The 288358-nt window shown below is 40.5% G+C and overlaps 1 protein-coding gene and 1 long non-coding RNA gene across 4 annotated transcripts; one reads left to right on the forward strand and one right to left on the reverse strand.

The window, feature by feature from the left end:
• Window positions 1-29410: 29410 nt before the first annotated feature.
• Window positions 29411-107373, reverse strand: WARS2 (tryptophanyl tRNA synthetase 2, mitochondrial). 3 transcript variants are annotated; one of them, XM_058538918.1, is made up of 6 exons: window positions 107269-107373; window positions 71267-71524; window positions 46123-46203; window positions 43561-43646; window positions 31505-31623; window positions 29411-29947 (listed from the first exon to the last, which is right to left on the reverse strand). In XM_058538918.1, exons 1-6 carry the CDS (start codon window positions 107356-107358, stop codon window positions 29499-29501), a joined length of 1083 nt encoding a protein of 360 aa, XP_058394901.1. In that variant the 5' UTR covers window positions 107359-107373; the 3' UTR covers window positions 29411-29498. The 3 variants fall into 3 exon arrangements, with proteins under 3 accessions (XP_058394901.1, XP_058394902.1, XP_058394903.1); XM_058538919.1 differs by lacking the exon at window positions 71267-71524; XM_058538920.1 differs by lacking the exon at window positions 43561-43646 and having other exon boundaries at window positions 29859-29947.
• On the forward strand, window positions 107115-143819 carry LOC131404354 (uncharacterized). Its single transcript, XR_009219781.1, has 3 exons — window positions 107115-107651; window positions 140040-140109; window positions 143772-143819. It is a non-coding gene; the product is annotated as an uncharacterized LOC131404354 (long non-coding RNA).
• Window positions 143820-288358: the final 144539 nt, after the last annotated feature.

The raw sequence follows: 288358 nt of genomic DNA on the forward strand, positions 1-288358 counted from the left end.
TAGAAATTGATAATAAAATAGAAAGCCATATATAATATATACCTTACAAAATCAACTATATATATTTAGTTGTTTTATAACTTGGAGGGTCTTTCAGAACAAGGACACATGTTGGGGGTCTGTGGAGAGGCCAACATGGCCAGAGTTGCAGGGCCTGCCACTGCCGAAGAGGTGGGGGGAGGGTGGCAGCCCCATGCTCCTGGCACTCAAACAGCTGCAGGAGGCATTGTACTCTGGCCCACAGCCAGGTACCCCAGAAAGCCAGGGGCGAGGAATTCTGTCTATCCCCAATCAAGAAAAATATTCACTTTACTTCACAAACTTTCCAAGGACCTCATAGGACAGTCAAGAAATCCAGGCAAATGATGGCGTTCCCAGGGCAGAACAATCAGTGAATTGTTCAATCAACAATCCACGTTCTCCTAATTTTCAATGGTGTCTGCAGCACCAAGGGCCCATGAGGACCCTTCCGAGCAAGAGTCAGTAGCACTAGGGTGGGCTGGAACTGCACCTCTGACACCTGCCCCCAATATTGCCCTCCTTGACTGCCTTCACTGGAAAGGAGAACTTGTGACCCAGCTCAAAAAACAGCAGAGGCAATGCCATGCAGAGGCCCCTGCTTCCAGGAAAATCAGAGAGAGAAAAGAGAAGTTATTTCCACAGCCTTCCTCTCTTGCCACCAAGTCTCATTCTGTATCTCCTCTCTGGTCTGTACCACTTATAAAGAGCTAATATTGAGCGTTTTTACTGTGCCAAGCCCTGTACTAAGTCCTTTACGTGCACTAACTCATTCCACCCACACAAAGTTCATGAAGCAAGAACTAGTGTTACCAGCCCCATTTTACAGAGGAGAAAACTGAGATACAGAGGTGTTACATAACTTGGCAGGGGTCTCACAGTTTTTAGTGCAGGTAATCTAGCTCTAGAGCCAGAGTTCTTAATCCCTATATCCCAAGGCTCTCTCTGGTGCAAACGCACATGCAATTTGTTCTCTCTGCCTGCAAGTGATTTGGGCATAGTGGGGGAGGGGGCCACTGATGGATTGTCTTATACAGGCCGAAAAAAGCGCAGCATCCTTTCGAGCCAGGAAATAAAAGGGCAGGAGCTCCATCCGGTCTTTCCTCAGGGCAAGGCACGCTGAGCAGAATAGATATAACGCCTCAAGTTGTTCTGGTTGCTTCTGGGAAGGGAACAGGAAGCTGTCATCCCTGGCTGGGCTCAGTCAACTAAGATCAAACCACCAAGTTCCTGGCTCAGTGATACCCACTTCAAGCTGGCCTCTCCCTGTGGACTCGCCAGTCCTGGGGCATTCCCTTGCGGCTCGGGGTCCAGTTGTCTTGGGCTGCTTCGCTTTAGAAGCGTCGGCTTTCCATGGCTCCGACTCTTTATTGGTTCAACCCCAAACCATCTATTCCCTGAAGGCTCCCTGCCTGCCCAGCCCCCAATCTCTAGGCAGCCGATCCTCCACACACTTGTGGGCTGGTAACTGAGCAATCAGGAGGTAACCTTGGAGCCCCCAGCTCAGTTCAAGGCACCCATCCTTCTCCAGTGGAACTTGTCCACGCCGTCACATAGCCAGTGCCATGCAGACCATCTCCACCCTCAGATTGGGAGCTTCCTGAAGACAGGGAGTGTTAATCTGGCATGGGCGCCACCTCCATAACTCCAGGGCCACTAGGGAGTTGCTGCTCCCTACAGTGGGCCTTCAAATGCTTTCAAACAGAGCACTCCCCAGCCCCCTTCCCTCTCCCACCCATACACACATTTACGGGGCTCAACTCTGAGGTCCCCGTATGTTTTAATCATCATTTCCATAGCTCAGATCCATTTGAAATGCATATAAGGAAGAGGTCTTGTGGCCCCGAGCACTGATTGGTATCAGTTGTTTATTTCTTGGAAGTCAAATTTGTCTTGGAAGAGTTGACAGAGCAGGAAAACTCCTAGGTCCTTGAGGCTGAGCCTAAGAGAGCTCCAGATTTCAGAAGAAAAACCTCAGCTTGGGAGAGAAATCTTTTGGCTTAATTTGGCGGGAAAGGGGAGTAAAGCAGAGGTCCCCAGCACCCAAGGAGGGCTCCCTATGAAGACACAGATCAGCCCCGGGAAGCTGGGCTGGCTGGGAGACACAGACTCATCATTGGCATCCCCACCTCTCAAAGGGCACGTCTCGGCAGTGATGACCAAAAGTCATACGTGACCTTTGGGCTCTGAGGGGCTCAAGTTGAGTTTGGCAATGTTTTGGTGCCCAGGTGGCTGCAGCCTCCTCCCTTCACCCAGGTCGCCCAGGTTGCAGGCCTAGCTCTTTTCACCCCCAGTGAAGGCTGGCATGCCTGGGAAGCTGGGGCTGCAGGTGTGAGGGGAACTGTGGAAAGAACAGTCCCTGGGATGGCCCAGGAGCGCTAGTCCCAGCCAGCTGCTTTCTGTGGGATCCAGAAAGAGAGGGAAGAGGGTGAAATGCAAGAAGACCGCCCCTCCTCCATTTTCACTTTTCTTGATTTTGAGTTCTTGGTGGAATGTGGGCAGCCTCTCTTCTTGGGCTAATTTTTCTCTTCCCTTGATGGCCAATCCAGTCTCACTGGCGGATTTTGCTTTGAGCAAACACAACACTAAAACTCCTGTCGAGGCAAAGTAGTGTTGGGCCAGTTTCACTGGTGTTGGTTTTGCCCCAGGCTGAGCTCCATGCTGCTCCTCAGCCTCCCTCATGCCCTCGCCAGTAACCTCACCCATGTCTGCCCTGCCCGGAAGCTTCCCTTGGTGCCACAGATGCATTTTTTCACCCAACCAGCTGACCAAGTCCTCTCTCCTACCTGCCTGGGACTCCCACTTGCCACCTTTCCATCTATTTTTCCTGAATTTTTACATTATAACTGGAAGCCCAGCTTGCACTTGTCTTGTGGGGAAGACTGTGGGGAGAGAGGTGAGTGAGTGGGGATGTTAGTAGGGCCAAGGAAAGGAAAGGTTTGTACAAGGAGGACCCGTGAGCCCCTGTCCTGGGCCTTGAGCCCCAGGAGGCCCCTGAGCACTCTAAGACCAGTCAGCTTCTCTTGTGACCCCAGTTTCCCATGGCCCCCTCAGGCTCTCTCTGGGTCTAGCAGTGCAGGCGAGCAGGTTGCTAGTGGCCTCCTCAGAGCCTGAGAAACGTGGATTGGGGCTTTTAGGACTGAGAGACTGGAGACAGCAAAACCCAGGGAAATATGAGAGAGAGAGGAAGGAGAGAAGGAAAAGACAAAACCTAGGGAAGAAAGAGAAACGAAGGAAAGCAACAAAAGGAAAGGAAAGGAAAAAGAAAACAAAGGGAAAGAAACATAGAAGGAAAGAGGCCAGGACTGCAACAACTCCTGCAACCCCACTCGGCCAGGGCATAAAATCGGCCCCCCCACTCTCACTCCTCTTCCCAAAGTAGGATTTGGGGTGAGTCAGGGCAGAGGATTGGGGGGGGGGTCTGGAATGGGTCTTCCCAGCAAGTACCTCTTGCACAGCAGAGCCCTTGTGGTCAAGCGCCTGGGATTTAACGCCCTCAGCCAAGGGTTCTTAGCACAAACCTGACTCCTGCGGAGACCCCAGTGGCCTGGCAGGACCAGCCTGTAGACTGGAGGGCAGGAATGAGTGAGCTTCCTGCACCCCTTCCTCAAGCGCTGACGTGTGGGGTACCTTCCCCGGGTCTCAGAGAGAGGGAAGAGAAGAGATTCCAGTTAGGGAGCAGAAAGAGAGTTAAAAGGCTGAGGGGCTGAGGACCCCAGGGAATCAGCGACTCAAGCAGGCCCTTGAGTTGGGGGGGGGTTGGCCAGGTGGGCCCAGGCAGAGGAGGGAGGGCCCCCCAGCTGGGTGTGAGGGCGGGAGTTGGTGGGAAGCCCAGGGTGTTTGGCGCTTTACGTAGTTTAATATTCTCCCGAATCGTAATCTAATTTGAGGTTATTAAGGCAAACGCCGGGAAAGGTTGCACGTTGGTTTTATTTCAGCAAATCCCCGTGGCGGGAAAGACCGATGGGAGCGGGTTGATATTGGCCCTCCATCCACCGAGTCTGCAGCTACCCTCACTCCTTTCCTGGCGGGGAAGCGGTTGGAGGGCACCGAATTCTCCTCTGGAAGGCGGGAGGTAGTTTTTCTCTCTGTGCTCCTCCTCCCCTTTCTTCCAATTTAATTCACCGAACGTGCAGCCTCAGTCTTAGCTTCTCCCACTGCGCCCCCTTCCCAACCTCTCCACACCTTCTCTCCCTGCACCTCTAGGTCAAAGACAAATACAGCGCAGCTTCCTGCCTCGGGTGAATCGTGCGGACTGGTCCGGCGGGGGAGGGGAAGAAAAAACCTTGAAGAAGAGGAATGCGCTGCAACCCAGGCGAACAGATGTGCTTGGTGCCCCGGGCCCAGCTCTGGCCCGGCCCAGAAAGTCGATGCTCAGCCCTGCGCCCGCGGAATTACATTATTTTCTCCCTAGTCCAATCATCTTTTTACAGAAAACAATTTTTTAAAGAAATATAAATTGCTGCTTTGCAAGATCAAAGTGCCGCTTTCTGGTGCATCTGGCCCAGATGGGGGAGGGAGCGGGCGCAGTCACAGTTAACCAACTTCAAAGTGTTCACAAGAGTGAATTTTGGCCAGTGTATTTTAAATTCTCTACCCTTCAACTTCGCGGGTGCGCAGCGGGGAAGTGCGCAGCTGCGCCTGTTCTGGGCGCGCGGAGAAACCTCGCCTTGACCAACCGCACGCCGCGCTAGATTCAGAGCCTCGGCAGGAGCCCCCGACTGCTGGCCGCGCGGAGGGCGTGGTGAGCTGGAGGGCAGGGTGCCTAATCACGGACCGTCTGGTCACTAAATGCCCGAATAAACAGCGGAAATGCCACCAAATCGCCCAGTTCCTACTCAAGTAGCTGCCGGAGCTCCTACACAGCCTCTCCTGCGCTCAGGCTGACAGGTCACTTCGCCGCCGCCAGAAGGTCTGGGGAGAACTAGGTTAGGATTCGGATTATTCGGGGGACCGGGGTCAGTCCCAGGTTTCCAGGCAGAGGGTAGCGAGGATCTCGATTGTAGATTCGTTTCTATGTGACAGGCCGACCAGGCGACTCTGCAGGCCTGATTGATTAGGCGGGAGCTCCCTCGGCCCCCACGCGCTCTCCTTAAGCGAAGCGCGGGGCTGGCACCCGCCACTCCGAGATCTCGGAAGTGTGGCCCGGGCGCTGACGCTGGAAGCCCAGAGAGGTGCACCGCGTGTTCGCGGGGCTTGGGAGTTTCTGCGGCCGAAGAAGCTGAATCCAGTTTGGGCTGAGTCTCGGGGAGGGGCCGGCCACCTCTCCGCTTTCGCCGCGAGGTTACTGTGGAGCCAGGCGGCAGAAATGAGGGCTTTTCCTCTCGCGTCCGCAGAACCTACCTCCCAAGCAAGGCACATAGGGGGATCGCCACGTCCTCACTGGGCTTCCTGCGCCCTTTAGGGCGGGCCCCGGGGTGCAAGCCGGAAGGCTTCTCCCAAACCGCAGCGGTCTTTCCTTCCCTGGAAAGACCGAGTGCGCAATATCATCACGACTGCACTTGATCTGAGCTGTCCCTGCGTGGCCATTTCTGATGTTTTAAACGTTAGATTTTCCTGCCAGAGCAGGATGGGTTAAAACAGCCAAGAGCGCGCCTGCTCTTTCCTGCCCTGGGTTCCGCATCTCTCCAGCCGCCGGCAGGACTGCATCTCCCACAAGAGAGCTGTCACCGCCCCCCCCCCCCATACCCGGGGGGGACAACATAGTGTTATTATTCTCATTTCTAGATAAGAAAACCGAGGTTCCTAAAACTTCATTGACTGGTCCTAGATTCCTGAGCGCGGCAAAGTTAGGACCCTTTCCCCAGCTCACCTAACAATTCTTGTTCTTCCCACTCCCTTAGGGGTGATTCCACCCGCCTCGCACTCCCTTCTCCCGCCCGGCACTCGAGGTCATCGCCCCCGGCAGCTTGAGTAGCTGGGCGTAGGCCTGTGCGCACCGCCCTCACCGCGCATCTCACCTCAGCCAGGCAGGTGCAGAGGTGGCGGGCGGCGCAGCCGTGGGTCCTCGGGCAGAAGGGCAGGAGAAGGCTGGCCGCCTCTTTCTGCTGCCCGGTGGCTGAGGGGGCAGAGAAGGGTGGGAACGCGGCTGGGGAAACCGCCGTCAGCGGGTCCCGGCCCCGCCTCCCGAACACAACGTCCAGGAAACCTCAGAACTTTCCATTGTCTGCGGAGCTTCACTAAACAAATTGTCATAACTATGGGGCTACACTGAAGAGCGGATAATTGGTGGATGAAGGAGAAGAGCGGGCCTGGGCAGGCTCTGGGGGAGCCCAGTGCCGCGAGCCTGCCTCCCGGGAAGTGTGACCGGAAGCCCTCCACCGCCAGGGCACCGCCCGGAGGGAAGAGCGCAGCGCCGCGGTGCCTCCCTGCGCCGCAGTCAGGGGGCCCAGCACCCGGCGGCGAGGCCCCGGGAGGAGAGGGTGTCCAGGCCTGGCTTCTTGGGTTCCGGACGGGCGAGAGGCGGGAGTCAGGCAGCGGCGGGCTCCCGGAGGGGCGCATGTTTCTTGGAAGACCGAGTGCCAGGCTACGCGACCCCAAGCGCCAAGTTTCCCACTATTTGTATAGCGGGAAATTTGTAGCGATCCCCACCCTAGAGGGTGGTGGGTGGTGAAGCTTCCCCCTTCCTCGTCTACACAGAAGGTACACTCCCCCACCGCCAGATACTTGCTTTCCTATCTCTGCCAATCTCGGGCGCCCCACTATTCCTGGCACGCATCTTCCTGCAGCGTGCACTACCCTTAACCCCACTCCGCCCTTGGAGGTGGATTCCCAAAGGACTCCCTGAATGTGCATCTTCTATTCTTCTCACCACATTGGGTAAAAACCTGGCAGCCTTCTCTCAGGAAACAGCCTGTGTGTGGGCGTGGACTCGATTCACTGGGCCATCGAGTCACCAGCTAACCTTGCAAAAGTCTCTTCATTACCAAGTCCACATTCCTCATCTGTAAAATTAGGGCAATTGGGGCAGCCTAAAAGAGCTTTATGGTTCCTGGGAGCTGTCAACTGTGGCGCCCATTCGAAGTACATCCGACACGTTTGCACATCTACATTTGGATTCCACCACCTGAGCCCCTCCAAAATCAGCGCACAGACCCACACTGTCTTTCTGTCCCTCAAGCTACTTTTCCTGCTTGCTGGCTAGTTTCTGCTGAGTGATTAACAGCCCCAGATAGTGTAAGGAATTCGGCTTCTCAAGCTCAGCATTTTCAATTCCTTAATTTGTCCCTAGGTGACCGTTAGCAATCGCGGCTGTAGATCACATTGGGGGCGGGTCAGGTAGAGTGAGCAGCTGATTCAACACTGTTGAGTTGGGGTTTGGTTTCGTTTTTTAAAGGCAATTCAGAAAGCAGCCCCCTGAGAACTTCAAGAAGGCGGCAGGCAGCAGGCTGCGGAGGTCCCTGGGCTACGCTGGCCTTTGGGTTGTCACCACTCTCATTCTTTATAAACTGTAGAGGGCTAGCAAATTGCAAAGCCCCTCTGGGCCTTAGAATAAATGTGGGTGGGGCAGACAGATGAGAAAACAGAGGATCACAGGTGTCCTGCCCCCAGTCCAAGGCCTCACTGGGAGGACCATGCTCTGGGTCAGGCCTGTTCCTGGAACTGCCTCACCAGGGAGCTGCTCTAGAGGCAACCACAGTTTGACATTTTTCTAGCTGTGTAGGTTAGAAACAAGGTAGACTCCCTTCCACCTCTACAGAGAGTTTGCTGCCCTCCCCCCGCTCTGAGTTCTGACCACTGTTCACCTGGCTTAGAGAGAGGATATTGGAGGATGTGGAGAGAAGAGAACCCTCATACACTGCTGGTAGGAGTGCAAACTGCTGCAGCCTCTATGGAAAACAGTATGGAGATTCCTCAAAAAATTAAGAATAGAACTATCATATGATCCAGCTATTCCACTGCTGGCTATTTATCCAAAGAATGTGAAAACACTAATGCATAAAGATATATGCACCCCTATGTTCATTGCAGCATTATTCACAATAGCGAAAACTTGGAAGCAACCTAGGTGCCCATCAAGGGACAAATGGATAAAGAAGATATGGTATATATACACAACGGAATACTACTCACCATAAAAAAGGATGAAATCCAGCCATTTGTGACAACATGGATGGACCTTAAGGTTACTATGCTAAGCGAAATAAGTAAAAGGGAGAAAGTCAAATACCATGTGATCTCACTCATAAATAGAAGATAAAAACAACAACAAACACAGAGACAAAGATTAGATTGGTGGTTACCAGAGCGGAAGAGGACAGAGAGGAGGGTGAAACCGGTGATTAGGCCAATGTGTATGGTGAGGGGATGTAATTAGTCTTTGCGTAGTGAACATGAGGTAATCTACACAGAAATCGAAATATCATGATGTACACCCAAAATTTATATAATGTTATAAACCAATGTTACCACAATAAAAAAATAAATTCAAAAAAAGGAGAGCATATTATCCCTCCTGGAGGGCTGGGGGTTGCCCGAAAGAGGTGGCACTGTTTCTATGGCAGTTTTGGCTTTAGTGGAGCTTTTAAAGTACTCCTTTCCTGCCTCCCCCCTTCCTGATGAAGGAGGCAGCTGCCTTGGGGGTGAAGCCTTTAGAGATAGCTCCCTTCATCAACCTCAACTCCCCAAGGCTCAGGGGAGTGTGAGGGGAAAGACGAGAGATGAGAAAGGGGAGAGCAGAAGGGAAGGGAAAGGCAAGAGTTTTTGTCCTTGTTTTCCTGGGTCTTTCAGGCTGGGGCTGACTGTTCAGAAGGGTCAGAAATTAGCTCGTTTCCTCCTCTGCAGTGACTAGGGCACTGGGTAGCTGCTCCTTCCAGCCGGTTGTCACTCACAACGGGTCTGGGGGACACAGAAGAGGCTATCAGAATCCTCTAGGCGGCAGCAGGCTGGCTGGGGCACCAGAGAGGATCCTCTAACTCCCTCAGAGCAATGAGAACTTGGAGATGGCAGGATTAAGAACCTCTGAGCTCGAAGGTCCTGACACTAGACTCTCTTCTCTGAGCCACCAGGTGTGCAATTTCTGAAGTCATACACTATCGCAATTACATACACGTTCTTGTAAAACAAACCTAGAGCACGCGACTAGTCTCAGCCATCGTGGGAACAGTGGCTACTATCCTCCCTGGAACTGGAAATCTCCCAAATTAAGATCCCAAGCTTTCCTAAGAACTTCGGCCACTCCGTGAAACTGCTGACAGAGGCTGGGTTGGTTAACAGGGGCGACCTGCTTGTCTGCAGGCCTGTGAAACTCAAGCAGTATACCACCTAGAGAGGGAATAAAGGAATGTGGGGGTGTGCAGGATGAAATCAGCCAAAGAACCTTTACAGAAACATGAGTGTGATCTGCGAGGGAAGTAAGGACGTGACTCAAGTAACACATCTGCTTTTACTGGCTGACTGACAGGCTTTGGTGGGGGTCCAGTAAGTTTACCAACTGGTTGCAGAGACCTGCGCCTCAGGCAGGGGCGTTGTGGAGGGGGCTGCTCAGGAGAACTGGAAGGCAAAGAGACAAATACAAAAAAATGCCCCTATATTCTGGGCACACAATTCTTTGTCACATATATTACACATGCATATACAAGCTTATCTAGTTAAAAAAAAAACTTGCTTTGGACAGAATAAACATACACGAGTTCCTTCATTCACTTAACAAACAATCACTGAATATCTACCACGTGCAGCACACTTTACTAAGCACCCCTTTGTAAAAACGTGTGTGTGGGCGTCCGAGTACAAATTCATCCAGCCAACTCTGATTTGGCAGGTTTGTGAGACTTCCAGCTCTGAACAGTCAGAGTGATGGGGCTCAGACTTCAGGATACACACACACTTTGGGTCAGTGCCAGAGGTGGTAATGAGTCTGCTGGCGCCCTAGGAGTTCACACTTTTCCTCCTGTGCAGTGGTGGAAGTGGGGGAGAGAAAGCCTCCAACTTCCATCCTACTACCTTTGGGGGAAATACTAAGAAGCAGAGTGTGCTAAATTCTTTTTAAATAATGTTTTTCATTCCTAAAGCCTGTTCCCCTTCCAGGAGCGTTCTAAGAAGCTTGGGAATCACAAACCCTGCAACCAAAGAATTTCTTTTCAGTGCACATGCCAGACAGGAGGAGAGACTGATTTAGCGCCATTTCTATAGGTGCACACTTTAATAGCATGCTCACACACACAGACACGTGCACGCAAATACACACATTATTACATTATCATAGAAATTCATTTACAGAGTGTTATCACACCTACAAAAAAGCAGAATGGGAGGAGGGTATATTCAATTTTCCCTACCTTCCAAATTCAGAAACTCTACAAGTAGCATCAAAATATCACCTAGCTTTTTAACATTTTCATGTGCCCTTACCAACTTATTTGCTTTATCAGAGTGTAACCAGTCCAGTACACACTATCCAGGACGTGTAGCAGCGAACGAGCCAGTGGCCTGTGGCTTCATGGCATAGTCGGTTAAAATCAGATCTACACTCCCAGGTCTTGAACGCTCAGACCCGCTGAGCCCTACCAGAGCTGCTGAACGTGCTCAGCAGCCTTGGCACGGTCATTTACGTGTACAAACAGATTCCTGGGAATAGTCCTTTGAATTCTACGATCCAGGCCAAGCAGAGAAGTACCTTATAGGGATTCGGTCTGTAAGTGCCCTTTTTGAGTCTAATTGGGAGAGGGTTTGTGTGACAAAAGACTGTAGAGAAAAGTAAAACGACTTAAAAGATAGAAAAGCCGGCCACAAGCTGCAGTGATAAATAATGCCGCTGGAGAAACCGGGGGCAAAGGAGGGGTGGGGGTTGAACTTATCCAGATGCAGCTGCGCTCAAGCACACCCCGCGCCAACGGCCGAAGCGGGTACAATTCTCCCAACGTGAAGGCAGGGAGAGGGCACTGCAAACCACAGCCTTTCCTTTTACGGACTCAGGACAGTGTCAACTGCACACGACCTCCCTAACTGCCCATTTGCCATAGCTATGTCTAGTGAAGTAGACAACGGAGAAAATCATCCAGCTCTACCCAACTGAAAACATTTTCACTTGCACCTTAAACAAGGGAAGCAAACGGCTTTTCTCTTCCTGAACACAGCTCTTATTTTTCCATCCAGTCTTTGGACATGTAGCCTCGGACTTAAACGCGCAGAATCATTTCCACTGCACCTGTGCAGGTGAGCCACGCTCACACCCCTGGATCGCTAAATTACAGAGCCAGGCGGCTAGCATCCAGGGGGAGCTTCTCTCCCCGGCACAGGGGCGCAGCAGGGCCCGCAGCGGGGCGGGCGGGCGGGAGAGGCGGCAAGGCTGCCTGCGGGCCCGAACCTCCCACCGCGCCGGAGCCAGGAAGGAAAAGGAGTCCAGCCGCCGGCCGCTCCGGCGCAGGAAGCGGGCGGTGCCAAACGCACCCTTCGCGGCTCTGCGCTTTCCACCCGTCGCGGAGGAGAGCAGAGGCTTCTTCGTCAGGCTCCGTCCCCACCCAGCGAAGGGCTTCGGCTCCAGGCGCAAGTCTGGCGTGTCCGCGACAGTCAGACGCAGAGCAGGCTGCCGCGGCCGCCTTTGTTCCAGGCGGGAAGCCGCCACGCGGAGCCCGGGCGGGGCTGCAAGGAAAAACAAAGTGGGGTGGGGGGAAGAGCGGCGGGGCCGAGCTCCCGGCCAGGGCCTCTAGGAAGCCAGCTGTGCGTCCAGGTGCGCCTCTCGGTGCCGCGGGCTACTTCGGACCTGCCGCTTCCCGGGGCTTCACACGCTCGAGGACAGCGGAGGGCCACCGACGAGGCGAGCCGCGGCGCCCTGTGACCCCTCGCGAGGTTTCCGAGCAGGGGCTCGTCCGCGTCCAACCCCGCCGCGCTAACTCCCCACGTGAGCGGGCCGCCAGGGCGTGTACGGCAGCCGGCGAGGGGGCAAAAAGGCACCCTCGCCTTATTTCTAGGGGCGCGAGAGGAAGAAGAGGCGAGGTGTCTCACCCACCTTATTCTGAGTATTGCCTTTTTCTGCGTTTTCTGGAGGAAAAAAATGCCGTTTTGAGTTTTAACATTTCTTTTCAGATTTTGAAAAGCGACTGCCTCTCCCTTCTTCCCAATAAGGGACTGACCCAACGTCTGGATTGATGGGCCCGCGCCGCAAGTTCCGTGGAGCCTGCGGGCGGGAGCCGGGCACTCCGATCGCGCAGTTCGCGCCGCGCGGCCACGCGTGAGGTCCTGGGCCCGAGGAGGCCTCCGGAGCCGGCTCGTGGTTCAGGCCGAGGCCAGGCTCCCCGGGAGCTCTTTGCTCCCAGTTCCCTGCCTGACATTTTCTCCCTCTTCCTGACTTTTGGGGGTGCACCCTTCTTTTGCATGGTGGGCCCGTGGGGGAAGAAGGTGAAGCCTAGAGGAAGACGTCCCTCGTAAACCCAGGATCCCCGCTGCTGTTTTGTGGAGCGAGGATCTGGCTTTGTTTCGGGCTCCGTGCTCTTGGGTTTTCCCTTCCAGTCTCACAGCTAACACGCCCGCCTGCACGCGCGCTCAGCCGGCCCTCGGGCTGCCCCGGCACACGCACACCAAGGGGCAAACCCTCCAGTCCCAGCGCTCCCGCCCTCGGCCCATGGAGGCTGCGGCCGGCTTCCCTTCCAGGGACTTGATCCTCTAGCACATCAATGCTAGGGGCTCTTAATGCTAAGACAGTAACCCACTTGAGTCGGAAACAGCACGAAAGGTTCTCGTGCCCTGACTGCGAAGGGTGCGGCCGGTGAGCCTGGATCCCGGCTCGGCCCTAGGGGGAGGCGGGCGGCCAGGGCCGACTCTGCGTCCTGGAGGCCGGCTGGGGATGCCCAGATTCGGGCCAGGAAACGCCCCGCAGCGAACCAAGGAGCGCACTGGCTTGTGAACGAGAGCTTATAACTCTTGGCCGCAGCTAGACTTTCGGGGCAGGCCTGGGAGCGGGAGCCGGCGAGGCCACGGTTCGAGTCAGGGAGCGCCTCGCGGGGTCCACGGCCCCTCCGCCCTTTGCTAACAAGTCCCGGCGCGGTCGTGGTCGGGGGTCTCGGAACCAGAGGAGCTAGCCGGGCGCGGCAGGGCAGGGAGGCAGGCGGGGGCGTGTGCGTGTGCCAGGGGCGGGGGCGCGGGTCTCCGTTAGTTCCCGGAATCTCGGGAATCCCGGGCCTCTGGCTCTCGCCATCCGCGCTGAGGTCGTCAGTATCCCAGGACCTGCTGTCTGCGGCCCCCACCCCGCCGCCGCCTCAGTTTCGGAGGCTTTCCATTTCAGAGACCCAAAGGAAAACTTTTGTGACTGTTCACAACCTCCTCACATTCTCGTGGTATCGCCTCCTGCCTGACTGAGGAGGGTGTAAGGCTTAGGTTCTAAGCCGCCTTTCCCCTTGCCCCTTTTTCCCACTCCTCAACCTCGGATAAAGAACCAGAGCACATCGAGAAAAAAAGTAGTCAAAGCCTTAGTGGAATGAGGCAGACGAAACTTAACAGTCGCAAGACTGCCCCCAGGTGATAGTTTTCCGCAATAAGAGTTTTGGGCTACTTGAGGTCGCTTCATCTCTCTTTTGAGCTAATGTCATCTATGGTAGAAAAGTTATTGAATCCAAACGTTTACGTTAATTCCCCAAGAAAAGGAGAAATGGCCCCGAAAAACCTTCCCACAGACGCTGAGAAATTGTTCAATTTGTCTTTCTAGCCTCACTGCCATTAACATTTGATAACTGCACTTTCAAAAGCAAACTCTCCCTTCCCCAACGAACAGACCTGCTCCCACCCATCCCCTTTTCTTCTTTTTTACCCCCTTTCCTCATTGTTTCCTCTTTCTGAAACAATAGCACGGGCTGCTGGAGTCAGTCTGGTGATATAATCCTTAAGGCATTCACGGGCAGACCAAGGGCCAAGCTATCAAAGGGTTCAGCTTCTTTTTTTAAGCTGTTTACTATTCAGGAAATTTGGTAATTATTTTTTTTTCTCCATGCAGTGGTATTACCCTCTGCCTTTTGATATTAGATCCTCCATGGGCCCCTAGCTTCATGCTGTAGAGACAGGAGAAAGATGAAGGGACTGAATTCTGCATCAGAATGTAATTTTCCTTGATGTCATCATTGCTGCTAAAGACCAGCTGAGGGCTTCCAAAAGAACAGGAACCCCCAGAGCAGGCAGAGTCCTCGTGTTTCTAAGGGCAGAAGAGAGTGTGAATTGCATTTATTCTTTTATACCACAAACTTGTTTTTTTTGTACCTCACTCCACCAAAATACTTTTCCTACTTTTATAGTAGGATTGGAAAGGCACATCAGAAAGGGAAAAGGAAGATAATAACCAAATTTTAAAAATTAATTGGTGTAGAATGCTTCACAATGAATCATTTTTGGGGGAGGGGGCTGTTATTGATCAGTATTAATATCCTTGGAATGTTATCATGTTTACCATGGTTTTCCAGGTGCCCAGCACAGTGCCTTGCTTATAACAGGCAGCACTCGATAAATATTTGTTGAATGAATGGACAAATTGAGAAGTATAAAGCAAAGGAGCACAAAAGAGATTGGATATTTAACTCCATTCAGTTAAAAACCCTTCCCTGATGCATATCTTGAGTAAATGTGTCCTACAAAGCAAGACATTTTTGCTAGATTATGAGGGACTGACCATGTTTAATGGGTTTAATTTTTTTCTCCCTGACTAAACTGTAGCATACTGAGATCAGAGACTCGGTGTAAACACTTTCATTATATATAATGTGTTGCATATCGCTGAGTACATTGATCAATCATCATAGAGTGTGGTGAAGGGGAAGATTCAATTTAAGATGGAAAATATTAAGAAAAACTTAATGTACGGTCATCTCTTTGGGCAGTGCCAGGTATCCTGGTAGAGGGACAAAGGTGGTCCAAGGGTAGGGAAATTTCTGTTCAGACTCCTTCTTCAGTTGGGTCATATCTCCTCTTCACCAAATTCTCTTCAGAACCAACATACTCTCCTCCTCTCCTTTCCCACATTAGGCTATGAAAGCATAGAGAAAGGGGTGAGTTGAGTTGAGGATGACTCTTGCATGTTACCTCCCATCCCACTCCCCTACTCACAGCTTTTTTAGCTGCTACATTAGAAGCTGTGATGACTGGTTAGCTCAGTGGGTTTGTGTGGATACTAATGAGATCATCACAAAGGTCCATCCACTTGGGCATTGTTAGTTTGGCCTTATTCCAGGCAAATCCATGATAGCCTTTCCTATAAATGCATGTTGTTTGGCCAGCGGAACTGGGAAAGAGCCGCCCTTTAATACATCCTCACAGGAAGTTATGTTTTTGGAAAAGGTATGCCAATCAACTGGATTTTCCCATAGGAGCCAATGCATCACATAGGCTTATGTGCCTGTGTCAGACTAGGTACTAAAAAAGACATGAAACCCACTTTCAAGGAGCTTTCTGTTTTCCACCTCTTTTTATGTTTTTCATTTAAAATTTCCCCATGGCAAACAGAGGCACTCAATATCAAGCTGTTCATCATTCCTTGGCTTTCCAAATAGAAAGAATTTCTGCTTTCTTGAGGAGCTGTCTCATTAGCACCCTACACCCAGATGTAAAGCACAATCCACAAACATTTAAAATGCCGGCATTGGGCCGGCCCCGTGGCTTAGCGGTTAAGTCTGCGAGCTCCGTTACTGGTGGCCCGGGTTTGGACCCCAGGCGCGCACCAACGCACCGCTTCTCCGGCCATGTTGAGGCCGAGTCCCACATATAGCAACTAGAAGGATGTGCAACTATGACATACAACTATTTACTGGTGCTTTGGGGGAAAAAAAAAAGGAGGAGGATTGGCAGTGGATGTTAGCTCAGAGCCACTCTTCCTCAGCAAAAAGAGGAGGATTAGCATGGATGTTAGCTCACGGCTGATCTTCCTCACAAAAAATAAATAAATAAAAAAAATAAAATAAAATGCCGGCCTTCCTAACATTGAATAGTTCATCTTTTGATTCCTCATTATCTTTCTGCTTTAGCATGTACAAAAATCTCAAATATTTGAATTGAATGTTGGCTAAATTACAAGGCGAACAGCAAATATTTGATCCTAAATCCACCAAATGAGAAGTATTTTCTATCTCAGCCACACATCCTGCCCGTTATCTCGTACTGGTGAATAGCAACTGTCACTAAGGCAGGGGTCTCTCTTTTGATCAGTTAAAAAATTTTTAAAGGATTAAAGGATTGAAAGCTGACTAGAAAGTAATGGGGCTGATATATATACCAGAACTTATTTATTCAAATTGGAGTTGTCCTTCAAAGAAGTTACCCTGGGATTCTATATCCTATTCAAATGATTGCTCAAAACATTTTTGGAATTCCTCTTTTGGAAATGTCTTCAAGGATAGTTTACCAGCCACATAAAAGGCTGCGTCATTTCTTACTCCAATACTCTTCCTCCTTGCTGTCTAATATGGGTGCACTCTTGGAAATCAAAGCTGCCTACCCTTGAAACCTAACTGTAAAAGCTAGGAGTGTCAGGTGCAAAATAGCATCTTTGCCTAAAGAAAGTGTGTGCTTCAATGATGTCTCTGTGACAGAACACACAGCAAGCACAGTGGTGGCCTAAAGCAACTTTGGGCCAGTGCCAACTACATCCAGTGGCTCCAGACCTCCAGAACAAAGCAGCCCCAGGAAATCAGAGCAGATTCCTGGAGAGGGTACACTTCCCCAGGGAGCCCCAGGTATTCTGGGTCCCCTTATTTGAGAAAGAGCTTGTTTTAGGACAGTATCCCTATGTGGAAGTTTCTGAGATATTATAAGAGTGTCTCAGAGGAATTGGACTAAATTTACTGTCAGGCCCTTCACCTTCCTAACCCCTCTAAACTAACACAAACAAAACAAAACAAAAAAAACCAAATGCTTTTAACTAGGAATCAGATTAGTAGGGCCAAGTGGTGGAATTACAAAAGTTTGCTGATGGCTTAAATGATGATGGAACATCTATAGGTTAAGAAATAACAGCCAATGGCCAACCACATGTTTCTGAATGCCCCCAACATAATCTTCCAAAGTGCAGAGGAAGGAAAAACTCCATGCTTACTAGCCTCCCCCCTCAGGCCTGCTACCTGGAGGGTGCTGGAGATGTGGGGAATCTTGTGCTCCAGCCCATACACAGTACTGGAGGTGGAAGAGGTGTCCCCTTTGCTCCTCATTGATACATCCAGATCTTTATCCCTCTCTCGTCCATAAAACCCTCTGATTTTGGAATTTATGGCATCAGCCTACAGACTCCCAAGACCACTCCCCTTCATTTCTTAAAAATTTTATTCCTGGCTCATTCTCACTGTCTCCAGTGCTACTTCAGGCATAGTCTTTGTGTTGTACATTAGAGTAAATGATCTTTACAATACCCTAGCCCCTTTGGCCTTCTCTCCTCCAGAAATCATATTTTCCATCCTATGTCAGAAATCCTTCCTCGAGCCATACCTCAAACTTTGTCAATACAAGAATTGCATGCCCATAATCTTCAACTCAAGCTCAGACCAACATCTCCTGTCTTTCCAGCTCACTCTCTCAATTCTTTAGCACCACTGGGACTTTCAATCAATTGATCTTACCATCATGTCACTGTCTCCACACCCCTCACATGCTCACTTTCCCCCTTGCCCCATTTGGATGCCATGGCTCATGGTTATGCACAGTTAGGCCCTTTGCCCCTTTGCCCTTTTGTTGCAATCACCTAGAAAAGCCCAACTGTAGGTTAAATCCAACTTTTCCTACACTCTACCTACACCCACACAGCAGAGTGTGGCTGGAGCAAAACAATCAACTTTGTTGACTGCTCTCATAAATTCGTGTTCTCTAGCCTCAAGAGAGCCCTTAAATGCTGCCTGGCAGTTCTACTACATTTCTCTGGTTTATTCCCTTTCCTTTTCTCTAGATGACTATTTCACACCTCCTCCTCCTCTCTCCTTAAACCTCCAGCATGCCCTCCCTCATCCTAATTCTCTGCTGAGGACCTGGATTCCTATTTCACTAAGAAAATTGAAGCAACGTAGAGACCTTCTACTTGCTTCTCTACCACATGTAAAAATCCATGTGCATCTGTGCCCCTATGTTCTTCCTTCTCTTCTCTGGTCTCCCATCTAACTCCACCCTCTTCACATGTGTTCTGGATTCTATCCTTTCTTACTCAAGGACATTGCTTCAGAAGTTGTCCTCTCTCACTCCTGTATCATCAAATTTTCCCTCTCTACTGGATCATTCCCATAAGCATACAAACATGCAATTATTTTTCCCAACTTAAAAAGTCACAAAACCCTCTCTTGACTCCATATCACTATCATACTGTCCCATTTCTCTGCCTCCCTTTACAGCATTAGTCCTTGCAAGGGTTGTCAAGGTTACTGGCTCTAATTTCTCTTCTATTTCCTCTTAAACCTATTCAGTGAGACTTTTGACCCCACCATCCACCCCTACTGCTTTGATCAAGGTCACCAATGACCCCTACATTGCTAAATTCGGTGGTCTTTTTTCAGTCCTTATCTTACTTAACACAGATTACTTCTTTTCTGGAAAACAGCTTTTTTACTTGGTTTCCAGGACAACAGTCTCTCCTGGTTTTCCTTCTGTCATGTTGCTCTTTCTTTCTCAGTCTCCTTGCTATGTATTGTCTCATTTCCTTCTACCTCTAAACAGGATCAGTCCTTGAACTTCCTCTTTTCTCTGTCCACATTCACTCATTTAGGGATTTCATCAAGACTCCTGGCTTTAAATGCTATCTCTATATTGATGACTCCCAAATTAATATCTCTAGCTCAGACCTCTCCCTGACCTCTAGTTTTAAATATCCAACTGCCCGCTAAACATCTCCACATGTCCAAAACCAAACTCCCAATATTTCCAAATTTGCTCTTCCTACAGTGTTTCCCATCTAAGTAAACAGCAATTCCATCCTTCTAACTTCTCAGGTCAAAAATCTTAAAGTTATCCTTGACTTCTTTTTTTTTGCTTTCAAATATCACAACCAATCTATCAGCAAATCCTGTTAGTTCTACTTTTCACAAATGTATCCCAAATTTGACCATGTCTTACCACTTCCATCACTATTACCCTCCTCCAAGGCTTCCCTCTTAAATGGATGGTTAAAATACCCTTCTAACTGGTCTTCCCCCTTCCACCTCAGATCCCTGTAGTCTATTTCCCAACATAATAGCCAGCATGAACCTTTTATAACTTAAGCAATGGCTTCCCAATTCCATTGCCCTAACCTAAAGTAAAAGCCAAAATCCTTAAGTGGCCTGCAAGGCCTTGACCACATTGTGGTTCCTGCCTCATCTACCACTCTCTCTCTCATTCACCCAACTCTAGCCACACTGTTCTCCTTGCCCCCCTTTAAACAAGTCAAGGCTTGAAGCTCCTGCTTCGGGAAGAAATGTATTTTCTCACAGTGTGGAGACTGGAAGTTGGAGATCAAGGTGTTGGCAGGTTTGGTTTCTTCTGAGGCCTTTCTCCTTGGCCTACAGATGGCCACCTTCTCGCTGTGTCCTCACATGGTCTTTTCTCTGTGCACAAGCACCCCCGATGTCTTTCTGTGTGTCCTAATCTTCTCTTCATATAAAGACGCCAGTCAGATTGGAATAGGACCCACTCTAACAGCCTCATTTTAACTTAATTATCTGCTAGAAGGCCCTATATCTCAATAAAGTCACATTGCAGGTGCTGGGGGTTAGGTCTTCAACGTATGAATTTTGGGGGGTCAGGAGAGAGAGGCAATTTAGTCCATAACACAGTCTATCCCCATTTTCTTTATATTTCTACATAGCACTCAGCACCTTGTGACCTACCATTAACTTTCCCTGTTGGTTTATTGTCTGTCTCTCTCCACTACAATGTCAATTCAACGAGGGCAGGAGTTTTTGTCTGTTTTGTTCACCACTGTACCCTCAGTGTCTAGAGCAGTTCCTGGTACATAGTAAGCACTGAATAAATATTTGTTAAATTAATTAATAAATTTACATAGTTATCTGTCTAGTGAATCCACTTGAATTTGCAGCCCCTAACCTCTCTCTCTCTTCTCAGGGTTGTTTTCAATCAATAAGCATTTATTTAGCATCTATTCTGCCCAGTATTGTGCTCCAGACTATGAGTAATTTACAAAACAAAAACAATAATAAAACCCCCCAATCTTCTTGCAATAGTATGCGCTCAAAGGTACTTACAAACAAGTAAAAATATGATAAAAAAAATAATAGTAATTTATGATGCAAACTCAACATATAATAAATAAATTAATTGGTGCCAAAGTACACAGGGAAAACTTATCCATAAAATAGTGATAATAATTCTTATGCTTTATATAGGTTTGTGAAGATGAAATATAGTTATAGTTTACCAAACACTTCTTTATATGTTAAATTAGGAAAAGATTAGGAAGTTACGAGAAGAAAGACAGAGACTTCTGGGGGCCACATAAGCTCTCCTGTGGAAGGTTCATGAGGATTAAGAAGGAGTTAACCTGCCTGGCAGCACTCAGGGGCCTGTTGGGCCTGGTCAGCCAATATAAGCAGATCACAGTGATGTAATTCTTGTAACATGAATCCTTGCTGGGGTGCAATGGTGGGGCATGCTGGAGGCTCACAGAGGAACCCCTCTCTAGCCTGCCCACACAGTTCAATTTACTCTCAATAAAAATGCAATAAAAAGCTCACTTGCCTCCAGACTGTTGAATGCTTTTGACTCCAAATTATTTGGAATAGAAATCCTGACTGACAGTATTTTGGGGAAGAAGATGGATGAAATATCCTTAAAGGAAAGAAGGAAATAAAGTGCTTGTATTTTACCAAACTGGATGGTAGTTTAAAGATACTGCAAGATTTTAAAAGGGTATAAACCAGGGCTAAAATAATTTCTAGCAGCAAATTACTTCGTGTTCCTAACAGTGGGTGGGGAAATTAAACCCTTTCTTCTAGAGAGTTACATAGCTTTGGGGAAGTTGAGCAACACTAACAGCTATGTCTTCATTATCACAGAGGCTAGAGTTCCCAAGTCTCAGGTTTGGCTAGTTTGGGGATGTGCTAACACTTCTTTCTATATGTTACAACTATCCAACGTGTTTACCTCCTATGCCAAAGACATAAGGTCAATTTGCTGTATGTAGTAATAATACTATATTTAGCTTTTGGATTATCTACTGATTTCAATTATCTGGATTGTCTCTTGTTAATAAGGATACTGGCAAATTGGCTTTAATCTGAAATCATAACAAATTCTTTTATGAATTGCATCCATTGTCTCCCTTATTTCCTCTATGTTTATCATCCATTAAATCTGAAGTGTGTACAAGTTTTATACAAAACACACTGAGTACAAGAATCTTTATTCTCAGGTATCCTCCTTTCCAGCCCACCACTGATACCGCATTGGTCTAGTTTAGAGTTCTTCACACTAAAGATTATAAGGGTGGTGACTGCAAAGATGGTAGTTTCCTTTTAAGATATTGACGTCAGATACTTTCAGAAATAACTTGAACATTCCTAACTTGTGCTTAATGTAATTTTATGACTTTCTCACTCATAAATTTAATCCATGCTCAACTGTTTTTATTTCTAGGCCCTATAACCCTTTATAGGGTAAGTACTGTAATTTTACTACCCACTGTGTAAAATAACTCCCTCTTCTTATTTGTCTCTTTTGGCTTCAGATCCTCATTAATTCTAATATTGATGATCAAATCTCTGTTTACTCTCTCTGCAAATGTAACTTCAGTTATTTCTCTTTTTAGGATTTGCACAGACCCAACTGACCTAAATTTTTAGGCTATGTATAAGTAATTCCATATGTAAACAAAACAATCTCAGCTAAATTATTTTGAGTTAATCTGACGAAAAAGGGGAGTGGACAGGAAATGGCAGAAAGTCAAGACAATAATTCTGTTTTTATGACTGATTATCTATTTGCACCTCTTTCTCTCCAGTGTAAGCTCCTTGACAGAGGCTGGGTTTTATTTCTTTTTTATCCCCACAGTACAGTGGTTCTCAAAGGTTAGTGTGCACCCAGATCACCTGAAGGGCTTGTTAAACCCCACTGCTGAGCCCCACCCCCACCCCACTGAGTCTCTCACTCAGTAAGTCTGGGGTGGAGTCTGTGGATTTGCATATTTAACAAGTTCCCAGGTGAGGAGATGCTGCTGGTCTGGGACCTATACTTTGAAAACCACTGCCTCACTACAGAGAAGGCTTTCACAAAATGTTAGTTGAACTGAATTGAAGTAACCCAATTGGAGGGAAGACATTAGACAAAGAGACTAGTAAGATTAGTCTAATAGTTGGGATAATGGCTAAGGTAGTAAAACAAAGAGATTCCAAGATAAAGTGGCTTAAATATGATAACAGTTTATTTCTCATGTAACAGTCCACAGGTAGGTGGGCTGTCTAGGGCAGAAAGGCGGCACTACTCGCTGAGTCTAGGGACCCAGGTTGGGGGTTGACTCTCCCTGTCTTTCTCTTAAGGTTCCATCAATAGCTCCAATAGGCTGTTCCAGGAAGTGGGGGTGGGGGGGGGAAGGGAGCAATTTCCTTTAAAAAAGATGTGACTTGGAAATTCCACACATCACTTTTGCTCATATCCCATTGCCTGGAACAAATTTACAGGACCATACCGTGATGCAGGCTAGGCTGGGAAACGTAGTCCCTACCCAGGACTACCTGCTTTGCTAAAATTAAGAGTGAGGGTTTCACTACTAAGAAGGGAGAAGACTCTGGATACTGGGGCATAGTTAGCAGTCTCTGCCACAACTTTATGGTAAATCCAATGTATAAAGTGACAAAAACCTGAACCATAAATACAACAAGAGTTCTCCGTGTATTTGTACATATTGTTTTCGGAGGGGGTGGGGTGGGGTGGGGAAGATTATGATTAACATAGAGGTTGTTAATTTGGAATTAAAACGAATCAAAAGGCCAAAACCCTTCTGTTAACCTTGATATGTCAATATGGCAACACATCAAAGGGGCATCAGAATGTGCTTTCCTCAAAGAGGAATATGGAGGAACAGGTGGTTTGATGACTATGAAGCTGTAGAAGGTGTAAGAAATGCATGGAAGTCATGATAGTGGCTGGTGCAGAAAAAACTATGGGACGGAGAGTGGGTAGGAACGATGAGTTATTTTTTAGTTTTTTTGTGAGGAAGATCAGCCCTGAGCTAACATCTGCCAATCCTCCTCTTTTTTTGCTGAGGAAGACTGGCCTGGGCTAACATCCATGCCCATCTTCCTCTACTTTATATGGGACACGGCCACAGCATGGCCTGACAAGCGGTGCGTCAGTGTGATCCCGGATTCGAACTGGCCAACCCCGCGCCACCCGCTGCCCAGCGCGCACACGTAACCGCTTGCGCCCCTGGGTGGGCCCTAACAATGAGTTATTGCAGAACAGTAGGAAGGAAATAAGGAGGAGTACACAGAAGCTCAGACACCATATGAGCACGTGGAGGTGGCTTACATTCGCTGCCCTGATGTTAGACATCAAGGGAGACTGGGGAAGAGAGAAATAAAACCTACACAGGAGTCAGGGAAGATCGTGAAACAGCGGGGGTGGGAGTTACGAAGCAGTGAGCTAGAAGAGTGCCAAAGTTGAAAAAGTCTCAGGAGGAGGTATGTTCTATTTATTTGTTTCTCTAGAAACTGAGTAGAAAAAGCAATAGGTAAGAGAAGCAGCAGCAGTAGCTGGTTTGGCCATCCACTTAGGTACGTGGAGGGAGAGGCGATCCCAGAGCAAAAGAGCAAAAGCACGTGCTCATTATGCGTGAATGTGAGTGCACGCTTTCACCAGGAAGTTCTCTGTGCTGAGCTTGCAGGAGCTTTAAAGATGACTAGAAAGTAGCAGGTAGAAAAGGCAGGCATAAAAACAGTGAAAGAATAATAATAATTGACTGAGGAACCAGCAACCTCAGAAATTCCACTATTTATTAATTCCCAGGAAAGGAATCCATCATAAAACAATTTTGTGGCTTTGAATTCCCATGAGGACTCAGCTCCCCTCGTAGTGTAAGAACTTTCTTCTGGAATACCACTAAGGAATAGGACCCTTCTTGTTCACTGGCTGGTTGGTTCATGGTGGGAACACTTCCCTCCCCGAGTTTAGTTCCCATGGTCATGCCTGGACAAACCACACCGTATTTTGTTTTTTTAAATTATCACGGGAGCTCCTCTTTCTGGGAGGAGGCTAATGCAAACCAAGGGAACTCTCTAGATAACCCATTTATTTGAACCGACAATTGCTCTCAATGGGCTTCCCTGTGGGACAGGCTACTGTGAGGGAGATCTGGCAGTAAATGCCAGGCACACGTGCTTCTTCATTCTGCATTCACAGAAAGGAGATGGGGCATGGCTTTCTTCCCAGGAAGGGTCTGTATTTTAAAACCTTATTGGAAAAAGGGATTAAGGTGGATATGATGAATAAGATCGTGACTGTGTAAAATCAGACCAGTGTATTCTAAATAGAGTCATATAAAGTCACCTTGTCTGCTTTTCAGAAACACTTTTAGAAAATGATGACTTCCCGCCTGGTTTACTGTGTGTGTATGTAGGGAGGAGTGGGGAAGAGATATTAAAAACATGAGTTTGCATTCCATAGAACCAACATGGTTATCAAATATATCAAATACTAAATATTCTATTTATTTAGAACCACTAAGTGAGTGTGACATTTAGAAGCCGTATTTCAAATAATGAAGAGTTAATGCCATAGTTGAGGTACCCAGGAGAGGTTCAAGAGTCAGAAGACTTTGGTTCTAGTTCCTATTCTATCTCTTACTAGCTTTCCACGTTCACCTCCACATGGACAAGGAGCCTAAGGGTGGAGACTGTGTCTCATTTCTAATTCTTGGTGCTTACATGGTACCTACAAAACAGGTCCTCCACAAAATGCTTATTCATTGGCTATATTAGGTTGATTCACATGGAACTACCAGTTTTGTTGGTAAAAAACAATAATGAAATATTGACAATTTAATGTGCTTCAGTCTAATATTTCCATTCTCATTTTGCTCACCTACTGTACAGATCTGCTTTTTCCTAAATGCTTTCATGTTTCTCTGTCCTAGTTTCTGATTGGGAGGCCCTTTTTCCTACCCTATATCTATCTTATTCCTATCCTAAACATCTTGGCTAATCACTCATTCCCATGCTCATCTCGCATTTGCTAGCTAGTATCTCTGAGTGTCCTCCTTTCAATTATAGGCATATTGTATTTCCCCTGTGCCTTTCACAAAGTAGGCAATACATAAACATTTGTCATAATACTGAATTACTTATCTGAGGATAATTCACTAACACTCTGAACCCCTTCCTGAACAAAGAAGATAAGCCCTGCCTGGCCAATATAACAGAATTGTTGAAAGTTAACATATGAGGGCTTAAAATGATTCACAGTAAAGCCTCCGGGTTGTTCTGCCTATGGGGGTGTTTGAAAATGCTACATGCTAGTGATAGGCAATCTGTTTTCAGCTCAATTTCAGGAAGGAACTAACTCTTCCCTGCCAAAGAAATTTCAAAAGACCCACCCGGTTGACAGAGTGTAAAGAGAAAGCTGAACATGCAGGGAGAACACATAGTGAGAACAGACAGAGTCATCATGTTAAAGAGAAAGAGACCAAGAGCTGCCACATGGCACAGTCACTCCCTTTAACTAGTAACATAGGCACACAGCACTTGACAGAGTGAACTGGAGCAAAACGAAAGCTGCAGGAGAAAGCAACCTAAAGACTGCTGTGTGCACAAATGAAGAACTTTTGGGGAATAACTATAAGGGAACCGAAGGAAGGAGAGGAAGGAAGAAGGGAGGAGAGAGGGAGATGTGAGGGCTAAGATCATGGGACACACGGGAGAGGATCAGAATCTAGACTAGTCAAGAGGGGGCAGACTAGTCAAGAGCAGGTGTCCCTTGGGCACACTAGTTAAGGGTTATCACTGGGTTCCTAACTAGGAGGAACTAGAGATTAATAATAAATGTGTGATTTTAGGCAAGTTGCTGAGTCTTAGTTTTCTTATTTGAAAAACTAACACTAATAGTTCCTATCTTATAGGGCTGATATAAATATTAAATGAGATATTACATATAAACACACAAAGTGCCCAGCATATAGCAAGCACATAAGTTGCTAGCTCTTCTTATTTCAGTATTCTTTGGGAGACTATATGGTCTGTCATTCTCAATGAATCCTTTTACTATCTTCATGAATTCTTCAGTCGCAGAAGTCTCCAGAGAGAGTCCTTAACTGTATGTGCTGGACTTAGTACAAACAAAATCAGTAAGCTGAAAGTCTTAAAACAGCAGTGTCCAATAGACATTTCTCTGATGATGGAAGTATTCCCTACCCGCACTGTCCAATACGCCAGCCATTAGCCACTGAGGCTACTGGGCACTTGAAAGTGCTGCTGAGGAAATGAATTTTTTATTTACTTAGTTTTAATTAATTTAAATTTAAATAGACACATATCATGTTGGCCTGGGCAGCCTTAGGGCACATTACCCCTAACACACCAGTAGACATTGTGCAGGAGCCACTGTAGCCTAGTGGGACTCTGACTGCACTTACTTAACCTCCTGTGCCTCAGTTTCATCTTTAGTAACACGAGACTGATAATATATTACTTTACTGGGTTATGAGGACTAAAGGAGAGAATACATATAAAGCAGTGGTCTTAAAGTTTAGCACACATCAGAATCTCCTGGAAGGCTGTTAAAACACAGATTGCTGGGTTCATCCTCAAAGTTTTGATTCAGCAGGTCTGGGGTAGAGCCAGAGAAATTTGCATTCTTAACAGTTCCCAGGTGATGATCATGCTGCTGCTCTGAGAACCATACTTGGAAGAATGCTGTTATAAGGCATTTAGTCATGGTGCCTGATACATAGCAAGAACTCAATAGCGTTAGTTATTGTTTTATGATCAGCATCTTTATGGTGTGCATCAGGACAGTTTCTGAAAACAAAAACAAAACCTACACTTCATTAGGAATCTTTAGTCCATTTTCTGACATAATTTTGCTAAGTGTTTATGAGGTACCTACGAAGGGCAAGAAACTCTCACTGTGTTCCAAGCTATCGTCCATCAAGGTGGGTTTGAAGTAGGGTTTGTCAGTTGGTGGAGCTCAGAGCACCAAGTTACCTGACCATTATTACTACCATCTGAAATATTTTTCATCCTTTCAACTATGTGGAAAATAACAATTAAAATCACCTTTTGAGGTGAGCCACAACTTAGATTTCTCTCTGATTTTTCATCTCGATAAAAAGATTGTGCTGAGGCCTGTAAATGGTAAGTGGAAGTGATGTGAAAATCCATCTAGGTTCTAGCCTTGGCTCTTTTATCAACTTCCTGAGATCACTGGGCACGTCTCTCAATCATTATGGGTTGATTTTGGACTTGATTAGCCCACGGGTCACCTTCAAAGAATAACAACAGCCGTTGTTCACAAGCCCCACCTCACAGGGCTTTGCTCCTTGGAAGTTCTCACAAGTCATCTAGTTTTTTCCTCAGAGATTCTTTCCATGGTGCCTTTAGTTCTTTGGACAAGTATTGCAAGGGGGTAAAGAAAACCACACAGGTAGATAGACAGACAATTAATTTGATTTTCCAGTATTCATTATAGGGTTCCTTTGAAAGGAAAAACAAGAGCCTTGGAAGAAATATGCCCAAAGAGGCCCTAGGACTATTGACACTCCACTCCAAGAAAAGATCCAAAAAAGGGTCTTGTAATTTGGATTCTGGTATGCAGTGTTTTGTGGATTTATATCTGTTCTGATACAAGGACCACTCTACTTCCTCCTCTGAAGAAACATGAGTAAAAATTCTTTGTCCAACATACTAGTGTTTTATGTATAAATGGTGATCACGGTACTCACTGGCAAAAAACTTATAAGCAATTCCTGTTACAAAATCAATCTTCCTAACACATCCTGGTGTGGTAAGTCAGGATCACTATTTCCATTTTAAGGTGTGGGAAATGAAAGTGCAGAGAAGCTAGGTTTTAGAATGACTTGTTAGTACTTAGACTGAGGTAGAGGTGAGATGAGAAGCTTCCACTCATTGGGAAAATCTGACTTGTCAGGCCTCCCTACTATTGTAGTCTGGCAGAATATGCTTTGAAGTGTCTCCACAATAAGCATAGGAGACAAAACTCAGGATCTGCCTTGGGGATTTTGAGGAGCAAATGTGACCAAGGTTGGCTGAATCCAGATTTAAAGCAGGCAGCTATTGGTTGAGCTGCTGATATAAACAATATCAGTAGTTCAGGCCTTATATTTCCAGTACCCATCTTCAAAATAAGAATGTTTGGAGTCTCAAACATGCTGCCTCTCAGGGTTTTGTGCTGATGGAAAAAGTAGTACTCTTAGGAATAAGGAGTAAAGGTTTTAATCTTAGATTTGCTTCTTGCTTACTGAGTGATATTGTGCAAGTTAATTGTCCTCTCTGAACCTCACTTTCCTCAGGTGTAAAATGGCACCTCCTCTCCTATATATGTCACAGGGAGTTGGTGAGATTAAACTGAGAGACGAATGCAAGGAAGTACTTATTAAGAACACAATCCAGGGACCTGGGCTTTCGTGCAATAAATAATGCAACCTACTCAGAAGATTATATCATGTATCTCTGAATTAAAAAAAATAATAATTTGGGCTGGCCCCGTGGCTTAGCGGTTAAGTGCGCGCACTCCGCTACTGGCGCCCCGGGGTTCGGATCCTGGGCGCGCACCAATGCACTGCTTCTCCGGCCATGCTGAGGCCGCGTCCCACATACAGCAACTAGAAGGATGTGCAACTATGACATACAACTATCTACTGGGGCTTTGGGGGGGAAAACAAAAAAAAAAGGAGGAGGATTGGCAATAGATGTTAGCTGAGAGCTGGTCTTCCTCAGCAAAAAGAGGAGGATTAGCACAGATTTTAGCTCAGGGCTGATCTTCCTCACAAAAATAAAATAAAATAAAATAATAATAATAATTTGCTGAAATTGTCAATGTGGTCTCTTGGGAAACAAGCAGCTTAAATACAGTAAGGTAGGCACCATCTCAGCAACAAATGAACTATAATAATCAACTTATTTTTATGAGATCTGAATACAAATTGGCCCCAATTGCATCCCAAGGATTATAAGTCTAAGAACTGTACATACTACTTTTTAAAAGGGTTGGGATACATAAAGTGAGCACCTATGATAGTACATGCTCCAGAGAGCAACACAAATGATACCTCCATTTGCCAAATTACCGCTCATCTCAATCACATTTGTGTGGATAAACTCAGACCAAGGAGTGTGCCTCAAATAATTGAGTGTTCAGATAGCTATGCCTTCTTTGTGTCTTCTCGGCCACAGCATTTTGCTGACGAGATTTAGAACATTGCTCTATTTGAAGGCTACAAAGCATTATTCATCAAATGAAGCCAATAATTAGGTATACCAAATTAAATGTCCCCAAACTATCAATTTTTGCTTGTGAGGAAAGCTGTGTTTATTGGAGTGCATAGACCACAAGATATAAAAGTCTTTTTGTGATTAGTTGAAACTTTCCTATAGAAACCCCACCAATTTCTTCACCTCCTGGCACACAGGATACGCTAATTCTTTGGCTTTTGCTGACCCAGCTTGTAAAACCTTCTCTAAGTGGTCCTTGTCCAGCTTCAGTTTTTCAATTTCACTCTTAATTGGAGCAAATTTCTCAATCACAGCATCTGCCACCACCAGCTTGTAGCGAGCAGTGTCGAGGCCAGCGCTGCGCTGGACCACTTCCTCCACAGGGAGTCCTGTCACCGCGGCATGAATGGCCACCATGTTGGAGACACCCCCTCGGCTGGCTGGGTCGTAGGTCACCTCTGAGGTGAAGTCCGTCACAGCCTTGCGGAATTTCTGCACTATCTCCTCCGGGCTGTCTGTTATTCTGACGGTGGCCAGTTTATCAGGGTCTGATTTCGACATTTTGGCAGAAGGATCACGGAGGGATTTTACTTTCTTCATCGATGCTAGGTAAAAACACCAACACACACAGGCCAAAAACAAAACAAAACAAAAATAACAAAATAAAAAAACAACACCGGAATGTCAGTGTGTAGATCTTCAAAAAAATGCCAGAATAACAAGTGACTTTATTTTTTATATCTGATTATATAAATATCAAATACTCATGAAAAATTCAAGCAATGTATATAAGCATGCAAGTAAAGATCAGCTGAAATATCAATAATACTGTTAACATCTCGTTGATCATATTTTTATGTATCTTTTAATGCATATATACACATAAAATGTATAATCTTACACAAATGAAATTATCAATCCTACTGTTTTTGCTGTGCACACCTTCAAAAAAGTATTGTCTATTTCTTTCCTCTCCCTCTCTTTCCTCTCTGTTCTTCCCTCTTAGCTAATCACCCTCTGCCTACAACCACTGCCTTTCCTGCCCTAAAACCAATTTTAACAATCTGTGGCAATCCTTCTATTTCTTTACCCATGATTATATAAGTATAAATCAATACACACACACACACACGCATACACACACACACACACGGGAGAAGTCACTTGTTTATTGCTCTGATAGAATCAAGATGTTAAGCTGTGCTTCATAAACCAGTGTTAGTTATTAATTGCCTATTTTATGGCTATTACAGAGGCATATAAAGTTGCAATAGGTAAGATAATAATAGGCTAAAACATTAAAATAGTACTTATTGCTAAAAGAAGGTTGATTTCAATGCATGGGGTGCCCTAAATTTATTTATGTGAACAGTTGGAATAACTTAGAAATTTACACTCACCTTATGTTTTTAAATTGATACTAGGCACATGTTATACTCCTTTAAAATGCTGTCAGCTTAATAAAGATGGAAAGAGCTTAGGTTCAGTGATTTCTGCCTCTGCCACAAGTTTACACTGCGACCAAAATGCTGATAGAAATTTACAGCTTCTTTCCTCAAGAAGATTCCAGACCAGCACAGCCTCGCCAGCTGCAGTTGAGGTTTCAGGTTCAATCAGTAAACTGCACGTTCCATCTCAGTTATGCATTTAAGAAGGCAGAGTGCAAGAACGATCAGTTCCCTCTTGTTTTATGTGGATTGATTCAACAGCTCTCACTCTTATGACTTTTGTCTCTTCGTGAATAGGGAAGGCAAGCTAAACTGGCTCTGGAATCAGAGGAGCTCAACGAGGGTCCAGCTTTGCCACTAGATACGTGACTTGGACACAAAGTTGGCCTTACCACACCTTCGTTTCCTCATCCACAAAATGGGGAAAGGTACCTGTTCTACCAAATGGCAAATTATATAATACTTTATAAATGCAAATTATTGTTTTTAGTTTTCAGCCTCTCTCATACTTTTCAAACTTTTTTGGTTATTTTATTCAACAATCCAACGAGGTCTACTAGTCCTACATTACAGAAAAAGATGGGGATTCTAGTTACAAATCCTGAAGGCTGTCCACAAGAAAGCCAAGTTTGGTCCCAAGAAAGTTTCAAGCCTCTGTCCATTATCCAATCCTCTCTTCAAAACGCTGATTTAACAATCACATTCATTACTTACTCAGAATGGACTCGGGCACCGGGAAGAACTCCCCATACTTCTTGTTAAACCCTTGTGCTAGATCCTGAACCAGCTCCATGTGCTGGACTTGATCCTCCCCGACGGGAACGTGTGTGGACCTTTAATAAAAGACAGACAGAAAACTCAGCAAGGCTCCTGCTTATCCCGAAATGATATTGCAAGCAGCTGCATTTCCTGTGCCTTTTTCACTGTCGGTGTTCAACAAATGTTCACCAACTACAGAGGGAATGTTGAGATCCAAGTCTTTATCTGTGTCTCAGACAAATGCCAAATAGACGTTTGTCTCCTTTAGTTCTGTTTCTTTCATAGCAGAAGAATACAGCCATCAACACCAGTGTGACAGGATCTTGCTGGGAGGGAGGAATGGTATCTTAAATAGCATATGCGCCAAGCATAATCATATTTTAAAACCACTCCTCGTTCCCTCACCCAGTCAGCACGTATTATCCTAGCCTTGACGAGATGCTTTTTACTTCAGAGCTGTGCTCATACTTGAAAGACACTCCACCCCACTCTTCAAATCAAAGATGGCAGAAAGCTCTTCGGGCAAGAGTTCTCCCTCCCTGTCACATAGGGAGTAACTCAAGATCTTTTCAGAATACGCTCCTTCATTTTCAAGTAAATTGCAATCACAGGACAATTAATATGCTGCAGGGAACTTAAGTGAAAAAAATCTATTAGTATAATGTAGACGGATCTCAAAAACAATGTTGAATGAAAAAAGCAAGTTGCAGAAGACATGTAGAGTACACTGACATTTGTGAAAATCTTAAAGTACGCATGAAAATACTATATATATTGTTTACAGATGCATAAGTATAAAAACATACTGGAAGCTCCTCTACAAATCCATGATTGTAGCTGCCTCCAGAGAAGGAGGGAAGAGAATGGGCCTGGGGAAAGGAACAAAGGAGACCTGAATTTTCTCTGTAATACTTTATTTTATTAAAAAATGAAAATGTGAAACAAAAATCATTGGAATATAGGGATTTTCTTTATAATTATTTTAATCTCATATATGAAGTTTGCAGTGTTGAATCATGATGAGGCATGTCAAACAACGGAGGAATTAACCATTAGAGAGAGTTCTTGACGGGGAAAACTTTATACTGAGGTGTTACGGGGAGGGGACAGGTGATTTTAAGTCTTTAATACTTGGCTGGAGGTTTACACTGGATAATACAGATAATGAAGTGCTGTAGTTTCTTGATCAAGGAAGTTTAATATTCTGCCTGGGAAAGCAGCAGCCTTAAAGTGAGCTTGAATATTTAAGTGATAATTATACATTTTGAGTGGAAAAATAACAGCTTTTTGAAACAGCCACAGAAAAGGAAAACTGCTAGAAAACTACGCTACTTTGCTATAGAGAAGAGGACCTCCTAGCCCCGTGGTTAATTAGTGGTTTTTGAAAAACTGGCAGCGATCTTATTATTTTCCTTGTGGATTACTGTCCACAGGCTACCGGTCCATTTAACATAACTGTGTAGAGCATGAGGAAGTGAAGGTAGTGTTGACTAGCACAAAGACTAGCTACATTAATACAGTAAAATACTTGAGGAAATTTTGAAAAATCCCTCATAATTTTGCAATCATTTTTATTTTTGCAAACTATTTTCCAGTCTTTGTTCCTGTCTATCTGGATGCATATGTTTACATAACTGCAGTTATAATATGCATACCATCTTTTATGTTAACATAATAGACATTTCCCATGGTTCTATGTGGTTTTCATTAATAGAATTTTAATAGATGCCTAAGAGTGTTCTTGTACTATAGTTACAGAACCATAAGGAACTTACATTATTTTGTGGCAGATTCTTTTGAATATTGACATAGGGGAAAATTTTGATTTGAGTGAAAAAGATTATCTTTTATAATAACCCAAAAGTCCTGTGGAGACAAATCTGGTGAATGAATGTTCAATACTTCTTGGTCAAAAACAAGGTATGATTGTCAGTTAATGAAACTAATATTTGTTTGTATCATAAAATAATTCTGAATATACTTCCAAAAGAAATGCTGATAAATGTTTTGCACATTAGATAAGCAATAGGTTTCAAAGCAACTGTTTGACACGTCTTTTGCATGGAAGTAATACATTTTATTTATTAAAAATTCCCTGAACATTAGTTGTGTTTTCATACAGCCACTCAAATACTCATGCAATTGCTGTGTGTGTGTGTGTGTGTGTGTGTGTGTGTGTGTATGTATGTAAAATGCAGTATAACACTCACTTAAGAGCACAGACCGTGGGGTCAGGCCACCTTCAAATCCTGACTGCCACTCTTGTTTTGTGTAACTTTAGGTAAATCATAGAATTTCTATCATAGGCAACTTTCTTACTGTAAAATGAAAGTGATAGTATTTACTCCATACTATTGTTGTGGAGATTAAATGAGATAATGCATGTAAGGTGCTTAGCACAGTGCCTGAAATTTGGTAAGCCTTCAAACAACGGTAGCTATGTAGGGAATAGAATTCTAAAATGCTATATTGTATTCAGAAAGCTGCTCAAGACACACTCCCTAAACAACTAGAATGGTTAAGACTTGGTCAATGACTGCCAATGTCCCAATTCTTTGTTCTCACTTTGTGCAACTCAGGACCAACCAGAGAAAGTCAAATATGCTTCCCAAGCCAATCGCATAGGATGCCCTGCTTCGAGTTAGTCAGCCTCCAGCTTCCCCATGGCAGCAACCTCTAAACAGGGCACACCCGAAACCTTCCTTTCCTGCAAAGCTTCTTCACTACCCTGCCTGCCTTCGAGTCTGTGAAACACAGCTGATGGTGGCTGACTCCCTTGCTGAGGCAAGCTCTGAATAAACAGCTTCTGTCTGTTCTCATTTGGGTGGTCTTTGTTTAATTTAAAGACGATTACTACTAGAATTAAAAACAGAAAGCACATCTTCTGAATCGCTGGAATAGATAAAAGCAAAGAAAACACAATCTACATAGCAAAAGACAGAAAACAAAGAATCATAAAAAACGAAAACATTCAATGATGTGGAGAAATATTAGATGAAAAAACCAGGATGCAGATTTTTTCTAAAATACATGCAATATGTATTTTTTTTTTTATGTGTGTGTGTGTGTGTGAGGAAGGTCGGCCCTGAGCTAACATCTGCCAATCCTCCTCTTTTTGCTGAGGAAGACTGGCCCTAGGCTAACATCCGTGCCCATCTTCCTCCACTTTATATGGGACGCTGCCACAGCATGGCCTGACAAGTGGTTCGTTGGTGCGCGCCAGGGATCCGAACTGGCGAACCCTGGGCCACCGCAGCAGAGCGTGCGCGCTTAACCACTTGCGCCACTGGGCCGGCCCCCATGCAATATGTATTTACATAAAGGAGAGGCCACAGAGGTTAGAGTGGGGACTCTGGCGTCAGGCAGTTCTGGGGTCAGATTCTTGCTCAGTTGGGTGTTAGTGGGCAAGATATTTAACCTCCTTAAGTCTGTTTTTTCATTTTCAAAACTGACTAATAATAGTTCCTACTCATGGGGCTGTTTGAGGAGTAAAATAATACATGCAAAGCCCATGGGCTAGTGCCTGGCATATAGCATGCAAACAAGAAATGTTAATTTAAAAAACTGGTTTGAAGGAAACGCACCAATGTGTTAACAAGAATAGAAATAGTAGCAGTGATTTTTAATTTTTTCATGTTGAATATAGAAAGAATGTTTAAACTATATTAGAACACTGAAATGAACCTGTGAGAGACTGTTGAATCTCCCACTACTAGACCCTATAAAGACAGAAAACGAAATCATGTATCCTGAATAGTTTACAATTCAAATGTCTAAGGCACGGAGCTGCATCTGTTGAACATACTGCTCCTCTATCCTACTAGAACGTTCCTCCCTTAATTCCTGCATGCTGGCTCCTTTATTTCAGGTCTAAGCTTAAACATCACCTCCTCAAAGAAGCCTTCCCTAAACATACTCTCCAAAGTTGGTTTCCAACTCTTATTCTTTTTCACAGTATCCCATTTATTTTCTTTATACTATTAATCCCAATCTAATCATTTTATTTCATTTACTTAATTATATATTGTTTTCTCTCTTGCTCAAAAGTAAGCTTTTTGAGAGCTTGGCTGTCTTGCTTTCCAAAAAATTTCCAACACTTAGTAGAGTTGCCTGGTATGTATGAGAAACTCAATAAATATTTATTCAATAAATGAATGATCTTAAGGGGAAGTCACTATAATTTATACAGTTTTATACCCAGAGAAAAATGGTAATACAATCAGTTCGTGATCAGTATAGAAGATAAGAAGTCATGGACTTCAGTATGGACTCAGATGTCATTCTATCCGAGTTTAAATCACAGCTCCACCAGCTACCAGGCCAGTTGCCACAGCCAAGCGTCTGACCTTCTCTAAGCCCCCGTTTCCTCTGTAAAATGGGGATCACGGTGGTGCCTCCCTCATACAGTTGTTTCAAGAATTAAATGAGATAACCAAGCATAGTCCTTGAGAGTAAGAGCTCAATAAACACTAGCTATTGATATAACATATATTCATTAATATCTGACATGATGAAGGACAAAATGGTAAAAGAAAGATACTATTAGGGACCTTGCTGTGAGGTATATTGCGACTTTTTTCAAACGAGGATCATTTTCTTTTTTGATAGTTGACTCATACTGCAAACATAAATATCAACATATAATCCCAGAGATAGTCACAGACTTAGGCAGCAGCCCTGATATGGGTAGAAAACATATTTGAAACTGGCAGTTCACATTCTGATGAGGTCATCACAAAATATAAATGGTACGTTATAGGAATTCTGAGAACTCTTTTAATTTAAGGAAAACAGGGACAGAGCAATGAATGGAAAGGCAAAATGCAGGGGCCATGACAATGGATCAGGAAGTGGTTTCTCTTCTTCTACCATCAGTCAATGAATTTAGGACATTCCCCAAAATACTTGTTGGGCTATGTCCACTGCTCTCTTCCACACAGCCTGGAGCAGAAAGTCACTGGCTCAATGAGTGGTAAAAACAAAAATGTTCCTTTTTATGTTTCCCCCAGTGCCCGTAACCCCGCATGTGCTCCTCTATGAGGTGTACATGCACATGCCCCACCTTTGTAAATTTCTCTTCTTTGACGGACTTGGCTACTCCTGTCTTGTAATTACCCATAGTGAGGCTGACATGCAGAGGTCACCTTGACTCTCCCAAACCAAATTAGCCAACAGGGAGGGTTAAAAAGCAATTACAGTAGCCCGTAGGAAATCACAATGGACTGCAACTAACACAGAAAAAACAATTACCATAATCAATACACTTTAAGCACATCAAAATGAATATTTCCACATGTCAAAATGGTTCCAGATTCACAAAGCAACCAAACTAAACAGAAAACACATTTAGTTTTCATAATGACTCTGCATGTGTCTTTGCCTTATGTCGGGTCCTTGCCTCTTTTCTTACAATTCTGTGAGGTTTTTGCTTTTTAAAAAAAGGATTAAAAAATTTTAATTTTTTTCAACTGGTCCTATTGTTCCCCTTGGCTTTTTCATCTGATTTTAATTTGTTTGTTTCTAGTCTTTCCTCCCTCTGCTTCTGCTGCTCCTTCCACCTCCTATAATTCATCTTGGCCCTGACTTCTCATCCACTGAGTTTACACTTTACATTAATTCAGCCTGTCTTTGATTCTGCTTACTTATGGGGCTTATTCTCTTCACATTTTCAACCTCTCTCCTCATAGTCTTCCTTTCACTTCAAATAATTTAGTGCTGTTCTTTTAAAATTTATACCCTACATAATGATATCCATATTAATGTCTTCTCTTTTTCCCCATTTTCTTTTTTTTTCACTTGCCCTGACTGTGCTTTCTTAGACACAACATAAAACAAAAGTCTTTCATAATTTTGATTGTTATAACTTCTGTCACATAATAATGCGTCTGATCTTCTTCTTTGGTGACTAAACCATTTTTCTTTTGTTTAGTTCCTTGTTGCATATACATTTACTTGGGATCCACCCCACCCCTCTGGCAGAATTAGTGTCCAGATGAATAACCTTTGCCTACATATATCTGCTCACAGGGATTTGTTCTCTTATTTTTTTTTTCCTACTTCTTTGGCTGTGTTTGTGAGTTTTCCACAGCCTGGCTGGGACAGGAGTTTGGTGCTGTTTTTCCATTTGTAAAGGATTAATTCACCATCACTGGTTGCTTGTTGGGTATGCTGTAATGATTCCCTAATTTAGCAATTACTTACTGAAGACCTACAATGTGCAAAGCCTGGTGCTGGGTACTATGAGAAATATAATGAAGGTTTTACCTTCTAGGGAGGTAAGGCCTCCAGTAGAAGAGAGAATACCAAATGAAGTTATAAATTCTCTGGGTAGTCCTCTTTCAGGATTCCCTATCTCAGTGAAGGCAACACCATCAATCCAGTTGCATAAGTCAAAAACCTAGGGTCATCCCTGATACCTCCTTCTCATGTACATCCAATCCATTATGAAGTCTTATCCTTTTTATCCCCCAAATCTCTTAAATTTGTCTACTCTCCTCATCTTTACTGTCACCATCATGGTCCTAACAGACTAGTGAAAGAGCCTTTTAATAGACTGCCCCAGCTGCTCTTGTTCCCTTATAATTCATTCTCTATATTTTAAGAAGTTCTCTTTTAAAAGTATAAATCAGATCATTTCACTCTGTCCTTGAAATGCACAGATAGCTTCCCATTGCTCTTAGGAGTGCACTGGATGGTCTGTTGACATCGCAGCACCCTGCTCTCCCTTCTATGCTATTTCTTGATTTCTAGGGGCTAGCAGCCGGGAAGCTACACTTCTCAGCCAGCCTTCCAGTAAGGTTCTAGCTTAGCATAGGCACTTGCCCAATAGCTGGAAAGTGAAAGAGAAAGAGAAGAAATTATTGCTTAGGCAGTTGTGAGTGAGTATGTGGATATCAGCAGACTGCTGAAACAAGGTTTGGCCACCAGCTTTCAGGATCTCATGGAAATTCGGGACTGGCCTCACAGAGAAAGGATGTAATTCAAGAACTGGAAGTTTCCAAAGCAGTTTTAGGAACTGATGATCTCAGTGGTCCTCAATGGCGGCAGTCTGATCCCCAACATTGTGGTGGCTCAATTCTTCTCTAGAATTACCAAACCTGAAGTTTCCAGCCAATCATCTTAATCTCTCTACCCTTTGTTTTTGGTTTGGTTTTGGTTCTGCTTACTCACAGTTCCTTGAGGCCTCCGTTTCCCCATTTTTCTATGTCATTTCAGCTTTTTCTTTCACTGTCTTCTTATCTGCTTCCCATAGTCCTCTGTTCAAGTTCTTGAAGGAGAACTGATGAGCCCAGGTAATCACTCTCACCTCTATTCGAGTAGATTTAGTGGTACTTCTCCAAAACTTCATTTCTTTATCTGTAAAATGGGAATAATACTACCACCTCTCTTACAGAGCTGTTGTGAGTCTCTGAATAGATAATGTGTGTGTGGCTGCTTGTATGGCACCTGGCAAATGATGCTCAACACACGTAATTCCTTCCTTCCCTTTCTCTTAATCCTTGCATAGTGCCTTTTTTCTGGGTCAGTGGCATTATACGTACTTAACAAGTGTTTGCTGTATATTAATAAAAACTATATGTGTGTGTGTGTATACATATATATATAGAGAGAAAGAAATATTTATTTAATATATAGCCAGCTATTTGAAATTGGATATTCATAAAGTAAAAAAAATGCAAAAGAAAAACGATGAACACTTGCTATTTTTGAATATTTTGAATTCTTCAAATATCTGCTACTTTATTATGCTCTCAAGCTTAAGATGGTTTCAGCCCTCCATTCCCAGGTTCCTTACCAAGTTCTGCCAAAACAAATACATAAATATTTCATACACTTATCTGGAAGGTTTCTCTTCCATTCCCTTCCCTCATGTTTGTTCTCCAGGCCACTGTGTACCACTCATTCTAATGCTGATTTGATAAAAGCAAACACTAAATCTATACTTGACCTGTATCAGCGTTTTATGAAGATGCTACACATGGATTTGATGGTGGGAGGAAATACACGTTTTATCCATCCTTCAATCTACCTACCTACCTATCTATATTTATAATGTAAATATTCATAGACATTCCTGCTGTGACATTTTTTAAAATCCAGAAATATCTGAAATAAAACCAAACAAAAAATACCCCCAGGCGCATGAGCTCTGTTATAGAGAAAACAATGGTACAAGCTAAAAATCAGACCTGGATTTCAGTCCTGCTTCTGCTACTTATTATCAAGCAATTAGGAATTTCTAAACTTGGGAGGAAACATAATGAGACAGATGAGAAGTGTATGTTAGCAGAATAAATGCTGCAGTAAACAAGAGCTGATTTTCCTGTACTTGTCTGCATGCTTTGTAGTGGTCCAACTGACATCCACACCCAGGGAATGTAGGATATGTGTGGTATGGAAACAGTGCCATGGGAACAGCCAGAAGGAAGACGGCAGGAGAAAAGAGCCCAAAGAAACAGAGTCTATGAGCTAGAGCACGTGCAGCTGGCAGCAGGAAGTCTGAGACCAGACAGGAGGGAAATACAGGGTTGTTTCTCTTAAGAAAACGAGCATGCAGGTGTCTGTTCCACGTCTATGATCTAATTATGACATCACAGGTAGACAGTTTCTAGGCTGCGGTAGGAGAAAATCATCTTGAACATAGATTATTACCTAGTTTTATAGAAAAACACTTTTATCTGTTTTAACAAATCGCGTGCCAAATATCAGAATCCTAATGAGGATAGACAAGAATCTGCTACCATTATCCTCCTTTTAGAAACTAGGAAAAAAAACAATCTTATGCCGTTCTTAGTACATTTTCTAACCACCAAATCGATTAGTAAGAGTTACAAAAGGAATATTTACAGTGTGGAATTTCTTTGCTACTGGGAGGGGGTGGGGTGATAACTGAAGCTGAAAAAGAGACACTTGTCCTCAGAAGCATTAACCAACTGTGAGAACATGCTGGTGTTGGGGACAGTGAGGCAGGCAGGAAGCTATCAGAAAGCCCTTAGTGTTTACCTGCCACATCTGAAATAATTACTGTTTTATGTAAGAAAAAACGACATTCACAACTTCAGGCTTGGCTTGAAAAAAGGCAGAATATATGACAAATTTGGGGATCTTAAGCAGGTATTTTTGCCAATGTCGGCCTTTTTAAATGTTGCTCTTGTACTCTTAAAATGTTCGTAATGAGGATATACTAGGTGATATTAATTCATACATAACTTGTTTAATAATCCCCTGAGCTATAGCTCATTAACCCACTTTATAGATGAAAGAAAACTTGTACGATTTTATCATTCTGCAAATTGTATTTTGGGCAACTGATAAACATAAATTCATCATCACTTTAGTATATATGATCTTGTATTGTTCTGGTTGTTCCATGTGATGGTCTTGCCTCCTAACATAACTCCTGGCTCCTTAGGAAGGTCAGCACTGGCCTGAGGAAACCAGGATCATGCTGTGATGCTCCAGTGTCCACTGAGTGGCTGCACAGCTTTGGGCAAATTGCTTAACCTCTCTGGGCTGCAGTTGTAAAGCAAGAAAACTGAAGAAGAGACTCCTTAGAGTTCCTTCCCACTTTACGCTCTGTGGCATCACAAAGAGGGCAATCATTCAAGTTCACTCTTTTTCACAGCCCCTGAGCGCAGAGGACTCTCCCGTTGTAGCTCTTGAACTATTAAGGAAATCTACCATGCTCACGTGCTTCCATTTCCATAGCCTGAAAAATCTCAGCCTTTGGTTCTATAAAGAATAGGCCTTGAAAACGAAATTAGAAATAAGATTGTAATCGTCAAAGACATAATGATCATCAATCACAACCAAGTGACAGCTCTCAGTCACAGCACTGCCTGGCCCATATTTCATTTTAATCCTTTTTTTTAAATTGAGGTATAACTGACATACAACATTATATTAGTTTTAGGAGTACAACATAAAATATTTGATATTAGTATATATTGCAAAATGATCATCACAATAAGTCTAACATGCATCACCATATGTAGTTACAGAATTTTTTTTCTTGTGATGAGAACTTTTAAGATGTACTTAGCAACTTTCAAATATGCAATACAGTATTATTAACTATAGTCACCATGCTGTACATTACATCTCCATGACTTATTTATTTTTATAACTGGAAGTTTATTCTTTTTGATTCCCTTTACCCATGTTCCCCCTCCCCACCCTCATCTCTGGCAGCCACCAATCTGTTCTCTGTATCTGTGAGCTTGTTTTGTTTTGTTTTTTTAATTTTAGATTCCATATAAGTGAGATCACACGGTATTTGTCTTTCTCTGTCTGACTTATTTCACTTAGCATAATGCTTTCAACGCCTATCCATAATGTTGCAAATGGCAAGATTTCATTCCTTTTAATGGCTGAACAATATTCCATTATATATATATACATACACACATACACACATACATATGTATATATATCTCACATTTTCTGTATCTATTCATCCGTTGATGGATACTTCATTTTAATCCTTTAATAATCCTGTACAGGATAATTATTATTCCCATTTTACAGGTAAGAAAATCAAAGTCCTTCACAGACCCTTTCTAGGTATATATGCTACCTCACTAGGAAATATATTATTAGATCTTTATTAGATTTTCATTTCCTATATCCTGGAAAAGGTGTTCTAGACTTCCCAGGATAAGTCAAAAGTCACTTATTATAAGTAATAAACGCTATCAGGAGTCCAGCATTCAAGTTAATACAACAACCAAAAACATAATCCTTATATATAAGTTTTAATCAGAAATAAAGACGGCCTGCATGTACTAGTGGACATTCCTTATTTTAAATCTAAGCAGCTACTCTTCTGGCTGTTTCCATCAAAATTGCACAAGGGCTCTGGCGTCATGCCACAAGGTACATATACTGTCATCTCCATGCTATGATTACATTTACATGCAAAGAATTCTAGTTCTCCTACGGGAGAAACTTTTATGGGGTCAAAGCTTTAGGGGAAAGGGGTGAAAAAAGACTGCTGGAGTTTCTCTTTTTCCTTAGAAGCTTCCACAGCAGCAAGGCTTGGCCATGAGGGCATGCTGATTGGGAGGCTTTATCTCTAGAAGGCCAAATGGGGGGCCAAGGGAGGTAACGTGGGGATAGCAGGGAGGACCTGGGAGAGGGATGTGGGCAGAAGCCCTGGCCAGCAGTACAGAGAGTGTAGGCGTCGGCATCCTCTGGTTGTATAGTTTTGAGACCTGTAAGTGGAAGCAGTAGCTGACTAGGTGGATTATGGGTCCAGGAAAAGTGAGAGCACCCTACACCATGCTGAAAAACTTGCTCTCAACCTGCATGTCCAATACAGTAGCCAATGGCCACTGGTGGCTATTTAAATTTAAAATTAATTAAAATTAAATAAAATTTAAAATTCCTCTGTCAGCATTTCAATTGCTCAGTAGCCACATGTGGCTAGTGGTTACAGTCTGGGAGAGCGCAGATACAGAACATTCCCATAATTGCAGCAAGTTCTAATGAACAGCATTGCTTTAGAGTCTAGATTATATGAGAAATCAACATTTAAAAATCTTGCAAGTTAAACAATTACTGGGAAAGTATATATTGCATAGTGGGTAAGAGCACAGACTCTGTACCCAGACTTTCTAGAATCTAATCCTGGGTCCACGACTTGCTAGCTACATGACGCCGGGCAAATTACTAACCACTCTGTGCCTTAGTTTCCCCATCTGCACAATGGGGATGACAATAGTGCAAATTTTATAAGGTTGTAGTGAGGATTAAATGGGTTAATGTAGGTAAAGGTAACTGTTTCCAACATATAGTAAGTTTTAGTTGAGTGTTAGCTCTTAATATTAGTTTCACATTGAAATATACTACTATAATTTAGTACTATTACTGGGGAATGATGCAGACTGATTCACAAGTCTGATCTTTTCTGTGCCACCCTTCCTCATGAACCACATCTTTTTGGGATAGCTTAAAACACTTTCTCGTTAGCGTGAGCACGCATAAGACCAGGGGTGACCTCTGCTCCTTACTTATACAACAGAATGTCAGCTGCCTGGAGCACGGGGTACGTGAGCAGGCCCATGGTTCCATCATGCTTCTGGTTGGTGTTCTTTGCCTGTGGGGGTGAAAAGAGGGGAGGGGAAGAAATCTGACGTGAACCTAATTATACTACTAAATGAAGAAATCTTGAAAGCAAGCAAAGGGTGATCTGAAGCCATCTGTAGCAACATTACATCTCAGTTCCTTTTAGCAACTCTAGCCATCTTCTGGCTGGCTTGACTTCATGCTCCAGGCTTGGGCAGGAATAAAGTGAATCCATTTCACCGCTGCCCCTTTAAAGGATCCTGCACTGCCACTATTTCTTATTCATTTAATTAAAGTAAGGGCATAAGAGTTTTCTAGGTTTCAAATCAGATAAATTCCAGATTTCACAAGTAAGGTAAGGAAATATCATGAAATTAAATTTCTATAAATTAACATGAGTCAACATCAAACACTCTATCGTTTATCTGTGGAAACTTCCCAGAAAGTCTCACACTGTGCTATTGACAAAACTGGAATGTTCCCTTAAAATTATATTTAAAAAACTAAAAAATAGATATCATGGCATTTAAAAAAGGAAACCAAGAGAAATTGTAATCTAACCAATCCTAATTATCCATCTTGATCTTTAGTTGCTGAAGCAATGAGGGTCAAGTGGTTCCAGCGAACAGTACAGGTTGTCTAGACCAAAATATTTTCCTAATGGAGAAGCTAAGGCTGGGTCTGAAAAGCAACAGTTTCTCTCTTTAACCACCTTAATATCAATGTTCCATAATTTAGTTTCAAACTTAACTCTCCTGGTTACTTCAAGTAGTTTCCGGCTTGCGGTAACTAATGCTATAGGCTGTTCAAAGGAAGTTCGAAAGTTTGAACATACAATTCCGTCAGTATGTCTCCTATTACAACGTCCATGATAGAGGCCGGTTCGCAATGATCACTGGGTAAAGATGATGAAAGTTTAATTTGTAAATGAGCAAAAGGGAAAAGAATCCAATTTTTAAAAATCACCACCAGATTAGATATACAGTCTTTTTATATTAGAATACTGGATCTTGAAATTACAAAGGAAGGGGGGAGATGGGGAGAGCACTAATATTTACTGAGTGCCTGTCATGTGCCCCAGATGCCTTACATTTGTGTTATCTCATTAATCCTCCAAATAACCCTGACCTCAGCAGCCCAGACTCCACCCTTCTACCCCACTGTTCTTCCCTTCCCTGCCCCAATCAAAACCAAGCTGGTGTTCTCAGATCCTCCCATAGCACTGGAACCCTACCCTCAAAGCACTTTTCACACTTCCTGCTTGCTTGTTTAACTCTCTTTTCCCAAATAGACTATGAGCGGCTACATCCATCTGTCTGTCTTGTTGACTGCTGTACCTCCAGCACCTAGCATGATATGAGACTGCAGAAGGCATCACCTGTATTTGTTAATGAAGAAATGATCATAGAAGGCAGTAACATGCTCTAGGACAAGGCTGGCATTTGAAATCCATGTTTTTCCCACAAATAAGATATCACGGACTAGCGGGAAGCCTTCTCCAGAATATCAGTGCATTCACCAGTAATGTGTTATTAGTAGGTCCTTAGACACTGTTTTAGAGTGGGAATATTTCCCATTAAATTAGTATTCAGTTCTCATAAAAAGGATTTCAGCATTCAACTTAGTGTCAGAGTACTACAATAAAATGGGAAAGTCTTGCCTAAAACCAAAATATGGTCAAAAACATTACAAAATTTTGTTTCTAATTCCCGGCAGGTAATGATTCTGCAGCATTGTCAATACCTCTTCTTTAGGCACTGTCACTTTAAAGCTGTCTGTTTCTCTCTGCAGCACATGCAAAGCCTTCTGACCAGCTTCTGAGGAAACCAGTGGCCCTGAAAATATGCTGCAAAGAGGCTTGAAACTGAAATTAGTGTTGACGTGGTTGGGGGCTACCTACGCTCGGGTTATCCAATAGCAAAAAGAAATGCAAGTAAAGTACCACGAGTTACCCAATTTATCTTTCTCAGTGGAACTTCTTAGAAAAAGTACAGCCTTTATTTTTCTCTGGGTTTGAACTGTTGCCTGGACTCAACTTGTTTAAGTGTTAAATAAGATACGTTGTCTCTTCTCCCCACAATGAACACATTTTTGCCTCACTGCCAGTTAATTCCAGGGAAGATGGGAGGCAACTTCAGAGTCTAGTAATCCAGAAATTGTGAATGTTTGTTAATTATAATATGGTAGATTCAAAGTCATTACCAAGCCTATCCAAAGGTCATTCTGATTCAACCATCCACAGATAAAATCAAATAATTAATAAATTAGATATTTTTATCCAGTTTTTAAGTTGGAAGGAATCTTGGAGAACCCTTTTCCTTTCCGTTTAATACCCTGAGGCAGAGAGGTTAAAGATGCTGTTGCAGCCACTAGTGAGTAGGGGATCAGGCAGGCCAGCAAACTCAGGACTCCTAGAGCCTAACACAAAAACAAACAGAGGGGGAAAAAATAGCTGTAATGGGGAGTTTGGACTCCTTTCTGTTTACTAATCAAATGGCTGGCATTACCTTCCACTGGTGTAAATGTTGTAATCGGGGTAGTCTGACCATGCAGGTAAGGATCCAACTTAATTGTGTGTGTTCAGGCACCTAAAGAAATAAAACAGAATATTAACAAAGGTGGTCAACATTTTCTTGTATATAAGGCAAAACGAAACAAACAGGTATTACCTTAAATAGCTGAGAAGACCCCAAATCAAGGTTATTAAAAAAGTGACAGGTGAAAGGGGCTGATCCATAAGGCATAGAATTTTTACACAAAGAAGAAATATTCAAAACTAACCAATACAATTACTAGTCTAGTGTTTGAAACCTCTTCGCAACATCTCTAGCAAATGGCTGACCAGCCTCTGCTTCAATATCTTCAGTGAGAGGGTTTCATTATGTCCTGAGGCATCTATTCCATCTTTTGTTTGGTGAGGAGATCAGCCCTGTGCTAACACCTGCCAATCCTCCTCTCTCTCTCTTTTTTTTTTTTTTTGCTGAGGAAGACTGGCCCTGGGCTAACATCTGTGCCCATCTTCCTCCACTTTACATGGGACGCCGCCACAGCATGGCTTGCCAAGCAGTGCATCGGTGCGCGCCCGGGATCCGAACCGGCGAACCCCAGGCCGCTGCAGCCGAGCGTGTGCACTTAACCGCCTGCGCCACTGGGCTGGCCCCATCTATTCCACCTTTAAAAAGCCCAGGTAATTAAGAAGACACACACACACACACACACACACACACACAGACACACTGGTTCAAATCCTTTCTAAAGAAACGAAAGCAGCTATAATACCTTATACGTAAATGGTACAGAAAGGTACTGGACTTAAAATTAAAGATTGAATCCTTTAGACCTAGAGTAATTTGAATTTAGGAATCACTTTATCATCTCAAAGGGTATTCTTATAGTTCTATTTCTTCCTCCTCTTCCTTCCTTTATTTTTTTGAAGAGGTCTACTCAACATGAAAATATAACCTTTTCCCAATTTGTTTTTGTTTTAGCCAAATTTAATCAAGTAACCAAACCTGGCAACAAATGGGATGATTCTTAGGTCCAGGCCAGGTTCTAACTGATGACCTAGAATTTAAGGCCTATCTATCCCATTTCTGGGCCCTGGAGATTCCAAGCCCTTCATCTATTGTGGCTTTTTTTGTATCCATATGATTTCTTTAAAAAGCAAAGACTGTTGCCAACTTTGAAAAGTGGCCCCAAATGTGTTCTTTGTGGGTTTTGCGAGAGGAGCATAATGGAGCTGAATCATCCCAGCCCTGTTCTACCAGCAAGGAATCGCCATCTGGTGTAAGATAGTGTCTCATTTTTTTCCTCAAGTCATGGAGATGGAAGAGTTGTTTTTCACATGTTTGACAAGGAATCGCTTTTAAAAGTTGTGCAAGTCGCTGGGCTGAATCTGTCATCTTTCTTCCAAGAGGCATTTGGGTTTCATTGAAGGCAGTGACTTTGACAGGACTGTCCGTGCAAATTGCTAACTGCTGCTGTAAACAAACAGCTATTAGACAAAAACAGGAACCCTGGATAGAAGCAAGAGGATTATAGTGGCTTCTAGTCATCAAGTAGAACACATTCCCATTAGAACTAATAAAACTAGAGCTGTTTTTTGGCATGATGAAGTAGGAGAGAATGTTTTCTTCTTCTTTACTGAATTGGGGAAAGGAATGAAAACACAGAAAATAACCATGGACATATGGAAGAAGACAAGAAGACTCCTTGCCTTCAACTCCAGCTCAAGTGCTCAGCTTTGGCAAAATCAAAAAGCTACCATCATGTCTCCATGAAGTCAAGTATTTTCCTTGGAGTAGCTTTTTATTTGGACATATGGAATGAAACTTATTTAATATCCTGCAGAGATCTTCCTGGTGTTTCCAAATAATGGGGCATAAAATTAATTCAAATTATCCTCATACAGAAAAAAGTAGGTAAAAGGTCAAAGGCAATTAATTTTCACAATTTATCACTAATACATAAGAAGGTTACACTTCAGGGTCTGGCTCTCTTAATTTATTCATATTCATGACAACTGCTTGGAAAGGTTCAGATTTCCATCTGAGGAAAAGTGAAGATGCTATCTAAATATAGTACATTCCAAGTTATGCTGTGAAACCACAAACAAAATAACAATGTGATCTGTTTCAGCCACAGAAAAACAAAAGCATGAAACAAGGTGGCCTGTTGACTATTCACAAACAAGTCAGCAGTGACTGAAGATTGCTTACCCTCTAATTGTAACAATTAAAGACATGTGCATTCTTCAGGTACAGCAGTTTTCCTGTCTTGTTCACTGCTGTAAAGGAGTCTGGCATACTGTAGGTGCTCAATAAATATCTGTGACTGTATAAACAATATCGAAGTCTGCAGAATGGTTAGGGCCAAAAAAGATTCCATTAGATTTAGCCGTGGACTTGTTGGTAATCTCGGCAAAAGCAATTTCAGGAGAGTGACTGGGATGGAAGCTAACTTGGAATGGGGTGGGTTGAAGTGTGACTAGGAGGCAGGATATGAAGACAGATATACAGCATAGCACAGTGGTTAAGAGCTCTATCTTTGGAGTGAGGCTGCCTGAATCCGAATGCTAGTTCTGCCACTTAGTGCATGGTTGACTCTATGTAAGTGACTTAACCTCTCTGTTCCTCAGTTTTGTCATTTATAAAATGAGGTTAACAATAGTATCCATCTGACAATGCTTAGAACAGTACTTAGCACACAGTAAGCACTCAGTAAATGGTAGTTATTATTATTATAGATAACTTTTAGAAAGACTTTTGTTTTAACTTTTTATTTTGAGATAATTGTAGATTCACATACAGTTGTAAGAAATAATACAGAGAGATCCAGTATATCCTTCACCCAGTTTCTCCCAAGGGCAACATCTTGCATAACTATAGTACAATATCACAACCAGGACGTTGAATTCGATACAATCCATTCACCAATCCAAATTTAGATTTCACCAGTTTTACAGGCATTCATTGTGTGGGTATATTTAGTTCTATGCAATTTTATCACAGGTGGAAGACATTTCTTTCTTTCTTTTTTTTTTTTGTGAGGAAGATCGGCCCTGAGCTAACATCTGCCAATCCTCCTCTTTTTGCTGAGGAAGACTGGCCCTGGGCTAACATCCATGCCCATCTTCCTCCACTTCATACGGGACACCGCCACAGCATGGCTTGACAAGCGGTGCGTCAGTGCGCACCCGGGGTTCCGAAGTGGCAAACCCCGGGCCGCCGCAGCGGAGTGCGCGCACTTAACCACTTGTGCCACCAGGCCGGCCACGACATTTCTTTTTTAAGGAAGGACAGAGATGAGGTTAACTAGTAGCCATTAGAGAATAAAAAGTTGTTTTGTTTTTTAAGGTGGGATAGGCCTACTCTCTCCAAAACATCTTCCACTGAAACAAGAGGAAGAGAAATAAGTACAAGTGAGGACATATCTTGTGGGATAGGAGTGGAGAGCAGAAAGTGAGAGAAGTTCACATCTAATGGGCTCTATTATCTCTGAAAATAGAAGACCGGATGATTAGAAACAAATGGGGTAAGAAATATACTCAGTGGAATTGCTGAGTTTGATAGGAAGGAACAAAAGATCTTCTGCAATATAGTTATATAAGGCTTGATGTTTTGTGGATGTTTTTGTGAATGAAAGAGGACAATCATTCATCAAATACACTCTTGGGGAAACACTGGTATTCTTCAAGGTAGACTAAAATATTCTGCCTAAATAGTTTAAATATTAAATAATTTATAATTTTAATGAATAATTAAACATTTGCAGAAAAAATTAAATGAGTTGATTGCATCTTTAATTTCCTTTGGTAAGGATTTTTAATAGGATCCAAAAAGTACTAAACATAAAGCAAAAAATCTTGATAAATTAAACTACACTAAAAGTAATAACTTCTCTTTATAAAACACCACCATTGAAAGAGGGAAAATGCAAGTCACAGAGTGGGAGGAGATATTTGCAACCCTACACAGAATATACTGGTACGTAGAATATGTAAAGAACTCCCATAAATTGATAAGAAAAAAAGCAGATAACCCTATGAAAATTGGCCAAAAGAATTAAATGCAATTAAAGTCATAATACGATACCACTACATACCCACTAGAATAATTAAAATGAAAAAGCCAAATAATACCAAGTATGGCAAGGACATTGAGTAAATAGAACTCTTAGACAGGGCTTGCTGTTATTTGAGTGACTTAGAGCTCACTCAGTGGGAAAAGCCCCATCCCTGGGATATTTTTAAAAAATAATCAGCAGAAATGATTTAACATTGCAGCGCCTAAGGTGCCGATACCAGTAGGGGAAAACAAGAGGCTGGCCAAAAAACTTAAAGGGAAAAGCTGAGACATGATATACCCACACGGTGCTTTGAAAAGACCTGACATATTCCTGGGCATCTAGAAGGCCACATGCATGTGCAGGGCTATGCACATGTCCAGGAAAGACCTGAGAAGACCCTAACCTTTTATCTTTGGCTCTTCTTGAGGCTCCTCGGCAAAGGGTTGAAAACACAGGATCAAGGCATTTGGAAATTTCTTTCCAATCATTACCTCAGCACTAAGCTAACCCAGCAGAGACTGCAGTGGCCAGACATGACAGTGAAGAAAGACTTTACAGAACTGCCACAGAAAAGTCACCAAACAAACAAATAGCAACAACAAAAACACACCCTGGGTGGTGGAGGTGGTGGGGATTTCACTAGTGAATTCTAATAAACATTTAAAAAATTAATATCAATTCTTCACAATCTTTTCCGGAAAATAAAAGAGGAGGGCACACTTCTCTGCTCATTCTAAGAGGCCACTATGACCTTGATACCAAAACCAAAGACATTACAACAAAAGAAAACTATAGACCAATAATGTGAATATAGATGCAAAAACCCTCAATGAAATACTAGCAAACTGAATCTAGCAACATACACAAAGAATTACACAACACGATCAAGTGGGATTCACTCGAGAAATGCAAACTTGGTTTAACGTCCAAAAATCAATCAATGTAATACTACAGTAATCTAGACAATGTAGTACTGGCATAAGGATAGAATATATAGATCAATGGAACAGAAGTGAGAGTCCAGAAATAAATCCATACATCTATGCTCAACTGGTTTTCAACAAGGGTGCCAAGACAATTCAATGGGAGAAAGAATAGTCTTTTCAACAAATGATGCTAGGACAACTGAATATCTACAGGCTTACACCTACATGCAAAAGAATGATGTTGGACCCCTACCTTTCACCATACATAAAAATTAACTCAAGATGGATCACAGACCTAAATGTAATAGTCAAACTATAAAATGCTTAGAAAAAAAAATACGAGTAAATCTTCACGCCTGTGGGTTAAGCAGTGGTTTGTTAGACCATTTGATACCAAAAGCATAAGCAACAAAAGAAAAAAAATAGATAAATTGGTTTTCATTAAAATTAAAAAATGTTGTGCTTCAAAGGACACTGTCAAGGAAGTGAAAGACAATTCACAAAATAGAAGAAGATCTTTGCAAATAACATCTCTGATAGGGGACTTGTATCCAGAATATATAAACAACTCATAATTCAACAATAAAAAGACAGATAATCCAATTAAAAATAGGCAAAAGATTTGAAAAGACATTTCTCCAAAGAAGACATACAAATGGCCAATAAGCACATGAAAAGATGCTCATCATCACTAGTCATTAGGAAAATGCAAATCAAAACCACATTGGAAAAAAAAAAACACATTGAGATACCACTTTACATTCACTAGGATAATTAAAATACAAAAAGACAGACAATAATAAGTTTGAGGAAAGAAACAGAGAATTTGGAATCCTTATACAATGGTGGTGGAACTCGCATATGAAGTAGTGTAGCCACTTTCAAAACAGTTTAACACTTCCTCAAAATGTTAAATATAGAGTTACCATATGACCCAGGAGTCCACTCCTAGGTGTATACTAAGATAATTGAAAATATATATCCATACAAAAACCTTACACAAATGTTCATAGTAGAATTTTTCATAGTAGCCAAAAAGTAGAAACAACCCAAATATCCACTGACAGATGAATGGATGAACAAAATGTGGTATATCTATATCATGGAATATTATTCAACAATAAAAACAAATAAAGTACTAATAAATATTACAACACAGATAAACCTTGAAAATGTTATGCTAAGTCAAAGAAGCCAATCACAAAAGAACACTTACCATATGATCCCATTTGTTGGGAATGTTCAGAAAAGGCAAATCCATAAAAGACAAAGTAGATTAGAGGTTACCAGGGAGAAGGGAGAGGCAATGGGAGTGACTGCTGATGGATACAGAGTTTCTTTGTGGAGTGATGAAAATGTTCAAATTTGATTGTGGTGACAGATGCACAACGCTGTGAATATACTAAAAATCATTAAATTGTATACTTTAAATGAGTGAATTGTATGGTATGTGAATTATATCTCAATAAAGCTGTTAGAAAAACCGTGCAGGTGGAGTTCATCACAACTATTCTTTGAGGCATCACTACTTAATTATTCTGTGGCAATAAAGATAACAGTTTGAGTAGCCCTGATGTTCTGATCTTTCGCATGACTCTACTGTCCTCTTACATGAGTTTTCTCCACACAGGAATAGATGGCCCTCAAATCAAAGCCAACTCCAGATCTTTTCAAACTGGTTAATAGGGAGAATGGGTTCTCATCAATGAAGAAAGATAAAGATGCCACTCCAAGCAGGTTTTCACCTCTACCACTCCACTACAACTGCTCATCATTGTCAATTCTAACGGTTAAGATAAAGTTGTCATCTTGACATATTTAGCAGCATCTGACACAACCAATTACTTCCTCCTCCTTGATTCACTTTCTTCCCTTGGCTCTCTAGGCACCGCATTATTGTAGTTTTTCTCCCTATTTCAATAGTTTCCCTTCTCAGTCTCTTTGTGTGGTTCCTCCTCCTCTCCCTGACCTCAATATTGCAGTCACCACAGCAGAAGTGGTGAAAGTTTTAGTTCGTTTCTTTACTTCTTTTTACACTCACTCTCTTTGCAATTTCATCTCATCTCATGGCTTTAAATACAATCTGTCTAACTGATGACTTCTAAATTTATAACTCCAGCCAGAACTCTTTACTGAACTCCAGATTCATATCCAACTACCTATTCAGCATATTTACGTGGATATCTAATGGACATCTCAAACTCAATATATCCAAAGCTGAATTGCTGATCCTCCATCTCACACTGCTCTGTCTACAGCTGTCATCTCTGTTGGTGGCAACTCCATCCTTGCAGTGACTTAGGCAAAAGCCTCGGAATCATTCTTCACGCCTCCTTTTCTCTCACACTTCATATCTAATCCATCTGCAAATCTTGTTGCTTCTACCTTCAAAATATATTTGGAATCTTACCACTTTCACCACTTCTGCTGTTATCACTCTGGTCTAAGGCACCATCAACTCTCACTTGGATTACTGTAATAACTTGCTAACTGGTCTCCCTGCTTCCACCCTAGCTCTCATATAGTCTATTCTTAACAGCAGCCAAAGTGTCCCTTTTAAAACATAGATCATGTCACTTCTCTGCTCAACATCCTGCACTTCCCATTTCCTCAGAGCAAAAGCCAAAGTCCTTACAATGGCCTATCAGACCAGGCATGATCCTCTCCTCCTATTCAACCCTATAACATCTGTGATTCGAATCCTCCCTTTTGCTCCCTCTTCTCCAGCCATGCTGGCCTCCTTGTGTTTCGTGAATACGCATTCCCACCTTAGGGGCTTTGCACTGGCTCTTTTCTCTGATAGGAATTCTCTGCCCCGAGATATTCACCTGGTTAACTCCCTCATGTTGTCTTTGCTCTAATATCTTATCAAGTGGGCTTACCAGACCTCACTGTTGAAAATAGTGTTTCACTGTTTCCCTCAACGCCACTCCCAATTCCCCTTAATCTTTTTCTATATAACCTATCACTTAATATACTTTATGTTTGGCTTATTTATTATAGTTATTATTTACGTTGTGCTACCCCACAGAATGTAAGTACCACAGTGGCAAAGACTTTTGTCTGTTTTCTTCACTGATGTAACATGAGAACCTAACACAGTACCTAGGACACAGTAAGTGCTGAAAAATGAATGCATGAATGAAATTAAAAGTTTATTAATAAGGAAATGTCTAAATAAAATGTGGCATATGTATATAATGGCATACTATATGACAAAAGAAATGAGGTAGATTTAAATGTATAAACATGAGACGATCACAAACACATACTGCTGTGTGAAAAAAGAAAATTGCAGAAAGGTACTACAATATGGCACCACTTATATAGTTTTTAAAATCACACAAATAAAAATATTATACATTGTTCATTGAATTATACACGAAAACAGATGTGAAAAATTGGCTAGATTGATATACTCCAAATCCAAGATTTTGGTTGCCTGGGATAGAGAAAAAGACTCAGGGAAGAGGGCAAAGGGAGAAGGCAAGGGAAAGGATTAAAGGGGCTTCAACTTCATAAATAACTTTTAATATAAGGAAGTCAAGCAAATATGACAAAATGTTAACAATATTCATTCTTGGTATTGAGAACAGGAATGCTTGTTATATTATTCTCTGTATTTAAAATTTTTTTTCAAAAATAGTTAATTAACAAAAAGTACAGAATAGCATGATTCCAAAAGATATAGCTGCTAGGTATTAATCAAATCCATGCAAGCAATTAGCTGGTTCAGTAAATCCTGGATCAAATGTCTAAGATACCCTCAGTGTTCCTTAGGATTTTACTATTTCCCATATAAATGTTATCTTACCAGGAATCAGGTCCTATAAGTTTTGGTTAGGAGACTTGGAAGACTATTCAGACTCACAAATTCCCATTTATTGTTTCCTCTCAGAAACTAGCAATTTCATGCTGAGTTATTTTTATTAGACTCTTATCATTCCCATGACAAATCCCCTTAACAGGAACCTTGTTTGGGGATCTGATTTTAATTAAAAGAACTCTGTTATCAGAGATAAACTCTCACCCACTCTCTTCAACTGGTCTGCCCCCGTCAGTATTTATGTTTGCCAAAGCACATCTCTCTGTATACATTTGGATTTTTCCATACTTTTTCTTAGTCCAATACTTCCAAAGCTAAATAAACAGCTTCTATCAGCCTGCTCCTGACTCAAAAGCCACCTCCATCTAAATTCTATTGCTTACTGAATATATGTGCGTAAATATGTATTTTTTATCTATAGCATTATATTAGTCAGCTTTTTCTAGGCTATGCTGGGGAACAAATAACCCCAAACATAAGTGGCTTACAGCAATGGTTTCCTTCTCATTCACATTACATATTGGTAGCTGTAGGCTGGCTATAAGTCTGCTTTATACACCTTTCATCCCAGGACCCCAACTGAGGGAGTACCCTCTATCTGGAACATGCCATTCTCAAGTTAGAAGGAAAAAGAGCAAGAGAGTTAGAACAAACATGGAACGGCTTTTAAAGATTCTGCTTGGGCATGGTTAGCAAACTACTGCTCACAGGCCAAATCTGGCCTGTGGAATGCTTCTGTTCAGCCCATGAGCTAAAATTGGTTTTTACATTTTTTAAGGGTAGTCAAAAAAAAAGAGAGAGAGAGAGAGAAGGAGAAGGCAAAAGAGGATGAGAAGAAAGAGAAGGAGAAGTCACAGTGGTGATGGTGGTGATGACAGAGACAGCATGTGGCCTGCAAAACCTAAAAATTTAGTAACTGCACCTTTACAGAAAAAGTTTGCTGATTTCTGTTCTTACAGGAAATGAACATGAATAATTAGGAACAATAACAAACCACCAGCATCCCCTCAAAATTAGCTACCTTGAGGAAGGATAAGAGAGCTATTTGTAGAAAACTTGATGGCAGACAGTTTATTTTTTTTAATAAAATCTATCTTTTCAGTAAGTTTTTATTTTAAATTTCTATGTGGGTATATCTGATAGCCCCAGGAATTTAGGTCCAATAAAATAATGAAATTTTTTTGGACTACATCAAAATTAAAAACTTTTGTTCATCAAAGGACACAATCAACAAGGTGTAAAGGCAATCTATGAAATGGGAGAAAATAAAAAACTCTTACAACTCAAAACAAAAAAACAAACGATCTGATTAACAAAAGGGCAAAGGACTTGAACAGACATTTCTCCAAAGATGATATACAAATGGCCAACAAGCATATGAAAATATGCTAAATATACTAATCATTAGGGAAATACAAAATAAAACCACAATGAGACGTAACCTCATATCCATTAGGACAGTGGTTATAAAAAAAATATAAGTGTTGGTGAAGACGGAGAAACTAGAACCCTTGTGCACTGTTGGTGGGAATGTAAAATGGTCCGGTTTCTGTGGCAAACAGTAAGGTGGTTCTCAAAATATTAAAAATAGAATTATCATATGATCCAGCAATACCACTTCTGGGTATATATACAAAAGAACTCAAAGCAAGGTCTCGAAGATATTTTTATACACCCACATTCGTAGCAGTGTTATTCGCGATAGGCAAAAGGTGGAAGCAACCCAAATGTCTGTTAATAGATGAATGGATAAACAAAATGTGGTACATACACACAATGAAATATAATCCAGCCTTGAAAAGGAAGGAAATTCTGACACATGCTACAACATAGATGAAACTTGAGGACATTATAAGTGAAATATCCAGTCATAGAAAGACAAATAGTGTGTGATTTTACTTACATGAATTACCTATAGTAGTCAAACTTAGAGATGGAAAGCAGAATGGCAGTTGCCAGGGGCTGGGGGAGGGAGGAAATGGGAAGTTGCTGTTTGACGGGTATAGAGTTTCGGTTTTGCAAGATGAAAAAGTTCTGGAGATTGGTTGCAAAACAATGTGAATATATTTAACAGTTCTGAATTGTACACTTAAAAAAGGCTGACAGTAAATTATATGCTATGTGTATTTTATCACAATTTTTAAAAAAGGCTATGTAAAGAAAAAAAGATAGATTACATATATTTCTCAGGTTAGGAAAAAATGGTTAATTTTATATTATGTGCATTTCACCTCAATAAATTATTTTTAAAAATCAGGTGAAGGGGCTGGTCAGAGGCAAAAGGGAAGGATCTGGTTTCAGATATGTTGAAACTGAGATTTGGGAAAGATCCAGAGAAAGATGTCTAGAATATAGCTAGAAATACAAGTTTGGAATTAGGGAGAAAGGTCAGGGCTGTACAGACAAAAGTTTTGAGAGAAAATGGCTGAAAGTTATGGAAGTAGATGAGACTTCAGGAGGGTGGAATATATATAGAGAGAGATTTTTATCCCAGGACAGAACTTCTGGGGATTAAAAAAAAGCAGTCAATAAAGGAAACAAATGAACCATCAGAGGAGTAGGAGAAAAATAAGTTACTGCAGCATCACTAGAGTCAACAGAAAATTCTACAAGGAACAAGTGGTCAATATATCAGTGAATCAGAGAAGTAAAGAAATGTAAGAATTAAGAAATACTAAGCCCAGGTATATTAGAGGTCACACGGTGCTTCATTAAAAAAACAAACACTGAGTCATGTTCTTTATCCTGTAATATAAAACAAAGAAGTACAAAACATGCTTGTAAAAGATGTCTCTCCCTATGTATTTTTTGTTTTAATTTGGATAAATAATGTCTAGACATGGAAAAACATCAATTAAAAGACTATTGAAAACAAAAAAATAGTGAAAGTTTTAAATCATAAGATCGTTTTCATATTCTTATTTTAAGCTCTTGACTAAAACTTTCTAAAATTCTTGGCAGTAAAAATTCCTTCAACCTAATTCAAAGCACTATCCTAGGCAAAGCTGCTTTCTTTAATACTTTCCTTGGAGTAGGATCAACAGTTGAAACACTTGGTTTCATGATGCTTCTTGCTGGTTTATAATCCATAATATTTGAAGAAGTACAGGGAACATGTTAACATCAACAAACCAAATAATTATTTTACTAAATAAACTTGTGAACAGGTTGTTTCTTAGTTTCATTGTGAATGGGAGACCCAAAGATCAGATGAAATTTTCATGCCATTTCTATTTTGCCCTTGTCATTTTAAATGTTTAAATGACAGCTATATTGAACTACCTGTAGTGTTCTCACATAATTCCATGGGATTTTCTCTTATTTTTCTTTTCACTTATATAATAACACCCTAAGTGCCTACTCATTTAAAAATTTTTTGAAAAATGTTAAATAAACTTTAGTGAGGCATAATTTACAAACAATAAGATACACCCATTTAACCGTTCAGTCCCTTATCCCCTGCTCTTGGAAACCACTGATCTGTTTTCTGTTATTATGAATTAGTTCTGCGTGTTCTAGAATATCAAAGAAATGACATTATATAATACGAACTCTTCTGTGCTTGGCTTCTATCAGCATGTTTCTGACATTCCTCCATGTTGTTACATATTCTTTTTCAGTGTTGAATAGTTCCATTGACTGAATATTCTACAATTGTTTATTCACTCATTGATGGACATTTGGGTTTTTTTTTTAGTTTTTGGCTGTTACAATTAAAAATTCTATGAACATTTGTGTACAAGCCATTTTGTAGACAATGTTTTCATTTCTCTTGAGTAAATACCCAGGAGTGGAATTGCTAGGTCACATGGTAAGTATATGTTTAATTTTATAAGAAGTTGCCATTTAGACTCTCACCAGCAATGTATGAGACTTCAAGTTGCTTCACATCCTTACCAAAACTTAGGATTATCAGTATTTATAGTTTTAGCCATTGGTGGGGGTATCTCATTGTGGTTTGCATTTCTCTGATGACTGTGATATTGAAGCTTTCATGTGCTTATTGGCCATTTGTTCTCTTCATTTGTGATATGTCTGTTCAAATATAAGGCCCAATTAAAAAATAACTTGTCTTCTTATTATTGAGATAAGAGTTCTTTATACATTTGGACACAAAGCCTTGTCAGATGTATGTATCGTGAATATCTTCTCCTACCTTATGGCTCACCTTTTAATTTTCTTAATGGTGTCTTTTGAAAAACAGAAGCTTTATCTTTTCATGAAGTCAAATGTATTAACATTTTCTTTTAAGTTAAATGCTTCTTGTATACCTTCCAAGAAATCTGTACCTACCCTCAAGGTCTAGAAGACTTTCCCCCACGATTTCTTCCAGAAATTTTATAGTTTTCACTTTTACATTTAGGTCTATGATAGTTTAAGTTGATTTTTTGTGAATGGTGTGAGGTAAGAGTCAAAGTTCCTTTCCCCCACCCCATATAGATATCCACTTAGATACCTAACACCATTTGCTGAAAAGACTATCCTGTCCCCCATTGAAATGGTTTGATGCTTTTGTTGAAACCATTTGACCATTTATTGGTCATTATATACTACTTCTGGATTCCCTATTCCTTTCCATTGATCTACAAGTCTATTATATTAACATTATCATCACACTCACTCGATTATTGTAGGCTTGTAGTAAGTTTTGAAGAAAGGTAGTATAAGTCCTCCGATTGTGTTTTCTTTTTCAAAATTGTTTTCAATATTCTAAGTACTTTCCATTGCCATATACATTTCAGATTCAGTTTGTCAGTGTCTACAACATTTTAATTGGGATTGTGATGAATCTATAAATCAATAGGGAGAGAACTGACATATTAACAATATTGAGTTTCCAATCCAAGAACAAGGCTTCCGCTTCTGGTAATGGCTGAGTAGCTCTGTATTAATCTGCTAGGGCTGCCATAACAAGATACTAGAGATTGGGTAGTTTAACAACAGAAATTTATTTTCTCATAGTTCTGGACACTGGAAGTCTGAGATCAGGGTGCTAGCATGGTCAGGTTCTGGTGAGAGCTCTCTTCTTGTTATGTAGGCAGCTGCCTTCTTGCTGTGATATGGCAGAGAGGGGGTAATCTCTCTCTTCCTCTTCTTAAAAGACCACAGTCCTATCGGATTAGGGTTCTACCTTTATGATCTTATTTAGCACTAACAATCACCTAAAGACTTTATCTCCAGATACAGTCACATTGGAGAGTTAGGACTTGAACATTTAAATTTTGAGGGGACACAATTCAGTCCATAGCAATCTCCTATTGAATGAACCTTACCACAGGTAGCAACTGTAAACTCTGAGTAAAATATAAAAACCAACTGCCTGAAGCCACTGGAGAGCAATCAAATCCAGGCAGAAACTAGAGGGGTGTGGTCTACTCTTTTACAAAGGGACAACACTGAATAAGTGTCCAATTTTATGGCTTTCTGAGGAGAGTCCTTAGTTGGAGCCATGACGAGTATCTAAAACTGATAGAAACCTGCACTCTTACTGGATCAAGGAATCAAAGGACAGAGTTTGGGTGACCATAATGGATGGAAAATAAGCAGAGAAATTCCTGAATGAAAAGTCAGAGAGTGGGAGCCTTAAATTCTACGTAGAAACTCTACTCAAATCTCTAGCTGACTCCTGAACTATATATGCAAGGGGCAGACTCCAAGCTGCCTAACTATGGTTAAAACAACTGGTGAGAGATTTCAGTTGTTGCTCACCACTGGAAAAACAGAGTTTGGAGTTTGAGGTTAGCCAAGTTAATTGGCTGCTAAAACAACAACAGTTAACAACAACAACAACAAAAAAGACATTCTTCAGAGGACTACAACTGAATTCAGAATCTCTATGTCTTATTTAAAGTATCCAAGATACTAGCCAAAATTACTAGACACATGAAAAAAACTAGGTAAAAATAACTCATTTTCAAGAGAAAAGGCAATCAATGGAGACCAACCCTGAGAAGTTCCAGATGTTGTAGTTAACGGATAAAAATTTTGAAGCAATTATTATAACTATGCTCAAAGATGCTAATGAAAATATTCTTAAAATGAATGAACAGATAGGAAATCGCAGCAGAGAAATAAAAACTACAAAAAAGAACAAATAATTCTATAACAGAAACATATGATATCTGAAATATCACTGGAAGGACTTAACCACAGATTTAGAGGACAGAAGAAAGAGTCACTAAATGAAAAGATAGATCAATAGAAATTAACCACTTTGAAGAAGATTGAGAAAAAAGGAAAACTATATTTTCTGGGAGCAGGAAGCTGGGTGCTATTTTCTCTCTGAGGGAGAAACCACTATCTTATAGTTATTTTTACAACATTAATGTGTTCACAGGTTATTGCTCTGTTTGCAAGTACAGAAACAGTAGAGGAGGATGAAAACTTAGCAGTAACATGACTGATTTAAAGGACTCCATTAGCCAATGAAATCTAGTAGCTAACTGATCGAGTACATTAACAAACCACTTTCACCTGCGGCAAGAGAATCTGACCCTAGGCTAACAACCTAGTTCTGTTATCTACCAGATAAGATAGTATGTGTTAAACATGTGTTGCTAGGCGTTACTAGGCAACATCACTTATGAGAAAAAGAATCCCTGATTGGTAAATTGCATCTAGACTGAGGAAACTATAAATACACTATGGAAAGTCATAGTTTGAGCTTTCCTTAGTACAGTGGCTCTTGTAACTGGCATATCTCTTTCAGGGACCCTGTAAACTAAATCTATGGAATGTTAAAATGGATATTGGGTCCCATGGGAAATGAGGCTTTTAAGCCAAAGTGGATTACATGCCCACTGATGTGGCTTCCATCTCCTCACACTTCAGCTGTCACCTGGAAAGAAAGTAGTTCCTGGACTTATATGTGTATCACTACACGGACTGCTATAGCAAGGACTCCTGCTTAGAGGAGTTATCTTGCTGGCAAGCTGAGGTTCTTATTCTATGCCCTTATAAGTAGACTGGTACCAAGCATGGCCTGTGGTGGTCCTGGGATTCTAAATATTTACTTTAACCTAAGAAGATACCCTGGTGATCACTGGAGATGAACAGTTAAAACAGTGGTTTCCAAAATGGGATTTATGAACCTCAGAGGACATACAAGATCATCTACCAGAACATACTAAGAAAATAGTAGAACTTTTATTAATATACATTTTTTTAACTTGTATTTTTAATTTTTACTTCAGAGATAAGTCATATAATGTACTCTATCTATCTATCTATCTATCTATCTATCTATCTATCTATCTATCTTAGGAGTAAGTCTCAAAAACATTTTACTGATAGGCATGAACATCAAAATAATTTGAAAATTACTGAATTAGAAATTACAAATTATTTTCAAGCACAAATAGACCATTTATAAATACTGACCATTTACTAAAGTCAATCTTTAAAAATACCAAAGAACTGAAAACATAGAGACCACATTCTCTGACTAAAATGCAAAGAAATTAAAAATCAATTTTTTTAAAAAGCTAAGTTTTCAAAAAGAGCCATGTATTTGGAAATTTAAACACACACTTCTAAATAAATCATAGGTCAAAGAAGAAATAATAGGGCCGGCCGGGTGGCATACTGGTTAGGTTCGTGCACTCTGCTTTGGTGGCCCAGGGTTTGCAGGTTCAAACCCCAGGCGTGGACCGACACACTGCTCATCAAGCCACGCTGTGGCAGTGTCCCACATACACAATGGAGGAAGACGGGCACAGATGTTAGCTCAGAGCCAATCTTCCTCAGCAAAAAGAAGAAGATTGGTAACAGATATTAGCTTAAGGCCAATCTTCCTCACCAAAAAAAAAAAAAAAGAGAGAGAGAGAGAAGAAATAATATTGGAAATTAGAAACCATTTAGAACTGAGTTATAGTGAAAATACTACATATCACAACTTTGTGGATGCTGATAAAATGATACTTAGAAGGAAATTTATACTCTTGAATGTTTATATTAGAAAAGAAGAATGGCTAAAAATTAATGAGGTCTACTCAAGTTAGAAAAAGAACAACAAAGTAATTTCAAAGAAAACAGAAGGAAGGGAGGAAATAATGAAAATAATGAGATAGAAAACAAAGACACAATAGGCGCGCAAAAAACAAATTTGTTCTCTAAAGAGATTAACAGAGTACCGAAAACTCGTCAATGGGGAAAAAGAAAGAAGAGAATTTTAAGGAAAATAATGCACAGAAAGTGTTTCTAATGATAAAATTTCAGTTTTCAAGTGAAAATTAGAATTTTGGAAAATGTGTATCCATCACTGTGTGTTAGACATCTTCTGAAAATAAAGACTTTCCAGATATGACCTGGGTTGATATTAACAAATTAAAAAATTTTTTAAATTGTAAATAAAATCTGTCAAAATTAGTTAAGATCCACAAATAGATAGCTAGATAACTCAGTGTCAAATGTGAAAAGCAAAACTTTAAAACACTTAGGAGACAATAAAGAAGAATAGCTTTGTGACATTAGGCCAGAGAAGAATTTCTTCAAAACACATCCCAGAAGCACAAAAGCATAAAGGAAAAGATTGAACTGACTACATTAAAATGAAAACTGCTGAAAAACAAAAGACAGCATTTAAAAATTTAAAAGGACAAGCCACAGACTGAAAAAAGATAATGTATGACAGGCAAAGGATTAGTATTCAGGTTATGTGAAGAACTTCTACAAATCAATAAGAAAATATAAACAATTTTTAAAAATGGGCAAAAGATATGAACAAACAATTCACAGAAGAAAACAAAAGGTTAAAACATGAAAAAACACTTAACCTTATCAGTAATCAGAGAAATGCAAATTAAAGCAACACTGAGACAGCATATTCCATTCTTTATAATGGCAAAAATAAAATGTCTAATTATATTGGATATTGCCATAAACCAAAAGGAACTCTTCTATTGGTGGGAATGTAAATTGGAATACAAATTTAGAAAGCAATCTGGCAATATCCAGTAAGGCTGATAATGTATATATCACATGTCCTCATGATTCCACTCTTAAGTATGTACACCTAGAAAAGTCTTTCACAGGTACACAAAAAACACATACAAGTGAGCCCACGGTAGTATTGTTTGCAGTAACAACAAAGTTGGAAAAAAATCTAAATACCCTTTGCCAGGGAAATGGATAAATAAATTGTGATAGAGGCGGACAATGGAATATTGTAGAGTAGTCAAAACGAATACATCTCAACCACGTAATGTTGCACACAACAATATAGATGCAGGAAGATATGTACAGCAGGATACCATTCATATAAAGTTTTAAAACATACAAAATAAATAACATGGATTGTTATGGCCAAATCATATGCATGCAATAAAAATATAAACACATGGGAATGATGAATATCAAATTCAATATGGCAGTTACCTCTGGGGAGGTAGACAGTGGAATGGGGTTAGAGAGAGCTAAATAGAAAGTTTCTACTATACTTGTAATGTTTTATTTTTTAAAAAACAAAAACTACATGAAGTAAGTATGCCAAAAGGTTAGCATTTCAAAAAGCAGCCATTCATCTTCATGCTTTTCTGAATGTTTGAAATATTTCTTAAAAGGTTCCAAAAAACCTTCAACAACAAACTCTTCTGAAAATATTTTATTATTGAGTATAAAGAGAGGCACTGTCATTAATTTGATCTCCATCTTTCAATTCCACTCTACTTTTAAACAAATATTCATAGTATCAAGGAGCCTGGGGTGGTGGGGGCAGTATGTGTGTTGTGGGGTAGGGTGAGAAAGAAAGTCAACGTTTTCCAGGCATTATACATCATAGTATTTAAATATCCCAATTATATACATTATAAAGGGGATTCAGAGAGCTTGGGTAACTTACCCAGTGTGTCACAACAAGAAGAGGTCACAGTGAGATTCAGTCCAACTATACCTGTCTTCAAAACTTGTACTCTTTCCACTATTGCTCTGATAGTAAAAAAGAACTCTTCTTGAAGGTATGATTAAGACATGACCTAATCCTGTGGTCCAGGATGGAGGCAGCACAAATACTACAACTTGCTCATCAAGTCACACAGGAGTTTAGATCTAGGCAAGGAAGTGGTACTAGTAGAAACTTTTTAGAGAAGGAAATACATGTGGAGTTTGGTTATATAATAATTTTCCTAGCTTCTCTTTATTATTTATGCCATGGGCCATTTAGATCCTTTGTCTCTCCCTAGAAACTTTGGAGGTAATGCCAGTCTTACAAATAGATTCCTCAAGTCCATTAATCCATACAGATGTTTGTTTGCTTCCTTTCTATTAAGAGTTGAATGTGCACCTGTTGTTGATAGCCTAACCAACAACAGGGATGAGAGTTCCACAAATATAAATATACACTCAAATATGCTTCCAAAATTACTAGGATAAATGAGAAAACGAGAGACTGTCTGTCCAGGTTTAGGCCTTGGTTTCACACCTCTAAGACATGGGACGATGGGTCAGGTATAACTTTTGTTTGTACACAGTGAGCCAAGATTCATGTAGTCAGTTCCCTTGGCCTTCATTCTGAAATTGATTCCCCCACAGCTCTTTTCCTTTATTATTATTATTGATTTTAGTTTCCTGGGAAACAAAACATAACTCTAATTAGAGAATGAGGCTACATTCCAAAGCTGCAGATTCCATTCTCCTCCCCTGGCTCTTCCCTGGACTGTTTTGAACCCTCTGCAACATGACGTCTAATGGTCAAAACTGTCCTTTCCTCCTAGCCTTGGCAGAAAGCCAGTGCCTAAAGCTACAAACTCCTGCTTTTATCTTCCATCTGCTGGGTGATTCGATTGCAAGGAAAGTACTACAACTAAAGATGTGGAGACATGCACCTCAGAGACAGCTGTGGGAATCAGATTGGATCTGCATTCAGGCCTGCTGGAAATAAAAGACCATTGACTTTGGCACTGGGATGGAAACCTCTGCCAAACATACACATAGGCAGGCTCTCGTGTGCTGTCTCTCTTTCTCTCTTTCTCTCTCTCTCTCTCTCTCCACACACACACACACACATACACACCTTTCAGAGGACAGACTCTGTAAAATTCCCCACATATGGCAAACATATTTTAGGGGAAGCACCATGACTTGAAGCCAGTGGGAGAGAAAGAAAAAGAAAATAATGAGAAAAATCTTCAATAAGTCTAAATTGTTCCAGTCAGACTGCTGAGAAAGAATGCAAAGGATTAGAGATGAAAATTATTGGTAAAATCAGCATTATAACATAGCTAAATTCCTTCCCCACTTCAAATGATTACTAGAACTTACTCTGACATACAACAATAGCACCTGGGAACTAGTCTTTATATTTAGCTGTAAGTACTTTGCTTAACACAATGGATATACGCGAAAAGAGTACGTTATAAAATACAAAAAAATATTTTTCTCTAACTTACAATTTTAAAAATTCTTGATTTTACCTGTAAGTAATAGTGGTGGTGGTGGGGGATGCAGGTATAACTAATTTTAACTGGCATTGGCTCCCAACACTTGAAGTATAACTGTTTTCTAAATTCTTATCCTCTCAGTTACATATTTAATGATCAAGTAAATGCTTAAATGCACTACAAAACTCCCACTGTAAAGGAACTAACAAAAAATCTTTTTAAAATGTAGACAACTGATCTCTAAGTTATCTGTTTTATAAGTAAGAATCGATTTATCAAATTTTCTGAAAATAAAACCAGAAAAAATTACTCCAACTTCTGCTTTAAAGATTATTGGTTAAAGTTAATCAGATCCTCTGAACACAAACTAACCTGATGATAAAAAAATGGAAGAAACACTGTCTTGATGTTCTCAGGGGCCTCATTCTTGAAGAGCTGTCTAGAAACTGAGTTTAGATTTTTACCCCGAGGGTAGGAGAGAGGTGCTAATGTATTTTAAGTAGAAAGATGACCATGGCTACAATGTGGGAATGGACTGTCAATCTGTGGACTGAAGTAGGAGTAAAGGGCTCATTTAATGGTCTATGCAAGAAATAATGAGGGTCTTGAAGCCAGCTCTGGCACTCCATCGGTCCTCTGCCATCAGCTCCTGAGGCAGAGGCACGGTGGAGGGCAGAATAAGGTTCTCTCCCCATGAGTATATCTTCCAAATTGGTGCCTTAGGAAGAAAAAAAAAGTCCTGGATTTGTAGCCTACAAGCTGTGTGACCTCAGGTAGCTAGTTAAGAAGGTATATTTGTTAAGCATTTACTAAGTATTAGGCACCTCTCAGAGATGGTTTTAAGTACATTTCCTAATTTATTTAATCTCTTCATACCTTAATTCATTCATCTGTGAAAGAACAATAATGCCTAACTCACACACTGTTTTCAGGATTAAAGGAGAGAGCATATACATGAAAAGGCTTGGCAAATCTTATATATTTAAAAATATCAGTTTTCTTAAACATAACTTCCAACTTTTTTTCTACATCTAAAAACGCTATGATTATTTTCTTTTCAATTCCCTCCTATTGGAGACTCTGCAGGTTGATAAAGACAGTTGTTAATTATTGATTTTTGTGTCACAAAACATAAAATAAAAATGCTATACTAGAACACTGCAAATATGAGGCCAGGTGCTTAAAATATTAACTGTTTCAGGGAGACTAGCTTATTTGATTGTACTTCCATTTAAGAACGGTTCTAAGAGGAAAAAGCCAATACGTGCCTTCATAGTTACAGGATAAGACATGAGGAAGAACTTCCCATCATCCTCCATGAACAATTTGAAGCTTTATGGCCATTCTAAGGGAACTGATGTCTAATGTTCCCTTCTAGGCACTCTGTGGGCACCAGGCAAGCATGGTTTCTATTAAAACTATTTCTATTCAAAAAATGGTGATGAGCAAATATGTGGGATGGTAGTTTATAGTCGCTAAACATCGACTAACACAGATTAGTGCAAAGAGAAAGCAACAAAAAATTAAGGTTTATTTTTATGTTCAAAAGACCTAATTTTATAGCAAATAAAAGACAACTGATCAATATACCAAAGGCATGAAAAAAAGTGGGAACATAAACATCAAAATTAAAAAAATTTTTTAAGTACAGAAGGACTAACTTTACAGGAAATAAAATACAACTTTTCGGCAAATCAAAAGGCATGGAAAAAAAGAGACTTAAGATCCATAATCAGTGTAATGTGTGGACCTTGGTTGGATCTTCATTTAAACAAGCAAAGTATAAAAGACATTTTTGGGAGAATCAGTGTAATTTGAATATGGACTGAGTATTAGATGATAATATGGAATTATCATTAACTTGGGAGGTGTGATGAGAGTATTGCCATTATGTAAGGAAATTTTCTTTGTTTATAGAGAAGCACACTGAAATATTTAGGGAGTGAAACGCCATGATGTGTGGTATCTGCTTTAAAATATTTCAACCAAGAAATCATCGGTGAGACAAATCACAAAATGTTAGTAAGTGATAGGAGTACAGTATACTATTCTCCCCACTCTTCTATGTATATTTAAATTTTTCTTTATTAAATATTTAAAAGAGGAAAGAAAACCTGATAAATATCTAGTCCATCCGTGGAGGTGTAAAAAGGTTGGTTGCCTGAGTCAAAGAAGGAAACAGGGGCCAGCCCTGTGGTCTAATGGTTAAGTTCAGTACCTTCTGCTTTGGTGGCCTGGGTTCAGTTCCTGGGTGCAGACCTATACCACTTGTCAGTGGCCATGCTGTGGAGGTGACCCACATACAAAATAGAGGAAGACTGGCACAGATGTTAGCTCAGGGCGAATCTTCCTCAGCAAAAAAAAAAAAAAAGAAGAAGAAGAAGAAGAAGAAGAAAAGAAGAAGAAGGAAATAGCCCAGACCAAGCACGTCTTGGGGTCAGACAGACACCTGAGGAAATCTTCATATTGTCTTTGTGGGACAAGTTGTGGAATGTCGGCTGAAGAGTACTTCCCTCAAATTTTACTGGCAAACTATCAAAATTCCCCCAAGGGAGCTGAAGTCAGGGACAAGAGGAAGGGAATTATGAGACAGCTTAGAGTTGCACTAAGGTCACTGAGGAAACATCAGTTACCTCTACTCTCCGACTAGACCCACAACCACTGTGGGAACCAATGAGCTTGTTATGTACCATAAAAAAATCAAAGGGAAGGTGAATTTTATTATCCCTCATTTATGAGGGAGTTCTTACAAAGTCTCCCATATTGTGGGTTACTCCTTCAATTGTTATTTTGAACAATAAAGTACCATGTGGAAGAAGATACCTCAATTATTGCAACTTTTAGATGCTTATGGAGGTCACTGCCAAAAACCCTTTATAAAGGAGAAAAAATTTATAATACGGTAATCGTTCCTAGGGGCACGAGCTCAAAGTGCAGGCATTGAATGTGGTTCTAAATAAGCCCTTAAATTTAAAGATCACTTAGAAAAGCAATCTGGCAAGTGGTTACTTTGTGGAGATTAGACATTTTCACCTACAAGAAGTATGGAAATAGGTACTGGGAATACAATTTTTAGAAACTATCACATAAGGATCAAAAGAGAGCTTGTATCAAAAACAGCTTAGATGGAGTGAAGATGATATGCTTTGGGAAAATGCATTAGGTGACTCAAAAAGTGGCTCTAATAATGACCAGCATTATAATGTCAGAGATGGATGTGAAGAGTTTGAATAAACATTGTTTCCTGAAAGATGAGAGGCACGTTCCTCTCAGAGAGAATGTAAGAGTGCTTCTGAGGTAGGACAACCAAGAGGGTGAGAAATCTGGGGACAATGAGTTTGAAGAAAGTAAGACCTATGCAGTAAGGGCCTGTAGGTTAAGGATGGTGCATAATAAAAGTCTCTAAGTATTTGAAGAGCAGTCATGTGGAAGACAGAGTCGATTTATTCTGTATTTTTAGAGACCAGAAGTTAAATGAATGGGTGGAAATTATAGGGAGACAGGTGTTTGCTCAATATAAGCAAGTACTTTATAACAATTAGATCTGTCCAAGATTGAATTTGAAAAGTCATGTATAAGTAAATGCTTCCTGACCAACTGTAAGGAAGGAAATTGAGGTAAATTGCCTTTATGTTCATTTTAATGATTAGATTCTATTATTTTATCAAATTATCTCCAAGCTGGCAACAAGTTTAACTTGCTAACTGTATTTATTTTTTGAAGATACTCCTTTCATTTATTACATATATATTTTTTTTTTGTGAGGAAGATCAGCCCTGAGCTAACATCCATGCCAATCCTCCTCTTTTTGCTGAGGAAGACAGGCTCTAACATCTATTGCCAATCCTCCTCCTTTTTTTTTTCCCCCAAAGCCCCAGTAGATAGTTGTATGTCATAGTTGCACATCCTTCTAGTTGCTGTATGTGGGATGCGGCCTCAGCATGGCCGGACAAGCGGTGCGTTGGTACACGCCTGGGATCCGAACCTGGGCTGCCAGTAGCGGAGCGCGCGCACTTAACTGCTAAGCCATGGGGCCGGCCCTACATTTATTACATATTTTTTAAATGGTTGCTCTGTGTGAATCATTACATTAAGTTCTGTGGGTGATAAAACATACATAAAAATAATGATTAGCAGAAGTTTATGATCAAGGAAGGAGATATACATGTATATAATGCATATCACACATGTACACATGTGATCATGTGCCAAAACATGTATAACATACCAATCCTTGGCTGGGGCTTTGTCACAAGGTTAAAGCAGATATGTAATGAGGGCATGATCCAGTTAAAATGTTCGTCTTCTTTGCTAGGGAGTCTCTTAAGTGCCCTGACTCTAATCCAGGCTCTCTGCCTGTCCAAGAGTAAACTGATTCATCCATAGTGAAGATATGAGTCAAATATTTTGGCTTTGTTCTGAAGCCTTTCTTGGCTTGGACTCAAGACACTGGACATTGTCTTCCAATTTCCCAGCTAGTTCTCTCAAATCTTCTCAAAAGCTATTATGCAAAGAATGAACAATGGGAATTACCTAATAGGCCTTCCAAATGCAATACCCAATAAAGCAACATTGGGGTTATGTAAAACCACTGGTCACTAAATTCTATCTCTGATCACCAGCAGATTAGTCAACAGCATGAATTTATCAGTTTGAATGCAACTCAGTATAGAAAAACAATTCCAGGGTTAGAAGTACCAATGAGATACAACTTTTTGGTATATGAAGCACTATAAATTTACCAAGTATAGTGGAGGAAAAGTTGAAAAATTCTATTACACTATAATGATAATGATATGAATACACAGAAAACATTAACATGAAACAATCACATTTGATAAAGTCACTTTTGAACAATTTTTTAAAAACCACAAACGGGAGCTATATACACTATCCAAGTTTTTCGTCAAATAATCTGACAATAAAAGTTTTCTCGGTTCTAATCTGAGAAGCTGACCTGAGATTGTTGGAAAAGGATGCTCTTCTCTGGGTTTATGCCGCAAGCAAGAAGAGCAGCAGTCATGTCCAAGATGCTCTGCCGAAGGACGGCTGGGTCTTGAGGGACAGTGACCGAGTGTAGGTCAACGATGCTGTACAGCACAGAGCCATGCTCATCCTGTAATTTCACCCAGCTCTCAATGGCTCCCAGGTAATTGCCGAGGTGGGGGATCCCTGTAGGCTGAATGCCAGAGAATATTCGCTTAACAGCATCTCTCTGGAACAGAGGAAAACAAACATTTTTGCTTTTGAGGCAGAATCCACAAATCCTATGCCCATGTTACCCTAGCTATGATGGCTACTCCTATTTTTTAAAACCGCAATCTACCAGTCGCCATCCTTACACATTTATTTTGTGCCTACTCTGTGCAAAGCACTATTTTAGGTGCTAATAGGGACAGAAAATGATATTTAAAATGTGGTTTTTTTTGCACTCAAAAACTTACAAATACAAAAGCACATAAGAAAAGATCCGCATCCCCATGAAAATGCAACCTAATTGGAGACAGAGGATATATTCATGAAAAGATAAGTAAAAGTACAATGTGCCAACATGATCATGACCAGTTTGGAAAGATAAATAGTGGGAACAGGCAGGAGTTCCCATGAGGAAAAGATGACTGTGGGTCCGGGGATCAGTGAGAAAGGCTTCAGACGTAGAATCAAATTTCACTGGAGATTAAAGACGCCTCAAGGGTTTTTCATGTGATTGCACTCATTTTGCAGTTAAGGCAATGACGACCATAGCATTAGGGCTAGGGGCTACTGCTAGTTACTTAATTGAGTTTTCTTTAAAAATAATTGCTGATATTATAATTCAGTGTACAGGATCTTGGGCTAGAAATTAGGAAACCTACCCTTTATTTCTAATATTACTTCTTGATAGAGTTATTTAACTTTTTCATGCTTCAGTTTCCTTTTACTTTTGATAAAATCAAACTTGGTTTTTTATTTCTTCAAAAGGAGTTTTTAATTCTGTATAATTTTTTAAATTATAAAAACATTTTTGTCATGGTCATGTTTTCCCACTGGTTTACACTTTATAATATTGAAGTTAACATAGGAAAATGAGAAGAAAAAATGTAACACTGGGTGAAAAAATGCTCTTTTTTCCCTTGAATGATTTTGCATTGTATACTGAAAAGCTAAAAATGAATATATATCAGTAAATGTGCTGTAACTAAAAGGTTCTGAAAAAATAAATGCAATATTATCATTTTTAACAACAAAATATTAATAATAGCCATAATATGCTGACAACCACTATGTTGCAGGCATTTACGCTCAGTGCTTAAACTACATTAATGTATTAATCCTTACAATACCCAAGATGGTAAGCATTTTATTATCTTTAATTTACAGATAAGAAAACTGAGGCTCACAGATCTTAACAGATTGCCCGTGGTCACACGGTTATTAGGCGGAATTGAGATTTCAAGCTAGGTATCACTAACTTCAAAGCCCATGTATTTCTACAAAACCCAAAGTTTTTCCACTAGCCACCATGTTTTGCTTAGCCATTGTCTATTAAGACTTTATTACATTCATTGTATTAATTTGCAACTTTTCTGTAGATTTGAAAATTTGCAAAAAAAAAAAAGTTAAGAGGGGCCAAAAGAACATTCTTCTATGTGTACCTTTGTGTATTGTATGCCAAGCTGACCTAGTGTCTATACCTAGGAGTAGAATTGCTGGGTCATAAGGTATGTGTTAACATATCTTCAACTGTACTACAGCGTGCTAAACTATTCCTAAGTATGCAACAATTTGCAGTTTCTACCATCAATTCCTGTTGCTCCACATCCTCATCAACACTTTGCCAGTGTTTTTATTTTTAGCTAATCTGGTGGAAATGAGGTGGAATCTCATTATGATTTAACTGCATTTCCTTGATTATTGAAGAAGTTGAGAACTCATATGGTTATTGGCTGTTTTTATTTCCTCTTCTGTGGAGAGCCTATTCAAGTTATTTTGCCTATTTTTTCAGATTAGATTGTCTTTTTATTGATTGAAGAATTTTTATATATTCCGGATACTAATATTTTATCAATTACATGTGTAGACAATATATTCTCTCTTTGTGTAGCTATTTGTCTTCTTTATGTTACCTTTTGATGAAGAGATGCTCTTAATTTTACCACATATATAATTTTTGACTACAGATTTTTATGTTATAGAAGAAATCTTTTAATACCCTGAGGTCATGAAGACATGTAAGTGTATACACATATATACATATATAAAACATACGTATCTGCATGTGTATGTATGATTTAAAGTTTTATCTTTCACATTTAAGTCTGTATCCATTTGGAGATTTTTGCATATGGTGTGAGATAGACATCCAATTTTTTTTTTTTTCTTCTGTATAGATACCTAATTGTTCCAGCACGACTTATTGAAAAAATTGTCTTTCCCCACTGCTCTGGAATGCCACTTCTGTCATAAAACAAACATCTCTAAATGTTTAAGTCTGTGTCTGGTCTTTCTGTTCTGTCCCACTGGTCTATTTGTCTGTCTCTGCACCAGTACCACACTCGCCTTTTCAATAAGTTTTGGGATCTGGTGGAGCAAGTCTTCCTACCCTCTTCTTCAAGAGTGTCTTACCCAACCTTGCCTCTTTACACTTCTCAATACATTTTAGAATCATCTTGTCAAGTTCCAAGAGAAAAAAAAACTGTTGGGGTTTTTGATTGGGATTACATGGAGTCTATAGATTGCTTTGGGGAAAACCGACATCTTTATAATATTGGGTCCTCCAATCCAGGAAACCATATAGCATATGAGGATCTAATGTAAATCACGGTGACTATAGTTGATAACACTGTATTGTATAATTGAAATTTGTTAAGAGAGTAGAACTTAAATGTTCTCACCAAAAAATTTTAGAAAAAGATAAATATGTGAGGTGATAGATGTGTTAATTAACTAGATGAGGGAGAATCCTTTCACAGTGTGTATGTATACCAAATCACCATGATGTATACTTTAAATACCTCACAATTTTATTTGTCAATTACACCCCAATAAAGCTGAAATAAACAAAAAAGAAAGTGACATAAAAAAATCCTTATCTTTATACCTAACACTAACACCTAAGAGCTAATCTGCTTTAGATATGTGAGTGCCAAGGCTACTTAAATTGTGCCCTTCCCTTTCCCCAAGAATTCCAAATCCTACAAATACAGTCTATTTTCCCCATATCTGCTTATTTTCCTCTCTACTCCTGAGATGATAGCCCTAAATAGAGTGCTACATCACAGTCCAATGGTCCAGAATTGCACTTGATTTAAGTACTCAGGAGACCTAAAAGACTTGTGGCTCTGAGGATGTGAAAAATATCTTTTAAGTAACTAGAACAAATGTAATCTTACCACTTAAAACTGTACACACACACACATACACACACATATACACAATAGGCCTTCAAATGACTAACTCCCCAAATCATAATTTAGAAACATTATTTTAAAAATAGTTTGTAGTTGAGAACTGAGGCTAGGAGGGACAGAGACAGAGAGGAGTTAGCACAGGATAAATACATATGAGTGAAGCTTCCTCCAGCACCTTAAGATCTTAACCAGCTCTGGGTTCCTGATACGGGAATAAGGAAAGGAGCTTTCAGTGAGGTAAAAAATGATTAATGGGCTTTAGGGACTGATTGATGAAAAGAGAAAGCAAAGCAGAAAAACAAGCTCTGAACTTAATAAATGGAAGAGAAAAAAAATACCATCCAGAAATGCTTGACCTAGGACGAAGAGGGACTGTTTATGCTAGTGCAAAGGGTTATGAAGACTAGGAATACCCTTATGTATCTAGGAAAAAAAGAATATGAATATTTCCACATAAATTCCTTCATGGTGAAACTAAGGAATTATTCCCCAAGAGAAATGGAGAAACTAATTCTTGAGAAAATTTGAAGAGAAAAGCACTAGAGGACAGACTGTGGGAAAAAAGAATTGTGACCGGTGGGAATGGATCAGACATGATCTAATACATCTTTTCCATTCTCTAGTTTCTGTGATTCTATACATCCATGCAGAGGGAATGATGTTATCAAGAAATAAGAGCAACAAGAAATGTTTTGTTCAATTTTCAAGGCGCTATTAAAAAAATACAGCCTCTAAATGAGAACTGGATTCCTGGTCTTAAAAATATACAGAGAGCGTCCTGCTCTTCTGTGGTGAGTTTATGTTCCTGTCTGTTCCCCAAGCAAGAGTCAGCAGGCAGCCTGCCGGCATGGCAGGGGAGATACGCCTGGTACCATGAAATCACGGGGCTGGAATGTGGAGTTTGGGTGGTTGGGAGGATGGGGGTTCTGTGTTCAAAAGCCCTAGAGTTGGAAAAGAATGAAAATGAAAGGAGCATGGGCTTCCCAGTGGACAGGAGGCAAACCACAAAGAAAACAGCTTCAAGACTAGCCCACAGGCATCCGCTCATGGCGAAGTCTGGAGCATCAACCTACAATTCCATGGCCATGCACAGAGGATAGAAAAGGAGCATTTTACAAAATAGGTCTTCATTTTTATTTCAGGTGTATTTCCTTAACAAATGCCACTTCCAATCAATACATTCATTGGCTCATTTTGTAACAGAATCGGCATTACCAATGGGCAGCTTCATCCCTGGAATTTGACGTAGTATCTCAGAAGAGAGGGTGGGTGTTTGAATCAAAGGGAGAACGTACTTATCAATCTGTCACATGTAGCTAAAACTATTCCTGTCCTAAGGTACTGAGCATATCCCAAATTCATAATTATCTTAATTTTAATTACTGCACATAAAAGCAATTGAAAAACCCCAAGCTGCCAATTATGGCAAAAGATAATTTTTGTGGTTAACTAAAGAAAACTTCTGGCTTTAATCCCAAGTGAATAAAATACATTAGAAGAAGGCTGCCTACTAGCTTTGAAACACTTTCAACTTTGGTATGGTGGTGGGAACCAAAGATTTCAAGGAAAGATTTTAAGACTCTTACTACGAAGTTCTGCTTGTATCCAGCTGCAACATCAATTGTTCATTCAACACACCTGTTTTAACTATAGTCAAAGTAAACCCAAAACTTGGCTGAACAACCACTATGTCTAACTGGTTCCAGGAATGTCATGTTATCACAGATCGTGATAAAAAAGTAATCAAAAACATTATCAACTAATTGGGATGAAAATCTCTTTCTGTAAGTCCTCTTACTCTTCTACTTGTATATAAATAAAAAATACAGCTTAAGACTCTCATTCCTTAGGTCTCTGTTAGTGGTTGTCAAATTCTATCATTTATGTCATGCTATTATTTCAATCCTAGTCTCCTCAAATATATCTTTAACATTTTCTTGTAAATGCCTCTACTACTAATTAGTGATTTAAGAGCTGAAACAGAGGAGACCCGGCTTAGAAAAACAGCACTTCAGCCCTGACTGGGAGGAGCCAGGTGCTCCTCTGAAGCTTTCTTTGGCCACGGCTCAGCATTGTTCTGCCACATTCAGCTCTTTCTTCCAGAAAGTACGGAGAGCCCTGGGTCTGGTGAGAAAATGCTGACTCAGCACCAAGAAAAATGGGTTTGTTTCTGCTCAGAAATAAAACCATATGCTCAGACCTGGGAATCAATATAGTAAATATTAATTCAATATGAGAGAAAGCAGGTCTTATATTACTCCCAAACAAGAAACAATATGTAGGCCAACAATTAAAACTGAAGGAAAAAATTATTTTTAAAAAGAAAAAAGGAGAAAGGAGTGACTAACCCACTAGATTACGAGTTCCTTCAGGGCATAGATGATAAACACTTAATATACATTGTTAGGCTGGTGAAAGAGTTTAAAATGAATAAAATTGATTTTAAAAAAAACTTTCCTACTGACTTATTTAAGCCCCTTCCAAATTTCAAGAGCTATGCATCTATTTATCACACATGCACTGAGCTATTCTTCCATCAGGTGATGGAATGCTTTTGCAGATGTATTTTCCTTCTTGTGATGAACTTTCGCTATCAGAAACATTCCCTGGCACTTGCATGTACCTCATCTCATTTGATGGAAGTAAGAATCCTTGGCCTCACCTTCCAGGGAAGGACACTGTGAGGTTAAACAACCTGCACAAGACCACAGGCAGGTAGGTCAGATCTGGATCCAGGCTCTCACCACAAGACTCCACGTTCTGTCTCCTTCCTTCACCCTGGGCTACATCCAGTTTAGAAATTCTTGACTTCAAGGTTGGCTGGGCCTTTAAGAACCCTCACTTCTACCATCATCTCCTCTCCACACACACTCCCCTTCCCAGAAGGGGAAAGGGTGCTGCAGAGATGTTTACCAAAAAGCCAAGACCACACAGCTGGTGGTACAGCTGAGGCTAGAATCCAGAACTCCAGAGCTCTGCCCACCCCACCAGACCACATAACGCTCTTCCTCAGGTTTGTACACATATCATGTTCTTTTCTTCTGTAGCCATTTCTTTTGTAGCTCAATATCTCTTTGGGCTTATATTCTTCAGGTCTTTTCTGTTTTTTTTTTTCTTACATGTCAAACAGCAACTCAGCAAATGTCTCCCCAACAGACAGAGATGATAAAATACAAAGTCTGGGGACTTTGGCTCCCAGGAGAGATTGCATTGTCACCTTAGGGCAGCTAAGCTACATTTAAATACAAAGGTTGTGTGTAGCTACAGAATAAACTGGCAAGTCCCTTTCATTTTTATTGGAAAGGTGATTAAAACTAAATTAACATATTATCTATACATGACATAAATAATTATAACATGATATGTAATGAGAAATACGTTTAATTCCTAATGATAACACTGCTCACTAAACCAAATCAGCAAGGGTCAAATTCTTGACATAAATATCTTCACCACCACTGCATATGTATTTTTATAATGAATGGAACAGTAAATACAGGCAAGAGATCAAGAAGAACCAAAATTTTAAAAGTATAAAGAATGATCTGAAATGCTTAAGAAAAGAATAGTTTTTCCTTATAAGAAAATTCAAACATTGATCTTAGAGTGTTAGAGAGTATCCTGGGAAGAAATGATTTTATCATTACCTCTCATGGCCACCTAAAGGCTTATCCTACCAACCATTATCACTGGTCACACATCCACATCAGTGCCTGCCTGACGTCCTATCTTCAGCTGATGGTCTGAGAACATTTATCCTTTTGCCAGCAGCTGAGAGATTTGGTTCCCCACACCAAAGCCCACAGACTGTTACTAAATGTGTGAGGATTAGATTACACTGGTTTTAAAACTTTTCTTGTTTTAGTTAAATACCCTTTTTCAAATGTAACATTCTTACTAGATGTGCCCGATATGTAGAACAGTCCAAAGAAAAGGTGGGTAGGTGGATGGATAATGGGAGTTAGTGAGGCAGCCTCAGTAGGCAGGCCCCTGCCTGCTCTTCTGCCCTCACCCCAGTCAGCCTCTGAGGGGCTTCCTAGAGCACAGGTTTGAAAACTACTTGATTCAAGACATTTTCAAAGTATTAACATTTTGTTGAAAATAAAAAATTGTCTTCCTCAGGGTAGTGGGAAATATACAAGAGAAGAAAGTTCTTAAACAAGAAAGTGTGGGACAAAAATGCAAATATCACATATGCTGACTTAGCTCTATGCGTAATTCTTCTCATTTCTTCCTCTGGGTTAAGCTTCAAACTTTGAGTGGCAGTTAATGCCCTTTCCAGTCATCCTCCATTGTCCTCCAGGAGGAGCTGACCTAGTTACTTGCCATTCTTGTACAGCTTACTCCCCTCTGCATTCAGACTGTTCCATCATCCTGGAATGCCCTTCACCCAATTATCTGCCTGGGGAATGCCCCTTGGTCTTCAAGGCCTAACAATCTCTCCCTGATTCTAAACTTCTTAAACACACCCCTTGTCCCTAACACACACACACACACACACACACACACACACACACACACAGTCAGTCTCTCTCTCTCCAGGCAGAACAGATCAACCCTTCATCAGTTTTTCATTATTGCACATATCACATTGGTAACTTGGTAAATATTTTCCCACCTAGAATATGAGCTCCTCTAGGGCAGGGGCTGTCTTTTTCATCTTTATATCCCCGGTATATAGCAGTGCCAGGTATATTGTGAGCACCTAATAAATGTTAATGGAATGAATGACAAATCTTTTTCTCCCAACTTTGGTTCCAAATGTAAAGGGCAAAATAACTATAAACAGGATGAACCAAATGTTCCAGTTATAAGCAGTTCCTAAACAAGTTATGTTCTAAGAGTTTGTTTGAAAATTGGTTTTCTGAAACTCGGAAACCTAATTCTTTAAAAGATGGTTAAGCTCCTGGAATGCAGCTATTGAAGCCTCACTGAATCCACAGTATTTCAGAAGAATGGTGTTAACAGCACAATTTCAGCTGTACCTAAGCACCATTCATAAAATTATTTTTGTGGGAAAGTGAAGTCCATGGTCCATTTTGAGACACTAGAAACCTACCCAGTGGTGGCTCTGATTTTGAAGTAGAAAGAGCTTAAGGGGAGCAATCTGGCAAGAAGAGGAGGGTGTATTTGCATATAGAGTAGACTTTTAAAATTAGATTGTATGATTACTTGGAGATGGGGCAATATATTAACACTTCCTCAAGCATCCATTAGCTTTCCTAACACTGACATTGTGAGTGTGGACTGCCCTAGAAGAAGTTGCCCTCGTTACCATTGTTGGGAGAGAAAGAGCACAAGGAAGGTAGAAGGAAGGCATTAGAGGCTTTCATGGAATGTTCCGTGTACCAGCAGCATCACCATAACAGGGAACTTGCTAGAAATGCAAATTCCTGGGTCCCAACACAGACCTACTGATTCAGAAATTCTAAGGGTAGGCTTATCTCAGAAGAAGAAATGAGAAGAGTTATGCAATCTGTGCTTTAACAAGCCTTCAGGTAATTCTAATGCATGCTCCAGTTTGAGAGGGGGTTTTGGGCACCAATATCTATTCTTAAAATTCACTTCAACTACATAAAATGAGGTCCAGATGAAAACATTATGAATGAAAAAGAGAAAATACCTTCTAAGCCAACAGTTCTCAATCTTGGCTGCACGGTGATCACCAGGGAGCTTTAAAAAATACTGATGCCTGAGTCCCATCCTCCGAGATTCTGATTTAATCAGTTTGGGATTTGGCGTGAGCATCGGGAGTTTTAAAAGCTCCCCAGGTGATTCTAATGTGCAGCCAAGATTGAAAAACCACTGTTCTAAGCCAACTACTACATAATTATTCTCCAAAGCTGCCAACCTGCTAGGAAACACACACACACACATACACACACACAAATAAAAAGGCTGTAAAACTGTGAAAAGTAAGGTCAGTTGCTTATAATTTACATTTCAAATAAGAAAATCCTTGCGACAGTTATTTATTAAGGCATGGTCAGAGGCCTCTTTGGCATCAGGCAGTTCTGATATCACATTCGGCAGCCATGAAGGTCAGCAGATTACGAAGATGTGGTTTTAGCCTCTACATTGGCAAGAAAAGACACCTACGACAACAAGTAAGCACAGCATCTTCCACAGTTAGGTAGACTTACTCGGCAATGTCCAGTTCCGTAAATCCTTATGGCTCAGGGATTCAGGAAGCATATGTAGCCCAGACTGCATCAAGAAAATAATCCCACTAAGAAGGTTTTGACATCAGAATCGTAAGGGATAGAAAACAAACTTACCTCTGCATAGAATGCTCTTTTTTACCCATTTCCCTGCCTGGCAATTCTCTAACTCTCTCTGATCCCTACCAGAGAGTCTGAATACAACACTCAACCAGCTGTAGGTGGATCTCATGGTTAGCTCAGTTGGTTGACAGAAACCTGGACTAACCATAGGTGGCCTTGGCTAAGTGAAGCTGAGATGCCGGAAATTTTTATGTACAACGTATAAAATAACTCAATGACTATCTCAGCGGTTCTGAACCTTTGAGAGAGATACAGTGTGAATTTCTTTCAAGCTACTCACACTACAAACAGAGAAAAAATTTCTCAAGTTATTTTCCTGGCATAAAGATAGTTCACAAAAAAAGAGAGAATCTCTCTGGCTGTCCTGACCACCCCTTGGAGAAAGAAGTCTCTTTTCCCAGCCACCCATGGCTCCCCTTCTCACCATCCAACCTGTAGACTGATACAATCCTCAGGGTTGTTCCAACAACACTGGCATCAGTTCAGACGTTCCATCAGCTTATACTGTTAACTCAACTTTAGAATCAGTTAGAAAAATGACGAAGTCAAGCAGTAAAAGATGATGAGGATAATTTACTTGGTTATTAACCATGGTTAAGAAGGAGGCTCTAGCACCAGATTGCCTGAGCTGAAGTCCTGTTCTATTATTTATATGGCCTTGAGCATGTACAACATGGGGATAATCATATACCTACCTCACAGAGTGGCTGGGGGGATTGTGAGGAGTTTATTAGTGTAAAGTACTCAGTGCCTGGTATGTAGTAAGCTCTTCATAAGTTATCTGACCATTTATGGAGGTCAAAATTTTAAGTATTTATGTATTTTGACCCAACCATTCAACATATAGAAATATGTCCTTCAGAAATACTCATACAAGAATGTAGTGACTCCTGGCATTCCCTACACAATTATTTAATAACGAAAGAACTACAAACAACTAAATGTTCTTCAGTAGGGAAAACATTACAAAAATCATAGTTTTATTTTTATATGATGGAATTCTATGGAACAGATAAGAAGAATGTAAGTACTGAGAGCACAGGGCGGAGGCGAAGAGGCCCAACTCTGGAGCCAGAACGCCAAGTCCAGTACCAGCTCTGTGGTTCACTAGCTTTGTTTCCTTGTGCAAGTCAGACAACCTCCTCACCTGTAAAATGGGAATAATAATAGCACCCCCCTCAAGGCCTAACAACAATGCTTAGTCCACAGTGGTTCTACATAAACATTTGTTAAACAGATGAATGCTGACAAGGAAGAAGACTACATATTTAACTTAATAGTGGTTACCCCAAGGAATGGGAGTAATGACTTCTTTTTTGACACTTTTGTACTGTTTAACTTGTTTTTAAGGGCATAGACATTTTCTGTAGCCAAATTTTAAAAATAGGCCTAGTTTTTCTGTATACAGCCTGATTATATTGATATGTAACTGTAAGAGTCTCATACTAACAAGAATGTCAGTCATTACCATTTTCATTTTACATAATGGGAGATAAAGTTAAGTGACTTATTAAGCTCGCATATGAAGTTATTTGTAAGACGGAACTAGAATGGAAACAATATAGTGTAATAGAAAGGGCATGAGTTTTGAGGATCAGACAGTGCCAGGTTCAAATTCCTTCTACATCTCCTAGCACCTTGCACAACTTAACCTCTCTGAACCTCAGTTTTATCATCTGAACAATGAGGTTAACAATAATAATAGCTAACATTTATTATGCAAATGTTAACATTTATTTGCACTATGTGCAAAGTACTACAGCAAGAGCTATGAATGTACTATCTCATTTAATCCTCACAAAAAGCCCTATGAGGGAGGTAGTACTATCATGTTTTACAGATGAAGAAACTGAGGCACAGAGGGGTTCAGTGAGTAGTGCATAGCGAGTAAATACTGGAGTCAGGACTTGAACCTACGCAGATCAACCTCAGCTGTGTATACTTGAGAGGGAGACCATGAGAATACACCAAGGCACTCAAGAAATTATTTCCTTTTACCCCTCTGATCCAGTAAACGATGCTACCTTCTAGAATGTATGACCTAAAATCTGCTTTAATTTTATGTTGTAATGAACTTTTTAAGACAATGTATGATTCTCTCTCCTGCACTGCTCACAATACAGATAACTGCCCTATGTTCATCTTGTTTTCATTTAGAAGTGGTGGCCCATACCAGGGCAGGTGACAGGGACAGTGGTTCTTATTCATCTGGGCAGCAGCTTCAGTGCTAATTCTAAACACAGGTGGTGAGAGAGACAGCCAACAGGAAGGGGGAAGGAATCACTGCTGACATGTGCAACTGGGAAGATTGATGGTTTCCCTCTCTGTTTTTCCCCAATGCGTCAGCCTTGGGGCAGAGACGCAGGAGCTGCTGTGCTGGGGACAGTAAAATACACAGTGCGATGTCTACCTTGCTGCAACGCTGATTAATGAGACTGAAATGACACAGAAAACAGGCGGTGCTTCGGAAAGGGAATTCACAGGCCTTCCTTTATTTAATGATTTCAACAAAAGCAGTTCCCATAAACCGCCGGGTTTGAATTGGAATACCCCGTGGTTAGAGCAAGGTAGGGGTACATTTGGTGGACCGCGTGGCACAAAGGGTGAGAGTGTGGGGGAGGGTTGTAATGAAGTACATTCGCTTATGATCAAGCGGGTACAAATCATAATGAATGAATTCCTCTCCTCTACTTGCTTGGCCAAAAAATGTCACAAAATTCCAGGTAGGACAGTTATTTACCTACCTATCTTAAGGTAAAGAGGACACGAGAATACTCGACCACAAAGATTTTCACCCTGTTAAAGCACTTTCGCTTTTTAGAGCCATGAGATAATATCACCAATTTTTCAGGTTTTACCACAGCTGCACGATGTATACATTAAAACTGTATTTTCTTTTTGAGAAAAGATGAATTTTAACACCAAATATTATTTTGATACTTACTATCAACTATCTATTGGACATATCTATTTGAATGTCTCACCAGCAGCTCTTCAAACTTAATACTATATCCAAAACTAAACCTACTGACTCACAACTTTCCAGTCAACTCCCCCCAAACCTGCCATTTTGTATTTTCAATCGTGGCTAATGACACAACCATCCACTCTGTCTCCCAGTTGTGAGGAGTCATCCCCAATTCCTTCCTTTCCCTCACCAGATATTCTGTGGGTTAAAATCCTGGCTCCTCTTATTACCAGATATGTAATCTTTGGCAAATACTATCTGTGCCTCAGTTTCTTCTTCTGAAATCAAAATTTTAATAGTGCTACTTCAAAGGATTATTGCAAGAATTAAATAAATTAGTAAGTAAAAAGTGCTTAGAACAGCACCTGGCACATAGAAAGTGCTCAGTAAATATTAGCTATGATTGATCTTAAATGTTCTCACCACAAAAAACATATATAATTATGTGCTGTGATGGAGGTGTTAACTAACCTTATTGTGGTAACAATTTCACAATACATACGTTTATCAAATCATCATGTTGTATATCTTAAACTTACACAATGTTACATGTCAATTATGTCTCAATAAAGCTGGAAAAAAAATCTTCGCTATCATTAACATCATCTAATCAATCGCTAAATCCTCAGAGATGTTATCCAATACAATTTCACTTCTCCATCTCCATCAATGGAGTCTAAACCCCAAACATCTCACCTGTGCCATTTCAATAGCTTCTATCTGACTCTTTTATCCTTCATTCCACCATCTCAACTATCTTTCTAAAATACTGAGTCTCCAATGGTTCTTCCTTTACAGGGTCAATCCAAACCCTTAAGTTAGTGTATAAAATCCTTTATAATCTGACTTCACACACACACATACAGATTACTTAGACATGGTAGGGGCAAGTATCTCCATGAATGAACCTTAATTAAGCAAGTGAGAAATCCTATGAGAAATTATGGGTTAATGTTTTACACTTAACATTTTAAACATGCTATTTTTCATTAATTATCCTAGCACGAAAGCCAATATCATATTTAACTGAAACGACAAGAGTAATCTTTAGAATCTATAATTTAAAGCCCAAAATGCAAAAAATTTCATATAACAATTGACATTATTCTAAACAACATTAAATTTACAGTATTTCCATTGCTTGGTGTAGTGGGTTGAATATGTCTCCCCAAAATGCACATCCCCCTGGAACCTCAGAATGTGACCTTATTTGGAAATAGGATATCTGCAGATGTAATCTGTTAAAATGAGGTCATACTGGATTAGAGTAGGCCCTAAATCTAATGACTGGTGTCCTTATAAGAAAACGAAAGACACACAGAGACACAGAGGGAAGAAGGCTGTGTGACAAGAAGGCAGAGATTGGAGGGATACAGCTACAAGTCGAGGAATGCCAGGGATTGCAGGGAGCCACCAGAAGCTAGGAAGAGTCAAGGAAGGATTCTTCCCTGGAGTCTTCAGAGGGAGCATGGCCCTGCTGACACCTTGACCTCAGACTTCTAGCTACCAGAATTGTGAGAGAATACACTTCTGTTGTTTTAAGCTCTCCAGTTTGTGGCACTTTGTTATGGCAGCATTAGGGAACCAATGCACTTGGCTAATGCAGTAAACTGATACAGTGAGTCTTTCAGGATCTGTAATCTGCCAGGCCACTAAGCTTCTTCTCCAGAGCTGCACAAGCCCACGCTGGGGCAAGGTAGAGTGGAACACAAGCATGCAGCATTGGCTATTGTGATGGGCCAAACCATGACCACACATAGGTAGCTGTGCTGAGATGCAGGAAGCATTTTTGGATAGAACATGTCAAATAAATAAACAACCAAGACCAACTAAGGGGGTATAATCACAGATGAAGTTGCTGTTAAGGTTGTCCTGGAAAATCAAAGTTCTAGGATCATATTTACATTGATTCCGTACAATTATTGCACATGGTTGGGTTTTCTCTATTTATTTCTTCCATTTAAACAGTAGCTCTGAAATTTTCACTATGCTGTAATCACTCAGAAAAATGTAAATTTAAACTTGGCAAATACTATTTCCTTTGGTAAAAATATTGTGTACCATTTTTCTGAAATAGTATGACATGCACTATTGAACTGCTAGGATCTCTTGTTCTCCTCTGAAAGGACTTTATTTTTTCCCTTTGAAACATTAAGAGATTGGTTTTTGGCATAATTACCCCAGCCCAAATTGTTCTGAGACATCAATTTTCTTAGATAATAAACAGTGAACTATTTCTTTTACTTTTCAAAACGAAGTAAACATGTCTATAATTTTTTTTTGAAGCTCTTTAGAAAGAATTCTTAAAATGCTTTGTATGTAATAAACAAACTTGGGGAAAAAAAGGGAAAAACTCACATTTGGAAACCAGTGTCGACCAATCATTAATTCACTATCCCCTCTTTATGTTTGAAAGATTATCTGGATATCTCTGGAAGTTTTTGATGACAGCCTATAATGTTAGAGAACAAATAGTCCAACATATTTTTGACATACCACATAGCTTCCTTCATGTTACATCTTTGGGCCTCTTACACAAGTTCTGAAAAAACTGGCAATCTATACGTAGATGCAGAGACTGTGTTGTCAAAGTGTCAGTATTGGGGGCATTTCAGAGTTTTCACCTTCTCACACTTATTAATAAATCTTAGAATTTTGCACAAGTGAGTACTTAGCTCTTCTCTAAAACTTCGCCATCATATTTAATTTTCTACTCATGTTTAGTGGCAAAATCATGTGTGTGTATGTGTGTGGGGGTGTAAAATAACTCTATATTCTTTAGTCAGTTGTCTCATTATGCCTAATAAAATTCAAGAATATTTCTTTAATTAAGATAGCCTTTCCTTTCCCGATTATTTACACAAATTGATGACTTTTTTTCATTCTGCTACTAAGTTGCCTCATCCTGTTTTGTTGAATAAGCTGAAGAAACATACATCTCGCTTATAAGGTAACGCAGCATCATAGTTTTGTTTCTAATTCCAATTATTTCATTTGGAATTTGTGCGTTCTTGTACTAACCAAGTTGTGACTGTATAAACCAAAATAATTATTCTCTTTTATATTTTAGTTTTCTTTCCAACAACTCCAAAAACCTGCCTTTATTCACCACTGAATATTTATTATGTCTCTTTTGCAGTAAACACTGTTTTCCAACAAACTTTCAACTCTGATTTTATTTTTATATATTTTATATATTTTCATATATTCATATTTTTACATGGATTTTTTTATTTTTGTAAATATGCTTTGAGTCAAAAATGACAATTTTTCAACAGTTGCACCACAAAATCAGCACTCACACTCAAACTGTAATGATTTTAAATGCAGTTTACTTCTGAGTTTTTAAAACTCCTCTCCCCTCTTCAATTGGAAATTTTTTATGTTGTACATAATTCTCCTCTATGACTAAATTTTTATAGGTAAAATAATTAGCATAAATAATAGAATATTACTCTTATTTTCAATGACATGGTTTGAAAGTGCATTTTGAAAGTACATTATTTTTCATCTACCTAGATGAAAAATTACTGTATACTAAACAATTATTAATGATAAAATACTTGGTACCATAAGTGACATGACTGTTTGCCAAAATCGGCAGACTCTGACATCTTTGTGAAAAATAACACTGAATTTTGTTTTGATGTTACTATCAAATAATCATAGTTACTGAGAAAGGAACTGCAAATGCTCATGTCTGAACCACCAAACAGAGAAGAAGAGTGAGAAATACAGGTACCAACTGGAAGAGAGCTGCTTTGTGTAGACAGGCAGAACCTCAGCTGGTAAAGAGGATGCTATTGAAATGTCAACAGTTGAGTTATACTAAAGTGATTTTCTTTGTTCATTTTCCATCTTGATAAGAATTTTTAAAAAATGCTGTTGTAGAAAAAGTAGCCCAATGACCTATCAGATAATTTATGGAACAAAGTATTTTGCAAGTTCCCTCATGTTTCTAGCAATTTTACCTTTTTTGCTGGCCCCCACCACACCAGCATCGCTGAGTCAGTAAGGCCCAAGTCCACTTTGTCGGCCTTTTTCTTCCACCATTCCACTCCACGAATTGTAAATTTTTCTTAGTTCCCTGAAGAAGCCATACTCTTTCTAAACTCTAAACCGTTGCACATTCAGTTCTCTCTGCCTGGTGTGCCTTTCTCCACCTGACAAATTTCAATTTATCTTTTAAGACCCAGTTCAGATGTCTCCACATTTGCAAAGTCTTCTCTGCCTTCCCAAGGTTAGTTACTAGCTCCTCTAAGTGCCTCCAATGCCTTGTTCTCCTTCTATTATAGCACATGGTTGTACTGTAATTTACTTTTCCTACAAGTCTACTACCCTCACTAGCCAGTGGAATCCTCAAGGGCAAGAACCATGTTTTTATTTCTAACATCAACAGGGTGGAGGTTTGATATATGTATACGAATGAGTAGAAATGAATACTAACTATATGCAGCTGATAGAATGTGGGAGCTGGAGGTCTGGGCTTAAGTTCCATGGCACTCAGAAGCCCCAGGGGAGAGGAGGATGAGGGAAGGACATTCACTAAGACTAGCAGGGTATTTTCAAATTATCCTTTCCCAGGTTACCTGTGCAAATGCTAGCCACCTTTTAGTCAACAATATCTACAATTATCAGAACACTTTTTCAAATTCTTAATGTATTGTAATTTTAGTTGAATCTATAATAAAATACTCAGAATAAAATGTGCTGAAAAAATTATTTCTATGAACCCCTTAGAAAGTTGCCCAACTCTCTTTAGAATGCTAATAATCTCACCTTAAGGTTGAGAGTGGATTATATGTGATAATTTCCTGACATTTTATTTTAACAATGCGCTGTTAAAGAGGCATTCACAAATATACAGGCAGCTCATGGCACAAATTCAGTTTGATTTGTGACTAGTTCTGCCCTTAGGTAGAGTGTGTCTAACCTACAATACAGTGTCATTTCCTCTTTTCTGGAAGACAAGCACTGTGTGCCCCCCACCAGGCACCCACGCCTACTCCACGAGGGCAGAAACAGCAGAACGCCACAGGATCAGGATGTTTTGAGCTGAGTTAAGGAAGGGGATTTATGGGAAAACCAAGTGGAAACGTTGTTTACGTTTTTTTTAACTGAATCTTTAAAAAGAATAAATTAAGAATCTCAAAACCAACATCAGATGTTGTGTGATGACTTTGACACAACAAATAACCTCTTAAAACAAAATATTTTGAAATCTAGTTCCTCCTTCGCTCACCCGCTGCTGCCATGGTTCAAGGGGCCAGGGCTTCCACTGTGACGGTTCCTAACAGCCAAAAGCAAGAGGGAGAAAAAAGCTTTGGTCCTACTAGTGTCCCCAGTAGTAATGAAGAAACAGCAAACTGCTAATGTTACCTGATAAGCAGAGGAGAAATGTATGTTTTAGTATCAGAATCATTTCAATTTTCCTTTATTAGGAAATAACCAATTTAGAATATTAGTTCACTGATTTAAAATCAAAACAAGACCCATGTTATTTTTTATGAAGGATAATAGAGAAAATTTCCCAGTGAACAAGTCACATTTTACTAGCCTCATCTTAAGGAGTCTTCCTCTGCATACTACAGGTGCTCGATATATAATTATTGAATGAATTATATTATATATTATTAAATATATAAATTATATTAAATATTATTATTATGTATATTGAGTTTCCTTTTTATTCGCATAGAAAAATAAAACACTGGAAGTGTTTTTCTTTTCTTTTTTCAAGCAGTGTCTGTCCTTGTCCTCCTTTCTCTCCAAAGTCTTTCACTAAAGTAAAGGCCTGTGCCATGAAATCTGGAATCTTGATGTTCACTTACCACATCTAATCCTGGATTCCTAACACGGCTCCTAAGCCTTTCTAACACCCCACGCCTGTCGTTCAGTTTTAAATAGGAATATCTGAACTATCTCAAAGGTACTGGAACATTCAGATGAGGAGGCAAAAACTCCCAGGTCCAGGTTCCTAAGAGGCCAATGAAACTACAAATATGGGCCCAAATATGACATTTCTGAAGGTGGGCCAGATTCCAGAGCTATAAGCAGCAGTCACCAAGTACAGAAAGGGATAGGCTACCTTGAGAGGGGCCAAATAGAAGCTATGAGTATGTGCACAAAGCTTAGTAGGGATAATGCTGCTAAGAATCGTCAGCATTGCTTGATTTATGGTTTGGAGGAAATTTTGTTCTTCTTAATCTGGAACTAGTTGTTGTTCTCAATACCAGGAGATCTGAAGGGGGAAAAGAAGAACAGTAAGATTCTGAGAAGAAACGCCCTGAATGATAAGATGGGAGAGCAGACAGTACCAGTTTGGAGCAGAATAAAGAATAACTTTGGATCTACTGGATAACCTGAATAAGGTACAAAACCGAGTGCTGCTGTCCATGACACTCCCTTTAGTAAGATGGCCAGAACCCAGCAAGGGTTCTCCAGCTTCCTAGTTCAGTGTGGGAGATCTGGGAGTTACGCTGGTATTTAGGGTGCAGCTTGGGGACCATTCCTGTCCACAAGGAAAAGTAATGTCTGTGGTTAGGGTTTGGCAACTCTTCCTGCCATCCTGTCCCTGTGTATGAGACAAAATAGCAATTGTCCTACAAACTACTACAGAAGCTATAAATTCATACCTAAGTACATCCTGCAAAGACCCAAACCAAAGCTTGCTTTATCAGAGCTTAGAGTTAGATGGCCTCCAGCTACCTTAAAACACAGCCATATGCTCCCTGATAATACAGGTCCTATTATGCAAGACTCCTCCCTGATCCCAGAGGAGACCAAACAACATGCTATTGCTTGCTGTTGCTTCCTATCCACGTTTTAAAATAACAGAATAAAAAGAAAAAATCCAGCCACAATTGGCTCCAGTTGGTGTGAATAATGAGATGTGGTTGTCAGATTCCTGGAAAGCCGCCAGCACGGTCATTAGCTGGCCAGATACTGGGCCCACTTATAAAGAGGATAAGGAATACAACTTTAAATGAGGTCAATTTTAAGGAGACTTTAAATTTGGCATTTGGGTGTGGGATGAAACAATCTATAAATTAAAATCCTCCTTGCATTAAGTGCTCTCCATAAGAAAGAGGATAGATTGGGAAGAGATGAAGCTTCCTCAATTTTGGAAATCAAGCTTTGCCCAATTAAAATCTGGTCTTTTTTTGAAGTCTATGATGGAAGAATCCTAACTTTGACAAGTTGGCAGTAATTCTTGTGATCTATTTTACTGGGATATATATTGTCACTGCAAAAATAAAACATACTACAAAACTGGAGAGCAGACCCTGCCTGTGATCATTAGACAGACTGGACCAAGTGCCTCAAGCCTTTGATGCCCCTGACATATTATTTTCTGGATGGTGTCCAGCAACCCAATGCAGAATAGCTTTTTCTCTACTGTATCCAGATGGCAAATGGAAGAGATCAAATTCAACAGTTTCAGGGCTAACCTTAATGGATGTGAAAGGCTGGCTTCTCTACTAGCTTTTCAGGGATCTACAATACAAAAAAGGCCTTTGAACAAAGAGACAAATAATTGGCTTTTTTTCCCTCTCTCTTCAAAACTAAACCATGGATGTGGTAATCTGGTTCAAATCCATCTTCTGGTTGAAAAGAACAGACAAATATCTATCTGATCACTTCTAATCACTGACATTCTCATCACACTTTCTGTGAAGTTCAGGTGGGTGTTGCTCTTAGTATTCTGGACAGCTTTTTTTTCACCCTTCAAGCAAATATTTTCAATCTTCCTCTATTTCCTCCAAAACTTTAATAAAATATACATATTCCTAAATGTTTAAGCAGCATCATCTTCTAGTAAGATTCTTACACCCTCATTAGAGGCTGAATTTCAGAATCGGCTAGCATGAGCCTTACATGTTTGAGTTAACGTATAAGCATCCACTAGAGCATCACTATAAAGCCATTTGTACAGGAAGAAATATGGTATGAAGGTCTACCTTACTCTCCAGACGAGAGGTTTTACTTATTGAAGTACCAGAAATACCTCATTTTGAAACAATTTCACATAGAAGTTCTATGGTGTAGATCATAACACCAGCTTTGTAATTAGTAAGTGATAAAGGAGGCAACAATGAGGAGGAAGGCTCCGTATTTGAAAGAAGGGAATAAATTTACCTTCCGTGAATTAGTCAACACAGATGGTTGTTAATAGAAAGGTCAACTTAAAGTAGTTCTCAACCTGGGTTTAGGACTTGTGAAATCGTACACAAAGTTTTGAGAGTTTATGTACATAATTTTCTAGGTAAAAGGTCCACATATTAATCGAAGGAAATAGTGGCACCCCCCAAAAAGTATAAGAATGCTGAGGACAAGACTTAATAGAAACAAGATGAGGTACATTAACATATCTAAAGAAAGACTATGCCCCCTGGAGGAGTGGAAGCTTAGAAAAAGCAGCTCTATTGGGAAAACCTTGGCCATCTATTTAGAGAGCTGTCAAAGGGAAATGGTGCTGTGACAGAGGCCAGGAATATGAGGAGCAGGAACCCAAGGAGCAGTTATGTCCCATAATGGAGATGGAGCTTTGGGTTATCATAGCTTGATTACATAGCCAATGAGGTGATCCAATGAACTCCCCTTGCTGTCATTCCATTCCTATCAAGCTACCTTATTTTAATAATTTGGCTTCCCAATTAAGTTTACTTGCAAGTAGAGATTATGGTAAACAGTGAAGAAAAGTAACTGGTACTCCCGATCATTCTATCTTCATATATGATATGTGGTGTGCGTGTGCGTGTGTACATGCACTTGTCTGTGTGTGCATGTGCACAGATGTGTACAAATTGATCTATGAAACATTTTCCTCACTTGGCTTCCAGGATGTCATCTTCCACTTTTCCTCCTACCTATCTGGCTACTATCATCTTGGCTGGTTCTTCTCATCATTCTAATCTCTTAATGTTGGAATGCTCATGGGCTCAGTACTTGGACCTCTTCTCTTCTCTTTCTAAAAGCACTGCTTAGATGATCACACCCAATCTCATAGCTTTAAGCACAGTCTATACTGAAGCCTCACAAATTTATATCTCTATCTAGACCTCTCTCTTGGGCTTCGCTCTCATATATCTAACTGCCTACCTGACACCTCCACTTAGATGTTCACTAGGCATCTAAACTCCACATATCTAAAACTCAACTCCTGATCTTCCCCCCAAAGTCTTGTCCCTTCTGCAATCCTTACCATCTCAGTAAGTGGCAAATTCATTCTTGCAGTTGCTCTGACCAAAAACCTTGGACTCCATCTTGACTCTTTTCTTTCTTTCATCCTACATCTAATCCGTAAAAAAAAACAAAAAAAAATCTTGTTGGCTTTACATCCTTTAAAATAAATATCCAGAATCTGATCATATCTCATGACACCATCTTGACTACTCATCCTCATCCAAGCCACTATCATTTCTTGCTCAGATCTTGTACAAGCATCCTACCTGGTCTCCTGGCTTCTATTCTTGCTCCTCTATTCTATTTTTAACATAACAGACAGAGTGAGGCTTTAAAACATATGTCAGATCATGTCATTCCTCCAAGCAAAGCCTTCCAATTGCTTTCCAACTCAATCTGTGTAAAGGACAAAATCTTTACAATTGCTTCTAAGGTTCTACACAATTGACTTCCCCACTTCCACCCTATTAGCCATCTGACTTCATGTCCTACTACTATAATGGGCAGCGTAATGCAAAACCAACCCAAGGTTAGCACCTTGGCTCCTTTCCCTTTTTAGCTATGTGCATTTTGTCGCTCATGTGACAAGTTACTTAACGTCTGTTTTACAGATCCTCACCTGTAAAATGGGGCTAATAATAGCACCGCTTTATAAAGTTGTAATAAGAATTAAATGAGTTAATATTTTCAAAGTATTTAGAAAAGCATCTAAGATAAGATACTTACTATATAGTAAGTACTATATAGTATCTGTTAAATAAAGAAAACGCTCACTCTTCTTCAGCCATACTGGCCTCTTTGCTGGGCTTCATAGATGGCACATTAGCCTCCACCTCATGGCGTTTCCTCTGCCTGGTGTGCTCTTCCTTCAGCTGTCCACCTTGACCATGTTCTCATGACCTTCAGGTCTTTCCTCAAATGTTACCTTCTTGGAGGCCTTCACTGACCACCCAACCTAAAACTGCAATACCCCATGGCAGTCATCATCTCCCGTCCCTGCTTTATTTTTCTCACCATATCATTTATTATCATCTAACATACTATATATTTTAATAACTTGTTTATTATTTATCTCTCCCTCTGGAATGTAAGACTTTGTGTTCTTCATTGGTCTATCTCTAACACCTAGCACATAGTAAGTGCTCAATATTGAATACATCGATACATGTAAAATATTCACGACTTTATTACTCCCATGACTTAGAGATGAGGACAGAGTTCACCAGGTGACATATCCAAATAATACTCCAATGAACAGAAATTTTTAATAGTTCAGGAGACACTGCGTACAAATGGTCCAAAATGTCTTACAAGACTACATAAACGAGAGAAGAGTAGATGTTTACATTACTCTTATTCAGCACTTTGTTGTATTCTTCCCACCTCTTAAATACTTTCCTAAATTGATTAAAGGCTTAGAAAGCTGGCTCTCTTTCTACCCTAACTTCTGTTATCCAAGAGAGTTCAATTATCAGGTAGATTATCCATCCAATACTCTACCATTCAATACATTTGCATGATCTCTTAAACCCCAACCATCTATTCCCACAGTCATATCCTGGACCTTGTCATCACCCAGAATGCCTCTGGTTTTGAAACCATAAACAGCAATATTCTACTCAGTCTGCAACCTTCCACCTTTCAACTCTTTCATGCTTTTATTCCCACTATACCTGCTCTCCAAGCTCATTTAGAAATCAGAGCCTCTGATTTTTCCATATTTTCCGTAGCAGTCCCTATCTGTCCTCTCTTCTTCCCTACCCAGCCAGGTCCAAGGTCAATCACTCAGACTATGCTCTCATTAGCAACCCCACCTCCACTTGCCATTACGTCCCAACAGCCATGCAAAAACTCTAATCCTGGATACGGGCTAGAGAGCTCATTCTTCACTTATATACCACTGTAGCTCAGCACTTTTGGTGAAAAATCTTAAAACAATGCAGAATCTACCCACAAATCTAAGTTATAGTTTCTAATCTTAGTTAGGTTCTCAATTCTCAACACTGCTTATTGAACCCTTTTTTAAAAGTTATATGGTGCTCACAATGTGCCTGGTACTGTTCTAGACACTGATAAATATTAATTCATTCAACGGTTACAGTAATCCCCTGAGGTAGACACTATTATTGTCTCTATTTTATAGATGAAGAAATTAAGGCACAGAAAATTTAAGTGACTTGCCATGGACATACTGCTAGTTAGTGGTAGAGCTTACTAACTCTAAACCCTGGCAGACTGGCTACAGAAATCAAGCTTTTAACTTTTTTTGTGTGTGTGTGAGGAAGATCAGCCCCGAGCTAACATCCATGCCAATCCTCCTCTTTTTGCTGAGGAAGACCGGCCCTGGGCTAACATCTGTGCCCATCTTCCTCCACTTTTATATGGGGCGCCACCACAGCATAGCCTGACAAGCAGTGCATGGGTGCGCGCCCGGGATCTGAACCCGGGTTGCCAGCAGCGGAGCACGTGCACTTAACCGCTACGCCACAGGCCGGCCCTCAAGCTTTTAACATTTACATTTTTTTTGGTGAGGAGATCAGCCCTGTGCTAACATCTGCCAATCCTCCTCTTTTTTTTTGCTGAGGAAGACTGGCCCTAGGCTAACATCCGTGCCCATTAACTTTTAACTTTTAACTCATCTTATAGGTGAAGAAAATCAGGTGCAGAGGTTTAGGAACTTGCCCAAGGACATCCAGTTATTGAGTGGAAGAACTTGGATTTGAACCCCTGTAGTCTGACTTTAGAGCCCATATACTAAACCACTAATCTACCCCATCTCCTAAAGACTTAAGCCCCGAGAGAATTATAGCCATCAAGTTTTGGAATTCCTGGATTTCCCATCCCGTTCCTAGGCCCACAGGCGTCTATACCTCTTTCTCCCACTCTCAGAGTTGATCTTTCTCTCCCAGTGTTCAGTCATTCACACTGGATTGCATTTCTTCCATTTCTTTCCATCTTTTTCCTGTATCTTCAACTACTCTATCTTTACTGGATCCTACAATCATGCTCAAGTCTCTTCCATCCTAAAAGACTCTAGTTTCAAAAAATTTCCTTGGTCAGGCAATTCTTTATAGCTTCTTTCACTCTCTCTGACACTTTCTTTTCACTCAGGTCCTCAAAAGAGCAATCCTCACTTCCTTACCTTTCATCTCACTGTAATTATTCTTCCACAGCAATAACTCTTCTAAAGCTGTTTTTGCTAATATCATTAATGATATACCAACTATAAACTCTAATGGATAATTTTAGTTTTGATCATGCTATACCACTATCTTGCTCTTCATTTCTTCTTTGAAATTATCTACCCCATGGGAATCCTTAAATCCATACTGGAATGAATCTTCTCCCATCTCTATCTCTTTTTTTTGGATTCTTCAACTCTGGTCCCTCTCCCAGAGTTTGAGCCTACTGAGGGTTAAAAACCTCTGATTTTTAAAAATTATTTTTTCCCACTTTACATGATTTTTTATGATCTCTCCATATTAAACACAAATTTAAGTGCTATTCAGCTGACAGTAATCCCATCAGTGGTCATGGATTTGTTACTCCTTTTGGAAGAACTCCTCTCTCTCCCCATCCCTTCCAACATGTGGTCCAAATGGAAGCTGGATGACCCAATTGCCACATGGTTAGTGTAAAGGTGGGCATTTGACTTTCAAGAAGGTATCATGGAAGCCTGACCAAAAAGTCTGCTATTTAGACAGAAAAATAAGATGAGAGGATAAGCTGTGTCTCTATTTGAGTCATAGATACGTTAATATATTCCCAATGAAAATTAAGGACACATGGTCTGCTAAAGAATTTCTGTTCCATTTTAGAATTTGAAAAACAATGTGGGAGATGTCATATGGATGCTGAAATGTTGGAATTTCCAAGACAGTTTAAAGATTTATGGGTACAACTGGTCCTTGATTTAACAAGATGTCTGGTCACTATAGTCCAAGACTTATCAGGAAGATGCTGCAATCAAACCTCTTCTAACAGAGATGACATTCTGTGATAGTTCTATGATTATGCTAGTTGATTTCAGGTTTTATTAAATATGTAAATGATAAATTGGTAAGCAACTATAACAAGAAAACTTTCCATACCAACTACTAAAATGCCACTAGCCACTTTAAAAGAAGAAAAGATAAGTTCTTTGTAACGTAGATATAAATTCTGCTTAAATCACACTACTCCACACTTATCATGGTGCAATGAAAAATGCAATAGCATTAGATTGGAAGCTTACAAATGGCCTTACTGTCTACATAGTGTAACAGTGTGGCGAGACTTGAGGCTGCTTTCTATATCTATGCAGAACATACCAAGATCTGTACAGCAAAGGTGCTAGGCATGGTTTCACAGGTTGCTTTAAAGGGACTTAAAATGAAAAATTAAGAAAAATGGCAATGTTGATACAATAAATGAGCTTTTTATTTCCTTCATGAGTTGAAGCAAGCATACTCTTGATTCTAATAGCAAAAAACATGTCAGTTGTTATATAGATAATACAACACATTTACTGAACCAGACAATCTCTTGAGACAAAACTACCCTCAAAATAAAATCTTCTCATCTTAATCCTGACTATGTCTACACTTTGCTTTACACAGAGGTAACAAGCTTTAGTATAATATACAGAAGTATAATTAGTTATACCTGTGAAAAATAAAATTTGGACTAGAGTGGCAATAAAAGTTAGTTAACAGCAACAAGTTGGAAATTCACAACCTACTTGGAAAATCACTGAAATAAAATCAGGATTATCTTCCAATCACTTATAAACATCTGGATACTTAGGGCAATGATAAGATCACTTATTAACTGCAGCCAACAGTGAACATCTTCTGTAATTAAATACATAAAAATATATACAAAAATGTATTGTTTAAATTCAACAATATGCTAAATGCCAATAGTATGCACTTTCTCATGTCTTATCTCACTGGTTTTATTTTTCACTGAATTCATTCACTCAATAAATACTTATTGAGCTCTTTCTGTTATAGGAATTATTATGCCAAAGATTGAAATAATAACTCATTTTCTCACATATACAGTTATCATGGCCAAGGCTCAACAGAAAGAATCTTTCCTGCCCCGTCTTTCCCAAATGGGGGTGGCCTCCAGGAACATACTCCTGGTGAGGTTTGTCTGCTGAGTGGCAGCCTAAAGCTGCATCTGTGAAACAAGGCATTTATTATAAACTGTTTCCTGCTGGAGTATTCACAAAAGATCTAAATAAAAAAGAGCATGCTCTCCATCTGTCCTAAAGCAAATGCCTATAAACAGAGACAAAATATAAGGAAGGATGTGTTCATTTCTATTAGAAAGGTACAAAGTCCTATAAAATTTCAAAATGGGAGCAATCACTTCCAGCTTCAGAACAAAGTTTTCTGGAACCTATAGATGAGTTTTATTGTTGTTGCTGTTTGTTTTTTGTTTCCTTTTTAAAGAATGGTGAAATACAGACAAGAATGGGAAGAAAGGCCTTTCCAAGAAGAGGTAGTGGATTTAACAAAGAAGTAAAAGGGAATAGCTCTGAGCAAACTTGGAAATTCTATGAACTCCAGGCAAGGATCCATGTAAGACAGCAATGGCCTAGAGAATCTTTTGGATCTGGACTGTGGAAAGTCTTGAATGTGGGTCTATAAGGAGTCTAAACTTTATGAGAAGCCCCCAAAGGTTTCTGAGCAAGAGAACAACATAATTAGAGAGCTGCTTTTGGAAGATTAATCTAGTCAGACTGATTTTTTGGGGGAGAGGGAGAGGAAGGATAGTGTGGAGATGGGGGAAATCAAAGGATTATTAAGATTGATAAGGGTAGAGGAGAGAAAGGTTGCTGGTTGGAAATATGTATTATTGAAGAAATAATCATCATTAAGCATGGAGGATCCCTAGGTGCTGTGCACAAGGGACTTCATATATATGGCAGGATCTCAAATCCACATAAAATTCCTACATTGTGAGTATTATTATTAATACTTTGCAGATGAGAAAACTGAGGTTAAATGAGGTCAAATAACTTGCCTGGCATCACATAGTTAGTATGGGGTGGAGCCAGGCCTTACTGATCCAAATAGTCATACATTTTCTGCTTTACCACACTTCCTCTTAGTGAAGAGCCAATCAACTTTAAGATGACAAGTATAATGTTGGTGTGACTGTTTATCCTCTAGATACTTGCTTTTCTAGGTTACTGAGTTTCATAGCTTGGTGGCATGGGGGTGGCTGGAATGTTGCCAGCCATTGGAGAAGCCAAAGTTGCCTGCAGAGAGGATTTTCCTTCACAACCAAGATGGCCAGGTAACTAGTATCCACGGAGGGCTAACCTGGCTCTCTCCCCAGAACTGGCAGGGGCTCTACATAGTCTGGTCCTTAACATCTCCCTTGGGACTCCGCCTTCATCCTGCACACTTACCCCCAGCCCAAGAGACCTCTTCTCTCTTCCAGCAAATTTATGAACTGGCTGCTTAGAACATTCTCCCCATGGAGGACAGGAATCCAAATCAGGGATTTGAGTAAACAGCTCCATTTCCCTTCACCATTATATTCTCCTGCTTCCCAAAAGGGGCCCAAAGTAACACGGAGAATAAAGAGTAGGGCTGAATGAATATAAAGTAGAATGGTCCATGAAAGTCTCTGTTCACGGGGAGTATAAGGAAAAGTCCATGAGGAGCCCTTTGCTTGGTACATAAAATAAACTCTGTTCGACATTGCTAATCTTAAAGCCTCAAAAGCATCCTAATTAATGTACTAATGGGTAATAATTCACTTTAATTGAATTAATGAATTATAGAACCCTTGAAGAACTCCTTGGAATGAGAATCCTTTAGAATAAAATTCTTACTTATCCCTTGCAGAAATGGCACATAATACCAATTACTTTCATCTCGCCCATCTTCCCACTTTGCACCTCTGCTATTTCTTGAAGAAAGTATTCTAGCCATAAATCCCAACTATACCCTAGATAGTGGTCCCCTGGTCATCCATCAGCTTCAGCACTCACCACCTCCCCTCTGCCTGCAGGGCTGTGCACAGGCTGACCTTTTAGCTGTAGACTGTGTATAAACAGAACTTCCTACATGCACCTTGGGACTCATGTGTTAAAAGCCCTTATTTTACACGGGGTAATCCTAGTGGCAGTAGCCAAATAGAGACATGGAGATAAATTTACAAGACAGCTTTGCTCCTTTCTCATAATTCATTGACCCAAACAAGACTGTAGGAACAGCAACGACAAAGGATGATTTATAATTTCTACTCTGCATGTTCACCATGGCAAGATATATAAGTGGCTTTTATGGAACAGATTTAAAAGTTGCAAGGCAGTTATCAGCATATTAACATGGGTAATTTGTTTCAGAATTTAACGTCATTTTATTATAGTTAGTGCACAGTCTGGAATCAGGCTACCTGGGTTTTCATCTTGGTACCAACGCTTGCTAGCTATGTGACTTTGGGTGGGTGAGTGATTTAACCTCTCAGTATCCTCATCTATAAAATGGGGCTAATATTAGCACTGACCTCACTGGGTTGTGAGGATTGCATGAGCTAATGCATGTCAAGTGCTTAAACCCATGCTTGGTACATGGTTAAGTATCCAATAAATGTGTACTAGTACCACCTCTCCCCTGTCATCATCATGTTTAGTAATAACTGAAATTACCACAGTCCTATCAGACCAGTACCCCAAAAGGAATTACACATTAAACCAATTTTAGTACAAATAAGGAAATAATATCCACTGAACTAAAACTTTAAAGAATACTGATATTTACTTAGATTTAGCATCACTACAAAACTGGAAAAAAATGTGAAGACAATGAAAATTTAATCAGTGAGTAAAAATTTTATACAGCTAAGTAGTGAAACTTTGCATGTTGTACTCAAGATTAAATGAGAATATATGAAGCATTTTGGAAATTACTAAGTGCTATATTAGAACAGGATATTCTTATTAATGAAAGTAATAGATTTCATTTGATAATGTTTTACAAGGTGAGATTTGTTATTTTATTTTACACTTTCAAATACCTTGATGAAAAGTCTACAATTATCATCCTAAGAACCTGGGATAGGAAGCAACATAACCAAGGTCATTCAGGGCTGCACCCACAGTGGAGTTAGTTGCCTGGCACTATAATGAGTCACAGCCAGAACATCAGGACAGGAATGCAAAGAAGAAACTAACATCTCTGCATGCTGGTTGCTGTCCCAGTCTAGGGGGCAAGGGATGAAGAAGCAGAAGCTGTGAGAATCCCCATGGGTTAGAAATCAGGGTGGCTCAACTCTGCTTTTTAGGTGACAAAGAGGCAGTTCCTTAGCCAACCTGAAGTAAGTTCAATAGATACAAAGAAGACTGTGTGACAAGAAACAAAGACAGACATAGAGGAATTTTGATAAATGATCAGAGGACCAATAGAACTCAGAAGAGGGGTGGTGCAAAGACATAGATATGACCTTGCTTTGCTCAGTAAACAGGGAAGTTAAGAAAAAGTGTTAACCTCCAACAGCGAATAAAAGATAGGGTATTGCTAAGAAATGATATAGAGAGAAAACTGTAAATGCCTGAGCAGAGTTAAATTAAGTCAAGCTGGAGTCAGTGTATCACTTCTGTGCCTATAAATTCTCTCTCTACATCTGGTGTCTCAACCTGGCAAAGCACCGTCTACTCTAAATGAGTAAATGTCTCCTGTGGAAATTCAAGAAAAAGCCTTAGGCCTCATGTTGCAGTCTCTAGAAGAGAAATTCCTGAACCCTGATTGGGTGATGATAGAATAGAATCAAGAGCAGAACTAGAGTAAATGTTCTTTGTGAAGAGGCGAGAGGCCAGGTGAGTTATAATAGTACTGAGAGTGAATCCATAGCACCATCTTTGTGCACAAAGACCAGCAGATTATGCAGAAATAAGCTGTGTTAGCAAGGAAGGAAGGAAGGGGGGAAGGAAGGAAGGAAAGAAAAACTGATACTTGAGATACTAGCAGTATCTCAAGTATTGGTGTTGCTTAAGACAAATAGAACAAATGTTGCATTTTATTGATAAAATACATACATATCAAAGTAAATACTCACAAACTACTCATTTACAGGGCAGCTCCTTAAAAATCATCCATCATACCTGGTCTAAGCCAACAAACTCACTTGGATATTTAAGGAAGCTAAAGTACTTTTCAAACTTCATCTTAAGAAATCCAAGACTGTGTGGCACCATCTCAGGGGTCCCTGGTTGTGTGTGGAGGGAGGGTGGTGGGCAGGGGGAGGGGGCCAAGTAAGTAGGGCTGTAATTCCTCTTCTACTCCTAAACTCAGAAAAGCTCTGCTTTTGTCTGTTTTATCTAACAGGGATTCATATAAGACTTTATTTGATAAGAGACTACTATTGATCAAGTGGGAAAAGCACAGTTAAGGCTGAGTTTGAATCCTGGTACGGCCATTGACTAGCTCTATGTCTTGGGAAAGTTACTTAATCTCTCAGAGCCTTAGTTTCCTCTTTATAAAATGGGCAGAATAATACTTACAGGATTGTTGTGAGAAATAAATAAGATAAAGTACGTACAGCACATCATAGTGCAAGGCCTTAGCACATAGCAGGCACTAGCTAAATGTTAGTTCTTTTTCTGAAAGACAGGGATGTCTATGTATATAGGCTTAAATACATATATTTGTGTATGCCTCTGCAGACAGTTCTACAACCTGCAGGCATGCAACAGATATACTGAGAAAGGACCTGGGGTCAGCAGCCTTACTCCCTTTAGCATTTCCTGGCTGTGGCTGCCATAATAGTTGCTAGCATAAATCCTCAGCATTTATCTACTGTTCCTCCTCTATATTTTCAGCAGTTACCATCAGGAGTTTTCAGTAGCTACTCAAAGGTATTTTTAAAAATTGAAATATTCGTTCTAATAAGCTAAATCAGTTCACAAGGAAAACCAATCTAAAGAGCATTTTAAACAAACATACTCATTGACTGATTGAGATTAAAAGGGGCTGTAGGGTGGATCCACACAACACCCTTATTTACCATTTAAGAAAAGCATAGAGAGATAAAGTAGTCTGATCAAACTGGCAGAGTTATCATCCAGCAAAACTCCTAGATGGCTATAGCAGCTCCTGATAGCTCTCCATGCTGATGAGCTCAGGTTGCAAGCTGGATGAACGATACATGGCAGAGAAAAGCTAAGGGAAAAGTCACTGAGAACACTACCCCATTTTAATGTCATTAAGATCACAGAAACCTAAAATAACAAATACTAATTGCAAAATATGGAAATGAAATCCCGTATTTTACCATCCTAATTCCACCATTAATTACCTTTGTGACATTAGGCAAGTTACTTAGTCTACTTCCTCATGATTTAAAATAAGGTGCTAACACCTGCCTTAAATATTGTTATGAACAATATCTCTTCTGTGGTATTCTTGCAAAAATCCATAACCTCACTCTAATCAGGAGAAAACATCAGAAAAACACAATTTGGGAGACATTCTGCAAAATAATTGACTGATTCTCTTCAAAAGTGCGAATGTCATGAAAGACTGAGGAAGTGCCATAGATTGGACGTGACATGACAACTAAATGCAATACGGGATCCTGGATTTGATCCTTGACCAGGAAGAGACTAGTGGAAAAACTGGTGAAATTTGAAATAGGTCTGTAGCTAGTACTGTACCAAGTTAATTTCTTGGCTTTGATCATTGTGTTAAGTAAGAGGACACTCAGTGAAGGGTATACAGGAATATTCTGCACTAATTTTGCAATGTTGTAAACCTAAAATTACTTTAAAATAAAAAATTTGAAAAAGAGAGAGCAATTTTTAAAAAGTCTTGTTGTGAGAACTAAATACAAGATCAAAAATTTAATACATTGCCTATTGTTTTGCAGGCATGATTTCTTCATTTAATACCTATACTTAGTAGGAATGGTATGTTAGCACTGGCCACACCCAGGTGGGGATAGCTAATAATGAAGTGTGTTGTTCAACTGTGATAAAATGTGGATATTTTATACTTCAACTGAATAATTACAAATATTCTTGCAAAAGTCTACTAGCCATCAGTATTTTACTCTTTGCAATCATAAACAATAAATTGCAATCATAAAACACTACAATCATAAGTTAGTGCTTAAAGAAGTATGGATTCTGCGTTTGGCCAATGACGACACACTTAAATTTACCTAATGCCATCAGCATTTAAACATAACATGTCAGATCTTCATTCCTCTGACTTTGTGACTACTCTCATCTTGCTAGACTTCAACAGTTTTCTATCAGGCAACACCTGGCAAAATAAACTGCTTTTGTATAATTTGTGGACATCTCATAATGATTATGGCTTGATACACTGTTATTCCTGTTTCCTGTTTTTATTTTAAACATGAGTCTGCATCTAGCCTTGAGGAGCAAAAGCCTCCCTTTGAGATAACAAAAGGTTCCCAATGCCAAGCTTAGTACCCAAGATTTTGCTTTTTTAAGAAAACATTAAAACAACGTAGGAATCAAAATACTCTAGCAGTCAGTTTCCAGCAAAGCACTGCCATGGCTCATCCCTTCTGCTTCTCACTTCAGGGAGTAAGTGAGCAGCCAAAACTAATAACAAGCAACTTAGCTATTTCTTAGTTTTTGATAGAATCATCCATATGATAAATATACATTTCTTTATATTATACTAAACTCTTGCAAAATAATTATTGTTTTCTACAAAGGTTATGAGATATCATAAAAATGTCTAATGCATCTGGTTTAAGAATCCAATTCTTCCTTCACATATGTCTGCACGTGTTCACAAAATATCTTTGACTTCAAAGGAAGCTCTTCAAGAGAAAAAGAAGATACATACAGGAAAAGTGGTCATAAATTTTTAGTAGTCCTTTTCTAAGGCCATTTTAATAACAGCACTCTGGAACACATATTTCTCTCAGGGACCTAAAATATCACAGATGATATTAATGACTATTCATTTATATGGAGATTTATGCTTTAAAACTTTATTCTGGATCTAAAAAGTGATATATCTTCAATTTAGAATATGTGAAAAATACAGAAAGCTTAAAGAAGAAAATTTAAATCACTTTTAATCCACTATTTAGGAAGAGCAAAGCAAAATAAAAAAAGTTACCAATGGTCATTTCCTTCCAGTCTTTTTTTCCTGTGCATATATTTACATAAATATTTATTTACAAACATAATATTGTAATTACACTATGAATGCAATTTTGTATCTTCTCTCAATTGGTCTTTCAAAAGACTGCATTAGCCTTTCAAGCCATCATTTTTAATGACTAAAAATTATATGCAGATTTATATTTTAAAAAAATGCTCTCACATTTGATTCTTAGTCTACCTAAAGCCCAATTAAAGGTTTGGGAACACTAATCTGTTCTGGAAATTCTACATCTTGAAACAATCTAGATCAATACTTGATTAAGATAACCATATTCATAAATGCCAAAGAAACAATAGCAGAGGTTTAAGAAATTTTTTCTTTAGCATTTATAATGATTTAGTGCCCTCAACTTCCATGGGCAATCGTTAGTGGGCTTAGTTTGTTTTTTTTTCTCTTTGATTCTCTATTTCTCATGACATCCTCAGTTCTTGAGTTTGGAATGAGAGGAAGTTTGTGTCTAAGGCTTAGTTACTTTGGTACCATAGGTTTTAATATGACACTATTTGTGATAAATATAGTAATCAACCAATTCTAGTTTTGCAGAATCAAACCCTCAAACTTAAAAGAGAGGAATATTTGATGGATTTATCTAATTTTGAACCAATTCTTACCTAACATTACTGACTGAAATTTAAAATAACATTTAAATAGCTGTTTTGACAAATAAGTTTCTGGTATAATATCCTTTGTACTTACAAGAATCTTGTGAGGACCATATCAATGAAGAAAACTTAAGGACAGAATGTTAAGTAATTTATGGGATGATCAGAAAAAAACGTTGAACTTAAATCTTGCTTTTCATAATCTCATTGCTTTACTTTGGCTTCATAATCATGGAGTCATAGATTTTCCAAAGCTTGAAGGAACATTAACGTGTCAATCAGTCCAAACCTTCTTCCACCCATTTTGCTAAAGAAAATAAACCCAGGGAGATTAAGTGACTTGTCACATCACACAGCCAGCAAGTGGCAGAAAAATCTCTTGACCTCTGGTTTTCTAACTTCCAGTCTAGTGCTCTTTCCAATACACCAGTTACCATACAAAATCCTCACACGCATTGTGACAAAGAATATGCAAGGACGCCAGGAAATCACCTAATAATCACAGAATCTCAAGTTTCTTCCTAGTTCCCAGAAGATCTCTCAAGAGATGTATGGCAAAGTGCCTAGCATTGAGATTGCACTTGGAAGACGTTTAGTAAATGTCTGAATGAGTGAAGTAAATGTCTGAATGAGTGAATATATATTTATATATAAATATATTTTTTTTTCTTTTGCCATGAGGGTAAAATTCCAAACATTGACGGGACAGGTTGAAGGCCATGTTGATGCTCTTGGCACGGCAGATTAATAGTAACAGCAGTGCTCCCAGGCGCAGGGCAGGACGAAGCACTTTGGCCGCTTCCTGTAATTCCTTCACACACCTGCTACATACCGGTCCACACTGGGGCATGAGGGGGAACCAGGGTGGAAGATGCACCGACACTTGCTCAAGTACCGCACTGCCAGAGCGAGGACGTCAAGAAGCTCCACCGATTTAAACCGCCCAGTTGCTAACAAGACCTCTAATTTCTCCGCTGGCCCCTCGGCTTGCTGTGAGGTAAACAGTAATGGGACTACGAGAAGGTGGGCAGTCCCAGAAAGACCAGCCCTCTGGTCTGTGATAACCTCACACAAGGCTTGGCTTCCGCGTTGCTCGGCAACAGCAGTAGGACGTCAATCCCCAGGAGCCAGGGAAAGGCGGACTGGGCCGGCGAGAGCGCGCTCCTCCCACCAGTGGCGCGTTACGTCAGCACGCATCCTTGCAACGTAGCCACGCTCCGAGTAGGCGGGCAGTCTTAGGCGAGGCGACCTTAGGATAGAACCGGCTCGATACTCTGCAAGGGAAACGGGACAAGGGAGGCAAATGGAAGGAGGGAGGAGGGACGAGAAGGACCTACGGGATGGGAAACCGGCATGAGAACGGCCAGCTTTGGTTACCTGGGAAGCGGGAGCAGGTTCGCGTCCTTTATGAAGTGCCCGGATGAAGCTCCGGAACACACACGCCTTCCGCATTGAGTGCAGCGCCATCTTGAGAAGGGCGGAGCCGTCTTGTCTTGAGTGACGTCTGCTCAGGGAGACCGTTCCAGATTCGCGGGTCTTTTTGTTGCCGCGCATGCGCCCATGCCTTCGGGGCGGGGGGCAGGGCGCCGCTGTGCTGCTGCCGGAAGAGTCTGCTCTTTGCAGAGCAGGTGGGGATAGGAATCGGGTGGGGCTTAGCTTTAGTGTTTCCTTTGGCGACCCAGTCTTTGCTCAGGCTTCCTGGAGAGAAAATCTCCTTCGGGGGATATTAGTAGCAGCGTTTTAGACCGGAAGAAAGTCAAGTAAGTTGCCTTTCGGACCCTAGTCATCCTGCGGCAGCTTCTAAGAAGTTTCTCTAGCAATGGGGCCTCCCCAATCCTCTTAGAGGACAGTAAGTGGTCTTTTGAGACCTATGTGGCCTCATTAATTATTTCAGTCTGCAAAGGTTTGTTGAAACCTACCATCTGCTAGATACTAAAGGTGCAAAGAAAGACATATCTTGCCTTCAGGAAGTGTACAGGCCTAATGGAGTAGCGGATAAATGATGCACTGTTTGAGGTGTTAAAGAAGCAAACATTAAGATTGGAGAGGCGGAGTGATTAGCATTGTAGTGCTTCAACCTGGTCCAGGGTAGGCTACAGAAGGTGATACCTGATAGAAGAAATTGTTTTGTGTTTTGGGTTAGATTATGAGAAGAGTTAACACAGTACTCCTGCTTCTGTTAATGCACACAAAAAAGCTCCCAGACAGATTAGAATCTGTCAGTAAAAATATAACTGGAAAAGATTCGTCAGAATTCTTTTGTGTGTTTTGTTGTATTTATCCATTGAACAAACACTGAGAATTACCATATTACCATAAGGAGAGGTAGGAGATAAATGGAGTAAAGATGGTCATACTCTTAAAGGAACTGAAATCTAACAGGTTAAGATGAAATTTATAAATTAAAACCATATGTTAAAATCTCATAAGAATGGTACAAAGTACTGGTGGAGTTAAGCATAATTGGTGTAATATAGAAATAAGCAGGGAAGGAATTATAGGGATAAAGGCAAAAAAAAAAAGGCAACTGAAGAAATCAAATCTCATCTTCAACAAAACTGATCAGTTTGATTTTGTCTCACTTCCAAATGTGGTCTGGGGCTCAGGAGAGAGGTCTGAACTACAGAACAGATGGTAATTGAAACCAAGGAAATCTTTGAGACCACCAGGTAGAGTTTGTGGAATAAAAGTGGTCAGATGATGGAAATTAAAAGGAGTAGCCAAAGGATATTTAAAACCCCAAATAATGTAGTATTAGTGAAACCCAGGAAAGAGACCTTGCTAGTGGAAGTGATGATTGATCTTTATAAAGATATACAGAATCTCTTGTAAACATGCACTTTTTTAAAATAGCTAAGTGTTTTGTACTCTATATATATTCAGCAAAGCATTAAAATACAGTTTTTAACAGATACATTGTTAATTAGATTCAGTGACCCTAGGAATTAGCTAGATTAGACTTGAGACATCCTCAGCCATCCAGATTGTAAGCTAAAGCCTAGCAATAAGATGAGGGTTATAGCAGAAAGCTGTCAAGGGGCCTGCCCGCTTTATTTCTTCAAGCAGTAATATTAGTCTGTATCTACCAAGACTCACGTGACTGATAATATTTTCATGGGAGATATTTCCAAGTCATACTCCCACTGAAGAAGGTATATCAGAACACAAGGGTAATCATTTCAATATATGTGTTTTTTTAAATAAATAATTTTCAAACTTGGGCCCACCTCAGTGGTGACCTGGTGCCTCTTGAGTGGCACTCAGCCAACGAGGTTGCTTCTTGGACAAGGACTATATTTTGTATTTCTTACTTTTCCTCTAGCACCTAGTATAGTCCCTTGCACAGAGGAGACAGATCTTTTGAATCTAAATTTTATTTTCACAAAGTACATAACTAATTGTCACTGGTTGATATACTTTTAACAGCCAGAAGGGACAGCTGACAACAGAAAAGACAATAGACCTGTTAAAAGCAAGCTAGTTTTGTCTGCTTTTGTTCTTGTTTTACAAGGACATTCTGAAACCTTTTGGTGTTGGGGAAAGTATCACCAAAAAGCTCACCATAATCTCAGCTCACCATCTTCTGCTCTTCTAAGTGCAGTATATTCAGCATATTTTACTAAGTATTTTAAATGTTAATCGTGAATCTTCAGGAAAAGATATGTTATTCAGTGTATCTTCTAAAAGGAAATTGTCTGATATACTTTTGAAATGTTTCCATACAAAATGGTTAACATTTTAAAAGTTTGCATATTGCAGGATTAGTTTGATTACATGAAAAGTTCACTTAATGGTATATTTCATTGTCCAATAGTGTTGTTTAAATGAAGCACCACTGTATTTATTGGCAATATTTTTCCATTGCTATCTTTTGGTAAGCCAAAAAACTTTAGTGAAATGAGATATAAATGTTGTATTGAAAGCAGACCTTAGATATACTTACAATTAAAAATTTTTATAGTCGTATACGTATACCATGCACTGTATGTCTACATGTGTTCATACTTACAATTTTCGATACTTGTTTAAAATTTGATTTCTCATCAACACTTTTATTTTATAGTAAGTTCTGGTAATTTTGCTCTTGCCTTAACATTCCCTGCAAATCCCGTCTTGCTTGAAACAATAGATTAAAACCAGACTGGCAGTTGGGGAACGCTTTCTATTGCTACCATGTGTGTCAGAAGAAAGGATTAGGTTTCCTTGTCCAGGAACATCAAGGGGAACCTCCACCTCTGCAGACACACCTCTATTCCTCAGTAATGGAGAGTTTATATCTAGTTAGATTTAAATGGGATAAGGAAAGAGTTTAAATCCACTCTTAGCTCTAGTGGTATAATCAGCCCTCAAGTCTCAAAGTATCCAATTTTGTTTCTTTAATTTAATTCTAAGTGTCAGGTTGGTATTAGATGCTGATCAAGGTAATGGAGAGTTACTCTACACATTTATTCACTTAAAGAAGAATTTTGCAGAATGCAAAGACTAGATGGGTCTATGTTCAAAACTTAAAGCACAATCCATTCACCTATGACCTTTCATTTATATTGAATATGTTTTTCAAATATAGAGGAAGAGATGCCACGATGAAGGCGATCCTTTCTCTTCAGAATTTGGGATACAACTACAGTTCTATGGCCATGCCATCTTATGCTGGACAAATTATAAGGACCTAAATGAAAGTGAGAGTCTACCCTTGAGTGAGATAACTTCCAAGAGTCCTGTATGTGGGAAAGCATAATAATGATTTGGAGATTTTTCTTTTTCACCTTGGTCTTAATTCTAGTTCTACCCCTCATTTTATAGCTGATGAAACTGGTCCAAAGATATTAAGTACCTTGACAGAAATCACACTTCAAATAAGAGCAGGAATAGAAAGAACTTTAATCTCCAGATGAGTGCTCTACTTTAAGTGACACCATTGTACAGCTGAAGTAGGTAAGGCCAGGGCTGGTCCAAGTAGGGAAAGGTTTCACCTAAAGGCATATCCTTATGTCACGCTTCAAGATCAGAGCAACTAAATGGCTGATTTTTAGAGGGTTGATGCTCTCATCTCTTCACCCCTAATGCTTAATTAAAAGATGCTCTTTCCCTCATAGTTTTTGGGGAAGTACAAATTATAGCATTTTGTTGTATGAGGATAATCATCAGGAAGCTCATCTTGTCTTTGGGAAAGCTACTTAGGGGCCTTAAGGGAGGCATTACGATCACTTTTTCCTGGAAGATGCCCTCTAGCAAAATTAAGGGAGAGACTGGGTGATGTGCATAGCAAAATCGAGTTTTTCTCAGAGTACCCTTTCCTTAAAAATTAAGGGCCAAGGCCCTAGTTTTTTCCAGATTCAACTTCTTAACTTAAGGACTCTCTTTCCTACTCCACAACAATGAGGGCATTTTGATTGGGGTTGAGAGAAGGTGGGAGGCTCAGGAGAGTCAAAGCACATGTAAGTGAGTAATTTGCATGTATTGATCTTCAGAGAACTGACTCTATTACTTGTAGGGTCCTTAGTGTGCAGTTCTAGGAGAAGGACTGATTATATGGGGATGTTGCAGGCCCTGGGATTCCTGTTCATATTTAATATTTTCTCTCCATACTCTTCTTCAAGCTGCTGTTTCAACATTAGAGTACAAGTCTTTAGAGATGACAGAGAATTGCTCCCTTAATTAAGTATGGGTCTAGAATGGAGAGAATAAGTTTGGAGAAATGTAAGAGACTATTTTCAATGTACACCATCCCCACTGTTCACCTTGTCTTAGGACATATGTTCCAGTGAGGAAATGTAGCCTAGAAAGTAGCAAATTAAAGTTTTGAAAGAGCATTTTACTTTGTTGTCTCTCTCTGCATGCCGTATCTTTTCCAGATGGTATGTCCCTAAAGACAAGCTCTATATGTTATCTGCACACTCATTCTATTTTTAAATGCTTGGCTGTCAGCTACTTCATAACTGGGGTGAACAGGCTTCCCACTTCTGAGTTTATGCTTTACAAAAAGAACTACAGCAAGGTCTCCAAAAAGCTTCTCTCTGGAGTGTCTTCTAGATAGGCTCTTTTCTATTTTGTCTATGTAATGAAACTACCCTAGATCTCTTCCCACATCCTGTCTATCTGGTGTGGTGCTAGGATCCTAGCTGTGGCTGCTCAAAGTCAGACACAACGCTTAGATCTTGATCTTTCTGAAAACAACATCAAAAGATGCCTTGATCTCTCTGAAAACAGTGAAGATGTTAACCTCACTATCTCAGTCAAATCCCATCTTGACCAGTCAGATTCCATTGGACTTGCCAAAACCCACTGACAGTTGCAATCAGCTATGTTTTTCTTCAGTTTTTGTCAGTAATAGGTAGACTGACCATGCACTCGGAGAAAATCTGCATGCTAGCACCATTAGTGATCTTAGTGAACTGTTGAACATTCATGTGCCTCTTTTTCTTTATCTGCAAAATGAGAAAAAAATAGAAGGCCTAGATGACATACATTGTAACTCCTGTGGTTCTAGGAACCAGTTTCTGTTTTGTCCCACATAAGATTCATTTCAAGATACAGAGAAAGGCATTACAGTCAGGATCCACATTTCAGAGCATATCCCCTAACCCCATGTCCATGGCAGATACTGAGACACAGATATTGAGAATGGGCCTCAAAATTTTTCTCAAGACCATCTCTATCTCCAGGAAGCTACTCGCAACCAAATAAAACTGGCCCTTCTTGTCTCCCTGGTATTGCAAGGTTAGGTTTATGAAAAACAGAGACTGTGAAACTTTTTTCACCCAACCGTGAACATGAAGTGGCTTTCCACAGATCTCTTCTCGAAGGGTGAGTGGGAAGAGGAGTAGGAAGAGTATCTTGACCTATTCTCGTTCTCTCTAGCTACTTTAGGTAGCAGTTCCCTTAATTCCCAACTGTATTTCTTTTTGTTGTTTCTCAGAAATAGACTCGTTATTTTGTAATTGGCAATCACTGTGATTTATATGATAGCTGCTAACGCAAGAGAGAGTTCTAGGAGACGGTTACCCAACAGGTGCTATGGTCTTGAGGAGAGGAATGTAGCCACTGTCCACTCACAGCTTGGCAGATGTGGGGAACGAGGTGTGTGGGAAGGGGACCACGGGGGGAATAGCCCTGTCTCTCTCTCCTTCTACCCTCTGGTCTTCTGATCTTTTGGTTCCTCACATTCACTGAACCTTGGGGTAAAGGAAGATGATTTATCTGGTCCATAAAGGTCAGTCCTCCCCCCCACCCCAAAACAAAAAGAGCATGCAAAATGGCAGGCAGTGGATCTGGAAGCCAAATGGAAATATTTAGTACAGAACTACTGTCCATTTACAGAACTAGACATATAACTGTAAAAAATATGATAATAATCTAAATCTTTTGGGGCCATTCCCATGGCATAGTGGTTAAGTTTGGCGCACTCCACTTCGGCAGCCTGGGTTCATGGGTTTGGATCCTGGGCACGGACCTACACCACTAGTCAGCCATGCTGTGGCGGCAACCCGCATGTGAAATAGATGAAGATGGGCACAGAGGTGAGCTCAGGGCTAATCTTCCTCAGGCAAAAAAAAAAAAAAAATCTAAATCTTTTTAGGGTAACTTTCTACCCAGGCATTAAACTTGAAGGCAAGACCATGTTTCATCTCTAACTTGGCAAAGTATATCAGAGGAGGGCTCAATAACTATTGGTAGGTTGATTAAATGAACAAATGAATACATGTGAGGGGAAGGAGGGAAGTGTGCAGCGGGATATTTTAAAGATAGAAAGTGCAGAGAACTGGGAAAAAAATTTTAAAGCCTAAAATAAGCCCGGGAAACATTTTTTAAATCTCCCATATATGCTTGCTTTCTTGTGGTTTGTTCTTTCCACTGAAAAGCAGAATGCATAAAATATTCTGATTAGTTGAGAGTTATTACTTAGGTTTCAGCTAATGTATTAGATATAAATCTAAATTACTGCTTTTCCTCTATTCTTCTTCTCTTTCTGTTTGGTCAAATCCCTGTGAGAGGGAGTAACATTCCTGTGGTGGGTAAAATAATTTCTATGGAAATTATTCAAAACACAATTTTTGTAAACACTATGTGAAGATATGATTTATTTCTGGATTCAGCCCTTGTGCTTGCATCATCTCCCTGTTTATCATCAAATTTTCTATTTGCCACCATCTCTTTTTAAGGATCTGTCCATATCAGTTTTTCAACTAAGAGGATATACTTCTGTTAGGAAAGTTGAAGCAATGGGAAGCAAGAGAGAAGAGATTGTGTTCCAAGAGGCGATGGGTGTACTGAAAAGCACACTGGACTTTATTCCTAGTCCCAACTCTGCCATAGCTAGCAAAGTGACATTGGAAAGTCCTTGACTTCTCAGCCTGCTTTTTATCTGGAGAAATAGGAGTGGTTGAGCCAGCTTATTCTCAGGGTTCCTTCCAGCTCTTAACTATATACGCTTATGCTCACGCAGGTGTCGCATTTTCAAGCCAAAGATCTCCTGGTGCTTTGGAAATACACCCACAGGCCGATAGGCTGAAATATCCTCCCGTTTTGACAGATGGTCCTGCTGGGACCTCAATGATTCTTTAATTATTACACTGTGAATCTGTGGAAGACCTAGGAACTCCGTCTTGGGTAATCTGGTGTTGGAGGAATTGAACCGAACTGTGAACTGTGACTAACTTGAAGAGAGTGTTGTTAGTGAAAAAATCATTAGGTAATGAATTTAAGACAAAGGTGAAACAAAGAGTCTTCTCATGAGGTGGGGCAATTTGGGAGCTAGTGCCTGGGGAGAGAGCGTGGGGGCAGAGCAAGAACTGGAGGAGATGGGAGAACCAGTTAGCTGTACAGGTTGACAGGCAAAGGTGCCAATAGTTTAATTCATTCACACTATTCACTCACTCAGAAATCATTTAATGCACGCCTACTGCATGCCCGTAAAACTAAAGGACTAAGAAGGTAATCTTGTGTAGCCACCAGTACCACATATGATACTTCTTGTATATTATCACATCTATCACCCTCTTTTCTTGGCTCTAGTTTCTGAGTTCCCACTCTGAAAACTCAGAGACGAAAAGAGTTGGAAAGCCAGTATTCTACTCCCCCTCCCTCCCATCCTGCCATCCTCCCTTCCTTCTTCCTTCCCATACTTATTGACCACCTGCTGTTAACCCAGGACTGTCTAAGATACTGGGGATCCACGGAGGATAAAGATGTGGAGCCCACCATGGAGAAACTGAGTATTGCAGGGAAGGTTTCTTGTGAAGTTGTTAAAAACAGCAGGATGGATGCCATTCTGGAGCATGGACATGGTAGTGTAAACTCAAGTCCCCCAATTTTTAAAATATTAGCAACTAGATAACTCAGTATGAGTCCACAAGGTCACTGACAGAACGAGGATGCACTTCTTGGGGCCTGTCTCCTGCTTGACATGCACAGCTGCCACACCAGCCCTGGCTACGCTTATCAATTATATTGTCACTGCTGGTTATCACCTCAGTAAGAACAAGACCCACATGCCCAGGGCACAGAAGTTCACATGAAATAGGACTGTGGTTTCTCCTGAGAGAATAACATCCCTTTAGAAGTTATTTTATCCCTCCTCTCCTAGAACTGCTTGGGAATCAAGGAGGGAAGGAAAAGAAGGGAATCTCTAGCCCTGACCTTTACTGTGTTAAGAAGACTCCACTCCAATCCTGCTCCCGTTCCTTTTGTTAAAATAATAAGGTCTCTTTCCCTGGAACACTCAGCTTAACTCTCATAGATTCATAGACCTTTCTAGTTGTCTGATGTTTAACACCATGAGGTGCTGGGATGGGGTGGAGTGGGGAGACATGGTGCTAATAACACATGAACACCGGTTTTTGAGGGCTTGACATTCTGTTATTTACTCACCTAGCAAATACTTACTGGATGTCTATCATGTGGAAGGCACCATGCTAGGTGCTAAGTACAGAAAGCTGAATGAGATACTGTCCACACTCTTCAAGATAACAATTTAATGAGGGAGACTGCAAAGAGCAAACAGAATTTCAGAGAAAACATCTTTGTATCAAGAAGATCTTTTAATTTCCTTCAAATCACACTGCAGGGGCAGTCCTAGCTCCACTACGTACTACCTGTATAGCCTTGGACAGGCTTCCTAAGGGTCTGGGCTTCCATTTCCTTATCCGAAGATGGAGTCAAAGAATCACGTTCCCTGTGTGCCCCTGCCGCTCTGAGACGAGTCCTGAGCTGGCTCCTGAAGAAGGCAGAGTGGAATTTTAAATTGGAAAGAGGAGCAGGGTGCCCTTAGGAGGGATAACTGCATGAAGGAAACATAGAGATGCAAGTGAATAAGGCGTACAAAAAGGCAAAAGTAAAAAGAATAAGGTATTAACACATCTCCCTGCTTCCACCCTTGTCCCCTTCAGTCTATTCTCAGCAGCCAGAGCAACGCATTAAGATGTATGTCAGATCGTGGTCACCCCTAAGCTCAAAACCCCCTGGTGGCTTTCCATGTCATTTGGAAAAAACCCAAGTCCGTACTAAGACCTATAAGGCCCTAATGGTCTGCATTCCCCATCCCAGCCTCCCTTTCTGGCCTCCTTCCTCATCGCCTGCCCCTAGCTTGCTCTGCTCCAGACATACTGGTCTCCTCATCAGTCCCCAACACTTATCACCATCTAACATATTTTACTTAATTTATTTTCTCCTCTAGAATGTAAGCATCATAAGAGCAGGGACTTTTGTCTGTTTTATTCCGTATCCCTGAGGGTTAGAATGTGCATGGCTAATAATATACTTGTTAAATGAATTTCCCCAGTTTACAGATAAGGAAACTAAGATCTAAAGAGGGAAAGTGAATGAGGTCAAAGTGCTCCTTAGAAGGAGAAGCTGGACTAGTTAGTACTTAGATCTCCTCTCTCTCTGCCCCCAGGCTCTATGGTAAAACAGAATAACAGACTCCAGAAATGTCTACATCCTAATGCCTAGAAACATGGCAAAAGGGACTTCTCAGATGTGATGAAGTTAAGGTCTTGAGATGGGGAGATGATCCTTTTGATTGTTGGCTTAACTTCTGACATTCCTTCCCTCAGCCTCTTCAGCTCTATTAGATTTATTTATTCACTCATTTATTCATTGACTCAACCAACATTTGCTGTACATGTTAATATATCTCTTTTAGCAAAAGAAAAAGGAAGGATGTGAAAGGAGAACTTTTGCATCTTTAATTTTTTAAAAAGCAGTGAGATGAAGTATATTTGTTTTACTTTGATTTGAGGATTTCCAGTGTTTTTTAATTTAAAAAATAGAAACAAATATTTTCTGAGAGATACTCTGAGCCAGGCACTATGGTAGATGCTGGAGATAAAAGATTATTCTTAAACTACACACACGCTTACAGCTTAATAGGGGTGACAAGTGAACGGAGGATTGCCCCACCTAAAGCAGGTGTCACCTGGGAGAGAAGCGGCATTTTGGTGGAGGTCCGGACAGTTGGGATGGGGGCGGGAGTAGAGGATCCCCAAACTAACATCTCCAGAGAGTAGTCTGATGTTATCAAGGTTTGGGCCCTTTGGGCTTGCCTATCCCAGCCTCAGGGGTTCTGCTAACCAGAGCCAGTTGTTGGGCGGGTGCCTTTTCCCTCTGTCCTGGTGTCCCCGCCTGGGCCCTTCATTCACTGCCTCTCACGCCCTGCCATAACACAGGCCTCTCAGGCCCTTTCCCAGGAATCTATTTAGAGCCAGCATCCTGTGCGCTCATGAGGAATCACAGCCTGTGATGAGATACAGGAGGGACTTGGAAGAAAACATGATGAACATGGACAAAGCCAAGGGGGTAAAAATGGATGTTTTCATTTGTTTTCCCCAAACCGGATGCTTTCACACTGCCTTCTATAATCCAAACAATATGTCTTTCCTTAACATACTGTGAAGACATAGTGGCTATCTATTATAAAGCCACATGAGACATGTTCTCCCAAGACGGGGTTAGCACCCTCCTGGTGCTCCCTCAGTACCCTGTGCTTCCATATTTTATAGGGTCACCGTCTCCTGGCTGTCTGTGTTCTCTGTGGACTCCTAAGGTCCTTCTAAAGCAGCGACCAGTCTTGCCTGAGGTTGTATGGCACATATCCTGCATACAGGGAGTGCTCAATCAATAATTGCTGAATTGAATTGAATAGTGTAAAATAACGTAGGTACTAGTTTGGGCAAATTTGGAAACATCTGAAGTCAAACTCTCATTTTAGAAGGCTGAAAAATAGTTTTCAATTTTAATTGATTATTTCTAAGAAAACATATAAATGTTCTCACAATTCTCAAATTCATACTATTCACCAGTGACATTTTCAACCTGATTTGACAGGCTGAGAAGGGGGTGCAGATTAAGTACATAATAAAAATTATGTTTTAATTGCCCTCTAACTTCTCGTTATGTATGAAGAACGAACACAGGATATATGAGGGAAAAATGCTTTGAAAATTCTAAAGTGGGTTGCAGATGTTAGTTTATGTTTTCACACAACTGAAAGAGAAACTGTCCCTGCGCTCAGTCACTTGCAAACTGAAGCGGTCGTCAGTGTTTGGGTGGGACAGAGGAATGGTGGGAGGAACAGTTACTTTTTGCACAGAGCATCAGTTGTTCTGGGCTTAGCCAGGATGCAGGTGGTTCGCCCTTGCTGGGATTCGTCAGGGATGGTGGAGGGGGAGTACTTAGGCTTTGCTTTCACCCAATCGGCAAAGTAGGGTTTCAGGAAATCTTTGAACAATGACACTGTTCGGGTACCTACTTGGGGAGGTCAACTGCATGATGAATTTTTAAAACTCAAATCAAGCAAGTGACAGTGACACATACCATCCCTGACTTCTCAGAAGCATTTGACGCCAGTTGTCTTCTCTGGCAAGGATTGCTAGCCCTGCCTCTGTAATGGCCCAAGGAGTCTGCAGTTCTCTAGGGGAATTGCAAAATACTTTTAAATATTCTAAAAATGAATTTAAATATTCATTTTATTTTAATTTACATATGCCATCCAGTACTTTTAGAAGATGTCGGTACTGTGGAATGACATGGCCAACCACAATATGTTGCAACTCTGAGATACAGCTGTGAAGTCTCTTAATAAGATGCTGATGGTCTTGCAGTCCAATGCTATCTGATTTTCCCCTTGGCCAGCTGTGAGTCTTAGCCCATGCCGCTCTCTCTGTGTGCCTGTAAAAAAAATTTGTAGGTCCAAGATGATCGGATATTATTTCATAAAGCCTTAGTCCAGTGAGTTCTAGTACTTCTTAATCTTTCTCAAATAAATACTGGTCAAATCTTCCCCAATAACAAAGTAACTCAGCATCCACATTTTACAATTGTAATGTAATTTGGTATGAGAAAACTATTTCCTGGTCTCCAGGATCTAGAAAGTAAACATATAACATTTAGGAATGTTAGGCTCATGGTCAGGAAGGCAGATGCTCTGCACATCTCCATCCTAAGCTCTCCATTTCAAATTTCTTGCTCCTCACCTTTTTGCTTAAGCATATGTTAGTGTGTTGCCTAGGGGTTTAAATATGTTGTTATAACACGACTAAGAATTATGTAAGACAGAGCCTGACTTGCTTTTCTTTTCCCTTCCAGTCCTACTATAACTTAGACAAAATTCAACCATTTTCTTCCATTACGTAGAATGGCTGTTGACAAGGAAGGATGTAGAAAAAGGAAAACTTTCAGAGGACAGTGGGAAACAAATGCATTGTGATTTGTTTAACAGGGAACTATAAGTAGGCGTCATACCCAAGAACATGGAAATTGCTTATTTAAAATACTTTTTGTTCCTATTATTTATTTATTTTCTTATTTTTTGTGAGGAAGATCAGCCCTGAGCTAACATCCATGCTAATCCTCCTCTTTTTGCTGAGGAAGACCAGCTCTGAGCTAACATCTATTGCTAATCCTCCTCCTTTTTTTCCCCGAAGCCCCAGTAGATAGTTGTACGTCATAATTGCACATCCTTCTAGTTGCTGTATGTGGGACACATACATACATACAGAAGCGGTGCATCAGTGCGCACCCTGGATCCGAACCCCGGGCCGCCAGTAGCGGAGCACGCGCACTTAACAGCTAGGCCATGGGGCCGGCACTTTTTTTCTATTTTAAACTCTAAAGAAAAATACAAAACAAGAAGTAAAAGTTCTGTTCTCCAATATCCTACCCCAACTCCTACCTCCCACTGCCAAAAGAAACACTGTTAGCCATTTGTTTTGCATCCTTCTGGAGTAAGTCTATGCGTATTACAAAGGTGTCACAAATACCCACATGCTTTCTTTCCCTACAAGCTCTACAACTTGATTTTTTTCCCTTATTGTGTCTTAAGCATCTTTACGTATCAGTAAACATGTATATCTCAGTTTAAAAGAAAATTACAAGCTTCATAGTATTCCACTGAATGAGAGTATCATTATTTGTTTATGCAATCTCTTTGCGGTCGACATTTGGATTGTTTTTAGATCATTACTATTGCAAACAATGCTTCAGTGAACATCTTTGTAAATATATATTTGTACACATAAGAAAATAATATCTACAGGGCAAATTTCTAAAAGTGGAATGACTAATTCTGAGATTATATATATTTACATCTTGATAATTATCTTCTAATTTATCTGCAAAGAATAACCAATGTATACAACTAGCAGCAATGCATGTTTCCCACCTGCTCTCATCACTGGAAATTTGTTTTTATAAATAACAACATATAAACACTATCATAAGTTACCTCTCTCATTCAGTGAAAGATTTACTTTTTGCTTTTATAGACATCTGTACTATGTAAACGTGATATGATGATGATGTTTTCTTTTGTAATTAAAAAAGATTAAAGAGATTCAGAACACTTGTTTATAACTGTTTGGGGAATAAAATTTCACTTGTAAAGTAAACCCCAGAATATGAGACCATTCACCAAAAGAATACCATGGGAGGGAGCAGTTGGAAGCACGTCTCTGTTTGATGAGGGCAGGCTGATGGAAGGGAAAGGAATACTCCTTACAGGCTGCCCACTGGTGAGAACTGGGGTGGGTAACCCCGTGGTATCAAGATGCAGGAGCCCAGAGATAGCAATAACTCTCTTGCAATTTTACTATCTCCCCTTAAGGTCATAGCCCTGGAGTGAGAATTTATTTTTACAGGATACATCTATAATGCAAGAGACAATGGTTGAGAAGTACTGCACTTAGTTCTCCTTTCTTGCACCGTAAGGGCAATACAATCTGTGCTTCTTGTTTTAAATTCTTCTAGGATAGAGTGTGCTCAATTCCTCTTTTCCTCACATACACTGGAAAACTTGGATTTATCTCCAGGTTTACACAGTTTCTTTCGTTTAGAAAACCCATATGTCCCACTCTCAGAATCATTACTGTGGCAGAAGAGTTTTTCAGGGCAAGAATTCCTTGTAAAACGATATCCAGATTCAAGGGAAAACATCTGAGTCACAGCAATTTAAAGCCCAGTCTGGTCTGCTACAAAAGATGTTTCTGTAACATGAAGTATCTCATATGCAATTGGTAAATAGGAAAATAATGTCAGTACAACATGAAATTTGTGGAACTCAAACATGATTTTCCTAGGCAAGGAGCGCTGGAATAGCAGGAATAAAATTACCACCTTCAGTATGTAAGGAAAAACTTTTAGTGTGGCTGCTGCTAAGCAATATTTCTTTCAGCTGTATTTTAAGAAATTTAAAAACAAGTGTTTGATTGCTGGTGGTAATGCAAAATTGTATAAACCCAATGAAGTGGAATTTGACAATGCCTAGCCTTTACTCTTGGTTATGGGCTGAATTGTGTCCCCTCCCAAATTCACATGTTGAAGACCTTACCTCCAGGACTTCAGAATGTGACTGTATTTGCAGATAGTACCTTTAGAGAGGTAATTAAGGTGAAATGAGGTTATATAGGTGCACCCTAATCCAATGTGACTGGTGTCCTTATTAGAAGAAGAGATTAGGACAGAGACGACACACAGAAAGAAGAAAGACCATGTGAGCACACAGCAAGAAGGTGGCCATATCTGCAAGCCAAGGAGAGAGGCCTCAGAAGAAACCAAACTTGCCGACACCTTGATCTTGGATTTCTAGCCTTCAGAACTGAAAAAATAAATTTCTGTTCTTTAAGCTACCTAGTCTGTTGCGTTTCGTTATGGTAGCCTAGCAAACTAATGCACTCTTGGACACATACTCTGGAGCTATACTTCCACAAAAAACGAAACAACATATAATTAAAATTATTCATTGTGATAATATTTATGGTAGCAAAAAAAAAAAGAAACAAACTGATTTCCTTCCACAAGAGACTGGTAAATTATAGTATATCCACAGAATGGAGTACAATGGAGCCGTAAAAGACAGTGAGGAAGACCTTTGTGACCTCATATGAAGTGATTTCCAGGATATACTCTTAATTAAAAAAAAATCAAGGTACAACAGACCATACACATATATGTTATGTTATATACATATGTGTTATATACATACATGTTATGTACATATATATGTTACCTTTTGGTTAGAAAGAAAAATAAAAATATGTGTATTTGCTTATTTTTGCAAAAAATAATCACAAGAAGGATAAATCAAAAATGACAATGGTACATGATATAGAGTGAGGGGTAGGTAATGAGCTAGAGAAGATAGGAATGGGAGTGTCATATCCCTAGTATATCTTTTTATGTAGTTTGAATTTTTGATTTATATAAATGTTTTACAAATTCAAAAATAAATTAAATTGAAAAGACTGAAAGAAGCTAACCCTAAAATTGAATACAATCACAAAAAAATTAACCTAACCATTTATCAAATTGATAATATAACCATGCAGGTAAAAAGAATTAGAGTAACTTTTGAACACAGTAATCTGAATGGGATATGGTCTAAGGATCAAAAGATCTGTAACAAACTCTGGAACTTAATAGATTTGTTGCTAGGATTGGTATTGGAGTACTGAAATTATTTTATTTGTATTGTAGGATAGAACAAAGAAAAAATATGTTGAAATAGTTGGGAACTTGGATTCTCCCTGTTTAAGAAAAGAGATATAAATGCACAATGGGGCAAGATGAGGAAGAACACTGAATTGGAGGACACCATTATGTCCTCGGTGTCAGTAACATTAAGCACACCTAGAAATTGGGTCTTGGCTTCTAAATACTGCTCTTCACTAAAAACAACAAGGCTTCTGGACAAACGGTCATTTCTAAGTTTGGAGCAGGGAAAGCACAAGATGAGCCCAGAATATATTGTACCAGAAATCAAGGGAGTGCTTCAAGACTAAAAAAGACGTCTAAAGGACACAGGAGCAGTCCTGAAGAGGCTCCCAATGGCCACATCTGAGACAACTTGAGCATCCTGAGGAATAATATATAGCACATTAATAATACATTACATAATACATATTATAATAATATAATAACATATAACACATGTATTTTTTAAAATCCACATGTCCATAGTGATACTAAGAAAAAAAAAAAAAAAGCAAGGCAGGAGGAGGGAGGAAAGCTCTTCTTTAAGAAATTTTTTTTTTTGAGGAAGATTGGCCCTGAGCTAACATCTGTTGCCAATCATCCTCCTTTTTTCCTTTTTTCTCCCCAAAGCCCCAGTAGATAGTTGTATGTCATAGTTATATATCCTTCTAGTTGCTCTGTGTGAGATGCTGCCTCAGCATGGCTTGATGAGCAGTGCGTAGGTCCACACTCAGGATCCAAACCGGTGAATCCCAGGCCGCTGAACTGGAGCACGCGAACTTAACCGCTACGCCACTGGGCCAGTCCCAGGAAAGCTCTTCTTTATAGAAGAATGCCAACAAATAGATATAGAAGGGATGGTAAAATTACAAATTTACCATTTTGCAACCACCAATGCAATAAGCGATTCTAGTAAAGATCATCAGTGGTGGATGTTAACTAGACTTATTGTGGAGATTGTTTCATAACATATACATATATCTAAACATTATATTGTGCACTTAAAACTAATATAATGTTATATGTCAATTATATCTCAATAAAAAAATAAAAGACTGAAAAAAGAGATCATTAATGGTAAACTGTTATTGGAAGGTGGAGTATTAATACATCTCAAAACATTACATCACAGATTGCTTATTAATTACAAAGGAAAAAGATATCTTTACAATGAAGAAATTCAGCAGATGCCACTTTACCAAGTAATTAAACTTAGCATCGCCGATGGAACAAATGACATTAGGTGTACCTGATGTGATACAATGGGAAGTGTACATTACCTATGTAGTATGCATGCCAAAAATATTTACCCTCTATACAAACTTGAGGAACCAATCAGACAAATCCAGATTGTTGAACATCCTTCAAGACTACTGGCATGGGCTTTTGAAAAATGTCAGTGTCATAAAAACGTTTAAAGACTTGGGGGAGGGGGACTGTTTTAGATTATAGGAGATATAGGAGACATAGGAGAAAACTAAACATAACCCTTGATTCAATCCTGGATTGAAAAAAGAAGCAAGAAAAGGAAATTATTGGGTCAATTAAGGAAATTTGAATATGGACTATATATTAGGTAATATTATTATTATTATTATTTAATTTTTTGTTTATTGCAGTAACATTGGTTTATAACATTGTAAAAATTTCAGGTGTACATCATTATACATCTATTTCTGCATAGATTACATCATGTTCACCACCACAATACTAATTACAACCCATCACCACACACATGTGCCGAATTATCCCTTTCACCCTCCTCCCTCCCCCCTTCCCCTCTGGTAACCACCAATCAATCTCTGTCTCCGTGTGTTTGTTTATTGTTGTTATTATCTACTACTTAATGAAGGAAATCCTACGGTATTTGACCTTCTCCTTCTGACTTATTTCACTTTGCATTATACCCTCAATGTCCATCCATGTTGTCACAAATGGCTGGATTTCATTGTTTCTTATGGCTGAGTAGTATTCCGTTGTGTATATATACCACAGCTTCTTTATCCATTCGTCCCTTGATGGGCACTTAGGTTGCTTCCAAGTCTTGGCTATTGTGAATAACGCTGCAATGAACACAGGGGTGCATGTACCTTTACAAATTGGTGTTTTCAAGTTCTTTGGATAAATACCCAGCAGTGGAATAGCTGGATCATATGGTAGTTCTATCCTTGATTTTTTGAGGACTCTCCATACTGTTTTCCATAGTGGCTGCACCAGTTTGCACTCCCACCAGCAGTGTATGAGAGTTCCCTTCTCTCCACATCCTCTCCAACACATGTTGTTTCCTGTCTTGTTAATTATAGCCATTCTGACGGGCGTGAGGTGATATCTCATTGTAGTTTGGATTTGCATTTCCCTGATAGTTAGTGATTTTGAACATCTTTTCATGTGCCTGTTGGCCATCTGTATATCTTCTTTGGAGAAATGTCTGTTGATGTCTTTTGCCCATTTTTTAATTGGGTTGGTAGTTTTTTTGTTGTTGAGATGCATGAGTTCTTTATACATTTTGGAGATTAAGCCCTTATCAGATGTATGGTTTGCACATATCTTCTCCCAATTCTTAGGTTGTCTTTTCGTTTTGTTGATGGTTTCGTTTGCTGTGCCGAAGCTTTTTAGTTTGATGTAGTCCCATTTGTTTATTTTTTCTATTGTTTCTCTTGCCCGGTCAGACATGGTGTTTGAAAAGATGTTGCTAAGACCAATGTGGAAAAGCGTACTGCCTATGTTTTCTTCTAGAAGTTTCACAGTTTCAGGTCTTACATTCAAGTCTTTAATCCATTTTGAGTTAATTTTTGTGTATGGTGTAAGGTAAGGGTCTACTTTCATTTTTTTGCACGTGGCTATCCAGTTTTCCCAACACCATTTGTTGAAGAGACTTTCTTTTCCCCATTGTATGTTCTTGGCTCCTTTGTCAAAGATTAGCTGTCCATAGATGTGTGGGTTTATTTCTGGGCTTTTGATTCTATTCCATTGATCTGTGTGTCTGTTTTTGTGCCAGTACCATGTTGTTTTGGTTACTACAGCTTTGTAGTATATTTTGAAATCAGGGACTGTGATACCTCCAGCTTTGTTCTTTTTTCTCAGGATTCCTTTAGCTATTTGGGGTCTTTTGTTGTTCCATATAAATTTTAGGATTCTTTGTTCTATTTCTGTGAAAAATGTTGTTGGAACTTTGGTAGGGATTGCATTGACTCTATAGATGGCTTTAGGAAGTATGGACATCTTAACTATGTTAATTCTTCCAATCCAAGAGCACGGAATATCTTTCCATTTCTTTGTGTCTTCTTCAATTTCTTTCAGAAATGTTTTGTAGTTTTCGGTGTACAGATCTTTTACCTCTTTGGTTAAGTTTATTCCTAGCTATTTTATTCTTTTTGTTGCAATTGTAAATGGGATGGTATTCTTAATTTCTCTTTCTGCTACTTCATTGTTAGTGTACAAAAATGCAACTGATTTTTGTATGTTGATTTTGTATCCTGCAACTTTACCATATTCGTTTATTACTTCTAAAAGTTTTCTGGTGGATTCTTTAGGGTTTTCTATATATAAAATCATGTCATCTGCAAATAATGACAGTTTCACTTCTTCCTTTCCAATTTGGATCCCTTTTCTTTCTTTCTCTTGCCTGATTGCTCTGGCTAGGACTTCCAGTACTATGTTAAATAGGAGTGGTGACAGTGGGCATCCTTGTCTGGTTCCTGTTCTTAGAGGGATAGCTTTCAGTTTTTCACCATTGAGGATGATATTAGGTGTGGGTTTGTCATATATGGTCTTTATTTTGTTGAGGTACTTTCTATATTAGGTAATATTATTGTATTAGTGTTAACTTCATTGGCGTGGTAACAGTAACATGGAAAGATAGAATAATCACTTAATTTTTCCGATACACGCTGAAGTACTTAGGGTTGAAATGGCATAATATCTGTAACTTCATTAAATGGTTCAGCAAATAAACAAATAATTTCTTGAAGTTTTATAATATTAGGTTTTACATTTTGATGTATAATCCATATTGATTTAAATTTTCAGTATATGGTGTGAGTTATGGATTGAAGTTCATTTTTTGCATATAAATATAAAACTGTGCCAGCGCCATTTATTGAAAGACTATGCTTTCTCTACTTAATTGCCTTTGCACCTTTGTCAAAAAACAGTGGACCATATATGTACGGGTCTATTTCTGGCCTCTCTATTCTGTTCCATAGATTTGTTTATCTTCCTTGACACCAATACCACACTGTCTTGATTACTATGGCTTTACAGTATGTCTTAAAGTCAGAGTGTGTAGTTCTCCAACTTTCTTCTGCCTCTTCAAAGTGTTTTAAGTATTCTAGGGCCTTGTCATTTTCACATAAATTTTAGAATCAGCTTGTCAATTTCTACAAAAAAGCCTGTGGGTATTTTGATTGAGAGAGCATTGAATCTATAGATCAATTTGGAGAGAACTGACATCTTGAGAATAGACAATAGAGAGAATCTCAAGAATCTTCTGATCCATGAACACAGTATATTGCTCCATTTGTTTAAGTCTTTTAAAATTTCTCTCAGCAATATTTTGTGGTTTGCAGTATACAAATATGAAACATCTTTTGTCAGGTTTATCCCTAATTATTTTATATTTTTTGATGCTGTTGTAAATGTTATTTTTAAATTTCTAATTGTTGCTAGTATATAGAAATACAATTGATTTTTGTATATTAATCTTGTATTCTGGAAGTTTGCTAAACTCACGAATTAGTTCTAGTGGCTTTTGGAGCTTCCCTAGGATTTTCTACACAGATGATCATGTTATCTGTGAATAAAGGCAGTTTTACTTGTTTCTTCCCGATTGGATGCCATATTTTTCTTTTTTTTCTTTTTTTTTTTTGCCCATTGAACTGGCTAGAACCTCCAGTATAATGTTGAATAGAAGTGGTGGAACAGACATCTCTGACGTAGTCCCGATTTTAGAAGAAAAGCGTTTAGTATTTCGCCGTTAAGTATGATGTTAGTTGCAGGGTTTTCGTAGATACTATTTTATTAAGTTGATAAAGTTTTCTTCTATTCTTTGTTTGCCAAGATTTTTTTTTTTTTTTATCAGGAATGGATATTGGATGTTTTCACATACTTTCCTCTATCTATTGAGATGATCATAGATAAATCATCTTTTAATCTTTCTTTTTTGTCTCTTAATATGTCTGAAAAAGTATTTCACTTTCATTTTTTTTTTTTGATTTTTATTGATATTTTAATGGTTTCTAACATTGTGAAATTTTGGGTTGTACATTTTTGTTTGTCCATCACCCCATATATGACTCCCTTCACCCCTTGTGCCCACCCCCCACCCCCCCCTTCCCGGGTAACCACAGTCCAGTTTTCTCTGTCCATGTGTTGGTTTATATTCCACATATGAGTGAGATCATACAGTGTTTGTCTTTCTCTTTCTGGCTTATTTCACTTAACATAATACGCTCCAGGCCCATCCATGTTGTTGCAAATGGGACGATTTTGTCTTTTTTTATGGCTGAGTAGTATTCCATTGTATATATATACCACATTTTCTTAATCCAATCGTCAGTCGAGGGACACTTAGGTTGCTTCCACTTCTTGGCTATGGTGAATAATGCTGCAATGAACATAGGGGTGCATAAGCCTCTTTGGATTGTTGATTTCAGGTGCGTTGGATAGATTCCCAGTAGTGGGATGGCTGGATCATAGGGCATCTCTATTTTTAATTCTTTGAGGAATCTCCATACCGTTTTCCATAGAGGCTGCACCAATTTGCATTCCCACCAGCTGTGTATGAGGGTTCCTGTTTCTCCACATCCTCTCCAACATTTGTTGTTTTTTGTCTTGGTGATTATAGCCATTCTAACGGGCGTGAGGTGGTATCTTAGTGTTGTTTTGATTTGCATTTCCCTGATGATTAGTGATGTTGAGCATCTTTTCATGTGCCTATTGGCCATCTGTATATCTTCCTTGGAGAAGTGTCTGTTCATTTCCTCTGCCCATTTTTTGATCGGGTTGTTTGTTTTTTTGTTGTTCAATTGTGTGAGTTCTTTATATATTATGGAGATCAACCCCTTGTCAGATGTATGTTTTGCAAATATTCTCTCCCAGCTGGTTGGTTGTTTGTTCATCTTGATTCTGATTTCATTTGTATTATAAAAGCTCTTTAGTCTGATAAAGTCCCACTTGTTTATTTTTTCTTTAGTTTCCCTAATCTGGGTAGACATGTCATCCGAAAAGATTCCTTTAAACCCAATGTCAAATAGTGTGTTGCCTATATTTTCTTCTATGAGTTTTATAGTTTCAGGTCTCACCTTCAGGTCTTTGATCCATTTTGAGTTAATTTTTGTGAATGGCGATAGCACATGGTCCACTTTCATTCTTTTGCATGTGGATGTCCAGTTTTCCCAACACCATTTATTGAAGAGACTTTCCTTTCTCCATTGCATGTCCTTAGCACCTTTGTCGAAAATTAGCTGTCCGTATATGTGTGGTTTTATTTCTGGGCTTTCAATTCTGTTCCATTGATCTGTGTGTCTGTTTTTGTACCAGTACCATGCTGTTTTGATTACTATTGCTTTGTAGTATGTTTTGAAGTCAGGAATTGTGATGCCTCCTGCTTTGTTCTTTTTCTTTAGGATTTCTTTAGCTATTCGGGGTCTTTTGTTGCCCCATATAAATTTTAGTATTCTTTTTTCTATTTCTGTGAAGAATGTCATTGGGATTCTGATTGGGATTGCATTGAATCTGTAGATTGCTTTAGGTAATATAGACATTTTAACTATGTTTATTCTTCCAATCCACGTGCATGGGATATCTTTCCATTTCTTTATGTCATCGTAGATTTCCCTCAATAATGTCTTGTAGTTCTCATTGTATAGGTCCTTCACCTCCTTGGTAAGATTTATTCCTAGGTATTTTATTCTTTTTGATGCAATTGTAAATGGTATTATCTTTTTGAGCTCTCTTTCTGTTAGTTCATTATTAGCATATAGAAATGCAACTGATTTTTGTAGATTGATTTTGTACCCTGCAACTTTGCTGTAGTTGTTGATTGTTTCTAACAGTTTTCCGACAGATTCTTTAGGGTTTTCTATATATACAATCATGTCATCTGCAAATAGTGAGAGTTTCACTTCTTCGTTACCTATTTGGATTCCTTTTATTCCTTTTTCTTGCCTAATTGCTCTGGCCAAAACCTCCAGTACTATGTTGAACAGGAGTGGTGAGAGTGGGCAGCCCTGCCTCGTTCCTGTTCTCAGAGGAATGGCTTTCAGTCTTTCCCCGTTGAGTATGATGTTAGCTGTGGGTTTGTCATATATGGCCTTTATTATGTTGAGGTACTTTCCTTCTATTCCCATTTTATTGAGAGTTTTTATCATAAATGGATGTTGTATCTTGTCAAATGCCTTCTCTGCGTCTATTGAGATGATCATGTGGTTTTTATTCTTTGTTTTGTTGATGTGATGTATCACGTTGATTGATTTGCGGATGTTGAACCATCCCTGCGTCTCTGGTATAAATCCCACTTGATCATGGTGTATGATCTTTTTAATATATTGTTGTATTCGGTTTGCCAATATTTTGTTGAGGATTTTTGCATCAATGTTCATCAGCGATATTGGCCTGTAATTTTCTTTCTTTGTATTGTCTTTGTCTGGTTTCGGTATCAGGGTGATGTTGGCCTCATAGAATGATTCAGGAAGTGTTCCATCTTCCTCTATTTTTTGGAATAGTTTGAGGAGGATGGGTATTAAATCTTCTTTGAATGTTTGGTAAAATTCACTGGAGAAGCCATCTGGTCCTGGACTTTTATTTTTTGGGAGGTTTTTGATTACTATTTCAATCTCTTTACTTGTGATTGGTCTATTCAGATTCTCCATTTCTTCTTGGTTCAATTTTGGGAGGTTGTATAAGTCTAAGAATTTATCCATTTCTTCTAGATTGTCCAATTTGTTGGCATATAATTTCTCATAGTATTCTCTTATAATCCTCTGTATTTCCATGGTATCCGTTGTAATTTCTCCTCTTTCATTTCTAATTTTATTTACTTGAGCCTTTTCTCTTTTTTTCTTAGTTAGCCTGGCTAAGGGTTTGTCTATTTTGTTTATCTTCTCGAAGAACCAACTCTTTGTTTCATTAATCCTTTCTACTGTTTTTTTGGTCTCAATATCATTTATTTCTGCTCTGATTTTTATTATTTCTCTCCTTCTGCTGGCTTTGGGCTTTGTTTGTTCTTCTTTTTCTAGTTCTGTTAGGTGTAATTTAAGGTTGCCTATTAGGGCTTTTTCTTGTTTGTTAAGGTGGGCTTGTATCGCTATGAGTTTCCCTCTCAGGACCGCTTTTGCTGCGTCCCATATGGTTTGATATGGCATGTTATCATTTTCGTTTGTTTCCAGATAGTTTTTGATTTCTCCTTTAATTTCATCAATGATCCATTCGTTGTTCAGTAGCATGTTGTTTAATCTCCACATTTTTGTCACTTTCTCAGTTTTTTTTTCCTGGTTCATTTCCAGTTTCATAGCCTTATGGTCTGAAAAGATGCTTGTTATGATTTCAATCTTCTTAAATTTATTGAGGCTTGCTTTGTTTCCCAACATATGGTCTATCCTAGAGAATGTTCCATGCGCGCTTGAGAAGAATGTGTAGTCAGCTGTTTTTGGGTGGAGTGCTCTGTATATGTCTACTAGGTCCATCTCGTCCAGTTTTTCATTTAAGTCTAATATTTCTTTATTAACTTTTTGTCTGGATGATCTATCCATTGCTGTAAGTGGGGTGTTAAGATCCCCTACTATTATTGTGTTGTTGTTGATTTCTCCTTTTAGGTTTGTTAATAGTTGTTTTAGGTACATTGGTGCTCCTATGTTGGGTGCATATATATTTATAAGTGATATGTCTTCTTGATGGAGTGTCCCTTTTATCATTATATATTTCCCTTCTTTGTCTTTCTTAACCTGTTTTATCTTGAAGTCTACTTTGTCTGATATGAGTATGGCAACACCTGCTTTCTTTTGTTTGCCATTAGCTTGGAGTATTGTCTTCCATCCTTTCACTCTGAGCGTGTGCTTGTCTTTAGTGCTAAGATGTGTTTCCTGAAGGCAGCATATTGTTGGGTCTTGCTTTTTAATCCATCCTGCCACTCTGTATCTTTTGATTGGAGAGTTCAATCCATTTACATTTAGGGTAATTATTGAAATATGAGGGTTGAATGTTGCTGTTTTGTCACTTATTTTCTGGTTCTTTTGCATTTCCTTTGTTTCTTGTCCCATTTGTTTTGGACTGCCAATTCAGTTTGGTTGTTCTGTCTTATGATTCTTCTAGTTTTCTCTTTGTTTATCATATGTGGTTTTAATTTGATTATTTGTTTAGTGGTTACCTTGAGGTTTGGGCGAAAAATCTTCTGTATGAGATAGTCCATTATCTGATAGCCTCCTATTTCCTTATACTAAGTCAATTCAGTCACTTTCCTCTTCCCCTTCTAAGTTGCTCTTGTTATACCTTATTCTATCTTGTGTTGTGGCTGTGTGTTTACAGTGATGAGGTTAAATTTATTTTTGGTGAATTTCTTCCTTTGATCTTTGAGTTTAGTATTTAAGTGGTTGCTAACCTATTCCGGTAAAGATCTACTATTTCTCTGATTTTGTCTACCTACTTTTCTCCTTACTCCAAGCTTTGTGTTCCCTTTCTCTTCTTGTTTTCAGGCCTGAGGGCCTTCTTGAGTATTTCTTGTAGTGGCGGTCTCGTGGCCATGAACTCCCTTAGCTTTTGTTTATCTGGGAGAGTTACTATTTCTCCATCATATTTGAAGGATATTTTTGCTGGATAGATTATTCTTGGCTGAAAGTTTTTGTCTTTTAGTATTTTGAATATATCATTCCAGTCTCTTCTAGCCTGAAAAGTTTCTGTTGAGAAATCCGCTGAGAGCCTGATGGGAGTTCCTTTGTACGTTATTTTTTGTTTTTGTCTAGCTGCCCTTAATATTGTTTCTTTGTCGTTGACCCTGGCTAGCCTTACCACTAGGTGTCGTGGTGAAGGCCTTTGTCTGTTAATATATATAGGAGTCCTGTTGGCTTCGCTTACTGGTATTTCCTGCTCCTTCCCCAGATTTGGGAAATTTTCAGCTATTATTTCCTTGAATAGGCTCTCTGTTCCTCTTTCCCTCTCCTCTCCCTCAGGAATACCTATAATTCTTATGTTACATTTTCTAATAGAGTCCGATATTTCTCGGAGTCTTTCTTCATTTCTTTTTAGTCTTAGTTCTCTCTCTTCTTCCATCTGGAGTATATCTGTATTCCTATCTTCTAAAGTACTAATTCTTTCCTCCATATTGTAAGCTCTGTTCTTTAAAGATTCCAGATTCTCCTTTATCTCCTCCATTGTGTTCTTCATCTCCATCAGCCCTGATAGGTTTTTCTTTATGATTTCAGTCTCTTTTGTGAAGAAACTCCTAATCTCATTTGTTTGTCTGTGTTGTCTCGTATTTCGTTGAGTGTTTTTATGATAGCTATTTTGAAATCTCTGTCATTTAGTTTATGGATTTCTGTGTCTTCGGGGTTGATTTCTGGGTGCTTGTCATTTTGTTTCTGGTCTGGTGATTTCATATATTTTTGCATTGTGGTTCCTGTGTTGGTTTTGATTTTCCTCATCCTGGAAGTCTCTGGTTGCAATTTCCACCTGCCGCCACTGTGTGGTGGTAAAGGGCTGTGTAGTCTAAGCCCCCTGCGCTCTGCCCCAGTTTTTCTGCTGCGATCCGCAGTTTTGTTTTGTTTTGTTTTGTTTCTTTTCCCCACTGCGATCCACGGGTCCAGTCCAGTTTATTCAGGTCTGCCTCGGACCGCTAGATCTGGTCGAGCTGCAGACTCCGGGTTGCGGGGAGGGGGGAGCTCTCTCTTTTGCCCTCTGGGTCCCTGACGTGGGAGGCTTCTCGTTTGCCCCTCTTTATCCGCTCTCTGGGTTGCTCAGATGTTGATGGTAGCCCTGTGGCTCCTCTGAGCCCTCTGTGCGGGAGTTTCCCACTGGCTGAGAGCGCCCGAAGAGCTACAATTTCCCGCCGAGGGCCGCCCCTCCCCCCTCTCTGGGAGCCTCGCGGACCGGATCGCTGATCTGATGGGGAGGGAGCGGAGTTCTCCTTACCTCTCCCCACTTCCTCCGGGGGCCCAGCAAGTTCCGCTCTCAGATGTGCGGCAGTGTGGATCCCTCCGCTCCAGCTTTTGACTGTCTGGGATTCCGTTGTTGGTCTGTGGCTGTTACTTTTGTTGTATTTTCTGGGGGAAGAATTCACGGGAAAGCTCACGCCGCCATGATGCTGACGTCACTCTCTCACTTTCATTTTGAAAGATATTTTTGTGGACTACAGAATTCTAGTTTAACTGTATTTTTATTAGAGTACTTTAAAGATATTCTGCCCTGTCTTCTTGCTTGCATAGTGTCTGACAAGAGATCTATGTCATCCTTACTGCTGTTTCTCTGTATGTAAAGTGTCATTTTTCTCAGGCATCTTTTAAGATTTTCCCGTTAGCACTAGTTTTAAGCAATTTGATTATGATGTGCCTTGGTGTAGTTTTCTTCATGTTTCTTGTGCTTGAAGTCCATTGAGTTTCTTGGATCTATGGATTTACATTTTTCATCAAAGTTGAAAATATTTCCGGCATTAGTTTTTCAAATATTTTGTATCTCCCCCTTTGCCTTCTTTCCTTTAGCAACTCCAGTTTCACACTTATGTGTGCGTCCCATGGTTCAATGCTTTATTTTTTTCTTGTTTTTTTAAATTGTCTGTGCTTCATTTTGGACAGTTTCTATTGCTGTGTCTCCAAGTTCTCTTATCTTTCCTTCCATGATGTCTAATCTGCTGTTAATCTCATTGAGTGTATTTTTTATTTCAGATATTTTATTTTTCATCTGTAGAAGTTCAATTTAAAAAAATCTTCCATGTCTTCATTTAATACGTACAATATTTCTTCTAGTTTTTTGAACACATGGCATACACTTAACACTGTTTTACTGTCCTTATTTACTAATGCTATCATCTAAGTCATTTTTTAGTATTTTTTGATTGATTGACTTTTTTCTACTCATTATGGGTTTTATTTTTTTGCTTCTTTGCATGGCTGATCATTTTTGATTAGATGTCCAACATTATGAATTTTGTCTTGTGAGATGTTGGATATTTTTGTATTCTTAAAAGAATTGTTACACTTTGTTCTGGAATATGGTTAAGTTATTTGGAAACAGTTTGACATTTTGGAGTCTTGCTTCTAGGTTTTGTTTGGCAGGACCAGAACAATATTTTGCCTAGGGTTAAATTTTCTCCACGACTGAGGTAAGAATCTTCTTATTACTAACCTCAGCCTCATGAATTATGAGGTTTCCCACCCTGGATGATAGGAATGGCCGCTATCCTGGCTCTGTACGAACCCTGGGATAGTTTGCTCCTGTCCTATAAGGCAGTTCATTCTTGAGCCTCAGTTTCCTCGCTCACATGCTTGATCAGTTACTGACTGAAAGCTTGAAGGGGACGCTCTGTAGATTTCAGTTCTCTCTCTATGCAATTCTCTCCTCTCTAGCTCTCTGCTCTAAGAACTCTAGCCGCATTGGCTTACCTGGACTCCCAGCTCCATCTCCCCAACTCAGGGAGACTACTTGAGTACTTCTCTCTGTGTCAGGGCCTGGAAACTCCCTTCAGACAGTAAGTTAAGTGATCCCAGGCCTCACCTCGCTTGTTTTCCATCACTCAGAGATCACTGGCCTCCATTGCTTAATTCCAATATCTTTGAGAGCTATTGTTTCATATATTTGTCCAGGATTTTTCTATTTTTAAGTTGTTTTACATAATAGTGAAAATCTAGTCCCCAATACTCTGTCTTGACCAGAAACAGAAGTCCCACACTATTGTTTTTATGCATTTTAAAATATCCCCCAAGGCAATCTCCAGCTGATCTGCTTTCCTGGGCTGTTCAAGTTATCACCCATGTAATAATTACTGTTTTTTTAGTACTCTGGTTACAAAGTTGAATGTTTTTCTCCATTTCTCTTTTATTTTAACAGACAATTTTATGCAATGTTTCTGAGGAATGAGTATATTGTGGTATAGTGGTTATAACCTGTACAATTTAAGAACCTATGCTATGGTTGGTATATACTTTAAGCAAAAGCAGCGAGTACATTAAAATATATATGTACTAATATTTTCAAAAATGAAACTAAATGGTCAGATCTTTGACAGTAGGTTTCATTTTGTGTAAGTCATTGTATTTTCCTTTCCCATAGCGCCTAGCACGTACATCCTCAAAACATTTGTTGATTTGCTATAATAAATTCATTGGGAGTCTGGGACAATATTGTTTTTTTCGTTACTATGATTATGACTAGCTATTAGTATTGACTGTCTACTGTAAATTAGGCACACTACCCGGCACTTTCTACGATATCTAATTCAGTCTTTACATTGCTGTCTGATATAGAGATTTTTAGTCCCTCTGTATAGACAGGGAAATGGATTCAGGGGAGTTAACTCACTTGCTTGAGACCCCACGGCTAGTAACTGGTACTATTGAGATTCCAACCCAGGTCTGTCTGATTCCAAAGCCCAAGCTCCTCATATTGCTTCATCCTATTTCATGAAATATGACAAACCTTAGCGGTTCTTTTCTCTAACAGAAATGCTCTTATGTTTCTTTCATTCTCTTAAAAAAAAGAGACTAAAAAGAAAGTCATTTTAGGACAAGACAGTCCAACGTGTGGCAGAGTTGGTCAAGCAAGTATGCATCTTGAGTTTTCTGAATTTACTCAGGGATCGGATTCAAGTCCAGATGATTTCACGTGGCTGTATTATACCTGAAGACTAGGAATAGATTATGTTCAATAAACCAATAAGGTAAAAATATGCTGGAATCTCTGTTTCCTTTTAAAATAACCTTTATAGTTTTTCCCAATAGAGGTGTCTTTCAAGCATACTCCCAGTTCTTTCAGTCAAGACAGGAAACGTATTTCACTTGGAGACTCTTTCCAGAGCTATGCAAGGGCTTCTCTTAGGAAGGGCCCAAACTAGATGAAAAATTGAGTTTTGATCTCAAATAGTTTTCCTAATAATGTTGTGGTATGGGCTGAGCAGGCATGTTCTCTGAAAAAGGGAGGATAAAATTATATTGACCTCACAATGGCGTGTTTGACGGTTTCCCACACTTTACTCTTCCACAACCAAGAAGCTAGATTTCATATTACTTGTGGGTTGGTTTGAGCCTGGAGGGCCATAAGCAGGGGCCTGTCAGTGGAGGAAGTCAAGGAACATGAACCCGGATTGTCCTCACCAGGGGAAAAGAAGAGTGATTCATGGACAGGGCTCAGAGTTTATCTGAATTGCCTTCCACCTCAGTCAAGGTTTAGCATCAGGTCATTGGTGCCTATCATTGTGGCAATGAGAGATTATTTTTATTAAGCGTTTTGTGTTTGTCCAAGACCTTTCAGTCATTAATCATTTAACTCTTGTTCCCCAAGAGAGTTTTGTGAAGTAAATGGGAAAGAAATAACACAATTCTTATTCTACAGATAGAGAAACTGAAGCATTTTTGTTTGCCACTATTACATACTGAAAGAGCTAAAGCCATACATTAGAATTTGGGAGAACCAGGCCAGGAATTTGATGAGCTTTTGTTCCACCACAGAAGTGAGGTTTTCTGTTTTTACATAAAACGGACTTGCATATTTTTCATTTTGAAAGCAGCATGATTGATACTGAGGTGTACTGAAGAAAAGAACAGACTTCATTTCCTTACTTTATATAGTATGAAAATTTTACTGAGTTCCCATAAAAAATTGGAATTCAAATATGCATTTAAGTTTAAGTAGTAAAGATTGTAAGGCATTGCTAATCTTGAGTTTTCTAATAAGAAAAAGAATACAAGCAAACACATCTAGTTGTGGTTGTGAATAGCCAATAGCAAGTTATAAACGGACTTCGAGAGGATGGCATGGGGATTTTGCTGCCTGGAATTAATCTGGTGGGCTTCCTGGAGGGGGTGTGTTTTGAATTTCAATTAAAAAAAGATTTCAGGGGCCGGCTCCGTGGCTTAGCAATTAAGTGCGTGCACTCCACTACTGGTAGCCCAGGTTCGGATCCCGGGCACGCACTGACGCACCACTTGTCAGGCCATGCTGAGGCGGCATCCCACATATAGCAACTAGAAGGATGTGCAACTATGACATACAACTATCTACTGGGGCTTTGGGGAGAAAAAGGAAAAAAAAAGAGGAGGAGGATTGGCAATAGATGTTAGCTCAGGGCCAGTCTTCCTCAGCAAAAAGAGGAAGATTGGCATGGATGTTAGCTCAGGGCTGATCTTTCTCACACACACACACACAAAAGATTTCAAAGATGATATGTCCTTTAGCTCAGATGCTTTGAAATATCTTTGCTGTTTCTTTCTATGGAGTATAAACACCACCAAAAAATTGTCAAATATCACAAGAAGGAGGAATTGACCGAGGGGTCCATGAGGGCACATTTCAGAGTAATGGAGAGGAAATGAAGAAAAGTTTTCTGACAGAAAGATCTTTCAGATCTATTAACAATGAGGTAGTTCAGGGGGAAGATGGGTAAGGGTGGTAGGGGGAAGGGTGTCAGGGGAAGCTATGTAAACAAGACTAGATAAAACACAGCAAGATCCCTTCAGGAATCAGCATGACTTCTGGTGGGAGTAGGGAATACAATTAGGGCTAAGACTAACTTACTCCCTTTGGCATAAGACAGACATTGGATTCAAATCCATTTAGAAGCTATATAACTAAAAATCTCAGGTTTCTCCTTTTTAAAATGGTACGCACAAGACCTACCTTCTAAGTTGATGAGTAAAATAAAAGAAAGTGTTTACATTGTGCATGGCACCAGAGGCAAATTTGGGTTATATTGAGTCTAAAGCTTATACAATATTGAAGGCCTTCTTTAAGAAAAAGAATACATAATTCTGGTTATAAAATTAAATAGTAAAGTGGATATTTATTTAGAATAAGAAAAGAAATCACAATAACTCACTTAAAAAAAAACCAACAAACTGACAAATACCACAAACATCACAAAATCCAGGAAAACAACATGATGTTTTAATTTATTAACTACATGAAATATCTCTATTTTATATGGGTGTGTGTGCATACATACACACATATAGATATACATATGCTATGTGTTCTGATGGCCTCTTCATATGACAAAAATTTTGTAATATATTTTATAGAGAGAATGGAAACATACTTCAACTTTCTTCTAGTATGATTCATCAAAATTTTTTTTTACTATTGATAGTTTAGGAAAAAATTTTTCAGCACCACAACTTGTTGCTTGTAATGTCATGCAAAATTTTATAATTGTTGTCAAATTTGGAAAACTTCTATCAAAGTTTTTCATGGGAGAGTTATAAGATTTAGATAAGTCTTCCATGGACTAGCTTCTGACTCTGAACATTTCAAATCTTGTTTCTCCCCCACTAGTCTTCTAATTTGGGGGCTGGGCATTGTAGGATGCATTCACATCCCAGCATGATATACTTAGGTCCCCCAGCTCATTGGGTGAACAGATGATGATAGGAATGTTTCTGGAATCCATTCCTACAACTGGGTGCCTAGCAATCAACTATGCACAGAAGTGATGTGAACCACATAATACATCCCACTCCACTCAAGCTAAATGTATCTTCGACTCAACTCCAGAGCCAACCTACACGAAGGGAGATGTGACAGAGGGGAAGTCAGGGCAGCATTAACTAATTGGTGTTAAATACCTTAATTTTCTAAACTTTACGAAAACATGTAACCATGCCCACACATTGATAGAGCCTCTAGCAGGGACTTGGAAAGGACTCGTGTCATTAGCTTCATGGTCAGCTGCCTCAACATGTCGTATCAATGTGCTGAACAATTCTGTCCCACCATATTGGCAAGATGGCGGTGGGGAGTTGGGGTTACTAATTCAGGAGACTCCCTGAAGGCACTAGCTTGTCCAGTCACAGAGACGAGACATGTCTCCTTCAGCCACGGTGAATCTAAATTAAACTGAGTCTTGAGGACCTGATGGTGGCATATCAGAAGGAAACTCTTTGTTCCTCTTGTATTTTGCTGTTTTCTTCCCCCAGTATATATCTGAGTTCAAAACTCCTCTGTGAAATTGCTGTGATTTACCTGACTCTGAACCCTTTCACTTTCAGAAAATCCCTTCTTGGAACACCATGATCCTCTTGGAGCGTTGTGATACCTGGAGGTGGTAGAGGGAAGCTGGTAAGTTTGTCAAACCTGCCCCAGCGCCACTCCACATGGTCCTGGGCAGAGATACTTTCGAGGCTGCTACCCCAGCAGTTGGGAAACAGAGGCCTCGTGGTGTGGTGGTCATTTCAGAAATGTAACCCCTCAGAAACGTGCTACCCAGGCTCTTGTAAGAAGGTAAAACAAATAAAGCTGCCGCCTGTTTGGAACATACACCGGCTCCTTCCACATCTGCAGGACATTTAGCTCCTTGCATCTGGTAATGTTTGTGCAAATATAATTCCATATTCACTAATAATTCCTGGGGCTAAAGGCCCCCCTTTGGTAACCTTGTTAATATTCTCTCAAGGCCTGGTGTGAACGCCTCATAGCATTTTGATTAGAATTCAATCTTGTGTTTTTTTCCCCTCTCTGTCTCTTTCTCCCTCTCTCCTCTCATGCTTTTCTGGCCCCCGGTTTCCTGGCCACCCACATCAGGAGACATTCTCCCTCCCTTCCACTCTCCATTCTCAGTTTCAAGGAATTTCCTTGTGTCAAAGGCAAAGTGTGATTGACATATTTTTTTCCCTCTTAAGAGCAGTCATCTCAGTGTTTGATTTAACCATCTCCTTATGGAGCTCATACAGCCATTACCTGGGTGAAAAAGACACCTCCTGCTCACCCTCATGCTCAAGTATGAGGCTCAGACCCACATAGGGCTGTATTTTTATAAACTTTTAAATTGCTCCTCTCCTTCCCTTTTTTCTACCTTTTTTTTTTTTTTCTGGTTGGCACTAGAAAATGATTCCCTGGTGTGTTGTACCTTGAGCCTTAAAGAATTTTAGTTTTCCACAAACAGGTAGACCAGCTGCCTCCTCCCAGTGCCCTCTGCCTGCCAAGAAAAGCATTTGCTGTTCTTCAGACCTGGGGGAAGAATGGACACATAATGAGTTCTCTAGTTTTGAATTCACCAACTGTAGGCAGGTTGCGCTCCTTTCGTCCTTAGCCTTACTTGACCAGCTTACCTGTCTCTCAGGAGAAAAAAATAGGAAACAAAAACAAAAGCAAATTTGCCATAGCATGAGGAATTATATTTAAATCCAAGAAAAATTCTTGTCAGTGAAGTTCGTAATGCTGGAGTGATTCTGGAATGCATGCACTCTGTTTCAGGCTGCCTTATCATCGAATTACTATGAGTTCTAAGGGTTTCTGCCTGAAGGGGATGAACTAGATGACCTTGGAAGGTCACTTGCAGCTTTTCAATCCAGCGGCAATCCCCCTCTTTTCTGTGAAGGGCCACTCTTCTCACAGTATTGGAGCAGACTCTGTCTTAAGGGGATTACTCATGTCTCTCCAGAGCAGCCTGAAACACAGCCCGCTATTTCTCCTTAATGAATCATGTCTCCTGCTGTGGATTATGATGTGCTGCCTACTCAGAGCTCCCAATTGTAGACAGCTCTATTGTTGTGCAATAATTATATTCTTAAGTAACTGCCTGCCCCAAATCCCATTGTTTCAGAAGGAAATGAAGTGCTAGAAGATAACAACTTAGATTTGCAGTGAGAAAATTGATTTTTTTTCCTGCTGGGATTTCAGTGATAACAGTAGTTTTAATAAAAAGCTATAAGTATATAGCTACAATATCTTAATTCACGGTACAAAGCCAGAATTCAGTGACATTTCACTTTTAATCAGGAGTAATGGCCTATCTGTAGCAATTACTAAAAACACTCTTATTAACCTAGTGTTACATAAATACTTGCTTGACAAAATCGTCATCCGTGTTATGATAAAGAAAGCATACCAAGCCAACCAAGCAAAGTAGGCATATATTCTTACATTGCCAGTAACAGCAGTGTGTGTATTATAAATTGTGTTTTTGATTGATGTTACATCCCATTGCTTTAGGAAATCTTGACTATAGAGGAAATACCAGTACTCCCCATTATATAAACACTAATAAGAATATACATCAGTCCATGGTCCACCCAGACCAGTGTCTGAGTCTGAAAGTAGAATTATGGGATTGTGTTGGAAAGTAATGATTACCCAAAAAAAATAATGGCCCAAAAGGTTAGGATGGACTTCAAGACATTTCTAGCTATCTCAATTTCCTATAATAGGTTTCTAAGAGCCATTCATTGATGTCAAGCCCTGAAGAACTCATGTGGTCCACAATATACCTAAATCTTTTCTGTACCAATTTATATTTTCAACCTGTGTAAAAAAGATTGAGAAAATAAGTTTGTGGAGTAATACTTCCTCTTATTTGTTGTGTGTCTGCTGCTATCAAACTCAAGGAGTTTCACCAAGTTCTAGCACTCTAGGATTTGGTTAAAGAGTCTATGGTTCACCATTTCTATACCCTCCATGACTTGGAAAACTTCAATCAGATTTTTATCTGCTCCACTCATCCATCTATTCCCTTCACCACCACTTTCATCTTTCCAGATAGATAAGTAGGAATTTTCAGAGCTTGTCTTCATGTAGAATCCCTTCCTCTCCTCAAAAATATTTTAGTTGATGATGTCTGGAACCTTCTTTAGTACCAAATCATTGTGACCAGTATTTATCATTCCATATAATACTGGTCACAATCATTGTGACTGGTATTTAGTACCAAAATCATGGTGGCTAGTATTGCATATCTCAGTTCATGTTGGTATAGGCTGGGATTTTGTTAGAAGAGCAGGTATAAAATATCCATGTCCTTTTATTCAGCTTTTCTGCAATATGTCTGTGTTTAAGACAATGAGATTAACTTTATCAGATGATCACCATTAATACGTTTAATACTTAACCTGGTAATTTCTAATTTTTTGAACGGTGGAAATAATTTTTCAGATAAAAAGTTATATGGAATACAAAAATATGAATATGGTGTAAGTTGCGGGAGTTGGTGACCAAAGCCTACCCCATTTGACCTTCCTCTGGTCTCTGAGGTACTCCATGAAACTAGAGAGTTCTATGAAATATGCTTTGAAAAATCACCAAGCTTACCAATCACCAAAGTGAGCACCAACCAGTGCTCACTTAAAAGCTAGAACTTAATCTAAAAAGCACGCATCCACATTTTCTTAACCAATTCTTTCTTTACAAAACATTTAATTTTAAATTGTGCCCTTTATTTCGAGTCACTCAAATACCCCCCAGGCCTCATGGTTACAAATGAGGGCACATACGCGATTAAGCACAAATTTCACTGACTGGTGACCCTCACCTGTGGGACAGCAGGACCTCTGCCCACTTCTGAGGTGTTCTTACCCTCTGGTGTTTCTCAGGGAGTCTCTAGGAGGTGTCTTGCTTGTGCTTCCCCATCAGTAGTGACAACTTAGACACATTATCTCTTAGTGTGAAGTGGCTTTGCTGCTCCAGAAATTTCTCTGTGGTTCCGCGTAGACCAGTGCTCTCTGAGGTCATGGCAGCCACCGCTACACTGCTTCTGGGTACTGCTCTCCCCTCTGCCCAAGAGTGGACACAGACTCTTTCTTTAATATCCTACAGCACAGCCAAGAACAGCTTGTAACAATATCACTTTTTATGGTACAGCCTCAGGTATAACCAAAAGGAAGTATGCAACAAAATCGTCTTTCAGCTGGTGACTATACATCCTTATGCAGTCTGCTGTAGGCCACATTTCTGACCAGTTACTGCAGAAAAACTTTCCACTCAATATCCATTCTCTCCTTTTTTTACAGAAAAATTTTATTTGAGATGGTGATGAAGCAGCTAAAAGTATATCCTTCCCCTTTGCTTCTCTTGCAGGTAGGTATAGTCACAAGACTAAGTTCTGGCTAATGTAACAGAAGTGGATTTCTGGGAAGGCTCCTTGCAGGAGCTGATACAACTGGGAGATGCTTCCTTTTTGCCTTTCCTGCTGCCTGAAATGAGGATGTGATGACAGGGGTTATGGAAGCCATCTTAGAACATGAAGTGATCTTGAGAGTAGAAGCCAAATGCAGGGGATGGTAGAGCAGAGAGAAAGAGATGAAGTCCTTGATTACTTGGTAAAGTAACCACAATATCCTTGGAATACAGTAGTCCTCTTTTATCTGCAGGAGATACATTCCAAGACCCCCAGTGGATGCTTGAAACCGAGGATAGTCCTGAACTCATGCATCACTTAATGACAGAGTTAAGTTCTGAGAATGTCATTAGGTGAACATCATAGAGTGTACTTACACAAACCTAGATAGTATAGTCTACTACACACCTAGGCTATATGGTGCTAATCTTACAAAACCACCATTATATATGTGGTCCATTGTTGACCAAAACGTTGTTATGCAGTACATGACTGTACTATGTTTTTTCCTATACATACATACCTATGATAAAGTTTAATTTATAAATTAGGCATGGTAAGAGATTAACAACAATGACTAATAGTAAAATAGAACAATTATAACAATATACTGTAATAAACGTTACTGTAGAGCTTAGCTACATCAGCATATGATTTTTTTTCTTTCCTTATTAAGTCGAGAAGTTTTACCTTTTCACTTAAAGGAAGCACTTTTTGGCTTCTCTTTGGCATATCCAAATTGCCAGCATTGCTACTCTTGCACTTTGGGGCTTTTATTAAGTAAAATAAGGGTTATTTGAACATAGGCACCGTGATACCAGGACAGTCGATCTGATAACCGAGATGGCTACTAGGTGACTAACGGGTGAGTACCTACAGTGTGGATACACTGGACAGAGGAATGATTCACAACCCAGGTGGGACAGAGCAGGATGGCATGAGATTTTATCACCCTACTCAGAAGGGTGTGTAATTTAATACTTATGAATTGTTTATTTCTGTAATTTTCCATTTAATATTTTCGGTTGACCCCAGGTAACTGAAACTGCAGAAATTGAAACCATGGATAAGGGGGGACTACTGTAGTTACTTCTGGACTTCTTTATGTGAGTTTGGGTTTTCTGTAACCTGTAGGCAAACCTATCATGGCACAGCAGCTATGAGCCTGCCTCCCTCCCTTGCTATGGGGATGCTTAGCTCCTGGCCTGGTGCATAAGGCAGACTCTAGCTTCTCTCCATCGTGTGGGAAAGCCTTTAACATGTCTAGACTCCTCAGAGCCTCTTCCTAAGAGAACCAGAATCCAGAGAGAATAAGTAATTCTCTTGTTACCCAAAGTCTAAGACGGAAGTGTCAATTTTTCATCTCGTGACCCAGAAGCTGCCTCTTTTCCAGCATAATTGAAAGTTATAATGATTATTCCCTCAGACCCTACTCTCTGCCCACAGAGTTGTGGGCCTCACCTGCTGCTGCCGATAGTAAGCACATCGGCTCAAGTTTCAGCGACAACTCAGTTCCTTCATCTGATAAATGGGGAAAATTTAAAATAAACGTAAACCACAAATGGTTTTAAAATATACTCTTAGGTATTAGTTTTGGCATCCCTACCAGAGTGCTTCTTAAATTTTATTTTTGGCTCATCTTATTTTTGGTTCATCTTACCCATATGTGCGTCTTCTTAGATACACAGCAACACATAAATATAAACCTAGAAGTGCACACAGAGACTGGTGCATTTACACATACATGCACACCTAGATTTTTATATGTATCTACTCCCACATTGATATATATACCGTTAAACATATATTCTGGCACACTGATACAGTAGCTCAAAGAAATATGAGTTGAGGTTTGGTTAATAGGAAATATAAGGAATGGAACAGATATAGCAGCTACAAAGACTAGGCAGATAGATTACAAAAGAGCAAAATAACCCCCATGTGCTCATTTTTAATGGCATTGCAATAATGTAAATTTTCTATATGCTCCAGGGATAGGCTTAGTGAGGCTAATTAGGGAGATGGGCCTAATGCACAGCCTAGTGCTGCTGCTAAGCTGATCTGTGTCAACCTGGCCATCTCACTTCTTGCTAGTAGAACTATCATGAGCTCTTACGAACGCCTCGATGGTAGCAGGGAGCTGCAGTCCTGTTTTCCAGCCTCATTGTAGGTACCCAGCAAGATTTCGAAATATGAATGAATGATTAATATACACTGCATAGACCCATCTCCCCACAAAAGACTGTCTGACCTCATTGGATATGCATGGGGAAGGAGAGAAGAAACAAGCAAAGTAGCCTCCTGGATCCAGGAGAGCGCCAATTCGAGGAGCTGGGTAGTGGGGAAAGGGAGCTTACATAGAGATACAAGGCCTCTGTGGTGACATCTCACCCCTCTGGCCTGGGAGCTGGGTGGGCTTACAACTCTGCAAAGGTAAAGATTTTCTAGGATGTCATCCGAAGAATAAGACATCCATTGCTTTCCTGGAGAGGCTGCCCTGGAGGTAGAAACAGACAGAAAGACCGGGACACTTTGTTTTTCTTTTCATGTTTTCGTCTTTCTCCTCTTTGCGTCCTCCACTGTTCCTCTCCTGTCCTGGTGTCTGAACTTGTTAAATACTTGTACGTTCTGACCACAGCCTGGCTCTGCTGTCATTTAGCCAAGTTACACACATTTAGGTCTTTTCATCTTTCTTTATGAACCAGTCTCTCCAGTCATTTTAATCATTTTGGCAGTTCTTTTCTGAATTCCACCCAATTTAAAAATAAGCTAAATTCTCCACCCCCGTGGCTTTGAAAGCAGGCTGTTGCGAACCCATGCAGAGCTTCAGCTCTGGTTTGATGCATATAGAGGAAAGACAACTCCATGCTTTTAAATTCTATTCCCAGTTTTCCTCGGCAGTGACAGCCTGAAAAAGGCAGAGGAGGTAGAGAAGGGGCAAGAAACTTGGCTTGCAGAGCTGGAGACCATGGTCATTGCGCTGGGTTTGTTTTTAAATTTCTTTATTGATTGATGGATTAGACGATTGGTATAGGTGATAGTCACATTTGGTTCTGAAACCAAAAGGTACAAAAGTTAATACAATGAACAGAAAGTATTGCTTCTCTTCCTGTCACCTAGTCACCCAACTCGGAAGAAGCAGCCAATGTAACTTGTTTCTATGTGTATCTTTCCAGAGATATTTTATGCATATACAGTCAAATATGTATTTATATCTGTGTGTGCGTGTGTGCATGAGAGCCTCACCTCCATTTTTATACAAATGGTGATGTTCTATATGTATTGCTCTCCTCTTTGCTTTTTCTATTAGCATTGTATCTTGGAGATTTGGAGATTGGTCCATATTTACACATAAATCACTCCTTCAGTACTTTTTATGGCTACATAGTATCTATACTATAAATGTACTATAATTTTGTAGTCCACAATTAATGAGCATTTCGATTCTATCCAATTTTTCATAGTCTCTATCAAGGAACACTTAGGGACCTTACCAATTTTTTATTACTGTTAGTGCCTCACTGAATAACTTAGACATTTTGCACATGTGTGAGGATAAAATTCCTTGGTTAAAAGGTATGCGCATCAGCAGTCTGATAGCTACTGACTGATCTGTCAACTTTTACACCCATAACTAATGTCTAAGCATAATTGTTTCCTCATACCCACACATATGCAAATTTTTAGATCTTTGACCATCTGATAGAGGGGAAAACGTAGGTCATTTTTATGTAACATTTTTCTTATTATGAACGAGATTAGGTTGGTTTTCTCCCTCCAAAATTTAAGAGCCATTTGAATTCCCTTTTCAGCTGACAGTCTATTTCCTTTCTTCACGTTTCTATTGAGTTGTTGGTCTTCTATTGATTTAGAGGGGCCCTTAACATATTAGGGAGATTCACTTCTTGTGATGTAAGTTGCAAATATATTTTCCTGTTAGTCATTCTTTTCTATTTACATAAATGTATATATTCACCTTTTATTTTATGGTTCCTGGGTTTGGATTTTCTGACATACTGGGACAAGTTTTTTTCATTTTGAGATTGTTTTTTAAAAATCCCATGGTTCCTTCTAGTACTTAGAAATGATAGGTAAGTCCAACTTTACATTTTTCCAAATGGCTACCCAGTTGTCCCAACATCATTTATTTAATAATATGTTATCCATAGATTTGAAATGTTTATAATATATAAAAATCACCATTGTATTTGTGCCTCTTTTTGATATTCCTAGTCTGTTCCCATTTATCGGTCATGCCAATATCACATTATTTTAATTATCTGTGGCTTTAAAAATTGTTTTATTATTTAATAGAAATAGTTCACCTTCATTACTCTTCTCTTTCAGAATTTTCCTATTTTCCTTGTTGGTTTTTTTTCCTTCTAAATTTTAGAGTTAAGTTGTCTAGTTCAAAAACATCATTTTGGCATTTTACAAAATCAGGGGCATGTTACATTTATAGATTAATTTAGGGAAAGCTAGTATCTCTATGATATTGCTTGCTCCTCCCCAAAGATGGGATATGTTTTTTCATTTGTCTGTATGTGTTTGTGTGTATGTTTCTCAGCAACATTTTAAAGTTTTATTCTCATAAATTGTGCCCACTTCTTGGTAATGTTGTTTCTTTTTTGTTGCTATTATAAATTGAAATCTTCCATCATCTCTTCTAACCAACTATGTGATGTGTGTGTGTGTGTGTGTGTGTGTGCGTGCGCGCACTTCTGCTTCTGGCTAATTAATTTTGTAATCACCAGGCACATTCCCAAATTCTATTCTGTTCTCTGAGTTTCTCTTAAGGTTCTTCTAGGCCAGGGTTTCTCAAGACGGCACTATTGGCATTTTGAGCCAGATAATTCTTTGTTGGTGGTAACGAGGCAGGGAGGGAGACATTGTCCTGGGCATTGTAGGATGTTTAGCAGCATTCCTGGCCTCTACTGGGGAGGTGAGGGGGTTGCCTCTGATTAAGAACCATTGTTCTAGTTCCTAATGCAGGGAAGGGCTTCATTTTTGCCACCCACTCCCAACCCACAGCTCTATTTGACATTACAGGATCTAATCACGAGAGTGGAAATAGCTGAGGCCCAATGTTTGTTATGAGAACAAATTGTGTCTAGAAGTAGCCATGGAAGTGATGGTTATTCATAGTTTATTGCCAAGCTACATGTGGAAGTCAATCACGGGTACAAATGTCATGAAATTAAAAATTAAAAGTAATAAAAAGAGGGAGGTAGAATCTATTGCTTCTGCATCACACAGCTTAGATCTTAGTCGTATGGTGTTTGGCATGTTCTCTAGCTGTTTACTGTGTGGTCACAATCTTCTCAACTGGCTTGAATCACAGCATCTCAAGCTTGAAGAGATAGCATCATGTTCCTTAAGGCATGGTGTTGTGTCTTGCACCCTTTTAACACTCTTAACTGTCTCGTACCACTTTTGCATTTTGTACAGTTTTTACCACTGTGCTAGGTATATGGCAGGTGTTCAGGGAAGATGATATTTTGCTAATCTAATCTCTTTAGTCTGACATACTCTGAGTTCTTTAGGGAAAATAATGTGGTATAGAAGGAAACATTTTGTGTTTGAAATAAAAAAGATCTGCATTCAAATCCTAGTTAAGAGTCATTAGATTATTAGCTGTATATACAAATTACCTAATCTCTGTGAACGTCATTTGCAAAACAGTTATAAATATGCTTACATTATAGAGTTGCAGTGGAGATTAAATGAGATCACTTAGACAATGCGACAAGAGCAGAGCAAGAGCACAATACATTTTTAACTCTCAGTTAAAACTCAGGCACTCAATGTGTGATAGTTATTATTATCTTCATTATTGTTATGTGAATACAAGTTCTTTGTCTGAAGAATTAAGACTAAGACAATTAATCTAAATTTTCTATTAAAAATTTAAAGTATAAATTGAAATACTGTGAAACTGGTTCAAAAGACTGGTTTTATACTATTGAAGATCAGATATTTCTGTAAGAAATAAATTGTAACAAATGTTATAATAGATAGATATATATAATGTCAGGTTGACATGAAAGTAGAAAATGACTAATAATGACTCTAAAGAAGGCTTCATAAAGAAGGTACTATTTGACCTATGCCTAAAATATTATCAGGAATTTTCCAACCATAAAAAGAATTGAAGCAATTCATGGCAGAAAGAATGACATGTGTGAAAGCCTGACATGAAAACATGGGTACATGTGCTTGGTGACAAGGAAATAGTTATAAGAACCTGCAGCTTAAGGCAGGTAAAAGGGACTGAGAGAAGATGAGGCTGGAAAAATATGTGGAGGAGGATCATTAAATTCCTTGAATGATAAGGTAGCGAGGTTGGATTTTATTGTCGTTGTTGGCAATGAAGAGCCATCAAGGGGCTTTAAATATGGAAGTAAAATGAACAGATTTTTGCTTTAGATTGCTCTACTACCAGTGTGAATGATGTCTAGGAAGTGAGACAGACTGAAGGCAGGAAGACAGTTATGAAATCACTGTCATATTATAGTTGTATAGCCAGAAAACCTGAACTAAAGCAAGTGGACAAGAAGGAGGAGGATGATATTGAAAAATGACTCTACAGTTTCTATTTTAGTGACCTAGTAGTTAGTAAATACAAGGATAAGGAAGACAAAAGGAAAAGCTGGTAGATGGATACTTGGGATTTTTGGAGTTACCGGCTTGGTGACCAGGAAACATCCCTCTGTGGATATCCAGTAAAGAGAAATACAGACATAGAGGTCTAACCCAAAGCAAGTGGGGTTAGAGGTGAGTAGCATGGAGTGGGCCTTCACGTAAGGAGGGGCATGCAGTTGCAGAAGAGGGTCATTGATGGAATCTTGAAGAACAGCAATTTGGGAAGGGTGATTGAAGAAAGAGGAACCCACAAAGGAAATGAGAATGATAAAAGAAATGGGAAGAGAAACAGAATAGAGTGTGTTATGAAAACCAAAGAAATTACTTTAAGAGGGAGGGAGTTATCACAGTTAATGCCACAAGGGTATTTAGCAGGGTCGAGTTTGAAAACAAACTTTTATATTGTTTTGTTGGTGGAGCTAGAGAGCAGAAGCCAGATTACAAGGTCTGAGAAATTAATAGGAGGTAAAGACATGGAAGACAAAGCAAAACTTATTTAGGGGATGCAGTAGTTAGAAAGACAGACACTGGAATCAGACCACTTGTGTAGGCATCCCAGCCCCATTGTTTACTAACTCTGTGACCCTAGACAAGTGGATTAACCTCCCTTTTCCTCAGTCTCCATACCTGTAAAATATGATAATAATAGCACCTATCTCATCAAGTTGTTTTGAGAGTTAAATGACTTATACATTAAGAACTTAGACCAGTGCCTGGCACACAGCGAGTGTTCAATTAGCTGTAACTATTATTATTCCATAAAGAAGTGAGGTGGTGAAAAAGAAAGCAGTAAGTCCGTAGCTGAGCTGACAACAGGGTGGGAACCGAAAGGATGGCAGTACTTTTGGATGAGCATATTTGTAGGTAGATGCAAATGGCCAGAAGAGAAGAAGAAATGAAGACTCAGTAGATGGGTAATTAGGGATTAGAGTCCAAAGGGGGACTGAGTCTGTGGAATGAGGAGAAAAGGTGGAGAAGCTGACTCTGGGTAGGACAGGAAGAAGCAGAGCTGTGTGTGTATGTGTGTGTGTGTGTGTGTGTTATGTGTGTATACACATATGTCTATATATGTGTAAGTATATTATATATGGTGGCATAACATTCATACTGATTTATAACTTAATTTTGTAACCTAATAATATATCTTAAAGTTCTCTTTTAATAGCTGGCTAGTATCTCATTGAATGGGTTATCATAATTCATTTAAGTATTCTAGTACTCAAGGAAGGGGCATTGAAGCCATGTCCATTATTTGCTTCCACAAATAATGCTGTAATGAACATTATTGTGTGTATGTGAGTATATACATATGTTCACTTGTACAAATATATGCATAGCATACAATTTTAGACGTTGAATTGCAAGGTGAAAAATATCAGTAATTACCCCTCCAAAGAGGAGAAGCTATTTTATACCCCCATCTAATAGTAAATCAGCATGCCTATTTCTTCACATCCTCCAAACACTGTTAATACCAGACTTTTGAATCCTTTGTCAGTCCAATATATAAAAAAGATATCTTTATGGTTGTTTTAATTTGTATTTCTTTAATGGCATGTGAGATTAGGCAGCTTTTAATATGTTTATTGGCCAATTGTATTTCTTGGTCTGTGAACTATGTGTTCATATCTGTGGTATGCAGCCTCTAAGATGGCTCCAAGATTCTCATCTCCTAGTATTCGGACTCTTGTGTAGTCCTTGCCACAATGTACCAGGGTTGGTCTGTGTGACTAAAAGAAAGAATATGGCAGAACTAATGGTGTGTCACTTCCAAGATTAGGTTATAACACACGTTGTGGCTCTTGTCTTGAGTTCTCTCTCTCTCTCATCACTCACACTGGGGGAAGCCAGCTTCCAGGTCATGAGGACACCCAGGCAGCCTAGGGAAAGGCCCACATGGGAAGAAATTGAGGTCTCTATAGCCAATAGCCAGTAAGAAACTGAGGCCTGACAACAACCCTATGAGTGAGCTTGAAGCAATCTTCTCTCAGGCAGGCCTACAGAGACTGTGGCCCCTGCTGACAGCTTGACTGCAACTTCAAGAGAAACCCAGAGCTGGAACCTCCCAGATAAACCACTCTAGATCCCTGACCCAGAGAAGCTCAGAGAGAGTAAATGTTTGCTGTTTGTTATAAACTGCTAAATTTAGGGATAATATATAGTATAGCAGTATATAACTAATACATTTTTTTCCATAAATTGTTCACTTTTTTCTTACTGATTTTAAGAATCTTTGTAATTTTAGGTTAATCCTTTAACTCTCAAATGCACTGTGTATATTTTCAACACATTTTGTTATATGTTTTTTAAATTTTTTGTTTTCAACTTGTTAAAATTTTAAATTTTGTTAAATTTGTTTAAATTTTTTATTTGAAGCTGCTTTTAATTTTCATGATGTCAAATGTGGCAGTCTTTTTTTCCTTTTTGGCCTCTCTGTTTTATTTCATATATTAGAGTACATGCATTAAAATTTGTTTCAAAATTATTTTTAAATTCACTAATACTTTCTTCTGCAACGTCTAATCTGCTATTATTCCCATTTCAGACACTGTAGTTTTCACTCCTAGAAATTTGATTTGGGTCTTTTTATAATTTTCAGGTCTCTACCTGGAATGCTTAATATTTCCTTTAGTTTCTTGGATGTGTGGATTATATTTATAATAACTGATTTATTTCATGTCCTTGTATACTAACTCTGTTATCTTAGTCATTTCTGGGTCTGTTTGTATGGATTGATTTTTCTTCTCATTATGGGTCATATTTTCCCGCTTCATTGCATGCCTGGTAATTTTTTATCTGGTGCCAGACATTGTGAATTTTACCTTGTTGGATGCTTATTTCTTTTGTATTCCAGTAAATATTCTTGAGTTTTGTTCTAGAACACAGTTAAGTTACTTGGAAAACACTGATCCATTCAGATCTTGTTGTTAAGCTTTGTTATGTAGGACAAGAGTAGCATTCTGTCTAGGGCTAATTTTCCCCCATTAATGAGGCAAAACTCTTCTGAATACTTTACCTAATGCCCTATGAGTTTTGAGGTTTTTCACTGTGGTTGGTGGCAACAGGAACTGTTTTCAGCCCTTTGTGAGGCATTGTTCTCTCTAGCCTTTCAAATGGTTGCTTTCTCCAGCCCCTGGGGCCTCTACTGGTTTATTCACACACATTTGCTGAGCAGTAGTGAGCTGAATAATGTAAAGGGACCCTCTGAAGACCTCCAGAGCTCTCTTTCTCTCTGTGCAGCTCTTTTCTCTCTAGTACTCTAGTACTGTGAACTCTAGCTGCCTTGGCCTTCCTGCACTCCCAGATCCATCTCCCCAACTTAAAGAGACCACTGGACTATACCTGGCTTCCCTTTCCCTATAGTGCAGCCTTGAAACTCTCTCTAGGCAGTGAGCTGGGGCAATCCTGGGACTTGTGTCATTTGTTTCCATCTCTCAGGGACTGCTGTCCTTTGTTGCCTGGTGACCAATCTTTTAAAATCATTCTCTCTTATATTTGTCTTTTTTTTTCAGTTGCTTCAGGAGGTAAGGTAAGGTCTCAGTTATTCCACATGCTTTCTTCTAAATCTTTTGTTTTATACATTTATATATTTAACCCATCTGAAATTTATTTTTTCTGAGAGAAGTATAGTTTTAATATTTTTCCCGATGGTTAGCCAGTTACCCAACATCATATTTTGAATTCTTCCCTTCCTTCCTCACCCAGTTTAAAATATCACCTTTATCACCTTTACCATAAGCCTAACTTTCATAGATTTTTGAGTCTGTTTCTGAACTCTTTATTCTATCTCTTTGGTTTTCCATTTTTTATTGAATAGCAAACCTGCAAACCTTTTTACTTATTGAAGTTTCAAAATAGATTGTGTATCCAGTAGAGCTAATTATCTCTCATTTCTTTTTATTTTCAAGATTCCTTGAGTATCCACACATGTTATTTTTCTACATAAACTTTAATGTCATTTTCAAGTTCCTTCTCATATATTACGGATGTTATTTATCGGGATTGCATTAAATGTATAGGACCTAAACAAGTTTGAAGGCAGCAAAGAGAAGAGTTGGGGGGGTACAAGTTCAATGACTTTGCTTTTTATGGTGAAGTAGGAGGCAAAGATACAAGCTGGGAGTGAGTAGGATACAGGTGAGATACAGACTAAGGGTAAATGATGAAAGTTTGAATGAATCATACGTGCTATAATAAGTGGGGTTATTGGATCCCAGATAAGGAGAGCACTGATGGGTATGCAAAACATTTGCTGAATATCACAGGGCTAAAAATGAAGAGTCGTCAATGGGTACTTGTATTTCCATATTTCCTTTCCCTGAAAATATCAAACATGCCACAAGTGAGTCCCAGAATCAGTATTTGTTACTACTAAACCATGGCCCTCCCAAACGAATCTCTGGTCATTCAATTTCTTTGAAAATGTATGTCTCTCTAGTTCACTGTCATATCCAGTGCCAAACTTATTGTCTGTCCAGAGTTGGCACTGAATAAATATTAGTGGAATGAATTAGTTAATTTCTGAATAGCTTCCTTTGTTATTTCTGCCAGTCTGTCTTCAGATTCAAGGTAGTCTTTATCCAGCCCCAAATCCAAATGTTTGTTTCTCCAATTGCCTGGAAATAGGGAACTTACGTGGATTTCTTCTGCTATACAACCTGGCATAATGTCTTAAACCGTTGTTTGAGAAAAGCCTTCTTCAATCTTAGACTTCTTAAATCTTCTTTCCAAATTAGTCAATTTATTCATGTACATAGGCTCATGGGAGAACTAAGATAAAGGAGAGATTAAGGCAAAATGACCTGATTTCTTTCAACTGTTTAGAGGTGTTCATCTCAAAAATAGTGATAAAAATGGGAAGGAGTCCTCATTGTATTAACGTGTGATTTTACTTAATTTGACCCTTAATGAACTACACATTCCACTGTTTGAACCACTCAATGGTTTTGAAAAAGTAAACTCGCTTATCTAAGTATGGTTTTCCAATAATTGTCTCTTGGATTAAATGTAAACAAGCATATGGTTTAGATTGATATAATACCTTCACCCTAAAACATCTCGAGGTAACTTCTGATGGGGAAAAACGGGGTGCTCTGGTTTCAGGAACAAAGTTGATTCTTCTTCTGATAAGAATGTATATTTTAAGCACTCAAGGCAGTCTCCATGCAAGGGTCAACTCTTAACAGAAAAAAGAGAATTTAGAAAATTCAGAACCCACTTAGACATTTTAGATCTTGGACTGATGAGGACTTTCATAGACCAAGTAGATTCACTTGGAGCCTACTTCCTCCATTTTAACATGTATTTTGTTATTTTATTTTAAGAGAAGCAAGGCTTGAAATGCTTTAATATCCCCTTAGAGACTGTTTGACTATTACATAGCCCATAAAAAGTAATATTTGGATGATTTAAAGGGAAATGAATCAGAAACTTAAAGGTTCAGTTTTCCTTGTATGACACAAGATTTTTCCCTCCCAGAGTCAATAGAAATGGCCCTTAGGGTGAAACACATCTTGGATTTTATTGAAACGAAATTATTATTTATGCACGTGCAGATAGTAATGTGTATTCTAAAATATTTTGATTTTAAAATATTTAGACACTCAATTTTACTTTTTTCTATGGATTAACAAGGAATCTAACAACTTTCCCAATTTCTGCAGAACAATTTTTTGCATCAAACCTAGTCGATTAAATTCTGTATTTCAGAGCCAGGTGGAAATGTGATCTCAGTCCCCAGGTGATATTTTCATGAGGTTTCTCTCAAAAGCTATTTTAGGCTTCTCAGTTACACACCCGAAAGGGGGTGATGGTGGTATAATCCAGAGTATCCGTGTAACTGGTTGGCAATATTTTAAATGTAGCTATTCATCAGACATTTAATATTTATTTTTCCTTACATTTAAACAAGATTTTAATTTAGGCATTGGACTTGTGTGATAGAAGCATTTCTATGTGGGTTAAGAAATGGCTTCGCCCTCCACTGATGTAAAAGGCATGGGAGTCAACAAACCTGGTTTTCTCTCCTTGCTCTGCCATTACCTCCCTGAGTGACACTGGACAAATTCCATCATGTTTTGGGCCCCGTCTCCTCATCTGTAAATTAGGTGGTTAGATGATCTCTAGGATCCCTCTCACAGCTGATGTGCAGTATTGGCACATAATAATTATTCATTAAATGGTAACATTTATTTTTATTGATGAGCTTGCTTCATGTTGACTATTGGAATATCTTAATTTTAGATTCCTAAAGAGCCTAGAAGTTGACTCAAAAGTCTTGGACTTGTGTCTTGCTTCACTGTGTACCAGCTGTGTAATCTTGGGAAATTTTCTCCATTTTTTAGACTCAATTTCTTCATCTGCAAAATGGGGATAAAGGTAATACTATTAGGCACAGTTCTTTGTTGCAAATAATAGAACCCACTCTGGCTAGTTTAGGCAGAAAGAAGAATTTGTCAAAGATATTAAGCAACTCACAGAATCCTCTGGAGAGCAAGAGAACCAGACTTAGAAACAGTGAGGCCAGAAACAACACCAAATCAGACTGTAGAATTTGCTCCAGTGAAAACACCATTGCTGCCAACATTTAGCAACAACTCTGCTTCTCGCAGAGACACTCTAGCTTGCATTGATAATGCTTGGTCCTGGATGCCAGGAGCTCAGCCTTTGAGCCCCTGTGGTCATGTTCACCTGGGATAGATGCCATTCATATCTACCTCTTTGTAGCATTAGCTTCCAAGCTGGGGACTCACAAGGGTGCATCTGATTGGGAACACCTCATTCACATGTCTGATGTCAGCAACAAGGGAGCCTGGGACAGTGACTTCTGGCTCTACCTTGGAGGTTGCAATGTGGTAAACTCTCCAAAACTCAGAAAAGAACTTCAGAAAATATTGGGCAGACTCAAACTACTCTATCCAGGTGAAAATTAATGCCTCAGGTAAGAACTCCTGCACTATATGAATGCTGATTACTACCTTCAAAGCTCATTTTACTATTCAAAGAAAAATAAGATAGATCAAGCTTGTAAATGAAAATTGCCAGGAAATCTAGCCAGATGTGCTTTCTCTTTTTATTTTGAATAGATCCATATATCTATATATATGATTGTAAAATGTATTCTCATAAAAACTTCATGAACTATAGAAAAATTATAGGGAAGAGATAAGTATCATCCAATAATCCTATCAGCAGATAACCACTCTTACCATCTTGGTTCATACTCATCCATCCATCTAATATAGTTATATAATATATACATTTTATATATATATATATCATACATAAAATACACAAATTTGTATGAATACACACATAATAATTATATGTGACTTTGTACCCAATTCTAAAAATTTAAACAATATGTTGTGGGCATCTTTCCCTGCTAATAAATATTGAGCAACTTTTCGTTATTTTTTTAAAATTATTTATTTATTTATTTTTGGTGAGGAAGATTAGCCCTGAGCTAACATCTGTTGCCAACCCTCTTCTTTTTGCTGAGGAAGATTGGCCCTGGGCTAACATCCATGCCCATCTTCCTCTACTTTCTATAGGACGCCGCCACAGCATGGCTCGATGAGCAGTGCATAGGTCCGCGTGGCGTTCTGAACCTGTGAACCCCGGGCCACCGAAGCAGAGCATGGGAACTTAACCACTATGCCACTGGGCCAGCCCTGCAACTTTGTTATTTTTTTATTTATTTTTTTTTTTGTGAGGCGATCAGCCCTGTGCTAACATCCGCCAATCCTCCTCTTTTTTTGCTGAGGAAGACGGCCCTGGGCTAACATCTGTGCCCATCTTCCTCCACTTTATGTGGGACGCCGCCACAGCATGGCTTGCCAAGCAGTGCGTCGGTGTGCGCCCGGGATCCGAACCAGCGAACCCTGGGCCGCCGCAGCGGAGCGCGCGCACTTAACCGCTTGCGCCACCGGGCTGGCCCCAACTTTGTTATTTTTAATGGCTGCATATTGTGCTGTTGTATGAACATGCAACAATTTTTTCACTAGTCACCTATTTGTGGGGAGTTTCCAAATTTTTGCTTTTATCAAGAGAGTTATGGTGAACATCTGTATAGCCAAGTATATACTTAGAGTAATTCTGTATGATGAGTTTAGAGAAATAGAATTGCTGTTTCAGGTATACACAGTTGAAAAGACTTTTGATACATGCAGTAAAATTGGCTTCAGAAAATTGGTAACAGTTTATACTTCCACATGCAACATTTGAGTGTGAATTTCCTCAATTATCAGAACACTTGATATTATCAACTGTTTTTCTTTTAGTCAGTTTGTTAGGAGAAAAATATCTCATTATCGTTTAACTTGCATTTCTTAGTTTACTACTTAAACATATTGCATATATATTTATTTTCCCTTATATTTACTTATGAACTGTGTGTTTATGCCCTTTGTCCACTAACAGATTAAATTTTTATTTTTTTGCTGGTTTTAATTGGTTTTTAGGGCTCTCTCTATATAAAGATATTAAATTTTTGTCCTCTATATGTCCTCCAAATACCTTTTCCAAGATTGTCATTGACTTTTATTAAAATTGAGGTAAAACATATATAGTAAAGTGCACAAATCTTATGTTTACAACTTGGTATGTGTGTATCATGTAACAACCACGTAGATCTAGAAAAAGAACATTTCCAGCACCCAAGAAGGCTCCCTCGTGTTCCTTCCCAGTCAATACTTCCCCATAGAGGTAATTGCTATCCTGACACCATAGATTAGTACTACCTGTTCTTGAACTTCATATGAATGCAATCACATGGAAAGAAGTCTCTGGCTTCTTCTACTTATCATTATGTCTGGGAGAGTAATCCATGTTGCTACAGGTAAAGTATTTTGTTTCTCTGAGCCACAATTTTCCCATCAGTAACATGAGGATAATAATAGTACTTATGTGGTGGTTGTGGAGATAAATGAGTTAACATAAGTAATTAAGTTACATGCAAATATTAAGTTAAGGAGTTAATGCAAACATTAGAACAGTGTTTGGCCTGTGTTAAATATTAATACTTAATACGTGTTAGCTACTAGTATTACACTACTGGATTATATTGGCTAATTTTTATTTAGAGTTTTTGTATCAATATTCCTAAATGAGTTTAGTCATGCTTTAGCATCTGTGCATTTATGTGCTGGTCTTGTATTGCTTGGATATTGAGTTATGCTAGTAAACTGGGTGTTCTTTCCAGAAGTTGTGGAGTGAACTCTTACCACTCACATCCACCCAAGATTCCTACCAAATCTGCCTCCCAGATATATCCCAAATCTGCTGACTTTTCTCTGTCACTATCTTCTCTACTCTAGTCCATGCCTCCATCATCACTCCTTCCATCCATTGCAATAGTCAAATAATGTGTGTCCCCATTTCTAAACATTTTGTCCTTCCCATTGCACTTAGGTTCAAAATCTAATATCCTTATCAAGGTCTACCAGGCTCTTCATATTATGGCCCTGCCTACCTCTCCAACCCTGGCTTGCATCAGTTTCCCTCTCACCCCATGCTCTGGACACACTCCCTGCCCAGCAACACACTCCCATCCCTAGTCTGGCCAATCCTTACTTGCTCTTTCTCACGGAAGCCTTTCCTGACATGGCAATATCAAATTGATTTTCCTATGTAATCACTCATCTTAACTTTCTCTTTTCTTTCTTAGCACTCACAACATGTGCAATTGTACATTTATTTGTATGTTTAATTTAATAGCTCTTAGCTTTATGAGGTAATGGGTTTTTTGGTCACTTTATATAGCATAGTGCTTTGCACATTAAGAATTGCTCAATAAATACTTATTGAATGAATGACTCCCAGTCTAGTGGTGGAGACAGCTACATAGTCAATATCAATGAGAGGAAAAGCCAAAACAGATGCATGGAAATAGATGTTGGGGGAACAGAGGAGGAAGAAAGAAACTCTGCCAGGGGAACTCTCCCACTGGCAGGTTACAGAGAGAGTTGCTCATTGATTAACTAGCCTCCCCTTCAATGTTATTCTCTCATTGTTGACGGCACTATATTGATGGCACTATATTACCCTTTAACACTCAGGGAAGGAGTTGGCTTCATACCAGGTTTTAGATGCACAAGTCCCGAGGGACTCAAAGAGGCAAAAATTCACCTGAGCTCTTGGCTCACACACAGAGCACAATGGCTGCTCTGAGGGGGGCAGAAGTCCTCTGCACCCACAAGCCCTGTTTATTTTCTCCTCCAGCAGCAGGGGTGGCATAGGTCAGCTGAAATGGTGCATCTGATGGTGCAGCTGATGTGTATTTATTGACCCAAAATGTCACGCTGACAGACATATGGACAGGCAGACAAAGATTTCTGTTGCAGAGGCCCCTCTTCTCTGCTCCCCAGGTTGTGACATGGCTGACATTTCCCCGCCCGGGTCCTGACTTCTCCAGCTGCTTCTGCAAATTCTGGTGTTTCATTGATGGGGGTCGTCACAAACACTGTGCCACATGCTTTTCTGAGGGCCGTGCTGCTGCCCACCTCTACCAAATGGTGGTCTCAACATATTTCCCAACCCCCCCAGCCCACGCATACTGTCCCCCAGTAGTCTTCACTTTAATCTCTTCTCTACTAGCTCCTCCATCTCCACCTTAGCTCCATTGCAGGAGTTATAGCTGGCCAAGTTCACAGTGCATTTTAAAGAGGGAAGTCCTGAGTGACACCAAGAGTCATCTTTGTGGTAAAGAAAGGGGTTCTGCTTTTGCTATAAAAAGTAATTGTATGGTCATAAATGCAAACTTTTTCTTTCCTATTCTTAATATTTTCCTCTCCATTTTCTGGGTTTTCTTTCCCATCTCTCCCAACATCACTGACTTTAATTAATTTAAATTTTATTTTAAAAACTTTTTTATTGCTATAATTTTTTATTGTTATAACTTAAGTAACAGAAAACCATAGAAAGCAAACGTGTAGGTTAAAATAATTGTTTTAAGGCTAGCATTCTTGTAAGCACTGTTCATGATAAGAGAAGCCCCCTAATGCCTCCCTCCCAACACCACCTCTCTCTCCTTGCTAGAGTAACTACTATCCTAACTTTTATTGCAACAACTTTCCACTTTTCTTTACAGTCTTATCACCCAAGTGTACATTCCTAAACAATTGTTTAGTTTTGCCTGTTTTTTTTTTTTTTTAAATATCTTTTAATCTATAAGTTTTCTCCTCCATCTGGATTTTGCTGATTGCTTCCTCAGAGCAAATTTATTCTGTTCCTCTAACTTCTATGTTAACCCCAATCCACGTTCTTCTTCTCTCCTTTTTTTTTTTTTTGGCATGACAACCTCATGATTGATGTGTTCTTCGTCAGGAAGCACATATGTCTCAACGTCTCTCTTTTTGTGATATTAGTAGTCATTGATATTTAATGCTCTATCTCTAAATTTATTAAGATTATGTCAATATTCTAATCCTATTATTCTTTCTTCGTGAATTTGTTGAAATATTCCAATTAAGTACCCATGTAGTTTTTATTTTTTCGGTGGTACAGTTTGCATAGGAAAGGCAGGATAAAAGTTATTTTCAAAAAAATAGTTGATTCCCTAGCATCTTCTAAAGATATCAGTTTGGTGTTTTAGAATGGACTTTGTAAGAAGTTAAATAAGCGACAAATCATGTGTACACTCTGGCTTCCCTGCAGAGGATGTCACACCCCAGGAGAGAAAAGAGAATCAAGGGTGGGAACCGACAGTCCCTGAACCAGGGAGAGGTGAGGTCAGCAACGTGGGAACCCAGGCAGGAGCCCAGCAGGCAGACAAGCCTCAGGTTTGCTCAGAGTTGACCTCCCATCTTCCGGTCAAATACATTTGTGTCTGAAGTGGATTATGTTGGCCACACTACAATGTAGTCAACACTTGGGAAGGGATTCAAAAAAGGCCTCTCTGGAGACACTCTGTCTTCATTGCATACTCAGCATGTGGTGTCTTCTTTAGATTTGACAGTGCCTTTTCCATTATGCTTTTTCCTCTATCCATCCTCCTCCACGACCCCTCACTGGAAATATCTGCAAACGTCAAGTGCACCTCAATTCACCTCCAATTGCCTATCGATGTCTCTCCTCTTGTTTTTTTTTTTTTTCCTTTAGGAGTAGCAGGGGATTGTGGCTCTGGGCTGCATTGGGGTGAGAGTTGAGGGGTAAGGGATGAGGACGCTGGTGCTCTTTGTAACTAGAAAAACTTTTGAAGCTGAGGTTAGAGTTCCCAACAGGGTCCTAATTGTCCTTTGAGCAATTCCAAATTCTTCTTTAAATTGCTTTGTTGATATGTAATTCATATACCACACAATTTACACTTTTAACGTACACAATTCAGTGGTTTTTAATATATTGAAAAGGTTGGGCATCTATCTATTACCACTGATTCTAGACCATTGTCATTACTCCTGAAAGAAACCCTGACCCATTAGCAGTCAATCTGCACTATCCCCTCTCCCTGGCCCCTGGCAACCACTAACCTACTCTCTGTCTCTATGTGTTTTCCTGTTCTGGAAATTTCATATAAATGCAATCATACAATATGTGGACTTTTGTATTTGGCTTCTTTCACTTATCATAATGTATTCAAGGTTCATCCATGTTGTAGCACGTATCGATACTTCATTCTTTTTATGGCTGTATAATATTATATATGGATATAGAACATTTTGTTTATCTACTCATCAGTTGTGGACATCTGGGTTGTTTCCACCTTTTAGTTATTATGAATAGTGCTTTTATGAATATTTGTGTACAGATTTTTGTGTACATATGTTTTTAGTTCTTTTGGGTGTATACTTAGTAGAATTGCCAGGTCATATAAGTCTCTGTTTAATTTTTTGAGGAACTCCCCAATGTTTTCCAAAGAAGTTGTATCGTTTTGTATTCCAACTAGCATAGGGTTTCAGTTTCTCCAGATCCTTGCCAGCACTTGTTACTGTCTGTCTTTTTTATTTCGCTATCCTAGTGAATGTGAAGTGGTATCTCATTGTGGTTTTGATTTGCATTTCCCTAATGACTAATGATGTTGAGCATCTTTTCATGTGCTTCTTGACCACTTATATATCTTCTTTGGAAAATATTTTCTTAAATACTGTATATGTTCCTAGAGATATTTGCCTTTTGTTACTAGTTCTCTTTAGTTTTCTTCTTTTGCCTCTCCTCTTCCCCTTAGAGCATCAGGGGAAAGTCCCACAGTATTCTGCATACCTGCCCCTTGATCGCGTCTTTACTTGGAGAGGACTGCACAGCAGAAGCAGCAGCAGACTCGGAGTGGGAGTGGGATGGTGCAAGGGGGCAATGTTTTTGTTTGTGTAGTTTGAAAAGACTCCATAAGGGAGAGTGAAAAATACCCAATCTGTTAGTGTCTATCTTTCTCTTTGGTCTTATTTTTGAACACTTGACCTCCCTTGATATCTATAAGAGGGCAAGGGAAGTAGAGGTTCTAGAAGTCATATTTCTTTGTCTTAGAATAAGGAGAAAACTAAAAAAAAGTTGTCCATGAAAAAGTTGATGAGGCATGATGGCCAGGACTGTCTCCAGGCACCTCACCTCCATCCACTTTCCTTCTTCCTCAACTCTTTTTCCTGCTCTGGCTCTGAAAGACTTTGAGTTGCTCTCAAGTATCCTCTCAGCAAAGGGCATAATAAACTCCTCAGTCTTGAGCCATAGGGACTCCATTATGTCCCCAGGGCAATATATGTTATGAACGAGGCTCAGATATTATCTATGTGTTTAGCACTGTGCTGGATGCTGGAGCAATATTACAGGAATGATAGATTAGTTTGTTTTTCTCTCATTTTTTCAACAAACATCTTTGAGCACCTACTATGTGCCAGACTCAGTGCTTCCCAGAAGGAGACCAACTTGGGGAAATACAACTCAGAACCCAAGTCAACATTTGATGCATTCCATGTGGATAGTCCCCACGTGAACTAGAGCCTGAGAAGAAAGGAGGCAGGTGGAGTGTTGAGTGATGTCCCGATGAGATGCAGAGTCACGGGGAAGTGGCCAGTGGTGCAGCTCCCACCATTGGTCAAAGAGGCTTGACCCAGGAACCTCAAGCTCAAGGAGGGAGGAATATCATTGCCATGACATGGAGGTGGAAACAATGTTTGTGAGCTTTTGCACATTTTCCTGAACTTCTCATCTCATATCTTACAGGAGACTGTCTTATTCCGCATGCTAATATTATTTATGGAGGCAGGACATAAACTTAATTCATCATCAACTGCTAGGAGAGTATTACCATTTTAAATATAATCTTATTGAGCTTGCTGCACATTTTCGTTTGCCATTTCCTTTTTAGTCAGTGTCAATTAGTTCTTCATTGCTGGTTTTAGTTTTCTACTTGATAAGCAAAGGTTTTGAATCCATCTTGATTAAAGCAGCAAGGCCCCAACTCTATCCTGGCAGCTTCCTTTGAAGTTCATGTAAACCCTATATTCAGATCAGCTGCCCAGGACACAAAGAAAGAAGAGCTATGAGCTGTGACAACATGAGGGCGCCAGGCCAGATGCTTCAAGGCGGTCAGTTTCCTTCTGGGAATAGGATCACTAGAAAGTTTCATCTCTCTGGAATGGTTTCCCCCTCTCTGAGGGGGAAAAAACACAAAAAGCAAGAAATGAAAAGATGATTTCTCAGGTCTCTTCAAGACACTGTCCAAATTAGACTAGGACCTATTTGTTAAAGTGGGTGGCAGGCTTCCGATGCTTGAGATTGCCCAGAAATCTGTATTCTTCCAAGATGTCCCATTTGGTAAGTCGGAGGGTTGGTTCATTATACAGAGGATATCAAGAAAGAGAAGCCTGGGATGTTGTTAAACATAGCCTATGGCATTTTTCTCATATTTGTGTAACAACCACTCTGTCTTCTGCCCTCTTATAAGATTGCCTCTTCTCTTTCTCAAGTCTCTTGTTTTTTTTTCTTTATTTTCCCTCTCTGTCTTTTTCTGTCTCTCTGTCCCTGTTTCTCTCTCTCTGAAACCAGTATCTACCCTCCTTTGCCTCTTCCTCCTCCACTTACTTTTCCTCTTTACACATATTTTCAAGTGGAAGTCATGGCTCTGATACTAATATATTTTAAGCAAGCCACTTACTTCTTTGGGGAACAGTTCTTCATCTGTAAAATATAGTGATCCTTAAATTCTCCTCTAATGCTAAAATTCTATGATTCTTTGAAATACCTATGTTGTTCAAATAACCCAATTTTCTTCTCAACCCCTTAAAATCTGTGGAAATTGACCATATCATGGCTGACAAGCCAAGTGATAACTCAATCCCTTTTTCTTTTCTTTGGGGGCCCTTTACCCTGAGTCAATATTAGAAAGTCAAACACAGTCTCTGACACTCTCCTGCCCCCCACCCACAGTTCTGGAAGCCTGAGAAGAAGAGCGGTATGCGTCTGCAGTAGCAGCTTCAGACTTTTCATGAGCATCAGAAGCTCAGGATCTGGAGAAGAGGGATAAAGAAGAGGAAAAAGTCAGAAAAAAATTTTTAAAAAGGAGAATTTTTTTGTACTGTTGAACTCTAAAAAATTATTATATGTAGCTCAGATTGCTTGCCTCACTTTCTACGGCATGTATTTTCAAGTTCTTTTGCAGATAGAATATCTAAGAGAACCCTCCCCAAAAGAATAATTTTTATTTTCCATATGGTACATGCTAGCAATCCTGGCATTTGACCACATTTATGTAAACATGCAGAGATACCTATAAATTATTGGACTTATCCCAGTTTGAGTTTCCAACTATGTACTATAATCATTACAGCTGTTCTTACTTTAGCCTCAGAAGATATTTTGGTCCATTTATATGGCTGATTAGTCATTTAGACTGTAGACTGCATTTATTACATTGTTTGGTGGTGGGGAACATAGCAGATATTCACTGGAGGCACCAAGAATCTATATATAAGCCAAGAGTTCTACAAACTGGTGGAGATCCCCTAACCTGAGATCTCAGACCCTGAGTAACAACTGGCCATCAGCTACCCAGGGTCACCCTGCACTTTGAGATGACTTTGGGAGAACCTGGGCTCTCCCCCAGAGTATTTAGACCAAAGAAAGGGAGAGGCCAGGAGAACTAACAGCCTCACTTTAAAAAATCTGGGCCCTATCCATCAGATCTGGGACTTGTTGGTGGGGAGGGGACCCCGGTGGGCCTTAATAATAGAATTGTAGGAATATTGGCAGTAAAGACTGAACTGAGCTTTCTCACTCAACTCTCTCCCACTCATCCCCACCACAGGTCTCACTGCTTAGCCCAGGCTGAGCTCAGATCCCCTGGACTGGAAATCTTGGCCTCTAGCCTGGTGCCAATACCCGGGCCAACCTGCAGGGGGCGCCCGAAAGCAGCTGCTGCCTCCCACAGCTCTTTCGCTCTAGTACTTGAAAGAGTTATTCCACTATTGTTATTTGTAATTAACTATGCAGTTTATTCACATAGCATCTTAAGTTTTAGGCACTTTTTTTTTCCCAAAGAACTTTCATACGTTTAATGTTTTATTTATGCCTCGCAATCACCAAATGAGGTTGCCTGTATAGAGAAGTGAAATGATCTTACTAAGTCTGGGTGGGATGCAGTGGTAGAGACTGGATTAGAAGTCAAGTATCTTGATTCCTATATCTGTGCTCTTTCTACAAGAGTTCTTCACAAGGAGGATAATAATAAACAGAAAACACTTCTGCTATCCCTTTTATTTTCATTTTCCTCTTTAAAACTTTGACATGTTTTATTTATATCAGTTCTCCTGAGATCAGTTTTCATGAAACTCTAGTACTTTACTGGCTGTCCTCCACGCTCAAACAATGTTGGGTAGGATTGCCAGTCTTGTTCTGATTTATTCAGCAGATGGAGAGTTATTATCAATATTTCTTCAGAGTTTGAGGGGGTATTTTTGGATGATAAAGTTAGTTTCCATTTATCATCATTTTATCCTCAGTGCTGGCTTTGGGGACTCTGATTTTTGCTGTATGAATGTGAACCATGAGGTTGTATTCAATTTGATCTGTTTCCAAAGCCAGAGAATAGAGACCAGAATGCAGAAGTATATGGCGGCCTTTGGCAACTTGGTGCAAATTTTTTCTCAAGGGAAAACCAGCATTGACTCAGATCTTTGTTCATACCTCTTTAAGCTGGAAGAGGTCGTTGAAAACATTTAGTAATCCCAGTTAAAGGCTCTTGTTCTCTGTGATGCAGAAAATGAGACTCAGAGAAGTCAGGAGACTTGTCTGAGATCACACAGCTACTTAGTGGCAGTGCTGGAACTAGACATCAGGTCATTTGTTCTGGGTCTGAGGTGTCATCTGTGAAACCACAGGGCCTCTCAAGACAAGGGCTGGCTACACCTGGAGAATACTGAGGGAGATTCCGTGTGATTAATTCAACTCCGCTTAACAAACACTCACGGAGGCCACCACAGGGAAAACTAGCAAGGTGTTGTGTGGAACCCCACGTGACTTGAAAGGGCTGACTAGGCAAGTCCAGCTCCATCCTTTACCCAGTTCTGTTCTGAGGGGCACACAGATCAGGCCTCCTACGTCTGCACTGAAAAATCCGCTCTGAGGACTAAAATGCTTGATTTGGATGGATAGGGCCCAAGCTTTTCCTTTATTTCCTGTGGTAACAAAAAGGAAGGCCATTGAGAGGCTTTCCAACCAAACCACAGGAAGATTAAAGGGCTAGGGAGAAGGAACGCATTTTGGATGTGGAAGTCCAAGAGTTCTTGGGCCCAGAAAGGAGACTTCTCGTTATTAATGGTGGCTCTGCCACAGCTGTGGCTTGGAAATGGGAAAGATAGGAGGTGAGAGAGACCCATGTGTGGATTTGTGTTGTTCTGACCACAGGTGTGTGCTTTGGACACTGTGCCCCACCGACACTCAACAAGGGGCAGGAATCCTCACTGCCCACGTCTGACAAGAGGCCCTGCTGGCCACCTTCTCCCTCTCTCAGAGGCAATGAGCACGGTGGGGGAGGAGGTGAAATTGCTAAGAATAGCCACGGTCTTTCGGACTTGCTCTTTTCAAAAAAATCAGTGGAATTAGAAATGAGATATTAGCTCTAATTGGTCACATATGTTGGGTTCTTAGCCCCTAGGAAAAGAATTTTCTGACTGCGGCTCCTCACCGGGGGGAAAATGCATCTACACCTGTGGATCTGGCAGGGCTCCCCCCTCCTGTCCTCTGGAGGGTCCAGGACAAAAGTACCCCTTAGTGTATGCTGTCAGTCTGTCATCTGGTCTGATCTGAAGTGGCCAGACTTCTGACTAAGCATCCCCTATGTGGCTTTTCAACAAGTGTAGAAGAATTTCAAGGCACACATAGACGCAGACTGAGCCAAGAATTGGGGGCTGGAGGAGAATTCCACCCCTCCCCCTTTGTCTTATTTGCTTATGTTTCTGAGATGTGGGGATGTTGGGAGAATTAGGCACATAGTGAGAGGATGGGTTTTTTGTTTTGCTTTTTATTTTATAAAAATTTAAACCTATAAATAAGTGCAAGAATAGTCAAATGACCCCCCTGTGTGCGCTTCATGTAGATGCACAATTGTCAGCAGGTTTTAACTGAGCACGTGAGGTTCTCAGTGTGGTCTACTGACCACCTACATCAAAATCACCCCCAGGCCTCTTCACTCAGGACCTCAGGGCAGCCTGGGATGCTACACTCTGCTCAGTTCCCCAGGGAGTGTTGATGTGCCAGTGCCCATGAACTGCCCTCCTGTGAGCCTTATACCTGGTCAGGTGTCTATTAATTTGCCCCTTAGTTCATGTTATCAACTCCACCAGCTCCAACAGTGGTGAGAATATTGTGCTACCTGACATCTTCTCTTTAAGCCCTGCATTACACCTTCACAAAAATAAACAAGGGGAAGTAACGCCTTTTCTCTTTCTAACATTGTGCTCTTCTGCTTAGCTACTATTCATGACCCTTATTCACAGATATGCAATGAGAATGGACTCTCATGTTAAGGTTTGTGCCAACTTTTTAATACTTAAGTTTAATTTATGATTCACAATGAAAGTTGGCTTTATAGTCTTGGGCCTGTGCTTACCTAGAAATGTCCTCAATGAATTATTTGTGTATGGGTGATGGGTGTGAATATACTCACACAAAACACTAGAAGAACTTTTAAATGTCAACATTTAAGTATTCCAAAAGGAGTAAAGAACAAAGTTAAGTTTCCAGAGAGAGTCAAAGTCCAACGTCTAATCCACAGTTGTTTGTATTTTGGGAACTGCATTATGTCATTTATAACAAAAAGAGTTAAGGAAACAGGGGTGAGTGAAATGGATAAGGATGGGGATGTGTGGTCAGGGATCCAACAGCAGATTAGGTGTTGGCATAGTAAGATCATAGGCTGCAGAGTCATGGGCCGTAAGAGATTGCAGCCCATCCCCAGCTGCTCCTTCAGATCGGTAAATGTTTCTCATACATATTTGCATTCCTCAAAACACTGTGCACAAGACTTTGCACAGAGCAAGTGCTTGGCATTTGCTGAATGCTCATGTGATTGCTATTCTTCAGCTTCTTCTGAGGGTGCCACTGGCACAATTTCAGGGCTTAGAGAGGGCCAAAAGGACCTGTGATCCTGCCCCTGGGGCCCACATTTTGCTCTCTCTTGTGGCTCCCACTGCTCATAGCCACCATGTTGCACAACTTCAGGAACAACATTTACTTACATAGAATAGAGTGTGAATGGAGACCCCAGAGTTGGGCACCTGGCAGCTCTGACTGTGCCCTGGACACCTTCTGGGAGGACTGCTATGGCCACTACAGGCACAGGGGTCAGCAGATTGAATTGGTATGGTTCACATTTGCCCTCCTAGTGTTCACTCACTCACAAATTCTACTTTTCTACAGCTCTGTGCTGCTTTCCCAGGGAAGCCTAGGGGCCATATCCCTTTAGGGAATTGACCCCTCTTCTTTCCCCCAGGACCTTTTGTCCTCAGCATTCCTAACCCTGTTCTAGAAGTATCATAAATGTGGAGTGTATCTGGGACCCTTACAGCTGAAGACATTCACTTTACTAAGGTTCTAACAGAAGGCCTTAGAGTTATGGCTCTTGGAGAAATGCAGGATAAATATGATATTTTGGGCACACACTTTTTCAATTATGGGCAGCTCAAACCCGGTATTGCTTCTCATCCATCTCAATCTGAAGGCTGGTGGGAGGCTGCTCCTAAACATCTTTGCACACTTAATCTCAAACCCACTCATGCAGCTTCTAAATTTTTAAGATTAATCAAATCTAAGTCTTGCAAAGTACGCACTCTGATTTATATGGGTTTTGGCAAACAGGCATACCAAATAAAAACCTTCTTAGTTGGAAATGACAGCATTAGGGGAGCGAGGGCTGGAGAACGATGCCAGGGCACCCTGTTTTGATGAGCCGGTGGCAGCTTTTGAAACTCGGTTAAAAGACTCTATACTTGATGTTGTGTTAAGGCAGGAGCCTCTAGGTAACATGGCAAGAATTGGTGTGTTCTCTCATACTTAGATTTATTTTTTAGCCCTGGTTCCCATGAAGGAAAACTCTAAAAAAGTCCAGTCTCAGAGGAAATGGCACCAAACTGTGCAAGGATTCTGTTGCAGGGGCTGGAGGTGAAGGGTGGGAAGCTAGAATCAGCTCTGGCTCAGGAACTCATCTTCTAGAAAGATGCACAATTGTCCAATGTCCAGGGCCCAAAGGGGTCAGTGAATTTGGACTTGATTGAAAACAGTGCTATCCAAGAAGGTCCAACGTAATGAATCAATATGGCAGCAATCAGTATACGATAGTAACATATAATTAGGCCTGGCACTAGTTTGTGGTTCTGGGTTACTATTCCATTATGAGCATTTCCCTGCAGTGAGTTAACCTTGATCGCAGCCTTAATCTTCAGCAAACTTAAGCTTGTCCTGTAAAAGCACTGAAAGTTGAAGCCTTTTGGCTGGCAGTGCCCTGTTCCCCTGCCATGGGAGGGGATCTGACAGAGTCAGGCTGGCTGGCTAAATGGGCTGGGGCTCAGGGCAGAGTGCTAGCCCACGAGGGAAGTATTCAGTAGGAAACAGAGGCAGAAGCCCAGTCACATGAATTGGACCATGCGATGGGAGGTAGGGACAGCTATGGCTTGTCAGGCTCATCACCAAGTACACCAGATATGGCGCAGATGTGTAGCAATAAGATAGGCTCCACATCTACCAGATAAGGGTCTGAGCCCCTGGAAAAACAATGGTCTTTGTCAAACTGGCTTCAAAATTGGGTGGGGCTGGACTCTGCATCTACCTGGGAAGGAAGAACTCTTCCTTTCTAAGACATATGTCAAAGGAAAAGCACCCTCTATGAAAACAGAAGAGGGTTTAAAATTGGCACATAGGAAATAAGTATTTAAAATAAACATTTGAAAAATACCTGGTATGTGTTATTCTACATTTTCTTATAAGGTCTTTTGTAATACATGACTGTATTCTCTCAACCCATCACATGCACTGAAAATTTTTCCTGAAAAGACAGTGAAATATCAGTGTAAAATCGTGCATCTCCTTACATAGTGGGCAGCAGGAGTTCAGAGCACAGTTTAACTTGGTCCACCAGGTGTCTGGCCTGTGTTTTCAGAGTTCATTGCTCTCAGAGAAATAAGATTAACATGCAGGAAGTTACAGGGACCCATATAAGCCAGATGGCGAGTGCCATAGAGATTCAGAGAAATGGCTGATAAATGAGGTTCATGATCACAGGGAATGACATAAAGGACCCAAGGACAAATAGGGTCAATTGGCAGGGGAAGAATGAGGGCAACGAGGGGGTGCAGAGTACTCATGGGGCCCTGAGAGATGGTCTACACAGAGGGAGGAGAGAATGGGGATGGATGGAAAAGAAAGGAGGGAGGTTTTAATTTTAATCTTTCACTTTATCCAGTCCATAAAACCCACTGGAGATTTGGAAAGATCTCCAACCCCTTCTGAGGCTTCAGGATCCAGTCAAGGGCCAAGTTGAGGATCCCAGGGAATTTCCGTCAGTGTTCAGATCTGGTCATTATATCCAGGTCAGTAAAACAAAATACCTTTGGCCTAGAATTTGACTGAGGTTGGCAAACTTTTTGCATTTATCTCTTGAAACTTCCATGTTGCTCTATCATTAACAACAGAATCGACAACAGCAACGATAATGATAAGCAAACTCTTGACTCCACGTGCCACTGTTTTAAGCTCATTCAATGTATTAACTTATTTAATCCTCACATCAACCTGATGAAGTAGGTACAAGTATTATTCCCCTTTTATAGATGAGGAAACTGGGGCATAGACAGATTAAATAATTCTGAGCTCAGGCAGGCTGGCCCCAGAATTCCTGCTTTAGCCACTGCTATACCTGCCTCTCGCAAGTTACCAATAGGGTGACCACAGTGTGATACAATGTCAAGGACCAGCTCACAAGTGCTTTGTTTGGTTTTGCTTTTAGTTATTATTATCACTTGTTCTTAGGTACCTTGAGCCATCTTGGAGGGAATATTTGAACTTGGTGCCTAGTCAGAGCATCACTTCTGTCCCAGCATGGTTGGAGATTTGGGGTGGTGAGCTGCAGAGCTGCCAACCTTCCTGCACTGGACTTTGCATTCCATAATTGGAAGTGGCTCCACATCCAGGTGCCGTCTATCTGGGCACACCCTAGGCTTCATAGTACATCTGCTCTTTGACCAGAAGATGTGAAACTATTCAGTTACCACACTACAGTTCTCTTTGTGTAATTATATCAGATCTTTAAGGCATTTCAGTTTCCTGAATTTTATTGTGTGTTTACTATGAGCAAAACATGATAGGTGCTGTCAGGGATACAGTGATAAATAAAAAAAGGACTCTGACTTCATTTGCAGTGCTCTGGGGTAGGCAGAGTATATGCAAATAATTGTAACACACAGCCAAATAAACAGCAGAGTGTCAGAATTAGAAGAGCTCAGCTTGATTCTGGTCTTCACGACCCACGGGACTTACAGGCTGTGTGATTTTAGGTAAGTCATTTAACTGCATTGACCTCAATTTGCTGATTTGTACAATAGAAAAAATAAGAATTTATCTTACAGGATTTTCATGGTGATTAAATTAAAAATTTCGATAAGTGCACTGTAGAAATGGTGAGAAGTGCTATACAATATTTAATTACTGTATTTCAAATATACTCAATGCTCCAATAGAAATTTTAGATGTTAAGGAAGGAGACTGGGAGCTATTTAGTGGGAGCATCTATTAACTCTGGTTGTAGAGGGTGCACTCATCCTGTTTAGTCCTATTCTAATAATTTTTCACTTTTTCTTTTGGAATATGAGGCCTCCATGGTTGAAAATCACCTTCATTTGGAGATCTAAAGGAAAGGCAGGGAGCTGGGGTGAAGAGAATGAATGTTGCTGTTGGTGAACGATTGGCCGCGTTTATTTTCAATCACAAAAATATACACCCATGCTCACCCACTGTGTGTCCACATCTGGTGTTAATCTGGGGATGTTCTAAATAAGGCAAAGCTTTGAAGTACACCTGCTCTTTGGTGAGAAAAATGAGCCTTCAAGTATTTTTCCTAATTATTCTCTTCCTTTAATTATATCTGGTCTTTCAAATATAGGGTCAGACATCCACCCACATCTACATGTCCTCTTATAAACATTTATTCATTCATTTTTTTCCTTAAACAAGTATTAATTGAGAGTTTACTCTGTGCCAGGCACTATACTGGGCACTAGGGTTTCAGACATGGATGAGACCCAGCCCCTGACCTTACAGCTTTTATAGTCTCATGAAAGATGCAAATGGGCAATTTCAAAATGTTGTGCGAAGTCCTCCCAAAGGGAAAGCAAGAGTGCTCTGGAGCCCAGCTTTAGAAGGAGCACCTGACACAGCCTGGGGGCAAGGAAAGAAAGCCTTCCTGGAGGAAGTGGCAGGTACAGGTAAACTGGTGATGGGTGAGGCTGCTCAGGCAGAAATCTGCCTATCTGTGAATAGTCTTGTACCATTCGGGGCTATTCGAAGCCAACCAACACATCAGCCTCTATTGAAAGAGCAATTTTAGAAATGAAACATCATAACTTCATCTTTGTCAGTGAGTGGACAATACAGACATAGTGGAAATTTCTTTTGAGGCATTCAGGCCAAGCAGAAGGTTTGTCATTGCAATGCCTAATGTTTCTCAGGTCCTTTAGGTGTTATTTCATTTTCTCCTCCCAATAACCCCATAGATGGGTCTTATGGTCTCTGTCTTCGTAGGTGGTAAAGCCTCCCGCAGAGTGGCATCTATCCACTCCTTTAGGGCAACAACACATTATGGCAGATAAAGGAAATAAGGACACTGAGTAGTTTGCAATCAAAAATTGAGTTTTTGTTTGATTAAATTCTAAAATTGCCCAAGTTCTTTGCTTTATTCAGATATCCAGGTTTCTACTGGATTCTACTTCATATATAATAAAATAAAAAGGATCCTAATCCTGTCACAGGGAGGACGTGGGCAGCATAATATGAAAAGTTGGTACAAATATAATAAAATCATAAGCAGAGTGTTTGGTGTGTTTAGAGGTTGATTGTTCAGGGTGATGAGACTAGTAGGAATTTGGAACTATTTAAAATGACCAGAAGACATTCTCCCAGAGCCATTTCTGTTGTGGCTGTACATTTTCGGAACTTTCAACAAATTCAACTCAATAAACATTTATCGAGCATCTGCTATGTGCCAGGTGCTGTGATAGATACTGAGGATGCAGAGGTGAAAACCTCCATTCTTGCCACCATCTGTAGTGGTTCTAATTTGAAGCCAGAGGACGGAAGGAATAACTGCCCGGTGTGGGGCTAAGAGGAAGGCTTTCTAGAGGAGGCAACAGTTGAACTGGACCTTGAAAGTTTCATAGAATGTCATTGGACACTTTTAGGATAGGAAAAGGTGAGAAAACCCACAGGGGCATGGGAGAGTATGAGTGTTTGGGTGTTGGGCTATAAGAGGCTGGAAAGGGAGTCTGGAACCAAACTGTGAAGGGCTTTTAACAGCTGTGGTACGGTGTTTGGACTTCATCCCGTGCAGTGGTGAGATGGGGGTGGAGAATCAGATAATAAAATGGGCAATCAGTTCCTGAAATAGCTGATGCAGAATTTAATCATCTTCTGGTTGAAAGCATTGAAAAGCGTAAAAGATTTTAGAGTCAAAGGGCCTGGGTTTGAATCCCACATCTGTCAATTACTAGCCGTGTGACCTTGACCAGTTTATTTAACCTCAGCTGTAAGAGGAGACTAATAAGCATATCAATCTTACTAGGTCGTTATGAGAATGGAAGGAGACAATATTGGTGAAAACAGTCTCTATGCTGTCAAGCATTGTGTAAATGTTAATTATTAATATTGTTATTTGGTGCCAAAAAGAGTGGGAGAGTGTCCATTTGTTTAATATCTTCTCTTTGTGTTGCAGAGGTTTCTTGGTTTTTCAACAGTGCGAACACTAATGGTTTGCTTTCCAGAAGTCATGAAAACCCTTATTAGAGAGGCTACTTCTACACTTGGTGTACAGCCTAGCATACAGGAGAGCAAAGGAAAGCTAGCGTTTTTTAGTACTCTCCTGTGCCAAACAGTTGGCAAACATCGTCTCATTTAATCTTCACTGTATCACTTTGACATAGTTATTGTCCCTGTTTTACAGCTTAGAAAATGAACGTTGAGGATTATTAACTTGTCCAGATTAAGTAGGAAGCAGCAGAACTTGGATTTGAAAGTCTTGTCTATGCTGCCATGCTTGTTGCACCTCATTGGGCTGTACAGAGCACATAGTTCGTGCTTAAACTACACAGCCCACATCTTTATCCTCTGGTAACTCCTCCAATGTCTTGTCCTTCCTGAAGGGCCTCCTGAGAAGGCCATGCTTATAACACATGACTTCATGACCACAGCTGATTGGACCACTCCTGATCCAAACTGGACCAATCACATTCCTCTGTCTGAAATTTGGAATTGGGACATTTAGCACCTGAGACAAGCATCTGTGGGAACCAGGTGGAAAAGACAAGCAGAGTCAGGGCTTGAGCCCACAGCGTGGCAAGCCAAATTGAGATGCAGGCTCAAGAATGGGGGAGTCAGGGGGATATGAGGTCCTGGGAGGAGGATGGAGCTGCGCAAACGGAACAGAGACTGGGGACCCTGTACCTACAGAAAGTGAGGTAGACAAAGGGCTTTCTCAGCCCCTGGTGGCCTTCCAGTGTCCAGCTCCAATTCTCTTGAGATCTTGATATCCTTCTTTATTTAAACTAGCTGGCCCTACAATCAGTCTTGACCAAAAACAGCATTCAGTAAATAGTTGCTGAATGATTGATTTATTGGTGTATCTTTTATTACTTTTCTTGATGTCTTCATCCTGAGGAGCCACCTACTACATTTTATTGATTTCAATGTCATTCTTTGATCTGTAGGTCATTCTTACCGATTTGGTCCTGAGGCCTTTGTTCTGGAAGGATGAATAAACAGTGTTTTAGAAATCACTAACCCAAGAAAGGTGGCAAGATACTGGAACACAGGTATTTGAAAAATACTCATGGGAGTTTTAGGCTGTTTTAGATGGCCTTAATACCCGTAAATAAATCACGTAATGTCTCTAAAATCCACATAATACTTTATTTCAATATATTTTAAAAATTAATTTTTATTATAGGCTAGGATTTTTGGTTTCACTTTTAATAAAAACAACAAAAAGTTTTTTATATAAAGTAGAAAGGGCATGCACTGAAAAGCAAAGAACGGTCTTTATGGGATTAGAAAAAGCAGTGACAGATTACGTATTTCCTTAGAGGAAAAATCCTGCAGTAGACTTTAAGTGTCAGGGAGAGGAATACTTTATGATTTTAGTACTGTAGTGGAAAAGAACAGTTAAGCTTTTTTTTTTTTTTTAGAGCAGTATATAGAAAAGAGAGAAAGGCTTAAGTTTAAGAGGTTAACTCATCTCTATTTTTACCTCTATTCTTTTTTTAAATCTAGTTCCAAATTTGATGTATTAGCCTTTTAAATGTGAACCTATGCTAATGTAAGTAAATCTTTAGTTTTGTTGCTTAATAAAATTTCTATTTTTGTGAGAGGAAAGGCCAATTGTTAGGAAAGTGTGATGCAGTCTCTCCTACTCAGTTACCTAGGCTGAGGGGACCCAGAAGGTTTAGAAATCAAGGCTGCAGCCCAGGTGACATCTTTCCTAGTCAGTACCCGGGCAAGAAAGGAGCATCATCTTTGGAACATTAACCCATAATAATAAAACGATGGCCGACATCACAATACCAAAATGGAAGATCCAACACACTGACTTCATCTCCAGTATTAATTTTGAGTATGTGGAACCCTTGCTGGCTGTGGAGAAATGGAAAGTGCGGGGAGCTTGGAGGCAGAGGACTGGGTTGCCTGTGTCACTGCCACTTATTTGCTATGTGATCTTGGGCAAAGCATTTAACTTCTCTGAGCTCAGTTTTTCATCGGTAAAATAGTGATGACAGGAGAAAGGTCCTTGGAAAGTCTTCATTTTCTAGGAGTGTGGGGTTGACTCTTCTAGAGAGGTTGTGGATAGGATTAATAAAATCCCATATTTGACTGTGACTAGCATGCCTAGAGCAGTGGGCACTACAAAACTCTTCTTTCTTCATTCTGTCACTCAGTGCTGAGTGCTGACAAGGCTACGGTCATGTCAACTAAGAATAATATGAGCAATGGTTTCCACTGCTCTGCCCTAGCCCAACCACCGTTTTTCTGGGGCTTGGTGGGTAGAAGAAGGTATTATCCATTGATGCTACCTGAGTGGGTGGAATTCATGTCCGTTGGGACTTCAAGCAGTTGGGGACCAACTAACTCTTTTCCATACTTGGGCTTCAAAATAAAATCTCTAAACTAGATAGAGATCTAATTTAAAATTGGAAAGATCAGGGCTTCAAGTGATCAGTGCCTGAGAAACAGAAAAGTCAGCTTCATCAGAAGTACTTAGAAAATGAGGCACTAGCAAGGGCGGGCCTGATTTGGAGGGTGTCAACATGTGGGTGGGGCTTGGAGGTTGGGGCAGGAAGTGGAGAAGGATGCCTCAACATTCCTTCATCAACTGCAAATTGCTTTGTAAGAGAGGATTCCTCACTCGAGAGCAATAAGCAGTTCTCAGCTGATATTCTTTAAAGCATATAAAAGTGTGGAAGCAGTCATACCGTGGGGAGTTTCCACGTGGCCCCAGGCGTGCTATGGTGGAAGAATGAAAGCGGCTCTGGAAAGCTCAAGAGAGAGAGGAAGGGAAACAGCTGTGAGCATCTCTGGACGGAAGGGACAGCAATATGCACACACAGATTGAGAAGTAGAAAAGGAGCAGGGAGATAGGGCAGCAGGAAACAGCACATTTCCACTCACTTCACTTTTGAAAACATAACGGTCTTGTTAAAAAAAATTTAGAAACTGGGTCACACTGTATGAGAATTTGTCTTTAACGAATGAGTAAACAAGTCAATCTTTACCTTAAAAATATGTAATTCTCCACCTTTACTGCTCACTGTCTCACGATCCTGGGCTTGAGAGTACACAGTAGATCTGTAGAGTTAATACTATAGTAGACAGTAGAGTTTAATACTCTACCCACTGAATTTAACTTGTTCCTAGTTTAGGACTGCATAAAACTAAACAGACTGATACAAAGATGGAAATATGGTCTATATTGTTTATTCTTTTGCGTGGGCTGGGGGATTGACGGTCTGTTAAGCAACCAAGATGATAAGAACATAGGTTGGGAAACTAAATAAAAGAAATGTGGAAAACAGGGAGGTAGCTACCACCTATTGTGCTGTGCATCTCCTTAATCTTTCTGAGTCTTTGTTTCCTCACCTGATAAGAGAGGATAATAATATCCATCTCATAGGCTTCTTGTGAAAATAAGATTAAACAAGATCATAACAGGGCTTGACCTATAATAGCAGATATTGACCAAATAAATGTTGGTGCACTTTCTCTGGCAGACCCACAGGTACCGTCATGTTCTCTGGTGAAGCATTTGTTGACTGCCATGTAGAAATGTGCTTCATGTCATCTAAGGCAAATGGGGAGTTGGTGGTTTGGTCTAAGTTTTCTCTTCTTCCAACCTCAAGGGGCAAGAGTTAAGCTAGGAGGATGGATATTTTGTGTTTCTGCTGTGTCAGAGAGTTGTTGGTTGTGGGGAATTGGAGGGGAATGATGGCTATTTTTATGTCTCTGTTAGTTATACACTAGATGGTTGCCAGGCAGCTGAAACAACTACATTTTCTGGCATGGTTTGCTTATGGCCTATAGAGAGATAGCTTTAGAGAAGTTTCCAAAGGAAATTCAACAGTTCCCTCCTTCCTCTTGAATGCCATGCCAGGCACTTTCAAATGCAATACTCCATTTGCTCCTCAGACTTACTCTAGGAAGTAATATTTCCACTTTAATGCAGGAAAGACTGTAATTGAGAGAGACTGACTCGCCTGCAGACTTACTACAATCAGTGTTTGTGTTCTGAGACTACAGATGAATATTACTCCTGAGTTCCTTGTGAGCTGGTGGAAGAGGAAGGAAAGAAGAAAGAGTAAGGACTAAGTCTGCCAGCATTGATTTAAAATTCTTTTGGCTTCTGCTGTGTACATCTATGCAGTCTTCTCAGGCAACCTCTGGAGGTATCTAGCACACATGGAATTTCTCCAGCCACCCCGTAGCACATCCCTGGAGCTTCAGCTCAAGAGGTAAGCCACCGCCCACTCTGCATGCCAGTGCAGAAAGCTACTCATGAAAGGGACTGTTTCAGAATTAATTTCATTTCCTTGATGAGTTTCATTTCATTGACCAACAGACATGCCTAGATTGACCACGAGTGCTTCTCTAGGAAGGCTCCAACTCATGGGATGATTTATAGGGATATTGTTACACTATATTATTGCTATTCTTACAATGATAAAAGAAACCACTACTTCTTAAATACATGCTGGATATGAACCAGCATTTTCCATACATTGTCTCTTTTAATTCTGACAACAACTCTATGAAGTAAATATTATCACTCTCATTTTATAGACAAAAAGGCTCAAAGAGGTTAACAGGCTTGCTGAGGGTCACAAGAAGTGGCAAAGATTCAAGCATGTGATCTTTCCACCTCACCATACAGTCTGTCAAATAATTAATCCCTACACCAAAATGGGGCAAAAAGCCTGGGATTTCAGGTCTGCTGTTTTCCTAAATGAAGTTCTTCCTCTATAAAGTTAACTTCCATCCCTATACCTCTACATGGAGATAAAGTCATGGATCAAAGATAGGAAAGATGATCTCTGTTCCTTCCAAGACATCTCCCAAGTTTACGATCCTGAAACGCAGGGCACTCCAGCTGGATTTAGCTTTGGATTGTTCCTCACCCTCCACCATGGATGCTAACAAGATTGTTGTTTCTTTCTTTTGAATGTTTCCTGTATTCGCTTCTTGACATCCGATCCCACCGTCACCACTCTCCTGTATTATTTCAATAGTTTCCTAACTTCTCTTTGTTCTCCATTCCAAATTCTGCTGCTACATCAATCTACCCCAAACATCATTTTGTAAATGTCATTCAGAAATATTCCATTGATATGACACAGCCATTTAGGTACATGTCAGAGAAGAACAGTTAATGACATAATAACATAGTATGTTATTAAATGAAAAAATAAAAAAGGTTACAAAATATACCAAATGTTAATACAGGTGATCTATGTGTGGTGGAATTAAGGCAGACTTTATCTTCTTTTTGATTATCTAGAGTTCTTAAATTTTTGGCAATAAACATTATTCTTATAATAAGATAAAAAAGTAGAAGTTACTGTAAAAAATAATGAAAAGGCCCTCAGGGTAGTATAAAATAGAACAATAATGAGATTCCATTTCTTACCATTCAATTGGCAAAAAAAAGTGAAAGAATCATAATAGCCAGTGTTGGCAAGGTGAGAGAAAGGGTGTGCTTGCACTGTAGGCAGGGATGTATACTGATATAATCTTGGTAGAAGATAATGCACAGGGTCCATCAAAGAGAAAAATTTGCATAAGCTTTGATCCAACAATTCTCATTTTAGGAATCCATGGTATGAAAAGATGGTTCTCAAGGTGTTGATCTAGACCAACAGCATCAGCATTACCTGGGAACTTGTTAAAAATGCAAATTCTCAGGCCCTGTACCTGACCTACTAAATCAGAAACTGTGGGAGTGGCGTCCAGGAATCTGTGTTCTAACAAGGTCTCCAGGTGATTCTGCTGCACACTTCGAGAGTGAGAATCACTGCTCCAGGAATACCCTACCTAAGGAAGTACTTTTGTGTGAACAAGAGTACAAGGGGGACTGTAATCATATCCATTACTACCCTATTTGTAATGTTGTAAAATTAAAAACAATCTACGTATTCAAGAGGGAAACTGCTAAATAGATTATACTAGGTTATCCTGTGAAATACTATGTATTGGTTAAAGAGAAAAAGTATATATACTCAGGTTGTAATTTTTCAAACAATAAATTCGTTATTAAATTAAAAAAAGAAAAAATCCTCTCATTGGCTCCTGTAAGATAGAATGCAAACTTCTTAGCCTGGTAATGAAGATCCTTCATGATCTCTTCAAACCTGACTCTCCAACTCTGTGCCCTCCACCCACAGCATTCCCATAAAGAAACTCTGTTTCTGTTAAACTCTTCTGAGAATGGCTTACTACTTAGTCTTATTTCCATTTTGTCATTGAGGAAACTGAGGAATATCAAAGTTGAGTGAGGACTTGCCCATGGTCACATGGTAGCATTTGAACCTGGATCCAGTTTACCATGTTCCAACTCAAGTGCTTGTTCCACTCCTCCAAGCTGGCTGGTTAACTGTTCCCCAATACACCTTTTTGCCTTTTCTCATGCCGTTTTCCTTTCTTAAAATGCTCTGAATCAAGTCTTATGTCCTCCACGAAACCTTTCTCGGGAGCCCTAATCCCGGGGTGGTCATCCTGAGGCCCTAGACCATGTGGTTAAACCTTTGTCAGATGCTGAGTCTCCCTCACCTGCTCTGCTCTGTAGCACTTCAGGTCTATTTCCCCAAGGAGACTATGACACCTTGGGGCAGGTACTGCTCTGTTCTTTTTTGTTCTCAGCATTTGATCTGCAATAAATTGCTGTAGTTGAGGAAAATGATGATAGATTTGTACTAACACATATTTGCTCTTGATATGTCAAAGATTTGACTGATGTAGCAGCAGTGACAGCAATCAGAGAAGCAGGTCCTGGCACACCAGTCCTTGGGATTTAAGAGTTGGATTAGGAGTGCAAATGGGACTTCTCTAGGTATATCTTTTCATATACTTTTGACTTCTGAGTTATATAAATGTTTTACTTATTCCCCAAGTAAGATTAAATGTGAAAAGATGAAAAATAAAACCAACCTTGAAATTGTATACAAATAGAAACAAATGAATCTAGCTGTATATCAAATTGATAACCTAACTGCACAGAGAAAAGAATTCAAGTAAAATTCTGAACATAGCACTCTATGTGCATTTTCTCTGTGGGAAATATTCTAGGGATAAAAAGAACTTCAAAGAAATTTTAATTTTATTTTGTTAGTTATTTTTTAATAATTATAATGCTATTAGAATTATGAAACTATTCTGTGTATATTGTTAGACAAAGCAAATAAGTAAATATATTGATGTCATCATGTGGTAGGCAGACTTAATGCCTCCCTTCCCAAGATGATCACACCTAGAACGTGTGAATGTGTTGTATTAGATGGCAAAAGGAACTTTTCAGATAGAATTAAGGTTATCTTAACTTAAGGAGATTGTTCCATATTATCTGAGTGGGCCCAGTTAAATCACATGGGCCCTTAAAAGTGAAAGAGGAAAACAGAAGAGTAGGTAAGATAGATGTGACAAGGGGAGAGGAGCCAGAAGGGATTCAAATCATGAGAAGGACTCAACCTGCCATTGCTGGTTTGGAAGATGGAGTAAGGAAGCCATGAGCCAAGGCATGCAGGTGGCCTCCAGAATCTTGGAATAGTCCTCAGCTGACAGTCAGTAAGGAAAGAGGGACCTTAGTCTTACAACCACAAGGAACTGAATTCTGCCAACAACCTGAATGACCAAGGAAACAGACTCTCCCCTAGAGACTCCAGAAAGCAATGCAGCCCTATCAACACCTTGATTTTAGGCCAGTGAGATCCACACCAGACTTGTAATCTACAGAAATGTAAGATAATAAAAATGTGTTGTTTTAAGCTGCTAAATTTGTGGTAGTGTATTAGTTTGCTGGGGCTATTATAAGGAAGTACCACAAACTGGGTGGCTTAAACAACAGAAATGTATTATCTCATAGCTCTGTCCAAATTCAAGGTATTGGCAGAGTTGGTGCCTTCTGAGGGCTATGAGAGAAGGATCAGTTCCAGATCTCTCTCCTTGGCCTATAGATGACTCTTCTCCCTATGTCTTCACATCATCTTCCCTGTGCCTTTGTGCCCTAATTCCCCATTTTATAAGGACACCTGTCATATTGGATTAGAGCCCAGTTTAATGACCTCATCTTAACTTGATTACCTCTGTAAAGAACCTATCTCCAAATAAGATCACATTCTGAGATCCTGGGGGTTAGGAAACTCATTGTGTGTACACACACATATATGTTATTTATAAGTTATGTATATATAAACCGTATTTTATTTATAAATTATATATATATATATTTCCCACTAACCATGTCAATTGAAAGGACCTAAAAGCAGTAACATCACTGCAGCAATGGACACACCTAGCACCCAGATCTTGATTTCTAAATATCACTTCCTGCTAGAGAACATTCTCCCCCTAGAGAATTTCAGGGGTCTTTGAAAACATACCTGCTTCTGACCCTGGTGCAGGGCAAACACAAGTGAGCCTGGGGACTCTTGGTGTGCCAGAAAGAAAGGAAATACTTAAAGATTAATGGAGTCATGTCAAAAGGACACAGGATCCTGCTTGAAGGGGTTCCCACTGGCCAAGTTTGGGATAATTTGAACATCAAAAAGAAAATGACAGTAATGGATTATAATCCATTGAAGTTTTTTGAAAAAAGTCCATGAGTCCATAATCACACTCAGAAAAAAGGACTTTTAAGAAAAAGAATTCCATCTAGTAAAGCAGGAGTGATAGAATTAGAAAATCACTATATTTCAGCCCCTAATGTTATAATTGATTCAGGCAAGGATCATCAACAGATGCTAACCACTGAGTAAAAGATTTTTGGGTAACACGATGTTCACACAGCTTCAGCATATTACTTCACAAATTACTTATTAATAACAGAAGGGGAAAGGCACTTTTTTTAAAAAATGGAGAGATTTTCTGGACACTACTTTAAGTAATCAACCTAAGCATTACCAATAGTGGAACAATCTGACATTATTTTAACCTTTTGCTACGAGGCCCACCTGAGATGAGGTACACCTATGGATTACTTTTGGCAAAAAATATTTAAATTGAATCTAACCATGAGGAACAACCACGTAAATCCAGAATGTGGCACATTCTGTAGACAATTGACCCGGACTCTTCAAAAAAGTCAATGTCATAAAAAAAACTACAACTGAAAAAAAAGTTAAGGAGCCATTCTAGATTAAAAGAAACTAAAGAAAACACCGTATGTGATATACAACCTTTATTGGATTCTCAATTTTTAAAAAAAAAATGCTATCAAAGACATTTGGGGAAATTTTAGTGGGAAATATACATTAGATAATGTTATGAAATATGTTGCTAATTTTTTCTTAAGTGTGATAATGATGTGGTGATTATGTTTGAGAATGTCCTTATTTTAAGAGATGTGTTGAAGTTATTTGGGTCAGGAAAAATATGGTATACTGGAACACACTCTTACCAGCTCCTGAGAGCAGATAAACTTTCAGGAATTTTGTAAGCCATTTGTTAAACCGTTGGTTTAAAATTAGCTTGAAATCAGCCATGGTAGGAGTTTTTACACCACGGAAATTGGCAAATATTACAAATGAGGGCTTTTTCCCCCCAGACACCCAATTTATCAGTACATCACTGTATAGAGAATCAAATGTTAATACTTGCAAAACAATTCAAGTATGCCTTGTGTTCAGTATGGTATTCTTTCAACCTTTGTAAAGATTTAAAATTTTTCAAAATAAAAAGTTGGGAAGAACAGAAAAGAAAAAGTCCTTCCTTCCTGGGAATCCTGAAAACCAGGGAGAGAAGGATATGGCAGAGAGAGAGGGCACTTGGGAATCAACCAGGTGAGACCCTGAGAGGAGACTGTGGCTCCAGGTGTGCTGATGGGAACTTCTGCATGAGGTGCCCGCAGGAGAGGGGAGCATTTCCTGATGATGTGCGGGAGCCACTCTCCTTCCTTCTCTCTGGGCCTGGCGCAGGGCTGCTGTGTTGGTGGCTTGCCCGGGTTTATAGGATCCTATAGAAAGCTTCTAATTCTAATTCTTTTGGATGAAAAGGTCTAAGGTAGTCTGTGGCTTGTGTGGTAACTAAGGCAATTGTGGCTTATAGTCTGGGCCTGTCTGCATTTTCCTTTCCTTTTCATTTGTCTATCATTTACCCCCTGTTCCTCTTCTCCCTCTCATCTTCTCTCTCTGTACTACCAATTTCATTCAGGAATGCCCTCCCCACAGCCTAGATCAAGCCTACCCACCCTTCTAGAAGAATCTCAAGACCCTTCTCCTCTAAAAAGTGTCCCCACGATAACCTCTGCCCTTCTTTATCATGGCCCATGGCACTGAGGTCTGTACTATACCATGTCATATTCTGTTCCAGGAAGAGTTGTGTGGCTGATTTTTTAATTGATCTTAGGCTCCTGGAGGGCAGGAACTGGATTCAATATATATTTGCTAGGTAAAGGCACTCCTTTCTCTCAAGTAGAGGTTAGCATAAAATATCTATTGGATTTGACTGATCTTCTTTCCTCTCCATCTCTTCTCGATTCTCTTTTTTTCTTTTTCTGTTGTTCTCTCCTTTTCTTCCTTCCGTTTTATCCCCTATGTTTGTCCTAGACCTGCCCATGCTCTCTTTAGATATTTCTTTCCCCTTCTTTTCTCCCTCTACTTGCCCACCAAGGCTGAAGTTGCGGCTGGTCCCTGACTCTGGGCCTCTTCTCAGTCTCAGGGCTTCCCCTAGCTCGTGGAACTTTCGCGCATCTAATCCCATAGCAAGAAGAAACGTGCCTTAGAGAAATATAGATGCCTCATCCACGGTCCTCATTCAGGGTATCCATCCCCGAAGATTCCCGGTTTCACAAAGGAAGCCGTGTCTGGGCGGCATATGACTCTCAGACATCTGCCTCACACATTTTTTTCTCTCCCGTTGTCTCTCCACCCACCACCACCCCCCTTGAATTCTCTGGACTGATTCTTGTGGCAAAATCTCACACATTTTATCAATCTATATGCAAACCAGGTAGGATTGACAGCTGAAGAAAGCTGCACATTGCCTGGGCTCAAAGTTTTCTGTTCTCCCTCTGAGGGAAAATCTTTGAGCTCCGTGACAGTGCCTCGAAGCCATGGCCCTTGTCCTAGACTCTGCCCCGGCCGAGTGAGCGGCTGACCCCTGCTAATGTGTGGGACCTTTAGCAGCAGAGAGTTGAGGGAGGTAACCAGAGCCCCCGCATGTCAGTGATTCATGTTCTCTGAAGGGATCAGAGTGTTATTAGAAACTTCGCCTGCCAAATACAGGGCAAATGTAACCAATTTATTAATGCTGAAAAACCAATGTGTGAAATTGGACCAAGAGGAGAGGGGCGCCAGCCCCTCACCCACTTCCTGCTCTCTGGCAGTGGCAGAAGGAAGGAGGTGGACAAAGGGTTCTGTCTTTTGCAGGAGGGCGTTGCTGTCCTAATCACATGTGATATCGACAACAAATATTTCTGGCCGAACTTCAAAGGCCTGGGAGATAATTGTATCCACCATCCCCAGCCTGGCTGTGATGGCTCAGCCTGCAGCTCGCAGGTTGTAAAGAGTGTTGGGCAGGAAGGTGGGGAGCTTTGTCTCCTTCCATCCCAGCACTGCTCTTCACTGTTGGGATCAGGTTAGAATGGAGGGGTAAGAATGCTCTGCCGTTTGCATTTGCAATGTCTTTCAATTTCTAAACCAATATTGTATGCTGGTCACTTAGCCCTTTCCTATAAATGGTCTTAGATTGGTCTCAGTGTGTCATGGATGGTTGCAGTTTCTCTCCAGTGGAGAGGGTTCCTTCAAAACGGCGTGCATTTTTATATGCCTCATTGTCATTGATTGTCCTCTAAACAGGTGATTAAGAAGACATTAGCAGTCCTCATTTATTAAAGGTATGTCATTATTATACATTATCTCATTCAGTCGCCACACGAATACCCTCATGATGTAGGTATTGTTATTCTCGATTTTCAGTTGAGGAAACTGAGCTCAGAGAGTTAATGACTTGCCCAAGATTATAGGTTGAAGTGGACAGGATTTCAGCCCAGGTCTGTTTAACTATGCTCTTCACCATGCAAGTCTAAGGAGTGGAAGTCTCACAAAATTTTTGGGTAATCTGGTGGGATTGTCAAGAAGCAAATACAGGGAATTTTCTTGCTAAGGCTGCCTTGGGAAGTCACATATTTCAGATTACCAATTTTCAAAGATTACCAATTTCCAAAGAATTGGCTTACCATAAAAACCACGGACATGCATTTCACAAGAGCATAAATAAAACTTGATGGTGATTCAGAGAAACCTTAGAAACCTATAAAATGTCAGGCTTTTTGGGTTGGCATCATTATCATTGTATAAGACTATGGAGGTGGGAGATGAGATCTGGTTATTTTAGATTCCTAGATATTTAGATTCTGGCTGAATGTCATTTATTTTGTAATGTGTCACCACACGTCAAGTCTCAACACTAAAGGCAAGGTAGTGTCTAGCCAGGAAGTTTGATTAGTAAATCTTGAATTAGTGTCTTATTAATAGTTCTTATATGAAGGACTAACACGTGTTAACTGAAGATAGCCTTTTTAGTTGATTATGGACGTGATTGTTTGAAGATGCTGATGGAGTCCCCATGCCTGACTGCTATTAAATTCACAAGTTCATTTCTTCTGGAAATGTGTTTGATGCATTACAGTGTCATGTTCTGACTGGCATGATGTGCCTGAAGGGCAGAGCTGCCTTGCATTTCTGGGAGCTTTCTCTCCTCCTCCCCTTTCCAATGATAGTTTAACAGGTGCTGAGGCTGCTGTGTGCCACGAGGCAGGAGGGTCAATTCCAGCATCACTGAGATCTAGAAGGAAAGTTTAGTCTTCATTTTGAGTTAAAATCTAGTCCAATTCCTCTTGCCCATTTTGGTATCTAGAAGAACACCCTATTTTTTCCTTCCTCTCCAAAAAGCTGTAACTCCCCCAAATCTTCTCAGGAGAATAAATCACTCACTAAAAAAAAAAACAAGCTGTAAGCCAATGAAGTTATATTTATGTATTTAAAAACAATCTTATAATGTCAGAAAAAAGTGAAAACAATATTTTATCCCTACATTATGGCAGCAGTGAAGGAACCCCTGAGGACTTGAAAACTGGGTTGTCCTCTGCGAGTTGAATTATTCAAATTCACACTCAATGGCAGTGATTACCCATCTAGTATAAGAATAATGACAACTCCAAAAATAGTAATGGCAATAATAATAATACAAAGGATTGACTATGTAAGTGTCAATTCAACCAAAAGTTAAGCTAGGAACCCTCCCAAGGAGACATAGCTGAAATGTAAGTGTAATTTAGTAAGAGGAAATGGAATGAAATATATTCTATTCTATCTGGAGAATGACTGTAAACAGAGATTGGTCCTAAAGGATAAAAAGGAAAATCTGAAGAGTGCTGATCTTAGTCTTCTAGAGACAAAGAAGCCATTTAGAAATGGCTTGGAGCATAGCAGTTTTCTTGGTAAAAGTTTGCCTGTAGTGAAAGGTCACAGACTGGCAGCTGATAGGCTAAGCCTGGCCCACAGACATGTTTTGCTTGGCCCACATTGTATTGACTCATAGTATTTTTTTTAAATTGAATAACTTGTCAACTAATTTCATATAGAAAACTCCAGGTTTCTAGCTTTTATTGCAAAATTATTCTAGTCTAGCTTTTATTGGGTAGGCCTGGATGAACCATTCTGGCGACGATGGGCTGGAGTTATAAAGTAGCAGCTGCTCCCTTTAGAAAGGTGTGCACTCTCCAGTTTGCCACAGTCCTCACTATTCTCTATCATGCCTGCTCCCTGACCTGCTTTACTCCACTCTGTTACAGTCCTTGGAACCTCTGTTGGTTTTGAGTGTGTGACCCCCTAGTGGGTAAGCTTGCCTTCAGCTACTTGAGCTGAAATTAGCTTCTTAAGACCCTGAACTCTCCTCGTTCTGATTCCATGCTCAGCATGCAACCTTCTGAGAATTTGGCTTCCCACGTAATTTGCCTATAAGGAAAGAATGCATTGATCTTCTGCCCTGAGCATCTTGCTCTATACGAAGAAGTGCAGAGAATAAATGTGAAAAGGTTTGGCTTTGGAGTCAGACAGGTCTGGTTCCAATTCCGACACTGACACTTCCTAGATAAGGTCACCATAAGGCCTCTTGGCACCCTGCCAGTTATCTTCTCCTGGAGATGTTGCCCTGGGTCACCTTGGGCTGCATACCAGAATATTCAAATTGAAAAAACATTTTTAGGAGCAAAATTAATATCCCCCCTTAATATTGTGACTGAAGTCACAAATTACAGTAGCCCCAAATCAAACTAACCAACAAACAAACTTAAGTTTCTCTAGAGATAGTAGACATTCCAGAAGGATAGAAAGCTATTGATCAGAAACACAAACCCTGTAATGGCTATCTGCTCTAGAGAGACAGAGGGAGAAATGATGGCTAGAACATGGATTTGAACTTAGGAAATTTGTGTCCAAGTCCTAGTTCTTTCTTTTATTAACCACGTAAACTTAAGAAAGTCATTAACTATTCTGAGTCCCCAAGATAAAAATTCCCTTCCTACATACCTAATAGAAACTTTGTGAGGATTAAATGAAATAAAGTAGGGAAGACATTAGATAAACTGTAAAGTGTACGGAATTGTTAGTATCAAAAATTTTGTAAGCCCCAGTGAATGCAAGAGTGGAAGAAGAAGGAGAGGAATCCAAGCAACTCAGACCAGGAATTTCTAGCCTGCCAGAGTAGTGTTCACAACCCAAGGGTTAATGCCAGGCTCAAAAAACCCATGACTATCAAAGCCTAGAGTGTAAACCAAATCTGACTCTGGTTTATGAAATAAAACCATAATATCCAGTGATGAGAGTTGAGGGAAAGGGTTTCACAAACACTGTCAGTAAAAGTATAAACTGGAGCAAAGAAGGCAATTTGACAGTACCTATCAAAATTTTAAAGGTGTAAAATTTAAATACCAGTTGACTAGCAATTCCTTTCTAGGAATTTATCCTACAGAAACACTTGTACCAGTAGGCAAGAATATCTGTACAAGAATGTTCAAGACAGCATTATTTATAATATAAAATTAAAAGGAGATGGTTAATACATTTTGCATATTCTTACTATGACTACTGTGTGGTCATTAACAAGAATGAAGTAAATACATATATACTGAAATGCAGTGGGTGTCAGTAATATGTGATTGAGTGAAAAAAGCAAGCTACAGTACAATATAAAACAGTGTGACCATATGTTTAAAAAATAACCTAGGTGTATGTAGGTACCTAGACAAATTCTAAACATATACAGAACTAATTTCCAATGTTGATCTCTACTGGAGAGTGGGAGTAGAGTGTAAGAAAGGCAATTCAGTTTTTACTTTATATACTTTTATGTTACTTGAATATTTTAAATGATTATGCATTACTTTTGCAATTTTGAAAACACAATTAAAATCAAAAAGGTAAAGTTAAACCAATATTTAAGCTAGGAGAAACAAAAGACAATTGAAGAGCTAAAGCTGAGGGTAGAAGTACGGCCAAGGCATAGAAGTAGGGGCACAGAGCCCAGAGAACCACATGCCTGGGTCTCCCCAGTGGTTGTTCTCACACACCTGACGCCGACATTTCAGGACCACACCTGTCCTCCTGGACTGGTGGTGGAGCCAGTTGGGGTTGGCATAGCTGCTGTTCTATTTCCGAAATTGAGGGTTGCAGGCTTTGCCTTCAAATCTAAGAGTTGTGCCTGTGGGGCAAGGCGCTGGGGCTTCTGAGAGGCTGTCCTGCCGTCTGTGAGAATTTAACTGGACTGACTGTCCCTGCGCCTTGACTTCTGTGCTTTGTCTCCGTATTAACTCCTTGTGACTTTGACCTTGGATTGGACCACAGATTCTGACTCTGCCTCTGCTCCAATCTCGTGTCTTCTCTGGAGGTAACCTACTGCCCAGTTCTGGACAATTCCATGACTCAGGTTTTCTGTGGGGCTAGGTTTGGACATTTTCTTCATGCTTGCTTCCAGCACCTAATCCTCCCCCAACCCTACTTTTAAGTCTGTCATCCTGTCTTAGCATTGACATAGCCAGCAAAGAGGCCAGCGTGGACCCAAATATAACTACAAACACGATAACTGCAAGACATGATAGCTCATGATAACTCATGGTAACTACACCTACGGAGCACCCGGACACTTGCCATCTGGGAAGAAGTTGTCCTTAACTTCGCCTGTGGTTCTTAATGAGATGACTGGGAAGTCAACGGGAATGGTCATGCCAGAGTCACAGTCCTGTTGTTTCTAACAGCCTCCACCCCTTTGGGAGCAACTTGCCTAAGGTGGTGTGTGTTTTGTAAATTAGGACTGTATGGAGGGAGATGGAATGCCACCTGCTTGAGCCCATCTATCCCTTTTAGCTTGCCTGGACACTGACCTCTTCAAATGACGATCTTTATTTATTTTCTATTTCATGACACAGGAAGAACATGAGGGAAGATTCTAGGAGTGAACTTAACTTTCTTTTAACTATAGAGTGTGAATCAGAACTGTGGCTCCACATAGTTAGGGACCTTTTGTCTCAGACTTCTTGGCAAGCAGGCTGGGTGAGATTTGTGCATTGACAAGGGAGATGGTTAGAGAGATACTGCTTCTCTCAAGGCTGGAATTGAAACCCAACCTCAATTAAGTTAAGAAATCCTCAGTTAAGACTGCCTGGCCCTCTTGGCCCTGCCAGCTTTTAGGAGCTGAGACAGGATCTTCTTAGGATCCAGAACAGAAGCATTTCATAATAAAATTCCTTATACATTTTTATTTCTCCATGGCTCTTAAAATAATCCTTTAGCATGAAGGGTAATTTTCCCTTTTGAATCCCAGGTCTGGATTTCCTATTAAGAAAACAGACATTCAGCACACAGTGCACCCAGAATCCATAAAGGAAGCTAGTATATTACATTTGAGAACTTTAAAACATTTATATGGCAAAGAAAAAGAAAAAAACATCCATAGCCAAAGTCCAAGGACAGATAACACATTGGTAAAAATATTCAAAACAAACATGACAGATAAAGGGTTAATTTTCTTAATTCAAAGAGCTTTTCCAAGTTAAGAGAGAGAGCGCCAATAAATAAATAGAATATAAACAAGAAATTCTCAGAAAAAGATAAAATACAAATCACCTGAAATGTATGAAACGATGCCCAATCTCACTGAGAGTTTTAAAAATGCAAATCAAAAACAAAAAGATATCATTTCATCAAACAAATAAGCAAACATTAGAAAGTTTGATATATTTGATATTGGAAAGAAAATATCAAAGTAAGAAAATTTGTATACTGTTGGTAAGAATTTAAATCAGGACAAACTTTTTGGAGTATAGTTTGGCAATATGTTTCAAACTTTTTATACGTCCTTTGACCACTCCTAAGAATTTATCCTAGAGATATACTTATAAAAGTAGTCTAAGATAAATGAATTATATAAAAAAACCTGAAAACAACCCAAATATTCATCACTATGAGATTCATTAAATAAAGTTATCTTTTATTGCTACCATGATATACTATTTGGCCATTGCAAATATTAAACTAAATGTCTGTGTGTTGAGATGGGCATATTTTCTCATAAAAGCAAAGAAAGCAAGATGTGGAGCAGCATGTTTAGCATTATCTCATTTATAAATAAAAAGAATATTATATATACATGTGTAGTGATATATGCATAAACAATTTTTCTGATAGTTTAATAAGAAAATGTTAACAGTTTGGCAGAAAGATCTGTTGGGAGGTGGTATGAAATATTTCACTTTTCTTTTTACACTTCTCTATATCACTTTTTTCTATGTGGCTACATTCTTCTTCTTTAGATAAAACAAATTAAAAAGTTAAAAGCACACAGCAATATGCTGTATTATCACACAGCGGAGGTGGTGAGTGCCATAGGACACAGAGGACGGGCACCATAACCAGGTAAGGCAAGAGGAATGTCAGGGAAGCTTTCCTGGATCAAAGGAGGCCTGGGCTTAATTTTTAAGGATAAAAAGTTGTTCGATAAAGACCAGGGTCAGTGTGCTCCAGAAAAAGGAAATGGTATTCGCAAGGAAATTGAAGTGAGAGAAGACAAGACATGTTTAGGGAATTAAAAAAAAAAAAAAAAGCTTTGCTGGAGTGTGGAATGATTAAAAAACAAAAAGCTGTCTAAGCAGAGGCCAAATCACTTACTGTCTCAAGGACTTCGGACTTTCTCTTAAGGCAACAGAAAGCCACCAAAGAATTCTGAGTGAAAGAGTGACTTTATTGAAACCTATGAACCCTAACTTGGGTCCATCCTGAGTAGAAGTAATAGCAGGGACAGTCATGTGACTTCAAAAGAGATAACAGGCACTGGGACTCCAAAAAGTAGAAGTTGATGACAAGATTATTAGTCAGGAATCCAGCAGGACCAAGGGTCACTGGAGAGTGACACTAATCAGATACTGGGTGTATGACAGGAGCCAACTAAATGGGCACTGAGCACAGCAGCACAGTCTTGAGCCCTAAAACAAACTGGGATAGATTGGCTATTGGGTGTGAGTGGTCAGTTTGAGGAGTCAGTTTGGCTAGACTACAGTCTCCAGGTATTCAACCAAACACTAATCCAGGTGTTGCTGTGAAGGTATTTTGTAAATGTAATTTAAGTGTATAACCAGCTGACTTTAAGCAAGGGAGATTATCCTAGATAATCTGGATGGGCCTGATTCAATCAGTTGAAAGGCCTCAAAAGCAGAGCTGAGGCTTCTCTGAAGAAGAAATTCTGCCTGTGGACGAGAGCTGCTTGTGCCTGAGAGTTCCACCTGTCCCTCCTGATGGCCTGCACCATGGATTTTGGACTAGCCTAGCCAACCATCACGATCACATAAGCCAATTCCTTGTAATAAGTGTCTTAATATATATCTCTTACTGGTTCTGTTTCTCTGGTTGGACCCTGACTGATAGGGTGTCACAGGATGGGGTAAATAAAATTAATAGGGAAAGGAAAACACATATGGGATCTCACCCAATAAATCTTCATTGAGTGTAGTTGGTTTTTTTTTCTTTCTGAGCAGCATGAATCCTTCTCAAATGCTCCTACTGAAAACACTAGGAGTTCTGTTGTACATTCATATCCTACCCCAAGAAGCTCTATTGATCACTTTCCTGGGATCTCCCAATTCAATTTATTACAATAAAACTTTTATATCAGTCAAGACTTTCCTAGTTGCAAGTGACAGGACCCCAAGTTAAACTAACATAAGCCTAAAAGGGGATTAATGGAAGGCATGAACCACAGAAGCTCCAAGAACCTCAGGGACCAGAACTAGTACACTTGAACCTACCAGGACCCCCGTCTTACTTCTTTGTTTCTTTCTTTGTGTTCTCTACCTGGTTTCTTTGACGTGGCAGGTTTCATGGCTACTGTCAGTCCTTAGCTCGTACGTTCCCAGCATTTGTTTACTCATTTAACAAATATTTCTGGAGAACATTCTGTGCCTTGCACAGTTCTTAATGCTGAGCATACAGCTCTAAACAAACACAGAAACTCTACCTTATGGCAGAGGAATCAGGTAATGAACAATATATAATATGATGTCTTTACTACTATATTACAATGCTTTTTTGAAGAGGAAAAGAGATTTTCCATCTTCAATTTTAAAAAACTGCAGAGAAGGTTCTAATTGGATAGCTTTGGGTCCTGTCCCCACCTCTCCACTGTGACAGGCAGCTCTCACTCAAATTCCATGGTTGTAGTTGTTGTAGGGGCAGGGGAGGCAATTCCAGAAGAAAGAAGGTACATTTCCCAGAAAAGAGAGAGTTGACTAAGTAGACAAAAGCATTTCACATCTCTCTACAACCATTATACTGTAATTACCAGCTTATTATTTCATTATCCCTCAGCACTCAAAAACATATTTCCTGTGAATTTAAGGGTAATATTCTTTGTGGAACCGGAGTAAGAAGAGAACAGAATAAAGGTGAAGTTGCTCAATAATCCTATTACGTTAGAAGGCTCACTGTGTGTGCAACATCACAGAAGGGCCATCCGAGGGCCGCCTAACCTGGGATGTGAAAGGTAGGACTGAATTCCTTGGCAACAACTTTAAAGATGTGAGTCGTTCACATATCATTTGTTCATTCGTTAATTCATTCATACACATAAAAACAAATATTGAATGTATTTTATATTGAGTATATGTTATATGCAAAGCAAATATTCTAAGCTCTGAGAACAAAGGTGCAAACTGCACTCTCTCTGTCATCAAAGAGCTCAAAGATGGAGGTGGAGACTGCGATAAGTTCTTCGGGGTACACAGTATGATGGAAACAGTGGAGGCAGTGCTTAACTCTTGGAGGAATCAGAAAAGGCTTTGCAAAAGTTCTTTGAAATAGAACTTAAAAGAGAAAAGGAGCTCTCTAGGTAAAGGAGAGGGGGCTGGCATTCCAGCGATAGAAAACCGCGACTAAGCTACAACGGAACAGAAATGAGTAAAAGTGTGACAAGAAGCGAAGCTGGGCTTAGAGGGCTGCAGCAGAGAAGGGAGTGGAGAAGAAATTGTGAAGGATGCACATATGCCATTCAAAAGACTGCAGACTTTTCAATTCATAGGCAACGGGGAGTTACTAGAGGATTGACAGCAGGAGGTGTCATGAGAATAAATGTTTTAGAAAGATAAGCCTAGAGGCTGTCGAGCTGTGAAGTCTGCAATTGGCCCTTTAGGAGCTGTTGAAACAGTCTTGGCAAGAGATATAAGAAACCAAACTCAGTTCAGGGCTACAGGATTAGAGAGGACAAGCGAGATCTCAGAAATAATTACAAAGAGGGTAGAAGAGGACATGATTTATTGAATTTCTACCTTGCCCCCAGACCGTGAGATAGGTACTTGACACACCCTATTTTATTTACTCTTTACAGCAACCCCATGAGGGTGTAATGTCCCCCTTAAGAAACTGAACATCCGTGAGGCTGATTCATTCGAGGTCACAGAAGCATTAAATGGCAGACCCAGGATCAGAACCAAGGCCTGCTAGGTCCTAAAGCCCATGCTCTTTCTCTACTCACATGGAATCCTTTGACTTGGTGATTAGGGTTCCATCTTCTCTCACATTCCTAAACTTTATGGGAAGCAACGTGTGTGCACCAGCCTCTAGCAGCCCTGGGGAAGAAGGTGTTCTGTTAGGTTACATTGTGCTGAGGAAAGGAGTACTTCTTACACCAAGCAGATTTTGGAGGCCAGGCCAGTGTTCACCCTATCTAGGGCTGTATTAGTTTTCTATTATTGTTGCTATAACAAATTGTCATAAACTTACTGGCTTAAAATAATACAAATTTATTTTCTTATGGTTCTGTAGGTTAGAAGTCCGACAAGGGTCTCACTGGGCTAAGATCAAGGTGCCAGGAGGCCTGAGTTCCTTTCTGGAGGCTTTGGGGGTGAATCCTTTCCTTGCCCTTTCCAGCTTCTAGAAGCCACTGCTTTGTTTCATGGCTCCCTTCCTTCAGCAACGACAGGTCCAGTCCTTCTCATATCGCATCACTCTGATCTTCTGCCTCTCTCTTCCACTTTTAAAGAGGCTTCTGATTACATTGGACCCACCTGGATAATCTAGGCTAGTCTCCCCACTTTAATTCAAGTGATTAGGAACTTTAATTCCATCTGCAACCTTAATTTCCTTTTGCCGAGAAACAGCACATATTCACAGGTTCTGAAGATTAGGATGTGGAAATCTTTGAGGCTATTATTCTGCCTACGACAAGTTTCTTTACATGGTTTTAGATTTGAATCTTGTGCTAGTTCTGGAAATTTACAAGGAGAGGCTCAGGAAAGCAGTGGTGAGTAAAGAGTTAACTAGTCATCCAAGGAACACAAGGGCCTCTTGACAACATTGAGCGTGGTATAGACCTGTAGGCCAAGGGCTGGGCTGTTGCGGTAGGCGGCTCACATCTTCGAAGAAAAGCTCATCAAGCCATGACCAGTGGAAACCAGGACACCAGTCACCTGGGAAACCAAGTAAACATAAACATACAGCCATCCATCACTGCCATCTGGAAAAAATTGGGTAGTGAGGGTCTTCCTGTTAGGCCCTGCTCCAGTATTTATTTGTGTAGCTGGAGATCCCAGACCAGCCTTTCTGTCAGCGATGCTTCAGTGAGGTGTATGGGGCTGAATCTCAGCCTGGAATTAAAACATACCACCTTTCTGTGTGAATGTGGATGTAAATATTACCAGCAGACAGGTCACTCAAGAGATAGGTGTCCATATTTCCAAGTCTAAACAATCTGTGTTTGTCAGACGGGAAGGCCCCATGTGCTTGTTGGCAACATCATCTTTAGAAAAAGTCTGAATTCTCGGTGAATGCTGCATGTGTTTTGCTCTGTTCAGGAGCTGTGGTGTCCAAGAAACTTGCCCTACCAGCTCCACCCTGGTCAATAACTGCAGGAAGAGCCGTGCAGGGGAAAGATGGTCCTAGTTGGGTCCTCTGTACAAAGTGACACACTAAGTTACATGGGCTCTCCTCCCAACAGTCCTCACTGTTGATCAAGAATGTTTTCAGTTGTTGCTCCAGCAGTGGTGAGAGATTTGCCCTGCTCTCTTCACATACTCTCACCCTGCCCCCAAAAGGATTCAAAGATATTTACAATGCAGCTGGCTGGAGTTTGCAGGGGCAGGGCTGAGGCATGGATCAGAGCAAGGTGAAGTGACCTATACAGGGAACAAACCTATAACCTTGGCCTCCTCAGCACGATATCCTTACAGACTCAGCTAAGAGAGCCCCTTGAAAGCCTGCCCGTCATTCAGATCCATATGCAACAATGAAACACTCAAAGGCTGCCTGGCTGCAGCCGGAAGGAGAAGATTCAGACCAAGCTAGATTTCCTGGTATCATGTTGTTTCCTCTTACCTTGAGGATACATTTGGGGACCCCTAGTCTGGTGATACTGAGTCAGAACCAACAAGTTCTTGATGACCATGGACTGCTGTGGCTGCATAGAGACTCTCCCCTTCTCATTGATGGTTAGTTATAACGTGAGCTCCCGAAGGGCATCGACTCACTGTATCTAGTTCTTAGCACACAGCAGATGCTCAAAACGTGTCAGTGAAATGAATTTTTTAAATGGATGAATTAGTGAGATAGATAAATTTGTCACATATATTCTGACTTTACTTTGAAAGGTGGTTCTCAAAATCCTCACAATCCGTATCACTTGTTTCATGGACGGGAAATACCCTAGACCAGTACTGCCTATTAGAAATATAATACAAGCTCCAAATGCAAGCCACACACGTACTTTTAAATTTTCTAGTAGCCACATTAAAATAAGTAAAAAGAAACAGAAGAGATTAATTTTAATAACATTATATTTTATTTAACCCTATATATCTAAAATATTATAATTTTACATGTAAGGTGTAAAAAAATTATTAATGAGATATTGTTCGTTCTTTTTTGGTGCCAATTCTAGCTGCACGTCTCAATTCCGACTAGCCACATTTCAAATAGCCACATGTGGCCTGTAGCTACTGTAGTGAACCGTTTAGCTCTAGACACTATACACTCTCATTGGTCAGGATTATTATTAGTTAGCATCTGAATAACCCTTAACAAAGAATCCTTACTTTTGCTAACTCATTAGTAATGACCATGTTGGTAAGTTCCATTATTTCCACTTTATAGTTGAATAAACAGGTTTACTTTCAAGCTAGTAAGTGGTAGAGCTAGGACTTGAAACCAGGTGTTCTGAGTCTCATGCTTCGCAACACACCACATGCCGCCATTCCTATAGGGAATCCCAGCAGAATGTAGAACAGATGGGGTTGCTTCTGAAAAGACTCTAGTGAGGTGACTCAGTTTTAATTAGCTATCATGTTATAGTTAATAAAGGTCAAATGGTTTAGGCAGACACTGCCACACTATAAATGTCATGTAGTAATGACATTTAAGACTGCCGAGGTTTCAGTGATCCGCAGTTTGAGAACCACCGCCTGACTCTTTCCTAAGTTCATTGTTTTAGCAGCTGTTCCAACTCTGGCCGGGTACCTTCTGATTCTGAGAAGAAAAGCAAGACTGTGGAGAGACACATTTCTCCTGTGCCATTTACACGCAGCTCCCTGCTTTCCATTATTTGTTCATTTCAGAGCTCCAAGGATCTTGCCTGAATCTCTTAGTCCTGCTCCCGGAAAGAAAATTGAATTCCTCTTTTCTTTTCTTTCTGATTTCCAAACAGTAACAGTTTTTAATAACACTTCCCAATTTTATTCCCAGCTACCTATGGCCTCAACTCTCTTCCCAGTTATGATCTCAGACTCAATGATGGTTATTTTGCAGTGTTAATTTTTGTGCAGTCTGGCTGGTCTATAATGCCCCTTTGCTAGGAACTCTGAGCTATGATTTTCCTCTTGAAATCCAAATCATCTTTGGAAAAGACAACTAGTTTCTCACCCAAGCCATGTCCAAACAGTTCTGGTCCCCAGACCGTATCTGGCATGAAAAGAGGCTCAGTGTAGCGCACAATAGATGACTGTAGTCTAATTTTAAACCAGATGGTTCTAAAGACCATGTTTCTCCTCTGTTGACCCCAACTCTTACCCCCATCAGACCAGCTCCTCGGGGAGGGACCCTGACAGGCATCAAGAACATACAGAAATGAACACAATGATTTTCCTAAGAGACATATGTGATCCTGCTAGCCTCCTGATTAAGACACTTTAATGGCTTAGTACACTCTACAAGATAAAGTCCAAACTCTTTAATCACGCAACAAAGACCTCTGTATTAGGACTCCTTCCTACCTCACCAGCCTCCCTTCCTATCACACCTCATACCCCATGTTCTAATGGCACCAACATCCCTGTAGTTTTCCTGAAAATATCAGGTGGGTTCAGGCCTGTGATCTCTATACCTGCATGGCCAGTTCTCCCACCCTCATCTCTGTACACCTTTCCAATGCTTACTCATACAGAATCTCACCTGAGTCTGCCCAGATAGAACTGATGACTCGTTCCTTTGTGACTCCCAACATATCCACACCTACAGCACAAAGCCTCTAACATGCTGCTGTATTTTGTGTTTACATGGATAAATAAAAGGCACCTTAGGGCAATGACTTTGTCTTCATTATCATTGACCCTCCTTTGCCTATCAATATGCCTGGTGCATGAAAAAGTATTTTATTTATTTATGAAGGAAGAAAGAATAGACAGTTATTATAGAAGTAGAGTGATGCCCCACTCTAGACAAAGGCTTTTAGTCAAGCTGTCCCTGACTTAGCAACTCCTTCTCTTATCTAGGAGATATTTAGAAATCTGACCATGAGGGAAGTTCTGGGACTTTTTGGTGGCCTGGAAGGAAACCTGGAAGGGAATCCGGTAGACCTGGAGGAGAAAAGCAAGTTGCTGATTGTGTAGCATTTCCTCCGAGCTTAAGGAAAAGTGAACAAAGGGATCCTCAGGTATCCTTTTAGGTTTCCCAGCTTAGCTCAGCAGGAAAGGAGAGGAAAAGAGGCAGGATTCAGGGCAAAAGCCTTCCTCTGAAATAAGTTCCCACTTGAGTGGAGCATTTCCTGTGCTATATCTTATGAAAGCATGATGTGCAAAATACAGTGAAGTGAGGACTCAATCTTTTTTCCCTTTAAAGCTAGGAAGGGAGGTTCCTGGATCATTACGTGAGGCCCACAGTTTCAAAATGACTCAAGAAGATGCTGCAGGATATGCAATTATTGGGATGATCTATCTCTAATTTATAGAATCTCGGGAAGATTTCTCTCACAGTCTTGGTCCTTTAGAAAAGGATTATACTTCATATGGAACAGACTTAATAATTGGGGACCTTAGTAGTAGTGGTTAAAAAAAGAGTGGAGGGTCCACCTCCAGTAATATCTGAGCATTTCTTATCAGACCAACCTATGCGTGTGCACATACACACACACTTGCACACTCACGTACACACACACATAAACACTGGACAAAATATGTTTTAGAAAACACTATCTAAAGACATTGGAGAGTTATTAAAGCATAAAAGTACTGGAGACAGTCAATTCATGGAAAGAGGAAATGCCATTGTTCAGTTTCCAGATTTTTTAGCTTTTAGATGGAGGCAGGCTCCAGTCTGCACCATGCAGAGTGGCTAAAACTCCAGTATAAAACCCATAGTCTTGGGCTGGCCCCATGGCTTAGCGGTTAAGTGCACGCGATCTGCTGCTGGCGGCCCGGGTTTGGGTCCCGGGCGCGCACTGACACACCACTTCTCCAGCCATGCTGAGGCTGCGTCCCACATACAGCAACTAGAAGGATGTGCAGCTATGACATACAACTATCTACTGGGGCTTTGGGGGAAAAAATAAATAAATAAATAAATAAATAAATAAATAAATAAATAAATAAAATTATTTTAAAAAAAAAACCCATAGTCTTACTGGATAGAAGAACCAGAGTATGGGGCAATCACAACAAGTAGAAAATTAACAAACCCAACTGCCCACATCTCTGACCTACCCTTGAACTGCGCTTACAGAGGGCAGACACCAAGCCACATAATAAAGCTAAAAGAGCTGAACTGAGAGTTGAGCTGTTGCCCTCAACAAGGGACATACTAAAAGGATAGTAAAGAAATATGATGAACATCTTTACACACAAAAAAATTGACAACTTAAATGAAATGGACAAATTCCTGGAAAGATGCAAAACTGCAAGGCTTACTTAAGATAAACTGCACAATCATATATCTACTTAAAATTTTGAATTCATAGTTAAAAACCTTCCCAAAAGACAACTCCTGGCCCAGATGCTTCACTGATGAATTCTGCATTTAAGGAAGCTGTCATACCAATTCTATAAAAGAAAAAAAAATTAATAATGGGAAGAAAAACTTCCCAACTCATTTTATGAGGTTGGCAATACCCTGATACCAAAATCAGACTAGGACATTATTAGAAAATAAAACTAGAAACTAATGTTCCTCATAAATACAGATGTAAAAAACTTCTACAAAATATAAGCAAATCAAATCCAGCAATATATTAAAATGATAATGCATCAAGACCAATTGGGGTTTGTCCTTGGAATGCAATATTGTTCAATATTTCAAAATCAATCAATATAATTTACCATATCAGCAGACTAAAGGAAAAAAAACATATCATCTCACTAGATGCAGAAAGATCATTTGACAAAATTCAACAACCATTCATGATGAAAACTCTAAGCAAACTAGGAATTACAGGTAACTTCCTCAAGTTGATAAAGGGCATCTATGAAAAACCTATAGCCAAGCTCATACTTAATGGTGAAATACTGAATACTTTAGCCTCAATATCAGAAACAAGGTAAATATGCCCCCTCTTGCCACTTCAATTCAACATCATACTGAAAGTCCTCATCAGCGCAATAAGGCAAGAAAAAGAAATAAAAGGCATACAAATTAGAAAGGAATAAACAAAACTGTCTCTAGTCACAGATAACATGATTCCCTACAGAGAGTCTGCATAGAAACTTAAAATACTTAAGGAAAATCTAATAAAATATGCAAGATTTGTATGCTGAAAACCTAAAAGTATTATGAGAAAAAAAATACTTAAAATAAATGGAAAGATATACTGTGTTCATTAATTGGAAGACTCAATATTGTGGTCAGTTTTCTCCAGATTGGTCTACAGAGTAAATGCAATTCCAATCAAAATCCCAGAAACCCCAGAAGAATTTTTGTCAAACTCCATTAGCTGATTCTTAAATTTATAAGAAAAATCAAAGGAACTAAAAGAGTCAAAGCAATTCTGGAAAGAAGAACAAAGAAACAAACTCACATTACATGTTCTCAAGACTTACTAGGAAACCACATTAATCAAGACAGTGGGGTATTAGTGAAATGAAAAACGTAAAGATCAGTGAAGAATACAGAAATAGGTCAAGGCAGTTCAATGGTGAAAGGACAGTCTTCTCAGCAAATGATGCTGGAACATTTGGACATCCGTATGCAACAAAATATACCTTGACCCATATATTAAACCATATACAAAAATAACTGGAAAATGGATCACAGACCTAAATGTAAACCCTAAAAGTGTAAACATGCTAGAAGAAAACATAGAAGAAAATCTTTGTGACCTTGTGTTAGATAAGATTTATTAGAGAGGATACAAAAAGCACAGTCCATAAATGAGAAAATTGATAAACTGGACTTCATCAAAATTTAAAACTTCTCATATTTGAATGACACTTTTAATAAAATGTAAATGCAAGATATAGACTAGGAGAAAATGCTTTCAAAACACATATCCAAAATATATAAAGAACTGTCACAACTCAATAATAAGAAAACAAACAACCCAATTTAAAACTAAGTAAAACATTTGAACAAATACTTTATCAGAGACAATACATAGATGGCAAAAAAAGCACATGAAAAGGTACACAACAACATTACTAATCAGGGAAATAAAAACTTAAACAATGAGATACCACCTATTCCAAAAGCTGCTGGCAAGAATGCAGAACAACTGGAACTCTCACAAATTGCTGATGGGAATGGAAATTGTACAGTTACTTTGGAAAACAGTTTGGCAGTTTCTTATTTTAAAAAATATGCTATTACCATATGACTCAGCAATGCTACTCCTAGATATTTACTCAAGAGAAATAAGAACATATGTCCATGCAAAAATATATGCACAAATGTTTATAGTGGCTTTATCCATGATTGTCCCAAACTGGAAATTATTCAAATGTTCATCAATTAGTGAATAAATAAACAAACTGTGGTGGCACATCCATACAATGGACTATTATTCAGCAATAAAATAGAAAGAACTATCGATACATGCAGCAACATGAATAAATTTCAAATGCATTATGATAAGTGAAAAAAGCTAAGCTAGTGAAAAAATGCCTTACGATCAGTATAAGCATGATTACATTCATATGACATTCTGGAAAAGGCAAACTTATAGGGACAAAAGTCAAATTTGTGGTTGTTTGTGGACTGGAAATGTAGGGAGAGATTTGACAACAAAGGGGCATGAGGTGACTTTTGGGTTGAGGAAAATGTTTTATATCTTGATTGTGGTGGAGGCTACTGGATTGTATGAGTTTGTCAAAATTCATTGCACCTAAAAAGGATGGATTTTACTGTATGCACATTACTCTTCAATAAACCTGACTTTAAAGAAAAAGAAGATAGAGTAATGTCCTTTGTGACAAAGTAAAGCAGTTTTTTCATTAGTCTGAAGAAGACACCAATCTAACCTCATTCTTCCTGTTTGACCTCACCCCTTGATAGAAAACAGAAGATGGTGAAATTGATATTTGCTGAATGGAAAAGAAAACATGAGGTTATTTTAAGTGTAGAAAATTAAGTATAAGTTTCAAATAATGAATTAAGGATGCATTGTGATAACTGAATTATGGCTTATAACAAGGGAATGTACAAAGGATACTTGAGAAGTATATGAAAACTTTCTCTTATTGAGTATCAAGTAAAGTTTACTTCCCAGATAAGGTTACCATGGATTGTAACTTGAGAATTAAAATGCACACAACTAGCTTTTTAAAAATTTTATTTGATTTAAATCAACCATTTTTTGCTAGTTTTCCTTTTGGCTAGAAAATTAGAATATAGATTTCATAAGAAAGCTACATTTTAGGTAATATACTCTAGTTCATTTATAGCTGAACTATAGTGCCACTTTCAGAGGTATTTTTATTACTAAAGAGAAAAGTAAAAGGCTTAGGCAATTTTCAGAATATATAATTTATGAAGGGGGACAATTCAATCATATTTTAACCTATAGATAATAATATTTTGAAAAATTAGATTTTTATTTATTTATTTATTTATTTTTGTGAGGAGATCAGCCCTGTGCTAACATCTGCCAATCCTCCTCTTTTTTTGCTGAGGAAGACTGACTCTGGGCTAACATCTGTGTCCATCTTCCTCCACTTTATATGGGACACCGCCAGAGCATGGCTTGCCAAGCAGTGCGTCAGTGCGTGCCTGGGATCCGAACCAGGGAATCCCGGGCCGCCATAGCGGAGCGCGCACACTCAACAGCTTGCACCACCAGGCCAGCCCCAAAATTAAATTTTTAAATAGCTGAAACTTTTATAATTTGAAAAACACTTTAATTTTGTAATTCTTTTCATTTAAATTTTATGAAGTTGAAGTCAAACGGATAATATAAGGAAATACAAATAAATGGCACACAGATACTATTTTTTTTGGTGAAGAAGATTGGCCCTGAGCTAACAACACAGATACTGTTTTTAAAAGAAGTTTTGGATTTTAGATTTGGAGTGTTTTACAATTTTCTCTAATTTCCTACTCAGTTTTATATAAATTCAAAATATTTAATCTGAAAAAGTATATAATAAGAGATATTATAAACAACTTTATGCCAATAAATTTGAAATTTTAAATGATATGGTCAAATTCCTTCAATAACACAATTTATCAAATGTAGGAGAAGAAAAAATGAAAAATCTAAATAGTCCTGTACCTAAAAAAGAAATGTAATCCATAATTTGAAATGTTCCTCTAAGTTCTACTTTCAGTAATTTTGGAGTGTCCTGTATTAAATAAACCTTCCTGTGGAAAACAATGATAAATACTAGAGGGAATAAAAACTACTTAAATGCACTGGATAATGACCAAAAGCAGGGAGAAATTGGAAAGGAATCAGTCCTTTCAAGACAGCAATTTTTCTGGAGGAGATTTGCCTTTATATGCCTTCTGCCTGAGGACACTCTTCAGTCCATACCACATAGGGCAACAAGAACCCAAGAAGAGAACATCAATCTTACCAGTTTGAGGAGTCATTAAATGGAGTTCAGGGTTCCTAGAGCAAATAGAGAGTGAGAGAGGACATCTCAAAAAGGTGCGAGCCAAAGAGAGGAGTCCCAAAATGTGCATACAAACTCTACTCAAATCCCTGGATGACCCCTGAACTACACATGTGTAGGGAAGACTCCAGAGAGCCCTGTGAAAGGCAACAGTGGAAGTCTGACAGAATTTAGCAGAGACTTCAGCTACCACCCATCACCAGGGAGAGAGTTTGGGTTTGAGTCCAGCCAAGTTAATTCCCTGATAGAAAAAAAACCACACTCTTCCAGAGGAAGATAACAGTATCCAGTCTCTACAGTGTGCCACCCAAAATGTCTAGTATACAATAAAATATCATTAGACACGCAAAGAAACAGCAAAATGTGGTCAAAAGATATAGCAGTCAATAAGAACTTACTCCGAGATGATCCAAATGTTGGAATTAACAGACTTGAAAGTAGCTATATCTATTGTCAAAGACTTAAATAAAAGGATGATTATAATTAATGAAGAGATGTAGACTCTCAATAGAGAAATGAAAACTGTTAAGTGCTAAATGGAAATTCAAGAGCTGAAAAGAAAAACATCAGAAATAAATATAACTGGCTGGGATTAAGAGCAGATTTGAAAAGGCAAAGAGTCAATAAACTTAAAAAATAAATCAGTAGAAATTATCCGATCTAAAAAAATAGAGAACAAAGATTGAAAAAAAGGTATAATCAGAGCTTCAGTGACATGCAGGGTAAAGTTAAGTGGTCTAACATAAGGGTAATTGGGGTCTCAAGAGGAAAAGGGAGATAAAAGGGGTCAGGGAAAATATGTGAAAAAGTAACAACAGAAAATTTCCTGAATTTTGTGAACAAGCAAACAGATCCAAGAAGCTCAGTAATGCCAATCAGGATAAATATAGTGAGAATCACTATCATACATGTAATAGTTAAACTACTGAAAACCAAACATGAATATAAAATCCAGAAGCAACCTGAGAAAAGTGAAACATTGTATATGGGAACAAGACTTTAAATCATGGCTAGCATCTTATCAGATAATGCGGGAAAAAGACAATGAGACATTATCTTTAAAAGTATTCAAAATGGAAAAAAAGAACTATAAACATAGAAATTATACTGAGTGAAAATATCCTTCAAATGAAGGCAAAATTAAAACATTTCAGATAAACAAAAACTGAGAAAACTCATCACCATGTATTTTCTGACACCAATTCTTTGATACTAACTGGGTGTTCTGCAATTCAGTTCAATTCTGATGCTAACTACCTACAGTTTGTGCAGACTCCACAAGTTAAGGGCACAGTTTTTCATGATGCTGCCCCCACTTCAGATTCCAGTTGCAAGTCTTGGAGGCCACCCACACTTCTGATCAACCACCTATAAATTCAGGGGTTCCTGTGACCTCCTCAGATTTGATAATTCGCTAAATTGACTCACAGAACTCAAGAAAGTGCTAACCCTACAATTACCGTTTTATTATAAAGGATACAACTGAACAGGAAGATAAAAAGATACATAGAGCAAGATCTGCAAGGATTCCCAGCGTAGGAGCTTCTGTCCCCATAGAATCAAAGTGCACTACTCTCCCAGTACAATAGTATGTTCATCAACAGAACTAACCTACAGGAGATTCTAAAGAAATTTCTTCAGGCTGAAGGGGCATGACACCAGATGAAAACTTGGGCCAATAGGAAGGAATGAAGACCACCAGAAATAGTAGGTAATGGTAAGTAAATAGAAACATATTTCTTAATTTCTTTAAAAGACATGACTATTTCATACAAAACTATGAAATTGTATTATATAGTTTATAACATACATAAATGTTATGTATATGCAAAATGGCACAAAAGATACAGCTGTACATGGAATTATACTGCCGCAAAGTTCTTACATTTTACATGAAGTGGTATAACATTAGCTTCAAAAAGTCTGTGATAAAAAGAAATATGGTAATTCCCAGAGCAATCAATAAAAACAATGCAGAGGGATATAGCTAAAAAGCCAACAAAGGAATTATAAAGGAGTACAGAAAATATTGGATTAACATCCAACACTAAAAATGCAGAAAAGGAAGAGGAGCAAAAATGGACAAGTCAAAGAAAATAGCAGCAAATTGACACACCTAAATCCCATGGTATCACTAATTACACTAAATATAATTAAACTAAACATTCCATTTAAAGGCATAGATTGTTAGACTCTAAAAAGACAAGACCCAGCTATATACTGTCCATACGAGATGCATTTTAAATGTAAAATCACAGATGGATTCAAAGTAAAAAGAGAAAGATATTCATTCAAACGTTAAGCCTAAGGAAGCTGGATTGACTATATTAAAATATCACACAAAATATACCTCAAGGGCAGGAGTGTCACCAGAGATAAAGAGGAACATTTCCTAATGATAAAAGTGTCAGTTATTGAGGAAGACATAACAATCAAATGTGTATGTACCTAACCAGAGAGCTTCAAAATTCAGGAAGCAAAAATAGGCAGAACAAAAGAGAGAACTAGAGATGTCCACAATTACAGTTCAAGATTTTAACACTCCTCCCTCAGTAATTGATGAAACAACTAGGTGAAAGATTAGTAGGGATATAGATTTGCAAAAATATTATCAACCACCTTGGCCTAATTGATATTTATAAAACTCTGCATTCAACTACATAATGCATATTCAAGTACAAATGGATTGTTTACAAAAAAATAGACCATTAAACAAGTCTCAGTAGATTTTTAAGAAACTGAAATCTTACAGAATATGTTCTCTAATAAAGAGTATTAAATTAGAAATCAACAATAAAATTTCCAGAAAAGTCCAAATATTCTGAAATTAAAGAACATACTTCTAAATATCCAAAGTCAAAGAAGCAATTACAAGAGGAATTAAAATTATTTTTATTTGAATGATAATGAGAATACAGCATATCAAAATTGGAGTGATGTAGCTGAACTTAGCAGAATGTAGAGGGAAATTTATAGCATTAAATACTTATGTAAGAAAAGTTTAAATTCAATGATCTATGTTTCTACCCTAGAAAAAAAGAGTAAATTAAACCCAAAGCAAGTAAGAGTAAAGAAGAAAATAAAATAAGAGGTGAAATCATATAATACAAAACAAATAACGCAGAAATTTAACAAAGATCCAAGTTGGTTCTTTGAAAAGGGTAATAAAATTGATAAACCACTGGCAGAAAAAAAAAACACAAATTAACCAGTATCAGGAATGAAAGAGAGACTATCACTACAGATCCTACAATCATTAAAATATAATGAGGGAATATGAACAACTTCATGCAAATAAACTTAACACCTTAGATAAAATAGACAAATTCCTTGAAAAGCACGGTTTACCAATCCTAGTACTAAATGAAAAAGAAAATACAAATAGCTTGATATCTATTAAAGAAATTGAATTGGTTAGTTAAAAAATCTTCCCACAAAGAAAACTCCAGGCCCAGATGGTTTCACTGGTGAATGCTATCAAACATTTAAGGAAGAAATTATACCAATAGAGTTGGTAGGATCACTTCCCAACTTATTTTTATGAGAACAACATAATCCTTAAATTAAAACCTGACAAAGATATTCCATCAATTCCAGTCCATACGGGTATAAACAAAAATGAATAAAACTTGAATTTACTTTGTTAACATAATAAAGGATAGGGATAATATCTTATATATATACAAATCATTTGGTAAAATTTAGAACCCATTCATGATTAAAAATAAACAAAACAGAGTTAGAAGAAACAAACATACCTCCTTGAAAATCAGGAAGAAAAGGAACAGGAATGTCCTTAACCTGATAAAGGGCATCTATAAAAAATCTACAAGTATCTACTAAATGGTGAAATGTTATTTTTCCCCTAAGATTGAAAATGACTCAAGGAATCCTATTCTCTTCACTTCTAATTAACATAGTAATAGAGGTCCAGTGTTGCAATGGTGCAATAAGGAAGGGAAAAGAAATAAAATACATGAGAATTGGGAAGAAAGAAGTAAAATTTATTATTTGCAGAGAACATAATTGTGTACCTAGAAAATCCAAAGGAATTTATAGATAAACTTTTGGAGTCAAAAAGTTAATTTAGCAAAATTACTGGATTTAAGGATAATAAAAATTAAGTATATGTATAGTAGCAACAAACAAATAGAAAATGAAATTTAAAGAAAATACAATAGAATAAAAGAACATCAATGACCTAGGAATAAATATAATGAAAAATGTGTATTACCTTACACAGAAAACTATGAAACAATATTGAGAGAAATCAAAGAAGAGCTAAAACAAACAGATTCATGGATTGGGAGACTCAATATTGTAAAGATATCAATTATCCCCAAATTCATCTATAAATTCAACACAACCTCAATTGAAATTCTGAGATTTTCTTTTTAGGAGTAGACAAAATTTATAGGGAATTTAATGTGGAAATGTAGAGGGAAAGGAATAGCTAAGAGAATCTTTAAGAAGATTAGAGTAGAACATTCTACCATGGGTAAGAATTATTGTAAAGCTACAGTAATTAATTCAATGTGAGTGGTGGTACAAGGATAGACACATAGACCAATGGAACAGAATAGAAGTCTAGAATCAGACTGAAACACATATGGACACTACTGCAAAGCAGTAGAAAAACAATGCTCATTTTAATTAATGATGCACAGTCAATTGGATATCTATATGAGAAAAAACTGAATCTTGACCCCTACCTCACACATTATTAAAAAATCAATTCCAGGTGACTTTAAATCTAAATGTTAAATATAAAATGATAAAGCTTCTAAAAAATAATGTAGACGAATATTTTCATGACCCTGAAGTAGGCAAGGATTTCTTAAACAAGATGCAAAAAGCACTATCCATAAAGGAAAATATTAAAATACTGGTAAATACTGTTTATCAAAAGACACAATTATGAAAATGGAAAGGAAAGCCATGGAGTGAGAGAAAATATTTTCAATACATATATATCATAAAAAATCCCTACAATTAAATAAGAGAAAATCAGAAAACCTAGTAAAAACTGGACATTATTTTCTTCACAAAAGAGGATATCCACATGGCAAGTAAACATATGAAAAAGTACTCAACCTTATTATTTACCAGGAAAATGCAAATTAAAATCACAATGAAATGTATGATACAATAACAACATGGCTAACATTTAAAAGACTGATAATATCAAGTACTGGTGAGACTGGTAGAGTAACGGAACACACATATGTTGCTTTTGAGAGTGTCAATTGGTGCAACTACATTGAGAAACTATTAGTATCTACGAACATATGCGTATTCTACGACACAGAAGTGCTATTCCTAGATATACACTCCAAAGAAATGCATGCCAGTGTTTACTAAAAACCCAATACTAGAATGTCCATAGCAGCATTATTTAAAATAGCCAAATCAGGACACAACTCAAATATCCTCAAACAGTGGAACAGAGAAATAAACTGTGGTATATCCATGCAATGTGAAATATACAGCAACGAAATGAAGAAACTCCTGCCACATACAACACATGGATGATTATCAAAACATAATGTTGAGCAAAAGAAGCCAGACACCGAAGAATACATACTTATGGAAAATTCAAAAACAGGCAAAACTAATCTATGGCATTAGAAGTCAGGAGAGCACTTATCTTTCAGGAGGAGAGTGGGGTCAGTGGTTAGAAGGGTGCCCAAGGTGGGCGTCTGGTAAGGTTCTGTTGATTAGTCCTTGTGATGGTTCCGTGAGTGATTTGGGTGGTAGTTGCATAGATTACTTTGTTCTACATGGGCACTTTATGTATGCTTTAGGTCTACAAAAAGTGTATTTTAGAAATTGGGTTATGGAGACAGGATGGAAAGACATGCCACAATAGGAGGCAAGGCAAATTGTCTGAACTGATATATTCCTTGGCATTAGTTGCAAGTGCTAGAGAAATTTAGAGAAGAGAGAAATCACTGACAACTAGGTTGGTCAGAAAGTGTTTTCTTGGACTAGGTAGAAATTGATTTGGATGTTGAATAATGGCAGAATTTGCACAGGAAGAGAGGAGGGGCAAGGCCTTCAGGCAGAGGGGCAGTCTGAGCGAGGGTGGAAAAAAATACTCTGTTGACAAAGAAGAGTCCTACTTGGAGAAAAAGTTTTTCTTTGGAGAGTGGGGAACACTCCTCATAATATCACCTCACCTTTATATGATACATTATAGCTTACTCATACTCTGTCTTGTTTGATTATCACAACTCCATTTCTTGCAGGAAAAAACCCGGGTTCAGGAAGATAAGTCACTTGCCCAGAACCACTTAACAGCTGGGTTATTTTCCTGGTTTAAGAAACTGCTGAGCTGGATCCAATGGTAGGTCCAACCAACCCAAGATTCTAATGGTCACAAAAGTCTGAAGGAATGTGTCCGGAATGGCACATCAATAAACAGAGGGTGTAACCTACTGGCACAGAAATGTTTGGCAGATAGATTTATCAATGCAATATGTTCTTCCGTTGAATGAAGCTCTGTGTTTCTCATGTTAGATTACATACTGAAATATCTCTAAACCTTAAACTTAAACGTCATATGATAAAAGCCCTTAATGAGAATTTTCCCAGGACGCTTCTAAGAAAAGGACAGTTTGCACTCAGCCTCCTATCTCATCCTTGGGCTTGCAGGCTGCTGTGGCCAAGAGCCACGGTCTTTCCTAAGACTGGAAAGCTGCCTTGTCATGCCAGGCTGCGAAAGCCATCCCTGGCTCCTGCTTTCCCTAAGAGGAAAATGAAGTTCACCTGCGGTAGCTTTACATGTCGCGGAAAAGAAAATAGAGGTCTAAAGCAAGCTATGTGCAGATGAGGCCATCATCACTACTCCTTAGGCCTAATGTTTAGACTCAAAATCTGCAGTAAATAAGTGACCATCTTTAACATCAGTGTGACAATTCCCCTGCCCCTTTCCCTGCATGGGCCAATGTGCTCTTGAAGACCTGCTCACCAAGTTGTAGCTCTGCTTTGCCATTTTAAAGAACGACTTTCATCCCAGGTGCAGTAATGGGGCCTGGGCTGAGTATAGTATTGTTTTAGGAAGATAAATAATCAATAGCTCACAGAAAACATACTCATGCCTGGTGCAGAGATAAAGCAAGAGATGGAAAGTAAAAGCTAGTGTGTTCAGAGGAGCCAATCTGCTTCATTCACCGCTTTCTCTCTGAACTATTCTCTCTCTCTTCATTTTGCCTATATTTTAGTAACAGAATGAAGGTGTTCTGTTTTTGAACTAACTCTTTTTTTATTATTTTGTTTGTATCCAACATTCTTCCAAACATAGGCCTGCTTATCTTATCCCTAATTATATTCAATAGGATACATGGTATAGAAATGTTCTATTTTTTTTAAATGAGTCTATGGTCAAATCCGTTAAGAAACCTCTTAATTTAGTACACTTAGTGTTGTTGGTGCTTTATTTTTAACTACAGATTTCATGGGGTCGTTAACATACTAACATGGATCATGATGTACTAAGAGAAGTGATATATAGTATGATATTTGATTATACCTTCTTTTGTTATCAAATAAAACCAGTTTTGTGATCTATAACTTGAAGAATTTTACACGAATGTTCATAGCAGCATTGATCACAATAGCCCAAAATTAGAAACAATCCAAATGCCCATCAACAGATGAATGGAGAAACAAAATGGTGGATAAACAATGGAGTATTACTCAGCCATAAAAAGGAATGAAATTCTGATACATGCTACAATATGGAAAGACATTGAAAACATTATGTTAAGTGAAATAAGCCAGACACAAAAGGACAAATGTTATATGATTCCATTTTTATGAGGTACCTAGAATAGGTAAATTCATAGGGACGTAATTATAAAAGATGTTACCAGGGGCTGGGGGTGGGGATTGGGAATGGGGAATTACTGTTTAATGGTTACAAAGCTCCTGTTTGGAATGATAAAAAAAAAGTTCTGGAAATAGACTGTGGTGATGGCTGCACAACATTGTGATATACTTAATGCCACTGAATTGTATACTTAAAAATGGTTACAATTTTATTATGCATATTTTACCACAATAAAAAAAATTGCCAAAAATAATTTGAAGAATTTGAAACACAATTTGGGAAAAATTGACAGACATTTCCCCTGTATACTATATATTTATTGGCTGTCTCCCTGGCCCCCATTTCCACATTCCTTTTTCCAGTGGTCTCTATTTCCATTTTAGGTTCTATGTGGTTTCATGGAGCTGACTTCACTTCTCATTTCTGGGGTAAAATTTACATGTTTTAGACCAGGGTTCAGCAAACTACAATCCATAGCCCAAATCTGGCCCTCTGCCTATTTTTGTAAATAAAATTCTATTGAAACAGCCATGCCCTTTCATTTACACATTGTCTATGTCTGCTTTTGTGCTACAGCAGCAGAGTTGACTAGTTGCAAGAGAGATCATATGGCCCACAAAGCCTGAAATATTTACTCTCTCTCCCCTTACAGAAAAAAAAATTGCTAACCTCTGTGTTAGACTAAACCAACTAGTATATTACAGCTGCTGGCCCAAGGATTGGCTCAAGGGTGGGTATGTGGCTTTAGCTGGTCTACACAGAATGAATTTCAGGGATTTTGCTTAGAATACTGGTGAAAGAAAGTTTCTCTTCCTCTGAATCATAATGGTTTGCAGATTTGAGGCTTCGAAATATTGCAGCCAGTTTGGCTACAAGGGAAGACAACCTGAGGAAGAAGCCACACATGGAGAAGATGAACATGAGAGAAATGAAGAGTAACGTGGACAGAGCCCAGATGAAACCTCTGGATCAAACCATGCCTGAAGTCCAGCATTACTTCTGGATTTTTCCATTTCATGAGCCCGTAAATTCACTATTGCTTAAGGCCATTGGTGTTTGGTTTTCTGAATTGAAACTAAAATCATCCCAACTAATATACATTGCTTATAACCTTCATAAACTTTATTTCTAATAGCTGTATAATATTTTATCTTAATGATATACTTTGCTTAACCATTCTCCTAATATTTAGTATTTAGATTGTTTAATATTGAACTATTATTATTAGGTATGTAAAAACCTGGTAATTAAAAACTTTTTTCTGAATTTCCAATTATTTTCTTAGAGTTGATTCCCAGAAATGGAATTACTGGGTAAATAATATTCTTAAGGCTTTTGACATTTATTTCCAATTTTCTTTTTTAAAACCTCACCAGAAAATGAGGATGTCTATTGTACCATATCTTTACCATTTTTAAACTCTGCTATTTTTAGGATGAATCGTATTTCATTGTTTGATTTTCCTAAATTACAAATGACTGTGAACATATTTATATCTTTATTTCACATTTTGTATTTGCATAATGTTCGTTCACGTCCATTGCCTACTTAGGGAGGATTTTACAGCACACTGAGTTTTGAAAGAATAACTAGAATTCTTCAGGTGGGCAAGAGGGGAAGTGCAGTAAAAGAAGAGGCAATGGTACCTGCGAATGCAAAGGTGTGAAAAGTGAGGCCTATTGTGGGGACCTATCGGTTGTTGGGCATATAAAGCATAAGGTACTGGGGAGGGCAGAAGAGTAAAGGGAGGGGAGTTGTGGGATGTGACAAAGCTGGCAGTGGAGGTAGCAACGAGATACTGGAGAGCCACAGAGAGTTTGTTAATTACATGTAAGGTGTTAATAGGCTTGTAAGGGGATAATTTGCCTACTGTTTTTTCAGCAGTTTGGGAGCTTTGTTTGTATTCACATAAGTGGTGTGTTCATTTTAAACGTTTTTATCTCTGCATTCATGTATAGCATTGTGTCCGTTTTTTTTTTTTTAAAGTATCTTGGCATTTGGTAACAACAAAACCCACATTTAAATAGTCTAACATTCAGATTATTGATTAAACCATCTCATCCTTCCTGAGTTGAAATTTGTAAGATTTCCTTTTCAGCTACTAGAAGAGTGCAAGTTGGGGGTGGCTCAGCGCCCCTAAACTCAGGCCGTTGCATTCCTCTCATGTCCAAGAGGCCAGACCACCGACTACTTTCTGCAGGGGATTGTGGTGGGCAATGAGAGTCTGGAATCAGAGTCCAGCTCAACAGCTTTACAAGCCTGTCTTAGTCTGTTCGAGCTGCTATAACAAAATGCCACAGACCGGGTAGCTTATGTACTGTAAGTGCCTGACGTGAAGCTTTTGGTTGCTGAGGCATCCATTTCAAAGACAACCATCCAGAATAAACTTATTGCCTGCTGTGTGACACAGCCATCAGTAACACACCTAGAAAAGAACCTAGGTTGCCCCCACCCATGAAGCTCCCCTTTTAGAAAGCCCTGGGTAGCTTAGATAACTGCCTGCTTGAGTGACCCTACTTACCTTTTCCTACTTTCCAATTCTCAGTCTTATGTTTTAAATTCACCAATAAAGAGTGAATCCCTGGACACCCCCTCCTTGACGCCAATAAAGCAGACCCCAGGTCCAAGCTCTCACTCTCTCTCTCTACGTGCAAACTTGCTGTGTGGCCCCGTGTATGCCCTGTACCCTCCAGGACTTGTGAGGTTTTTCAAAGTTCCCTGATGGCTGTTGCTGAGGTGCATCTTGCAATCATAATAATAACCACAAGGGCTGGTCCAGCCACAACTTTGGCTCCAGGGGAACGTCTGTGGGGGCTGTCACAAGTAGTATAGGCCCAGATGATTTTCCCAACCATTCCTAACCAATAACTCACTATTAATAGGCTGAGACTGACAGGAAACACTTATGAACAACAAAAATTTGTTTCTCACAGTTCTGGAGGCTGGAAGTCCAAGATCAGGGCACCAGCATGGTCAGCTTCAGGTGAGAGCCCTGTTCCTGGTTCATAGCCTATAACCTCCTGCTGTGTCCTCACATGGTAGAAGGGGCTGGGGATCTCTGTGGGGTCTCTTTTATAAGAGGGCTCTATCTCATGACTTAAGCACCTCCCAAAAGCCCTACTTCTTAATGCCATTATCTTTGGGGGTTGGGAATTTTGGGGAGACACAAAATTCAGACCATAGCAAAGCTCTAGGGTTGGGCTTTCCACAGAGGGGCAGGATCAGCTTTTTCTCACTTCTACTTTGGAGGAATAGCTGCTTTCTGACCTGGCCAGGGGCAAGGCAATGAGCCACCAAGGACTGACACTAAAATCTCAAAAACCATGGGAGGCACAGGGACTTGATGGCTTCCAATTATCAGCTCTTATGGCTTAGGACCTCGAATGCTGAGTGTTAGACCTAAGCCTGCCACAAACGTGTTGATTAATCTTGGGAAAATCATGAAACCTCTTTGTCTCTAATATCTCCTGGGAGTAGTTTTGGTAAGTGGTGCTGTGGCTAAAAAGAGCAGATGCTGGGGCGAGGAAGGTGCTGACCTTGACAGATGTTTGGAATGTGAACTCTTCCATGTCTTTCTCTAATTCCTTTAGGTGAGTGATTTTCAGCCCTGACTATAGACCAAAGTCAACTAGGAGAACTTTAAAAAAATACCAAAGCCTGTGCCTCACCCCAGATGTTCTGATGTGCAGCCAGAGTAGAGAACCTCTGGTCTAGGTCATGGCTTCACCTTGGTGGCCACGAGGTCACTTGAAAATAGCCTCAGCCCAGGTATGGAAACAGTGGGGGGCTCACCAGATCTCCCAGATGTGGGCTCCCCTGGCCTCCCAAAAGGCTCAGCTCTCATCACTTGGTGACCAAAGTGGCCCTTACCGTTAAAGGTTTTAACATTCACAGAAAGCGAGGCACTTCTAGGTTATGTGAAATCATGACCAAAGTTCCCCGTCCTAGGAACTGTCACCCGAATAATGCTTCATAGATAAGAACAAAGCCACACAGAATCCAACTCTACCCAAGACCAACAGATGGCACTATTGGCCAATCCCCTGCCATTTAGGTCTCTGCCAAACATTTATTCTTTAATATTTAGTATAGTTGCTGCATTTGTGCATGATTTTGAGATGTTTTATGAACATTTTTGACTTCACATACCTTAGAAATGCAAAAGCAGAAAAGATATTAAAATTACTACTGAGAAAAGGAGCATAATTATGACAAAATGAAAGTTGAGATAATTTTAAAAAACAGAAGGCGGTGAGAAAATAAATGGAAGGTTACACATACATATGGAATTAATTTTTAGGTAGTAGAAACAGTCCCAAAGGGCAGAGTGAATTATGAAGCCTGAGAAAAGTGTTGTGCCTACGCAATTGACAATAATAAGCAAGAGATGCAGAGATGATGAAATGGAAAACTTTATAGTGTGCATTTAGAGAATTACAGTATTTGGTGCATGCTTTATCTTAACCACAAACCATCCAAGTGCTTTCCTTTCTTCTATTATCATCCAGCCAGCCAAAACCAAACAGTGTCAATTTTAATTCTGGAGAAGGCTGAGGATATTTTTCTAGAACTTGGAACAAGCATGGTAAAAGTTCTGCTACGTCAACTTCTGGACTAAGTCATGGACAGTTCTGTAGCGTTAAAGCCAGTTCAAATCTGTACTACTTCAAAGTGTCCAGGCAGCCCAGTCTGATCTAACCTTAACTGTTAGGGAGCTGTTTCCCACCACACCTGCAGAAATGAGTGAGGAGATGCGTTAGATCAATGGATTTAACATAGATCAAACAGGCCCCAGTAGGAAAAGATACTCGATAGAATGTATCAGCAAGAAGCAGAAAAAGAATGCTGATACATTCTTGCATCAGCAAGAATGATTTAAAGCTGTTAGAGCCTGACATCTTCTTATTTACTGAAAGTGCGTTGGGAACTGCGAGCTCAAGCCTTTTCAGACATCTTGAATTTATAGCGTATCAGTCAGGATTCAATCAGAGGAGCAGAGCAAGTGGGACATATATATTAAGTGATTTATGGCAAGGAATTGGCTTACATGATTGTGGGGACTGGCTAAGTCAGTCCAAAATCCATAGGGTAGGCTGTCAGGAGGGGCAGGCTGCCAGGCTGAAGCTGCTATCCACAGGCGGAATTTCTTCTTCTTCAGAGGATCCTCAGCTCTGCTTTTAGGACCTTTCATCTGATTAAATCAGGCCCACCCAGATTATCCAAAATAATCTCCCTTACTTAAAGTCCACCAATTATGGCTTTTAATTACACTTACAAAATACCTTCACAGCAACACCTGGACTGGTGTTTGATTGAATAACCAGTCATATAACTTGGCTATCGTCTAGCCAACTTGACACATCGAAAAGACTATCACAAATAGTGCTATGACATGCAACTATCTACTGGGGCTTTGGGGGAAAAAAAAAGGAAGAGGGTTGGCAATAGATGTTAGCTCAGAGCTGGTCTTCCTCAGCAAAAAGAGGAGGATTAGCATGGATGTTAGCTCAGGGCTGATCTTCCTCACAAAAAATAAATAAATAAATAAATAAATAAATAAATAAATAAATAAACAAACAAACAAACAAATAGTGCTTTGGAACCTAGCTTGTTTCTGAAGAGAAGAGCTTTTAGATTAAAAAAAAAATTTTTTTTTTAAAAAAAGGTATTCTGTAGACTCCGAGAACTAGAAGCCTTATGTAGAAGGCACAGACATCATGGTCTGGGAGGATCCGGGGATGTTCTTGTGTACACAAACTGATTCATTCATTTAGTTATTCAACAGACTTTGAGTACCTACTATTTGCTGGTCACTGTAGAAAGTACTGGGACTATAAGAACATGGTCCTTGACCTCAGGAGGCCCACAGTCTAGAGAGAGACAGAGCCACTGAGAGCTTTAACACCCTGTGGCGACTGTGCAACGGTAGTTCAGATGGGCCTCTAAACTAGCTTATGAAGTCAAGGAAGGCTTGCTGGAGGAAGAGGCACTTACGCAGGGTCTAGACTTAAACCTTGTGGGACGTGCCATCTAGGGGCAGAGAGAAGGGATGGCGGAAAAGTCATTGTAGTGAAGGTCCTGGCCCCGAGCCCATGCTGACCCCACCCCAAGCTGACACTGATATTGTCAAAACATGGTAAAGGGCAAGCCCAGGGCAGACTCTTGCAGATCATTTATATTTTACAGTGTTTCCATCTCTGTGTCTCTCAATGCGGCTGTTAATAGTGTGTCCTTAGCCCCTCACCCAAGGCTCCAGGCCTTCATGGAGGTACTGCCTAGGCCAGATGTGAGAGTTTGCCCCAAGACTGACAGCTGCACATGGTCCAGGTGTTCAGAACAATGGCTTTCTCTTCCCATCTCAGCTTGGCCAGTTCTTCTGCTTCCCTTGGAAACATCACTCTCCTGGCCTGTTTCTCCATCCCTTCACCCACATTTACCCTCCCATTCTCTCGTCCTTCAAGTAATCAATCTTGTGCACTGATAGTCGGCACTATTCATTAGCATGTGAGTCTCATCATTCTCAAAATGGATTAAGTAATGTGTTTCCTACCTCCCTTTCAAGAAAGTGAGGGTAAAATGAGGTGCTGTGTGAAGCCCCTTAAAACTGGTACTGTCACATGAAAGTAAAGTACAGATTAGGTATTGCCATCACCTGTCTCTATCTATCTATCTATCTATCTATCTATCTGCCCATTAATCACTCCTAAATTGTGTGTCACTTAAGGATAGAGATCATCTTTGAATCTATGGTACCTAGCACAGTTTTCTTGCATATATTAATTGCTCATTAATTGTCTGATAAAGACAATGATAATGAAATCATCTGAGGCTTTGGGAAACAGATAATTGCAAACAACCACACCATTGGTGACCAAATGTTCCAATCCCCTACCCCTCGCTGAATGGCTCTTTAGGAATCAGCTTATGTGTGATCTTTGCTAAGAAAGCCTTTCCCGCTCACTGTCATGTGTGAGTTGAGTAACTTCTCCAGTTACCATACAATCCTCTCCATACTTTGGTCATTTCTCTTACTGCGGTGGGCTTTGTCTCTCTAGAGGCAGGGGAGTTCACTGAAGTGAAGGATTGTGTTCTTAGAATCTTTGCCAGCACGGCTCAGTTCCTGGCACAATGCAAGCATGCCATAAACAATAAATTAATAGCATGATACTCATCCCTACTTATTTTTGTCTCAGTATTAGCCTTATGCCAGATAGACTGTTCTGTAGAGGAAATAATGCTTAGACATGTGCTTAGAAATTTTTTCTGTGTCCTTGTCATGTAGGTAGAAAATAAAATGGAGTCTGGAGGTGTGGTCTGAGTTTAGAACCTGTGTTTTCTTAGAGAAGACATGATTCTCAGAGTTCACCTTTTTGAAGTTTCTCATGAGCAGATGCTCTGGCTTTACTCAGGCTGTGTCTGTCACAGGGCTGGGCATGTAGAGGGTTAGGTGGCATCAAACAGTGACAGCAAAATGCACCCAACACCCAAGAAACTTCTAAAGGGTGCTGGTGGAGAAAATGTCATCCTTCCATTTTTTTTTTTTTTTTTTTTAAATCTCAAAATGTTTACACGTGTCTGTAACACTGTGGACTCTTTAAGGGGAGCCAAATGTCTGAATTCATTTTTGTATGTCTCATATCTAACCTAGAGTAAGGCACTCAATAAATGTTTATTGATTTAAATATCTGTTGAGCATGTACCCTCAAGGTGGGAGCAGGGTCCTGGTTTTATTGCCCCTAGTTATTAATCCATCTCTCAACTCAACCATTTCCTGTTGCCTTGAGGTGCCTGGCAACCTAACTCCACAGCACATACATATAGGAAGCCAGCTAGATTACCTTCTTAGATGGTGAGTCAGAAATACAAAAACAACGGAATTCTGAGTTGCACATTCCAGGGAGGACATACACAGCAAGGTAACTTGTTTTTAATAACAGGCTCAAAATTGTGACTTGAAGCATTAACTAACACTCTATGTCTTCTGGAATGTGACCGCCAAAAAGCCATCGCCATGGGGGAAGGCCTGGGTTGGTTCAGCAACTTTCAAATGCCGACTGGACTACAGGAAGAGTTTGTTGCATTAAGTAATTTATGGGGTGTTAAGAAGTTCCTTAAGCTATTATTAAAAACATGCAAACTCCTCCTTGGTTAGACCTCTAGTAAGTCAGACTTCTAACTAAGCAGAACTGATAGGCTGTCTTTTGATGTTTAATGAGTTCTGCAGCAGATGGGAGATGTGATAGACAGGGCCGTGGTGGTGATTTACTGGTCATGAAACAGAATGATGAGAGCCCTCTCCTGAAAAAAGAAAATGTAGCCGAAAAGACAGGTTTCCCCCTCGCCTTCCTCTCCCACCAATCCCTTCCCCTTTCTTTCTTGGTGCATGTGTTTTTAATTTCCTCACCCCCGTGCCTCTCAGTACTGGGATCATTTCCATTCAGGCACACACAGAACACTGCAAACTAATTAGCCTTGGATACAGCCACAGGAAGCCGGGCTGCCAAGTTCTCTTTCCCCCACAATTCCTCAGCTTTCTCAGCCCGCCTCAGGCCCGCGGCCTTGCGCTGGGCCTCTCTGTATAAGTTGCCAGTTCTAATTTCGCAATTTCCCTTCACCTTATCAAATATGCCCAAGCCTGCCAGCAGGCAGAGGGGAAGGCTTTGGAGTCAGTCTTGTCCTCGGACTCTTTCCTCTCGCCCCTTCTCTGCTCTCTCCCCACAATTAGGGAGTCTTGTTTGGATACAGTTTCAGTGTTGACTTGTTAATCTGACCTTGGTTAATGCTTTTTAGAGGAAAACATTGCCCATCATGCAAAACTCAAGAGAGTTCCCCGCTGGTCTCTTCCACCTCGCTCACATCTCCACCTCCCAGGGGCTCTGTACCTCCGACTTTTCTCAAAGGTTAACCCATTTTCCCATGAGCTGTAGGTGTCAACTCTTCCCCACCCAGTTTTGATTGAGAGCCCCTGACACTTAATGGAATAGGGTGTGAAGGGGAGATGGAGAGAGGCGTGGGGGCTGAGAGATGGAGAGATGATAGCCTGGGCTCTGGGGTTAAAGCAGGGGAGGCATGACGCACAGGCTCCTCCTCAGGGGCACCCCTTCTTTGGGATCCCCGAATCCAAGGCGGCAAACTGGTAGCTCTCAGGCCAGAGCTGAGCCACCAAAATAAAAAATTAGTCCTCAACATTTAAAAATCTGGAGGTATCACATAAAAATCCAAATTGCTTGCTTCCTAGGAAAAGATTAGACGTGGCGACAGTGGGCCCGCCTTCAGGCCTGCATGATTGGGATCGGCTGGAGCTGAGTGGCTCCTGCACCCTGGAGGGAGAGGGTGGACTCTCCAGGTCACTACAGCCCCCACTCCCCTCTGCTGTCTTATTCCTGTTACCTGCCTGGCTCTTGCAAACGTTTGAAGTTCCCATTCTTGCTCTAAGTGGAGAAAGGGAAATGTAGTAAGGAATCCTAAGAGACTTGGCAGGGCTTTCTGCATGACTTTCCAAATTCTTTTCCACAGTCGTTTCATCACATCAAAGTACACACCACGTTACAGCAATTGCCTGCTGCGTTCTTGGGCTTCCTTCCCTATTAGACTGTGAGCTGGCTGAAGGCAGGGACCCCAGCTGTCTGGTTCATTGTTATCCTCCCAATCTTTGCACAGTGCCTAAATGCTCAACACGTTTTTCTTGGTAAATGTTGATGACTTCCTTTCTCATTCAGCAAGTGTTTATTAATGCTCCACACATCATGCTAGGCATTAAGTGTGATTCAAAGGTCATGAGACCTGTCCCTTAATGAGCTCAGAGAGTATGAAATATGGAAGCAGGAAGTAAGATATGCATGAAAGGTAGAGAATTCAAGAGGTAAAAAGTGTGGTTTTGGTGGAGCAAGTTCTAAGGCTGAGCTTCCCAGAGGAGGACACTCTTGCATAGGGATTTATAAGTTGGGTAGGATTTGGGCACACTACTCGCCAAATTTTTTTTAACCACACCCTTTGTCTCATCTTTGCATTACTGGGCTCATCCTCTGGACTTCAATTTTTATCTGTCCAAATCTGCCAATGACTGAACTATACTAATTTCTAATAGTTGTGTGATGGCTTTGTTGCTGTGTGGGAAGCCAGTTAGCATGGAAATTCCTCTCTGGGCCACGTTCAGTGCTTGGAATTCCCCTTCCAAAAAGCCTTTTCGACATAACCACCGTTTACCATTCTGATGGGAATAATCTCAGGGACCCTTGCTCATAGGACCTTGCTCTAGAGAGGTAGAGGAATTGTGATTATGAGGGTTGTGGGGAGGTGGAGGTACTTGACTGGGAATCTTTCATAGGACTAAAATATGGCAAAGAAAGTAAATCTATGCCTAACACATTTTCTTTCATAAACATTAGCTAGTACTTGAATTATTTTAACATTGAGATAGACTCATCAAATATATGCTTGAACTATGATCAAATCACGGTGGACGTCATCAGAAAACAACACTGAAAGGAGGGGATTAACAATTTATTATATACAGTTCATATAGAAACACTCATCCCAGGAGCCCTATAGAAAGATATCTGCAACAGTCATGATCTTTAAGATCTTGGACCTGTTGCAAAAAAAAAAGAATTCTAAAATTACATATATATGTACATATAATGAGATACATATATCATAATATTATAGACATGGTTACCAGAAAGTAAAACTTTCAGTTCCAGAGAGGTTTGAATTTTCACGTTAGACATTTTGTCATCTATAGGAAATACACATGTTGCCACTCATCCCTCCTATGCCCACTACGGACATTGCTAATTGATCACAGACCTTGTTCCTGTTGTACCGAGATTTATCACCAAAAGACTTCTCAGCGCTATGTGCAGCTAGCCACTCCCAACCTACTGAAGATAACATTCAAGATGAAACTTATTTGACATCATAATCTAGATCTTCACGAAAACACTATTTTTTGAAGACAGGTTTTAGATCACATAATACTTATAGTGTACTTCACAATTCACATGCATTATACAATTTAATCCACACAACATCCCTGCAAGGAAGATATAATTCATACTTTACAGATGAAGATTTGGCCACTATGAATGATGGTGTTAAAGAAAGATGGATACTTCACTGCTAGTTAGTGCTTTGGTCTTAGAGGCAGTGGAGATTTGATTATATAGTGAGAACCCCAAATTACTAGGCTGTGCTAGGAGTTACACAGCAGAATTTCTTAGATAAATCTAACCCTTTACTCTCTCTTCCCAATCTCTCACTCTGATTTTTGGAAACATACACACACATACACATGCACGCTCTTTCTTTTGTCTTTTCACTTAACCATTATGCCTTTTTTTTTCCTTTCTCTTCTTTCCAAAAAGCTGTATATCTCTGCAGATTACAGCACAAGACAAGACTTCTCGACACCAGTGTGGAAGTAGAGCCCTTGCCCAGCCCAAACCACCAGCATTCAGCCCTCTCTGGGGAGGACAGTTCAGCCCTCATCCTGGTGAAAGCTGCTCAACCCAACAATGCATATCCAATAGAGGTCTGTGTCTTTGGAAGTTTTGGTCAGAAGGATCCAGATACAATGTGAGCAACTGGGTTGGCTTGTCTTCTGGTTTTCAAAGAAGAATCAGGTAGAATGACCAGCTGGAAATTAGCCAGAAGGCTCACTCCAATTGTAGGAGCAGCGTGGCAGTTAGATATTTCCCAGCCACACGTGGCCCTTCCTCTATGTGTACCACAGAATAAGATAGGATTTAAGTAGCTCCAGATTCCACGGGATCCATGAGAAAGTGCTTAAGACGAGATGCTGAGAAGGGGACAAAGTTGGCACACGTGTTGCTTTGAAACAGATCACTCTAAGAACAGACCTTAGAGGATTTCTCTCTCTCTCTGTCCCTCCCTCTCTCCCTCGCTTTCTCTTTTTTCTCTCTTTCTCTCTCTCCAGTATAACTAATTGTTAAAAGGCATCAACCCTTAAAGCGGCCATCCAGTTTTTGCCCTGGTATTTGAGATGGGGTACCTCCACAGTTTATCAGTGCAGGTTTTCTGAGGTTTCGGTGGTATTCCACCATCAGGCCAAATAGAAATCCAGGTGAATACAGTTGTCAAGACATCGTAATTCTAATAAAAATGCACATTAAAAATACATAAATGGGCTTTTTAATAAGGAGCTTAAATTGTGAAGTAGGCTAGATCTACATGGATCAAGCTGAGCCACAACCCAATGATATTTGCCCTGTATGTAATCTATATAACTAAAGTTATCAGAAAATTATCACGCATAGGCGGGAACTTTATGTTCCATACCTCCTTTCAGTTACTAATTCACTATTAACTTTCAATTAACGAGTAACTCTCATACACATTTCCACTACGTTATTCATTTTAGTAACTGTTATCACCCTCTATAGGCTTGTTTTTCTGTGACTAATGACAAGTTGAGCTGCAGATTTGGACACTAGTTCAGGAAATCTGGGTTACATTTGACTAAATATTCTTAGACTAGGAGCCTTCTGGGTAGCAGGACCCAAACCCAAAGAGAATTGTTAACAGTTTATTACTAAATAGAAAAACCTTCCACGATTGGATTTAGCAATCATCAGTAAAGCAACTGTGGAGTACTGGCCTAGAGCAACTACTTCCTTTTTCCTGTTATCCATTTATATCGTATATGGTTACTTTCTAACAATAACAATAATGCCATTTATATCGTATATGGTTACTTTCTAACAATAACAATAATGGCCTGTGCTGTTGAGAAGCAAAACCCACACAGCATACTGGATATGCCTGCCTCAAAATTTCCTAAATTATTTACTCTGACACAAGTTTTTAAAATTAGATGGATAACATTTTAGGTCAATTTATTCTGTAGTAGGGCAGAAAACCATCCATATGGATGTTATTGTTCTTGTCTTCGTCACCATCATGATCCTCAAAAGTTCATCTTTAAGCCTTTAAAACCAAGGCTGTATTTGGTCTAGGTGGCTGCTGAGGATAACGTTGATTATAAATAATTAACTGATATACTTAAGCATTTTTAAGGTTCAAGGCTACTGGTAGGGAAATATATTTTTATTCATATAACAATTATTTGTTGAGTGAGTGCTTTGTGCCAGCAATGAGCTAGATGTTGGAATACAGTAATAAACAAGACAGGCATCGTCACTGCTTTCAAGGCACTTACATTCTAGTGGAAAGACAAGCAATCAAATAAATAACATCATTATTTCATTAAGACCATTAGAGTAATAGCTGTCTGTGCTTTCATTTCACTTGAATCAGAATTCCAAAAAGATTCTCACGTTTGAGCATTGTGCTGCAGAGATCAATCAGACCATGGCCAAATGTTTACTTCTCTTCAAGTGTTCGCTTTTCACATATTCCTGTAATATTAATGTTTTAAGCACAGAGCCCTAAACTTAGCATGGAAGGTAAGAGGGAAGAGAGCAGCTGGTGTTTCTTTTTGTTGGTCATTGTGGATGGATCATGTGTTTTTAACAAATCACCTGCTTTCTCCAGGATTCAGTAGTCCTGTTTATAAAATTAATTCCTTTACAAGAGTGAGGCAACAATACACAGCGTATTGTATCTGGAATCACTGGAATCACTGCAATCACATTCCTCCACGTGTAAAGAGGAAGAGGGGCTGGAAACCCTGGCCTGACCACTAAGGTGCCGGTGGGTGAAGACTACACTCCTTTGGGATGACAGATCCCCAGTGTGGCCATCAGGAGGTGTGAGTTATGGTTCTAACAGAGCCAGCTCTGTAAATTTGGGCAAGTCAATAAACTATATAGTATTAATTTACTCTAAAATGAGGGGAAGAGGAAGAGATTTAATATTATTTTTAGGAACATAAACTTTTCTTTTGTAAATTTTACACAAAATCTATAAGAAAGAAAAAACAGTGTGGATGCAGTGTTGAAGAGTTTACAGGAAGGCGGGGATAAGAGGGTGGGTAACAGGAGGTGGATCCCTGACAGCTCAGCCTGTCTTACTTCACTCCCTGTAGTGACTCCCGAAACACCTCTTTGGAACCCCCTGGGCTCCATGATGCAAAGTTTGAGAAGCAATAAGTCCCTTCCTTGCTAATACCATGTGGGTTAGTATAGGCACCAGGAGCCAGATCTCCTGAAGGTGCAAAGTGGAAAGGTACCATCATTAACTCAAGCCAACTAGTCCCTGTCAACAGAGCAAAACTGGAGAGAGGCATCAAGTCAAGGAGCAGGGAAACCCATTCAAGTGACAGGAGCCTCCCAGCCAGCCATTCACTCTAGCCCCAACCCTGCACCCCTTGTGTGCAAAACATCAAGTCACACCACTAGGTGGAGCCAAGATCTAAGCAGAAGGAAGAGTGCTCAGGTCTCTGGAAGCCTGTGTGTGCAGTGTGTGAGAACTGGATTCCTTGGGAGGTTGAAAAGAAAAAAAGGATGAGGGGGCATTGTGGAAGGTGATGTGTCTGTATTGGCCTCTGCCTGCAGAGAGATCATTTGAAATGAATTGAGAGATCACTTTTCCATTCCACCTAAGCCCTTTGTTAAATTTAAAGGTAAAAGGCTTACGTATTTAAGTTACTCATTGGTCTCCATTTATCCCCCAGAGTTCTTGGAGTTCCCATTCAGATGCTGGCTTACTAGGAACATTACTCCATAGGAGGAATGTGTGAGGATGCGAGCAGCCTTGGAGGTCATCAAATCCAACCTTCTCAAAGTGACCATCTAACGTTGGCTTATACACTTCTAGTGATAGAGAGCTCCCGAACACTTGAGGAGCCCATTTCCTTCTGCCACGTATATTTATCATAAAATTCTTTCTTTATATTGAGCCAAAATTTGCTCCCCTATAGCTTCCATTTTTTGTTTCTGATTCTGGCCTCTTAAGTTGCAGAGAGTGAGCCTAATCATCGTCACGATAGTCCTTCAAGTATTTGAAAAGAGCTACCATGTTTCCTGAGCATCTTGGGTTTTCCAAACTGAAACCTCTTCATTGTTGCTTGCTCCCTGAAACAGACCATAGTCTTTTCACTGTGACACTAAAATCATCTTTCTAGTAACCAATTAATGTAACATAGCAAAGGATTTTGATCTTAGATAAACAGCAATAGAGGTAGTAAACACAGCATCATCTTATAACGATGAGTGGTTTCAGAAGACTGGACTGCAAGAGACACAGAGGCACCATGGAAGGTAAAGGCAGAGAATGTAGGAAACTGAGCTGGGAAAGGTGGACTGGGCCAGGTTGGGAAAGATCACATATTCCTCCTTGTCATCTGTCTGTCACCCAGCCATCTTTGCTTTATTCTACCAACAAGTATCCACTGAGCAATTGGCACTGTACTAAACCCTGGGAAGAAAACAGTGAGCAAAACAGACATAGCCCTTGCCCTTAAGCAACATGCATACTTGTGGGGATAAAACAGACATTAATCAATAAAATCATATAACTATAAGTGGCAGCAAGTGCGGGATGTAATGTAACAGGGAGCCTGATCAGGTTGGGGAAGGGATGGTCAGGGTAAATTTCCCTGGAGAAAGGACCATTTCAGCTAATATCTAAAGGAAAAGAAGTTAATGACTAGACAAAGAGGAAGTGGGTAAGGTGGAGTGGAGGAGAGCACTGCCAACAGAGGGAACAGCATGTACAAAGGTCCTGAGGTAGAGAAACTGAAAGAGTGCTGAGGCACCTCGGGGACAGAAGTGAGGGTAAAGTGATGAGAAACGAAGATGGGCAGAGGCAAGATTAGCAGACCTTGAAGACCAAACTAAGCTGTTTAATCTTTATGCTATCATCAACAAGAAGCCACTGAAGGAGTGTCATCATAAGGTTTTTGCCATTAAAGACATGACTGGATCTGTGTTTAGAAAGATACTGTGGCAGCACAGGTAGGAGGGTGGACCAGGGACACAGCTGGCACAGGGAGAGCCTGGGGGTGGGAAAGTAGAATTAACCAAGTGTGAGATGATGAGGGCGAATTCAAGACCAGACAGTGATGAATCGTAGCTTCAGAATGTACCAGAGAGGAAGCTAGAGCAGCTACGGTCTTCTCATTGTGTGACTGAGGCCCTGAAGGGGAAGGAATTTAAATGACTTGCTCAAAGTCACACAGCTAGTTGGTAGAACAGGGATTAGGGGAAGCAGGATCCAAACTAAATAACAGTCTACTAGTCATCCCATTTTTTCCTGGAAAAGATAACCTAGGCATATCAGGAATGGATAGTGTCTAATGATATGCTTCTCAGACAAGGAAATGTAGGGGCTGAAACCCAACTGTTCACTCAAACATATACTTCTTAAATAGGAACGGGGTTTCCACAAAATTAAACCTCGAATAGGAGACCTCTGGATTTTAGGACTGCTCTTCATTAACTTGCTTTGTCGTTCTCTCTGTCCACTGTAATGATTATAAAAATAGATGTTAGATCTAGAAGGGATTTGATCCAACATTTAGTCTGGTATTTTTCAACTGTGTGTCACAGCTCAACATGGAAGTACACACCCTTCAGAGATGTGCTGCTAAATGTTCACTGATGCATGGATTCTATTTCTGCCAAAGCTGAATTGCCTTTATGGCAATGCTATCTAACAGAATAGTGAATTGAGCAGGTTGTGTGATCTGGTAAGAAGAGATCACTGGGACCAAGAGCTAAGAGTGAGACCTTTACTAGAACACACAAGAATGTTGGGAGTAGGTAGGAAAAGTCAAGGTCAGGGCAGTAATTGGCTCCATCAACAGCCACCCAGAACTTAAAGGGGGATTGTGTGCTTAGAGCCCTATAGGACACTGTTACAGGCACTGTGAGACAGTGTGGTACTGAAATGGTGATTATGGTCTGATTAGTGTGATGTGAAGGCTTTTAATCCTTTCAGGTGTGCTGTCAGCTGTGTACCTTAATCCCCCAAAATTAAGAACCACTCTTCTGGTCCACAGGGAAAGACAAGGTGACCACTTGATACCAAAAAGCATCAGGACTCAGTTCTCTATTAAAGCTTCTACTGCTAAAACCAACCACACAGAGGCCTTCCCATTTAGAAGTACACCAACAACAAATAAGAAACTAAAAATATATAAGATAATGCTTGAAACCTTAAAGTTTAAAAGGAAACCACTGATGATTTTAATGCCAGGGTTCCAATTAAGGATTTGACTCCAAATATTACTTTACACGGTCCTCCAAATAAAATGTTAAGAAGATGATAGGTGAGAACTCGCCCAAGGCTGGTCATTTATCAATGACGAAGAGGTTTTCAATGTCAAAATCTCCAGAAGCAAGAGAAACACGTTCAGTGTTAATGAATGATTGCTTAGAATGGACCAATTTCCATCTTAAGAAATTAACTTTTTCTATCAGACCCGTCTTACGAGTCTTTGCAGATTCATAGCCTCAGCGGCTTCCCAGGTTGTTCCCTGCCTTCTCTGCTCTCAGGGTTGCCAGCTCTGCACTAGCCAGTCTCTAGCTCCTCCCACTGAATCCAAATTTGGATGAAGCACCACACCACAAGACATGGAATCTGTTTTGCCCAGAAGCTCCCCAAAGGGCCAGGTCACACAACCAAGAAGTGCTGGGGACTTCCTTCCATGGGGAGAATTTTAACCAACCCAAGACAGAGGATGGGAGGGAAGCCAGCAGATAAATTCCCTTTCCATTTCCCTGTTTGATGGTCTGTTCTGAGGCATGGTTTACTGTGCAGCCATGGGCCACCAGCTCTGACTCTTCATAAGAGAGTGACTTGTTGAATAATACGACACCTTGAATTTGCCTGCCAACTTTTCCTGCCTTGCTTCCCTTCTCCCTCACTCTTGCTGCCCTGGGATCTGGGATTGAACCATCCAAGAGAGCATTAGTGCCCAAATCCAGCTTTAAGCCCTATTTCCTAAGAATCTCTCTCTCTCTGTGTCCTTCTTTCTACTGGTGGATTATTTCCCTCCCCAGAGATTTGACTTTAAAGAGTAGACACATATGCATTTTAAATGGTATTGCACATCTCTGTCTAGGAAGGGAGAATTTTATCTCTGAGAGATTCTTGGCTATATAAATTTCAGTGAGCATGATTAGGGCTTCAATAGGATAAAATCATAATTCTGATCCTCTTTTTGATGGATGCTGCAATGTTGAACTAAGGAAAGCACAGAGCAGGACAGATATATGGAATGCCTTTATTTTTTCAGAGATAGGCTTTGGGTACTTTTGAAATATTTCTCCGTACTTTTTTATGGTGAAAACATTCATTCAGTCTTTATTACTAAGGGAAACACAGAGAAGCCAAAATCTTAGGTGTCCACACAAAGCTCCTCAATGCCTTGGAAGAAGGGCCAGCTCCCTCCTGTACAATATGGGAAGCACATACCTCTGCTGGGCACTATTCTATGTACTTTATACACTTTCTTACTTTTCAAAGTGATCCAAGAGGTAAATGTCATTGTTACTTCCATTTTCCAGATGAGAAACTGATGCTTAGATTGCTTAGGTAATGCCCACAGCTACAAAGCACATGAAAGAAGCAAAGCCAAGTTCACCTGAGCACAAAGTTCTTGCTCTCTGCCCACAACACAGAACCACCTCCCTCCCAAGTGTTTCATTCAGGGTGACAGGAGGCTGCCACTCTCAGCTTGTGGGTAGGGAACATAGGTTGAGGAGGTGAGGAGAGTTGTGAAGATGGCACATGCTACAGAAAGAGAAGAAGCAGAGGAAACCTCCGCCCTGCCCGCAGGTCCCTGGTCTCAGTTTTTCCACTCCTGTCCAGTCACCATGCTTATATCCCCCTGTAGCAGATGTTCAAAGTCTAGGTCCTGGAGAAACCTTGGCCTCCACACATTCCTCTTTACAAACTGGGGGAGACAAGGGGACCTGGGGGAGTCTTTCCTTCCTTTAACGGATCCTGCAAACCCCCAGGGGAGGGAAGGAGAAGGCTGGATGACTTGGACACTGTTTTCTCTGCACCCTGTAGCTAGACTCATCCCCCATCACACTCACCTTCAACCAGAATTTAACCTTCCACCTCCTCATGTTTCATTAGATTTTTAGCAAATTACTTCCTCACATATTATTTAGACTCTTTTCAATTACTGAGGGGAAACATAGAGTCCAAGCATTTTGGACTCTAAAAAGTTCATGGGCAGCTGGTTTTCTGCCTTTGATCCTACTGCACTTGGGGTAGCAACCTTCCACCCCCAGCCAAGGTGAGTCACATCCCAGCCACCTCATAGTCAGTACCACCCTGAGTTAGGCCAACGGCAGTCAACGTGCCAAACAACATGATGACTCGCCTCTTGCAGCTGCCCAGTCCCCACTGGGGAGCACCTAGACCCTCTCCTCTCTTTTCCTCACACTACCCCCTTCACTGAAAACCTGCAGAATGGAAAGAAAGCAGATACACAGTGATGTAAGTTTTTTTATTCGTTGATTTATATGATAAACCATTTCATGGCCTACTCTTTGTCAGGCACCAGGGTAACAGTGAGTGTGACTTCATCCATGACCTTGGGCTGGCATTCCGTCCCAGAGAACGTCCTAAGGCATGTCCTAAGGCAGCTGTGAATCATACAGATGTGGGTGAGAAGCTACAAGGCAGTTTGGGACTGGAGGTTAACATGTGGGCAGGGAGGGGCAGACACGCAGACCAGGGCCCGGCTGTGGAGGGAACGTGTGCCCCACAGTAAAGCATTCAGACTTCACCCTCTGGTCACCAGGAGCCAAAATACTTTTAACTAGTATAGTGGCAAGATCTGCAATGCATTCTAAAAATGGCACTTTTTAATAGGATGACATGGCTTAGATTGTTGCCTTTCCCAGGAGAGGTTTATATTCTAATAAGACTTAAGACTCCAGCTGAATAAATGAAACTCTAATATTAGAATTCAGGACTCACAGTACAGGCAGGGGAGGCATTTGGGGAAGATAGGTTGAGACCGCCATTCATGAAAATCACACTAAGAGAATCACTCAAAGCTTGCCTTCCACATTCCCCACACCCTGCCTGCCCCATTCTCTGTAACTGGAAGGATGTTAATGGCAGAAAGAAAAACTAAAGTCCCTGAGCCCTGTCCCCACCCCCAGCTCCCTCCTCCTTTTGTTAAAACTTTCTGTCGAGAGCAAGGACTGAGAGGATCAAAGCATTTACTTCCTTCCCTTTGATGTGTGGTCAGAGACAGCTCTGACGGCAGAGGCGTGTTGCAATTCATTAGACCTGATATTAAGCTTCCTAGAGGTCAGGCGACCATGCTGCTTTAACCTGGCTACAGCCCGGTTCACTTCGCTGGAAATATCAGTGATCCCCAGCTCCCTTCAGACCCGTTAGGAAATTATACAGGTAAAGAAATTGGAGTGTAAGTATTTTTTCTTGCTCTATACTGCTTTGCATTATGGAGCCTTTCTTCAAGCTTTTCTGCCAAAACAGCCCTGATTCTGCATTCCGAATTCATATGCCTTCCTCATGTCAAATTTTGGAGCCTCAAGCAGGTATGAAAAGGGGCAAATTTTGGTTTGAAATCGTCGTTTTCAGCTGAAAGTCCTTGTTTTCTCTGACACAATGTTTGCAACCTCGACTGATTTCAAGCCCTGGGTTTTCCTTTGACCAAGTTAGGCGAGCTCCGGGTGATGGCACTGGATTTGCTAGCGGTATTGGAAACACTACAGTACAAACTCCAATTAGCCTCTCTCCAGACAAAATATTTAACCATAAATTTTCTCCTGTTTATAAGACAAATGGCTTAAGCTGCACAAGCTGCACTCACGCCCCAAAGGAACGTGTTTCTTAGTACATCTTGATTTCAGGCTGCGTTCAGAACTTGCTACAGGAAAGTGCTTTTAATGGAAAAACCAAGAATTTCATCAGTTAGGTCTGCTCACTTCCCAGGCCAGATTAGGGCTCTGGCAAATCCCTGGATTCATCTCCTCCATGACTGAACCCATCATGTCTGCAAAATGGGGAAGTAGTTCTTAACACAACTCAGTGGGTGTCAGATTCCCCAAATGTATCCTTCAGACATTAAAAAAATGAGAGTTATCATCCAGAAGGAAAAAAAACAGTGAGAACTCTGTTGGATTTCCTTATAATTACTTTATGCTTTCATAATTCTTTTTATTTTCCATTATTTGAGGAGAAGATCATCCCCTTTTCAGTGCTTAGGGCTTCTAAAAGTCTTCCTCTAGCCCTGAGTGGGAGTGGGCCTCATGGTCCTTTCCACAAGGCCCCCTTTCCTGACTCTGTGCATCTCAGGGCTGGGCCTTATACCTTCCTCTCTAAGCCACTTCTGGCCATTTGGTCCTCTCAAGTCTTGATGCTATTTGTGGAGAGTAAGGCAGATGCCCCTGCTTTGTCGTTGCCTCTAAGAACAATTACGAGAGCCCTCTCCTTGGTGGAGTTTTCTCCCTACTAATCTTTTGGAGTTAGGGCCTAAGGGAAACCACCAAATGCGGGGATTTACTGCAGCCCTTGTTCCTGATGCTCTTAGCTGATGCCTGGAGACCTGACTTGGGCTTAACCTCTTGGCTCTGCTGCTCACACCCAGGTGACCTTGGCGACTCTCTTAACTGTTCTCAGCCCAGTCTCCTCACCTATAAACCTACTCAGAGCACTGCGTGGGGATTCTGTGAACCAAAGCAGCCTTCACTTCCCCTCTAAAGATAATCTCCCACTCTTCTTCCGCTTTCTTCCTCTCTCTTCCTCTCTCTCCCTCTAGTCTCCATTCCAGCCACAACAAACCGAAGATGTCATGCCCCATTTGGGCCTTGGCTTAAGCTTTTCTCTTTGGCTGGAATGCCCTTTCCCCACTTCCTATCCTGTCCTGCCCTCAAAACTCAGCTCTATTTTCTCTAGGAAGGCTTCTCTGTGAGTTAGTAACTCCCCCTTCTGTGATGCTCTAGTATTCCAAATATACACTATAATGTGATAAGTACTGCAGGTTTATCCACCTGTTTCAACTTGACTAAGAGCTCCTCAAGGCAGGGAGCAAGTCTTTTACGTCTGTCTTTCCTTAGGAGGTGCTTCTGTTAATAATAGCTACCTTGAATTTACTATGTGCTAGGCAATGTGCTGCTCATTCATTCATTCATTCGCTCACTCACAAATGTTTATTGAGTACTTGTAGTAGTCCGTAAAGCCTATTTTAAATGCTTACCATATGTATGTATCCACACATTCTGAAAAGTTTAGCATTTGCGATTTCGAATACATAGGATATTCAAGTCCGTCTGCCCTCTGTACCAGTTAGTGGGCCTTCATAAATTGGTAAATGCCTTGATTATTAGCCTTGAATATGAAACAGGATTAATAAGAAAAAAAATTCTCTCTAAAACATATTATAACGAAAATTAAGTATATCAAAAACAGCTTCTAGGGAGAAAAGAAGACTGACTGCAGAAAAACAAGAATCTAATTGGTATCAGACATCGCAATACTGAAAACAAGAAGCCAAAGGGATAATTAACATCTTCAAAATGTGGAAGGAGGGAAAGAACTTTGAACCTGACTTTGAGAGTCAGCCATGACCTGAGGAGGGTGGTCACAAACTGAGGAGTATGATTACCTCATTCCTATATCTTGAGGTTGAGTGAGAGAGAGAGTGAAAAATGTAAGCCTGAGTCAGTATTGCAGCAGAAGATATGAGAAGAGTGAAGTCTTGCTCCCCCAGATGCTCTGTTCCTAGGATGACACATGTGAACTCAAGTCCCTGTTCCACCTGTACCAGCCGTGACACCAACTAGGGTTGTGAGGGTGGCCGCAAACTCCATACTTAATGTGCTGCCTATAGTTCCACCTATAATTGCCTTTACCATTCCCTCCTTCCTTCTAGTGATTGGAGGGGCAGTGGTATCCCATGTCCTTCTATCCAGTGAGAGAGTGGCTAGGAAACATTTCTAATCACACTCCCCAAGTTCTGTAGAAACCATAAAGTTGGCCCAAAGCAACCTGGAGTGGCCAGGTTCCAGGAGTATGTCACCCGGCTACAGAACCTCAATTTCTGATTCCATGTTCTTGTCTATACTCTGGTGGTCAGATGTAATAGCAACAGAAATGAGGGTGGTGGTGGAGGGGAAATTGTTCCTGGAGGCTCTAATAATCTGCTGAACAGCAACTAGAACCTTCCTTTTGTTAATGCGTGTAGTGTTCCTGTTGCATCAAGTACCCTTTTGGTTATGAGTAATAAATCTGTTAGTCAACTAATAGATCATTGAGGTTCTTAATTTTACATTTGGCAAACCATAAAGAGGAAAAGTCAACCCACATGGTTTGGAGAGTAGAGCATACATCAAACACAAAGACCAAATCTAGGCATTAGCAAAGCATTAGAAGAGAGGCTTTGACCAAATGGACAAAGTGCCGACTCTTAGTGGTTAGGCACTGGGCCAGGTGCTGGGCAACAAGACAGACCTGGTCACTGCTCTCAGAGTACACTAGATAATTTCCAAAGATGGCTGCCATCAATTTTTTTCACCTCCCTCTATGTACATACCACTCCTTTATTGATAAGTGTTTATGTCTCCTCCCCTTGAATTTATAGACTAATAGAATGCAGCAGAAGTGATATCCTGGGGCTTTTGAGCTCAGGCTTTAAGAAGACTTGCCATTTCCACTTTCTTTCTCTTAGAACCCAGCAGCTATGCTGTGAGAAGTCCAAGTCATGTGGCGAGGCCACATCTAGGCACTCCAATCAACAGCCCTAGCTGAGCTTCCAGCTGACAGCCTGCACCAACTATAGCTGCGTGGATAAGCTAGCTTAGACATGCCAGCCTAGTCCAGCCCCCAAATGATGGAAACTCCAAGTGACACCATTTAGAGCAGAAGAATCACCCAGCTGAGGCCAGTCATCCTGCAGAATCGTGAGAGTTAATAAAATCATTGTTTTAAGCCACTAAGTTTTGGGTAGTTTGTTACACTGGAGTAAGTAACTGAAACACAAAGGTTCTAGTTCAGTGGAGAAGATAGGCATTTAATAGGAGATAATAGTAAAATGTGATGAGTGTGCAGGGTACTATGGGAGTATAGAGTATATCCCTAAGTTAATAGCTTAGGATAAGTAAGAATTAACTAATTGAAAAGGAGATATGAGTGTTCCAGATAGAGCCAAAGGCATGTGTGAAGGAAAACAAGAAAGAGTGCAGGGCACATCTAAGTGACATAATTTTAGTGTAACCTGATCTTGGAGCGTGAAGAGGAGTAAGGTGAGAGGAGGGCAGTAGTATTTAGAATTTGGAAATTATCATAAGGAAGGTCTTTGAAGTACAGAAAGTAATGTAAACTGATTTGTGCTAAGTTTCATCTTGACTGCAGTGTAATGTGGTGTGTGAGTACTAACTAAATCCAGCCAATTTTTATTATACCCATTTTTTTTGGTAACTAGATGGGAGAATGGAGAATTTTTTGAGGTGTGAAACTCCCATTGCACTCTTGGCCGTGGCAGCTCTGGTCCCCAGGCTTGGCTGCTTTCAAGTTAGCTAATGGGTGGGACTGGGACTGATAGTTTCCATATGAGCTGCCTCTGAAAAGCTATTGGCATGGACTGGTACAACTCCATCTTTGGCATTAAAAATTGTTGATCATTCTATCCTAACAACCCACCAGAGAGGCCTGCTGTCTTTCAGGAAATTCCACGCTCCTGGGCCAAGCCCATTGTTTGAATGCCTCTGACCATCTCCCGATGAGCTGCTCTCAACCCTAGCCAGAAAGAAGAAATAGATATGGACCCAAAGAGACTGGAAAATTTGGGCAGGAAACTATAAAATGAGACGCAGCTTGGAAAAATACAGATTGTTACATCTGGGAGAGAAAATAATACATCACTAGCAATCCCTGCACACACACCCCCCCAGCAAATATATAAATATATTCAAGCATAAGAGAAGAGACAGATTACTGTGAAGCTAAAAAGGCTTAAGCTTCAGTCCCTCCATGGTACAGACCTCTTCCAAGTCCTTGGGAGAGCCTAGCAACATGTTCTTCACATGGTTTTGTAAATTTGCAGAGGTAAGCTATTTTTGCATTCTTTTTCTTAAATAGGATCCCTCGAATTGTATAAGCTTCATGCTACACAAAACCTGGACTGACCTGTGGGAAGACCAAAATGTTTGGTGACAAATCAGTGACAATGTTGGTGGTCACTCTGCTAAATAAGAACCTCTCTTCCTAGCTCCTGTGACTCTGTTGGAATAATTCCTTCAGGCCACATGCAATGAAGTTAGGCTCAAACCCTTTTAGGGCACATCTCTGGGTAAGGCTGTGAGCAAATACTGGGTTGGGTGTGTGCAGGCAGAGCTACTGCATCATGTGACTCTAACACTGGTCTTCAGTAAAGTCATGAAGTCAAGGAAATGTGTTCTAACACCACCAGCCTTTCTGACGCTGAGCCTCTCACGTAGTAGTACTCTCTCCTTTTCACCTAATCTTGCCTTTGGTGTAAGAACCTGATGGATTCTGTTCACACTGAAGTAGATGCGGCTGATAATTGACCAAAGGTATCTTGGGATGGAGGTTGCTATCTTCATATGTTACCGGGATTCAAAGGCTTAAAGTTAAAAAATTATATTCTACTAATAGCATTAATTTCAGAAATGGCTAGTATGGGCCCATAGAATTTCTGAGAAGCATCTTAAAACCATCGTGGGCTTTGAGCGTTAGGCTGTCCCTCTGTGAGGGGTGACTCCTGGGATTCTGGGAGGCACCACCTGAAACAGCAGGAAGAAAGCTTGAAATTACTTTCGAAATCTCATATACAGTTTTGATTATATTCCACACAGAAAAATGTTTTCAACTATTTCCTATTGAGTAAAATTGCCCCTACAGGAGGATGCAGATGACTATCCCACGGTCCCCTGTACCACCTTGCCATCATCTCTTACACGTCCCTGTGGGTATGCCGACCCCGGTTGGAGAAGCATGCTCACACTCACTTAGCATGGAGCTCGCAGGAGCAGCTTTGGCTCATTTGGCTCACAAGAAGGCCTCCTCACAGCATGGGACAAAAAGGAATCTCCAGTATCTGGAAGAGTTTCATGCTTTTTATATTCCAAATTGCAATCCTTCAGGGCTGTGCTTCTCAGCCAGTCCCCTAATAGTGCACAGACATTTCGCAGAGCCAACAACCCTGGCACAGACAGGCTGGCTTTGCTAGAGGCGCCGTGGAAACAGGGGGAGTGGTGTTTGTTGACAGTGGAGGTGTGCCTGGCTTGGCTGAGCATGGGCTTGCCCTTTCAGAGCCCTGTAAGTGGTGCCTTAGCCTGGGAAGCACTCCTCACTGCCAGCGCCTGGAATCTGTCCCTTTAACAGTGATCACAAAATGCGTATCCTATCTGACTACGAGTGTCCTTCTTCTTTGTGCTCCTTTATCTGAAGCTTAACGATATCACATTTACCAAACAATAATAACTTCCAGTTAATGAAGGTGGACACTAGACTCCCAACACTGAGCAAAAAGGTGACATAAGTGGGATTGGTCTTTGACCCTGTGCCTACTTCCCTGTCCCCTCCACCTTCTATGTCCTTTGTCCCCCATAGGAGTTCCCTCTCCTCCAGCACACAGGGCTCTGTGATTCAGACCTACAGTCAGCCCCTCTAACCATAGCAAATGTGCACTGAGGGGTCTGGGACTCGGTGGCTCATTCTTCTTAGAATTATCCCAGAAGAAGATTTCAGAAAGATGGCAAACGACGCTAACGAATAAATCTTTAGTGATAAACTCTGAAGCGCCTACGGAGGAGCTTTATTTTCTTTTGTTTTGTTTTGCAGTGGGCCTTCCCAGGGCCCCTCAAATCATCACTCTCCTTATGGAAAAGGCAAGTCCTACCAGGAACCCCTTCACTGGGCTTTAGGACTATGTGAGAGCAAAATCTGCTCAGGGCAATGCTCAGGCATTCCAAGGTCTCAGCGTTGCTCAGCTGAGCCAGGATTAATGTTTGGGGAGATGGAGAAACATATTTCCACATCCCAGAAGGGATCCCTTGGGCCAACCTCTACTTCAAGATGCAGTAATTGCTGCAATGATGTCTTACCTAAAGCTTGTAAAGATACTCATGAATTTCCACAAACTGCCTGCCCACTCCTCCCAGCCTAAGTGCTGGATGAGGACATCCCCAGCCAGAGAGGCCTCTGCCGAAGGGCCTTTGGGGTTCTTGGTGACCGGTGCACTCGGTCCTTTAGAAAACCAGCCCAGCCAGTGAGGTGCATGGAGTCCACAAAAATGGGTCCAGTCTCATCTGAGACATTTGTTGGTAAGAGGCCTCTTATGTCTATGCCTTGACTTATTACTGCCCATCCAGCTTTGGAGGCAACTTTGTTCTCTTCTTCCCACTTTTTTCTCTAATTCTGCTCTTGTGCCCTCTCACACACACACACCTCCACCATACTGTCCTTCCTCCCATCCAAGTCATGTCTCAAACTTCCTGCTTTGTTTCCCAGATGCTCCTTTCAGGCACAGCTCACCCAGAGAATGCTAACCCTGCTTTTGTGTGGTGTCCTATGTAGCCCTACCCGGGAGTAGTCCAACCCCACAGGGTTTCCCCTCCCTAGGTCAGCCGTGGAAAGCTGGGCTCAAACAGTGAGTCCTACATGATCAATGTCCCTGGAGAGGAGTGGGGAAATAAATTCCAATAATTGCAAATGAGTCCAAATTGTGGGGAAAGTGCCAGCTGTGATTTAAGATCAGATAAATAACAATGCGAAGGTGGAGAGTAGGATGAGGGTGACACTGAGAATACCTATTTCTATGTTTGTCATCTTTAACTTTAGCTAAATGAATGTGATTTGTGGCCCCATTATTCTGGCTGGCTAGTGCAAGAGACCAAGAATAAAGCAGTTAATTTCCAAGTAAGCTTGGCTGTAAATGCAGAGGGCCTCTCAGCAAATCGGGGCCAGCCACGTTATGAGGTCACTGCTCCCTGTCACATCCTCTAGCGGGAAACACAAAAGCCTGCATCCTGGCTGTGTTCCCTTGCCCTGGACTCCATCCTGCTTGGGTGGGTCTCACTCTCTTGGCATATATGTGAAGGCATCTGTCTGTTTCCCCCACTCTAGTTTGGGCTGAGACCGATTTATTCCAAAATCTGTTATGTATTTAGGATGTGTCATGCCCCGAAGACTGGGTTTCAGTGCTATTCAAGTAACTTGTACAATTAATTACACTTTATATACTGGCTATTAGGGGTTGAGCTGGCAGGAAGCGTATGTATTGGGCAAGAATAATATGCAGATGGCACGTAACAACTACACCAATAGCTAACATTTGTGTAACGCGCTGTAGTTCGCAAAGCACTTTCATATGCGTTATAGCTTTTGGTACTCACAATGTCCCCCTTGAGGTAGGTAGCAGAGTAAAAAAAATTATTACTCCCATTTTACAAATGAGAAATATGGGACTCAGAGAAGTTAAAAGTGGCATAGCCAGAACTCAGCATTCCAAACTCCGCTTAAGAACTTGCAAGCTGAAGCTGAAAAATATGCGACTTGAGCTTCTGGGGTTCTTTACTTACTTTGTTTGAAATTCTCCATCACTGGCGTGCATTGACGTTTATTTAACATCTTTATTGAGGTATAATTAACATACAACAAACCACACAGATTTTAAGTGTACAATTTGATAAGTTTTGACATATGCATATACCCGTGAAATCAGCACCATAATTAAGATAATGAACATATTCATCACCCACCAAAAGTTTCCTTGGTCTTCTTTGTAACCTTCTTCTCTCTCCTCCCTACGTTCCCCAGGAAAACACTCATCTGCTTTCTGTCACAGTATATTAGTTTGCATTTCTTAGAATTTTATATAAATGGAATCATAGAGTATGTACTCTTTTTATTTGGCTTCTTTCATTCAGCATACGATTCATTTGCGTTGTAGCATATATCAATAATTTAATCCTTTTATTTTGCTGAATAGCATTCCTTTCTATGGATATACTACAGTATGTTTATCCATTCACCTGTTGATGAATATTTGGGTGTTTTTAGTTTTGGGTTATTACAAATAAAGCTCCTAGGAGCATTCATATACAACTCTTTATATAGACAAATCTCTTTATTTCTCTTGGGTCAATATGTAGGAGTGGAATGTTTGCATCACATACTAGGTGTATGTTTAACACTTTATGAAACTCCCAAATTGTTTTCCAAAGAGGTTGGACCACATTACATCCCAGGAGCAGTGCACGAGTGTTCCAGTTCCTCCCCATCCTTGCCAAGACTAGCTAGGATCAGTCTTTTTATTTCAGCCAATCTAATAGGTATATAGTAATATCCCATTGTAGTTTTAATTTGCACTTCCATAATGACTGACAAAGCACATCTTTTCCTGTGCTTATTTGCTATCTGTATAACTTCTTTGGCAAGGTATCTGTTAACATCTTTTGCCCGTTTTTTAATTGTGTTGTGTGTTTTCTTACTGTTGAGTTTTGAGAGTTCTTTCTAAACACTGGATACAAATCATTTACCCCATATATGCTTTGCAAATACTTACTCACAGTCTGTAGCTTATCTTTCCATTCTCCTAACAGCACCTTTTTAAAATTTTGAATAAGTCCAGTTTACCAATTTGTTCCTTTATGGATTGTTATTTTGGTATTGTATCTAAGTAATCTTTACCTAACCCAAGGTAACAAAGGTTTTCTCCTATTATTTCTTCCAGAAATTTTAGTTTTAGGATTTACATTTAGGTCTGTGACCCATTTTGAGTTAATTTTTGTGTATGGCGAGAGGTACAGATCAAAGCTCATCTTCGGCATATTGATAGCCAATTGATCTACTGAATAAAAGACTATTTTTCACCACTGTCTGCCATTGCATCTTTGCTGAAATCAGTTGTCCATATGAGTGTACTTCTATTTCCAGACTATTCAGTTCCATCAATTCATTTGTTTGTCTTTATGCCAATACCACAGTGTCTTGATTGCTGTGATGGTTAGTTTTATGTGCCAATTTGGCTAAGCTATAGTACCACTTACATAACAAAACCCTAATGTAGGTGTTGCTGTGAAGTATTCATAGATTTTTTGTGAAGGTATTTTGTAGATGTGGCTAACATCTACCATCAGTTGACTCTAAGTAAAGGAGATTACCCATAATCATGTTGGTAGGTCTCATCCAATCATTTGAAAGACCTGAAGAGCAAACACTGAGGTTTCCTGGAGAAGAAATTCTGCCTCAAGACTGCAACATTATCTCCTGCCTGAGTTGCCAGCCTGCCCTATAAATGTCGTACTTACCAGCCCCCACTATCACGTGAGCCAATTCCCTAAAATGCATATATATCTCCCCTTATTCGTTTTGTTTTTCTAAGGAACCCTGACTGATACAATTACTGTAGCTTTATAATAATTTTATTTTATTTATTTATTTATTTATTTTGTGAGGAGGATCGGCCCTGAGCTAACATCTGCCAATCCTCCTTTTTTTGCTGAAGAAGACTGGCCCTGGGCTAACATCCATGCCCATCTTCCTCCACTTTATATGGGATGCTGCCACAGCACGGCCTTGCCAAGCGGTGTGTCAGTGCGCGCTCGGGATCCGAACCGGCGAACCCTGGGCCTCCACAGCAGAGCGCACACACTTAACTGCTTGCACCACCAGCCCAGCCCCTATAGTAATTTTAATAATAATTTTAATCCTCCAACTTTATTCTTCTTTTTCAAAGGTTTTAGTCTATTTGTTTAGTACAACAGGAAAGGAAAGATGACTTTCCTCTGAGTGTTTAGGAGGGATGTCCAAAACAAGATGGTCTGAGTTAGACCATGAAGTTGGGAGAGTTTCTACAAATAAATATAGCAGGATGGGTGTAATTCCAACACAGGAGGAGGAAACTGCTTGAGCAAGGCCTCAGAAGAATAATTTTTCCAAATACTGTGGAAATTAGAGCCATCCAGTGTGGCTAGAAAGTAAAGAATATAGAAAAAGAGACGGCAATATGTTTGAAAACATATCTTAGGTTAGCACACTTTCACTTCCAAATGAAGAAACCAATTGAAACTGGCTTCTGTACAAAAAGGAATTTGTTAATACAAATTACAGAACAATCTAAGGGTTTATGGCTTCAGGCATGGCGGGTTCAAGAGAGCTCATTCTCTCTCTCTCTCCCCACCTCTCTCTCTCACTCTTGCTCTCTCTCCCTCTCTCTCTCTTTTTCTCTCCACTGTCAGCTTGGCTTTTTTCTATGTGGTTTCAATCACAGCCAGGGCTTCTCTATTAGGTGTAATCTGACAGCTCCAGGCTTATATTACCTGTATGACTTGCAGACATATAACCTGCAGTCCTTGTGGAAATAAAGATTCTTATTTTCACACTAGTTCCAGTAAAAAAAAAAAAAAAAAATTATCCCAGAAATGAGTCTCGTTAGATAAAGTCAAGTTACATGTCTGCCCCAGAACCAAACACTGTGCTCTAGGATACACTGACTTGCTAGACCTGGGTCGTGTGACCATTATTGGAGTGGGAGAAATGTAAAGTGGAGGTCATTGGAATTACCACATCCTTCTCAACATCCTCTCTCAGTGACTAGTTTTTGCAACCTTGGTATTCATTTTTTCATTTCATTCTTGAGACCTTCTGTTGACTGCTGCTTTCTACATTGCTTCTTTCCTTTATTTAAAAAAGAAAAGCCTAAACTTCTGTTTCTTTCCTCTGAAGTGTCAGCGTCATATGTGCTGGTTTCACCACATTGTATTGTCCCTGATCGTTAGTCAGTTCTCTCCAGAGTTCTAGTTTATTGCCGTCACCACTGGAGTCTGCAACAGCTTTCAATTTGGCTCCTTTGTGAATCTCATTAATATGCAATTATCGCCTCTCTCCAAATCATTAACAGACATTAACCAAAACCAAACCTAATAATGAAGTCTAAAGATTCTGTGGCAATAACTTTTTCACAGGAAACTAGGGAACTCAGCAGAGGAGGAATTTGGGTAGGAAAACGGAAAAGGTCCCCTTTTCCAACATGCAGAGTTTTCACCAATCCCAAAAGGAGACCTTGAGAGGAGAACGAAAAAACCACAGTGTAAGGACAGAGAGATAGAAAAAGATGCTCTAGAATCTGTTTCTGTAAATTTAGGGTAAAAGTCACAGCCATGAGTAGCTGCAAGTTTAGGAAATCTGAGGTTACCAGCTATGGTTTAATGAGAACTCAGTTAGCAAGGCTGTATGGAGGAGCAGTTGACAAAAGAATTCAGTTGTTGGCTGTTCTTCATGTTCTGAAATATTCACTCTTTGGTCTGAGAGGCATCTCAAGCTGCTTTTTTCTGGGCTTGTGGTTCAGTTTTAGCCTGAGTGTCACTCAGAGTGTGATATCCTCACCATTGCTGAAAAATAGAAACTTCCTCTGTCAACTTGTAGTTGGATTTGTTTTTATGAGTTGGAGTTTTTCTTGTTCTATTCACTGTCTCGATCTTGACTGATCTTCACAATCTTCAAATCCATGGATTCATGCCTATTATCATCTCTCATCTGGACTACTGTAGCAGCTTCCTAGCTGGCCCCCTCACCTCCATCCTTGAAATCCCCATTATGTCCCAATCCCTCTTCCTTACTGAAGTCAGAGGGGAATCTCTTTAAAACACAAATGAGATCATATCACCTTGCATTTTTCACAAACAAATGAACTGAAGTGCATAGAGAAGCTATGTGGCATGGCAGACATTACCACCAGCGGCCTGCTTTGTGTACATGGAGGTAAGGAAGTAAAAAACAAAAACCACCTCATAGAGTAAGGATATGACTCTCTGAATATAGTTTGGCCATATGCCTAGTTCTGTCCAGTGAGTTGTGGGGGAAGTGATGTAAGTTACCTCTAGGCGGAGAATTTAATTGCCAGCATGAGACCCTCGCGTACTGGGAGTATGGTGAAAGAGCCTCATCAGCCTAGGTTCCTGCGGGATTACAATGAGCAGAGCTTTCCTACCAATCTGTATTGAACATACAGTGTGAGCGACCAACAAACCTTTGTTGTTTTGAACCACTGAAATTCTAGGGTTGTTGTTTACCAAAGCATAGCCTAGACTATCCCGACTGATACAGATACTGGAGCTGAATGAAGAGTGCTATTGTAATAACAACAACAACAAAAAACACCCCAATGTGACCCCCAAAAATATGTCACATTGGCTTATAGGCCAGATGAGAGGTGGTGAGAAAACTGATATTGGAGGCTGGAAAGTTGACAATCCATGTTATTTAACGGGAAAGCCTTTAATAAAATGGTTACCTTCAATCATTTTGGAGGTACATCATGCACCTAATTAATTTATAGATCTAATCTATGAGACAAGATTGGAAAACAGAATATTGTAGTGTGCACTGGTTTCAGTTGGCTATATTTGGCAAGATACTATAAGAAAGAGATGCACTCAGAAAAAAATTGGCTTGTTTGCAAGCAGGAATGAAAGAGAATAGAGAGGATTCAAAAATTCAGGGACTAGTGGGGTTGCAAAGTCAACTGCTTCTCAATTCTTAACAAAAAAGATAAGAATGAGGTGTCTGCCCTGTGGTGTAGTGGTTAAGTGCGTGCGCTCTGCTGCTGGTGGCCCAGGTTCAGATCCTCGGCATGCACTGAGGCACCGCTTGTCAGGCCATGCTGTGGCAGTGTCCCATATAAAGTGGGGGAAGATGGGCACGGATGTTAGCCCAGGGCCAGTCTTCCTCAGCAAAAAAAGAGGAAGATTGGCATGGATGTTAGCTCAGGGCTGATCTTCCTCAAAAAAAGAAAAAGATAAGAATGAGAAAGTCTGTGAGCAAGAAAGGCTAATTAAAACTCAGCCTTGTAGGGAGGATCAAATTAACGGTATAGTCGTCGTACATAGTTGTGAAAACCTCTGAGTAGAGTGAGGTGTCTTAAAGTAAAGATCCAATGAAGAAAGGATGCCCAGTAAATCCTTTTAATTGAATAAAAGTGCTCAAAGAAAGAAAATAAAGATGTGTCATGTACTCGAATTAAGCCTAGAGAGAAATACGGGGGTGAGAAAGCAAAGAAATAGTAAATAGGGGCATCATCCTTCAGAAAGGACTGAGAGTGTGGTTAGTGGCACATAAAGCTGACTGAAATCCAATATATGGAGAGTCTCAGTCTAATGAATTTTTGAAAGAGTTGTAAACCAAGGAATTATGGGCCTTGACTAAAAAAATGATGACTGTTAAGACCTGGGCCTCTAATCATCTAGGGCAGGAAGTGGACTGAGACAAAGTCCCTAAGAAATAATATTCCCCAATGCCTATTTCAGATGCAGTCAAGAGGGATAAAAGAAAAGGAAGAACCTCCCAAGGGTAGACTCAGCAATGATGGAGAAAAATGGATGGGGTAGCTCTCTCAACCTGAAGAATAACAGATTAATCAAAGTACATTTCTACTCCAAGTAGGGAGCCTCAAAAGGTTAACCCAGCAGGATTCAGAACTTCTACAGGCCAGTATCTGCCGTACAACTCCCGCTCTTCCCCTTTCTGAATAGGAGTGTTTATTGTGGCTATCAAGTCTCTATTCCATCATTGCGAATTGGGGAGTGGGGACAGATCAGTTGTCTTTTTAGTTCATAGCTCTTGAGATCAAAAGATGCCACATCCAGATCTGATGTAGAAATTACGATGTAAGATACTATGATGAAGGAAATTCTATGCTTCATTCAGAGATCTTAAACTTTGAATTTAATGCCCGACTTGATGGGATGTTTAGATTTTCTCCTTGGGGAGGGGATGAGTATGTTCTGCATCTATTAAGAAGATAGCACTAAATACGTGGAGACTGAAGGCAGACTCTATCTGATATTTCTACTGTTGGTCAATAATCAGTTCCCCTTTCTTTTGGGGAACATGGAGGACTGTACTTCCCCACACACTTCAAGTTAGACATGGCCATATGATTAGCTCTGTCCCATGAGTTGTGAGCAGAAGTGATGTGGGCCAGAGGATTTAAATGACAGTACAAGACCCTCTGACTCTGCTTGTTACCAACTGAGATGACTGTGGATTACTTTAAAACACCTTGATCCATTCAGAGGAAGGAGACTGCATCAACCTGGCACCCTGAGTGACTGGAATGAGCAGAAGTTTCCTGCGAACCTGATTTGGACATGCAGGGTGAGAAATTTACTTGTGTTTAAGCCACTGAAATTTTGGAGCTGCTTGTTCTGCAGCATAACCTTTCCTATTCTGAAGGATACACTTACCTTTCCCAAAGGCAGAAAGAAGAGGTAGAACCTGATTCAAATTCAGTTCTGTCTGGCTCAGAGGTCAAAGCTTGGCCACTACCTCACTGTCAGCTGTGAGGGAATTACTAAAGCCAACCCTTGAACTAGGGCTGATGAGAAAAATTCAGCACCGTATAGCTTCAAAAAAATTAAAACATGAAGATATTGATATAACATAATGGGGTGGAAGAAGATAGAGGGAGACTAATATGATTGATCACAGAGTTGGGGGATGAAATTGTAAAACTTTACTTGGATTAGCTTATTTTTCTAATAAAATAAAAAGAATATAAAGATAAAAGTTAGAGATACTTAAAAGAGATTCACTCAGAGAATTACATGAGAATCAGCTATGGAAGTAAGCAATAATTTATTATGTCCTACACAGAAGGTACTACAGCAAACTCTGAGTGTCAGGTGGCTACGTGTCTGTAGGGAGGGGTGGAAAGTGGTGGGGAACAGGGATGATAAGTGGGAAGGAAGAAATTAATAGTTTGTATAGGGGAGTGAACCAAATTTAATACCTTTATTTAGTCTTAGAAATTGTTAAAAGGACTATAACAGTTGAAATTTGGGCTAGGAATTTTAGCTATTATACAATAGTCAAGAAATACATTTAGATTTTTGTAGAATTTGCATACTGTTATATTTTCCTTGAAAAGTATTATGTTTTCATTCTTTGTTTCCTTAATGTTATCTGTTTTAATAAAGTTTATTTTCCATCAATGTAACAATGCAACTTCATAGTTATAAATCTCTCATAAGTATAAATTATAAATAGGAGATTGAGCCTAAAGCTGTAGTCTAGAACTCCAGACCTTGAAAAATCTTGATGAGACACATTATTACTATACTGACATCTGGTCGCCATGTAGCTTAATTGCAGGAATATTTTTTTTAGTGCAGCAGATGAAGTGCATTGAAGATATATCTTCAAATCGTGTAGTAACTGCTGCAAGTGTTTTTTCATTTCCTTATTTCTCTATTACTTTCTTTACTTCCTTTATTTCAGATATAGCATACAGTTATAGTCAATAATATGTAACCTGTATATTCAAGGTACCCAGCACATTTCTGAATGAAAAAGTCACAGAAACCACTGAGCCTGCCAAGATACCTGTAGCCACTATTACAGAGCTTCCCAAACTCATGTAATGAGAGATCTACCAGAACTTCCATTCATTTATTTACCTAACATTTACACAGGTCCTACTGTGTGCCAAGCATGATATCAGGTGCTGAGAATTCTGAGACATAAACTAGTATTTGCCCTCAAGCACTTCACTATCTTATAGGGAATAAAAGAAATAACTTCAGTATAGTAGGATAGAGATAATCAAGGGTCACTCTGGAGCATCCCGGATGCTCAAACCCTACCCTTGCAGACATTTTTAATTACTTTCAGGGGAGCATGGAGCTCTTAGGAACAGCCCATGCACATGTTACACAGGGACCCATCCTAGACTTGCCTCTTCCCTCTTATTTTTCATACCCTTGATATAGGGATTAAAACAAATAATGTATGTAAAATGCTTAGGTCAATGCCTGGAATTTGGGGAGCACTTGAAATATTAGCTAATGTCATTCCTCCATTTGTGTATCATTAGACTCTATGCCAGTCACCATAGTAAGAGCTGGGAATACTAAAATGAAAAGACAGCCTCTGACTTTAAGGAGTTTATAAGACGAGTGGAGGAAATAGATATGCAAATAAATAATTTCAATGCACCATGGTCATTGTCTGATTAGCATGTTAGGAATAGGAGAGGGAGAACTATATTAATCTTAGGGTACCATGTATAGCTAGCCTTTGCACTGTCACAGATAAACTAAATTTGGCCAGGGTATCAAGAAGAAGAAGGGCATTCTATGTAGAGGGCACAGCAGGAGCACAGCATGATGTGCAAGAGCATATGACCTATTCAGGGAACTACAAGTAATTCAGAATTACTCATGCATAAAGTGCAAGGAGAGAAAAGTTGGGAGGAGGCTAGATGGGTAACAAGAGCCACATCAGGAAAGGCCTTGCAGGACATCCCGAAGAAATTAGAATTTATATGGTAGACCAGGGGTGATTCAGACTGGTGACCTGAGGGCTTCACAGCTAAGGGATGTTTGGTTTGGTTTGCACAGAGTTTTAAAAAGCAACATACCTAGACAGGTGACAGTGCAAACAGCTGAGCACGAATTGTTTTACTAACAGTCCATGCCATGATTTGGTGTTGCCTGTAGTTGTCTGTGTTGCAAGTCCATTCAACCTGATGGATGATAAAAACACTGGAAAGTTTTGAGCAGGAAAACAACATGATTATATTTGTGTCTCCCTGGTGGTAACACGGCACATGAGATAGGAGAACTAAGAATTAGCGATAGAGACAAGTAAGAGACTTGAAATAGTCCAGATGTGAGAGCCTGAAGGAGGGCAGCAGCAGAGAGGATGGACATAAGATTGATTTAAGAATTAGAAGAGTTGGTAGGTGATTATTTATGGGGTTTTTTTGTTTGTTGGTTGGTTGGTTTTTTGGTAGTGGTGGTGGGCAGGGAACAAGAGTGAGGAGTCTAGAATGACTCCCAGGTTTTCAGCTTGGGCAGTTGACTAGATGTTAGATAGAGGTACAACAGGATCTACCAGATGCAAGGGCAGATTATGGAGCAAGACCATGTGTGAGGTTTGGACAGGTAGAGTTTGAGGATTGTGCTGGACATTCTGGCAAGGATGGTGGTGGGGATGGATCACAGACCAGTAACAAATTGCAGAGTTGAAACTGGAATTGGAAAGGTTCTCAGGCACCAAGTCCATATCTCTTACAACTCACAGACGCGGAGCCCTCAAGCTTGGAGACAGGATAAGAATGCATTAGCTCTCCCATGGCTGATCTACAGAGTTAGAAAAAACAACAATAGTGATAATAACAGTAACAGTAATACAATAGTTGTCTTTAATAGAATTCTAATTATGTGTGAGATCCTGGATTGTTTCATTTATTCCTCATAATAACCTCTTATAAGTTTGCTTATTGTCCCCATTTCATAGATGTGAAAACTGAGGTTTAGAAAAGTTAAATAGTTGGCCCACGTCACATAGTAGTAAGGAGTGGAGCTAGAACTTAACTGTCTTCAGAGTTCCAAGCTGGTTACCACGCCATTATTCTGACAGCATAAGCAGGAAGTGTAATATGAGGACACCAGAGAGGTTGATCTCTTTTGATAAAATATCCACCCTCTCACCCAATCTGCATGTGTACCTGAAATTTTAATTTTAGGAATGTATTTCTTAGGGTCTAGAAGGTTTGGGAGAGAAAGTTTCTCAAATCCCACTATTCAGGTCTAAAAATCTCTGGGAATTGAAGACCTGGTCTGAATTTACAGAGGTTCTCAGCCTGATGGCGCTTTCAAATCACTCAGGGGGTGTTTTTAAAAACTACCAGTGTGCCAGTTGGTCTGTGGAATCACTCCCAAAACACACACACATACACACACACACTATTTTTTTTAATGGTGATTCAAATTCGCATCCAGGATTGAGAACCTACAGTAGTTGAGTGAGATGCAAATTCTCAGTAAAATGCAAATCAGAATGGACCTCTGAGGATGGGCCCCAACAACCTGAGTTTTCTCTAGCCCTCCAGGTGATTCTGGTCAGCTTTCGTGGAGTTGAGAACAACCAGAGAAGGGTAAAACAGGTACAGGGAGAGGATCCATCTCAGGCACTGGAGGGAAGGGAAGATGCTGTGAGAGAGCCTGGCCAGAAGACAAACTTCTCTTCTGTACAGTTGGAAAAGTCTGACCTGTCCTTCCCCACATGTGGGCTTGTTGACTGTGTTCATTCACCCCCAGGGGCCTTGGGCAGAGTTGGTTCTGCTTCTCCCAGAGGTCTTGGGGGAGGTGACAGCAGCCAGCTGGAGAAAAAAGCCAGAGCCTCTCTCCTCCCTGAAGGAGCTACTAAGAAAGGTGAAGTTCAAGGCATGGCCAGAAGGTGACTCCACACTCAGTCTCTCCCTTCAGTCTCTCTGGGAGTGGGCATCCAAGGATCAAGGAGACCCAGGGTGAAGCAGAGACTATGGGGAATTCAGGAGACGTATCAGTTGGAAGACTAGGTGAACCAGATTTATTTTTTCATAGTTTTTGAGGGAGAGGAAACAGATACCACTTGCTGGGAAAGTTATGTGAAGGGAGGATGCCTCCTTCTCATCCCCAGAGAGCTAAATGGAACCATATTGGGCCCTCTCCATGCTGCTCAGGGGAGATGCTTCTCAAGGGAGTAAAATGTTTTATTGAAGAAACTCCAAGGAGGGAGGAAAGAAGCCCAAGAGAGGGGCAGCCCAACAGGTCGGCAGATGGAAACAGCCCCTTGCACGCATGTGGCTAAAAGCTGGGAGTCAGTCCCTCCGAAGGCATAGCAGTAGTCCACAGGTCCGTGATGCCTTTCATCTGCCTTCTTGCGGCTTTGGACTGACAAGAACTAGGAAATTCACAGCAATCCCGTGAGAAACAGAAATAGGGGCCCACTTTCAGAGTCTACTTTAGCTGATAGCAAATGGAATGGAACCCCTGGAGTCTGCAAACTGGGGCCTTCAATTTAGCCACTTCTATAAAATGAGGATAAAAGAGATCTCTTTTACGGAGTGGTTGTGAAGATTAAGGAAAATTATGTATGGGAATTGCCTGACATGTAACAGGTACTCAACAAATGTCTCTTGCATGTTCCCCTTTCCCAGAAGTGCTCAACAGCTGTACGGTCAAAATATCATCAACTAGTCATTTTACTTTTTAGATCAGTTTTCTCAAGCGAAAAAACAAAAAATAAATAAAGACACCCTCTTCTCCTTAGGCACTGGGAAATCACAAATGTGAGTTCCCAATTCAATCCAAGGAATCTTATTAGTTAGCAATAACTGCCCTTTGGATAAACTTCTCAAGTTCTGATGTTGCCACTACACAAGGATATTAATGAATAATACGTATACATCTCTTTTTATTTGACAATTTACACAGTTTAAGATTATTATCATAATCTGTACATTTACAGGTCTTATCTTACCCAATTAGATAGTCATCAACTGCAAATTTATTAACCATTTTAAATATATTGTGAGATAAAGATGGCCTCCCTAACTGAATTGCCACCGTTACTTTTAGAATACACCTACAGGCTATGGCCTCAGAAACACAGCCCTTCCCACACAGCTCTAGAGTCACTATGTTTCTATAACAAAAATCTGGTTAAATATTCACTCCATGGAAACACATCTATTGAAATGTTCTCCAGACCCCTCTAGTCAGAGTGAACATCTAAATTACAAATCTAACTCTGCTTAAGACCATTTATGGCTCTCTGTCACCTACAAAAGAAAGCCTGTGCTTCTTGGCTTGTCACAGAGGCTTCCTGGCACACACGCCCTAGATCCTACTAGCACCTCTAGCCTCCTATCTTCCCTTCCCACATTGTCTTTGCTTTGTAATACTACCTAGTTACTTGTAGCTCCACCCACATTATGTGGTTTCACGCCTTCTTCCCCAACTCTGTGCCTGGCTGGATCCTATGAATTCTCTAAGATTCACTTAGACATCATCTTTGCCAGAAGGCCTTCCCCAAACCTCACCTTCATCCTTCCTCTGTGTTTCCACAGCACCAGTTTATATTTTCATCACCGGTAGTGGCTCCATTGTCCTCCCCAGATGTGAAGATGAACATGCTCTACCTTATGGCAAGATGGGCCCAAAGTTCTTTCTTTGACTCCCTCAGGACATGTTTCATTTGGAAATGATTTGGTTCTGGATCTCGAGTTGCCTTCCCCAGGTCTCAGAATAATATATCTGAGGAATACCCAGTATATAGACTTCCTTCCTTCTTTCCTTTCCTTTCCCCCTCCCTCCTTATATTCCTTTTTTGTTCCCTCTGGCTCTGGGGTCAGAATGACTGGATTCAAATCCAAGCTCCACACCACTTATTAGCTGTGTGGCCCTAGAATAGCTTCTTAACTTCTCTGAGCCTTATTTTCCTCATTTGGAAAATGGGACTAGTCATACTCTCCATAGAGATAGTCGTCTCACCTGATTGTTTTAAGGATTAAATACATGTACCTACAAAATACTTAGAACAATGCCTGATACAAGGTAGGCACTCAAATAAATATTTGCTAATATTATTACTAACTTTCTTTGACCTGTTCAATGAATAACTCAATAATAATCAACATTTAATAGCAATTCCCAACCCTGGAATCTAAGTTAAGCCGACTGATATTTTGGATGTGGGCCCAACCCCCATTCACTTGCCCAAATCCTCTGTCTAGGATGCTGCAACCAACATTCCATACCAGAGTTTCAGTCATTTGACTTAAGACTTGTTCCCCCTTAAAGCACAAATACCACATAAAGTCTTATCAATCATTTATAATGCCCTCATTGAAGTAGTCCCAGACAACCCCAGCTGGAAATAATAATAACTCCTATTTGTATGGCACTTTACAATTTACAAAGCACTCTCACATATTCTTGTGCTTTTGATCCTCAGAATAGTGCTGTGGGGTAGGAGGGGCAGGCATGATTAGGACTGTTACCATTTTAAAGAGGAGAATACTGAGACTCACCGAGTTTAGGAGCCCTGGATCCCACAACTAGCAAGCCCTGGAGCTGGGCTCATCTTCAAGTCTCGTGGTTCCCAGGTCCACACTCATCGCATTCTACCAAGCTTATATAACCTCTGAAACTCTCTAGCAGCAGTACAGGACTGAGACACCCTAGGTGCCTAATCCAGAGTTGTGGAGGCTGGCAACTTGTGCTTTTGTATTTGGGGAATGTCAGGGTGAAATTGGACTTGAGAGATAATCTGTTCAAGAACCCAGGAGTGGAATCAGATTTACTGAGTTCATACCCAGCTTTGTCGCTTACTGATTAATCTTGAGAAAGGTATTTAACTTTTATGTGCTTTAATTTTATCAGCTCTAAAACAGGGCTAATAATAGGAGTCATCCAATAGAGTTGTTGACAGATCGAATGAGAGCATTTATTTACAGCACTTAATTAATGAACATTAGCCATCATCACTAACATGTTCAAGTCACAGCTGGTAAGACTATAAGTTCATTGTCCATTAAAGGTATAGAAGACTAGATCACCTGGACCCATTCCCACATTTTACAGGCAAGGACACTAAGACCCAGTAAGCCATGGTAATTTGCACAGCTTGGAAAAGCAGAGACTGGAACCCAGACCCCTGAATCCCTAACTGGAACCTTTTACCATTTACTGTGAGTTGCATCCTCTACTTGGTCTGTGGGAAGATTATTCAGTCATTCAACAAACATTTATGCCTAGCCCTGAAATATCCACTGTGAAGGATTACAAATACTTATAATCTAGTTGGATTGGCAAGTGTTAAGTAATAACACATTTAAATCAGCATTTAACTGGTAGAACAATTCATTTGAGGCCATTGGTGGGATGCATGAAGCATGTGGGAAAGGAAATGGCTCTGTTAATTAAGTAATTTAATGATTAAGAAGCATTTTATTGAGCTCTTAATCATGTCAGGCATTTTACTAGTCTTCAGAGCTACGTGGTCTCTACTCTTAAGGGCTTCACAGTTTAGATGGGATGACATGTGTAAATGAAATAACTTCAACACGCTATTTTTAAAAAATCCACAAGAAAGGTATTACAAGGACTGTGAAAGCACAGATGACTACAGGAGCACTAAGGAGATTATTTCTAAGTCTGCCTCAGGAAGCGAAAGTCCAGGAAGTAACATTGAAACTGGGTTCTGAAGTCCAAATAGGAGTTTGCTAGTGTATAGTAGAAGAGGCACATACAGGAAGAAGAAGAAAAAGGCTTTGCAAAGGCCTAGACAAAGAGCATGGCTCATTACGTAGGGAACTGGAAACTGTGTATGGCTTGAGTTTGGGGTGTGAGCTAGGTGGTGTCAGGCAGAGTCAAGAGAAGAAGGGACGCCAGGTCACAGGGGTCTTGACTACTCGTTCTTGACATTTGGATCTTGTTGTGTAGACAATGAAAACCTGGCACAAATTTTGAGTGGAGAAATAACCAGAGAAGATTGGAAATTTTTTCTTTATTCCTGTGGGTATTGTCTGATATTTCTCTGATGAACGTGGATTACCATGATCATCAGAAGAAACATTATTTCAAAAGAAAGCAGGATCACTCTGGTATCAGTGTAGAGGGGAGCACAAAATCAAAATGAAAATAGCCAAGTTAGGAGGCTGTTGCAGTCCCTCAGATGCAAACTGTTGAGAAAACAGACCAAAATTGGAGGAGGAAGGAAGTGAAAGCATCTGAGAAAATGTGAAAGGCAGAGACTGGTGGGGAGGGACATGAGTGGCTGTCGGGTGGCCAGAGAGGAAGGGGTCCAGCATGACTCCCAGAGGTGCTGGTTTGAGACTCAAGACAAGTGTCTAACAGCTGCTTTTTTGTGATTTCTGTATTTTCAGCTAGACTGAGTATGCTCTTAGGACAAAGACTTCTGTGTTCTGAGGTCTCTTCCTATGTCCCGTACAGAGCCCTGCTCCTCGCTGGCTTTCTTGCGGACTTAAAAGCTGGGGAGCAATGGAATATGAGGGGTTCTGGTCAGGGTTGTCAGATAAAACAGAGGACACCCAATTAAATTTGAATTTCCCATTAACAACAAATAATTTTTTAGTATAAGTATGTCCTATGCAATATTTGGGACATATTTATATTTTTAAAAAGTCATCGTTTATAGGAAATTCAAATGTAACTGGGCATCCTGTATTTGTATTTGGTTAATGTGGCAAGTGTAGTGCTGGGGTGTGTGTGTGTGTTCAGTAGAGAGCAGGAACAGAGAGCTGTAGGGAAGTAATGGGATGTACAGAAGATTAAAGTGACCTCAAGGAGCCTTCATTCTCACAGAGGAGGCAGGGAAGGTGCAACAGACAAAAAATGGAGTCACACTAAGGGAGACAGTAGAGCAGAGTGACTTATAGGAGAGACCTTCTAGAGATCACTAGCTCCCTCTTTGTCATCCCCTCTCTCAAAGCAACAATCTAAATCTGGCTTTCTATGTGATATGCTCATGGACAGAGAATGTGCTGATCTGGGGACAACCTCTTCTGACCCACGTGAACCCAGTAGAGGACATTATTTAGTGCTTGAGTTTTGTGTCCTGACAGTCTGGATTCAAATTCTAGTTGCATGGCCTTGGGCAAATCACTTACCCTTTTAATCTAATTCTTCATATGTAAAATGAAAGTAATAAAACCTACCTCAGAGAATCCTTTTAGAATTAAATAGATGTACATGCAATGCCTAGAACCTATTATCAAAACCTAGAACCTAAGATCCTATTATCATTATTTTCTCATAAGAATAAGGATACCTTACCTTCAGAGACCACTTTAGTGCTTTCACATCCATTTTTTTAAATCATATCCTCACAACAGCTCTGTGACATAGACAGTACAGGACAAGTTTGATTGTTCCCATAATACAGATTTTTTTAAAAAATTAACCAGCTTGGCCAAGGTCACAGTGGGGTGATTGGTTAGTACATGAACAGGACTCCTAAACTGATACCATATTAGGACTAGAAGGGAAATGGGATCATCCAGTGGTTCTCAATGCAGGGCATTTGTAAACATGAGGGCATTTTTGATTGTCCCAGTGCCTGGAGGCTCTGCTGGCATCTAATGCCCGGGTTGGGTGCTAAACATTCTCTATGTGCAAGACAGTCCTGGCCCCAGATGCCAATAACTCCCTATTGAAAAACACTGGTATTCCTGCTCTCTCAATTTGCAACTGAAAAAACAGGGGCCCAGAGTGGTTAAATGACGGGCTCTCAATGGCTTTCACATGGGTGATGATCAAAAACTACTACTGAGTGAAAGATTAAAAAGAGAAATGAAGCCCATTAAGGGAACTTTCTGCTTTCACTCCTCTACGTGGTGAATGTGGTAACTGAACATGTTGGCATGGCGGTGGGAGGGAAGAGGCCACTAGGTTCCAGTCTGTGACCTACAGCTGAGCAGGTGACTGAGAGCACTTCCCCCCTTAACCTTGAAGACTCAGGCTCTCTGTGGGAGACCTAGGGTCTCCCATCCGGTACCCTGTGGTGCCGCTCACACAGATGTGGTGAGGACAGAGGAGGAGCCTTCAAATGCCTCCAAAGTGAGGCACTCATACAAAGCAATCGGACTTCCCAGACCTACGGCTCTCCGGGTCCTCACGGTAAATTTACGCTTGAGAACTGGGGCCCCAGGGGTTGAGCAGGCGGCCTGGCTGGGTGGGAGTGGTCAGCAGCACTAGGACCCATTGCCTGAGCTGCACCATGGGCTCCGGGTGCACAGTTTACAGCTAGAAGAGGCCTTAAAGGGCATCTAGTCCAAAACCAACATGTTATAGATGAGGAAAATAATAAAAATGCAACTATCATTTTTTCATTATTTTACGACATGTGGTGCCAGGCTAAGCAATTTACACACATTGCCTCATTTAACTTGCACACCAACTCTAGGTGTTTGTATTCCCATTTACACATGAGGAAAGTACAGAATATCAGTAACTACTATAAAGTCTAAAAGACGAAAGCAGAGGTGGGATGTGAATCAAGGTCCATCAGATTACACAGCCACTATACTGCTTTCTGGAAGAAGCTGAGCACGGGAAGAAGACTCACCCGAGAGAGCCCCTCTGCCTGGAGAGACTGGCACCCAAGTCCCCCACTCCTGTTTCAATGTGTTTTCTGCCCAAGCGGCTCTCGGTCAGGCGTGGATGTCAAGGCAGGGCAGTGTAGTGTGAAATCCCCCTGCCCGCCCTTGTGTTGCGGGGAGGTCGCAGAACTTCCCTTATAGTTTTCATTCCTCCCCAAACAGCTGCAGCGAGGACGTGATGTGAATATTAAACCCTGGGCTGGAGGACTTGCCTCCCCACCCCCAATCCGGAGCCGCAGAACATCAAAGCGAAAGGAAGCGCGTGCGGGAGGGGAGGAGGTGTAAATCTCCAGCCCCTCGGCGCTGTGAACACTCGCGGCGCCCCGCCCGCGCCCGCCAGGTGTCCGCGGTCCTCGCCCCGCCCCCCGCCCCGCCCCCCGCCCCGCCCCTGCTGGCTGGCGGCTTTCATGTGGATCAAGGCCGGGAAGATGACAAGCCTCCTGACTGATAGATACACGGAGACTTCGCTGGTGATTTATTGGCTTTCTGCACCTGACGAGAACCACTAGGCCTATCTGAGGAGGGAGATGTATGGGCTTTCCTGACTCCAAGTGGCAGCCGCGGGGCGAGCATGTGATCTCAAGCTGGGCAGGGAAAGCGGAGCTGTGCACCGGCCTGTGTTTTGTAAGCGGGCCCAGGTCATAAAAGTGTCAGCACGCGATATATTTCTTGCGGGGGATCCTCTCTGGGGCTCTTGCCAGCGCCTTCTCTCCCGTGGCTTGGGCAGCCCGAGCCACCTTAACCTGGGCGTTATATTTAGCCTGGTGTCCTGAGTTTGTGATCCCTCCGCCTTGCTCCCGAGCGCGCCCGATGCTGGGATGCGGACTGGTGGCAGCCATGGGGGACTCTCGTCCTTACACCAGACTGGAGTCCCTCACAATCGCGCCTGGCGCTGAGGACTTGAGAGCTGAGAGCTGGAGTCAGACCTGCATGGGAATTCTGGACCTGTTACTCATCAGATGAGGGCTTCTTAAGTAAGTTACTTAATTCCCTTGTAGCTGCTCCCTCATCTGTAAGATGGGAATGATAATAATACACACTGAATATGGTGGGGCAATGATTTATTTCGGAAGTGAAGTTCCGACCCAGCTCTGAAGGATGACATTACTAGGAAGTGGCTAGGGAAAGGAAGGACAGTGCGGCTGGGCCACAGGAAGTGAGCAGGAGAACGTCGGAGATGAGGCTAGGAGCCCACGGTATGGAGGCTGCCAACTCCTGCTTCCTTAAATTTGAAAAGGTCCAAAGAGAGACAGGGGACAATTGGGACACGGAAATAAAATTAACTTAAGGAAAAGAGAAGCCTGGGCTCACAACCCCAGCTCAAATCAACAGCCAAAAGAATTGTAGAGGAGGTCTGGTGTTGACATGGCATGGTGTGGCTGATGCTGGAAGCTTCTCCAGAACCGCCTGCTTGACACGGTGGTTGCATTCGGGGGGAAGATGGCTGAACACAAGAAAGTGAACCTAAAATCTCTACAACCAGGACAGGCACAGGGAACAATACCACCAAGGACATTCCAGTAGCCTGACCCGATCTAGCTTCTCAATTGGAGCATCCATGTTCAAAGACATCATCAAGGGCAACAAGAGGAACAGCTGTAGTCAAGTGATCAGACTCTAGGTCTTATATCCTTAAACTGTAAGTCCTCTGCATTCTCAGACAATTCAGGGTGAGGATGGGGGCAAAGAAGAAGACACTGGATTTACCATTCACACAGTAGGTGAGGAGGGGCTTGAAAAATAAAAGACATTAAACTGCATTTAGACCCCAAGTTGGTGAAAAAGATTTTATGATTTTGATGAATTCCAGTGCATCTATCACCAAGTGTTCTATCTTCAGTTAAAGTACAGTCTTAATACTGGGCTCGCAATAGTCAAGAAATATTTCTTGATTATTCTTTCCTAGATTGAACTTTCCTAGATTATTCTTTCCATCTGCCCTGCATTCTGCCATATTTGGAAATGGGCTAACTAAATTTTGTTTAGTTTTTTAAATGTTTAAATTGATAATATGCTTTACTGTTGTCACTCATCTTTCTTATTTTTTATTATTTTATTGAGGTCATATTAGCTTATAACGTTGTATAAATTTCAGGTGTTCATTATTATATTTCAGTTTCTATATAGACTGCCTCGTGTTCGCCACCAATAGGCTAGTTTTAATCCATCACCATACATACGTGCCCCTTTACCCCTTTCACCATCCTCCCACCCCCTCCCCTCAGATAACCACTAATCTGTTCTCCTTATCCATGTGTTTATCTTCCACGTATGAGTGAAATCATGCAGTAATTGTCTTTGTCTGGCTTATTTCGCTTAGCATAATACCCTCAAGGTCCATCCCTATTGTTGCAAATAGCACGATATTGTCTTTTTTATGGCTGAGTAGTATTCCATTGTATCAACTTCCTTCTTTTTCATCTCCTGCCTTGGTCTTGGAAAAAATATTTTATGGGTAAATTTTCTGCTGGATGACTTCATAGACTTCGTATAGGTGTTCAATGAAGAAAGAAGTGGCTGAAGCAGGGAAAGCCACAGCAATAACAGCTATAATATGAAGTAGGTATTCACAAGATGAGTCCATAGCCCTCCTTGCCTGACCCAGGTTGTGGGGGGGTGGTCTGCTATTGCTCCCCACACCCAACCTCACTACATTTATATCCACAAGCAGGGCCAGCACCAGCCCCCAATGCCCCTCTGGTGCATATTGGAAAAGGAAGCCTTTCCCCAGAGGGCCCGGTACCTTGCTGGGACCCATGGCTTAGAGATCAGAACACATGCTGAGCTTCAGCCCCCACTGGTTCCCTCTGCTGGGGGGCCTCGTACATGGCTAACCTGCCCAACCGTGTGGGAGGCATAGCCCTCAAGCTGCTGCCCTGTGAACTGCCTTCCCCTTCCAGGCCTCCCTTGGGCTCATTGTGGACACCTGGGGTTCCCAGCTCCATCATTTCTGATCTGTGTGATTTGGGGCTCCTCAGTTAATCTTTGTGAGTTACTTTCCCCTTTTATAAAATGGGGATAGAATTGCTTCTCTCAGAGGGCTTTTGTGAAGGAAATGGGATTCCCACTGAGCAGTAATCTGGATATTATAGGCCCATCCCCTCATGTTTCTAATAATCCCGTTTTACAAGATTGAGTATTGAGATGATTCTAAACCTTTGAGCTGAAGGGGATTTGAGTCAGTAAGGGATGATTGCACACAGGTAGTCAGGCCATGCTGACTGCAGGACTTTTTCACAGGTGCCCAGCAGAGCCCTGATGTCATCCCTGATCCTCCTGCCCCGGGTTTCATCACTGCATCTGCCCTGCATCTGTCAGGGAGAGGCCAATGGCCCCCACTGAAAGCCTCCAAAGCAAGGCCAGGGGCTTGTTCCTCCCAGATTCCCCAACACTCAACACTCCACCCAGGCTTGTCACCAAGCAGGCCCTCAGTAAAGTCTGTTGTGCTGGGCTGAGCTGCAGTGGGGCTGTGGCAGTTGTCAATATTCCTTCACTTCATTGCAGATCCCACTGTCAGTTTGGAAATTTTCCCAGAAGATTTAGATGGTGCCTTTTCTTTGATTTTCACGAGTTGTGTGAACACAACGACCCTTCTCATCTTTGTCTAGCCCATTCCTCCTGTACAATCCAAGAAGACAATGATCCAAGAGAAAGTACCAAGGCACACCAGTTCTGGCAAATTCTTGGATACTCTGAAACTCTCACTTAACATCCCATCAAGAATAGAAAAAAGACCTGAGGCCCAGAGAGGAATCAAGGGAATGGCTTCATGTGTGATTTGAGGACACAGGTATCTGGGAGGGTGGCTTGGGAGAGTCATCATGAGCCCAGCCATGAGGAGTGTCCCAGGGCCACATCTTGAACGTGACTTTCGAAGCACCAAGCTTCTCCCTAAAAATCAAAGTTATAGAGTAGAATGTTTGAGATGTAGGCTTTCCAATGAGGCTGACTGGGTTAGCCAGACTGAGGGTGATGTGTCCCTGTGCAAGAGACTTAACACCTCTGACCTTCATTTCATCTGTCCCAGAAGTACCACAAAAACATCTGTTTTTACCCAGCTGATAATAAAACATAATGTTTAATTTTTCCCCAAGGACATTTTTAGATTATCATAATATCAGAAATGTTTGTTTGTGCATGCTTTATGGACCTCTATCTGTGGTAAAAAATCAATATATAAATACTTTTAAATCCTAAAATAAATGAGTATAAGTTACCTGATTTTTGTGTGTCCCATAGATGGCCATCTGAAGTCAACACAAACCTACCCCAGAGTCTGCCCTTTGCCTTAAGTTGGGAACCGAGGAGGTCACAGCTCTGAATTCAGATCAGACCCCTTAAGTTTGAGCCTGCAGTCTTCCCCTTGCACACATTGGCACTTTTTTAATTTTCTAAACCACATTGTTGGGTCAAAGATTTCAAGACATTTATGCTTCTTTGCTTTCTATCACAGCCATTTGATGGTTTAGACATTTCCCACTAGGGGGCAGGAATCACAAACATTGAAAATATTAAAGACAAAACAAAAGAACTTTCTTGTGAGGAGGCCAGCCTGTGGTTTGGGTCTTGGAGAAGAAATCAGGAAATCTGAGTATATTTCCTATTTGAGTATTGATTCTCTACATGGAAATGGCAAATCGTTTATACCAGGGCTAACTTTTTCTGTAAAGGGCCGGATCATAAATATTTGTGGGCCATACAGTCTCTGTCTCAACTACTCAACTCTGTTGGTGTAGCAAAAAGCAGCCATTGACAATACTATAACGAATGGATGCGGCTCTGTTCCAATAAAACTATTTACCAAATAAGGCAGCAGGTCAGATTTCACCCAAGAGCACTAGTTTGCAAACTTCTGCTTCATGCCATCTGTGCCTCTGAGTATAAAAATGGACATACTAAAATCTTTCCTTAGAGCCGAAGCTAGCTACAACTAAACATCCACCCTAGTCCCTGTCCAACCCCAAGGTCATGTCTTAGGAAGAGGCCTGAGTGTAGAGGGACAAAGAGTGAGACCAAGTCAGGCCAAACCCCCATGGTGAGGCCTGGGGGTAGATGGCACCAGTGTGGTCCACCTGGTCCACCTCTAGTGCAATGCCTGGCACACAATTGGTACTTTGTTTTTTTCTGAATAAGTAATGATTTAATTAATTGGTTGATTTCTGGGAATGTGAGTTTGCTGTGTAGTTGGCCCAGCATACCCTCAGTCTCCAGCTCAGTCACCAGCTTCAACGTCCTATCCCATGATCAACCTTCTTTGCCAAAGTCAGTAGTGAGAGCAGTTGTCTGGGGCTATTATCTGATCAATTCAAAAGGCAAACACAAACTGCTTTGGGGACCAAGGTGCCCCAGACACATACTGAATTCCCTGACTTCGCTGCAGTGATTCTTTCCTATGATGAGCCCTCTCCCTCCCTTGGGGCCAGTGGCATTTGGGGAATCAGTGACTATATGACGCTGATGGTTTCTAAATGGATGGAGGGTCTGCCTGCATCTGAGCATCTTAGAACATCTTGTTTTTGTTGTCCCCACTGGTCAGTCCTGTCACAACGGTACTGTTGGTGCCTAAGCCAGGTTTGGAACTGAGCAGAAAAGGCCACGAGAAAAAGAAGAGGTACCTCACTGTCTTCCATAGCTCCTCCATCACTTTTGTCTGAAGGGGATGTCTAGCTTGAGGGCTGGTGGGGCAGACAGATTTCTGGCTCTGCCACGTATTTCCAAATCACTTACTGCCATGACTTATCATCTGCGTCTTGACACGTTCTACACACATGGGCATGTTGTACACATTAAGACATGCTTCCTGCATTAGGAGATTTTCCCAGACTGAGGCTATTTTCGTGGTGCAGAATTGAAGGCTGAATTGAGGTATTCAGATTGACCTCAATATTTATGGGTCTAGAGTAGGTTTGGAACGTTTTCTTCTCTTTGAGGGTCTACTTCTGTTCTAAAGAACAGCAGCATTTATAACGAGGGCTTGATCTGGCCCAGGACATGCTACAAGGAGGACTTGCTATCGCTGCAGTGGACGACTGTTGTCTCCCTGACCAACGCCTGCCTTTCTCCTTCCCCTTCCACATGGGGAGAGGCTGTGGGCTGGAGCTCACGGCTCACCTGGAACGCCTCCCGTTGCTGAAGGGCTGGACGGAGACTTTGAGACAACCTGATGGATCATCTCATAAACAGAGCCCGCAGGAAGGAAAAGGAAATTATGCCAGCAGAATGCACTTATGAGAAATAGATACGTGTGGTGCAGGGAGAAATGCTTTGATATTAAAATTTTTTGTAACTTAAAAAGGCATGAAAAATGATACCGACCACTAACTAATCAACATTCCTTTGCGAATGCAGCTTCAGTTCCTAACCAAAAACACATCCCTGCTATTGTCTTGTCTGGATCCAGATGCAAACATGATTAATTAAGTTTCGGGCGAGGAGTGGGAGGGGGATGGTCAGGACGGATAGCTTGCTGAGGATCATTTTTATACACAGGCCTGGGGAGAATCCCTAAGGGCGGGTGCCTTCCCCCACATGGCAGGGCTTGCCTTCCATGCACTGACAGCAACGAGGGTGCAGTAAGTGTGTTGCACCCAGACCAGAGAGGCTCTAAGGAGAGGCTCTACAGGCAGTAAGGACAGGCTCTTGGTACAGTGCATTGCACTGCCCAGCACAGCATGGCAGAGTGGCAAGAGCATGCGAGGTGTCTTGTCGGGAGACCTGACCCCGCTCCCCACACTGCTACCAAGTAGTTTGGGACCTTGAGCAAGCTGCCTCAGTCTCTGCATTTGAAAATAAAGGGTTGGATTAAATGTTCCTTAAAGTCTCTTCCATTTCTGACTTTTTATTCTGGTGCCTGAGGTCCCTCACTCATAGCAGGTGTTTATAAATTGATTACCAAGCCTGGAAGCAATTGTCACCTTTGGGCGAAGGATCCTGCTGATGGTGGGGCTGAGAAGTGTCCCCAGTGGGTGTCTTCAGCCATCTCTGCAGATGGCTGAACTGCAGAGATCCGAGCTGCATGTCAGAGGCTCAGCGACCTGCTATCTGATCCCTGCTCCTCCACACTCAGCCTAGTGACGAGTGAGATAGCTGATTGCTCTGCACCTCGGTGTCCCCATTAGAACACAGAAACACTCGGCCCAACTTACCCTGAGGTGTCATGAAGCTGAGCAGTGGCACTCTGTTCTGTTGTCATGCTAGCTGGTCAGAGAGGACAGTGACGTGGTGCAGAGTCATGCCTTCTCCAGGATTCCACTCCCCAGTAGGAGCCCTAGGTCACTGTGCACTGTAATTGAGTGGTTAAGTGTGCAGGACCCAGAGTCAGACTGTCTGCATTCAGATCACCTCATCAGCATCCTAACCATTAAGCAAATTACAAACTTCCTTTGGGCCTTGTTGACCTCATCTGTAAAGTGGAAATAATAATCACAGACCATACCTCATAGGATTGTTGTGAATATCAAGTGAGTTAAAATATAGAAAATGCTTATAATCATGGCTGGCACATTTGGCAAGTGCTAAATAAATGTCAGTATTATTACTGAGGGCCCCTTTCCAGCTTTGGGTGCCCATCAATTGTCCCTTTAGTATGCACTTAGTTGTGTCTTCTCTCAGAACGAGTAAGTAGAATTGCCCAAATCTTCAGCTGCACAGAGCAGGCTCATTCATTCATTCATTCATTTGACAACATAACTCAGTGCCCACAACATACCAGGCCCTTAGCTGGGTTTTGGGGAGACTAGTAACATGGAGCTTTCAGGTTGGGTGATCCCTGGGCTCCCCAGAAGATCACACAGCGCGTGTTTTCCCTGCATGGTAAGGAGTAGGCTCGTGCATGGGTGAGAGAGTTTTATTAGGCCTGCTGGACCCCACGATGGGGCTGGTGCCAGCTATAATGCCAAAAGCTTCCCATCAGACTTTAAGGCCCTGGTGTGGGGATCTGAGTCAGAGCCAAGACTAGGGTTTAGTGAGCTATTTTATTGGGGGTTTTACTGCCTCCTTCTAAAGCCAAGTGATTCCACTAGTATTTACCCCCTCTTCATGTCAGCTGGAAATGACCAATTTTTTAGATTACTAGCCACACCCTCTCAAATATTAGTGTGATGAACTGCCCAGTTCAAGGTCTATAATTCTTCTCAATTCCAGAGGAAAGATGATGGCTCTTACACATGCGTGACTTTTGTTCCTGGGAGCATCTATGCAATATGCAGCATTCTCTTACCTAGCTGGGAAATCACTTAAAAAATATCATCTCTAATCCATTTTCACCTTTTCAAGAGGGAGTTTATTATTCCCATTTCCCAGATGGAGCGACTGAGAGCAGAGTCAGGAGATAGCTTGCTCAGGGACCCAGAACCACAGAGGGAGTTGGTGGTGGGGCCAAGAATGAGTTCTTATTTCCCACATCACAATCCACGGCAACCGGGGAACGACCTTTCTGGGCAATGTTAGATACATGAACACATGAAATGGAAAATTTAGACTGCAATCCCCCGGACCAGGTCCAGGACACTAAAATGAGTGTCCAGCTCCTGTGAAATGCATTCTAAGAATTATTTACTGTTCTGAATGTAATTTAAGGTGAAGCAGATCTTCCAAGGAGGCTCCAGGTGAATCCCAGCTCCCCTGCCCACCCCAGCCCCATGGACAATGACTTGCAATTCATGTCATCAAAGATTTAACCCCTACAAGGTGCCGGGCACTGCTCTGCTGGATTTTCTACAAAGGAACCAAGAGGAGAAGGAGTTTCTCTTAGAAGAACAGCATGCAGATGACTCCAGAGATGACGTTTTGGCCCCCAGCCTGTGTACGAACCAGCTCTGCACATACGTGCCCCGTGCTCCGACTGACCCTTCAGGAAGCCTAAGGCTGTAGTGCTACCTCCAGCGGCTGCCAGGGCCTCCTATCCTCATTCTCTCCCGAGCCTCTCCTACCCTACTCCAATTTCAAATGGCTCCTCATTTCAGGCTGCTTCTCCTGCCATGGGTCTTGGCATTGGTGTTTGTGCTGGGTTTCCCTGCTTTCTGTTCTCAAGGCCTTGGGTTTGGACTCACCCCCAAACACACACACACACACACACACACACACACACACACACACACACAGAGACAAACACACACACACACGCACACACACACTCCCAGGAATCTGAGCCTTCATTTTCCTTCCTCATGACCATGCGCCAGCACTGAACAGCTTGTTTGGGTGCCCAGAACTTGGGCCTGGGGCATGTACGGGACAGGAGAGGGACCCCCGAGCTCTGGAGTGCAGTCCTGATATGAGGACACCTCCTTCACTGGCTCAAGACCTCAAGCCGACCTCTTACTTATCTCCCTGACTCAAGGTCCCCCCACTAGAGCTTGAGCATCCCTGAGCTCCCCTATGAGCAGCTGTGTTCTCAGCATGCTCAGGTCTGTATCTGCACAGACTCAGCTTCCCAGGCCCTGGCAGAGCCCAGCTCCCTCTCACCGACTACAGGCAATTAACTTCTCTAGGGCTCCATTTTCCTTTGAGTAAATGAGCAATGCCTTCTGTATGTGGGTGTGAGACTCAAGCAATATGCTAAAGATCTCCCCACACTCTCTTTAATACTCACAGCAACCCTGTATGGTAGGCTCAGTCCCCATTTCATGGATGAGAAAACTGGGGGGCTCAGGGACATTACAGAGAAACTCCATTCATTCAGCTACTAAGTGACCGAATGACAACTGAAAGACTGGAATGGAGACCCATAGCAGTCTGATCTAAGATTTGCGTATCATGCAAAAACAAGAATGATATTGTTGTTGTTTTCAAAGAATTTATAATTTACTAGAGAGGATGAGAGAAGAACTCGTTGGGTTTCTCAAAAAAATAGAATACATATTTGAAAACTGGCAGAAGCTTACACACATTCTTTCTAGAAATAACTGTATTGGTTGAAGGTGGGTTTAAAAGAGGTTAAAGGTGTGGTAAGTATTTGATGGATTTTAGTTCCATGGTGCACAGAAAGAAAATATTTACGGATATTGGTACACGTTTGCTTGCCTTTCCAGTGTAGGAGACAGAAAACTCTATAAGCAGATTTTGTCTAGGGCAGATGGGAAGGAACCACCCATGGAGAAATGGAGGATTTATAGGGGTATTGTATTAGTCAGTTCAAGCTGCCATAACAAAATACCATAGACTGGATTAACAACAGAAGTTTATTTTCTCACAGTACTGGAGGCTGAAAGTCCGAGATCAAGGTGCTGGCATGGTCAGTTTCTCATGAGGACTCTCTTTCCGGCTTATAGACAGCCACCTTCTCACTGTGCCCTTACACAGCAGGGAAAGAGAGAGAGAGAGCAAGCTCTCTGATGTCTCTTCTTATGAGGTCACTAATCACGCCCTGTCCCACGGCCTCATCTAAACCTGATTATCTCCCAAAGGCCCCATCTCCAAATACCATCACACTGGGGGTTAGGACTTCAACATATGAATTTCAGAGGACACAGTTAAGTCCATAGCAGATATATAAAATTATTTTGTCAAATATCAGATCAAAGCTAAGTTTCTCGGATATTGTATAGCTTAGACTGGAATTAAATGAGTTAATACATGGGAAGTGCTCAGAACCGTGCCAGGTACATATATGGACAACATCAGGGTCTGCATTATTATTGGAATCCTATTTGATATAGCTTTAAACACCAGACATTCACAAGACTATTCTTGTAAATGACCTATCTATGTTGACATCATTACCAGCTTTTCTTTGAGCATCTATAACCACTTGAGTAATCTCATGAGGATGTTTGGGAGGACAGTTGACTTTTCTTTTCCCACTTTATTTGCATGACCTTCAATAGTGAGAGAATTTAGTTGTGTGGAGGATTTGGTGAAACTATATTTGAGATTTTAATGGCCTTTACAGATACTAAAACTCTTTCAGAAATATTACCTGATGTAATTTTTGTAATAACTTTGAAAGAAAAATATTATTATGATCCTTGTGCCTAATTTGAAATGAGAATACCTTGGTTCAAATGGATTAAGTGCTCAAGGTCACCTCGCAATGAATAGGCAGTGTCTGGACTACACCCAGGTCATCTCACATCAAGGCCAATGCTATTCTGCTTAATTCGCAGATATCTTTTTAGAACAAACAAAGCTCCTCCTGTTCAGTATTACTGGACAGCATGTGCTTTACTCTCTAGAAGAAAGATCAACCAGAAGCACAAGCAGTGAAAGCAAACTGAGTATGAGATAACATGTGTGGTTGTAATGGACATGTTCCCCCTACATAACCTCATGTACATCATTCACTTTTACCCTAAATAGCTTCCTGTAAGGCAAATGCTGAAAAAAACGAGGAGCAAAAACACTGAACTCCTTGGCTTCAGAAGGAACTATCCAGGCATAAGACTGAAAAATATGAAAGAAGCTGTGAGCAGGCAGCATCCAGTTTTCCTGTCTTCCCTCCACCTGCAACCTCCTCCACTTCCAAGCCAACAGATGAAGCCCTCTAAGCTGAATGGAGAGAGGAGAGTTGAAGAGGAAATACAAGGGTTAGATACAGCATAGAAGTTGTGCATCTTTCCAATCTGTCCCCTCCGCATAGCCAAATCACAGATGTAGGTGTGTCTCATGGGGGTACACAAAGGAACCTCTTTTAAATTTGGAGATCTGAGAATCGAGAAGATCTATGTTGCTACCTGCATCAAGTCCAGAGAGACTGCAAGCCTGACCCGTTGTTGTGTATCAACAGTGGGGTAGAAATGGTGGCATAACATAATGGAGTCAGAGGTTACCCTGAGTTTCCTGTATCCCTGAGAGGTGAGATGGGTACCTGAAATATCCAAGGCTCCTGAGTGAGACACAAAAGATATCTGAGAGAACAAGCCCACGGGGCCTTGGGACCAGCATAAACAAACACCACATCAGAAGGACGCAGCCCCTGAACAGGACTGCTGACATACTGGGAGGATGCAGCTGCATCTCAGAGGCCTGCTGGTGTGTAGGAGGGTATCTTGAACGGATCCAGGACAGGGTACATCTGAAGCAGCAGGTCCTCAGAGTACCAAGCAAACCAAGGCCGGCAAAGTGAGCAGTGGAATATAATTAGACCTTCTGTTTTTTGAGCCTCCATAAAACTGCTTATCTCCTTGGGAAGGGAAGCTCTAGCAAGGGGCTATGAATTATTTGCAAAAGGATCCCAGGGGTCTTCTGGGAAAACAGAGCTTGAGACCTCAACCCTCTGTCCCAAGGATCAAAGTTACAGTGATCCACTGGAGGTGGACCAAGCTAGCCCTAACCAAGGCCAGGCATAGGAAAGATCTATGAAATCCTTAGAAAATGAAAATGAAATTATCTTGAGGAAAGGAGGAATTGAGGTTGATAGCCTGAGCTCAACACAGAGGATGAGAAGTAGGTGCCCAGCCCAACCCCCAACCCCAGCCCTCAACACCATGTTGGCAAGTGTAAGAGCAGCCAGACATTAGCGGTTGGTCAGCCCTCTGCCTCCTGAAACAAAGACCAACCAGGGATAAGGAGAAAGAGGGAGAAGGAAATGTTGACCATGACTCGGTTACAACTCAGCACGGCAAATCATTGAATTTAACCGGGTTGACCCCAAAATAATTACATTAACTTTTTCTGTACCAGTTGGCACAAGGACCCAAGATAGAAAGTAAGGCCAGAAGCAGAAAAAATTTTAAAAGGTACTTTTTTACACACTTGAGTTTGCGTTTTGTGAAATGAATAGTTGTTACATTAGCTATAATTTATCCTGTCAATGTTATGCCAAGTACTTTATACATATCATCTTATTTAATCACAACAACTTTATGATGTATGTATTAATATCCCCATTATATAAAACCAAATTCCTTTCTCATCTCTTCTTTATAAGTGTCCAGATAGCACTGACCCCTGGGAACCAGACTTCAGCTGTGCAACAGAGCTGTCCTTTCTTTTAAGAGGGGTGAGCAGGCAGTGTAGGCTGAGATGGCCTCGTGTGCCATCTCAGTGACGTGATCAAATAAGGCTATTAAACTTTTGAGATGCAGGCCCCTTAAAAGTTCTGAAAGACCTGCAGTTCTTTCTTTGCTCCTTAAAAATTGTTTGCTCATTAACCTATGTGACTCCAGACTTTGGACAGGGTGGGGACATGGGAGAGGTATGCTGGAAGACCCCTTGTACTGAGGGGAGGGAGGATAGTACAGGCAGAAGAATGTCTTTTGCTCTTAAATCTCTGCCCCTCTGTAAACACAGCCAACTAGCTGGGCCAGCCTCGTGACTTAGCGGTTAAGTGCGCACACTCCGCTACTGGCGGCCCAGGTTCGGATCCCGGGTGCGCACCGACACACTGCTTCTCCGGCCATGCTGAGGCTGCGGCCCACATACAGAAACTAGAAGGATGTGCAGCTATGACATACAACTATCTACTGGGGCTTTGGGGGGAAAAAAAGGGAGGAGGATTGGCAATAGTTGTTAGCTCAGAGCCGCTCTTCCTCAGCAAAAAGAGGAGGATTAGCATGGATGTTAGCTCAGGGCTGATCTTCCTCACAAAAATAATAAATAAATAAATAAATAAACGCAGCCAACTAGCACCACTGGTTTCCTGTCAGATTGCTCATGGCATTGGAGGAAGAAAGAATTCGTCATCTGAACAGGGAACAGGAAACAGAAAATCATTGCCCTGGTTGAATGAAGCCTCAGGGCTTAGATTTGCATCACATACCTAACCGTCAGCAGTGGGGGTGAAAGGATTATTCCAAAACAGATTTTAGGAATGGGAGGAAACAGAATAATACTTCTAATCCTTCTGATCCACAACACTGACTGTTTTCCAAATTGGAATCATGACCCTTTCCTCAATATCTGTAACTATAAACTTTGGAAACTTAGGGAAAAAATGAAAAGGAGAAGGAAGAGAAGAAGAGGAGAGTGGCAGAGATAGATGAGGCAGATCCATTTGTGAGTGGTTTTTATTTGTACACAAAAATTATTTATGTCACCAATTCAGGGTACATTTATGGCTATATCTCTATTAATTTTCCAAAAGCTCACGTATGTGGCATTACCAGGGAGTCCAGAATCTCATTTTTTAATCCTCTCCCAGCATCTCACCCACATCCTCAGATTGTCCAAGAAGTCCAGGAACTTACACAGGTGCAAGGAGATTTATAATTATCTTCTAGAGAGAGAACTGAGCGTCCACCACAATCACTGTGGGCCTTGCATGACTTGGAAGCTGCTCTTGACTTCTGATGTTGTGATGGCCTTGCTCAGATCACTAGAGCTCATGCAAAGATTACAACTCTTTTGAACTCACATTTCCTTGCTCAGCCTTCAATCTCCAGAGCATGAACATTGATGTCTATGTGCTTGTGTCTGGAGGAGCCCCCGGCAGGAACTTTACTACACTGTGCCCAAACCTACCCTTCCCTATTCCGATAGATTGCATCATTGGCCCTGATTTTCCACCCCTCCCTACCTACGTCCATGTCCTTTGCCATGTATCTTTGGAGTTTCCTCACTAAAGGGGCAAAGTATATTTCCCTGCCTCCTTAATTTGGATTTGTCCATGTGACTTGCTTTAGCCAGTAGAAAAAGGAGGAAATGACGAGTGTCAATTCTAAACCTAGGCCTTAAGAAACTTCCTCTATGTTCACTTGTGGAACTAAGTTGAGCCACCCCAGCCAAGGCCAGCCTAGATTAGCTGAGGTCCAACGGACATATATGTACTTGAGCAAGCTTGTAGGAGATCAACAGAACCATGTAGCTGAGCCCAGCATAGATCACTAACCCTTAGTTGACTAGCAGACTCCTGAGCTAAATAGTGCTTATTGGTTTTACCACCAATATTTTGTGGTTGTTTGCAATGCAGCATTAGTGTGGTCATTGTTAACTAACCCATGGACCATCAGTTCTGTGCTGAGCTCAGGCCACCAAACTCAATTTCCCATTTCCTCAAGATAATTTCATTTTCAAGGATTTCATAGATCTTTCCTATCCCCGGCCTTGGTTAGGGCCAGCCTTGTCCACCTCCAGTGGATCATTATAGCTTTGATCCTTGGGACAGAGGGTTGAGATCTCAAGCTCTGCTTTCCCAGAAGGCCCCTGGGATCCTTTTGCAAATAATTCATAGCCCCTTGCTAGAGCTTCCTAGCCTGAGGAGATAGGCAGTTTTATGAAGGCTAAAAAAAGCAGAAGGTCTAATTGAATCCTTCTCTCAGAAAACTATAACCTGATCAGTCGATTCTTATGTAACTCACAGAGATTCCTCAAGATTGGCCTTTACGGAGCCCTGACAGCTTCTCTGGCTGGAAAAAAAGTGTCTACAGTACACTGTATTATTTAAACATAAGTCTTGGAGTGACATCCTATTACACATATAATTATAGGGTAATAATTTTATGAACTAGTTTTACATTCAGGAAAACTGAAGCATAGAAAGGTATATATGTATACATATATATACATATGTATATATTTATCTCTCCAAATTCAAACACCTAAGGAAAGACAAAGCCCAGATCACAAGTAAAATTTTCAAGTTCTCCGTTCAGGTTTCTTGATACTTAAACCATGTTAGGGTATCTGAGGGAGCCCAATAAATAGCACCCCTCTTTCCTGCCCGTATTCTGTACAAATTGACAAATAAAACAAAACACTGGCAAATGGAGACAAAAATACGCGTTGTTCCTAATAGAGGCCAGATTGGAGGATGTGGCTGTCTGTTAGCTAAGTATACCTGCCAACGCTGGACCCCAATGAGGAAAAAGACCTCTCCCCTAGAAGAGTAGAATAAAATGCTTCCTCACTGTGAGCAACTCACTCTCAAGGGAAAGAAGGATGGAGCTGAACTGAGCATGCCCAGATGTATCAATCAGTTAAGATACTCCATCCTTCCCTGGGGAAGTATGAGTAATGGAGAGGAAAAGGCCAGGAGTTACACTAAATGAGCTCCCTTTAACAAATGGCAACATCGTGAGTTGGGTAAAAATAGTCCTACAATACACCAGATTTATTTAATATCAATCTAAGTTAGGCTTCATTAGAAAAGCCCTAGCCCTCTTCCATAAAGCCAGATAGATATTTCTTCATCTCTGTGTTAACAAAGACAATAATAATTTTTCAAGCCTTAATCAAACTGAGGTACCATGAAGTAGAGTGAGGTGGAATGTATACTGAACCATCATCAAATCATACTACATATTCAGACATCAGTTCTGTCTCTGTATAAAGTCGACCTGGCTAACTCTGACGCAAGGAAAATCCTCTGTATCTCACCAATTTGTTAGCTAATAAGAATTTATCTTAATTCTAATAAAGTTGTCATCTCCCATCCCATCCTCACCTTCAGATGTAGAATGTTCTTGTAGGCCCAAACTGGTTCATCTTCTTCTAGAAAAATCATCTGTTAGAAGTATCTGGATCTTAAATAGGTTGCCATCTTAGCATATTCCCAGTACATTACCTATTCCAGCTGCTTATTAGCTCCTTGCGGCCAATGCACAATGCACAATAAATGCTTAAAGAATAAGAATTGATAGATGGATTCCCCAAACCATGGCAGCGCAGATTACCGATTGCCAAAGCCTTTTATAAAGTAGGTGGAGAGCAGGAATGGTTCTCATCATATCCTGTCTCCACCATCTTGATTCATCTACAGTGAAAAAGGAGGAGGGTATGGTGTGGAAATGTCTGTGTGAGCATGTGTGCATGTGTGTGTGTTTCAAATTGCATTTTTTGGCTACATCTCCAGTGAGATGATTAAAGAACTTTAGCTCTTTGCAACCAGCTCAGCCAAAAGTTTGACTATGCTTCGCTTTCCCAATATGGTTCTCATTTGCTTTCAACCTCATTCATTTCTTATTATTTGTCTCTCAGAGAAAAAGGCAGCAAGAAAAATCAACCTTGGGCTTTGTTAATTAAGGCCTGCATTCTTGCTGGTGTATTTCAGGAAGACAATCGGTTCCTTTCGTCCCACTCTCCCAAGAACCTTATAATGTGGTTCTATTCATTCAACAGGGCTCTGTGCAGTTTTAGGGCCTGTCCGGGTTTGGTGGTCCTTAAATTCGTTTTCATATGGAATTGCGGACATTGTCTCAGTTATAAAACTAATATTTCTCTGCAGAGCTTCAGCAAGTAACCACTAGGCTAATCTCATAAATCTTCATTGAGAAGAAGACAGAAGCAACGGTTTTTATCTATCTGACTTTGTGATTTTCATGATTAAGAAAAAAGAAAAAAGGTAAGCACTAGATCTCTCCCCTGACCCCCACCCAAATACCAAGCATTCTAATTCTGATTCCTTCTTTACTTGGTATGTGAGGTCCTGACCCATCTTAAGGTCAGTCTCATTTTTCATGATAAACAAAACTAAAAACAGGGAACTTTGGGGTTATTTTCCAGAATGTGGAACCAGACATAGTCAGGAAGAGAAGCCATATGTCTGTCTTCTCAAATCTCTTTTCTTCTTCACATTTATGCCTTCTCAAAAGAAGACTGATGTAGGTCAGTCATTTTATCCAAGCCTCTTTTGTCATTTCCACTAAAATAAATCTTTCAGGCTGGATTCCTTAGGCAAAAATAGATCCTTACAGATAGTTCTCTACCTATTTATTCAACAGATGCTATTCTGCTCAAGGCAGTGGTGTGAGTGCTGTAGGGATTCAGAGATGAACTCACAGTCCATGTATAAGGAGTCTACATCCAGGACAGATATGGAACAGAAAAAAGAGAAGCAGAAAGGGATGAGCAGGGGAGTTAAACATGCCCCCTTGTGATGTTGATTTCACTGTCCTTGGTTTAGTTGACTCTTTCTTCACACATCGTCACAATTCTAACCTTCTTCTCCTCTAGCACTGTAGCCAGATGAAGCATGGTTAGGGTGAACAGCAAGAGTGGAAAAAAAAAGCCTGACTGAAGTAGAAGAGGAAGTAGAGGCAACGATTATAGACATCTCTTTTGAAAAAAAAAAAAAATCTTTGAAAATAAAATTCAGGAAGACTTTCAGTGTTTAAAAGGTTAAGTTCTCAGTACCTGATTATTTTGACGCTGTAGAATAATCGCCTCCGTCCAGTTCAATAGGTTTTCAGTTTTCTAGAACTACAATAGCTAATGTTGCTTGTGCTCCAACTCAGTGCCAGGCACTCTTGTAATCGTGTACACACATTTTTTTATTTATTTAATCCTTATAACCCTTTAAAGTAACTGCTGTTGTTAAAGCCATTCTACAGACGAGGAAAGTGAAGCATCGAGAGGCTCAGTAATTTGACCACGACAGTATGGCCAGTAAGAGGTGGAGGCAGAATTCAAATACAGCTGGACTGTCTCTAAGCCCCAGCCTCCACCCACATGTTACCCTGTTTGTAGTCTCGGTTCTTTAGTGGCACCAGCTTTTGAAACTGTGGGGCTCTCTCCTCTAATATCTGCCTTGCTGGGCACCACTCAATCCCAGTCATTGCAGCAATGGAGGACAGAGGAATCAGGAAGCTTGTCAAAGCCCCACCTTCCTCTGCTCTCAGCACTCTTATGAATTCTCATGCAGTGAGCTTCTGCTGTCTGCTCTCTCCTACTGAACTTCCCAGGCCACAGCCATTGCCATCTGATATTTATTAAAAGCTGGAGGGCAAGGTGAGAGGTGAGGCTGGGCTATTGGGGGAGGAAAATGGCAGTGTCCCCCAATCTTCATGTCCCCTAGCAACAAAGCCCATTGTTGGAATCAAAACTAAGCTCCAAGGCCACCATTTCTCCCACTCTTCCTACTTTACCCTTCACAAGAAAAATACTGAACCAGGAAGAGAAGACCTAGGTCTGGGGTCAGGGGAGGGCTCTGCGAGCATAGAGTGGGTTCTTCCTAGTGTGGCCTGTCTGGGAAAGGCCTTCTGGAAAAGTTTGTCTTCCTTCCACCCTGCCCCAACTGCTCCACCATTGGCCACTTGCCAGTTTAAGAGCTTAAAGACCCATGTTATCATGCTGCTGCTTAGCTAGTGATAAAAATGTGCTAAGCTGTCTCACTTTGGAAAAGAAGACTATGGATCTACAAGTTCTTTTGGTGGTTGAATTACAACCAACACTCCTCTCTATCTGCTCACTTTTCCACTCTACTTTTTCCACGCCTTTAATCAAGCCCTTCTCAGAATTTTTTATATGTTTCTCTGCCTTCCCCCATATATTTTACATTCACTGGGAATGAACATTCTGCCGTATTCATCTCTCCATCTTCCACACCCACACCTAGTACCTTACTGTATCAGTCAGGATGTCTTCAGCCAAAGTAACAGAAAACCTGACTCAAATGATAATTAAAGGACAAGTTATTATCTTACATAACAGGAAGTACCAAGTTAAAGTGTCTCCAGGATTGATGAGCACAATGGCTCAATGACATCATCAAGAACCCAAGATCTCTCCGTCGTTTTCCTCTGCCAACCTCAGTGTGTTAACTCATGACCTGGGCTAGCCTTCTTCATGGTCACAAACATGCCATTATTCACAGACATGGTGGTCTGCAATGACAACTGTTTGAAAGAATGAGGAAATCTGTCTCAGAAGTTCTCCCAGCAAACATCCCTTACATTCAATGGCCAGAACAGGGTTACATGCCCACTTCTAAACTAAGCACTGGCATAGTGAATGGACTTCCCATGATTAGGCTATCAACTTTTACCCCTGAGTTGAGCATGGGATCAACTTTTCTAAGCACATTGCTACATGGATGACAGTGGACACCTGGAAAAAAATCAGGGCTCTACTAACAAGGAAGAAGTTGGGGAGGGGGTAGGAGGATGAATTTGGTGTGTGCAGTCTACAGCATCTGATAAAATAACACATGATAGTAATGTTTATTGAATTTCACCTCACCCTAGCTTAAATTATTTCATCAGCTCTAGGAACAGAGCTGTGAGGGGATAGGACCCAGGTCAGATAGTCTTTGGATGAGGAGACAGAAGAAAACATGTAGGACAGGTTGGGAGCATAAGGCTTGTCCTACTGAAGGGCCAATGCAATGTGATATCTAACTAGGGAAGAACAGAAAGCCAACACTGGACACTTTCTACATATCAGGCACTGAATTGAGTTATCCACACATTATCCTATTTAATCCTCATAAAAATTCTTCTAAAATATAAACTATTATTCTTTTATTACAGGTGAAGAAATCAAGGCTCAAAGAAGTTGGGTAACTTGCCAAGGGTTACATGGCTAGTGAGTAGCAGAGAGAGAATTCTGTTGGCTGCTGACAATGGCTATATCCTTCTCACAAGGTCCAAGTCTCTAAGATTTTATAGGAACAGATCCTCAGCCAAACGAATACTTTCTTGTGATCTGAGGCTTTGGGCCCCACATCTCTGTGAAGTCTCTTGGTGAGGCAAAGCATTTGTGAGCACCAAATGCTCCTCTGTGCTTCTGGCCTAAGGCTTAGTGAAAGAAACAGTCCCTTTCTCCCAGGCCAGTGCTTCTCAAATATATCTACTGAAGTATGTCTAATGGCAGAGGAAGTGGAAACTCAAGTTGGGCTTGTAATCTCAAGAGACCTGGGAAATTAACTGATCTTTGCCAATAAAGTGCAGGCTTCAGCAAGTCAGCTAAGCTGGGAATGGTCGTAGGAAGCTCTCCTCTACTTCACCACTACCTGGGGCCGTGACTTTGTGGGGCAAAAAGTGAGAGAAGACTCCACGACCAGACCCACCCTCAGAAGAGGAGGAGACACAGACCAAAAGCAACACAAGGAAGAAGACAAGATTTTAATGAATAAGTTAAGAGAACAAGACACATGACAGGGTGAAAGAGGTCACCTTGGAAAATCAGGCCTACTTCAGCAAGGCGTTGTGGGGCATGGGCTTCCTGAAGTGGTGTGGTCTTCACCAGAGACCAGAAGAAAAGAGAAAGTGTGGGTATGGGAACAAGGCCCATCCACCAAGTGGGGATCGAAGGTGCCAGTGCAGACTGGAAGGCTGGCTGCATGTGTGACTCTGCTTCCTGATACTGAGGTCCTAGTGGACACTCAGGTTGCTTGGCTCTGGTCGGGAGGATCCACAGACTTTGTAAAGCCACACAGGTATAACCATCTGCCACCCAGCCTCACTACCTAGCAGGCCCCAGGATAGGCAGATGGATTCCAGAAAAACAAGCAATTGCTCAAAACTCTGAGATGGAAATACCTACCCATTAATTTTAGCTGCAGTGAAAGTGGACTTCTTGAGATAGACTGCATCCATGAGCTCTCCAGAAGTTATAGCTGGAAAATAAGAAGTCAGAGTAAGGAGCTATACCAGCCTAGAGAGTAAAAAAGCTTGATAAATGCTCCATTCCTCTCTTCTTACTAGATACAAAGAACTTCGGGGGTAGGAGAGAGAGAACATCCCACCCCACCTAATTGGGTTCTCCTAGTGGGGTATAGGAAAGGCAGGGGAAGATCCAGCTGGGAATTCTGCCTGCCCTCCAGGTCACCTTTCACCCTCAATGCTGCCACGTTTGATCCAGTTCCCTGGCCATCCAGGATCCTCCCAGGATCGCTGCCTGACTAGGATGGATAAAGCCAGTGTGGGGAACTAGGACCTCTGCGGACAGTGAAAGGTACCCTCTCCATATCAGCCACTAGGCCAACCTCTGAGAAGGAGTGGGTTGACAGCTTGGATGCCACAATTAAACAAATACTGCCTTCTCTTCACTAAACTCTGGACAAGAGAATTTGTTAGCACAATATGGAACAAGCTAGAAATCTTTTTCTCAAAATAAGATGCTTGAGATTGAAGATATTTGTGACCAGAATTCTGGGTGGAGGCTGGGACAGAGGGGGAGAGGAAGGCTGAAGAATAGCAGATTCACCTGGCAGGACCTCTCCCCATGAGAAATGATGAAACCAGAGAAGGTGACTGGACGGCGCTCTCCAGGGTCGTGGTGTTAGGAGGAAGGTCAAGTGGGAAGAGTTTGAAGTCAAAAAAGTTCAGACAGCGTGATAAAGACTTGGGGGAGAGGGACTGGTTTGGAGGTGAGTGGGTGCTGATGTAGAATTTTCAGTAAAGTTACCCACTTTTGAAAATGCTAAGTATGGTTGGATTTCTTACAGAAATATGGATCTGATATGAAGTCTTGGAGGGAAATCAAGAGAGTCAAGAAAAGAAAACAATAAGAACATAAGAACAAGAAGCAAGGAAATTCTGTGGAGAGACCAAGCTTCCTTAGACCTGGAAGTGAGGTGTGAGTCCAGTTTTACTTAAACCTCCAAAGGTCATGGAGGCCAAAGTGATGTATGGGTTACCTGTATATAATGATGAAGTGGCAAGATTGTTGTGAGGATCAAACCAGCTCTTTCACTCATTCATTCACTCAGCAATAATAGTTTACATTTATTGATTGCTCACTATGTGCCAAGCTCTATTCAAAGCACTTTACATGCCTTCCCCCAACAGCCTGATGAGATGGCTACTGTCATTTTCCCCAGTTGACAGACACCTCAGAGAGGTTGGACTCACCTAATGTCACATACCTAGTTGGCTTTGAATCCAGGCCTGTCCTACTTCACTTTTAACCACTAGTTGTCTGTGTGCCAGACACTGGGCCAATTACTAGAGATGCAACAATGAAAAATATAGACATGGGGTTTGCCCTAAGGCACTCACAGTCAAGTGGGAGCAGAATACAGGAAGCTTTTGCAAATAGTATCCCTTTACCAATTTTATGGATTATCACTTTAAAAACAGGATATGCTATCAACATGGTGGTTGCCAGAGACAATATTCAAAATATCATCTGAGTATAGTATGAGACCCAACCATTCAGAACTAAAGCCAAATCTTCAGATGTGTCCAGGCTTATCATGATGTAACCATAGTTGTCACTGTCCCATGCGGCTATCCTGGTGATGAAATGCTTCCTCCTTAGGCCCAACGGAGCTTCCCTGGTGGGGAATAGTCTTTCCTAGATACATCCTTTGTATAGTGGTAGCATGGGGGAGGGGGAGGGATGGTTAGGTTGAGGAGGAGCAGGGAGATTTCAAGGGGATAGGAAGGCTAGAATATTAAGAACAGAGAAGCAAAACCAGCTTGCAAAAAAGAAAATTCACAAAAACCAACTGGCTGAAAACAAATTAACCAAAAATCAGTTTTGTAAAATCATTAATTTGTTCAATGACCGATTTGCTAAATTAGCAATTACCAAATTCTTGTTTCTCTTAGCTACTCATAGTTTATAGCAATTCATGTTGCTTGCAATAGCTTCATTGGACTTCGTGGAATTTTCCTAAATTTGGATTCCCGGAGCCACTAGGTATCATAGAAGAATTCTGCATATGGGAGAGCTTTGTATGTGTACTCTTGATGAAGGAGTGGTGAATTGAGGCTAGATACAGAAGAACCCTAAATGTCAAGTTAGTGAGAGTGACATTCCTCAGAGGCACTGAGGAACCGTGGCAAACTAGAGTGACGGGTATAGATGACACCTGCAGCAGGGCCTCACACACAAGAGGTACCCGATACATACCTGTTAAATGAATAGCCCATCTTGAGATACTCCATGTTCTTTTGCTTCAGCTTGGGTGACAAGTCTATAAGCAACCTCCTCTTGAAAACAAAAGCCAATTACACCGATAGCAGTTCTGCTTTGGTTAGGTAGGGACCACAGCTGCATCTTTTTTTTTAGGGTATAGGCCTGTCAAAGGTTGCCATACTATCATTATTTAATTATCATAATCAACATCATTTGAACAGTAACCACCCTGCAGAATGGAGCACGGGAGGTGCTGGGTCCATAACTCAGAGATTGATGGCTCAAAATTCTTCTCTGCTACTAACCCTTAAAACCTGCGGATTGCTGGGGCTATTTGGTATCTAAAAGTTAAAGTATTGAAGGGCTTATAAAAAATAATGCATGTAAAATCTCAATTTCATTTTCTTCTTTCCCAATCATTTGTCTCTTGGCTTATTATAAACAAGAGTGTGAGAATGCTCAGAATGTGTTTAACTCCATTGAATTTGAACACTAGACACAAAGGGCTAAGATCACAATGCATGACGTTGAGTAAGATTCTTACCCTTTCTGAGCCTTGGTTTCCTCAGCTGTAAAACCCATAACACCAACCACAACACGTTGTTCTGGAGATCAAATGGCACAGTGCATGTGATGTTTGAATGAGGCGCTCCTACCCTGATCGCACTGCTGGATTCTCTCCCAGAGTACCGTGTACATGATTTGGAACAGGTGTGGTCCAACTGTCTTGCTTATTCTCTTAATAAAATTATTAAAATAAAAGAAATTACATGAGAAGTATAAGTCAGCAGATTTCAAAGGTCTTTGAAAATTCCTCTTGATGCCCACATATCAGCCTTCTGCATGTCCTGCACCTCACTGATGGGCCGAAGGAATGGACCCTTCGTGCTGCCGCTTCCCCTGCTCTGTCCCAGCAATCCTGGGTCTCAGCTGCCCCCTCCACACCCACCTTTCCACCAGGCTGAGGGCCTCCTTCCTCTTCCTTTCCCGCACTGACTGCCATCAGCTCTTTTTGCTGTGTGCTTGCCCCTCCACTTTAACCTGAAACCCATGGTCCTTATAGAGAAGAAGGGCCCTCATAACCTCAATTGTCTTCCTTTGGTCACCCTCCATTTTTTCCTACTCTGTCACTTATATCCTGACTTCTCTCTTTTTGGTGGGAAGGGACTCCTTTTAATCTCTGTGTCTTAGAAAACCCCTGGCCCCATTCAGTTGGCTCATCTTACTCTCTTATGGCAAATTCTCCTCCCCCTATTGTCCACCCATCTACTCCTAAAACGATAGCTTCCAGTTCCAAGTCCAACTTCAGCTACCTCTCTAAGATTCCTTTGTTCATTTACACATATTAAAATTACACGTAGACTATATATATGATGCATATATGTGATATATATAATACATACACATGGACATATACACATTTAGTGCAGGGCTTGATACTTTAGAGACCTTTGATTAATGCCTTTGTCTCATAATCTATATCTACCTGTTCGATACAGTAGCTGCTATTTACATATGACTATTTAAATTTTAATTAATGAATATCAAATACCATTTAAAATTCGGTTCTTCAGTCACACTAGCCACATTTCCAGGGCTCAGTAGCTACATGTGACTAGTGGCTACTGTACTCTATATGAACATCACTAAAGTTCTATTGGGCAGCACTCCTCTATATCATCTGTTTTTCTGCATCTCTCCATATTATCATCAGATCCTTGGAAACCCAGAGGAGACATATCTTTACTTCTAGAAATTGCTCATTCTTTTTCAATTCTGTTCAGCAAAACCGAAGACCAAGGTGGGTCTCAACACAGACAGAGCCTTATTCTGGGCTCCAGCTGGGGCCGACTGAGAGCACTGTTTTCCAGGAGTTAGAAGGAATCATAGGTTCACTGTTCCCATCACCAAGCTGCAGCCCCTGGCTTCTGTGCCAGTGCTCTTGAGACTCTAAGTGAATGACAGTGATGACATGTTTAATGAAAGGTAAATATTTACAGGCAGTCTCCAGCAGATGTACTCTGTGGGTGGGTGGGTGAGTGGGTGGGTCAGCGAGGCCGGCAGCACAGGAGCTGGGATCCCAGCCATGGTTACACTCTAGATCTCACCTGATACGTTGCTGTGTGCCTCAACTTGACCCTGTTCTTGGTCTGAAGCCAGAGCAGGTAGGGAACTGGGTGACAAAGATGCTATCAGCGGCCCTCCAACTCTAGAAGGAATGTATGGTGCTTGGAGTTGAAGCAACTTTCCTTGAGCTGTTTTTGAAAACTCCCAGAGAGGCACAACACAGCCACCTAGACAGTCTCCTGGGACACTGCTGGCATCTAGTGGAAGGACAGAGAAGCAGCTGGCATGCAAATACTTGGCACACACTGACAAAGGGAGGGTCCCAACCAGACCTCACTCCAAACTGCAGAGTTCGCATTCCACATCCCCTGCTCTTGTTGGAGGGGGTCGCCAGCAAAAAGAGGAGCCATAGAATGCAAAGATGTTGCTCCAATTCACCTGTACAGCATCCACTACACTATCAGACCCGATGCTCTTTTTATAACACATATTTGGTTTTTGCCCCCTTTACTACCCTATAATTAAATTCATGCATAATATAACCTATGCACATTATAATAAAAATCAATGTAAAAGTGAAAACATAGATTTTAAGAATGTGTTTCACTATGTATATATTCACACACGAACAGAGAAGAATACATAATTGGGTCACATGCTTGCACCTGCGTATAAAGATTAAATGTGAATTTAAGAGAAGTAAGAATATCAGAAGCCACTCTATACAAGAAGTACAGGAAATTCAAAAAGCAGAAATACAGGTGGACACTAGAATAAAACCTTGTATTCAGATAAATAATAACAGACCAACCTGATTATTTGTATGTGTTAAGAGATAAAAAGAAATAACCTTAACGGAAGAGAAAAGGAGACATGTTTTACATTTGGCTCAATGGAGAATGAAAAAAAGAAAACAGCTACATGAGGCAAGACACAAGCAGAGACCAAGGATGCAGCAGAAGCAGGAACTCTGGAAGCATCTAAAAGAAATTTTGGTCCTCTGAGAATCTATGGAAATATGGAGGGGAGGGATGAGAATTTCCTACTCTATGTGAGATGGGAGCTAGAGCCAGTTTATTTGCTATTTAATATCGAAGAGTGGGGTGGCCCTATAGGACCGGAGGACAAGGGGCATCAGGGAGGCTGAAGCTTGGGCTACAAATCACAGCCCCGGTATGGTTGCCATCACTGTGTGAGCTTCGTCAGCAGGATCTGGTGCCTAGTTCAACACAGGCTGCTTGTCAACTGAGTGGATCTGCCATTTGATGGAGAAAACTGCCATCTGGTTGATGGTGCCCTTGTGTAACTCAAACAAGCAGCCTGCTTAATATTGAGGCTCTCATCTACTGAGCACCCACTGTGATAGGTGCTTTATATACACTACCTAATTCTTATAACAATCTTGTAAGGTGTTCACTTATCTTCACTTTACAGGGATGAAAACCCAGATTTGGAAAATTAAATAAGTAACAGTCAAGCTCGTGGTAGGATGTGGCAGAGCCAGGATTCGAACGCAGCTGTATCTTATTTGAATCTCACACCCACTCTAGCAAGCAGGTGAGTAGAAACAGGAATTACTGTCCTCATTTTGGTTTTGAGTGACCTAAAGCCAAGAGGAGTGATGTGACTTGCTGAGAGCTGTGCAGCTGGCACGCACCCTCCCTCTCCTGACTGCAAATCCACATCTTCTACTGCATTTACCTCATATCTTGTGATATTTACTTCATATCTTATTTTAGGGATCTCAGAAATCAGTTGCAATCTTAAGCAAATGAAATTAAACTCTACTGGCAGGATATGGGCATGGTAATTTATCAACCAGTTCTTAATGGAGACCAGAAATTTAAATGTTACTTAGGGTGTTTAGTTAAGATCTGCACTCGGTATGGGAACAATTAGCTAACAGACTGCAAATAAATGCTCTGATTACTCAAGGATGGGATAGTGACTTGTTACAAAGCTTCTCTTGGATATGAAAGTGACCTGGCTTGAATACCTGTCATCAAATTTGTTGTTGGGTTTGATCCTGCCTGGTGGGCTGAGCTGTATCACCTTCCTCCCTCATTGCTCCTTGAGCATCCTTCCTAATTTTGCATGCTGGGTCTAAGGTCCCAAGGAGTGGAAAACCCACTCCTGGCAGGCTCTGGGTTCAGCAGGTCTGAGCCCTCAGCTGATACTCCTACCCCTGTTCATGTAGAAGCAGGACCTGTGGGCTCAGTTTCAGACCCAAGGGGTTGGGTTGGGAGCAGAAAATAGAGTTGAATTTATGTTAGAGGGCCAGCTGAAACACCTGTTTATCCAGGTCCCTTCCTTAGTTATCCCACTCAGAAGCAATCTCTTCCTCCTCTGGTCTCCTATAAGCTCCTTTCTGTAGTATTAAGGAATAGCACAATAGTTAACAGAGTGGACTCTGGGGCCAGATTGCCT

The sequence above is a fragment of the Diceros bicornis genome, chromosome 4, assembly GCF_020826845.1.
Source record: "Diceros bicornis minor isolate mBicDic1 chromosome 4, mDicBic1.mat.cur, whole genome shotgun sequence".
Lineage (NCBI taxonomy): Eukaryota > Metazoa > Chordata > Mammalia > Perissodactyla > Rhinocerotidae > Diceros > Diceros bicornis.

Excerpts from the sequence above, each read along its gene's own strand:
- WARS2 (XM_058538918.1), bottom strand. The coding sequence starts at position 107,358 with ATGGCGCTGCACTCAATGCGGAAGGCGTGTGTGTTCCGGAGCTTCATC. Across the intron at positions 71,525-107,268 it reads AACCTGCTCCCGCTTCCCAG|AGAGATGCTGTTAAGCGAAT; the intron begins GTAACCAAAGCT and ends CCTCTGTTCCAG. Across the intron at positions 43,647-46,122 it reads AACATTTACACCAGTGGAAG|GCAAAGAACACCAACCAGAA; the intron begins GTAATGCCAGCC and ends TCACCCCCACAG.